The sequence below is a fragment of the Setaria viridis genome, chromosome 3, assembly GCF_005286985.2.
Source record: "Setaria viridis chromosome 3, Setaria_viridis_v4.0, whole genome shotgun sequence".
NCBI lineage: Eukaryota > Viridiplantae > Streptophyta > Magnoliopsida > Poales > Poaceae > Setaria > Setaria viridis.
The window spans coordinates 8,103,455-8,351,487 of record NC_048265.2 but is presented as its reverse complement, the minus strand read 5'-3'; the positions used below and the strand labels follow the sequence as shown (position 1 = coordinate 8,351,487).

The 248,033-nt window shown below is 45.5% G+C and overlaps 29 protein-coding genes, 1 non-coding gene and 1 pseudogene across 52 annotated transcripts in view; 11 read left to right on the top strand and 20 right to left on the bottom strand.

Moving 5' to 3' along the window:
• Window positions 1-8,737: 8,737 nt before the first annotated feature.
• LOC117847366 (uncharacterized) lies at window positions 8,738-10,485 on the top strand. Its single transcript, XM_034728562.2, has 3 exons — window positions 8,738-9,014; window positions 9,472-9,552; window positions 9,829-10,485. Exons 1-3 carry the CDS (start codon window positions 8,853-8,855, stop codon window positions 10,213-10,215), a joined length of 630 nt encoding a protein of 209 aa, XP_034584453.1. The 5' UTR covers window positions 8,738-8,852; the 3' UTR covers window positions 10,216-10,485.
• A 29,189-nt stretch (window positions 10,486-39,674) lies between these two features.
• LOC117847406 (cytokinin riboside 5'-monophosphate phosphoribohydrolase LOG) lies at window positions 39,675-43,782 on the top strand. Its single transcript, XM_034728612.2, has 7 exons — window positions 39,675-40,217; window positions 40,921-41,018; window positions 41,597-41,627; window positions 42,112-42,211; window positions 42,307-42,377; window positions 43,093-43,236; window positions 43,338-43,782. Exons 1-7 carry the CDS (start codon window positions 39,924-39,926, stop codon window positions 43,431-43,433), a joined length of 834 nt encoding a protein of 277 aa, XP_034584503.1. The 5' UTR covers window positions 39,675-39,923; the 3' UTR covers window positions 43,434-43,782.
• Window positions 43,783-45,610: 1,828 nt separating this feature from the next.
• LOC117847048 (serine/threonine-protein kinase PBL34) lies at window positions 45,611-50,394 on the top strand. The gene is made up of 6 exons (XM_034728195.2): window positions 45,611-45,982; window positions 47,231-47,568; window positions 47,663-47,798; window positions 48,502-48,638; window positions 48,724-48,847; window positions 49,518-50,394. Exons 1-6 carry the CDS (start codon window positions 45,814-45,816, stop codon window positions 50,051-50,053), a joined length of 1,440 nt encoding a protein of 479 aa, XP_034584086.1. The 5' UTR covers window positions 45,611-45,813; the 3' UTR covers window positions 50,054-50,394.
• A 353-nt stretch (window positions 50,395-50,747) lies between these two features.
• Window positions 50,748-55,418, bottom strand: LOC117849773 (hypersensitive-induced response protein-like protein 1). Of its 6 annotated transcripts, XM_034731442.2 has the most exons (6): window positions 55,276-55,312; window positions 54,522-54,599; window positions 52,378-52,605; window positions 51,833-51,953; window positions 51,483-51,671; window positions 50,748-51,356 (listed from the first exon to the last, which is right to left on the bottom strand). In XM_034731442.2, exons 3-6 carry the CDS (start codon window positions 52,564-52,566, stop codon window positions 50,992-50,994), a joined length of 864 nt encoding a protein of 287 aa, XP_034587333.1. In that variant the 5' UTR covers window positions 52,567-52,605; window positions 54,522-54,599; window positions 55,276-55,312; the 3' UTR covers window positions 50,748-50,991. The 6 variants fall into 6 exon arrangements, with proteins under 6 accessions (XP_034587333.1, XP_034587330.1, XP_034587335.1 ...); XM_034731439.2 differs by lacking the exon at window positions 54,522-54,599 and having other exon boundaries at window positions 52,378-52,598; window positions 55,276-55,418; XM_034731444.2 differs by lacking the exon at window positions 54,522-54,599 and having other exon boundaries at window positions 55,276-55,396.
• Window positions 55,419-58,359: 2,941 nt separating this feature from the next.
• LOC117850133 (uncharacterized) lies at window positions 58,360-60,347 on the top strand. The gene is made up of 2 exons (XM_034731938.2): window positions 58,360-59,170; window positions 59,309-60,347. The coding sequence occupies exons 1-2, from the start codon at window positions 59,056-59,058 to the stop codon at window positions 60,199-60,201; spliced, it is 1,008 nt and encodes a 335-aa protein (XP_034587829.1). The 5' UTR covers window positions 58,360-59,055; the 3' UTR covers window positions 60,202-60,347.
• A 208-nt stretch (window positions 60,348-60,555) lies between these two features.
• Window positions 60,556-64,478, bottom strand: LOC117850132 (ATP-dependent Clp protease proteolytic subunit-related protein 1, chloroplastic). Its single transcript, XM_034731936.2, has 9 exons — window positions 64,202-64,478; window positions 63,077-63,192; window positions 62,756-62,974; window positions 62,552-62,656; window positions 62,382-62,444; window positions 61,451-61,562; window positions 61,296-61,357; window positions 61,007-61,189; window positions 60,556-60,926 (listed from the first exon to the last, which is right to left on the bottom strand). The coding sequence occupies exons 1-9, from the start codon at window positions 64,404-64,406 to the stop codon at window positions 60,825-60,827; spliced, it is 1,167 nt and encodes a 388-aa protein (XP_034587827.1). The 5' UTR covers window positions 64,407-64,478; the 3' UTR covers window positions 60,556-60,824.
• A 443-nt stretch (window positions 64,479-64,921) lies between these two features.
• LOC117848970 (uncharacterized) lies at window positions 64,922-71,573 on the bottom strand. Of its 2 annotated transcripts, XM_034730579.2 has the most exons (7): window positions 71,377-71,572; window positions 68,528-70,453; window positions 68,392-68,449; window positions 67,877-68,025; window positions 67,427-67,513; window positions 65,764-65,892; window positions 64,922-65,222 (listed from the first exon to the last, which is right to left on the bottom strand). In XM_034730579.2, the coding sequence occupies exons 1-7, from the start codon at window positions 71,452-71,454 to the stop codon at window positions 65,139-65,141; spliced, it is 2,511 nt and encodes an 836-aa protein (XP_034586470.1). In that variant the 5' UTR covers window positions 71,455-71,572; the 3' UTR covers window positions 64,922-65,138. The 2 variants fall into 2 exon arrangements, with proteins under 2 accessions (XP_034586470.1, XP_034586471.1); XM_034730580.2 differs by lacking the exons at window positions 64,922-65,222; window positions 65,764-65,892 and adding an exon at window positions 66,405-66,832 and having other exon boundaries at window positions 71,377-71,573.
• Window positions 71,574-71,581: 8 nt separating this feature from the next.
• Window positions 71,582-72,684, bottom strand: LOC117848995 (putative cis-zeatin O-glucosyltransferase). Its single transcript, XM_034730608.1, has 2 exons — window positions 72,098-72,684; window positions 71,582-71,618 (listed from the first exon to the last, which is right to left on the bottom strand). The coding sequence occupies exons 1-2, from the start codon at window positions 72,682-72,684 to the stop codon at window positions 71,582-71,584; spliced, it is 624 nt and encodes a 207-aa protein (XP_034586499.1).
• Window positions 72,685-79,792: 7,108 nt separating this feature from the next.
• Window positions 79,793-83,606, top strand: LOC117850613 (plant cysteine oxidase 2). 2 transcript variants are annotated; one of them, XM_072292647.1, is made up of 6 exons: window positions 79,793-80,398; window positions 81,817-81,935; window positions 82,059-82,221; window positions 82,366-82,572; window positions 82,707-82,763; window positions 83,326-83,606. In XM_072292647.1, exons 1-6 carry the CDS (start codon window positions 80,155-80,157, stop codon window positions 83,436-83,438), a joined length of 903 nt encoding a protein of 300 aa, XP_072148748.1. In that variant the 5' UTR covers window positions 79,793-80,154; the 3' UTR covers window positions 83,439-83,606. The 2 variants fall into 2 exon arrangements, with proteins under 2 accessions (XP_072148748.1, XP_034588365.1); XM_034732474.2 differs by lacking the exon at window positions 83,326-83,606 and having other exon boundaries at window positions 79,799-80,398; window positions 82,707-83,258.
• Window positions 83,607-85,268: 1,662 nt separating this feature from the next.
• On the top strand, window positions 85,269-94,381 carry LOC117848956 (DNA damage-binding protein 1). The gene is made up of 19 exons (XM_034730552.2): window positions 85,269-85,472; window positions 86,031-86,079; window positions 86,169-86,228; window positions 86,305-86,396; window positions 86,576-86,627; window positions 86,809-86,871; window positions 86,992-87,041; window positions 87,583-87,658; window positions 87,789-88,001; window positions 88,111-88,217; window positions 88,298-88,406; window positions 88,522-88,722; window positions 88,804-89,019; window positions 89,255-89,365; window positions 91,294-91,569; window positions 91,655-91,929; window positions 92,635-92,986; window positions 93,138-93,422; window positions 93,521-94,381. Exons 1-19 carry the CDS (start codon window positions 85,369-85,371, stop codon window positions 94,100-94,102), a joined length of 3,273 nt encoding a protein of 1,090 aa, XP_034586443.1. The 5' UTR covers window positions 85,269-85,368; the 3' UTR covers window positions 94,103-94,381.
• Window positions 94,382-95,291: 910 nt separating this feature from the next.
• On the top strand, window positions 95,292-102,300 carry LOC117848957 (uncharacterized). 2 transcript variants are annotated; one of them, XM_034730554.2, is made up of 19 exons: window positions 95,292-95,656; window positions 96,212-96,315; window positions 97,051-97,137; window positions 97,232-97,307; window positions 97,405-97,479; window positions 97,584-97,637; window positions 98,109-98,168; window positions 98,251-98,367; window positions 98,578-98,672; window positions 98,789-98,991; window positions 99,205-99,302; window positions 99,618-99,721; window positions 99,805-99,970; window positions 100,066-100,188; window positions 100,283-100,365; window positions 100,482-100,623; window positions 100,917-100,946; window positions 101,079-101,149; window positions 101,225-102,300. In XM_034730554.2, the coding sequence occupies exons 1-19, from the start codon at window positions 95,618-95,620 to the stop codon at window positions 101,784-101,786; spliced, it is 2,289 nt and encodes a 762-aa protein (XP_034586445.1). In that variant the 5' UTR covers window positions 95,292-95,617; the 3' UTR covers window positions 101,787-102,300. The 2 variants fall into 2 exon arrangements, with proteins under 2 accessions (XP_034586445.1, XP_034586444.1); XM_034730553.2 differs by having other exon boundaries at window positions 95,293-95,656; window positions 101,222-102,300.
• A 964-nt stretch (window positions 102,301-103,264) lies between these two features.
• Window positions 103,265-103,463, bottom strand: LOC117851136 (U2 spliceosomal RNA). Its single transcript, XR_004639494.1, has one exon. It is a non-coding gene; the product is annotated as a U2 spliceosomal RNA (small nuclear RNA).
• A 3,784-nt stretch (window positions 103,464-107,247) lies between these two features.
• LOC117847519 (uncharacterized) lies at window positions 107,248-113,396 on the bottom strand. The gene is made up of 11 exons (XM_034728731.2): window positions 110,755-113,396; window positions 110,553-110,660; window positions 110,362-110,462; window positions 110,166-110,256; window positions 109,928-110,038; window positions 109,777-109,842; window positions 109,014-109,073; window positions 108,390-108,947; window positions 107,924-108,043; window positions 107,719-107,838; window positions 107,248-107,631 (listed from the first exon to the last, which is right to left on the bottom strand). The coding sequence occupies exons 1-11, from the start codon at window positions 113,203-113,205 to the stop codon at window positions 107,566-107,568; spliced, it is 3,852 nt and encodes a 1,283-aa protein (XP_034584622.1). The 5' UTR covers window positions 113,206-113,396; the 3' UTR covers window positions 107,248-107,565.
• Window positions 113,397-116,475: 3,079 nt separating this feature from the next.
• LOC117850737 (protein phosphatase 2C 53) lies at window positions 116,476-120,003 on the bottom strand. The gene is made up of 4 exons (XM_034732597.2): window positions 118,894-120,003; window positions 118,454-118,780; window positions 118,235-118,340; window positions 116,476-117,343 (listed from the first exon to the last, which is right to left on the bottom strand). The coding sequence occupies exons 1-4, from the start codon at window positions 119,473-119,475 to the stop codon at window positions 117,003-117,005; spliced, it is 1,356 nt and encodes a 451-aa protein (XP_034588488.2). The 5' UTR covers window positions 119,476-120,003; the 3' UTR covers window positions 116,476-117,002.
• Window positions 120,004-121,134: 1,131 nt separating this feature from the next.
• LOC117847764 (protein ALP1-like) lies at window positions 121,135-124,216 on the bottom strand. The gene has a single exon (XM_034729050.2). The coding sequence runs from the start codon at window positions 123,160-123,162 to the stop codon at window positions 121,816-121,818; it is 1,347 nt and encodes a 448-aa protein (XP_034584941.1). The 5' UTR covers window positions 123,163-124,216; the 3' UTR covers window positions 121,135-121,815.
• Window positions 124,217-124,439: 223 nt separating this feature from the next.
• Window positions 124,440-127,593, bottom strand: LOC117847763 (uncharacterized). Of its 2 annotated transcripts, none has more exons than XM_072292645.1 (9): window positions 127,240-127,593; window positions 127,092-127,146; window positions 126,837-126,910; window positions 126,633-126,763; window positions 126,446-126,512; window positions 125,658-125,956; window positions 124,895-125,500; window positions 124,716-124,803; window positions 124,440-124,629 (listed from the first exon to the last, which is right to left on the bottom strand). In XM_072292645.1, the coding sequence occupies exons 1-9, from the start codon at window positions 127,337-127,339 to the stop codon at window positions 124,574-124,576; spliced, it is 1,476 nt and encodes a 491-aa protein (XP_072148746.1). In that variant the 5' UTR covers window positions 127,340-127,593; the 3' UTR covers window positions 124,440-124,573. The 2 variants fall into 2 exon arrangements, with proteins under 2 accessions (XP_072148746.1, XP_072148747.1); XM_072292646.1 differs by having other exon boundaries at window positions 126,883-126,910; window positions 127,240-127,257.
• Window positions 127,594-128,147: 554 nt separating this feature from the next.
• Window positions 128,148-129,743, bottom strand: LOC117847765 (uncharacterized). The gene is made up of 2 exons (XM_034729051.2): window positions 129,517-129,743; window positions 128,148-128,601 (listed from the first exon to the last, which is right to left on the bottom strand). Exons 1-2 carry the CDS (start codon window positions 129,644-129,646, stop codon window positions 128,318-128,320), a joined length of 414 nt encoding a protein of 137 aa, XP_034584942.1. The 5' UTR covers window positions 129,647-129,743; the 3' UTR covers window positions 128,148-128,317.
• Window positions 129,744-131,885: 2,142 nt separating this feature from the next.
• Window positions 131,886-143,612, bottom strand: LOC117847761 (chromatin modification-related protein EAF1 B). Of its 9 annotated transcripts, none has more exons than XM_034729047.2 (22): window positions 143,335-143,612; window positions 142,622-142,880; window positions 142,450-142,547; window positions 141,028-142,360; window positions 140,839-140,958; window positions 140,447-140,701; window positions 140,010-140,195; window positions 139,773-139,853; window positions 139,376-139,442; window positions 138,436-139,010; window positions 138,295-138,354; window positions 138,136-138,193; window positions 137,869-138,008; window positions 137,028-137,063; window positions 136,869-136,949; window positions 136,444-136,581; window positions 135,855-135,971; window positions 135,188-135,288; window positions 134,803-135,027; window positions 134,324-134,714; window positions 132,428-133,837; window positions 131,886-132,228 (listed from the first exon to the last, which is right to left on the bottom strand). In XM_034729047.2, the coding sequence occupies exons 2-21, from the start codon at window positions 142,787-142,789 to the stop codon at window positions 132,497-132,499; spliced, it is 5,571 nt and encodes a 1,856-aa protein (XP_034584938.1). In that variant the 5' UTR covers window positions 142,790-142,880; window positions 143,335-143,612; the 3' UTR covers window positions 131,886-132,228; window positions 132,428-132,496. The 9 variants fall into 9 exon arrangements, with proteins under 9 accessions (XP_034584938.1, XP_072148741.1, XP_072148744.1 ...); XM_072292640.1 differs by having other exon boundaries at window positions 132,428-133,828; XM_072292643.1 differs by having other exon boundaries at window positions 134,351-134,714.
• Window positions 143,613-145,253: 1,641 nt separating this feature from the next.
• LOC117850661 (TATA-binding protein-associated factor BTAF1) lies at window positions 145,254-158,587 on the bottom strand. 2 transcript variants are annotated; one of them, XM_034732521.2, is made up of 29 exons: window positions 158,388-158,559; window positions 157,924-158,073; window positions 157,511-157,605; window positions 156,437-156,654; window positions 156,279-156,336; window positions 155,673-155,754; window positions 154,613-154,959; window positions 154,152-154,260; window positions 153,493-154,075; window positions 153,271-153,403; window positions 153,102-153,170; window positions 152,704-152,915; window positions 152,199-152,439; window positions 151,818-151,991; window positions 151,291-151,716; window positions 150,777-151,214; window positions 150,531-150,650; window positions 149,965-150,450; window positions 149,246-149,784; window positions 148,528-149,017; window positions 148,303-148,371; window positions 147,772-147,876; window positions 147,466-147,684; window positions 147,123-147,377; window positions 146,957-147,006; window positions 146,574-146,683; window positions 146,415-146,497; window positions 145,816-146,028; window positions 145,254-145,729 (listed from the first exon to the last, which is right to left on the bottom strand). In XM_034732521.2, the coding sequence occupies exons 2-29, from the start codon at window positions 157,970-157,972 to the stop codon at window positions 145,559-145,561; spliced, it is 6,144 nt and encodes a 2,047-aa protein (XP_034588412.1). In that variant the 5' UTR covers window positions 157,973-158,073; window positions 158,388-158,559; the 3' UTR covers window positions 145,254-145,558. The 2 variants fall into 2 exon arrangements, with proteins under 2 accessions (XP_034588412.1, XP_034588414.1); XM_034732523.2 differs by lacking the exons at window positions 145,254-145,729; window positions 145,816-146,028; window positions 146,415-146,497; ... (3 more) ...; window positions 147,466-147,684; window positions 147,772-147,876 and adding an exon at window positions 147,890-148,125 and having other exon boundaries at window positions 158,388-158,587.
• Window positions 158,588-163,620: 5,033 nt separating this feature from the next.
• LOC117849748 (ATP-dependent zinc metalloprotease FTSH 5, mitochondrial) lies at window positions 163,621-168,150 on the bottom strand. Its single transcript, XM_034731413.2, has 7 exons — window positions 167,972-168,150; window positions 167,357-167,444; window positions 166,872-167,132; window positions 166,317-166,553; window positions 166,106-166,230; window positions 165,123-165,599; window positions 163,621-165,023 (listed from the first exon to the last, which is right to left on the bottom strand). Exons 1-7 carry the CDS (start codon window positions 167,996-167,998, stop codon window positions 164,067-164,069), a joined length of 2,172 nt encoding a protein of 723 aa, XP_034587304.1. The 5' UTR covers window positions 167,999-168,150; the 3' UTR covers window positions 163,621-164,066.
• Window positions 168,151-181,430: 13,280 nt separating this feature from the next.
• On the top strand, window positions 181,431-183,913 carry LOC117850410 (IQ domain-containing protein IQM1). The gene is made up of 5 exons (XM_034732237.2): window positions 181,431-182,370; window positions 182,457-182,545; window positions 182,642-182,729; window positions 182,840-183,172; window positions 183,259-183,913. The coding sequence occupies exons 1-5, from the start codon at window positions 181,711-181,713 to the stop codon at window positions 183,748-183,750; spliced, it is 1,662 nt and encodes a 553-aa protein (XP_034588128.1). The 5' UTR covers window positions 181,431-181,710; the 3' UTR covers window positions 183,751-183,913.
• Window positions 183,914-185,743: 1,830 nt separating this feature from the next.
• LOC117849927 (casein kinase 1-like protein 2) lies at window positions 185,744-190,209 on the bottom strand. 2 transcript variants are annotated; one of them, XM_034731667.2, is made up of 14 exons: window positions 189,845-190,202; window positions 189,687-189,727; window positions 189,065-189,134; window positions 188,825-188,973; window positions 188,572-188,667; window positions 188,415-188,485; window positions 188,061-188,122; window positions 187,849-187,912; window positions 187,686-187,770; window positions 187,483-187,609; window positions 187,293-187,375; window positions 187,131-187,191; window positions 186,516-186,658; window positions 185,744-186,394 (listed from the first exon to the last, which is right to left on the bottom strand). In XM_034731667.2, exons 1-14 carry the CDS (start codon window positions 189,918-189,920, stop codon window positions 186,098-186,100), a joined length of 1,425 nt encoding a protein of 474 aa, XP_034587558.1. In that variant the 5' UTR covers window positions 189,921-190,202; the 3' UTR covers window positions 185,744-186,097. The 2 variants fall into 2 exon arrangements, with proteins under 2 accessions (XP_034587558.1, XP_034587560.1); XM_034731669.2 differs by having other exon boundaries at window positions 186,129-186,386; window positions 189,845-190,209.
• A 6,345-nt stretch (window positions 190,210-196,554) lies between these two features.
• Window positions 196,555-201,097, top strand: LOC117848663 (ELF3-like protein 2). The gene is made up of 4 exons (XM_034730154.2): window positions 196,555-197,269; window positions 198,353-199,275; window positions 199,712-199,763; window positions 199,881-201,097. Exons 1-4 carry the CDS (start codon window positions 197,000-197,002, stop codon window positions 200,880-200,882), a joined length of 2,247 nt encoding a protein of 748 aa, XP_034586045.1. The 5' UTR covers window positions 196,555-196,999; the 3' UTR covers window positions 200,883-201,097.
• Window positions 201,098-201,333: 236 nt separating this feature from the next.
• Window positions 201,334-203,127, top strand: LOC140222345 (uncharacterized; annotated as a pseudogene).
• A 1,009-nt stretch (window positions 203,128-204,136) lies between these two features.
• LOC117847121 (vacuolar-processing enzyme) lies at window positions 204,137-206,429 on the bottom strand. The gene is made up of 2 exons (XM_034728283.2): window positions 206,087-206,429; window positions 204,137-205,578 (listed from the first exon to the last, which is right to left on the bottom strand). Exons 1-2 carry the CDS (start codon window positions 206,282-206,284, stop codon window positions 204,355-204,357), a joined length of 1,422 nt encoding a protein of 473 aa, XP_034584174.1. The 5' UTR covers window positions 206,285-206,429; the 3' UTR covers window positions 204,137-204,354.
• Window positions 206,430-207,426: 997 nt separating this feature from the next.
• LOC117848960 (uncharacterized) lies at window positions 207,427-211,113 on the bottom strand. Its single transcript, XM_034730558.2, has 3 exons — window positions 210,631-211,113; window positions 209,607-210,511; window positions 207,427-208,898 (listed from the first exon to the last, which is right to left on the bottom strand). Exons 1-3 carry the CDS (start codon window positions 210,864-210,866, stop codon window positions 207,847-207,849), a joined length of 2,193 nt encoding a protein of 730 aa, XP_034586449.1. The 5' UTR covers window positions 210,867-211,113; the 3' UTR covers window positions 207,427-207,846.
• A 251-nt stretch (window positions 211,114-211,364) lies between these two features.
• LOC117848961 (DEAD-box ATP-dependent RNA helicase 15) lies at window positions 211,365-216,135 on the top strand. Of its 2 annotated transcripts, XM_034730560.2 has the most exons (13): window positions 211,365-211,465; window positions 211,554-211,609; window positions 211,743-211,859; window positions 211,985-212,085; window positions 213,181-213,353; window positions 213,442-213,673; window positions 213,764-213,882; window positions 214,524-214,580; window positions 214,673-214,857; window positions 215,207-215,351; window positions 215,430-215,513; window positions 215,592-215,655; window positions 215,755-216,135. In XM_034730560.2, coding segments are annotated over exons 2-13 (1,290 nt in total). In that variant the 5' UTR covers window positions 211,365-211,465; window positions 211,554-211,607; the 3' UTR covers window positions 215,766-216,135. The 2 variants fall into 2 exon arrangements, with proteins under 2 accessions (XP_034586451.1, XP_072148736.1); XM_072292635.1 differs by lacking the exons at window positions 211,365-211,465; window positions 211,554-211,609 and having other exon boundaries at window positions 211,840-211,859; window positions 213,058-213,353.
• A 256-nt stretch (window positions 216,136-216,391) lies between these two features.
• LOC117848962 (DCD domain-containing protein NRP-B) lies at window positions 216,392-219,114 on the bottom strand. The gene is made up of 5 exons (XM_034730562.2): window positions 218,327-219,114; window positions 218,062-218,162; window positions 217,898-217,981; window positions 217,090-217,200; window positions 216,392-216,950 (listed from the first exon to the last, which is right to left on the bottom strand). Exons 1-5 carry the CDS (start codon window positions 219,003-219,005, stop codon window positions 216,906-216,908), a joined length of 1,020 nt encoding a protein of 339 aa, XP_034586453.1. The 5' UTR covers window positions 219,006-219,114; the 3' UTR covers window positions 216,392-216,905.
• A 15,029-nt stretch (window positions 219,115-234,143) lies between these two features.
• LOC117850577 (vacuolar cation/proton exchanger 1b) lies at window positions 234,144-238,480 on the bottom strand. Of its 2 annotated transcripts, XM_034732435.1 has the most exons (12): window positions 238,076-238,480; window positions 236,711-236,778; window positions 236,590-236,618; window positions 236,309-236,505; window positions 235,988-236,209; window positions 235,747-235,878; window positions 235,522-235,638; window positions 235,385-235,438; window positions 235,185-235,301; window positions 234,786-234,876; window positions 234,619-234,692; window positions 234,144-234,559 (listed from the first exon to the last, which is right to left on the bottom strand). In XM_034732435.1, exons 1-11 carry the CDS (start codon window positions 238,463-238,465, stop codon window positions 234,637-234,639), a joined length of 1,473 nt encoding a protein of 490 aa, XP_034588326.1. In that variant the 5' UTR covers window positions 238,466-238,480; the 3' UTR covers window positions 234,144-234,559; window positions 234,619-234,636. The 2 variants fall into 2 exon arrangements, with proteins under 2 accessions (XP_034588326.1, XP_034588325.1); XM_034732434.1 differs by having other exon boundaries at window positions 234,144-234,692.
• A 2,044-nt stretch (window positions 238,481-240,524) lies between these two features.
• LOC117849424 (uncharacterized) lies at window positions 240,525-246,257 on the bottom strand. Of its 2 annotated transcripts, XM_034730965.2 has the most exons (12): window positions 245,456-246,257; window positions 245,133-245,301; window positions 244,643-244,779; window positions 244,318-244,519; window positions 243,956-244,194; window positions 243,737-243,848; window positions 243,450-243,591; window positions 243,216-243,358; window positions 242,943-243,112; window positions 242,430-242,849; window positions 242,293-242,348; window positions 240,525-242,186 (listed from the first exon to the last, which is right to left on the bottom strand). In XM_034730965.2, the coding sequence occupies exons 1-12, from the start codon at window positions 245,687-245,689 to the stop codon at window positions 240,734-240,736; spliced, it is 3,477 nt and encodes a 1,158-aa protein (XP_034586856.1). In that variant the 5' UTR covers window positions 245,690-246,257; the 3' UTR covers window positions 240,525-240,733. The 2 variants fall into 2 exon arrangements, with proteins under 2 accessions (XP_034586856.1, XP_034586857.1); XM_034730966.2 differs by lacking the exon at window positions 245,456-246,257 and having other exon boundaries at window positions 245,128-245,274.
• A 1,368-nt stretch (window positions 246,258-247,625) lies between these two features.
• LOC117849425 (G-type lectin S-receptor-like serine/threonine-protein kinase LECRK3) overlaps window positions 247,626-248,033 on the bottom strand; it is a 2,799-nt gene continuing 2,391 nt past the window's right edge. The window contains exon 1 of the mRNA XM_034730967.2: window positions 247,626-248,033. This exon is cut by the window's right edge and continues 2,391 nt beyond it. Within this exon, the coding sequence (XP_034586858.1) occupies window positions 248,019-248,033 (15 nt within the window). The 3' untranslated portion in view covers window positions 247,626-248,018.

The following is a 248,033-nucleotide window of genomic DNA, read 5'->3' as shown; positions in this document are numbered from 1 at the left end:
CTAATGTCGTCAGCACGGCAATTGTGGTTGAAAGACCAGAACCAGACCATGTATACAAGGTACAGAGGCCCGCCTACTTCGTCAGTGAGGTGTTGTCAGATTTTAAAGCCAGGTACCCGCCAGTTCAAAACCTACTATACACAATACTACTCACCTCGCGGAAGTTACGACACTACTTTCAGGAACACAACATCTCCACCGTCACAGATTTCCCCTTGGGAGAAATTCTCCACAATCGAGATGCAACAGGAAGAATCTCCAAATGGGTGGTAGAACTTGAAGCATTGTCCTGAGAATTCAAGTCAAGGACTGCTATCAAATCTCAAGCACTAGTCAATTTCATGGCAGAGTGGTGGGAAAATCAAGTACCAACGTCGGCAGAGCGCCTAGAGCATTGGGTCATGTATTTTGATGGATCACTCAAGCTCGAGGATGCTAGTGCAGGAGTACTCTTAATCTCTCCCAAAGGTGAACAACTCAAATATGTCTTGCAAATCTTCTGGGAGGTATACAACAATGAAGCTGAATACGAAGCGCTTCTGCACGGACTCCACCTAGCTGTTTCGCTGGGAATCAAGTGATTGTTGGTCTACGGAGACTCACTGGTGGTAATCAATAAAGTCAACGATGAGTGGGATCGCCACAAGGATAACATGGATGCATACTGTCTAGAAGTACGCAAATTAGAGAATAAGTTCTCCGATCTGGAGTTCCACCACGTGGCTCGTGACAACAACGTAGCCACGGACGTCCTATCCAAGCTTGGATCTACTCGTGCTCAAGTCCCAGCTGGGGTGTTCGTCCATGAACTACATAAGCCATCCATAGTGGAGCTGGCGCCATCAAAAACCACCGATCGAGGTCACGATGCACCAGACTAGAGAACCCCTTCATCGACTACATCAAGGAGCACAATTTACCTCCAGATAAAACAGAAGCAGAATAAGTCTCACGACACGGCAAGAATTATATTCTAGTCGGAGACAAGCTCTACAGATGAGACGCATCATCTGTAGTACTCATGGAGTGCGTCTCGCGGCAAGATGGCAAGGACATACTAGAGGAAATCCACAAAGGCATCTGCGGCAACCATGCATCCTCATGAACGATCGTGATCAAGGTTTTCAGAGTATTGTTCTATTGGTCTACAGTTCTCGTTGACGTTGAGAAACTAGTCTGCCGATGCTAAGGGTGTCAATTTTTTGCCAAGCAACAACACGTCCCTACCTACAAGTTGATCACCATACCACCTTCTTGGCTCTTTGCATGCTGGGGGCTAGACATGATTGGCCTACTACCTACGGCACCTAGAGGATTCAGCCGAGTACTAGTGGTGATCGACAATTGTACCAAGTGGATCGAGGTGAAGCAAGTAACCTGCCCCAAGGCCGACAAAGTACACGACTTCCTCGATGAAATTATCCACCGCTACAGCTTCCTCAATCGTATTATCACAGATCTGGGTTCCAATTTCAACAACCACGGGTTCTGGAAATATTGCGAGAATAGCAGGATTGACGTCCGGTATGTCTCTGTTGCTCACCCACGGGCCAATGGCCAGGTTGAGCGAGCCAACGGGATGTTGCTGGAGGTTCTCAAGAAGAGATTACACAACATTGGAAACAATAAAGGGGGCAAGTAGCTCAAGGAACTACCCAATATCCTCTGGGGGTTTCGCACCCAGCTATGCAAGCCTACAGGGCACTCACCCTACTTTCTGATCTACGGATCAGAAGCCATCCTCCCCGCCAACATCATGTGGAAATCTCCAGTAGTCGAGCAATATGAGGAGGGCGTGGCTGAAGAAACAAGGCGCCTAGACTTAAACAACCTCGATGAAGCTCGTTGTGCAGCACTCGTCCAGTCAACAAGGTACCTTGAAAGAATCCGCCGCTACCATGATCGCAACGACCAAGAATGTTCATTCAACGTAGGCGACACGGTCCTCAATCGTATCTAAGACACCAAGGGACTGCACAAACTAAATTCGCCAGGGAGGGTACTTTCATCGTCTCCAAGGTCACTGGACCTGGATCGTATAGGCTTTAACACCTCTCTGGAGAAGACATCGACAACTCGTGGAACATCGAACAGCTTTGTCGATTCTACCCTTACTTTGCATATTCATGTAAATGGGCCATCGGCCTCAGTTGTATAATTACAATTTAATAAAGTAGATTTATTTTTTATCGTAAAATGACTACCTATTTCTGCCTGATTGCGGCTCGCAAAAGCAAGTTCGCAGAGCTATTCAACTCCCTAGGTACTATCGTCCAACTTGTAGCTTGTAATCACAAGTCTGTACAAGGCTATTTAGCCTCTGGGACAAAATTGCCCATGTACGGCTTGTAAAAGCAAGTCGGTAAAAGTATTTTTGAGTTATCCAACTCATTGGACAAGTCTATCCTCTCGACATCTTTCAGAAAAGAAGATGTCGGCAAGTTCGGAGTTATTTAGACTATTCGAGCTTTTCTTATCTAGACAAGTTTGTCTGACGTCAGCAAGTTCAGAGTTATTTAGACTACCCGAGCTTTTCTTATCTAGACAAGTCTGTATAGTTGCAGCTTGTAATAATAAGTCTGTAGTTCCAGGCTTTCAAGAGCACATCATCTAAACAATCCAGAGAGGTTGCAAAGATAAGCTTCAGTCAAAAAGAAATCCTGAAGAGTCTACTTTTCTAAAAGAAGTATGACTACCCGGATGATCCGAGTACTCGCACTCCACAGTAAGGAGTTGCATCCTAAAGTATTCTACACTGTGTATCTGAGGAGGCTCATAAGAGTAGCCTTGTGTGTAGACACTCACGACTACCGTACGAGCAGTCATCAGGGTAGTTCGCGAGATGCACTAAAAAAACACAAGTTGACTTCAATGAAAATTGCAGCAACACTTCAAATAATTTACATTTCATTCATATCATGTCTATATTACAATGAACTGATGTTCACTTTTTACATAAGACTACTCAAGGTTTAACTGACTAGCTACCTCCTTTGCGATAGGAGCCAACTCCTGCAGGTACTGCTCGAACTGCTCATCAGAACAGTCTTCTGCGATGCCTTCCGCAATGGGAGTTAGGTCCGCCCGTGGGTAAAAGGATTTCACAAAAGCTAGCAACTGCTTGGAGAACAACTCGGCTATCTTCTGGATGTAGCCGATAATCTAGGCAGGCACCTCCTTGAGTACCTCTGATAGAGGTCGGGGCTCTACGCCTTCGGCATGGGGCTCCACCATGTCTACAATGGGCTAAGCCTCTTTAGTCAGCTCCTTCAGAGTAAGCTTTGTGGCCTCCAGCTCAGCCTCACGCTCCCGGAGGGTCTTCATGGCATTCACCAAGTTGACTTCTCCATTTGCGCGCATCTTCCTCTCCTTCTCCAAGCGGTGCTCCAAGTTCTCGTATAGAGCAGACAATTTGTCGTGATGTTTCGTCACCCTGTAGTAGGAGTTCTGCCAATCAGTGTCTTAGCCTTGGAGATCTTCCTTTGTCTTCTCGAGCGCTACAAGAACAACACATGGGGAATTCAACACTATCCAGCGGAATTAGTACTCGACGCCTAATGAGGGAAGACCAATTACCTTTTAGTTGATGCTTCAAAGCTTTGTTGCACTTCCGGAGGTGGTCTTTCTCCTCCTCGAACTGTTGTACGGCGTTGCGGTACTCAGCGGCTTGGCCGTCATATATCATTAGCAGCCGGGAGGAGTACTCTCGCACCTTGGCAAGTTCTTGCTCGAGTGCCTGAGCTCACATAATTGTGTCTCTATAGCCCTGGAGCATCTCAGACTTCCGGCGGGAGCGTTTGATTATATCCTGCAAAACAGAGCAGGTACTCTTGTCAAGATACGAGTACTAATTTCAAGTTGTGGACGAAGCAGGAAGAAGCTTACCGTTGCATATTCACCTACACGGCGGTACATCTCCATCATCGTGATCTCCCTCTCTATTGTGAGCAGCGGGTTGGCGATGAGTTGGAGATCTTCAAGGTTCACCCCCTCAGCCACCCATGGTTCTTCACGCTCTTCAGCGATCGCGGACACCATCACCATTCTGAGTGGGCTCAAGAAGAAGTACGAGGGGCACCATGGTGTGAGTATCCATGGTCCTCATTTATATAGTGCAGGTTATGTATCAAGTTTGACTAAAATCTCGTAAGTCTTTAGTTTTAGCAGTATATCTCTGTCACATATGAACGTACCTGAAGCAGTGGGGGACAATAGAGGAAGATCATATTGGAAGGCTGTAAAAGGAACAACTCCGAAGCCATGCATTTTCTATTGAATCAGTTTACTACTATATGTCTATATGCATAATTTTAGTTAGTACTCTTTCATTTTTTTTCTTTGTCATATAACTCATGACTTCTTGTTGTCATGTTTCAGGTACCGAAGGAATTTTACCTAAGTCGTGACTGGTTTGAGGGCCGCAATGTTCACATCCATTGCAAAGTAATATATGGTCGAGAAAACAGAGGGTTGAAGATAGGAATCACTGCATTCCAACCATTCTAGCGGCGGGTTATTGTTACTGTTAATAACAGAGGTCAAGTTAAGTGTATACAATAACTGCAGGAATATATCTGAATATATTGTTGTCACATTTCTCTTGTAATTTATTTCTAACTTTGTTTGTGCTTCAATAATTTAATTATTCAGATTTGTAGTGATACTTTATATACCTTGTATTTACACTGTGCATTCTTTGGCATGCAGGGTGACCAAATCATCGCATACTGCCAAATCTATCTTATAACCTTTGTAGCAAATATTGCAGGTTAAAATGGTTTTGGAATCCACTAGCTTCTTTTGATTTTTGGTGCGATTTAATTGATTCCTAATCTCTTTTAATTTCCTGCAGCGCGCAGATCAGCGACTTGGAGAGAAGTCTATTTTTCAGTGGGTGATTGGCATATTTGTACTGTTCCTATTTGACTGGCAACATGATGCTGGACAAGTGCTAATTCTGTGTCTAAATTATCTATCCTACACCTATTCACAACAAGGGCTATTTGAGTGGCAACATTATCATACCACCAGGAAAGAACTGCTGCCTGCAGGTTTGTTTGATCTACTAACACACCAGCATATCATCGTACATTTGTCAAAAACTTCAAATGCTTAGTGGATACACATTGCAGAGAATTCTATTCAAAGTTGTACTTATGTGGGCATAAGGAACAGTTTTCTTGGAACCAAGTTAGGATAGTATAAGAATCAGGTAAACATATTATTACAGAGTAGGCTTTCCTCTGATAATGCAGAAACCTAACTTGAAATTTTATATATGTAACCATAACTGCATTGAGAACATTTTTCCTGCATGTGCTTTAATTTCTCCCACATGCATTTCATTTTCCCCAGTTAAGAAACTAATATGCCTTTATTTACTCCGATGGTTACCTAATTTTATTCTCATAATTTGCATACTCATTGTTTGCAGGCTTACTATGTATGGGTTACTAAAGATATCTGGCCAACGTCTCCTTCCTTATGCACATCACTAATCACCATGTATGGTTTCTTATGCTGTTATGCTGGACTGGTATATTTTAGGCATTAGAATTATGTGCCCATCACCACCAGTATTTTGTCACATTAGCTTACATCTTAGTATTTTAGCTCTGAGAATCTTTGTATAACATGTTCCTCGCAAAATGTTGTTTGTTTCTATGTAGTCTGTATTTAACTCCTTGCTGGTTGTAATTACCTCCCATCATTTTGGGATTTGTGTTGGCCCAATGTTTTGGCTTATGTATCACTGTGCTCTCTAACCCCATCTCCTTTTTTTTCCTATTTTGGGTTACCGGCTTACTCTTTAGTGTGCTTTGTTTTAGACTTTGTTAGTGATTGCATCAGAACTGATGTTGTATTTGTTTATTTATTTGACCAGCATCGGTTGAGCTCCACATCATTTCACTCAAACTAATACATATATAAGTTTAACAAAGGATGATAAGGAAACCTCTTATCACTTTCACAACGCAGTGTATATTTTGCTTGCTTGCTCACTTTTTAATGTGATTTGTTTTAGACTTCGTTAGTGATTGCATCTGAACTGATGCTATTTTTTTTCCCATCATCGGTTGAGCTTTACATTTCACTCAAACTGATACATATATAAGTTTAACATAGAACGATAAGGAAACCTTTCGTATATATTTTGCTATCACTTTCACAAAGTGTAGTATTTTCTGGGATTTTTTTTCTGTAAACAGCTGAATGTAGCTAACATTTTGTACCTATCAGGTAATGGGACCAAGGATTCGTTCAGATGGAAGTGGACGCTAATGGGCAAAACACTACAAATTTAGCTTATCTTGCGATTTTGTACCTATCAGGTCGTGGGACCAAGGTAGTTTTCTGAAAAAAACTGGTTTTCCTAAACAGTTTTTTGCTATAGACTTACAATATATGTCAGGAGTTAGGACTTACTCCCTCCATCCTAAATTATAAGTCATTCTAAGAATCTTGGAGAGTCAAAACATCTCATGTTTGACCAAATTTATATGATAATATAATAACATTTATGATGTTAACTAAGTATCATTAGATTCTTCATCAATTATATTTTCATAGTATACCTATTTGATGTCATAAATTTTTATAATTTTCTATATAATTTTGGTCAAATTTGAGATGCTTTGACTCTTCAAGATTCTTGGAATAACTTATAATTTGGAATGGAGGGAGTAGGAGTTAGGACTAACGTTGATGGCTGTCATCCTTGGTCTAATGTTTCGGCAGTGCTTCACTTCACACATTCAGAAGCGCAGTATGGAGAATCTGAAGTAGTTCTTTCGAGGTTTAGATGCATCATGCTTGTGTCCAATTATATCTATCTATTCTTTCAACTAAAGAGCCACCATGGTATGTACAGCCCAATTGGGTGATGTAAGTAGCCCCACTCCAGATCTCTGAAAAAAGAATTTTCCCATAACAACAGGGCATTTGTTTGGGAGTTTTTTTTAAAGTACTACATTTCTTTTTAAAAGAAACCATTATTATCAGTAATATAAAAGGCAAGTATCATTTATTGAATGGAGTAATACTTTCATGATGGAAAAGCATGTAGATCAGTCTATACAATCAAATGTCATTTGTTGAATGGAGCGAGCTTTATCATGACATATATCTGTAGATCTATAACTATCATTAGTAACAATTGAGCATTAGGGGGTGTTTGGATACGACGTGTTAAACTTTAACAGTATCACATTGAATGTTCGGATGCTAATTAGGAGAACTAAATATGAGCTAATTATAAAACTAATTGCAGAACCCTGTGCTAATTCGCGAGACGAATCTATTAAGCCTAATTAATCCATAATTAGCAAATGGTTACTGTAGCACCACATTGTCAAATCATGGACTAATTAGGCTTGATAGATTCGTCTCGCGAATTACACTCCATCTGTGCAATTAGTTTTGTAATTAACTTATGTTTAATACTCCTAATTAGCATTCAAATATCCGATATGACGGGTGTTAAACTTTAACACTGGTGAGCCAAACAGGCCCTTAGTAGTACCGCTCTTGACTGCAGGTCAGTATTTGAGTTTATTTGTGTACTGGTACATCATAATTGCACATTAGTATGTTCACTGAAGGAGGTGATGATGTTTCAGGCTTGCAGGCATCTTGAAATCTGAAGTGCACCTGGGCTGTTCTTGCACTGAAAGACGCCTAAACAGGTAAATATATTACTCCCCACAGGTCGCATGACCATGCATTCCAATAAAATTTCATTGCAGTACTGCAAGGCTATTCTTGCATGCCACCAAGGAAACTCCTGTCTCCTCACTTTCTATCACATGGCGGCTGGATGTGCCGATTTTCGAGACTTCCTTAGGTGTATCGATGCTACTTGTAGTTACACAAGGGGTGAGAACAGATGAGACCATGTTGAAACGGTCCAGTAGACATCTACAATAAAGAAATTGGTGCAACTAGCAGGTTCATGTTCTGTCTTTTGTTCAGAGCTGTGTGCACCTTCAACACTGAATTTGGAAAAGAAATGATCATGGCTTCTTAGTTGTATCAAATTGATTGATTCCATGTACTGTGAACCTGCGTATATGAAATTTGCCTCACAAAATGCTTGTTTGTTTAATTAGTCAAGCACAAATAGCCCTCTAAATGGTGGTTCATGTGCATATGTGTGTGTGTGCTTGTATGGACTCCCTCTTTACATCTGCTAAGAGTTTCTGCTATTCCGAATGCACATTGACTTAATCCTTTTTTTTCTTTAAAGAACATTGATTTCATATTAGATATGTAGTTAGATACGCAGTCACTATATGTAAAAATTCGTGCTCACTTAAACACTATTATATAAAAAATTGATGCTTCTAAATCTCAACTAACCTCAAAACAAGATTTATATATTATAGTGAAAATCTTTTGCTGCCCGTAGCAAGCACGGGCACATACCTATCTTTAAAAAAAATCAACTTTCACATTCATCAGTATGAGATCGTGTCGTGTTAATCAAATGTTCAAACTAAAATCTCGATTCTACTTATTCATAGACTGAATCACTGATTTCTCCCACATTCGTACTCTTGCGAATTTGTTATACCTACCGTGGGAGCAGCTGCTCGTGCTCCGTATCCCACCACCAATCAACGCATTGTAATTTGCACTGCAATATAGTGCTGGGCCGTAGCATGATGTAGAATACGGGTCCAAACAGATCGGCACGGTTCTTCTATACACAATACGAGCCTGTCAACTCTTTACCGGCGCCCGGGCGGCACCGAGCAGTGAACGGGGCCCACGCCAGAACCAGGCCAGCCGCCAGCCGCGCCAGCCTCCCACCCTAATCTAGGTTCCTGCTTGGCGGCGGCGGCGAGCCGACGATGGCGCGGAAGCGCAAGACGGAGGTGGCGCCGCGCCTGGACGAGGCCGACCGCACGCTCCACTCCACCTTCTGCAGCGCAGCCAACTCCCTCTCCCAGCTCTACTCCCAGGCCATCGCCCAGCAGAAGCAGTCCTTCCACGCCGGCGAGCTCCACGCACTGGTACGTAGTACGCACTAATCCAATCTCCTTCACATCTTCCTCGAATCCATGCGCGCTGTCGATAGACCTATCACCTATGGTATGGGTCTTCGACCCTTCGCCCAATTCCACAACGGGATGACTGTGCGAACTGGAATTGGGATGTCCTGGTCCGATTTGACCTTGTAAGTTCGCAGATTAAGCGAAACATCCGACGAAAGTACAGGCCCAATCACTCGCCGCGCAATTTCAATATTGCAAATTGCGAGATAACACTACAAGTATGTACTTCATAGAGATTAGAGAGGCACATTGAAAATTGAAATGGGTGTCTGCTCTGCCTCAGTTGTGAGACATCTTAACTTTGAATCTCAGAGTTCTTGTTGAGTAGAATTTGTTCTGTCATCCGGAGAACCGGATGCAATCTTTGATTCCAAATGTGCTGTCTTCTTACTGGATTCTCACCTTGTTGATGCAGGACAAGCTCTACCACTGGATCCTAAGAAAGTACGAGGAAGAGTCAAGACTGACCATTGCTGATATAATGGCTCATATCCAGGTACAGACCAATGCATTATGAATTTCAATGTACCTGAAAGTCTTAAAGCCTCGTATGTAATTAGTTGGTTTACTTTACATGCCCATGTGAAAATATCTCTGCAATAAGGATATGACTCAGAATTAGGTGCAGGGTTGTTCCTTTTTAGTATCATTCTGAAGGTCTGAAGCATTGTAAATGGGCTCGCCCATATGCAAATGCTACATTCGAGTCATGTTGGTAGGACGGTGACAGCATCTTACATGTTATTCATCAAACTTTAATTTCTTTGTGCAGCATGAGATGGACTACAGATGCAGTGATGCACTTGTTGCCCAAGGAGTACAACAGCAGTATCCTCCGAGTGCAAGGCAGCATCTTGGCAACTCAAGCAGCCAACTCTCAGCTACCTCTCATGGTTCGGCATCTGGTCTTGCTCCTCGGGCCATCAACACTGAACAGTCAAAGAACAGCATATTCTCAAATGCTCTTTCTAGTCCTGTCCGGCGGAGTCTTCAGAGCTACCACCCAACTCAAGCTCAAGTACAAGGAGGAGGCAATGGAGGCCATAACAGCAGGGGATCAGCAAGCCCTGGAGCGCACAACAGGGAGACCAACTCAGCAGGCTCCAACGACACCGCAATGGACATGGTTTCAGATAGTGCAGCAAATGAGTACTACTGAGATGATGGATGCACCAGCAGCACTGTATCAGGATCTTTAAATTGTATCGTTCCATGCATCAAGTGTCCCCCCTACACCACACCATCTTTGCATCATAAAGGGAGCACGGTTGGTTACTTGATTCGCCTGCAATGTGATTCATTTTGCTGAAACTCGTTAGGAAAACAAATCTGCTCCTGACTGCTGCCTAGAAATGTGTTTGAGAATTGTTTGTGTTGAGTAGTACTGTAGTACGTCTTGATGTGTATGAGAAAAAGATCAAATTGTGCAGTGGCGTTATCTATGTTTTAGGTGAAATTGTTCTTGTCATTGTGCTGAATGGCCTTATAGATTTTTTTTTAGAGGGAAAGGGAATGGCCTTTTCTTTTTTTGATAGCAAAGGGAATGGCCTTATAGGAGTAGTTTGTAAGCGGGGAATGGGCCGATCTAAGCCCACAAACCCTCGGTCGTTGTTGTGGTCTGATATCGTGTTGGGCTGGGACTTTATAAGTGGGCCGCTTATGGTTAATTCTCGGCCCATTGAGAGTGGTCCATAACACCCCGTACTCGGCGTGGGCCTCGACAAACGAGGCCGTTGGCTTGTCCACATTGAATGATTTTATTTGATATTGAATGTTTGGTTAGTTTGATCGAAGTTAGAGTAATAGTTTGGTGTGGAATAGAATTAAAACCACCAATATTTTGCAACGAACATAGCTTATTATAACTTAGATGTGGTTGAACAGTAAGATGAACCGGTTACCTGCTCAGCCTGAGGTTTTCCGAAACGGGGCATTAGTAATCAGCTCACCCAACCAATTTCTCAAGGGAAGGCCTTACATTGCAGTGCCCCTGGCAGGTATACAGCCAGGCCATTTGGACCGTGTGTATCTTCGTAGGTGGAAAACTCACCTTTAGTTGGTAAGCCACGTAGATCTCAGGACTAACTATTCAGGATAAAAAGGAGCTCTTCTCAGGTCATTCACCCAGGACTAAAGACCCCCTTTAGTCCCGGTTGGTATTTCCAACCGGGACAAAAAGACTTTTTTTCTTTTTAAATTCTTTTCTATATTAATGCTAATTGTTGCTTCACATGTATATACTATACATCCTTAGCGTACACAACTTATACGTACACGCTCATATTGAATGCAAGTCTATATTTTATGATAGTATATGCATAATATTAAATATAACTACCATATATACAATTCTTAGTATATTATACACATCAAACTAGTATTTATACCATTGCTATATATACAATAATTTGCCCTCTTCATTCTTAGGATCCTCCCATTGTGGTGTCGCTCCATTCGGCTACTGAATGTCCATCATAATAAAATTCTCCTTCGGGATTTATCACCTTGTTCACCAGAAATCCTATGAGAGCTTCTTGGATTGCCAAAAGCCTCTCCTTCTCAAAGGGTTTTTCTCTAATCCGCAACATCTGTAATTTGGAAATATGTGAATGTTACACGAACAATTAAATATAAGGAGCTATAAAATAATTAATTATTAATAGGTTTATTTTATGTACAGCTATATTGTCCGATATCATCTTGTTCCCGCACAAAATGGTACATGTGCTTACAGACGTAGTATCCACATAAATTATTGTCTTGTTCCTATCTCAAGAACTTTAATGGGAAAAAAGTTATGAAATATTCGTGTTATAGAATATACAAAATGTGCAAACTTCATACGTACCGGAAACGTTGTACCGAATGTAAGTTTTTTTTTGAATTCACCACGGTGAGTCTTACGGAATTGTTTCCATGCGCTGCGAATTAAAATAATGAATGATACAGTGTTAGGTGAAAATTTAGGAAACAAAATAAAAAATTATTACAAGTTTAGCATGTCTTGAATGTCTTTATACTCCACCGGTGGTTTCCTTAATGAATCAAACACAATATCATTGCTTTTATCAATCATAATTATAAGGAGAATCCAATGAAAACTGCATACAAAAATATTCATATTAGAACTAACTAACATTAATTAGGTAAGGAAAAGGAAAACGAAAATAGACGGTACCCACACTTACTTAAAGTTGTATGGCAGTAGTATGTATTTGCTTGTAATTTTTTTCTCCAAGAATTTGTATATTACGTCCAATGTAGGTTTTAGTTGACCCCGTATCTGAGTTTAGTTAACTATTGATGGATCCATCAAGTCAATGTTGAAGTACGATTCTCTATGGCACCTCTGAATTAGCAACCTACATAAATTAAAAGATAAAGTTAGTCTGAATTAGCATCCTACATAAATTAAAAGACAAAGTTAGTAGGGCGATGCACACACAAAATAATGATCTGCGCCAAAATTTACATCTTGATAACCACACACTTACAGAACCCAGACGCTGATAAGAGAGACATCAAGGGCATCCTGATGGTACACTTCATATATATCCTTGAATTGCAACCACATGAGTTTCTCACCTTCACCGAAAAAATCAATCGGTTTAACATGAAGAGCGAACATGGCCCTTTCCTTTGCCGACTGCTCCACATCTTCGTAGAGAGCTTCCGTACCAATTTAGGCCCGATTAGAGGCTTGCCTACCTCAAAAGGTCATTTAGGTACAATCTCTTCTGGAGCTGGTGGTTCAGCTTGAACTTCAGCAACCGACAGACCTGTATCTTCCATAATGTAATGACTTGAATTTGGTGTTGTAAGGGCAAAGCTACTATAGCTTGAACGTCTTTTTCTGCTTACTGCCCGAGCTGGAAGACAGTATGACTGGAAAATGACTTTGCTTTTTTTCTTCTGATAAGACTTAACTAACGAACGATCGTAGTTTGATAGTAAAGTCTTCTTTACTTATTTTTGGTGCCAATAAAAATTTTTAATTTTGCTGGATCTACTAGCTTTGGCTCCGTCATCTTCGCTTTTCTTTGTTCAGCTACCTAAAACTATTTCAAGGGTAGCGAACAGATCTCTACCTGAACATGCTATTGGGCCACCGTACTTCTATTATAAGAATGTGGCTCCAAAAATCGTTTAGAAAACTATTTCAAGATTCTTTTATGATATTCAGCTCAAGTTTTTTGGCTCGAAGTTCTTCTGTTCTATCATTATTTTTGGATTCTTAACTTGTGAAGTCTACTATGGAGCGTTTGTAGTCTTTATTAGTGTATCTTTATTATTCTGTTCCACAATTGTAGCATTAAGTTGACCGGTGTAATTTTCATGTTACTCTAATTTAACATGCAAACTATCCAAAAAATTGTAGCAATGAACGAATTCTATTTCTTACCCCTACAATTTATTTACAAACTAATCATACAAACTAGCAAAAAAAAAAGCTATACGCATGCATGAAATTTTTTTTTTGCTAGCACGATGCTATTTCTATTTCTTACACCTAAATTTATTTACCTTAACTTTTTGCAATAACTAAATATTAAAAACACATTTACTCTATTTTTTTCCATACCTAATATTGATAAAGTTTTTTACTTAATACAAATCATATATAACAAGCAAGCTATCCATCAAATTCTAACTCAAAAACATGTATAAATAAAAATTCTCTCCATTCTCCCACGTTCTTAAAAAAACTCAATTTTCTCTATCTCTAAATTATAAAACAAAGTATAATAACAATAAATGAAGGGAAGATTTCTTGCTCGCTATAGAAAAGGAGCCCGAAGTTCTTAGTTTGAGTGGCTCGGGCTCGGGGAGGAAGAAGCTGAATTCATAGACGAGGAGTTTTTGTTCTGGTTGGAAACACCAACCGGGAATAAAACCCCCCTTTTGTTCCCGTTGGTGTTTCTAACTAGGATAAAATGTCCCGCTAAATTTTTATGCCCCACTAGCCGTTACCCTTTAATTTTGATTGTTATTACCAATCGGAACTAAAGAGTCTCTGCCGGTGGTGGTGGTCGGTGGTGGCATTTTGATCGGTACTCAGAGCTTTTAGTCTCAAAAGTCAGGCTTTTAGTCTCAAGTCCAAAAACAATCGGAAAGGTGGTGGCATTTTAACTGAGACTAAAAGCTTTAGGCCTCGTTTGGATACCAGGGGCTAAACTTTAGTCCTATCACATCGGATGTTCGGATGCTAATTAGAAGGACTAAACATAAGCTAATTACAAAACTAATAGCGGAACCCCTAGGTTAAATCGCGAGACGAATCTATTAAGCATAATTAATCCATCATTAGCGAATGATTATTGTAGCACCACACTATCAAATCATGGACTAGTTAGACTTAATAGATTCATCTCGTGATTTAGCCTAGGGGTTGTGCAATTGGTTTTATAAGTAATCTATGTTTAATACTTCTAATTACCCCTTGTTTACTTCACCCCCAACTTCCAACTTTGACACTATGCAAAAAGAAGATTCCCCATCACATCAAACTTGCGGTACATGCATGGAGTACTAAATGTAGACGAAATTAAAAACTAATTGCACAGTTTTGTTGTACTTTGCGAGACGAATCTTTTAAGCCTAATTAGTCAATATTTGGATAATAATTCACAAATACAAACGAAACGCTACAGTGTGCTACAGTGCTGTAACAGTAATTTGGCACCTCCCAAATTTGCCAAGTAAATAAGGCTTTAGTGTTCAAATATCCGATGTGACATGGCTAAAGTTTTTCGAACACCTGTCTCTGACACCCAAGGAAATAAACGTAGGAGGGATGGTCAACTTTCGACGGCTTCCTCAGGCCCCGTTTGGATACTCCTCGCTAAGTTTAGCACCTGTCACATCAGATATTTGATGCTAATTAGGAGTATTAAATATAGGCTAATTATAAAACTAATTGCACAGATGGAGTCTAATTTGCGAGGCGAATCTATTAAGCCTAATTAGTCCATAATTTGACAATGTGGTGCTACAGTAACCATTGACTAATGATGAATTAATTAGGCTTAATAGATTCGTCTCGCGAATTAGCAAAGGGTTCCGCAATTAATTTTATAATTAGCTCATATTTAATCCTCTAATACCCGAACCTCCGATACGACAGTCCTGAAATTTAGTGTAGAGTACCAAACACCCTCCGTTCTCCGGGCCGATGAACGCTGGTAGCACGCAGTAGCAGGACTGCAGTAGGAGCCAGGCAGCCCTAGTAGACCCCTAGTGCTGTGGTCTAGCAAGGATACGGTACGTAGGGCCGTAGGTGACGCGGGTAGGCAGACTGGGGTGCAGTGTAGGCAGACTAGGGTGCAGTGCAGATTGAGGGCCAGTAGGGTGACATGAGTGTGACTCTTGGACTAGTCGCGTCCGGACGGAAATCATACCAGCTCCCAGTTCCACGCAGCGCGCAGGGCGCTGCGGACTTCTCACAGGCTCGCACATCCTTCCATGTAGTCCCATCCCATCCTTCTACATGCTCCCTCGTCTGCCGTCTCCACCGGCCAGAGCAAAGAGCATGGTGGTGGGGTGGTGGCACTACGAGTACGCTAGGAACCCTGCGAGCGGATTGGTAGGCGGCACGGCAGGCGTAGCCACCAGCAACGCGAAGCAAAGAAGAGGAGATGAGCTAGGCGGGCTGATTTGAGTCTGAGTATGTAGACGACGGCCGGGACGGGGCGGCAACGCTTGCATCGGCCGCGATGGCTGGGAATGGAAAGCATGCGTGCACGAGGCATGCAGATCGTCCAGGGATGATAGCTTAGGGGGTGTTTGGCAACTCATAAACTTTAGTACCTATCACATCGGATGTTTGGATACTAATTAGGAGTATTAAATATAGTCTAATTACAAAACTAATTACACAGATAGAGTCTAATTCGTGAGACGAATCTATTAAGCCTAATTAGTCCATGATTTGACAATGTGATGCTACAGTAACCATTTGCTAATGATGGATTAATTAGGCTTAATAGATTCGTCTCGCGAATTAGTATAGGGGTTCTGCAATTAGTTTTATAATTAACTCATGTTTAGTCCTCCTAATTAGCGTCCGAACCTCCGATGTGACCTCTCCTAAAGTTTAGTACCTCGCATCCAAACACCCCCTTGTACGCTGCGACAAGCCATATAGGAGTGCCATCTTCTTCTGCATCTCATGTTCGATATCTGGAGTGCAGCTCCACATCATTGCGGTGCAGCTGGTTGTGCTGCTGCCTGCGTGCCTGCATGACGCGGTCGTGTTAGGTCAACAGAAGTCTACTCTAGCTAGGTGGCCGGTGTGAATTCCTCCAGCAGCAGCTAGGTGCCGAGGAGAACGGACGGACGGACAGAGAGCTGGAGTAGGAGTCGCTTGGCTTCCCGAACCGACCAGATCTGCTAATGATTACAGCTTTTGAATCTTGCGCGCTGCTGCTGCCCAGCACGGGAACGGAAGCACCAGCGTGCCTGCCTTCGCTTGCCTTGCCTTGGCCTCTCTCCTCTTCTTGGAAAATGGAGTGGACAACAGTAGTGAACAGGCGGCGAACAGCCGGTTCATGCAGACGCAGGCAGCGCACGGCGGCAGAGCCTCAGCTACGTCTGTCTGTCCTGGCCTTGCCTGCTGCGTCCCGCACCAGTTCAATGCCGACATGATAATGATATGACGCGTACTTGCATTGCATAGTCGCATTGCTCCCGCTCCTGTAGCAGCCCACAGCACGCAAGCCTACTACACTCCATACCTTCCCCCGGCCGGACAGCACGAACCCGACCACCCGAGCGCCTTGCGGCACCGCCCGCGCGCACGTGTCGCGAGCCGCGGGCGCGCACGCCTTGCCGCGCTTTGCGTCGCCTCGTCCGGCGGCGCGCGGTCCCATCGGCATCGGTATCGATCAATCGTCGGGAGGAATGCAGAATGCCTGTGCCGCCCGGCCCGGGCTGGGCTCCCATGCCTGTGTCCCTGTGCCGGTGGGCGATGGACACATCCGCCTGCCGCCCTGCCCCCACATCCCTCGCTCACGTCGGCGTGTTCTCGGCGCCTACCGGCAGGCGCGCCTCCGACCGCGACACGGACAGCCGTCTGTCACCCTCACTCCCTCACGCTCACGTAGCATACGTACCCGCCGGGCGCCGCCCATCCCGGCCGCCCAGCGCCAGGGCCTGCGCCGCCCGCCGTGTGAAAAGGCCCGGCGCCCCCGGTGGGCGGAGCCGGGCGGCGTGCCCCACGGCGGCGCTGGCTGTCCGGCGCGCTGACTTGTGACGTCATAATCCTTCCCGCGGAAGCCAAGCGGGCGCCCCGACGGCCGGCCCGCGTGGTCAATCACTCGATTCTCAACTCTACTCACCGTGAGCTCTATAGTTTCGGCTTTAGTTTGGTTGACCATGCATTTTTTTAGAAAATGATCAAGGCATGTATGTATGAGTGTATAGCCCCGTGTACACACTAGTGCACTACCGCGTTACGTTATCTCCTGCGATAAATTAAACATGTGTAATCGAAATGCCATGTGTATTTGTAACACGATAGCTACCCTTGGACCAACAAAATTCGTCATGTATGATGTAGGTGAGCCGCTTATATTATACTCACCTGTATATGTAGCGTCCATCTAGATGCAGCTAGCTAGCCTTGTTCAATCGAATTAACAAATAATGCATCCACGATGCTTGGACTTTCTTGAGTGTACTCGTGGATCGGCGCAATCCGAATATTTGTCCTCTCTCTCACGCAGTCACGCGTAACAAGAGACATGGGTTGTTGAAATTAATGCATCACGGGGTTTAATTCTCTTGGGTTGGTCATTCCTCGACTGGTAAACTAAACTGTTTGCCATGCCAGCACAGGTCAACCCTCCAATTAAGCAGCCTCATTGACTCCTTGCTTAGTAGGGGTCCGTGTTGCTTAGTAAGTTAGGATACCACCAATTGTGAATTTATAAGCACCGGTAATTCTGATCCTATCAACCTTTACGTTCTGATTATATCTTCCTTTTATTAACTTGAGCTAATAAGTTGCTAGCTCGTGCTCATTATATATTTATATAGTAGCTTTGCCAGCGCAAGATAAGAGTGCTGCTAGCTGCTTGTGATAGCAACCGTAACCTTTTCGTGATCCGCCGGGTTGGTTTGGCTTGTCCGGATCCCGTGGTCAAATACCTGCCAATGCAACGTCACATGCAGTACGTCGATGTGAACACGGAGTTGTCAAACTTCTGTTTCGGTTTGGACAGATGGCGTTTTGCACACTTCATTTCCGTCGATGATCGTAGCGTACTAGCGTGCGACATCGCTCGGCACACCGTTCACGCATCTCTCTTCAAGTGCAAAGAAATTCGAGTTCATGCGACTAATCTCAATGGACTAGTAATAGCGAATAGCGGAAAATCTAAAGCCTCTCGATTTATCCCTCTCTTCCACCTTGAGCATAGCAATAAAGTAGTTCGCTCTCTATCTCCAATCACAAAGAAGTAATCTTTTTTTTTTACTCCTACCTCTAACTTGAAGAAGTTTGCCAATGATGACGACCAACGGCGCTCCAGCTCCGGTCACAACTCGCAAATAAGTAATCCTATTTTTACTCCTACCTCTTGCTTGAAGAAGATTGTCGATGATGATGACCGACGGCGGTAGCGCTCCAGCACCTTTAGAGTTTGATTCAGAGTTTAGGATCTAGAGTTGGGAAGGTATCTCGTGGCTCCTGATAGAGGGATGCTCGAAAAGTAGTTGGCCCGATGGTGGTGGTAGGCAGAGGGGTGCCGTAGACCAAGGTGAACACTCATCGTTTACGGCCGAAGCTCTGACTCTCAACAGAAAGTCTTGCCATAATCTATATCAGAGCAAATCAAATTCCCTCTTTTTTTATTCAAAGGCTATTAAGAAACTGATCCACGATTTGAATTGAAACCGAAACTGAGGGGGCGTTTTCTCCCACTGACTTATTTTTAGCACGTGTCACATCAAATGTTTAGATACTAATTAGGAGTATTAAACGTAGACTATTTAGAAAACCCATTACATAAGTGGAGGCTAAACGGCGAGACGAATCTATTAAGCCTAATTAAACCTAATTAATCCATCATTAGCAAATGTTTACTGTAGCAACACATTGTCAAATCATGGACTAATTAGGCTTAATAGATTCGTCTCGCCGTTTAGATTCGTCTTATGTAATGGGTTTTGTAAATAGTCTACGTTTAATACTCCTAATTAGTATCTAAACATTCGATGTGACGGGTGCTAAAAATAAGTCAGCGGAAGAAAACGGGACCTGATTACAAAAGTGGACGGCTGTGGTGTTACCCGTTTAGACTACGGAGGACAACCGGTGGGTAGGCCGAGCGGGGCCGCTATGGTAAGTCAGACTAGCGTGATGATGGACGATGAAAGTCATTGGAGGGGACTTTAACTTGATCACAGAAACTCAAGATAAGAGCTCGGGGCATAGAGATCCGAAACTGTTAAGGGGTGTTGAGATACTAGATGCTAAACTTTAGCAGTGTCGCATCAGATGTTCGGATGTTAATTATGAGGACTAAACATGAACTAATTATAAAACTAATTACAGAATCTTGGACTAATTCGTGAGATGAATCTATTAAGGCTAATTAATCCATCATTAGCAAATGGTTACTGTAGCACCACATTGTCAAATCATGGACTAATTAGGCTTAATAGATTCGTCTCGTGAATTAGACTCCATCTGTGTAATTAGTTTTGTAATTAGTATCAAATATCCGATGTGATAGGTGCTAAAGTTTAGTAGGGGGTGTCTCCTCACTGACTTCATCGATCACTTAGCATCACACTGTCAAATCATGGACTAATTAGGCTTAATAGATTCATCTCGTGAATTAGACTCCATTTGTGTAATTAGTTTTGTAATTAGTATCAAATATCCGATGTGACAGGTGCTAAAGTTTAGTAGGGGTGTCTGGCGGATCCACCTCGGGTTACCTTGATTAAAGCATAGTTAAGTCGCCTGACACGCGACGCTCATGCCTTAGTCAAGTTAACTCGATGTGCCGTCAGATTTCATCCGATTAAACCACTCAACAGGACCGAGTCTAGCAAACTCACACGAAGGTGAGTGGTTCCAGAGAATACAACAGATCCACTGAGTTAACCAAATTTGACCATTTAGTTCGACATCACAACGAAAATCAGAGTTTTACAAGATTCAAAAGCAACGGAAAGGTAAAGTAGTGAAGCTAGCGCCGGGGTCGGATGTCCCTAATGAGGCCGATCAGGACATCAGTGATCCCTCTCCTCGCCATCCGAGGAAGAGTCCCACTCAACCGTCCAACCCGGAGGGAGCTGGGGCGGCCAAGTGCCAACAGGAGCAAACTCAGGAGCTGCGACTTCACCTGAAAAGAAAGCCACAAACAAGGCTGAGCTGCTAAGCTCAACAAGACTTAACCGACCGGTGGTAAAACTACTCCACCACGTCTAGACATGCAAGGCTCTTTGGCTGAGGGGTTTATTTGCCAAAAGCGACGACGTTAGATCCTTGCTTTCAAGTTTTAGCTCAAATTCTATGTTCATTAACCAGTCTACGTTGGCATCTTATTCTAAGCAAACATAGGACCAACTTTATGTATATAAGCTCATCATCAAGACCATGTCATCATCAGACTCCTTCATTTCTCAGTGTAGCATAGCGACCAAGCAGTCTCAAACTGTGAGAGGCAGACGAATCGATTCGAGTTTCTTAACCATGCATGGCGAACCTAATCTCACGACATCCGCGCACCACAAGGGTCGCTTCCTGTATCGGCCGTCCCCATCAATTCCCAGGCACGTGTCAGGTCCAAACTTCCCTTGGCATGCAATGTCCACAGTCCCAGCGTCTACCATACTGTGACCGCACTTGCATCCACATGATGCACCATGGGAACCTCGTTCCAGGGACAGCAGGGGTATAAGCCACGCCCTAGTTCAATCAGGTACTAGGCTTCCCCATCCCATAATAGGTATGAGATTAGTACTTTCAAACACTTGATCACGAACACCAACACTGTCGGGCCTTAACAAGTGCCATAGACAGACGGGGCGATCAACCGTCCTCCAAAAGAGTTAACCAAAATCCTGCCCCGTCCATCGTCCTTATAGTTGTAACAGAAGGAGCACAACCAACTCCTATAACTCGCGAGTGATCGGAAATCACTCGACTTTTACCGTTTCCTATTTAAGCATAGCAACTACTCGGCCCAACAACTAGTGTTCAAAATCAAAGGAACTATGCCATGCATCTAAGGTTGCAAACAACTCCTATACGTAAATGCACAAACATGAGAAAGAAGGCATGCGCAAGTTTGGGAAACTTTGGGGTTCATGCTCCGGGGCTTGCCTTCAAGCGGAGGGGAGGAAAGCGGGTCTTCAGCTGGTGCGACTTCAGCTTTTGGAACTGGTAGCTCAGCTACAGCTTCGTCTTCTGGCACCGGGTGTAGCTCGTAGACACCGTCAGCAAGACGAAACTCTACACGAATGCAATGCAGGAGTTAGTGTTTAGATGGTTATTTCAACATCAACACTCGCAAGTCTTAGCCCAGAAACTTGTAGTAAAGCTACAGAAAGAGTGTGGGGTCTCAAGCTTCAGTGGAGAGAGAACAAGATCAAGGGTCAGATTGGGAGAAACTTATGATCTGACCCTTAAACCTTAAGGGATAACTATGTTTGGGGTCCTCAGATCTATTACAGAGAAGTCTCCAAAATCTTACACAGATACCCTCGGGTAAAGCAAAAAGATACATCCGAGTCCTCGGGCGAGGCAGATAGGGGTCGGCTAACAGACAGGGTCGGGCGAGACGGAAAGAGGGGTCGGGCGAACAGCTAGGGTCGGGCGAACCGGCAAGGGGTCGGCAGCTTACCTTCGGTTTATAGGTGAAGCCTTTTGGGGTCGGGAAGGAGTAGACGTGGGCGGAAGGTCTTAAGCACTAAGGCTTTGGTGGCAGCGATGTTCGGCGGTGCTCCGGTGGCGGCGGGGCTTCTTGTGAGCAACAAGGAAGCTCTAGCACAGCGCGAAGGAGCAGGCGGCTGGGTGGATTGGGGAGGTGCGGGTGTTGAGCGGAAATGAGAGTTTCCCAAGAACTTAGGTGGCAGCGCTCAAGCACAAAACAAGGGAACAAGGCGTCAAGGCAACAATGGCGAAGGGAACTCCAGTAGGACTCTGGCATTCCCTTTTATAGCTACGCGGAGAGAGAGGGAGTTGGAGTAGCACGAAAACCGGAAGAAAAAGATGGAGTGCGCTGTCATGGCGGTGATTGAGCGGCGATGGGCGGCGGAACAGGACTTCGAAGATAGCGTCCTCAGCTATTGGGCACTGGAGACAAGGCGGCGCAGGCGCGGTTTTGCCGGTGGTTGAGATTTGGCGGAGGCGGGCGTCGTCGTGCGGCGGATCTGATGGGTGTGACAGGGGGAACGGCGCTACAAGCGAGGTTGCAACTGGTGAAAAGACAGGCGGCTGCGGTTGCACGGGCGAGCGCGACTGTGTAGAGGCGGCGGAAAAGCCGGAAGGCATCGGGCCTTGCAGCCGGGGATCCGGTGAGATGATGATGGCGCGAGCTGCGAGGCAGTTTGGGCGCAGCAGGCGGCAAAGCTCTACCACAGCAGCGGCGGAGCACCAAGGCGCGGCCGGCGAGGGCGCGAGCGAGATGAGACGCTGCAGAAAGGGGTGTAGAGAGGCTTCCGCTGCGATTGGGGAGGAGGGCGCGAGAATCCATTCTGTCGCGGCCGACGACTGGGTGGAGCGGCAGGCGTCGGAGAAGTTGAGCCACACGGCGGTGGAGCTCTGAAGCGGTGCAGGCCGCTCGAGTGCGTCTGCCTCGGGAGATCCGGGGAAAGATTGCGGGTCCACCGATCAGTTTTGGTTTCTCCTCTGTTCAAGATTGAAAGGGACACTGTTGGGGAAACTTAGGTGAAACTAGCGGGGTGAGCTGGGGTCTTCAGGGGTCGGGACCGGAAATTGGGGTGGAGCACTCCTGCTCGGGAAAAACTGAGACAGATGGATTTTGAGACTCGGATTAAGATTAACTCGAAAGATTTGACCAGGATCATTACAAGGTGTCTCCTCACTGACTTCATCGACCACCTAAGCCTGAGGGAGCTTCGAAGGGTGGGAGCAAGATATACCTGAACTAAAACAGCAAACACCGGTCATGAGCAACGTTGACAGGGTCTTCATGACAACTGAGGGGCTGTTTGGTTCCGTTTGCTTATGTTTAGCACGTGTCACATCGAATATTTAGATACTAATTAGGAGTATTAAACGTAGACTATTTATAAAACCCATTACTTAAGTGGAGGCTAAACGGCGAGACGAATCTATTAAGCCTAATTAATCCATCATTAGCAAATATTTACTGTAGCAACACATTGTCAAATTATGGACTAATTAGACTTAATAGATTCGTCTCGCCGTTTAGCCTCCGCTTATGTAGTGGGTTTTGTAAATAGTCTATGTTTAATACTTCTAATTAGTATCTAAACATCGATGTGACGGGTGCTAAAAATAAGCAGCGTAAACCAAACCAGGTCTGAATGGGAGCAAAGACAGCCCTTAACAACACTGACAGGTATGACACCGGGGTGGGATCGGAGCATTTGTCCGCTGCTACTTGATACAGGGACACAACATGGGGTGACACGCAAGCAATTCTTCTTTTAAAAGTAGATGGATGGAAGTGGAAGGATTCAGAGCTTTGGTAGATGAGAAGTGGAAGGCAGGGGAGAAAAGTGTCCGGCGACGGCGTACTCAATGGATAGTTGGTACAGCCAGCTTAAGCTTGAGTGAAGGTGGATTTAATCCCCTAAGTGGATTTTAGTGTTGATGATATGTGATGAGTTCATAGACCCGAGGTTCGCAATAGGACCTCCTTCCCGCAGCACTTAGCTCAATAAAAGGTGCGGCGACGACACGTACCTGAGCCGGCACAGCAGTGCAACGCAGGCCGAAGACCAAGATCCGGCCACCGACCGATTCCTCCGATCAGGAGGCCTGGTCGGCGCCCCGACCAGAAGGGTCCAGTCGGGGGTGGGACCACAGTCCGACCCTGACTAAGTTCCCCTGACCAGGGATGCGCTGTACCGACCACACCCCCCCCCCCCCCGACCGGCACGGCCAGAGCCAAGTAGGACAATTGACCGGGGACGCCCGCTCGTTGTGGGCCTAGGGAGCAGGTGGAACGGATAAGAGGAAACGCCCAGGTCAACTACCTTACGAGGAACTGTACCGCACCACGCCCTGCGCACGCCCTGCGCAGTGCCGTCGCAACCTACCCGCTACAACGGAGTGGCCTGATGAGATGAACAGGGACTGAGGACGGCAGCCATACCGTACCTGATGACGTGGGTGTCGACAAGACTAGGCAGCGCCCTCTCTCTCTGACTTGTAAGGCTATCTCCTTGTACTATAAAAGAGATCAGACCCTTCCCGTCTGAACACAGGTTCCATAAGCAGTCACTTCTACTCATTCCATACGCGCGCACACTATCGAACACATAGCGCACGTCTGAGCTCCCGGTCACTCTCTCTCACTCGGACCAGAGCACGACCAGGTCTCGGACACCCCTTCTCATCCCTCTCTCATTTGTACCCCCACTGCAAACTTTGAGCACCTGGACTTATGAATATAGTTGACCGACCGACCCCGAATGGACATAGGGCTCGTTGCCCGAACCAATATACAACATGTGTCATCGTGTGCTAGGCCATATCCGATGTAACGCATGGCAAAACTACAATATTTACTAATCGACTAGATTTCACACCGACAACATGCATAACTAAGGAACTAATGAATTTATAGAGAAATTGACAGGTTTAAATGTTAAGAATGAAAAGTGCAAGAAAGGACCCCAATTTGTTTCATGGACGATGTTGAAGCATAAAGGAAGATCTTTTTATTTATTCTATTTTTAAATTTGAGTATAAGAACACCATACTATAAAGGGGGGACGCGGATGGATAGCTTGAAGATATCAAAGTACTTATTTGAGATGCTAACCACCTATGAGAGACACCACTCATACACTTGCACATTTAGTTTCTCATAGTTTCTATGAGTGTCGGAAGTTCCGACATGGGGTCGGAAGTTCCAACACCCATCGGAAATTTTCAAAAACTTCTGACAGGGGGTGCTCAGCGGGTTTGAATTGAATAGCATCGAAAGTTTTGATCTTGTTTCAAAAGTTTTGATAATAGGTGCCGAAAGTTACTCAGCTATTTTATTTGAATTGTGTCGGAAGTTCTGACCCAGTGTCGGAAGTTCCGACAATCACTTAACAGAACTGCAATAGCTAGTTTTTGGAGCTCAGGTATTTATACCCGCTCAACCCCCCATTCATTTGCTGCTGACCTAATTTGAGAAAAACACCTCTTAGAGCATTCAATACTCGTCCCCACTCCCTCCTTGAGCTAAATCTTTGACAGTTTTGAGCTAGGGGTTGGGTGAGAGAAGGATTTGAGGTGTGTGACTCTAGTTTTGAGTGTGAGGTCAACTAAGTTCATCTCAAGAGCACTTGAAGCATCTTCGGTCTTCGATTCACGTTTGTTACTCTTGAAGCTTGCTTCTAGATGGTTTGGCATCGCCCGTTTGAGCGCCCTCACATTGTAGGGTGCCTGGGAAGTTTGTAGTGCCCATCCTCTTGGAGTATTCATAGTAAGTGACTCAATCCTGTTTTGTGGTTGATTGAGAGAGGTAAAGGGTTAGTAAGGACCCGACTCTTTGAGAGCTCGTTAACGGAGATGTAGCTTCTTTTGTGGGAGTGAACTTCGGTAAACAAATCCTTTGTCTCGTGTGATTATTGTGTTCTTCAAGTTCTTATTGACCTAGAACTTGATTTGTGCCGATCTACATTCTTGTGAAGTTTCTATCATAAAGGTCACTTGCAGTAGTCTCTATACTTCATTGCAGAACTTTTGATTCAAATAGTTTCTGCTGAAACATATTTTATTTTGAATTTCGCAGAGTACTTTTTACTCTATCGGAAGTTCTGCCCGTGTACCGGAAGTTCCGACACATTTAACACCGCTGCGATGTTTAAATCAAAAGATTGAACATGCTTGTGGCATAAGGTTATGAAGGTAGTGTCAAGCCCGAGCCTAAGATCAAGTATAAAACTGGGAGGCATCCTAGCCATATGGATGGGCTTGGACACTATAAGGGAAGCAAGGTAAATGACCAGAAGATGGTGAATGGTAAGAAGGTCCTTATGTTCAACAAGGGTGCAAAACTTGGTGACTTGATGGACATGGTACATGGTGTGACAAAAACCAATACAACTCAAGTCAAGCTAATGGTCAAAGCAACTACCAGGTAAACGTTGTGGAAAATCCATGACAAAGTCAAAGGACAAGGTGGTTGCGCATGAGCCCTCACCAAACTACAGCACCGACTACATAGTTACAATGGACCACAATGATAAAATTATGGTCAAGTATGTTGTTGCCTACACGAAGAAGGCTATCTTTAGAAGTGTGTGGGTTCCAAAGATATATCCCTCTAACAAACAAGGACCCAATGTTTTTGGGTACCTAAATTTTGAGCTTAACTTGTTTTGTAGGCCTACTCCTCCAGTGGCACCGCATAGTTGCTTGATAGTGGATGCTCAAATCATATGATCGGGGAGAAGGATATGTTTTCATCCCTAGAGCATTATGACACACCTAAAAAAGTATTGTCTATGGAGACAATAGCAAAGGGGATGTAATTGGAATGGGTAACATTGCTATTTAAAATGACAATTCTCTGTCTAATGATGTTTATTTGGTTGTATCTTTAGGATGTAATTTGTTATCCATCTCACAACTTTGTGAGAAGGGCTATAATTGTCTCTTTACTAATGAGGGTGTGACCGTCTTTAAAAGGGAGGATTCCTCTATTGCTTTTACGGGTTGCTTGAAGGGCAAGCTCTATCTAGTTGATTTCACAATGGATAAAGTTGAGCCCGAGACTTGTTTAGTGGCAAAAACTAACTTGGGTTAGCTTTGGCATCGCCGACTAGCCCATGTTGGGATGATAAACTTGGCCAAACTTCAAAAGGGCGATCACATTCTAGGACTAACAAATGTTTTCTTTGACAAAGATAGGATATGTAGCGCATGTCAAGCTGGGAAGTAAGTTGGTGCTCCACACCCCGCCAAGAACATCATCACTACGTCAAGACCATTGAAGCTTCTACACATGGATTTATTTGGACCCATTGCTTACGTTAGCATTGTCGGTAATAAATATGGTCTTGTTATTGTTGATGATTTTTCCCGTTTCACCTGGGTATTCTTTTTGTATGATAAAAGTGAAGATCAAGGGATAGTCAATAAATTCATTAGAAGAGGTCATAATGAATATGAGTTGAAGATCAAGAGGATAAGGAGTGATAATGACTCGGAGTTCCAAAACACCAATGTTGAAAAATTTCTTGATGAAGAAGGGATCAAGTATGAGTTGTCCACTCCATACACTCCTCAACAAAATGGCATTGTGAAGAGAAAGAACCGAACCTTGATTGAAGCTGCAAGAACCATGCTTGATGAGTACAAAATCCAGGATATTTTTTGGGTGGAAGTAATTAACACGGCTTGCCATACCATCAACTGTCTCTACCTCCACAAATATTTGGGCAAGACATCCAAGGAGCACTTCTTTAGAGTTTTGGGGAGTAAATATTTTATTCTAAATAAGAAACCCAAAAGCTCCAAGTTTGCATCAAAGGTTGATGAAGGCTTTCTACTTGGTTATGGTACTAAAAAACACGCCTATTGTGTTTTCAACAAAACCACCGGTTGTGTTGAGATCACGGTAGATGTGACTTTTGATAAATCTAATGGCTCTCAAGTAAAGCAAGTTGATAAAAATCTTGTAGATGATGAGGAGCCACCAAGTCAATCAATCATGAGAATGGGCTTGGGTGAAGTGACACCGCTGAATTTGAGGCTCAAACACCGGTTGAAAAGGACAACAATGATCCATCATCATCAACTAGAGTTGAACCACCAAGTTCTAAACAAAGCCAAGATCAAAGTCAAGTTCACGGTGATGACCAAGCTCAATGCATTGATCAAGGGGGAGAACAAAGTGGTGAAGCTCAAAAAGAAGATACTCCACAAGTTGAAGATGATGATGATGGACCAATTCAACGTCAATCATAAATGCCTCATCCAAGAGTTCATCAAAGCATTCAACGAGATTATTCCATTGACAGCATCATTGGAATTATCCAAAGAGGGGTAACTACTCGTTCACATTTAGTAACCTTTTGTGGGTGTTACTCTTTTATTTCTTCTTTGGAACCTTTCAAGGTAGATGAAGCGATTGACGATCTGCATTGGGTGATTGCTATGCAAGAAGAATTAAACAACTTCATAAGAAATGAGGTATGGGAGTTGGTTGAAAGACCCAAGCAAAATGTGATTGGCACTAAGTGGGTTTTCCAGAACAAACAAGATGAACATGGTGTAGTCACAAAGAACAAAGTAAGGTTAGCTACACAAGGTTTCACTCAAATTGAAGGTTTGAATTTTGGTAGGACCTATGCACCCGTAGTTAGGCTTGAGTCAATTCGTATTTTATTAGCCTATGCTACTCACCATGATTTCAATCTTTATCAAATGAATGTGAAAAGTGCATTCTTGAATGGCCCCTATTCAAGTTGGTGTATGTGGAACAACCGCTGGGCTTTGAAGATCCTAAATTTTCCAACCATGTGTACAAGCTCCATAAGGCGCTCTATGGGCTCAAGCAAGCTCCTAGAGCATGATATGAATGCCTTAAGGATTTTCTTCTCAAGAACGACTTTGTAATGGGTAAAGCTGATTCTACTCTTTTTACTCATAAAGTTGATAAGGATATCTTTGTTTGCCAAATATATGTTGATGACATTATATTTGGTTCTACTAATCAAAAGTTTTGTGAGGAATTTAGTAGGATCATGACCAAAAGCTTTAAAATGTCCATGATGGGTGAATTGAAGTTCTTTCTTGATTTTCAAGTCAAGAAAATGAAGGAAGGGACTTTCATATGTCAAACCAAGTACGTAAAAGATATGCTCTAAATTTTTACATGGCCAATGCTAAGCCCATCAAGACACCCGTGGCATTGAATGGACATCTCGATCTCAATGAAGAACAAAAGTTAGTTGATCAAAAGGGATATCGCTCCATTATTGGCTCTCTACTTTATCTTTATGCATCTAGGCTAGATATTATGCTTAGTGTGTGCATGTGTGCAAGATTTCAAGCCAATCCTAAGGAATATCATTTGATGGATGTTAAGAGAATTTTGAGATATTTAGTATACACTCCTAACCTTAGCTTATGGTATCCCAAGGGCTCTACTTTTGATCTACTTGGCTATTATGATTCGGATTATACTGGTTGCAAAGTAGATCGAAAGAGTACAACAGGGACTTGCTAATTCCTTGGTAGATCCTTGGTGCCTTGGAGCTCTAAGAAGCAAAATTTGATTGCTTTATCCACCGCCGAAGCCGAATATGTAGCAGCCGGTGCTTGATGTGCCCAACTCTTATGGATGAACCAAACATTGAGTGACTTCGGTTGTGAGTTTAGAAAGATTCCACGCTTGTGTGACAAGGAGAGTGCCATCAAGCTAGCTAACTATCCGGTGCAATACTCCCGAACAAATCACATAGATATTAGACATCACTTCTTAAGGGATCATGAGGCTAAGGGAGATATTGCTTTACATCATATGAGCATCGAAAGGCAACTTGCCAATATCTTCACTAAGCCTCTAGATGAGAAAAGATTTTGTGCTTTGAGGAATAAGCTAAATATCTTGGATTCTCGTAACTTGGCTTGACTTATTGAACATACTTATTTGTTGACTAGATTGGAAAAATGAATTTCCTTTGTGTTGCGTTTCTTTCAAAACTTGGATTTTGATCTTTGGATCAAAACTTGACTCAAGTGATCATTGTTATGTAATGTTCCTTGTTGGTTGATCACAAAGTGTCAAGTTGTCTAATATGTCCATAAGCCATATATCCCAAAATTTCAATCTTTATCTATCTAGACATCAATTTTTTTTGGAGCTATAAAGTCCCTATCGAAACTTCCGGCGCACCACCGGAACTTCTGACAGCCACCGGAAGTATCAGCAAAGTCCCGATAGAGGGTTCTCAGAAGAATGAAAATTCATCTACGAAACTTCTGACACAAGGTCGGAACTTCCGATGACCATCGGAAATTTTGGATTTTCTCCAACAGAGGGTTCTCAGAAGTTGGATTTATTTACCGTCTGAACTTCCGATAGTCTGCTTGGGAGTATATATACCTGTTGGATAGCCCTTGAAACCCTAAGCCCTCCTCACTTCGAACCGACGCCTCCTCCTTTCCTCTCTCAATCTCTCGAGGGGATCTCGAGTTCCAACCATAGGAAATCTTTGCTAGTGCTATCTTTGGATTCCCCACTCCTCGGAGGTTCCAATCCCCATTAGAAGTTCTTCGAATCGCGTGGGAAATCTTTGAGATAACTCATTCAAAAATCATGTCACCCGATCTCTCAATGTAGTAGGAGTTAATTGATTTCCTTTGGGGGATAGACTCTAGATATGTCTTATAACTCATGCCTATGATGTTTTCAAATTTGGTGGGCAAAATATCTAGTTCCACGAATTCTTGGACAAACTCGGGCTCTGTCGGATGTTCCGCCCCAGGGTCGGAAGTTCTGACAGGTGCCTGATGTTTCTATTTTGATTCATGTGTATCATTTCTTGACTCCATCCTATCCTTTTGTAAACCATGTCAGATGGGTCATGACAAGAGAGGCACACAGCGTGAGGTGACACCGGAGACTGAATCAAAATCATCTACCGAATCGGAAGATCAAATGACTATTGCCCAACGGAAGGGGAAGAGGAAGGCAGTCCCCAAGGTTCCCATGCGTGCTAAAGGCAGGGGGACGCATATTCCAGGTGGAGGTCCTAGTCAAGGTGGTCGACCTCGCATGAAGAATGCATCCGCTCTGGGTGCTCATATGGATGAAAATGAGATGATCACTTTGGACTTTCTTGAACAAGTGATCGTTCACATGTCCAAACCCACTCGAGAAGAGAGACCAGGATATAATGGAGTTCAGATGGTGAATTATCAAAAGGGTAAGCATGATATAAGAGCTCTCCGGTATGATAGGCCCTTCTAATATCAAAAGGAGTTCTATGGGGATGTTCGTTTTTTAGCTGCGCTTTGACGTCGATTGGTATGAGTCAGTGATCTTTTGCAAGACTCATCCTACCACTGAGATGAAATCCATTCATTAGCCATATTTCAATGCTATTGAGGTGCCGATCATTGAGCAAGTTTGGAAAGCATGTAGAGATAAAAATCTTGCTCAACTCATGAAGTTTGATTGTGATTGGAATGAGGAAGTCATTGCTGAATTTTATGCCAATCTTTACATTGACCGGGTTAATAAGGCGATGCATTGGACTCTTCAAGGGAAGCCCCTCTCAGTGACATATGCAGACTTTGCAAGTATATTTGGTTATGATGAAGAGGATCTCACTAAATATAAGATTCATGAGATGGAAAATATCATTGAAGATGGTGAGATGTCCTTCATGTATGATAGTGCATATGGGCCAATTGAGCATGGTACTACCAAGTGTATGATTCCTTTCTACAAGTTGCTCAACTAGCTCTTCCGCTATACTCTTTATCCTAAAGGTGGTGATATGGACAATATCTCCAACATGTCAAAGAACCTGCTTGCAAGAATGCACCCCGGCAAGGGTGAATTTAGTGTCTTTGACTTCATTTGGGAAGAGATTATTATTTGTTCTTACTCACCCAAGAAGAGTTGTCACTATGCTCCTTATATTTTTGCTATGATCAAGGTAGTGACACAATTGGAGATCTTGACGGACAAGAATCGTCCGGTATACAAGCCCAAGAAGGGTCATATTGAGCGACTATGCAAAATTAGCTCCCATGATATTCCTCCTCCACCTCCACAAGGAACTTCTCAGGGGGCTTCATCTTCTCAAGGACCATCTCTTGGAGCTTCACCTTCTCATAAACCATCTAGCTCTAGAGGTCCTCCACCCTCCCATGCTCCTAAGAAGAAAGGGATCTTCAACTTCTTATCACAATATCTCTTTGCATTCTTCAATGTGGGTCGCCACAATGTGAGAGAAATGTATGCCCACAAGAAGTATGTGGATGAGTAGCTTTTGAAGATTGAAAATAGGCAAAAGGAGCTCATGGCTAAAAATGATATACCACTTTCTTCCAACCGTGCTCCTATGGATTATCCTCCTCCACTTGTGTTCTACAACCCTTGAGAGGAAATTGGACAACCCTACATGTTCTTTGGGGCTCCCCAAGAAGAAGATGATGAAGACTTGGGTGGGTGAGAGGAGTTCGAGGAGGAGGAAGAGGATATCCCCACTGTTCACACTCCTACCGATGAGGGTGATGAGAGTGAAGATGATGATGAGGACGATGACGACGATGATGTGTGATGGCTATGGAAGGGTCTCCCTTTTTGGAGCTTGATGCCAAAGGGGGAGTGAGCTCACCATGGACCATGTGGTGGCTGCTTTTTATCCTTTATCTTTGAGTTTTACCCATGTTGTCAAAAACTTTCGATAGGGGGTGCTCAACAAGTTTTAATTGAACAGCATCGGAAGTTTCGACCCTATGTTGAAAGTTCCGATAATAGGTGCTGAAAGTTTCCAGTAATTCCAGCAGGGGTTGCTCAGCTATTTTATTTGAACTGTGTCGGAAGTTCCGACCCAGTGTCGTAAGTTCCGACAATCACTTAACAGAACTGCAACGGCTAGTTTTTGGAGCTCGAGTATTTATACCCCCTCAGCCCCCTTTCATTTGCTATTGACCTAACCCTAGACAAACACCTCCTAGAGCATTCAATACTCCTTCCCACTCACTTTTTGAGCTAAATCTTTGAGAGTTTTGAGATAGGGGTTGGGTGAGAGAAGGATTTGAGGTGTGTGACTCTAGTTTTGAGTGTGAGGTCAACTAAGTTCATCTCAAGATCACTTGAAGCATCTTCGATCTTCGATTCACATTTGTTACTCTTGAAGCTTGCTTATAAACGGTTTGACGTCGCCCGTTTGAGCGCCCTCACGTTGTGGTACGCCCAGAAAGTTTGTATTGCCCATCCTCTTAGAGGATTCATAGTAAGTGACTCAATCCTCCTTTATGGTTGATTGAGAGAGGTAAAGGGTTAGTGAGAACCCGGATCTTTGTGAGCTCCTTAACGAAGACGTAGCTTCCTTTGTGGGAGTGAACTTCGGTAAACAAATCCTTTGTCTCGTGTGCTTATTATGTTTTTCAAGTTCTTATTGACCTAGAACTTGATTTGTGCCGATCTACATTCTTGTGAAGTTTCTATCATAAAGATCACCTGCAGTAGTCTCTATACTTCATTCCAAAACTTTTGATTCAAATAGTTTCTGCTGAAACCTATTTTTTTTAATTTCGCAAAGTACTTTTTACTCTATCGGAAGTTCCAACACATTTAACACCGCTGCGAAGAATTTTTAGGTTTTAAAGATCAAGCCTATTCACCCCCCTCCCCTCTAGGCATCACACGATCCTTTTATGGAGGCAATTCCTCAAGGGGTGGGGTGCTAACTTAAGGGGAGAGTACAGTAAAAAAGAATGAGCTCCTACTGCAAAGAATCAAAATTATAGATGAGGCAGAGACACAGGGGACAATTGATAGTGGGAGTATGGAAGAACGAGTTTGAATAGAAGCCCAGCTGGAAGAGCTAACGTCAGCAGAAGAACTCTATTGGCAAGAAGAGGAGGGAGGAGATGGATCCTCAAGGGGGATAACAATACTTCCTTCTTTCATCTATCTGCCAATGGTAGGAAAAGGGAAAAAACCATTCTGTCACTCGAACATGAGGGTGTGGAAACAACTGACTCGGGAGCTATCCAACAGATTATATACAACTACTACAAGGGCCTCTTTGGGAGACAGGAAGGACCAACAGTAATGCTACATGAGAATGCTTGGGCGACATATGGAAGGATGGACATTACAGATAATGAATACTTAACTAGACCCTTCACTGAAGAGGAGGTGAAAACAGTGGTGTTTGGGATGAAAGAAGACTCAGCCCCAGGACAAAATGGTTTCACAGTCACCTTCTACAAAAAATTCTAGGAATAGACAAAAGGGGAGCTTATGAAAATGATCAATGACTTCAATAGGGGGGATCTGGATATAGCAACACTAAACTATTGGGTCATCACTTTAATCCCCAAGGTTGAGAATAATAAAAATGTTAAACAGTATCGCCCTATATGCCTGCTGAATGTTAGCTTTAAAAAATTTATTAGATTTATTATGCTGAGATTGACAGGGGTCGCAAATAAACTAGTGGGGAGATGTCAGTCTGCCTTCATCAAGGGGAGGTACATACTGGACAGTGCGGTCCAACTACATCAGATGGTTCATGAATTAAGAAGGAGGGGGCAGAAAGGGGTGATAATGAAGATTGACTTTGAGAAAGCATATGGCAACATTAGCTAGTAGTTTGTGGAACAAGTCCTGCACCGGAAGGGTTTCGATAGCAAGATGATACAATGGATTATGAGTACAGTGAGAGGAGGAAAGGTGTGAATTAACATCAATGGGGAAAATGAGCCTTACTTCAAGACACACAGGGGGCTAAGACAAGGGGATCCTCTCTCCCCTCTTTTATTTAACCTTGTAGCTAATGCCCTGGATCACATCTTAAACAAGGCCAAGCAAAGAGGGCATGTAAGGGGGGTGGTGCCTCATTTAATCCTAGGAGGTCTCACTAATATACAATACGCGGATTACACGGTGATAATGATGGATTGCAATGACACTACTACCACAAATGTAAAATTCCTGCTCTACTGCTTCGAGCTGATGTCGAGTCTCAAAATCAACTACCACAAAAGTGAAGTCTTAGTATTTGGAGTGTCTGAGAATGAGCAAAACAGGATAGCAGATATGTTGAACTGTAGAGTTGGGAGCATGCCGATGAATTACCTAGGTATACTGATTAGTGACAGAACCCTGGGGGTCAATGCATTCGGAGGGATGACCAGAAAGATCCAAAATAGGCTAATGCCTTGGAAGGGGAGAAACTTAACATCAGGTGGGAGGCTTGTCCTGACCAACACTTCACTAAGCAGCATACCAATATACCTTATGGGGATGTTTCTGCTATACGAAGGAACACAGCGACAGATGGACAACATAAGGTCTAGATTCTTTTGGCGTGGAGTTGACGACAACTCCAAATACCACATGGCCAAATGGGAGAATATATGTATACCCAAAGATTTTGGGGTCTTGGGATAATAAATACCAGAACCATAAATGAAACTCTCCTTGTTAAATGGGTGTGGAGGCTGTACACCTTGAAAGAAGATGACATAAGCTGTGAATTCCTGAGAGCAAAATATTTACGCAATACTACCTTTGCGCTCAGCAAAGGGCCTGGAGGTTCACAATTTTGGAAAGGAATTCACAAGGTCAAAAACAAATTCTATTTTGGAGCTTCCTTTCAAGTTTGGGCGGGAGGTGCGGTTCTGGGAGGACACCTAGCTGGATAATATACCCTTGAAGCTAGAATTTCCCAAACTTTATGCTTGCTGTAGGAACAAGGAGTTGCTGGTTAGAGACTGCTGCGTGGATGATGAATGGGTGGTGGAATTTAGAAGGCTTTTCGGGCAGGGGAGGTGATCGAATGGGAACAACTTTTAAATAAAATAGACGATATCCAAATAAATGAACAGAGAGACACACTGAGGTGGGCTCTAGAGCAGAAGGGAGAATACTCTACCAAATCCATGTATAGGTTTCTAACATTAAGAGGGGTGGTAGATGTGAGGGCGTGCAGGCTTTGGAAAAGTAAACTCCCAATGATCGGGGGTGTTTGGATCCCGGGCTAAACTTTAGTCACTGTCACATCGAATGTTTAGATACTAATTAGGAGTATTAAATATAGACTATTTACAAAATCCATTGCACAGATGGAGGCTAAACGGCGAGACGAATCTATTAAACCTAATTAGTCCATGATTTGACAATGTGCTGCTACAGTAACCATTTGCTAATGATGTATTAATTAAGCTTAATAGATTCGTCTTGCCGTTTAGCCTCCATATGTGTAATTAGTTTTATAATTAACTCGTATAGTCCTTCTAATTAGCCTCCGAATATTTGATGTGACATGGATTAAAATTTAGCTCCAGGATCCAAACACCCCCGAAGATAAGAGTCTTTTTGTGGTCTGCTTTTCACAATAAACTCCCCACTAGGGTGGTGCTGAAAAAGAAAAACTGGAGGGGAGATGCCAGATGTCCACTGTGTGGTGTAGCAGAGACAGTGGACCACATTCTCTTCCAGTGTATTTTAGCCAAGTTTGTTTGGTCCTGCTTCAAATAAGCTTTAAGCTGGGATAAAACACCAAACTCCCTGAGAGGGGTGCTCGGGGAATGGTTACAAATAGGGGGGGTGTGATTATAACTTAAAACTTTTTTCGTTTGCGACTATTTGGTGGGTGCTTTGGAACCAATGAAACAAGCTTAGGACTGAAAACAAATTTCCAAAATCACCATCTGATGTTCTGTTTACAATATCTTCGAACCTGCAGAAATGGGAGATGAGGAGCTGGCTGGGAGACTCTGACAGAGGGCGCCTGGACATGACACGCGAGCAGATGAGGAGCTGGCTGGGAGACTACCTGAAGAAAGACAGAAGACAGGAGACGGCTGAAGACCTTTTTTAATGTCTTCTTTTTTTCTCTTTACCTCCCATGTACTAAGTATCTGAAGCTGGTAACCTCAGCAGCGTCTATACTCAAATCCTTGTTGGCTTTCTATACAAGCAGGATGAATTCTCGATCAAAAAATGACGGACGATGAAAACGAATTGGATTGCAGAAGCTGCTGGAGTGAAGCGCGGGAGGACAGGGCGAGGGTACTCACCGGGAATGACAGCAAGGGTGGAGCGGTAGGACTTCTGGGTTGGGCGGGCAGTCATTGGAAGAAAGAAAATGAGAGAGGCGGAGAGTGGGAGGTTAAACCTTGATGTGTTGGGGGCTCTTGTGCTAGCCAATCGTACTCCACATATCTGGCTCCAAGAAATAATGGTTTTATTTTGCAGAAGTGGGTCATTGATCACTCCTCATGAATGATTAGTGTGTGACAACTCTACGTGCATTAGTCCACATTGACAGCAGTAAGTATTAAAAAATTAAATTGTCTTGAAAATTTAGGGGTCAAATTGTTTACCTTGCTCTTACTCTTATTTATTAAATATTGTAACACAATACTCACAGGCATGGACTTATCTTTATCATGTTGTGATAGAGTTTAATTAGTTAATAATTATTCTATACATTTTTTTCATCGATATCTACTTTTTTCCCCACTTGCGTTGCAGCCTATATGTTAATTGAATCGGCTCCGTTTTCTTCCACTGACTTATTTTTAGCACCCGTCACATCAAATGTTTAGATACTAATTAGGAGTATTAAACGTAGACTATTTACAAAACTCATTACATAAGACGAATCTAAACGGCGAGACGAATCTATTAAGCCTAATTAGTCCATGATTTGACAATGTGTTGCTACAGTAAACATTTGCTAATGATGGATTAATTAGGCTTAATTAGGCTTAATAGATTCATCTCGCCGTTTAGATTCGTCTTATGTAATGGGTTTTGTAAATAGTCTACGTTTAATACTCCTAATTAGTATCTAAACATTCGATGTGACACGTGCTAAAAATAAGTCAGTGGAAGAAAACGCCCCCTTAGTTTGAGTTATGTTTAGTATGAAAATTGGTGTCCTCGTTGCCTCCTCCGGTACATGTACGTGTTCTTAATTTAGTATTTTTATATAATAACGGTAGAGATGGTTATTTTTAAAATACTAGATCTGGATAATCTGCATACGAATTTAGAGGTTTATTTGATCTATTTTAATGGTATATAGGCCGGTGTGAGTCAGAAAAAGAAAAAGCTTACCTAAGCAATATTGTGGGACGTTGGGGGTGCTTATCGATCATATTATCGTCGCAGACTCGCAGCAACTGGCAGCAGTTGCATCGGAGAGGGACGGGACGGGACCTCGACGACCAAGACCAACAGCCCTGGTAGCTGCCCGCCTAGCAAAGTAATCGTATAGTGTCGTGTTGTGTTGTTTGGCTGGAGAAGCAAGCGATTAAACAAGTGGGGTGCCGGAGTTATGCCAGCCGGATCGGAGAAGGAAGATACTACTGGACTGGTCGATGACCGAGACCGACCCGCCTGGACTAACTACCCGATCGATGGACTGAAAAGTTGTATACCAATCTAATCCCCGTGTGCGATTTGTATAATGGGCGCATGCTCTGGGGCAGCGCCCTCGTGCCTTGCTACTTGCTTCTTCGGTCTTCCTCCCCATCTATTGGACTCCTGCTTGTACGGCTTTCTTGCTCCTGGATTCTTAACAATTCCTTGGCAAATGGCTGATGACGTCGTTGCTTCCGACCGCGTTGCATCTGAATCATTATTGGTTAGTTTTTCCGCACACCGATACGATTCTAGAAGCAGGCACGCATGTCGTGTTGCATTGCAGCACCACGACACGACCGGAGTGCACGAGTAGAACCATCACACGGACAGATGATTGCAATCAAGTTTGCAAAATCAGTTCAATTGAACAACTCCGTGTCCACCGTGCTAGCATTTTTGAGCTACTATGATGCTGTGCAGGATTACAGACAAAACAGTTTAAAATGCATGCGCTCGTGTTGATTCAAACGAGTGAGCGTACAAGGACTAGAATATGCTTCACTAATATTACTGCACCCTCCGGTCGAAACATCATTTTTATCCGACCTGAGGAAGTAGTTTGTATGGCTACTTTTTCTTCAGTCCACCCGCCCATTAAGGCCGCTATCATCAACATATATAAAGCTTAAATAAATAAAAACCTATAAATTTAGAAATATCTCTTATATTCAACTCAAAAGCTATACACACAAGGGTGTTTGGATACTCTAAATTTTAGCACCTATCACATCGGATATTTGATACTAATTAGGAGTATTAAACATAGTCTAATTACAAAACTAATTGCACAGATGGAGTCTAATTCGCGAGATGAATCTATTAAGCCTAATTAGTCAATGATTTGATAATGTGGTGCTACAGTAACTATTTGCTAATGATGGATTAATTAGCCTTAATAGATTCGTCTCGCGAATTAGACTCCATCTGTGCAATTAGTTTTGTAATTACCTCATGTTTAATCTTCCTAATTAGCATCCGAACATCCAATGTGACCCTGCTAAAGTTTAACACTTTATATCAAACACCCCTTAATTTATTTCTTACACCTAAGATAACACACATCACCTAAAAAGAAAAAAAAAAGGAAAAGAAACATGTGTCACACTCCTCTTGGAGGCCTGCTCCTACAGGGTGTGTTCGCACATCCTGAAACAATATCGAGCCGAGCCCTGAAACGTGCTGGAACAAAAACAAAAGAAGCCAAGCGTGTGGGTCCCCCCAACCTAGGGAAGGAAGGAACCCTAGACCCCTAGCCAAGGCAAAGGCAAAAAGGCGGGACGCGGGCCCACGCCACGCCTATAAATCCGATGCCTCAACGGCGGAGAGAGGAGACCTCACGAAGCCAGGCCACTCCCTCCTCTCTTCTCTCGACTCTCCCCCACCCGCGGCCGCAGCCATCGCACCCACCAGCGCCCCGCATATCTCCTCTTCCCTACTCCTCCTTGGCTCCTTCCCCAATCCATCTCTCTCCCTCTCTCTCTCTCCAACCACCCGCCGCTACCCCCACCCGTACGTGCACCTACCAGAGGCAGCAGGCGCGATCGCCACTGCAGCTGCGCGTCGCGTCGCCATGACCCCGACAGCGGCGGTTGCCGTTGCATTGGAGGCGCCAGCGCCGGTCCCAGCAGCGGTCGTCGTGGCCCCGGCACCATCGTCGACGGCCGGGGCCGCGGTGGCCCAGGAGGCAGCCGCGGGGGCGGCGGCGGACGCGGCGGCGCAGTCGAGCAGCGGCGGAGGGGGAGCGGTTGGCGGTGGCGGCTCGGAGCGGCGGTCCCGGTTCCGGCGGATCTGCGTCTACTGCGGCAGCGCCAAGGGGAAGAAGCCCAGCTACCAGGACGCCGCCATCGACCTCGGTAACCAGCTGGTAAGCAACCACGCCCATCCTTCCTTCCCGCTGCTGGCACCGTCTCCGACGCTTCGTGCTAGAGTACTACTTTGGGGTTTCACTTCCTCTTCCATGGGAGGGTTTTGCATTGGATACATTAATTTTACCAGGAACAAAAAAGGGGGCAAGTCCAACCAAATCCTTATGGCCTCGCTGATTGGCGTGTTCCGCTTCCCTTGGCTGATTTCATCGCGACGTGGAGGCGCATGATTTGTTAATTTGGTCGCCATGGGGAGAGAGGGTTTGCCGAGCTGTGTGCATCATCGTCTCATCGAGGTCATGGCCTAATGTCATGGGGGTGTAGTGGTCTACTACTACTGGCCTTATCATGAGCTGGCTAGTTTATCAGTGGGGAGAGGAGAGGAGATGTGATGGGATCGTGCAGCAGGGATGCATCTCTCAATCCGCCAGCCACCCACTGCCACGAGACAAAATTTGCTGCTCCACCATGATGAGACCGAAAGGCAATTTGCATTTTCCCTTTCTCCTTGGCATCATAGCCCTGCTGCTGCTGTGACCTCATTTGCTTGCCCGAATGCGCAAACATTTCCCTGCTCCCCCCTTGCTTGCATGCATCAAAGGTTCAATTCGATGTGGGCTCCTCTGACCCGATGACGTGATTGGACTAGACAATGCGACTAGTGTTTTCTGATTTTGTTTCTTCCTTATCAATCGCCTGCAGGTGGAGAGGGGCATAGACCTGGTCTACGGAGGGGGCTCCATCGGCCTCATGGGATTGGTCTCCCATGCAGTTCATGCCGGAGGACGCCATGTCATTGGGTTAGTATCCATCTCTATCGCTATCTCTCCATCTCTACGACTTACCTGCCTGGCTGTCTCCCATGCCGTTCTTCTTTGCTTGGTGTTCTTTTGTGGCGGTCTTGCTCTCTGGGCGCTTTGTTTCCAGCAACTCCCTGCTCCAGTATGGCAGCCTTAGCTGCAGAAATGGCAGCTTTGGGCAGGCAGGCAGCTGTTGGGTCTGGGCTCCATTGCCCGTTGGGGGCAAAGGGGGGCGAGCCCCAAGCCATGCCGATTGCATTTGGTTTCACCAAAATGGAAGCACCTTTTCGGTCTTCTTTTCGAAAGGCTAGTTGGTTCCATGCTCAAAATGGGCGGTTAGGGGGTGCTCACCTGCAAGCCAGCGAGCAAGTCTTTGCCCTCTGGTTGAGGTGTCAAATTATTGGGCTCTGGTTATCTAGTCCAGTTCTTGAAAGGCCTACTTGCCTCTAGCTGTCTCTAGGCTTGCCAGTTTCTTTACATGGGATAAGGTCTGCTTGCCGCTCTGGTACTTGTTTGACTGCTTTTGCCTGAAATTAACGTGCCTTTGTGTGTGTGTGTTTTTCTCTTCTTTTTGGCAGGATCATTCCAAAATCGCTGATGCCCAGAGAGGTGAGTCAAAGGCTGCGATATGTATTTTGTGCTATTCCATGATACTTTAGTTCACATGCTTAGGCTTCCTCTGAACAACAGAATTAACATATAATAGTATAAATGGTTAATCTTTCGTGACAATGATGCATGTGTTGTCATACCAACATTTAATGTACCTTTTTGTTTGAACCGGTGAATCACTAAATGTAATGTATTTTCTGTGTAATGACGCATTACTTTACATAATTGAACTCTTTATTGTTAAATAAAACTAGATTTTGCTATGCTCATATGACCCACAAAAATCATACTACCTCATACATTGTTGAGTAGATATTTCTTCATGGAATGTACCATTGTTACTAGTACGGATGCCAGATCACTACTCTATTGATTATGTAACTAATAGTATATTTCTTCTTTTCCCTGTATGCGTATGTATGGAAATCGCACCTGGGTTGTAATGCTGGATTCTTAGCACCCTTAGTTCATGCTTTTGTAGGTGACTGGAGATCCTGTCGGTGAAGTTAGAGCCGTTTCTGGCATGCATGAGAGAAAGGCCGAAATGGCTCGGTTTGCTGATGCCTTTATTGCATTACCAGGTCTGCTGGCCTGCTCAATTGTGTTCTTGAGTTAAGATTTGGGAAATTATGTATGTGTGCGCTTAATTTTTCTCCTATATCTATTAAACTGGCAGGTGGCTATGGAACCCTGGAGGAGTTGCTTGAGGTGATTACTTGGGCACAACTAGGAATCCATAAGAAGCCGGTAAAATCCATCTTTCATTTGTTCTCAGATAAGATCATTCTTTGGAATTTAAAGGCCATGCTTATGCAATTGTCTCAATGTGCTGTCAACGCATTTTGCTTTAGATGTTTTAAGCATTGCTTATTTTATTAAAATGTCGTTAGAGCCGTTGTGATCTGATGCTCCCATCTTACTTCGTTCACATGTCGCTAAAAGTTTCATCCTCACAGCCACAGCAACCGGATTATTGGAAGCATTTTTAGTCAACATGTTATTGACATCACCACACCAGAATAATGCTGAGACCGTGGGTCATGCGATCTGCGTTCTTGATCTTTTATATCCAGCTCTAATAAGATACAGTCCATACTTTATGAATATTCCCACACAGCTACTGGAACGACGGTTGGAGGATCTTATACTGTATGACGTGCTGTATGCACAAGGCAACGTGTTGGTCTCTGTGTCTTAAACAATTGGTTAGTGGGATATAAAATGGCGAAGTTGTGAATGATTAGAACAGTCAAGTCCATGCTTCTCTTCTTTGTTTCGCTTATCTGTCACTATTATGAGCTTTTAGTGGCTCCACCAAATTGCTATTTATTTTGAGATGATATCAGATACGATTCTGTTGGTGTGAATGGATCATTGAACAATAATGTTGATGTCTCTTAGATTATCATTATGTACTGCTTCTTGGTAGCTTTCATGTAATTTCTTGTAAATTCATCACTAGGTTGGCCTTTTGAACGTTGACGGATTCTACGATCCTCTTCTGTCGTTCATCGACTTGGCTGTGAATGAAGGCTTCATAACTGAAGAGGCAAGGCGCATCATCATCTCAGCTCCAACAGCCAAGGAGCTAGTTATGAAGCTGGAGGTTCGTCTCTAGTGGTTCCACAGTTCATGAAGTTGGAGCTTAATCTTCCTCATGGGCTCATGGTATAGCTTATTCCCTGATTGTTCAACTGTCTGTGGCAGGAGTATGTCCCGGAGTATGACATCGGCTTGGTCTGGGAGGACCAGAAGCAGAATAGCTTGGTCCCTGAGCTGGAGTCCGGGATCACTTCATCCTAGGAGATGATCAATCTCATCTTCCAGCCTACTGCATATCCTAGTGTTATATATACATTATATATATAACTAACCGAAGCATGCCGCAAATATTTTGTTTGACTCCTAACCAAAGGAAGGGTAATTCTTGGAAGGAATCAGGGGGGCACCAGTGTGGTGGTCTCTTATGTGCTGGCATTATTGATAGAGGGTCGTTTAATTTAGTTCTGGTGGGCATATATAGCGTAGCATGGTTAGCAGACCTGTGCCGTAGATCTTGCATTTAGCATGTTATTAGCAAGCAGTCCAGTGCTGCGGAGATCTTATTTTGATCCTGGAAGGAATATAATACTAGTACATATGTTAACTGTCATCATCCAAGAAAAACGAGCTGGGTGGTGCGTCTCCATGCTTCCGGCTAGCTCCCGCTGAATTTTGTATCGCCCATGTTATGCTGCGTGCGTGCCATCTCGATCCTGATTGTGCGCAACGGTTTCTAACGAGCTCCAGCTGTAATTCGCACATATATTTGCACACGCATGATGATTGATCATGTGTTGATCATGTGCCTGATTGGGCTTTGCCAGATAGCAGGATGTATGTTTATTTGATGTCGATGGATACGTTCTGCCCGGGATGCATCTAGCCTGAACATATGCAACTCTGAAGCATCGAACTGCTTAGCACTGAGGGGGTGAGGGGGTGTTTGGATCCTTAATGTCCATGTCACATCGAATCTTTGGAGGTTAATTAGGAGAACTAAATATGAGTTAATTATAAAATTAATTACACAGATGGAGGTTCTAATTCGCGAGATGAATTTATTAAACTTAATTAATTCATGATTAAGCACATATTTACCGTAGCATCATATTGTCAAATCACGGATTAATTAGGTTTAATAGATTCGTCTCGCAAATTAACCTCCATTTGTGCAATTGGTTTTGTAATTAGTCTATGTTTAATGCTTCTAATTAGTGTCTAAATATTCGATGTGACAGAAACTTTTAATTCGGATTAAAGAACCAAACACCGTTTAAGTTGAAGAATCACTAAATACCCTGCGGTTATCAAAGCACTTCTCACCTCAAACAGATCGGACGTGAAACCATTGATTTTAACAAAGGCACAATAGTTCCGTAAATGATGATGTTCCAAAACAGTTTGGGTCATTGTCAAACGTATAGAAGTAAAAAATGGTTAGCACACTTTCTCGGACCAAGTAAAAAAACAAAACTGAAGAGAAAAGTGCCCCATTCATTCTGGAGAAGGATATGGCCTACCAATTTTTCTGGGAAAGGACGTGCCCGCTCCAATAAATATTGTACGGGGCAAGAAAATGTCCAACCCATTTTTCTGACTGAAACCAGGACAATGGCCTTACCATAATCTTTTGGGCCGTCAGCCATCCTCTCATCGCTTCTGGTAGCCCATAAAGTCGACGGGCCTGCTGTGATGCAAACAAGGTCCAACAAATCCTTGTGCAAAATCTAAACGTTGCAAGGCATTTATTCCACTAAAATTGAGCAGCACTCCGACTACAATACTAGTACTACCAATTAATCCCTGCCATACCAATAAACTGAGCAGACCAAATTGAATGCAGTAAGCCGATTGCCCTTGTCTGCTAGTTCCGGTTTGCAAATGCTGAAATGCTTCGGCAGCGAGGATCATCCACGTCAAGATTCAAACCACGCCGCCTCACACTCACACAAACAAAGCTTCCATAGCGATAAAATCTTTCGCTGACACCTGGGGGCCCACTGACAGCCCTCAGGATCGGTTCTACCAACCAAAAGCGAAAGGGTGTAGTGTAGGCTACACAACACAAAAGTACGGCCGTGGGCCACGTACTGGGAGCCCCATGATTTTTCTTGTCTCGCTGTTGCATGCATTCCAATCCTTTTGGTGAAGTTCACTTCGTGCGTGTTTAGTCGAGGCAATTAAACGGAGAACGGGGGAAGTAGAAATCATCTATCTGAGTCACCACTTGAGAGATCATCAGCGTGCCGCTGCTTTGGGCCCACAGTGGCCGCGCCGGCCGCATAACCCGTCACCTCTGTAACAGCGCACCGCTGCCGCTGGGCCCTGCCTGCCTGTCTGCGTGCGCTGGCCCACACCGGATCGGGCCCACCCGCCTCGCTTGAGCTGCTCCCCCCCCCCCCCCCCCCCCCCCCCCCCCCCCCCCCCCCTTCCTTCCTGCTCTGCTTGCTTGAGTTCCCTCCTCCCACTCCCAGCGCTCCTCTCTCTCTCCACTGCCACTGCCGCTCTCCTCGCAATTCCCACCCCGTCCTCGCCTCCTCTCGCCGCCGCCGCCGGTTCCGATCCCTAGCCGCGAGCCGCGGCTGCCTCGCGATTTCCGGTACCGTGTCGCGGTGAAGCCTACCGGTTCGCGGGAGAGGCGATGGGCGCCGGGAGCTCGGCGCAGCGTCGGAATGTGAGTCCGCTGGGCGAGAAGGGGACCGGAGGACGCAAGGGCTCCGCCGGGACGGGCTGCTGGATCCGCCTCTGCGTCTCACCCTCATCCTCCCGCGCCAAGGTCGACACCGCCCTCTGCGGCGCCCGTGCCTCCGGTAACGCCTTGTTTCTCGCTCTCCTCGCTGATTGCTCGTGTGTGCCGGCTTTTTTTGAGGGAATGTATGCTTGTGTCCGTTTGTGGATTCTGTGCCTGCGCTCGGTGTCGGGGAATTGCGGGAGCTTTAACTGCTCTGTATATGATCCATGTCACTATCTGTGTGTCTCTGCGACGGAGGAATTAGCAATATAATAATGTGTATGACCCATACACATGTTATTATCTGTGTGTCTCTGTAGCGGAGGAAATGAGAATAATGTGTATGATCCATAAGTGTCATCTGTGGTGCTGGAGCCTGGGGTGCTTTGTGTGCCTATGCAATTTAATTTGTGCCAAGCTAGTCCGCTACCACAGATTGTTGCTTGGATGGTACAGGTTGAGGGGGTGGCCTATTTCAGACACCGTTTTTGCAATGCCGTAATTTTTTCAACTGTTTATTTCGCAGGATGATTGTAGATTTGTAGTCTGTTGTTGTATGATCCCTATGTTCTGTCTGGGTGTTTGCGACGGAGGAAGGCCTTGCAGACTATGCTATCAGGGAATACTGTTGTGCTATGCCATTCCTACCACGCTAGTCTCCTCATGTAAACTAATGCTCTGATGGCTCAACTTGATGGACCGGTCTATTTCAGTTTTGCAATGCTGTAGTTTGGAACAGTTTCATGGGCTGAACAATTATAGTTTAGTTTGCTTAGATGCATATACATGGTTTGGAGTGTTGTTTTGAGGTGTATGAGCTAATGATTGATCGAGGGACCATGGCCCCTAGTCGTATGGACAGAACAGGCAAGTAGGAAACTGTTCTTTGATTGGTTAGTTTTTGCAACTTAGTGTTGCACTTCTAAAGTGACAATGCATGGCACACTGGTAGTATACGGCAAGGGGGCTTTATCACTTTATGCTAAAGGTGATGTGCATGTAGGACTGTACAAAAATAAACGGACGATTGGGCTTTTATCCACAAGTTCATGCTGGGGTCCTGCATTTTTCCTGAATTATTTGGAATGTGCTTCTACAAGGTTCCGGGTGCCATAATTTTGCTTCAAGTTAACATGAGATTAATGATGGCATATTTCGTTCACTTAAGCTTCACAAAGCATATGTTTTAGCTTGTTGCCTCATGCTTGGAGAATAACATGCTTTATTTGTAGCATGTTTCATTGAGTCAATCCAAGTTATGTCTTTTTATTGGTTTTGTCGAAGGTCTGTCAATTACCTGATTTGATATTTATGTTTATTCATGCAGAAACTAGAGGAAAGAACGATTCTATCCAGAACCAACCTGTTCGACAGATAGTGCCAGCTTCGGCATTGCCTAGCAAAGCTGAAAATGTTTCAGCCCCATCTATAGTTGCAGATGGGCTGACAGTAGCATTCCAATTACGGAAGTTTACTTTCAATGAATTGAGGTTTGCAACCAGAAACTTCCGTCCAGAGAGTCTTCTTGGTGAGGGAGGGTTTGGCCGTGTCTACAAAGGTTGGATCGGAGAGAACGGAACTGCCCCTGTGAGACCAGGCACAGGTTTAATTGTTGCTGTTAAGACCCTCAATCGTGAGGGACAGCAGGGTCACAAAGAGTGGGTGGTACGTTTTTGACCTGTCTTTAATACATAGCGGTATGAACCACCATTCTTTGTATTGAAATCTTCTATCTTCTATGGACCTTTTATTTTCTCAGGCAGAGGTCAACTTTCTAGGAAATCTACAACATCCAAACCTGGTGAAACTTATCGGTTATTGTATTGAGGATAACCAGAGGCAGTTAGTGTATGAATTTATGCCCCGTGGAAGTTTAGAGCACCATCTCTTCAGGAGTAAGCATCTGACATCTATTCCATCTTTAATTCTAAAGCATATGTTACTGCTTTGCTTAGGAGTGGCATCACTGGCCATTTTTAGGCATATATGCCCTTACTTGTTACTGGTATTCACAGAAGATGTGCACAGCCTACGTTTATGACATCACCATTGTTTATGAAATCATTATGCTCTAGCATAGTAACATATAAAGTTAACCAGATTGATCATTTCAGAAATACAGTAGTTCATTTGTTGTAAAAAACTTATATTGAAAGCGGTGGCGTTGATACATAGTAACCTGTATCATGGTATATTTGACCCAGAGGCCGGAGCTTATAATTTTCTTTTTCTTTATATGGGTTTTTTCTGTTTTTCTTTTCCCACCTGCCATAGCTCATACATACTCATAGCCTGCAAACTTGTGAAGATATTATATCCCTGTTGTGTTCTTGTTAAAATCTTTTTGTGCTGCGGCCAGCTATACAAGAGCATGTGTTAGGCCTTGAACATCCAGGTTACGCACCTTCCCATTTTGAAATTTTGAAATAATGCGAAGTTTGCTGGTTGTGACTTGCTAGTTGCCAGTCATCCTTTGTTCCTTTTTTGTTATTTCTTCATGGTACTGTGTTATGTTGATCCACCAAATCCATTTTGGTTTTGCAGTTTTGGTGGATTTTTACTAACTTATTCTTTTGTGGAATAATTCTGATTAAATAGAGGCAGTGCCACTTCCATGGTCCACCCGAATGAAAATTGCACTCGGCGCTGCAAGGGGCCTTGCCTTTCTCCACGAAGAAGCTGAAAGGCCTGTTATCTATAGGGATTTCAAAACTTCAAATGTTTTGCTTGATGCAGTATGTATCTTTTTAACACATTTACTTGTTAGGTTATTAGAGGACTCTTGTGCCTGTCCTTTGTTTGACACATTCCTCCATCCAGGACTACAATGCGAAACTTTCTGATTTTGGTCTTGCTCGAGATGGCCCCATAGGTGATAAGACCCATGTGTCCACGCGAGTCATGGGAACGTATGGGTATGCTGCGCCTGAATATGTTATGACAGGTGAGGTGATCATTGTTCTTTTTTGAGCAAAATCATCGAATTGTGTTCATTGAGTAATTTTGGACTCCCAAACTATTGAGTAATCCTATCGAGCATATATCAAAACTTGCATTTTGGAAAGTTTTACCGATTTGCAACAGCACTTTTTTACATATAGAGTTATTTGTGTGCATCGGTATGAGTACTGTTACTGTAGCTATCCATCCAAGTGATATATTCTGTTTCCTTCCTCATCTAGGTTAATAATTTATTCTGGAAACATAGAGGTGGTCCTTGAATAAAAATTGAGTGATTTGACAAGAAAGATGCAGTCTGTATGCAAAGGTGTCATCTGTCTGCCACATTTATCTCATGTACCATACCACACCATCTTTGTATTATGTGATTACAGATATTTATGGTGCCCATGTGCAGTCTAGGTTGTGCACTAGCTGTCAAGTTTGTTGCTATATTAAATGGTCAGAGAAACGATTATGCTAGCTGTGAGGCGGCACTGGGTTGAATTGAATTCTCTGCTTTGAATTTCAAATCTTTGTTTGGACACCATTCAAATTACCATCACAAGCAGGGTATAGAATAAACACCACTCAAAGTACCACCCTGATGTGACTGTAAATTTGCTAGGTTTCAGTCCTATTTTATGCATTGCTAAACAAGTTTCCATTTGCAGGTCACTTGACGTCGAAGAGCGACGTTTATAGCTTCGGGGTGGTGCTGCTGGAGCTCATGACGGGCAGGCGATCGATGGACAAGAACCGGCCAGCAGGGGAGCACAACCTTGTGGAATGGGCCCGGCCCCATCTGAAACAAAGACAAGGGTTCCAAGCCCTGATGGATCCCAAACTTGGGGGAAACATCTCCATGAAAGGCGCGTACAAGGTGACCCAGCTGGCCCGTGCCTGCCTCACCCGGGATCCCAAGGCCAGGCCTCTGATGAGCCAGGTCGTGGAGATCCTCAAGCCTCTCCCGGACCTGAAAGACATGGCCTCTTCATCCGGCTTGTACTACTCCTTGCAAGCAGAGCAAGCTGCAAGGCTAGGGTACCCTAGTGGCAGCCGGAGCATGAGCCCGCAGAGCAGCTTTGCGTGGAACGGGCAGCAGCCGATGAGGAGCCTCTCCCATGCCCCCCGTGGCCATGCTTCCCCGTACCGGCCCCAAGGCCATGCCTCGCCGTACCTGCAGATGCCCAGGAGCAATGCCAAGTAGCTCCGGTGAGAGTGCGTTCTCCTAAGTCAGTGACTTGTCATCATTACATACCATTGAAGATTAGAAATTGGCGAGGTAGGTAATTTAGGCATGTAACGTTGTAATCTGCTTCTGTGTTGTGACGACATAGTCGACCGGGCAAGAGACTTTTCCTGCATCTGCAGAGAGGTTAGATTCAGTTATAGTAGACAATTGAGTTTCTTGTGGGAGAGGTGTAGCTCTGTTACTACTTGACATAGTGGAAGTTGTACATGGTCTGGTTAAGTAAACTGGAGGGAGATGCAGAAGTTGAACTGGCCAAGATTTTGGCTCCCCTGTATAAAAGGTTTTTCTTTGAGAGAGATTCTAGACTCGCCCCGCAGCGTCAGTGGCTGTGCCTATCATTGGATTTGAAACCAGACAAAATTAAGAGGAAGTGGTAAAGCAGCAACAGTCCAGGCCTCAATCATCATCATCATAGTTTGTCAAAGCAATGCTACGCTGTGCTATGATGCGTCCATAAATTTCTCATTCATGGCAGCCCCTTCGTTCTGGCAACATTCATGCATCTGCAGTCCACAGCACGCAACAACATTTTCCAGTTGTTGATTGAAGGGGGGGGGGGGGGGGGGGGGGGGGGGGGGGGGCCTGATTGCAAGCAAGCAGCTCACTGAAACTGAATTCAGAGCTTCACGCATGACAAACAGAGTAGACATACTGCAAACTCATGCTGCATTATATTTATCTTGCCACTTCTCTAAAAGGTTAGATAAGTTTGTCGATCCCCAAGCATTCTAGCAGTAGCAGGTAACACTCGAGAGCCATTATATACGGTTCCACGCTGAGATCACTCCAGATAACACACATGAGCAATATAGACAGGCACCACACTGACCCTGACTGACAGTGGCAAGCATAAATGGTATCCACGCCCACCACGCTGCTCCAGCACCAGCGAACTAGTGGTGGGAGACGGCGGAGCCCTGCAGGAGGCCGTCGCGGATCTGCGTGGCGATGTCGCGCACCGCGCCGGGGCCGTGCGGGATGAACACCGATGAGGCCTTGGACGACGCGCCGATCTCCTTCATGGTGTCGAAGTACTGGGTGATGAGCACCATGTCCATCACGTCCTTGGCGGTGGTGCCCGGCACGTTGACGGAGAAGCCCAGCACGCTGTCACGCAGCCCGTCCACGATCGCCTGCCGCTGCCGGGCGATGCCCAGCCCGGACAGGTACTTGGCCTCCGCCTCCCCCTCCGCGCGCTTGATCTGCACGATCTTCTCAGCCTCAGCCTTCTCGTTCGCGGCCACCCTCAGCCTCGCCGCTGCCGAATTCAGGGCCAAACAACAGCAAGCCACAAGCAGTGTCAATCGGTCAGTGTCACTGTATGAGTATGACAGATAGCAAAGCTGATAATATGTCAACAGCTTCTAGCTATCTAGCAACAGACCTGCGTTGATCTCGTTCATTGCGCGCTTCACGTGCTCGTCTGGCTCGATGTCCACGATCAGAGTCTGCACGATCTCAAAGCCGTAAGCTGACATGGCTTTCTCGAGCTCCTCCTCCACAGCCTTTGCGATCTCATCCTTCTGCTCGAAAGCGTCGTCTAGGATGAGCTTGGGGACACTTGCTCTGATAACTGTTGACAGCAACAACAGACAGACATTACATGAGTAATGAGATATTCATAGCAACTAATATACTCTCAGGAAACAACCAACAGAAAAATAAAACAGCACATCCGTAGAGACAAGATGGTCTCTGATATGATAAATCTTCAGTTGTTCTGAGAATTCATACCGTCAAAGACGTAAGCTTGGATCTGGGACCTTGTGTTGCTCAGTTTGTAGAACGCATCGCTTGCTTTGCCAGCCAGAGCGCGGTACTGAATAGATGCCACGACGTTCACAAAGACATTGTCCTGCACAACTTCAGGTGTTAGAGCCTTAGAGGTATCAACATAATGGCAGAGGTATTAACACAAACACAATATCAACTTTCAGTCACTAAACTAGATTCCCAAATAAATTTACATAGAAAAGCTTCTGCATATGCAGTAATCATTTTAGAGGTGTATTCTCCAAGCTGGTTAATGCGCATATGATCTAGAAACTGAAGGAACTTATCATATCAACATAATACGAGCTTTCAGTACCTGCCAGAGTGTTTGTCTTATGCTACTTTGATATTTTTCCCAAGCTTTATAACCCAGAAAAAACAAGACAATCACCACTGATGCTTTGGAACTTGTGTTGGAAAAAAATGATAGCCATCCCACTATATTCAAGAGAAGTGAAAATAAAGCAGCTATGCATCCATTTATCTTGACAGTGTTTAGGGCGCACCTTAGTCTTGGTCTCACAGCGCACATCCAGTTGCTGCAGCCTGAGCGTGAGATGACCAGCTACACGCTTCCCGATGAACCAGGGCATGCAGTGGCACCCTGGCTCAAGCACGCTGTCAAACTTGCCAAACTGCTCCCTGATGGCCACGGTCGACTGATCAACTTGAACACAGCAGCACAAGTTGCCCATAGCTGCAGTCCACGGATCACTTCTGCTGGTAACTGAATGCTTCATGCATCATAAAGCCAAATCAGTAGTTAGGAACTGAGAATGGTGTGAATAAGCACAGCAATGAGATCAACTATTGCCAATGGCAACTAAGCAGGGAAAAACACTTCAATTAAGATTTCCTCCTTAAGCCATCATTCAGTGAACAAGCATCCCTTTCCTTGAGGTAAAGCAGAAAGCACCATCTAAACTTGTGCTTACAAAGGTCTTTTATGAATTTCCCTAAAAAGACAAAATTGGTATCATGGCCATGGTTACTAGGAAACGTAAAATACTTTTACCTCAACTAACACCAAAGATTTATAAAATCCATTTTGACTCTAGAATTCAAGCACATTGATGTTGAACCTTGTTTTTTTCAGCACTAAGTGATGGGCAACTTAGTGTTTAACAATTCATCTCCAGGAAGCTGTAATTTTATTTTCAGGAACCAAAACCTTGTTGCAAAGCAAGAGACTTTAAATCACTTGTAAACATTACAGAACTTCAGAGGTTTTATCCTTAATTCACAAACAAGGATTAACAGGTACCGGTGCTTCTATATGTAAAAACTAAGAAATAGGATAGTTAGACATAGCTAAGAGAACTCACAAGACTAGCTACAGCATATAGAACAAAGAGAAGCAAATCCTAAACTAATTCTTAAGTTAAAGCAGAATAAAGAATTTAAGAGTGCAACAACAGAACTTGCATTACAGAACCTCAGAGGCTATACGCTTAATGGAAAAAACAAGAATAAACAGATCGGTTTTTTTTTTTCAAAGAAAAACTCTGTGGTCAGCCCAAGGGAACTAAGACCACTTATAAGGTTCACTACAACATATAGAACAAAGAGAATTGCCACCTGAATGTTTCATACATCATAAGGCAAATTGGTGCTGAGAATATTACTCGTCACCTAAGCAAGAAAAAATGCTTCAATACAAGTTTTCTCCTTAGGCATATCATTCAGGGAACAAGCATCCCTTTTCTCAAAGTAAAGTAGAAAGCAACATCTAAAATTGAGCTTCCAAAGTCGTATCATGACTTTTCCTCAAAAATGAAGTTGCATCATTACCACGATTACTGAAAAACATAAAATAACTACACCTTAACAAACACCTAATCATTTCCATAAACTCAAAGTTTACTCTAGAATACATGCTCGCCGACGTTGTATTCTGGTTCTGTCAGCACTAAGTGATGTGTGCAAAGCACCTAACGGTTCCATCTCATTAGGTGGTATTTTTGTTTTCAGGAACCAAGATCTTGTTGCAAAAGCAAGAGAATTTAAATGGCTTGTAAACATTACAGAGCATCAGAGGCTATACACTAAATTCACAAACAAGAGATGAACAGACAAGGAGGTTTCTAAAAGCAAAAACTATGTGGCCAGCCCAAGGTAACTAAAGCCACTTAAAAGATTCACTAAATCACAGCATATAGAAACAAATAGATAGTGAATTAGTTCTTCAAAACAAGGTTGAAGCAACAATGGAAGAATGCAAGAACAGAACTTGCCCTAGTTGAAACGGCAGAGCAAGAGAGAAGATCCAGCTGGCATCAGGACAAGGCTAAATGACAGGGTGGTATTGTCTGTAAGGCAGGCAAAGTATCTGTCCTCTGCATTTGTGCACCTTAAATAGTAGCATGTTGGCAGTAGAGCCTGTTTAATCATCACCATATTACCTGTCTCCACGATGGATTACAGCATAAAAAAAGAAACCAGTTTGGGCGGGTCTACATCATCTAGGAGGTTGACTAATCTCCAATTACACAATTTGAGCAACCTTGCCAGTATAACATGTCGCTTTAATAATTATAAATTGACATGGAATAGCGTACGAAATGATCAGCTTAGACGTTGACAAATATCCGAAGACTCATGGCAAGCGATTGTACCACACAAAAACCTTGGAAGTTTCAGTATGTACTACCAAGGAAAATCCGGTGCTACGCTCCAGCTTGGTGAAAGATATGTGGGGCGAAATTGCAGGCGCCTACACATCTGTCAGCTACCAAAAGAAAAAAACAACGCATGATTGGTTGGTGTCGTAATCATAAAGGCAGAAACAACGAGCTTGTTGTCGATTGCGTCTACTAGTACTCCATAATTCTTTATCTAAAAAAAAGTAGTACTCCATAATTAGGAGGAAATTGCAGCAGATAAGGATTGAGGTGCGCAGTAGACTTTGGAGTCGTCGCAGCAAACAACAAAAAAGAACAGTCTGTGGAGAAGGTTGGTGTGAAGCAGCAGAGTAGCTAGGGCATTCTAGGCCAAAATTAACAAGAAAAGAAAAGGGTAAAGACAATAATAATACTAGCACAAGAAGATAGGATCAATCAACATCAATGGAGAAGACAAAAAAAAAAGATCTTTTTAGGGCTTTTAGGGCGGAGAAGTGAGGGAGAGGGGAAGAAGACAACGCCGAGCAGAGGAAGGCTGGCATGAGAGGCGAGAGGCACACAGCTGATACATACAAATCATACATACCCTAACGAGGTGAAGTCGCTAACAAGTACCAGGAGAACCGATTAATCAGAGCAACGAAAACAAGAACCAGAAAAGAATTGCAGTGTGGGTTCAGCTGAATTGAACTGCAGTGCGAGCTTAGTAGCAACTAGTAAACCCCAACCCCAAGATCCAGAGGAAGAGAAGGAAAGGCGTTGGTACAGCAGAGAGGCCTTTACCCTGGGCTTCGAACGGTCGGAGAAGAGGCGAGGAAGACGACGGAGGAGCAGAGGCTTGTGAGCAGACTGCCTCGCCTTGAACTGGTTTGATATATAGTCCGTCCAGTCCAGTGTCCACTGTCCAGTGGGGACACTTCAACATGATTCTTGACCTGTTTGGCTTCTAGGTACTACTAAGTAACTGTCACATCGGAATAGTCGAATTACAAACTAATTCTAATTCATGAGACCAATCTATTAAACCTAGTCCATGATTTAATAGTGTGGTACTACAGTAATCATTTGCTAATGATAGATTAATTAGTCTTAATAGATTCGTCTCGCGAATTAACCCAGAGGTTCTACAATTATGAAATAGTTTTATAATTAGGTCCTCCTAATTAGCATCCAAACATCCGATCCAAACATCCGATGTGACACGTCTAAAGTCTAGCACCTGATACCCAAACACCGTCTAAATCCCAGCAGTAGATACTGTTGGCGTGTGTTTTGTTTTGGGATCACGTGGAATGGGTTGGGTTTATTCCACTTTTATGGGTTGGGTTCAACCCATCTCGTGTTTTGATAAGAGGGATGGATCCATTCCAGTTTTTTGTTGGATTGGAGGGGTTGAGAAGGTCGGGATGGATGCAATTTTAACACCGTTAGCTACATCTGTTGGTGGACCCACCTGTCATCCATTAGATCCCACATGTCATCCACCTAACATTTTAATTTTTTTTCTTTTACCCCACCTTATATTCTCCCCCACACCGAGACTCCTACCCACACCGGAGCAACTCTCAGGGTCAGCGGCGGAGCTCCCCAAGCCAACGGCGGAGCTCCCTGGCCTAGCGCAGCGAAGCTTCCCTGGGCAGATGGCGGAGCACCCCGGGCCGACGCTCTCGACCGCCATCCTTCCCGCCGCTCCCACCCGCAGTCTCCCTCTCTATTTGCACCGCCCGCCCCTCCCTTCTCCCTGACGCCAGTCGCCGCCCTCCTCCCCGCCGGCCTACACCAGCCGCCTCATGCCGTGTCGGAGGCCCGCGCCCCTCGCGCCTCCTCCTCCTCTCGGACGAAATAGTGGGAGACGCTGTGCGTGTGGGTTAAATACGTCCACTCGTTTTGGCCGGATGCATCCAAACCCGCATCTAAAGAGAATATTCCTTTAACTGGGTTCCCCTCCAACCAAACACCTCCTTAACTTGATTTAACCCGTTCCAACCCCTTCAACCCTCGAACCAACCACCCTAAGGTTTTTCCGCCAGGTAATTCGGCTGGGAGGGTTTTTGCCTCATTGCAGGTTGGAGCACAGGCGCACTGCAGCTTCCCCTCTTCTTCTTTGGGCTGGGGTCGGGATAAGAACAGCTGCTGCCGAGGTGGGCCCCTTCGTGGTCGCTGAGGAGCTGCAGGACTTTCTCCTTTGTTGACTGGTTGACGACTGGAGTGGGACCCACGCCCGGCGCTGAGATATTGCTTTTGGGCCCACCACCACCTCCACCAGGCCTTCTTCCCCTTCTCTTCCCTTTCCTTTACCCGCAGAACAGAGCAGAGCAGTGCCGTTGGGACTTGGGGTTTTGGGGGAGATTCTTTTTTTGAAAGTAGTTTTGGAGATTCAGAAAAGATATTTCCAACCAACCAGATACGATCGATACCGGGAGAGAAGCGGCACACCGTATTGGAAGCTTGGATTGCAGGTCTTGGTTTCCCACGGCTTGGTTTCTCTCTCTCCGGCCAAGCCAGCCAAAAGACGGTTTCTTCCTTGCTTTTGCCAGGAAGCCACTGTGGCCTAGCGAGTAGCGACACCCGTTCATAGCATTGCATTGAACCGCACGTTCCGTTGTCCCATCCTACTACCGGTTAGCTCAGCTGACTCCAAGTGGCGTGTGTTGCATCGTGTCGTCGTCTCCACACCCGGTTCGTCACTGGCTCACCGCTTCAGCTTGACCGACTGCGCATGCGCTACGATCCACACGTCGTTGCTTCGTTTCCTTGGGCAGCAGCAGCACAAACAAGAGATGGGATTCGCCCTACTATAGCATAGCATGTGCCACCAACTGATGCTTTTATTTGCCTACCCTCGTTTTGCTTTCTTTCTTTCTTTTATATTTTCGACGAAGAGAGATAGAGAGAGAGAGAGGATAAAGATATTCTTAGTTGTAGCCCACCCGAAAGGCCCAAGGTAATAATAATAAAGGTGCGGCCCAAGAACAGCGAGTCGGCCCACGTGCAGTTCGCCGGCGATGACGGGCCAATACACGCGGCTTGGAAATCCACAGGCCCCGAGCCGGCCCAAAAGTGATGCAGCCGCTTACCCATTTGCCGTGTGTGTGAAACTTTTTATATTTTTATATTTTTTATTTTAGCATTTTGCAAAAAATATATAGTCGGATGAAAAAATTGTAAAACTAGGCTATTGTCTCCGCTGGATCGGCGGAAGGGCCTTACCGCCGGCCCGGCGGTGGGGTCGGCGGAAGGGTGTTACCGCCGGCCCAGCCGGCGAAAGGGGTACAACCCTCCGCACTACACTTTCAAAAAATTATAACTAACTCATATTAACTTGGATGGAGATAAACTTTATATAAAACTTGTAGATCTCGACGAGATCTACAACTTTGTAGTTACAACTTTTTTCATTTGATGTCATATTGTTGCTCAAATAATCGATACAAGTTTCAGATCTAAAATTCAATTTTTAGATCTAAAATTGGGCAGCACACTTTCAAAAAATGATAACTAACTCATACGAGCTCAGATAGAAATAAGCTTTATATGAAAATTATAGCCCTCGACGAGATTTACAGTTCAAACTGTTTTCATTTGAAGCCATTTAATTGCTGAAATAATCAACATAAGTTTTCATTTGAATTTTAGATCTGAAACTTGTGTCGATTATTTGAGCACCAATATGACATTAAATGAAAAAAGTTGTAACTACAAAGTTGTAGATCTCGTCGAGATCTACAGGTTTCATATAAAGTTTATCTCCATCCGAGTTAATATGAATTAGTTATGATTTTTTGAAAGTGTGGTGCGAAGGGTACCGCCGGCCCAAGCGGCGACAATAGGTTAGTTTTGCAATTTTGATCCGACTATATATTTTTACAAAATACTAAAATAAAAAATATAAAAATATAAAAAGTTCGTGTGTGTGAAACCGGTGGCCTGGGCGCCTGGCCGGTGGAGTTAACTTGCTTGAGATGAGGAGGCAGCAAGGAGAGGAAGAAGCATCCCCTTCTCCTCAGCAGCAGCCTCAGGTGGTGGCTGGCTTCTCATGGATCCCTTCCATTCCATGGCATCGTATCAAATCGCACGCGCCGCGCCGCGCCGGCAACACACCATCCATCTCCTTTCTCCTCCCTCCCGGTTAAGCAACTTATTGCTGCTTTGCCACGCTCTTGCTGATGTTGTTCAGTAGTCAACAGGCTGGGACATTGGTGAGAGATTCCTAACCTTTCCTGGCTCCTCCAAAGGATTTAGGATTCCTCCTCCCCTGGTTAGCCTCTCTCGACGGAGAATTCCATCGGAAATAATTCATAAATTTTTCTTCATTCTTCTTCTTCTTCAGTCAGTCAGGTAGGCCCTCAAGCAAAGTTTGGAATAACAATCCTGGCATCTATTGCGTTATATGTGTATATATATATACGTGCTACTGATGATCGATCGCAAACATCGAGGCACTTAGCCAGCAAAGCACTAGCCTGCTCCAACCCTTGCTGATCTTGAGCTACGACCACGTCACTGGCCCGATCAGATCCTTCTTTAGCTCACTGCAGCTGATCGTCGAATCGAGCTGAATCCATGGCGACCGGCAGGCAAGGAACCAAGACACAGCAGCCAGCTGAGCAGGAATTCGACCCCAAGTACGAGTGGCAGGAGAGCGCCACCAGCTTCATCCTCCGCCTTCACCTCTCAGGTAGGCACGCGCACTAATCTACCCAGCACGTCACGTGCATCCTCTTCAATCCCGTCGTTAACCATCCGCTTCCATTCCCATGAGCATGCGCATGATGCATGACCGCCTGCATTTCTGTTTGCTTTGGTTTGTAAAAAGGCTTCAGGAAAGAAGATTTCAGGGTGCAAGTCGACGGCACCGGCCGCCTCACCGTCCGCGGCCAGCGCGCCGTCGGCGGCGGCAAGCAATCCAGCTTCAAAAAGATCTTCCAGCTGCCCGAAGCCTCCAACCTCGACGGCATCACCGGCCGCTTCGACACTGGCGTCCTGACGCTCACCGTGCCCAAGAAGGTCGTCGAGGACGCCAAGCCCAAGGAGGACGCCACCAAGGCGCCGCCGCCGCCGCAGGAGCAAGGCGAGCCCAAGGAACACGAGGCCAAGAAGCCGCAGGCGGCGGAGCACAAGGAAGCGGCGGAGGTGACCGCCGCCAAGAAGCCAAAGGACGATGCCAAGCCCAAGGAGGACGCCACCATTACCAAGAAACCTCCTGCTCCTGAGCAGCCGGTGGACGCCAAGAGAGGCAAGCCAGAGCCAGAGCTGCGCAGGCCGCCGGCGCCGGCGCCACCGGCAACCGTGAGCAAGGAGGAAGCCAAGCCCAAGCCCACGGCCGAGGTCGCCGCACCAGCGGCCGACAAGAAGCAGGCCACGGCCGAGGCCGCCGCACCAGCGGCGGACAAGAAGCAGGCGACGCCTACGCCACCGCAGGCTGACGCCGAGAGGAAGAAGGCGGTTGATCCGGAGAGCCTGGCGGCGGTGACGGCGAAGCGGCGCGCCGAGGAAGAGAAGGCTGCGGCCGCGGCAGAGGAAGCGGAGCGCCAGAGGACGCGCCGTGGCCTCAGGGAGCGCGTCCAGGAGGAGCTGGAGGGGCTCGCCGGCTCGGAGTGGGCGGAGGGCTTGTTGGAGACGGTCAAGAAGAACAAGGAGGTGATCGCCGCGGCCGTCGCCGCCTTCTCCCTCGGCCTCTTCGCCAGCAGGCTCTTCTCCAGGAACTAACTCATCACGGAGACTCATGTACCTAGCATCTCACGCATGTATATTTCCCGTGGATACATACGCATACAAAACTGATATTAACTTCTGCAGTCGATTGACAGAAGCAGAAGCAAAATTGAATGTACAGCATTCATTCATGTATTACATCAAGCTCCAAGTTCCAAAATATTCTGTAAATTCCTTAGATATTCTTCGAGAGAAGGATTTGATGCATCGGTACATCAGTGAAACAAGCTAAAATGGCCATGGTCCATCAATGAAGGATTTGGTCGCTCGTAATCGCCAAAAGAAAAGCGCACATGAAAAGAGAACCACTGATCAGCAATAGTCCAGGCCATCTGCTGAACTGGATGCTTGGTTGTAATTCACATAGGCTATCATTTCCACTGGTGGAATGAAATCTATCGGGATACAATAGCTGTGGGCTGAGTGTAACCAAAATTACACGTACATGACACACATCACAACTTATGCTACAGTTTAGATAATTTCACTATCCAGCATCTAATTCCGAGCCCCATGGAAATGATTATTTGCATGTATACAAGAGGCTGGCTTCTTTGTATAGCAGAACCACACTATCATCAAGACGAGCATACCGTCCTGATGAAACTTAACCTAATCTACCGGGGTGCAGTTGGAGTTGACCATCTCCCAGCTCCAGCTGCTGCACGCTTACCTGATTGCCGCATCGCCTGTGCTTTGGCCAGCTGCGCAGTCAGATCCTAATCCACAAGAAGAAAAAATCAGCAGAGAGCTACCTATAGAAATTGGAAACCAAAGGTGAAAGGGGATAGAAAGATACCTTTGGCTTGAAAGAACCATCCAATGAGTGCAAGATTGTATCAGCAAGTCCATAATCGATGGCCTCTTGTGCACGGAAGTACCTTGGGCCCTTAAGGAATTCGGCGAGCTCTTCCTTTGGTTTACCGACTCCCTTTGACAATAGATCAAGGTAGTAATCTGTGTTTGTATCCAACTCTTTTGCCTGAATGCAAAATTAAATATTCAGTGTGGTAGTTGATGATGGTACAGGCATAGGCATAACTGAGAATCGGATGTTGAGATTTTGGAGATATAAAGTTGAGTCTGACCTTAATCCACATATCAATGGCGGCTCCACCAGATTTGTGGACCTTAGGCAGGTGCAATTTAGCTGCATTTTCACGGTGAACATTTAGGACCAATATATATGCATGCACATATGAGATTGAAAAAGGAGCAAGGAAGCTTAGAAAATGTAACATACTGATTGAATTTGGCAGCACTCCTCTTTTGCCCTTGAAACCAAGGGAAAGAAGCATTGCAGCCTGACCATAGGCCATGCTAAGATTGATTGTGTAAACCTTGGATTTGCTTCGCTGCAAAACCAACAAAATAATATACAGAGTCAGAGTAAGCAGTTTTAGTTTTCTTTTAAAAGAATATATATTTATGTTTTACTTGGCTTCGAAGCAAATAAAATATATGTGCCAAGGTTATTCAGCATAGTCCCCCAAAACAGGAGATATGTGTTACTAAAATATGGTATTCATCATTTGTTCCCTTGCAGACATTCTCCCGATAGCATGTACACATAATGTTGTCTGTTAATAAATCCACTAAGAATGTGTAACTACCAGCTTTCTTCAATTGTCACTCCACATCACATAAATTGTATACTAAAGAATTATGCCCAAATTGATCGTGATTCAAATTAAGGTCACCTTCCACATACTTATTGATTTTGGCACTTTAACTTCATCCCACATGGTTATTAATGAAAGAGCATTGTTCATAAGCAGCTATTCAGTGTACCAGGTCAAACAACCATATCCTTATCCTTTTGTTGCTTCAGTTTTAATGGTCAACTCAGGTGCCCACAGAATGAAAATGTGTAACAGAACCTAAAAATTCTGAATAACAACCATCATCTCCAGTGGCAACAGTTTATCTTGCTTCCCGGATTTTGGGCAAAAAAAAAAAGAAAGATGATTAGATTTGCGTAGATGTGTGACATATCTAATTGCTCTGGATTCTGGAGTCACAATCCCAATGGCTGCATGCACTCAAGTATGCAAAGAAACTCTTTGAGACTACATTCAAAAATAGATTGAACCCAAGGCAATGATAATAGCATCATTAACGATGGCATAAAAGTGTGCTGGATTTTCAGCTAGTGATAAAAGATACAGCCTTACATTGATAAAGTCAGCAATTGCATAAGCATCAGTTTCAGATGCAACAAGCTCATTATTTTCGTCCTGTTACAGAACAGAAGGTGTGGTCATATAATAATGCCAATAAGATACATTGGAAAGAGATGAAAGGTCACATGATTCCTATTTTCAATATTCAAACAACTACTTACCATAGTTCCAGTGGAGTTTATATATAGATAAATGGGTTTTGTGCGGTCATCATAATCTAGCCACAGAAATTGAGCAGCAATAAGCTCAGTTACTGCTGGAACAATCTGCCAATATAACAACAAAATAGAATGTTACCATTTGTTGATCCAAACCTTCTAAATAGTATACCAATAGTGAGATAAGGTAGAAAGTTGATCTCTCACAGGCATTCCAAGAAATATAATTCGAGAGTCCAGTAGCAATGAAGGCAGATCTGGAGCAGAGCTTCTCATTCTTCTATATCCTCTCCCACCTCTGCCCATGCCCATGCTCATGCTGCCCCCCATGCCCATGCCCATGCTGTAACTTGCAGGGCCCTCATGCATGCCTGACAACGTGTACATACCAAATTCCTCGTAACTCCGAGCAGCAGAAACGCTTTCCTACAGTTCACAGGGAAAAAAACCATTCCAACTCTGCTCCATTAACGTTATAGAATGAACTTAACAACAGAAATAAGAATAGCTCTATATAACATCACTAACCTCGGTGACTTTCTGGGATTGCCGATTATAAGGATTATCATCGTTCATAAACATTTCCATCTGAGCAGGACTTAATCCATAAAGGAATTGAGGAACATTCTTGTAATTATCCATCACTGCCAGAAACATAATACTTTTAAAGGTGCAAAAACAAATAGCTGGTACAAAAGAGTTAATCGATAAGATAAGGAAGCAGGCCAAGAACTTAGAATACCGCTCACCACCTCACCCCAAAAGGTTGCAGCTACAATAACCATGCATGTGTAAAGCATGTATAATTTGGTAAACTTTACTCCAAGCATTCGACGGTGTTTCAGAGGACAAAATAGGGCCTCTAGTGCATGGTTGTTTTTTTATGAAAAAAGGTGCAAATATCTTCTTTTTTCTGAACCAGCTAGTAAATTTGGCCCCTTTGCCCAAGAACTAAACTACCATCTGGTATATTCAACTTGTGCTATACATTTGCCAAAAGCTAAAATGAGGGTAGCATATTGCCCTTGCACATCAGGGAACCTTTACGGAGATTCACTATGGACCATCGCGAGCTCATTAAATTGGCCTCATCTCCAAATTCAAGTCAATGTAATCTCTGAAATCTAACACTTTGCAGTAGACAAATGAACATATAGATACCACTATTTTGTTGAACTAGAAGTCGGAAGTTTAAAGCCACTAATAAAAACATATCATCTTTGAAACACTAGCATGCAGGCTCATTTGGGTATCCTTGCTATCTTACTTGGCTGGTTCTTTTAAAATGAGAAAAGCGTATTGCACTTTCTATCATTCCATGCATTTGTTCTTTAAAAATCATGGATCGAACCAGCATGCCATGGTAAACCATAGGTTGAGATGGTGCATTAGTATTCTTCGATGCCATTTTTATTTATCTTTTATTTAACAACAGCAGTGGCTAGCATAATTGGGTTGTGCTCAGTACAATGATCTAGCGCATGTTGTAGGTGCCTCAACCTAATGTCGTATTCCCCTAAAAACAGCGCAAATCCTCGTATTGGTTATCAGTTATCACTGACTGCATACATGGCATGGCATGACCTAGCAGGATCCTATGAATAGACATCACGGACGGTGGGGAGAGGTGGTTGCAAGCGAAAGAGCACTCACGTCCATCCTTGAGGTTCTCCTCGCGGAACTGCTTGGGGATGTGGTCGTAGTTCTTGCGGAACCCGCCGCCGTCGCCGTAGTAGTAGTTGCACCTGAAGGTGGCGGGCGGCCTCCTCGGGACCCTCGCCGGCGGGACCGGAGAGGAGGAGGGCAGGAAGGGGCTCCTGGAGGAGGTGGCGGCGGGGCAGCGCAGCGCGAGCGCCATGGGAAGCGGAGCGGGTGGAGGCGCGGAAGGGGGGAGGGAGGGACGGCTTCACTCCGTCTGCGGCGGTGTCGGATGGATAACTGGAGGGGTAAATTGGGAAAATATTTTTTTTCTCTCCTCTCACTTCTTTTTGCGCGAATCACCGCCAGCCCAGGATCGTATGCTCGAAGTGGGCCTATTGATCTAGCCCACAAGACTGGAGGTAGGCCCACCCAGCTGAGGAAATGCCCACCACCCACCCACACATCTCAAGGCTTTGTTTTGGGTTGCGTGGCACGCACATTGCTTCCCATCTGGCCAACACGCAAACCCACCGTCAAGAACCGAATCAGAGGTATTTTGATGCAATAATCCAACGGTTTCTTGCACAAGCGCACGTGCAACCTCTTGTTCTACACAAGAATCTTCCCCTCTTTTGATTCTTTTCACGGTTGCAGTGGTTGGCTATTGGCACCAACCACAATCTTGGGTGCCAGTTTCCGAATGAAATTATGCCTGGGAGTGTAAGCACAAACTGCGAGAAACGGTGCAGGACACGAAGGATTTGTGCTCGCTCGTCCAAAAGCACAGAACGACAGAAAACACATGAAACTACAACCATTTACAGACAACTGACGCAGGTTGGACACAAGTGAGACTAACTTACATGGTCGCATGGATAACATCCTAAATGAACAACATTTACTGCTACTATCCTAGTTAATGCACTCGCAGCGTGCAAACGAAACGAAATTAGCGTTCTGGCTTCAGTTCACGATCGATGTACTGTCTCACAGCATCCTGGTTTACATGGAAAATAAACCTCATATCCTTTACCTGCAACAAAAATCGGAAGCTAAGTAAGTATGGCATGGGATACTTAATGAAATACATTTTTCCCCCAAAATCAAGGACAGCAACCTAGCACAGCAGTTAATAGGAAAAGTAATTGTTACACATCTGCTTATAAAATGCCACATTGAGTCATGTTATTTTTAAATGCTACATAAAGTCCATAATAACAGAATGGCAAGAAGTAAAGTTATAGTTACGTCTTATCAGTAAAATTATAAATTATACAGTGATCAATAGAAACAGCTTTTGAATAAGGATTACTATGCAGGTGTGCAGTTGAATAAAGATTACTATGACAGGGTCGGAATACTTACCAAAAAAAGGTCAATTGATAAATCACCAAGTCACAAATGTATTAAAATGTGAAGGTTTCAATTTTTTTTAGAACCATGGCAGGAAGCGTATTAGTAGGAAGCATATACACTAGCACAGACCGAGACTAGACATCAAGGACACAAAGAATGTAAAAAAAGAACATATGAAGGTTTTAATTAAAAATCATAGAAAGAGAAAGTATCGGTACCTCAATTAATGAGTCAGAGCTTAAGTTGATGCGTTTGCAGCTTGGTATTTCCTTGCTATTAACAAAGATTGGACATTTCCCAATGTTCTTGATATGAAAAGACCCAGCTTCATCCATTTTGATAACAGCCTGATTGTCAGAACAATACATACATATATTAAATATAATGGTGCGAAAAGTGTACTGAAGAAACTAAATTAGTAAAACAAGGAATTATCATCTTTTAGGGCAGTGTGCATACTAAAGGGGAATAGTATGTAATGCAATCAGCAGGATGAAACTAACGGGGCACCACAAAATTAATTGCTTTTGAAAATGGTTCGGAATGACATGATCAAAAGATGTGATGCAGAAGTTATTGCAGATGGTATTATGACCATCCAGTGCCATGCTTTCAGTAATTCCAATTTCCATAGTTCTTAAGGCGGTGAGGCGAGGCAAGGCGTTGGACCACATTCTAACCGCCTAGGCGCTAAAAAGGCGAGCAAGGCAACGCCTTATAAATCAGAGAAACAGCAAGACAGCAGGAGGAAGGGGGAAGAAAAAGAAAGGAAAAAAGAAAAAAAGGAGAAGGAAGGGGGAAGGGGATGCAAGAGGCCGGCCCAGCCCACCAGACAGCCCATAAAATCCTCCCCTGGCTTGTGGATAAGACTCCCGACCCTTCTTCCCTTCCCTGTTCGGTCGGCGACGCGCCGCCGCCGCTCGCTTCTCCCTCTCCCTCTTTCTCCTTGCGCTGCCGCTCACTTCCCCCTCCCCCTCTGTTTCTCCTTACACTCCTGCTGCCCACAGCTCCTCCAACCGTCCTCAGTATCGCTTCTCTGCACCCCCACGAAGTTGTGCGCCTGCGCCCTCTCAGATCGACCGTGCGGCAGCTGACCGGAGTGGGTTCTGCATCAGACGCCGGCGCCGGAGCTAGCGGGGATGGAGCTGCGGCAGCTGCTGGGCCTTTTTGTTTGATTTCCCTTCGATTCTTCCTCCTCCCTTCCTGTCTCTTGCTGTTTTTTACTACATGACGGGACGCCCAGAATCCTTTGAGCGCCTGGACACCTTGGCATCACCTAGGCGACACCTTTAAAACCATGCCAATTTCCAAAACAAACTTGTGGTCAATTTACACAGCTGGAAAAAAATACACTAGTACGCATTCAAAACATCAAACAACAGTGTTAAGGCTTCAAATTCCCCAACCGAAACACAAATTCATTATATTAACAAAATGGAACCTAGCTGAAACACAACTCATTGACTGGAAGCATTTCCAGCAAGCATTGGCTTGCTAATTCAAAGCAAACGTAACAGCCTGCATGCTAAAATGCGCTTGGAAAGCATCAGAGCAACAACAAGACACATGTAGTAGTACCACATCTATCAAAGCCATGAAGGTGGCATAGACCAACTGTGGCTGCAGATCAGATAAAGACCCACCTGAGGTACTAAAATAATCTTTTGCCTTCAACACAGCACAGTTAGGACAATGCAAACGATGTGTGCAAGTGAAAAACAAGAGATAATAAATTTAACCTCTCATACTACAGGGCATATATGTTTGTCATCTTTTAAAAAACATTAATGCAGTTAAGTTCACTATAATTGAGCATTAGCCATTTCATAAGGAAATATAAGTGACATTTCTTAACGCACAATGAAACATTCAAGGAATTACCTGTCGGCGAGATATTTTATTTGCCCTCCCTTCTTTTCCCAAATCAATGTCAACTTTAACATCTTCTGTCTCTCTTCCAAGAGTAACCTGCATGAGCAAAGAAAAAAAATTAGAAGATGATAGCAAGATATTACACAAATATTCACTGCATACTCCAGAAATGCACAAAAGCAAGACAGTTGAATCTCACGGCTCCTAATCAGGATCACTCTTGGATCAGAATACAAAATTCCAAAATGGAAATAAAATGGTGACCCTTGTGTTATTCAGAAATTGACAGATATATCTCAAGTTCTAGAAACCAAAATCATATGCATATGTATCTCTGAATGACTGGATGTTAATGTGATACCACTGAAACTGTCCACCACAAGATATAGATATGAAAATTGTACACTTAGTTATCCCCCCTCACATCCTATAACCGATTTAGCTAAAAAAGATGCTGACCTCAGGATCCTTTATGTAGTATTTCAAGTGCAATCCATAGATAACTGCAAAGGCACCATGTGACATGATAGCTCTGTTCATATAAGAGCGAGCACCCTGTTCTAATCTTATCAATGCCTTCCTGCTTTCCGGGTGATGAAATCTGGTAACTGAAAAAATCAACAGAAAAGAAGAAAATAAGAACATATTCTGTTCCATTGTACATAGTTTTTACGACATACCGGCTACATATCCTAAGAAGACAATTAGCGGTACAGTTCGCAGTGATTTCACCTAGATTATTGATTCTTCATATGTTCAGAGCCTATGAATTAGATCATTTCTTAAACCCTCAGTCAACCAATTGCATGTAAATGGATAATCTTGCCTTTAATGACTCTAGACTCAACAGCACAATACTTCTTAAGCCAAGTCTGTCATCACAGAACACCGATGCTAACTAAAAACAAAAAAAGTGAGCATCTCTATACAGTATCTTGAACAGCAAGCAAATTGTGTAACACATACACATTTACCTTCAGGATGCATCAAATCAGAGTCCTGATCCCACGGGATGAGATCCTGGTCAAGAATCTGCAATGAACACGGTACATGACTAGTCAGCAATGTCATGGTAAAGGGATCCTAGTCGCTGGGCTAAAAGATAGTTACCAAAGCTTCTATATCATAGTAATTTGGAACATCGTTTTCATTGTCAGGGCATTCTTCTGCTTGAGCTGGTGTTGGCACTGTTGAAATAGGGTCTTGAATACCCAAATCCGATAGTGCATTTGATGGCATACAGTTCTGTAGAGCAGCCTCATCACCTAATTCTGGTTGACCATCAAATGAGTTGTGTTGCATCTGATCAGGAGCTTGAACTGAATTTTGTACAGTCAAACCATGAGAGTTATTAAAACTCTCGTGTTGTCCTAAACTACAAGGAGATCCTTCACCAAATCCAGCAGCGCTGAACGAGGGCAGAGCTAGCATGCATGTGTTTGCATCATTTGTGACAATATTAGCAGTAGTCAAAAGGCCTCCAGTTGTTGAAGGACCTTCTAACGGCTTAGCTCCTAGGACACCACCTTTATCATGTGCCACTGAATCTTCTTTTTGTTCTGAAGTGGATGGGCCAATCTTCACTGTTTGTAAAGGTTGGGCATTTGCCATATCCTCCACCTTTATTAGGGCCAAGTCATTTGCTTTGGAATGTTCAGCATTCGATGCAGGGCTGGTTGCAGGGGAGACTGGATAGATAGTGTTCTCCGATTTCTGGCCCAAGGTACAGCATTCAAGAGGATACTCAGGAGGTGTAGCAACATCATCATTGCAAGGGATTTCAGGATCTTCTGTGTTCAATTTGCACTCAACATACACGCCAGGACATGGCACCACTAATGAAGTAGGAGCCAACATTATACCAGAAACGTCTACATTACTTTCCACATGGCCAGGATCTATTTGATCACATGACGTATTGGCTTCATTGGAATGCGCCAGACTTTGCATGGTTGATCTAACCCCAGGAACAACTTTGAAGGCAGAATCATCTAAATCCTCCTGGTTTCCCTCGCTCGGAGAATTCAAAAAGTTTTCACCATTCAGGATATCAAATTCTTCACTATTACTGAAAAATGGGAAGTCCATGAAATCTGCCTCGTGTTCTAAACCAGACGTGCAAATCCCACCATCTAAATTTGCTTCAAATGGGTGAGGGTCCCTGTTTTCTAACTTTACATTCTTATCATCAGCAAGAGTGAGCGTGCCTCTTCGCTGAACCCCGCTCCAAATTGCACCACCAGGTGCCTCAGGACCCTCAGGTTGACCAATCACTTGGAGTGGGATAGGTTCCTGCACATTTCCACTGAAATGGTTAGGGATCACCAATGCCTTGGAGTCTACCACTCCATTACCACATTGATTGCTGTCCAATTGCTGGAACTGCATAGAATCCTGAAAATCCGTGATACTCTTTAGAGAAACATTATTCCTGTCACCACTCCCATGATTATTGGCAGTGTAGGCATGATGTTCGTACATTTGACCTACATCTGAGTAGCCATACGCAATGTTATTGGTGTCATCCCCATCTCTTACCATGCTCTCAGCATGCTTTGTGTGAAAAGAATGCCCATTCATTCCAGGATATGTATGTCCACCATTGTAGCTTGCACCGACTTGCCCATTGCGGCTCACTGAACTCAGCCCTGGCTCAATATTATTAGGTAGGCCTCCACAGACACACTCACTACCATTTGCTATGCACGAACAGGGGGCAACAAGAAATCCAAGGTCTGCAGTGTAGCATGGATCGTTGCATACTCTCTTTCTCATTGCATAATATAGGTTCTTCACACTGTCAATTTTCCGTTTCTGAAATGAAAAATCCTTCGCTTTTGAATTGAAAAGTTTATGTGCCTTGGCTGGGTCAGATGTGGAGAGTTCATTTTCATACTCAGCCATCCGGGAAGAAGCTTGTGTTGAGACCTCTGGGTCATATAGCAATGAATTCCAACGATCCTGTATTTCTTCAAGTGTGAATTTACGGGAAAAACATACAGCTCCTTTTGCTAAGGACTCCAATGAGGCACCAGTCTGCAAGTATCACAAAGACCAGTTAGGACTTGCACAAAATAGAGCATTAGCAGTAAAGTCATGTAGATCCAACTGTTGGAGAAGCTTTCTACACTGAGGTTTGGTATACAGAATCGGCTTCACAGAATCACAAGCCCAGTTTTAAGGATTACAAAGTCAGTATGCTACTAAAGGTAAAACAACAAGAATTGCTCAGAATATATTTTGAGGGAAAATTTGCTTAGAATAAAATATAGCTGCAAGGCAAATAAGTGAAAGTTTGACTGTTTGAGACAACATGATGTATGAATTAGGAAAGCAACCATTTTGATTAGGTTAAGCTGTTGATTCACTCCTACGCAACGCCAAACATTGACCTAAGGCTTAAGAAAACTCTGAGCGTTGGCTGCTAACATCAGTGTCCAATTATTTTTCAAGTGGCAAACAGTATCGAAAACACAAATTCTGACAAAGATTCAATCAACCATAGTTAGATGCCCAAGTAAGTTTAGGGAATCATACAGAAAGACCACCCAGGGGGATTTCTAAGAAAACAAAACTTTGTCATTTTCAAGATTTTGATTACCAGGGTACGAGTAGAATAGAATTACCAGAATCAAAATTCCTCTTAACTGAGAAATGCACAACAAAGTTCAGGACCGGAGGACCCCGGGGGGAAATAAATTGCAAAAACCGCCAGGGGACCTCATTCCAATCAGATTATAGATAAGTAATTTAACGAAGTGGGGAGAATTTAAGTTCTTTTTTCTGTGTATGAAGAGGAACATTCTAACTACCCGGTAAACACGAATCCCTCGGAATCCGATGCGTTCCAGCAGCGATAACCCAAGAACAACATCGGACGCTCCATTGACGCATCGAGACGAACATTATGGAGTCCGAAAATTGAGATTGGGGGTACAAGGTGTGGGGGCGGGGGGTACCTCGACAGCGTTCTTGAGGAGGATGTCGTCCTCGACTAGCCAGTTCACCGACGAAGTCGACGCCGATAGGGCGCCCATGTCGGCGCCGCCACCGCCGCTTCGGGGGAGGGTGACCTAGAGGGGGGAAGGGGGCCGGAGTTGGGAACGTGTGCGGTTTAGGGTTTAGTTGAGAAAGGCGGCAGAGGAAGGGGGGCAAGGGACGAACCTACGAGACTATGGCTCTGTTTGGCACAGCTCCACTTCTAAACTCCAGCAACTCCATCAAAAAATTCAGCCAAACACCCCAACTCCAAAACTCCATGGAGTTGCCAACTCCATGGAGCTGTAGTGCAAATGGAGGTGGAGTTTTGGAGCACCTCTTTTGCTGCTCCAGAAACCACTCTTTTGAACCTCCTCGTGGAGTTGGTGGATAATTACTCACCAATGCCACTAGTTACATAGAAAAAACGGTTCGTTCTATTTTCCTCCGATACTCCACGCACTCGTCTCCACCGCGCCTTGGCCGCCCGTCGCTCCCGCCGCCGGCCGCCCCCAGCGCCGCCCGTCGCTCCCGCCGCCGGCCGCCGTGGCCCCTCCGTCCCGCGCCTTGGAGCCCCGCCGCCGGCCGCCCCCACCACCGCCCACCCTAGCCTCGCCATCGGCCGCACCCCCCGCCGCCCGCCCGAGCCCCGCCGCCGGCCGCACCCACCGCCGTCGGCCCGAGCCCCGCCGCCGGCCGCACCCCCTGTCGTCGAGCCCGCGCGCGCGCAGGAGCCGCTGCCCGGCGTCCGTCCACGCGGCGTCGTAGGACGCTGACACGCATTGCAGGCAGTACGCCTCGGCATTGGGGAATATCCGCGCCGCCTCAGGCACTGCGAAGGAGCTGAGGCGGTCGTACAGGACGACGACGCGGCGGGAGCGCATGGAGAGGCTCGCGAGGAGGCTGGTGACCGGGCCGCGCGCGCCCGCGATGAAGGCGTCGCACATGGGGATGAGGTGTGACGGGAACGGCGAGGGCGCGGCCGGGTCCGGCGGTGGGGAGGCGTACGCGGGGACGGGGACCTCGAGCTCGTGGAAGCGGATGCGGCGGAGGGCGTCGTCGCCCCAGCCGTGCACGCGCGCGTGCGCCTGGCGGACGTGCGCCCCCGGCGCCGCGTAGTGCACGGGGAGCCCCCGCGACGCGAGCTGCAGCGACAGGTGCAGCATCCCGTTGAGGTGGCCCTGCGCCGGGAACGGCACCGCTACGTCGGCAACGGATTCCATGGAGGTCTCAGGCTTGGGCGGCAGAGCTTGATGTTGTAGCGTACAGTAGTTGGCCTCCGGCTCCATGTACTAGTGGGGATAGAGAGGATGACAAGTGGGGCCTGAATTGGGGGCAACAATGGCAATCCACACTGAAATCGATCTTTTTTGGAGTTGAGAGTACCCATCTAGCCAAACACCCCATTTTTGTTCTGGAGTTCTAGAGTGGAGCAGCTCTACTCGGAGTTGGAGCCATGCCAAACAGGGCCTATAGATGGCAACGGGCACATTACCGACGGGTAGAGGGTTTACAAACCCGCACCCGCGAGGCAAACCCTGTGCCCGCACCCGCGCCCGCGACCCGTCACGGGTAAGAAATTGAACCCGCACCCGTCACACGCGACGGGGGGCGGCGGAGGGCGGAGGAGGAGGAGGCGGCGCCGCGGCGGGCGGCGGAGGGGGCGGCGCCCGGCGGAGAGGCGGAGCGGCCTCGCTGGCGGGAGGCGGAGCGGCCTCGTTGGCGGCGGCCGCCGGAGCGGGCGGCGGGCGGCGGACCAGATGGCGGCGGGGAGGTGGGCGGGCGGAGCGGTGGCCGGCGGGGAGGTGGGCGGGCGGAGCGGTGGCCGGCGGGGAGGTGGGCGGGCGGAGCGAGGCGTCGAGCCGAAGCCGAGCCTGCCTGCGCGCCGCTGCGTTGTGCGGCCTGGAGTCGGGAGTGCGGCTGTGCGGCGGGGGTCCGGGGGAGCCGGGGGAGGACAAGCGAACTCTAGAAAATCATTTATATAATTTGTGCAGCGGCCTGTCATGTGGGTTTGTAGGCACGGGTAAAGTATTTTTATATACTCGAAAATTTAAACTCACACCTGTGTCCGTGAGTACAAAATGGCACTATATTCTCACCCTAACGGGTTTTTACCCATTACCAACCATACACGAGAGTTCGCGGTATGGGTGGCGGAGCTCCGACAAAGGCCGGCAGGGACCCGATATGGGCCACCGGATCAGGCACATAGAACAACCAAATTAGCCCCGAAGATACAAGTACACCTACAAAAATTCGCACGATTTTATCATAGCAAAATTGGCTGGTGGGTACTCTTGAAAATTTAAATATGATTTTACCATAAGCCACTGCAAAAGGAGAACAAAGAGGAAAATCACTTTTTCAAACAGGGAAACACTATACCCACTATTTTCATTCATATCAAAAGCAATTTAAATTGGTTGTATTCCCTTTGCCTACCTCTTATTACGGGATGGCGTTCATGGCTGGCAATAAGGTACTCTATAGGCTATGAGCCAGGCACCCATAGACCCACCGTCATCTTGTTGAGCGTCCTTCTTCGACCTTGAGGAACAACGATGATATGAAGCATCCCAATAGAAGTATCTTGAAGTTCAAGGTGCTCTACTTCGCAGAGCGCGAAGAGATGGTGGAGAATTGACCTAGTACTGGAGGCCTGGAACCGAATCGGAGGTAAGCCATGAGTGGTGGATGAGGCCATCCCATCGCCCTGAGCGCGTGCTAGGAGGAGCCCCATTGAACATTGCAGCATGCACGAGCGTAGCCATGTGCTAGGGGGAGGCCCCATGGAATGGGCCGTTGCAGGGAGGGGTTGAATGTCAGGTTGGATCTCCATCAGAAAGGGTCGCCGCCGCCGCTGAGGAGATGTCGTGAGGGGATGTGATTGGGAGGGGAGGGGATGAACACGGTGCCCTAATAAGGAAGTGCAGGCTAAGTGGCAAAGTTGTTCTTTTCTTTTGCCTTTCCATTTAAACTTATTAAAATAGTGGGTGCCATCATTGTAGCAAATTAGCATATCTGAAGAGTGTCTTTTAAATAAAACCCTTGTTTCTTAGTGGCTTTTGGCAAAAAAATTGTTGAAAGAGTGACCCCTGCTATTAGTTTTCTTTTTATCATTATATGGCTAGAATTTGGTTGGTTAAATGGCTTAACTAGCTTTATTGTATAGAATTTCTTATTGCCCGAGCGTGCACGCGCTTGCCATAGCCAGTCGCAACTAGAGGTGAGCAAATTTGGCCTGACCCGACCCGACCTGACGGCCCGACCCGAGCTTGTCGGGCTAAGCTCGGCCTGTGACCTTTATAGTGCGCTCATTTTTCTGGCCCGAAAAAAATCTGGGCGGGCTAAGCTCGGCCTAGTAATTTTTTAAATTATCTTTCAACTTAAAAAAAAGTGGGCGGCCCGGCCCGAAATGATCGCCCCGAAAGATGTTAGTCAGTGGGGCTTGGTCACGTTTTTAGGCCCAAAACATTCCAAGCTTTTGCCGGCCCGGCCCGAGCCCAACTTAGCCCGCATTTTGCTCAGGTCTAGTCGCGACTACTAATTCAAATCAAAACTCACAAATCAAGTGTGAAGCCAAGCAGATCGGAACAGATATTGAGAAGCAATCAAACCTCGCAGTAAGGAGTGAGGAAAGTTAATCTTGAGGAGAATTGTGCGTGCGCTTACCTCGCCGGCGTTGTCGGCTTCGTCGTCGCGGATGGAGCAAGCGCAAGATGGAGGGAAGCATCAAGGGAAGTGGTAGCCCGTAGCCGGATCCAGATATGACAATGCCAAGCAACGTTGTGGCGAGACTGCGCCAGCGTGAGAATGTTCATACGCAGGGAGAGTTGCGACCTGATCGGGTGAGGACTGGGGTCGTGGAGTTGGGTCTGGAGCCTAGGTTGCTTGGGCTGCTCCGCTATTCTCTTCTCTACTAGCTAATTTGAGAATTCTTTCTTTGCTCGTTAAAAGCCCTATGAAATTTTGGGAGGTGGAGGCTGGCAAAAAAAACTACTGTAATGGGAGAAGTTCGACAAACCCTAATATTGGCATGTGTGTTTTGTAATACTATGTGACAATATTATAAGAGCGTATATGTACATATCACATATACATATATAGTATGAATGATTGATTTATACTAAAGGGAGATATATAAGAAAGGCTTGCGCTATGAGTTTTAGCGATGTGCATCTTACTCATTGCATCCATCCCTTCATATTCTGTTGGTGTTGGATGGGTCAAACGCCTTATATACCTTGCTACGTTTAAATTACATACTCACGATATATAGTATTCCCTCCATTGCAAAATGTAAGGTGTTTTCATTCAGTGTTAAGTGAAACTTCTCTAATTTTGACAAAGTTAAAGAAAAAAAATTCAAGAAGCCACCATCGATCATCTACAAAGCATCAAATTAGTTGCATACAATCCATTGTCAAAATATTTTGATAGTGAATTTATTGATATTCTAAATATAATTATTTTTATAAACTCGAACTTAGAATAAAATTTGATCCAACATCCTACATTTTAGAACGAGCATATATTTACGTCGCGTGAAAACCTACTGCTACAAACTATTCGAACATTATTATCGATGGGTGCGGATACATACATGGATGGTCAGTTGGTCATGAAAAGAAGGAATATATATATCTCGCGCTTGGCCATGCGAGCATCCTAGGAGTAGGATAAAATAATATAACCTGCAGGCCGGGCGAGACAAGAACGAAGCACATCCTCGTTCGGCTACATGCCTACCCACCCACCCCATGCTGAACCATACGTGCAAGCATCGCATGCATCTCTCAAGCGAGGGTCACCCAAAATTAAAACTTCTTCCGATCCGATCCATGGGCAGAGAGAGAACCCGGCCCCCTGGTGTGGCTGGTGCCATACCGTGCACGACGACCTGCAAACGACCACCACGTACACGCGTGGTGTGCGTATAGAAAAAGCTCAGGTCGGCGGATCGACGGGCCGTCGTCCGATACTTTTGACGACGCAAAGGTAGGTAGAGGCCCTGCGGCGCCGCGTGTGCATGCACTAGCTACCTGCGATTTTACAAATGGCACGTATAGGCTAAGCTACGAGAACGAGAGATGACGTAGATCCTTTCGTGATTCGTCCTATTGGGCCGGCCGGGCGGGCGGGCGTATACGCCTTGCGTGCAATGCACTACACCCATCGCCCACAGGAAAGGGCGCGGTAGAGTTCTGCTCTCGGTTCCGCCCCCAAAAGTCTACCAACTTTTCTACCCGTGGCTGCTGGTATTCTACCGTACCAGCAGTAGTTTTCAAGTGGATTTGTGTACTCGATCCAGTTGGGAGCCGTGCCGTCGTCGACAACGTACTGATGATCAGCTCTACGAGACTACGACTACGAGTCTCCGGTTCCCTGAACAATTGGTGCGCCCGCCGCAAGCTGACCCAATGACCAAATGTGATGCCTCTCCAAGCTCGATTCCACATCATCGGATGGCGATGGGTTTTTCCGATTTCATGCCGCAAACTCCGTCCACGCTGACAGGCTACACAGCTTGTGTTTTCCAAAGACAGCAGACATGGACGACGCTCCGCACGTACGTCCACGTGAGGGTATCCCGTCGTCATGAACGTCCACACGACTAGTTTCAAAGAGAACCTAGTAACGAGACCGAAGAGATTCTTACACATACTTCTACTTCACACAGTTGTGACCCTAAATTAGCGGCATGTGATTTAAAACGCGCTCTACATTATTTATAATATAAAAATGAAACTATTTTTCATGGATTTCCATTCAAAAAAACATAGGCTGAATATCGGTGGACGGTGATGGCACTTGTGGCCGTTATCCTCACTAGAAGCTTTATTGTGAGGAAACACTCACACCCTTGCTCATGTGGACGGCATGCATGGTAACGTTCTTTTGCCGCTGCAGGCCTGCAGTAGTGGTTTTGATGGTAAGTTGTTCTGCTATGCTCGTTTTATTGCTGTTGCTTCCTGGTCTGGGTTCGCTTGGGTTTCAATTGAAAATACATGGATGGAATCTCTATAGACAGTGGCGGCATCTTAACCGCTTCGCCGTGAGGAAACATCCACCCCTTTGCTTGCTGCTATGGGTGGCATGCGTCATGATGTTCGTTTGCTGATGTGCAGTCGTGGTTTACCGTTTGTAAGTTGTTGCGGCGGTTTGTTTTATTGCTCTTAAGCTTCGTCGTGAGGAACAGGGCCAAGCTGGCAAAAATCGAGGCCGTGTACTAAACTCTAAAATGAGACCTGCCTCCCAAAAAAATAGAACTATAAATAAAATATATGATATATATCACAATAAGATATATTAAAAACCGTACTTATTCGACTTTTGCTTTCATAATCTTTAATTGAATTGCTTCATTCTTGTGACTCTTTTCTAACAAATTTATCCATAGCCCTCTTTTGAGATTGAGTTAAATCCACTATTCTTTGTTTTTTCTTACGTTTTTGTTTTTTCTTACGTTTTTTAAACAGATTCATACTTTCTAGACCGGTTTGCAGAAGACATGACTACAATCTTGGATTGGAACACTAGATAATCCAGAACTAGAACAAAGATAACTGAACACCTAAATGGATCAATATTATATTAGTCATCACCCATCAATATTGATTAAAATATTGAAAATTAACTGAACCAAATTAGTATACCTGGAGCGATCGATCACAATTGACAGATCGATCGGTGAAAAGGAAGTCTTCTACAGTTGTACTGGTGCCGATCCTGATTCCCGACGACCTGACGCCGCGAACGCGCTGCGCACCGCCAGCACGACGGGACCCTAACCGGCGAATTGGCGATCGGTGAAAAGCGGAAAAGGATTAAAGGAAGCAGGGCCACACACAGCGCACCGCACCGGAGCCGACACGGCGAAACGTGCTGCGCCAGTGCGCCACCAGCGACGTGCCGACGTGACTGCACACTGCACGGCTAACGCGACCGACGGGCAACGCGTCACGCGCGACGGATGGACTCCCGCGCGAGTCTACGACCTGGCAGTCTGACACCCGCGCGGCGTTGCGCCTACCGCCTAGAAGGCTAGAACCAGGCCACCAGGGTCCAGGGCATATACAGGCATACGGCTATACCCTATAGAAGTCAGCAGGTTGGTGGGCCCCTCCAATTTCGGGGGCCCTGTTCCATTGAACCTCTTGCACATGCATGGGCTCGGCCCTGGTGAGGAACCTCACCCTTGCTTGTTGCCGTGGATGGCATGCACTTGCAGGCCTGTAGTGGTGGTTTTGTCGTTTGTAAGTTGCTGCGGCGATTGCTTTATTGCTATTGCCGCCTGGTTTGGGTCCACCTAAGTTTCGATCGAAAAACCACGGGTGGGTTTTCAGGAGGCGATGGTGGTATACGTGGCCGTTACCCTTATTAGAAGTTTTGCCGTGAGGAATCACATCCTTACTTGTTGCCGTGGGCGGCATGCACTGCATATCTACAAAGTGGTGGTTTTGTTGTTTGTAAGTAGCTACGGTGGTTGTTTTATACTACCGGTTTGGATCCGCATGGAATTCGATTGAAAAACCATGGGCGGAGTTCCAGACGGGTTGATGGTACGTGCAATTGTTATCCTCGCTAGAAGCTTCGCCGCGGGTGGAACCACCCCTTGCTTCCTGCTATGGGCGGCATGCATGATGATGTTCGTTTGCTGCTGCAGGCCTGTAGTGGTGGTTTTGTCGTTTGAAAGTTGTTGTGCAATTGTTTTATTGCTATTGCCTTCTGGTTTAGGTCCGCCTGGATTTCCATTGCAAAACCATGGGTTCATTCTCCGGTTAGTGGTGGCAGCATCCGGGCTGTTGTTACCCTCTCTGGAAGCTTCGTCATGCCTACCGTTGTAGTATGCAGGCCGTAGTGATAGTTTTATTATTTTTATTGTTGGTGTTTTATTTTGGTGGTTACCTAAATTTTGTATCATGACCCGAGATAGGAAGACAGTAATTTATCTACAGACTACTTGATTGGTTTACCTCTAGATCATTGAGACGTTCAACTTACTAACATGCATGCAGCACAGTTTTCCTATTCTAAAAGTAGTAGTTTTGGTCTTTCTTTCTTGCGCTCTTGCCACTTAACTACATATGTTGTGCAAGTGTTTAAATATTTACCGTGTTTATAAAATGTATAAAAAATGGACAAAACCTAGGACGAGGGACGTGGTGGACAAGAACAAGAACCCCTCCACGGTGGCACGCAGGTCCACGTTGTTTAATTTGGCCTAGCACAGTATAGATAGGGTGACCTGGCAAACAAGCCACCAAACCTTCGAAGCAGAGTACACACCTAGAGAGAGAAAGCGGGAGCGGATTTGGAGAGAGAGAGCGGATTTGGATTGGAGGGAGGGATAAACTATTTAAGAGAGGAGCAGAGAGAGAGGGGTAAACCGGAACCGGAGGCAGTATGGGATTCAGCCCACAGGAAGGGCGGTCTGGTCTCCTCCTTCCTCCCGTCGTCGCCCCCGGTTTTGGCTTCGTCCCTCGCCCGCTTCCCCGCACCGCGGTTTGGCTGCCTTTGCCTCCCTCCCTCTACTTCTACTGCAGACCCCCGCCCCCCATGGATCGAAATATCAGCAATCCACTCCCTCCTCCCGATTTAGGATATATATACCCACCCCCGTCGATCCCTTCGCCCAGTTCGCCACCGCGCCGCCGGACCCTGTCTCGCCTGTTCCGGCCCGTCCTGCCGCCGCGCCTTGAGGCAAGATCCCGCTGCGGCGTCGCCAGGGGCTCCTGACCGCGCGGTCTCGCCCTGCCATGCCGGTTCAGGTCGGAGGGAGCAAGGTGGCGGAGCCCAGGGCCAGGGTGGAGCTCTCGCCCACCGCCGTCGCCGACAAGGGCCGCGCCTCGTCCAAGAAGTTCCGCCGCCGCCAGAAGAAGGCCACGTCTTCCCTGTCGCCGATGCAGAGGCTGTTCGACACCAGCAAGGAGGTCTTCGCGGGCTCCTCGCCGGGCTTTGTGCCGCCGCCGGACGCCGTGGCGCGCCTCTCGGGCCTCCTCAGTACGTATCGCGCCTCGCCTCCCTTCTTCATCAGTAGAGTAAAAGCTGCTGTCTCTGTGCCGTGCGATTTGATGCTTGTTCATGAAGAGAAACTCTACTGCCTCGGTTACATGTGCGCGTCCTTTAGTCCTGTACAGGACTCGTACATGTCCCTCGTGCTCAGGATGTAGAGACAGCGACGATAACTGTATCGATGGGTGGATCACAGGGATGAACATTTTTACTGTTTGAGGCATCGTTCTCGTTCCTTTCATTTCATCTCGTGAAGCATCCATTTTTGGCATGATAAGGTAAAGGTCCTGGGCCTGGGACTGGGTGCCATACCTTGGTTCGGTCCACGTTGTGACCCGTGCTTTTGCTATGCATGTAACGGCATGTTTGCCATCCCGTGCCATTGCAACAGTGCCCCTGGGAGAGCGATATTTAACTATTAGGCCTCCTCCAATGGTACGAGCTATTACCTAGCTCTAAGCACTTTAGGAGATAACTTTTCCAATAATCTGGCTTTTAGCGCGCAGCTCATAATATGAATGATCCCACATGTCATCCCCACGTAATTTTGAAGTGCGTGTACGAGACTATCTCTCGATCAAGAGACAGCTCTTCTCTCTCTTAAAATATGAGAAAATATTCTATGACCTAGCTCATACGCAACTATCGGAGGAGGCTTATACTCAGCCTGACAAAGGGTTGCTAAGTTTGCTGGGAACCTAAAGCTTGCAATTTGCAGTACACCTGTTTAATTAGACAGATAGTTGTCGTTGTGGGGGCTAGCTCGACCATGGACCACTCCCACCCATATCCTCAGTATCAGTGATGGTAGAGAGTAGGCAAGTGCTAACATGAAGCAACTACTACAATGCTACTCCTTACGTGGCTTAAATTGTAAATCTCCCAGCATTTGACCTTTTTGTCGGTGTACGGACTACAGTGCTTGTGCCTTGAAATGTTTTTGATAGAGCATCATGTTACACCTGATGGCTTGTGAAATGGAAGCATCACTCACTGCTAATGCTATGCTGCTGGCTATTGCTTTTGCTGCTGTTCTTCTAGACCTAATGCAGATTTCTTTTGCCACGCGCTTTTGAGTTTTTTCTTGGTAGTCTTTTGTTTGCACCTGGATGTACAGCATGTCCTTTTTTCATCGTTCGGACTACAGTGTTTGTATCCATAATGTTGAACATAAAACGCTATCATTTTTCACTGGATTGCTTGTGAAATTGAAGCATCACCTCTAATGCTGTGTTGCTGACTATTAACATCCACTGCTGTTCTTTAAAATCTAATGGAAATTCTTGTGGCTTTTAGCTTTTTCTTGGTAATCTTGCACATGCATCTGTATGCACGGCACTATCCTTTGTTACTTGATATCTTAATAACGAGATACATTTGTCTAATCGTTACACCTTTGGTTGCAGATGATTTAAAACCACAGGATGTTGGGGTAGACTCTAACATGACGTACTTCAAGCATGCTGATTCTAGAGGCCCCCCTCGAGTTAGTTATCTGCATTTCTATGATTGCCCCAAGTTTTCGGTAATTTAACTTCTCCACTTTTGTGTATTACTTTTTGGTACTTAAAAGAAAAATGCGTGCGAAACTTTCTTAAATAACTTGCTAGCAAATGCCTCTTGCTGAAGCTTCGAATGGTTTGTGCAGTTTGGTATCTTCTGCTTACCGAAATCAGCAGTTATTCCCCTTCACAACCATCCTGGGATGACAGTATTTAGCAAGATACTATTTGGTTCCATGCACCTGAAGTCATATGACTGGGCTAAAAGTTCGCCAGATAGCAATGATAATGCACTTGAGAACTCAGATGGTTAGTTGTTCTTTTTCTTTATTTCTTTGAATGATGAACTTTCAGCTTTTCAGGGAAATGCTTATGCCTTTTTTTCATTAGCCACTTTCAGGAAATTAATGATGTCAATAACACTTTGTGATTTGTTTCTTGTCCTAACCACAGGAGCTCGTTTGGCCAAGGTAAATACTGATGCTGTTTTCGACGCTTCAGCTGAGACCGTAGTTCTGTACCCTGAGAATGGAGGGAATTTGCACTGTTTTACTGCGTTGACCCCTTGTGCCGTGCTGGATGTGCTGGGCCCCCCTTATGACCGTGATGATGGAAGGGATTGCTCATACTATGATGAATCACCGTTCTTGAGTTCATGTGGTGAGTTTCTTCCTTTCTTTTTGCAACTAATCTGCTGTAGGTGTAGGATCTAGGATCTAGGATGCCATTCAAACCAAAGAGTATTATTATTGGTCTTTAATCTAGTAGCTGAGAAAAATGTCCTGTGATTTCAGGTGGAGATGAACAGTATTCTTGGCTTAAAGAGGTTCCTACCAATTTCGAGATGAAAGGTACACAGATGCCGCGTAAGTTTAGCATCTAGGCATTACTGGCATGGCATTGTGGCGACACTGGAAGAGGATGAAGCAAATACCGCTAGCTTGGTGTAGATATCTGTAGCCGTGAAGACAGACAACAGTGGGTACTGGAAAGACTGGGCCGGGCCGGTTGCGCAGGCTAGGAAACTTGACATTTATTTGACTTTATTTCGTCTGGGTTGAAACAAAACAATCTCTTGTGGGTTGGGATGACTCTGCTTCTCTTATGCTACCAGAGTGGTCTAATAGCGCAATTCGAATTTGGGGTTTTTGGGCCATGATCATTTTTTTGTTTCCCTGTAGGCAGAAATGTACGCAGGTGTTCCTTTTTGAAATGATCATGGACCGAATTAGTGGGTCGTTTGCTTGGTTTGTTGAGCAGGGGAGGGTAGCTTCACCTGCTTTTCATGTTTCAGGGGCGCATCTTCTGTTTCCTTGTTGAACAAAGAAAATGTCTCATGTTATATCCTTGCATGACTGCCCTTTGCTCTGCGTCTACTAGTATGCAAACTGCGAGCCTTTTTGCACGTTGCAGTTGAGCCGTGCGCTGTCTTGGTGCACAAAAGGATGTGGATATGGCCCAGACTCCAGACCTGTAAACTGGGAGCTGCGACAGTGGCTGGGAGGTCCAAGCGGACGGAGGACTAGCTGGCAACAGTATTTGTTATTGTACTGTACTTGTCCTGTGTCGAATGCTGGCAACATTTGGCATGCACGGGTGGCATGGCAAGCTGAGGCCATTTTTGGTTCTTCGCACCAGCATCCATTTGGAATTGACCGGTCTGTTTGGCAGCTCTATGCCCGATTCTGATTTTTTATGGGAGCTGATTTTCGGAGAAAAGTGATTCTATGGTTGGAAGTGATTCTCTTTGATTTGCTACCATAAATTTTTAAAATCAGGATGGAGAATCATTTCACAGAAGTAAAAAAAGATACTTTTTTCAACTGCCAACCTTTTAGTTCATTTTAGAGAATCACTTCACAGAATCAACAGGAATCACTTCTCTCTGGAAACTGTCACTTGTCACTTCTGTTTGAAAATTGTTTGGCAGAGCTCCTGCTGGATTCAATAGAGATGTCACTTCTGTTTGAAAATTGTTTGGCAGAGCTCCTGCTGGATTCAATAGAGAATCAGATCACCCTTAACATATGCATCAGAAAAAGAAAAGGAGGTGGAAACATACTACAAATCTCCAATCCTAACCCTGAACCCGAACCTTTGTCGGAGGAGTTTGAGGCCCCTTCTGATTCTCGAAGAATGAGAGGGCAATGGGATTGATACCGAGACTTACGAAGAAAGATTTCTTCTTATTGTCATAGAAGCTCACCGGAGAAAATTATGTCTGTGCTTGCTTGCTCTTTTTCATTCCTTTTGGGTCAGTTTGGTTTAGAGGCAAAGCTTTGCCTCGCCTTGCCAGCAAGGGCAAGCCTCTCCTCGCCAGGCAGACCGAGCCGAACTGGCTCTCTAGAGCTAGCAAGGATTTTGTCTTGACAGCACGAGCCCTAAGACTGCTTGCCCGTCAACCAAACTTTGAGATCTCCCGTAGATTCTTGCTGGGCTGGGCAAGGCAAGCCTTGCTCAAGGATCCAAATGTTTTCTGCATAGAATGAGACAGGGAAAGCGAAGGCATGTGGAGATTGACCCTTTTCTCTTCGCAAAATCTTCACCCGTTGCTATGCGGTGGAGATTGATCAATGCATAGCAATTCGGAGATCCGAGTGGGGAGCCGTCTGAGATGAAAATGTTATGCGCGGTGTTTCAATAAAGCGGCCTCCGCTTTGCCATCACCAATGTTACCTGAGCTTATCAGGCCATTCCCACATGCCGCTCTCTAGAGCGATGAATGCCATTCTCTATGTCTGTGACGAAGGTAACATGTTCATCGGTTCGCTTTAACGCTGCAAGTAGTTACTCTCTGCCAGAGAATGGAGCTAGCAAACCATGCCACATAAATGGTGGAACGTCAAAATTGCTATACATATCCATTGAGATAAATTTCTTCCAACTTTAGTTTTGCAAATAATTTGGTTACTAGAGAGCATACACGCGTTACACGGTTACAGACTTAAGAGTGGCTCTGTGAAATTGATTGCCCAGCCAAAGCCATATATTTTTCTTGATACTCCGGTCCAAAATGTATGTCGTTTTGGCTTTTCTAGGTACATAAATTTTATTATGTATCTAGACATAAATATAGGTATGCACCTAGAAAACCCAAAACGACTTACATCTTGGAATGGAGGGGTACTTAGATTTCCAAAGCCATTTTTTTGAGACGATATTTCCAAACGAAACAGGATTAATATTAAGGCACCGGCCCAACGATGAAATGGCTGGGCCTAACATTGCAGGCCAAGTACTAAACAGGGATGATCGTACGGATAAGGAAAGCAGCCCAGCCCAACTATGAGATACCCGGGCCTGTGGGCCGACGACGTCCGGCACAGCTCCGCCGCGCTAGAAAAGAAGCTGCGCGAGCGCGACCTTCCCGAGCGACACCTCGTCCCTCTCTGACCACCACCGCCTCCTTCCCCGACCTTCCAGAGCCCACTGCCCCCGGCGGCGGCGGCGGCGGAGATGAGCGTGTGGAACTACGTGGTCACGGCGCACAAGCCGACCAGCGTCAGCCACTCCTGCGTCGGCAACTTCACCAGCCCCAACCAGCTCAACCTCATCATCGCGTAAGCGCGCTAATTAATCCCCACCCCCCTTCCCCCGTCTTCTCCCTCTCAGCCATGGTTCTAATCCTCCGGAATGGCCAAGCCATTCGGATTAGGCCCAGGGCGGCGTCTCTTAGGGTTTTGGGTTGGAGGTGGGAGGCGGCCTAGGGTTTGCCCTGAGCTGGAACACTCTGCAATGCGTGATTTCCTCGAATTCGTCTGGACTGTTCCAGATTTATTTCTGCGCGGGACGAGACAGGGAAAGCGAACGCGTCTGATTCCCTCCATATTTTTCTTTTTTGGGAGGACTAATTGGGTTTGCCCCCTAGTTATGTGGGATCTGACATTAGCACAGTTAAACCCTACTAGGATGTTGAACAGGTTTAGTAATACAAAACGGCATGATGAAATCAAACTACAATTGACGAAATGTCAGATGTTCTATGGCCGTTTGTGGTGAATTTGCTGCCTAGTGATACATTCTATGATGTCACCACGAAACTCTTTCAACTGCTGCAAGAGTGCAAGTTAAATGCCTGTTAAATCCTTTGCTAAAGCTTACGTGTACCAACCTTTCAGGAAATGTACCCGCATCGAGATCCATTTGCTTACTCCTCAGGGCCTTCAGGTCAGTGGTTTATAGCATTGACATTTGATGAAGTATTTTGCATCATAGTCTGCAACCATGAGACCATAACGATTTTGTTTTCCTAGCAGCCTATGCTTGATGTACCTATATACGGAAGGATCGCAACAATTGAGCTCTTCCGGCCTCATGTAAGCTAGCTATAACAGTTGATATTTTGTCATTGTGAAGTCTTTAAATTAATCTTCTATTGTTTCTGCTCCTCAGAATGAGACTCAGGATTTTCTTTTCATTGCTACGGAGAGGTACAAATTCTGTGTTCTGCAATGGGACACAGAAAAATCAGAGCTCCTCACCAGGTTTGGGCATTGACTTTCCTTTTTTTTTAACTTTATAAAGCAATGATTGAGGTCGCAAGTCCCACTTAATTTGTCCATAGGGCAAAAGCATATTGCCACTCAATAACATATGTTGAAAGTTGAAACACTGCAGCTGCCTATTTTTGTATGGATGAATAATGTTTTTTCTGTTTATGTAGAGCAATGGGTGATGTTTCTGATCGCATTGGCCGTCCTACTGACAATGGACAGGTGCAGTCATCTTTTTCAGATTCAACCCCTTGTATTGGCTTGTTGGAACAGCATGGAAATTTTCCTTTGACTTGAACTTTCAGTTATCCATCATTTTACAGACTTTTGCATGTATAGAGGGAGAGCAATATTTTACCTGGACACAGTAATACTAACAACTGGCCTTTTGTTTATTGTGTAGATTGGAATTATCGACCCTGACTGTAGACTTATTGGTCTTCACCTCTATGACGGCTTATTTAAGGTAAGCATACTGTCTGCTTCATTAGGTTTGTGAATTTCTGATTCGTCATTTATTACCAAATTGTACTTATACATATCCAATATGGATCTCTTATTTCCTTTGACTATCCTTCCTTGTCAGGTTATACCATTTGACAACAAAGGACAGCTGAAGGAAGCTTTCAATATCAGGTATGAGTGTGGAAATTTCTAACTGTTTTTATTTGCTGAGAATTGAGAAGAATATTTATGTGATCTGGAAATTGTTGTGGTTGTGGTCTATAATTAGAAATATTGAAGCACGTGTGCATACTCACTATTTGTCCATGTGTTGTTGCAACCTTTACAGAATTTTGTTAGAGAACCATAATGTGCACATGGTCGAACCTTGTTTTGATTTTTCAATTCTTCTATTCATTAGCATAAAATTGTTGTGTTTATTTTGTTATTATGTCTTCGCTTGTTTGTCGATCAAATTGAAGCACATAATTTCTCATGGCATCTCGAGAGCATACTAATGCTTTACCGTTTGTCTCTTGCTATCAACCATGAGCTATGTTACTATGTTAGCAACATTCATTTGTTTGGGAAGCTCATCACAAATCTTAATTTTTCATTATTGGTGATTAACTTTATCCAAATGTATATGGACTCTGATATTTTGAGTATATTGCCTAATAGTTAGTGTTAATGTTATTCAGACTCCCTTATAGTTAGCATTTTGTTATGATAGACTCGAAGAACTTCAAGTACTGGACATCAAGTTTCTGCATGGTTGTGTTAAACCTACTATTGTTGTCCTCTACCAGGTTTGTTTGAACTTCTTTATGACTTCTGACTTCTCCTTTGGAAACAATATAGTTTTGAACATTTGAACTGCGTTTGTTATGATTTATGGTTGTAGCTTTTATAATTTGCGTGCTCTGTGCTATACTTCAGGATAATAAAGACGCGAGGCATGTGAAGACATATGAAGTTGCACTGAAGGACAAAGATTTTGTTGAGGGTCCTTGGTCCCAGAATAACTTAGACAATGGTGCCGGTTTGTTAATACCTGTACCAGCTCCACTTGGTGGCGTCATAATTATTGGCGAGGAGACAATAGTTTACTGCAATGCCAATGCTACATTTAAAGCTATACCAATAAAACAAGTAACCTCTTCACTACATCTTTTCAATTTTTTTTGGTGCCAACTTCATTGTTGGTAGGTATCACGTCTACACTGTCTAATTCTTTGTTCCTGGTTTAATTTCTTGCTAGTCCATCATAAGAGCTTATGGACGGGTTGACCCAGATGGTTCTCGATATTTGCTCGGCGATAATACAGGAACTCTGCATTTACTTGTCCTTACCCATGAACGAGAAAGGTAACAGCTTGCATATTGTTTGGAAACTAAAAGGCTCTTACCTAACAAGTATTCTGTTTCACCTTTTGTCTTTATTTTAGGGTTACTGGTTTGAAAGTAGAGTACTTGGGAGAGACTTCAATTGCATCATCAATTTCATATCTTGATAATGGTGTTGTTTATGTTGGTTCACGATTTGGCGATTCACAGGTAGGTCAAATGCTTTCTAGCCCTTTCCATTCCTCCATGTTAGATGAAAAAAGCACACATGATATCCTTTATATTGGTCTTGGAATATGTCATAATCATTCTATTTTTCCTACAGCTGGTAAAGCTGAACCTCCAAGCTGATGCAAGTGGTTCATTTGTTGAAGTTCTGGAACGTTATGTGAATCTTGGACCTATTGTGGACTTCTGCGTGGTTGACCTTGATAGGCAGGGTCAGGGTCAGGTGGTTACTTGTTCTGGGGCATTTAAAGATGGTTCCCTTCGTGTGGTTCGCAATGGTATAGGGATTAATGAGCAGGTATTCAGTTAAGACTAGTTTGTTATGGCAAACTTTTTAATATAGAGAAGTTGAGTTGTTTATTGTCTCTTGCTTCATTAGGCTTCAGTAGAGCTCCAAGGTATCAAGGGATTATGGTCATTGAAATCTTCTTTCAATGATCCTTACGACATGTACCTAGTTGTGAGCTTTATAAGTGAGACACGGTTCTTGGCGATGAACATGGAAGATGAACTAGAAGAAACTGAGATAGAGGGGTTTGATGCACAAACCCAGACCCTGTTTTGTCAAAATGTGATCAATGATCTTCTTATACAGGTGCCTCTTTTAATGATAATCTTATCAGCTTTTCCTTGCATTTGGCATAGTAGCAGACTAGCAAAACATTATAGTGTTATGGTAAAAGATGAGTAGTCGGTGTTTTAAAGAAAAAAGCAAGTTCTTTTTTTTGGTATGTCTGCCAATTAGTTTCTTGAATATCATTATTCATCATGTTAGCAGTTATGTGGTACAAGATCAACTATTAACACTTTACCTTTGCTTTGAATGGCAGGTTACTGCTAATTCTGTTCGGTTAGTCAGTTGTACCTCTCAGGAGCTAGTGGATCAATGGAATGCACCAGCAGGATTTTCAGTCAATGTTGCCTCAGCTAATGCCAGTCAGGTGCTTTGCTTTTGGATTGCTGTGTTTTCTTTGGAAATTTGAATGGGGGTCAATCACATAAAACAGTGATACAACCAGTCACACTTACCTGTGTCACTTAATTGATATTCCCCTTGTTCTTTCTATTCTTGGGAAGTTGTCTTTCCTTTTTTCCCCTAGCAAGTAATGATATGTTGCCAAATATATTCTGATCGTTAGATGTGTAGTAATACAGACTTTGGGGGTGTTTTTCTGCTTTAGTGCCCTATTGCCTTTTTGTCAATGCACATTCTGACATGCATCAACTCTAAAATTACCCTAAATAATCCAGAAGAGAACAGGTTTAAGCGTGAGAACCATTGACTACAGACAAAGCTGAGCTTATAAAAAATTGTTTGTTGTGCACTTGCAATCACAATAATACTGTCCTTTTTTAGTATTAATTGTGATCCATATATGACTTTAATTTTTGCCTTCGTTTGGAACCTGTAAACTGGTATTCCTAGTTTTCTTTTGTTTTTTTTCCTTGAGTCTGAGGGTCAGTGCGCGATTGCTAATTGTTATGGTTCAACTGAAGAGAATCTTTATTGAACTGAGTAAAGTTTTGTTGTTATGGATCCAAAAATGATGCTCAAGGTAATTGCTAGCCCAAATCCGGAAAGGAAATCGGAATTGAAAAACTGTTAGGGTGCGTTTGGATGTCGATATTGGAGGGCTTGGTATTGAATTGGGTTCAATACCAAACCAGCCATGATATTGAAAGACACAATTCGAATTCTGTTGTTTGGATGACAATTGCAATGTCTTTTGGAATCCTGAGCAGTTCAATTCAATTTCTGTTTGGATGTGCAAATGAATTGAAACTTGGCCGTGTATCCCATCTCCCCCGTCCAAGCCTCCACCCGGTCAAGTTCGTCGCGTCGCCCCGTCCTTTGCTGACGAGTCACCCCGTCCTTGGCCGGCAAGTCAAGTCACGGAGCTCCTGCCGCTGCCCACGGTGAGGAGAGTGGCGGCGCCCCTGCAGATCAGCATGCAGAGAGGGAGGCAGAGTTCAGATCAGAAAAGGGGGAGATGCGATTAGACCTTGGCCTATGTCCTCCATGCCGGCAGTTTGGAGGGCAGATGCAATTCGAGCTCGATTTGCCAAGCTTGAGTTTGATTTGCGTTGACATGGGAGAGGCACGAGCTCGATTTGGGTGGCGTGTGGCTTGGAGAGGTGGGAGATGGAGGGGGCTAGGCATCCGAGCCTCAGCACGGAGTTCCTTCCTGCCACTGTCATGGCCTGCTCCCCGTCCTCCTCTGCGCCGCTGCCGCCGCGCTTCGATTCCCTCCCCGTCGGAGCCTTTGCAGACGTACCCAGTTCACCTTCGCCCCGAGCTTTTCTCGTTACCTGCTGAAGATACAGCACCGGATCCGTCCGCCTGAGCTGCGCCCTGCCCTCCGCCAGAGCTCCGCGTTGGGGGAGAGATGCGAGAGACGGAGAAGAGGAGAGATGCGAGAGGGAGAGAGATACGGGAGAGAGCTGGGAGGGCGATTCCAGCCAATGCGGAGGGGAAGGGCTCGGTATCGTGTGATGGACTGCAGCAGTAGGCCGAATACCCCTTGGTATTGAAGTAAGTTTCCAATTCCAATTCTCAGATCATCCAAACAGCGATATTGATGGCACCAAATACTAATTCCAAATTCTGGACTACAGTATCTACATCCAAACGGGGTGTTAGCCAAATGGTGCCTGAAATTAACAACTTTATGTAGTTGATCCCGGATATTGCAGTATCAGTTCACTTCACCTATTGCTTTGATTTGTGCAGACATTATCATCAGCAGCCATAATGTTTAGAAATATTACTTATTACTTGAATGTCCTAAGTACAAATGTATTTGAATTATTGGATGCCAACTCTATTTATTTTCACATAATATTTTTTGATTGCACAAATGTGTTGCAGGTTCTGTTGGCAACAGGTGGTGGCCATCTTGTTTACCTAGAAATTAGGGATTCTAAGCTTGTTGAAGTGAAACATGCACAGCTAGAACATGAGATTTCTTGTCTTGATTTGAACCCAATTGGGGAGAATCCACAGTATAGTTCCCTAGCTGCCGTTGGGATGTGGACAGATATAAGTGTTAGAATATTTTCACTTCCAGATCTTGAATTAATAAGGAAGGAGAATTTGGGTGGAGAAATTGTTCCTCGGTCTGTTCTGCTGTGCACCTTGGAGGGGGTATGCTCTTGACCTCACTTTCCTAAGGTCCATTGAAAGCAAAAATGGCAACTTCCAAGTAACATATACATGCTTCTGTTTTCAGGTTTCGTATTTACTTTGTGCTCTTGGAGATGGTAACCTGTTCAGTTTTCTGCTGAATGCAAGTACTGGTGAACTGACTGATAGAAAGAAGGTTTCCCTCGGGACCCAACCAATCAGCCTTCGTACATTCTCATCAAAGGGTACCACCCACGTGTTTGCTTCATCAGATAGGCCAACAGTCATCTATAGCAGCAATAAGAAGCTTCTCTATAGCAATGTCAATTTGAAAGAAGTTAATCATATGTGCCCTTTCAATACAGCCGCTTTTCCAGACAGGTTCTTTCTCACTCTAGATTTTGTGGCATGAAATTACTTAATCTTTGAGTTCACTAGCTCCTCTATGTACTTGTGAATATGTCTATTCGGTCGAGACGTTTTCCTACAAGCCATTTTGCATAGCCATCAGATCTTTGTGCAGTTTTTTGAATGTGTGGAACATGTTCTTGACAAAGTTGGTTTTTAAATTTATACTAGCAGTAGCATTTTTTTAAAAAAATAAGCTTTGCTTACAATCTGATGATACTTTTGACTTTATGAAGCTACCTCCTTTTAATGGTTACGTACTTAAATCTTATCATCAACAGTCACATTAGACAAGAGAAATCCTTTATAACCTACTCCCTCCCTCCCAAAAAACAAGTCAATCTAGGATTCAAATTTGTCCCAAAAAACAAGTCGTTTTACCCTATTTGGTATGTGCATCTGCATGCGGCTGTCAATTAGCGCCAAATATGACTAATAAATAGGGGCAAACAAGGTCATTTTACCGTCTTGTTTTTTTTAGGACGGAGGGAGTATGGTAGTTATATCTTTTAATGTGTTTGCTTGATTATTGATTGTTGCTAGTTCCGTTCTACCTGATGCTGTGAGCTCACACTTCATTCACGTCACTATTCTTGTAGTTTCTCTTAGTAATTATTCGGAAACAGTATCACTGTCTTAAGTTTGCTTCAGCTCACCCCTTCTTTTTTCAATTCACAGCCTTGCAATTGCTAAAGAAGGTGAACTCTCCATTGGAACGATTGATGATATCCAAAAGCTTCATATCCGCACAATCCCCCTTAATGAACAAGCACGTCGCATTTGCCACCAGGAGCAATCAAGGACACTAGCATTTTGCAGTTTCAAGTACAACCAGACTAGTATGGAGGAAAGTGAGACTCATTATATTCGTCTGTTAGATCATCAGACTTTTGAGTTCCTGTCTACATATCCTCTAGATCAATACGAATGTGGCTGCTCAATCATTAGCTGCTCATTTGCGGATGATAATAATGTTTATTACTGTGTGGGAACTGCATATGTTTTACCCGAGGAAAATGAACCAACAAAGGTATGTCTGAGAGCCTGATGTTTCATTGATGCTCTGTTCTCCCTTTCAATGATTATTCAGTTTACTACTGCTTGCTGCTTATTTCTTTGAATTTTGTTATTCAGTTCTCTTGCACAAAATGCTTATATATTATTGATGCATCTTGTCGTAGGGGCGAATCCTTGTATTTGCTGTTGAAGATGGAAGGTTGCAATTAATCGTAGAGAAAGAAACTAAAGGTGCAGTTTATTCGCTGAATGCATTCAATGGGAAATTGTTGGCTGCTATCAACCAGAAGATTCAATTATATAAGTGGATGCTTCGTGAGGATGGTTCACATGAGCTGCAATCTGAGTGTGGGCACCATGGGCACATACTGGCCTTGTATACTCAAACCCGTGGGGACTTCATTGTGGTTGGAGATCTGATGAAATCGATATCCCTGCTGGTCTACAAGGTAGCCATTAACTGTTTGCTTGACACATTGCATTATTTGTGACTTTTGTTTGAGTTGCTTTGTTGGGCTAATTACTAATTTGTTTTTCTTTTGAGCAGCACGAGGAAAGTGCGATCGAAGAGCGTGCTAGGGATTATAACGCCAACTGGATGACTGCAGTTGAGATGCTTGATGATGAAGCCTATATCGGGGCAGAAAATAGTTATAACCTATTCACTGTGCGCAAGAACAGTGATGCCGCCACAGATGATGAACGGGCCAGGCTGGAGGTTGTCGGGGAGTACCATCTTGGAGAGTTTGTGAATAGGTTCCGCCATGGTTCACTCGTGATGCGCCTTCCGGACTCAGAGATAGGGCAGATTCCCACGGTCATCTTTGGCACAATAAATGGGGTAATTGGCATCATCGCCTCCCTCCCACATGACCAATACGTGTTTCTGGAGAAACTCCAGTCCACTCTTGTGAAATTCATAAAGGGTGTCGGAAACCTGAGTCATGAGCAATGGCGTTCGTTCCATAATGATAAGAAGACGGCGGAAGCTCGGAACTTCCTTGATGGTGACCTGATCGAGTCATTCCTTGACCTTAGCAGGGGCAAGATGGAGGAGGTGTCTAAGGCTATGGGTGTTCCTGTGGAGGAGCTGTCCAAGAGGGTGGAAGAGTTGACGAGGCTTCACTAGATGAATGGATAGAAGTTTGCTGCAACTTAATTGCATGTAAATCCCTTGTAACTTGTATTTTTGTACTGTTGCCGTAGCATGTCGTTTTCATTGCAGGGAGTTCCCTCCTGCAATGCTGTTGCCGCCGGTCACACAAGCAAGTGTTTACCCGGGGTTGTAGCTTCCTTTGCTTTGTTGGGTGGTGGCCCAAATACTCTTCAGCTGGCAGTTTGGTGAGATTGTATTTTAATGCTGAAACAAAAGACTAGTAGTGAAAAAAAAATTGTGTTGATTCTGCCACGCTCTGGACAAGCCTTCTAAGGATATGCGCTTTGTACTTGCTGCTCTAATTAGACACGGGTAGCAAATACATGGCAGATTGGCAGTAACAGTTAACTTTTGTAGGCTTATTGCATTAAATCTGGTATGTTTTACTGGGAAAATTTTCACGTCATGTTGCCAATGTTACTAGGTTAGAGGCTTTGCATTAGCAAATCGGCGATGCTGGTAATAAACTTGCAACTCTAGCGGGGCAGGGACTCTGAACTTTTGGATGCCTCGTCTACTTCATGGAGCAGCGACAGCGGGCCAAGGCATAGTGAGTTACCGTTTCCTTATCCTCTGCGTGCTCCAGTGACATCACCGGTTTCTGACGCAGAAAGCTGTCAGTCTTTTTCTCACAATCCCACTAGCTTCCTGAAGCTGAGGCCGAGGCCGAGGCCGAGGCATGCCGTGATACTGCAATACACAAGTGTTGTGTTGGACTTGGAGCAACATGAGGACTCGTGTAACGGCCTTGAATTGAATCTGGCGACAGTTTTTTTTTTGAAACATTATCTGGCAACAGTGCAAAGAGATTGTTCCAGCATAGTGGCATAGTGGCGCCTGTACACCATATACTAATCGTTTCCAGATGGGTCGGCGTGAGTCAGGAGTAGATACAACTACCACTAGTGGACGGTAAAAGAGGCAGATGATGGCAGTGTTCAATCATAGGAAGCGGATGAGGTAGAGGCGTAGAGCGAAAGAGGGACGCCAGTTGGGACTGAGCTTGCGCATTACTAGTTGATAATGGTGGTGGTCCAGGCCCAGTCCATCCAGTCAGACAGAGTAGTTGCAATTGCGAGGGAGAGGGCCTTCCGACCCGTCCAGCTCCAAGGCCCTTTTGATTTGAAACTGCGGCACAGATGCCTCCCCTCCCGTTTGGGGCAGCGCTGCGCTGCGCTGCGAGAGCCTGCGACCAGATCGAGCCGCCGACCCAAAACCACACCACACAAGCTCTCCTTCACGCACCACCACCCTCCCCTCCTCTCTCTCCCTCGCTTGGCCTTGCTTGGCTCCCCCCTCTCTCTCCTCCCTCCCACACGGGCGCCCACGCCTCGCCACCCCGCTCCCCTGACCGCCGCAACCCCTTCGATCCGCCCGCGCCCCTCCCCGCCGATCGCGGGGGCCTCGACACCGCCGCCGGCTCGCCCTCCGCGAGCGCCCAAACCCTAGATCTGGTGCGGATCCCGCGCCTCCCGCCACCTCGCCGCCATGTTCTGGCGCATGACCGGCCTCTCCGCGGCCTCGCCCGTGAGTACACTCCTCCCTTGCGCCTCTCGTCTCATCCCTCCCCTGCGCCTGCGCTGCGTTGATGCTTCGCTTGAATCTGCCGCCCCTGCTGGGAGCGTGTCGCTAGCCGGATCGCCGGTGGGGGTCTAGTCTTGCCTGCTGCCCTTCCGGTTGCTTATCCGCGTCGCTTAGGGCTCGTTGCTGCTGCCTCGGGATTTTATCCCCCTCTGTGCTCGTGCGCGCGCCATGCTTCCGCGCGCTGTATCTTTTGTGGTGTCAAGATAGGCACCCATTTATACTCGGTTATTGCATTACCCAACTTGCGTTCCTGAAACAACAAATTCGAACAAATCTAGAGCAGCGAAAGGGCAGCATGTTTAGTAGTGACTTTGTGCTCTGGATGTGTTCTTTTATTCATCCGTACTCATTTAGTAGTGACTGTGTCTCTGGATTGAGCATGTTTGCTGGTATGCATTAATCATTTGGCATGCTTCTTTACCATCACAAGGCCTTTGTGAACAGCACACACTGGGACATCTCCACTTCACTTGCCTAACCTGTTTCTCTACTGATCAGGTGGATACAATTCTAGACAAGGAGAACTTTACATTGGAGGAGCTTCTTGACGAGGATGAGATTATTCAAGAGTGCAAAGCACTGAATACTCGACTCATAAATTTGTAAGACCCTGACCTGTCATCAAGCTATTACAGTTTTCAGCATCCAAATTACTGTTGAACATTTATCGCTTTATGATTCTAGCACATATTGCTGATAGGTGTTTCTCAATGTAGTTTACAGGCAAAGGAACCTTTTTTTATTGAATAAATAAGGTAGCAAAAGCCATCTCATCACATGCATCCATCCTTTTCAGCCATTGTTTTATACATCAGAAGTGCCTATGGGGTTCTATCATACAAAGCTGAGAAGAAGCTGTAATTTCAATTCATATGCACATACAAACTATTGCGTGTCCTTTCAAGATCCCTATGCATTTTACTTCTGGCATTTGGTATGTAATTAGCTTAGCAGAATGCATCTGGACTAGTTCCTTTATCTTCTAAAAAACATCTAAACTCGTTCTCCTTTTCTTAATTTTGTAAGCGTTTGCAGAGTAGGTTCAGCTTAACAATCATTTATTTGAGTTTGCTTCTGTTTCTTTTTATATGTGTTGGTTGTTTTAACTGCTGATAAATGTGGACTATGTGTGTCTGGTGAAATTAATTGTTTATATAAGCTGAAGTTTGCCTTTTCTTTAGTTATATTTGTTTGTTTCCATTCCCAAAAAAGAGAGTAGCTTATATGTTATAGATTAGAAATAGTGTGAAGTGCCACCATACTGTGTAGCTTTCAATTGGGCTTCACCTGGTTGCAGTTTTGTTCTCCTGTCTAAAATGTATGAATGCTGTATCTAGCTTGCGAGATAAAGCCCAAGTGGAGCAGTTACTTCGTTACATCATGGAAGAAGTTCCGGAGGATTCAGAGAAGAAACGATCTTTCAAGTATGATATGAATATTTGTTGTTTAATACCATGCCATATGTTAAACTAGTTCACTGATGAGCCTTGTCGAACTTCCCTTGTCTACCTCTTGTAGGTTTCCATTTATTGCTTGTGAGATTTTTACTTGTGAAATTGACATTATCTTGAGAACCTTGGTAGAGGATGTTGAGGTAAATAATTTACTTGTTAAAACATTTCTCTGGAATATTTTACTGCACAGGTTTATGAACTCTTAATGATCTCCATTCCTTCTGCTACATGACACAGTTAATGGATTTACTTTTCTCATTTGTAAAACCTGACCATCCACATAGCACTTTGCTAGCTGGTTACTTCAGTAAGGTACCCTCCTCTTCTACCTGACCTCTTTAATCATGGATAAACTTGTCTTCAAGACCTCTGCAATGTTTTAAATGAAGCTCAGTTTGGCTACTTGTTTGTTTTAGGTGGTGATATGTTTGATGCTACGGAAGACTGCTCCTCTTATGAATTATGTTCAGGTATTACTGGTTTATTTTGTAGAAATGTAGTTGTTTCTACCATGTCTTCATTATTAGCCTACTAGGTAACCTCTAGCTTAACCTGCCTGCATTGAGTGCATGTTCATATTCTGTTTTACCAACCCAAGAAACCTACTGTACAGTTTTTACTGTAAGTCAAGTTATGCTTATGTTCTTATCCATGTGCATTTCTTGCCTTGCTGACTGACTGAAAATCCATGATATTTACTGTTCTGGACTGTGTATGGGTGCATGATTGAAAGTGATGATTCAAGATCAATTGATATTGGATTCCTATTTTCTCTATGATCGAAATCTCAGTTCTGCTCATTACCTACATTGTGTTTTTGATACATTCAATTGTCTCCTTTCTTTGACAGTCGTGTAAAGTCCTATACATGCTGTAAACATGCAGTCATTTGTGCACATTCCAATTTATGTTACTTTTTTTCTTCTTTTTATCCTCTTTAGGAGCATCCAGACATTGTTGTCCAGCTTGTTGACCTCATTGGTATCACTTCAATAATGGAGGTAGGCCGTTACTGGATTCGTTCTCCATCTAGTTTGGTGAGTGCAATGGTTGATGTTGTTCATCAAATTGACTGTAAAACAGGTGTTGATGAGATTGATTGGTGCTGATGAAACCATATACTCGAATTTTGCGGATACATTGCAATGGTTAGAGAATACAGATGTCCTGGAAATGATTGTGGATAAATTTAGCTCATCTGTAAGTACTGACTCTTGATCACTCAGTAACATAGTGCTATACAACATACATATTCGATATTTAACTGTGGCATTATCAATTTGGACTTGCAGTGGTTAGGGTTGCTATTGGTTTGTTATCTCAGTAGTCAGTAGAATTCATCTGCTTGATATTTTTTCTATCTATTTGCTAGTAAAGAACTCATATATCTATGCTACTTCTACCAAACAGGACTCCCCTGAAGTACACGCGAATGCTGCAGAAATCCTTTCTGCAGTAACTCGATGTGCCCCTCCTGCTCTTGCTGCAAAAATATGCAGCCCAAGGTTTGTCTTCTCGTTTAACTTGTTATGTTATCAGAAATTGTAACTTTTGAGCATCATATCCCTTCCTGTCCCAACTATCATCATGTTCATTTTTCTTGACTTGTTCCTGGTATCAGTTTTGTTGGTAGGTTGTTTCGTCACGCTCTTGAAGAATCAAGACCAAAATCTGTTCTGGTTCATTCACTGTCAGTGTGTATATCTTTGTTGGACCCAAAAAGACTAGCATCAGCCTCATACCAAGCATTTAGAAGTAACTTAAGTCACGGGACGCTGGTCACCGCTAGTCCAGAGACAGTTGATGGTATGCTGGAGAGTTTAGGTGAGTGGTCTTTAATTGATTCTATCAATTTAACGTCACTCAGATTACTTATCTGTTTCACTTGTTATCTGATGCTTTCTATCACATGCATTCTCCTTAATCCTTATCATAATTCATGTTGCATGGTGGCACACCTGGCAACTGGCATGTTTAATGAAACGCTATATTACCTTTTTGAGGGAACTTACCAGTATACCTGTATTCTCATATTAGGTGATTTGCTGAAGCTATTGGACATTACTTCTTCTGAAAATGTTTTGCCTACTACGTATGGATGTTTGCGTCCGCCTCTTGGGAAACACCGTTTGAAGGTGTGCTCTGATGCTGTGAATCTCTTACTTTTAGTTTGAGCATATGTGATTAATTCTCCACATCTTAAGCCGATCTTTTCTTCTCCCAGAATAAATTATTCTTAGTCTCCTAGTTATTTGATGGAATCATTAATGCTGCTTAGTGCTGAGTGAGATACGCACTAAACCCGAGTCTTGAATGGCCTCTAACTTCTGTTTACTTTGCATAACTCTGCAGTTAGGCCAGGCTTGGAAGGTCCAATTAATTGTTCCTTCTTCTAATGCGTCTTCCTGTTCTATTTTGAGTTTAATAAATGTTATTTCTGTTTCTTTCAGATTGTGGAGTTCATCTCTGTTTTGCTAACAATTGGTAGTGAAATTGCTGAGAAGGAGCTAATAAGCCAATCAGCAATAAAGCATTGCATTGATTTGTTCTTTCAGTAAGTGAGCTACTGCATATTTTTTTTGCTTACCAGTTTTCATTTGTTAAAGGAAAATAATCATATATTTCCTGGTGCTGCAGGTACCCTTATAATAACTTTTTGCATCATCATGTCGAGAACATTATTGTTTCTTGCCTCGAGGTTAAAAGAAATCAACTAATTGACCATGTCCTTAATGACTGTGACCTTGTCGGTAAAGTCCTTGCCGCAGAAAAAAAATCATCTCTGTCAGTGGACTCTAATGGGGTAATCTATTCCTGGATTCTTTTCATCTAAGTTTCTCCTTTGCTGGGCTACATTGTCATAGGATCCCGAGTCTTGATTATATCTTCTATTTGCAGCCAACATTACCGTCAGAAGGGAAAGAACCCCCGAGAATTGGGAATATTGGCCACATAACTCGTATAGCAAATAAGCTCATTCAGTTGGGAAATAGTAGCAGTGTGATCCAGAATCACTTGCAGGTAATTCAAGTTTCTATTTCATCATTGGCACAACAATTTGACACTGTTGTTTGTGTTGTATACACATTTACATTTATGAAATTTATCTCTATAGGAGAACAGCGAGTGGGCTGAATGGCAGACAGGTGTCCTGGTCAAACACAATGAGGTGGAGAACGTTTACCATTGGGCATGTGGGTATGTTCTTTTCCCACCCTGAGCTTTCTGGTTGCTGTGTACATTGCGGAAACACTTATTGTCGAGAATTGCATGTTTCTTTCTTGATTGTTGGCTATGTATGTTTTATGCTGCAGCCGTCCAACTTCTCTACACGATCGTGGGAGGGATAGTGATGACGACGACTTCCGAGACAGAGACTATGATGTGGCAGCACTTGCAAATAATCTTAGTCAGGCATTTCGATATGGGATATATAGCAACGATGACATTGAAGAGGTGATTTTCTGAGTTTTTAGCATTGTGTTCTTTGGTAGCATGGTATAATTTGTTAACTGTTATTTAGGATAATTAAGTTGAGTTACTGAATCTGCTATGATATCTTTATTGGTATTGTTTTACAATTTAAAATTTCGATCATGGATTTGATGGAAAACTAAAACCTAGAGATTCTCCCAGATAATTGTGATATACTTATATTATATTCATTAATATGATTCTGCTCCTGTCTGTCTAATGTATTTCTTTTTTGAACGTTTCTGTCTAATGTATTTCATGTTTGATGATTGCAGGCACAAGGATCCCATGAACGAGATGATGAGGTATGCTAATGATACTATTTCCGTAAATATGTTCATTATTTTACTTAAATACAGTTCATGTAAGGCGGTACATGGTCAATAGTTTGATTGAGATGGATTTTCTGCAAGCTGAATTCTGTGTATCTGTTTCAGGATGTCTACTTTGATGATGAATCAGCTGAAGTGGTAATATCTTCGTTGCGGTTGGGGGATGATCAGGACAGGTAATTATTGCTGTTTTGACTTAAACTGTTCTCTGTACAAGTGAGGTGGCTTATAGAGTATGTATTCTGCAGCAGCTCCCTCTTCACGAATTCAAACTGGTTTACGTTTGATGGTGATAGAGGAATCAATGACCGCTTAGCTGCCTCTGTTCCTTCACCATCCCCGAATTCTGAAGAGACTACCCTTAGTATGGAGGAAACTGATGAAGTGCTAATTGGTGAAGCCCCTGGCACTGAGTCACAGCTGGAAAGCGTGTCTCTTGAAAATGGCCCTGTTGAGGAGACCAAGGAACTAGCAGAAGATGCTGAGCGCAATGATGAGAAACTGTTGTGCACAGAAGAGGAAAATGTATCCCAGGAAGCTGAAGCCTCTGAGCGGCCTATGGATGTTCAAGATGGCCAGACTGACACACAAGTTGGAGGTGCAGCTGAAGCCTCAAGTACAGAGGGAGCAGTGGATGAACCTTGCAGCTCTTCTGAGCCTGGCAATGCCTTGCCTGGAGCCTTGCCTCAATCTGCTGATACTGAAAATCAGTCTGCTGACCCATCAGGGTGTAGTGAGATTGCCCATGAATCAGGCTCACCCGCAGAGGTTGATGATGGAAAAACGGTTGAGGTTGCCACAACAAATGAATGAAGAATATGGGCTGGAATCATATCACAAACCTGAGCAGTATTGCCAGCCAGATTCTTTTGCAGGTGAGCAATGTCACCTTGTTTTGCATCACATGCTCAGGAACCACGGAGGACCCTTCAGAATGCAAGGATGCTGTACAATTAAAGGCGCTGCTACGCAATGTGCAGTTGGTTGGCACTGAATGAATGAGCATATTCGCGCAGGTGGGCACGCCCTGTTATGATCGGACTGCCCCACCCCATCCCCAGAAGCTTTTTCCTCAGTTCACATGGACTTCTTATCCTGTAATGGTGGGAGAACTAATTCTTGCCAATGTCAGTTTGGTGGTTAGATGGGGATTAATTCATTTGGTGGTTCTGATTTTGGTACGGTGGTTATTTCCTTTGTTAGGGTACTCGAACTGTAATATTTGCAGCGAGTTTTTCCCGCGTTATCCCTTTTTTTTGTTCATTTGGGAATAGCTATTTCTGTAATTGTTACCTGTTCAAGTGAAACATCTACCTTTCTTTTTGCATCCTAAGCTGGTTCTCTGCAAAAATTGGGGCCAAATCGTTCAGGATATACCATTATAATCCATACTGCTTTGTAGCCCAAAAGTGTCAATGAGCCTCTCTGGCCTCTGGGTGCTTTCGTTGAGCTAATTGTTTTAGCCCAATCGAGAATGAAAGTTACGGCCTAAAGTGACTAGAACGGTCCGTCTAACTTGGATCTATTCGTATTTCTTAAAAGAAAAGATCTTTTTAAAAAAATATACATGCAGGCCGATCTTGAAATGACAGCTGTTTTGTTGCTGTTCTCCAAAGCGACCAGCAGATGGCTGCAAAACCCACCATATTGTACCGTTCACCATGGGGTATAAATCTGTTAGCTCAAGTCCAGTATTTATCTGGAGAACTTGGCCAACAAGAAGCACCAAACTCCATACACATTTTGCCAGAGAACATTCAAAGAAAAGGTGAATAATTGTTTCATTTCCTCTTAAGTTTCTTTGGTGAGATTTGCAATTTCATGAACAAGCCGCATGAAGATTTTTATTTTCAACAGTATCTTAGCTTTCCGGATCAATTTTCATGGGATATCCCACATCACTAGTGCAAAGTTGTTAATACATTGATTTGACAGAGAACCTTCCAATTTTTTCCCATCCCCATTTTCGTCCATCTCTATCATCAGATGTAGCAGTAAATCATTTAATATTCTTGTAATTGCAATAGAATCACAGCGTTGTCTTATGGTTAGTACATCAGTATGTAATTTTTAAGGATTTTCCTTGCGACCTGTTAATTTTCCAAGGCAATCCCAGAAGTTTGTATGCATAGACTAAGATCTCACTCATATTTCTCAGCATTTCTGCCAGTAATCATCATCTCGGCACGTTAGGCATCGAGGCGGGCCCTGGTGCCCCTCGAGTCAATTATCATGGGCCAACAAAAATCGGAGAGCCTTCTGGCCCAATTAAACTTTCACTTTTGACTTGGTTGGGGCGCGCCAGGCTCGGGCTGTATAGTGCAACGCCCGAACGACGCTCGAGGGGCCCAGTGGCAAGCCACTGTGGTGGACCCTCCCCCACAAAAAATAAATTTAATATCGAAGTGGGTACATGACCCACATATCAGATATTAAACTGATAAGAACAGATACTACACTTGATCTTAGCCAAAAGGCCGAGAAAGGTATGAGTTGTGAGGGAGCCCTGCGCCTCCTTTTATTGCTATCCTCCGGCTCCCCTCGCTCATAGCTTGGCGACGTGGGACTAAATATGAGGCGCCGCGCTCCGCGCAGCCACAGCACACGCGCTTTGGTCGCTTGGGCCGTATGGGCTCTCCAAAGTGACCAGCAGATGGCTGCCAAACTGTTAGCTCAAGTCCAGTATTTATCTGGAGAACTTGGCCTACAAGAAGCACCAAACTCCATACATATTTTGCCAGAGAACATTCAAAGAATAGGTGGATAATTGTTTCATTTCCTCCTAATTAAGTTTCTTTGGTGAGAATTGCAATTTCATGAACAAGCCGCATGAAGATTTTTATTTTGAATAGTATCTTATTTTATGACATGAAGAGTTCTGGTCCTTCACCAAATGTCTACTCTTACTCAGTTTTGATAAGTATGTATAAACATGGAGAGAGGTTATGCTTAGAGGAAGCTTTTGAGCTTCTTCGTGAAATGGAATCGAATGGTGTCAGACCAAACGCTGCAACATACGGAATTTACCTCTATGGGCTTTGCCGTTCCAGACAGGTAACATCTGAACTTTCTTCGAACTCTTTCTCAGAGTGGGGAGGCCGGAAACGGCCAAGAGGCACACCTAGGACAAAAATGCGGGGATGGGCTGAGCACGTGAAAATGATCACTCAACACGAATTCGGTCATGTAACCGTGTGCGCTCATGGGAGGCCGAGAATGGCCGGAAGGGCACCCTGGATAGAAAAGGGGGTGGGACCGAACATGTGAAAATGACCACCGAACACACATTTGGCCATGTTATTGTGTTCTGTAGCTCACTGGAGGTTGGAAACGGTCCGGAGGAGCACCCGGGACATAAACGAGGGGGATGGCCGAACACGTGAAAATGGCCGTTGCACACGCATTTGGTCATGTAATCGGGTGCTATGCTCACGGGCGGCTGGAAACAGCCTGGAGGAGCACCTGGCATGGAAACAACAGGGTTGGGCTAAACACGTGAAAATAGCCACCGGACATGTGTTTAGTCAAGTAACCATGTGCTTTAGCTCATAGGAGGCTGGAATGACTCCAAAGGGCACCCACGACAGAAATGAGAGGGTTGGGCTGAACACGTGAAAATGGCCACCGAAAACGCATCCGTCCATGTAATCGTGTGCTATAGCTTATGGAAGACTGGAAAGGGCACCAGGAATGGAAGCGGGTGGGATAAGCCGAACACATGAAAATAGCCACCGAACACGCGTTCGGTCATGTAACCGTGTGTTATCACTCACGGGAGATCAAAAATGACCCGAAGGGGCATCCAGAATGGAAGCAAGGGGGATAAGCCGAACATGTGAAAATGGCCATTGAACACATTTTCGGCCATATGACCGTGCGTTATAGCTCACATGAGGCCATAAACGGCCCGTGGGAGCACCTGGGATGGAAAAAGGGGATAAGTCGAACATGTGAAAACGGCCACGAACAATTTTCGGCCATATAACCACGTGTTATAGCTCATGTGAGGTCGAAACGGCCCGTGGGGTACCCGGGATGGACACGAGGGGGCTGGGCTGAAGACATAAAAATGGCTACCGAACACGGATTTGGCCATGTAACCGTGTACTATAGTTCATGGAAGGCTGGAAATAGCCCGGAGGGGCACTCGGGACAAAAACAAGGGGGCTGGATCGGACATGTGAAAATGGCCACCGAACACGTTTTCGATCAAGAACCATGTGCTATAGCTCATGGGAGGCTGGAAATGATTCAGGACGGAAACGCAACCGAACACGCGTTCGGCAATGTAATATCCATCTTACGGAAGGCCGAACACCTCATTTGGTCCATCTTATATCTAAGAAATTATCCTCTCGGGCATGGCTCATAGGGAGTCTGGATCCTTCTCTAGGCTGAGTTGTGTGCCGCGTCATTGTTGCATAAGATACTGCACTCTAACTGAAGCCACCACCTGGCTGAAGAGGCAAGACACTCCAGGCCACCACTCTTTTACAAATCCCTTGAATAAATATAATTGTTTGGTAGAAAGCACAATAGCTTGCTATGATGCCCATAAATCAGTTGTATGAAAAGGCAATGATATCTGCATGTGTATAAAGTTGGTCTGAAGTCAAGGGATCAAAATGTTCTTTCCGTTAAATTTTTGCTTACTCAGATATTTCCAAAAAAGATTTTAATATTTTCCATAACCCTGCAGCTTGGGCTTTTGAGAAGCATGGTTGTTACTCTATTCGATCAGCCTATTGACTCTGGCTGCAGAGAAAGACCAAAAACAGCCTAGGATTGAGTTATCCTCTTTCTTGACTGACCATCAACCAATGCGGGACGGACGGAAGCTCCCCATAGATCTATACCACCAATGACGTGTCTTTACTAGAGACAGCTGCATGATTTCCAGCCAATTAGGCCCGGTTTACGGAAGTGGCATATGCAGATCCTGGGCCCTGTGAAATAGGGGGATCCAATCCATTTACCGTGCTCTGATTAGGCGCACTTACGCCCACTTGTTTTTGAAGGAGCTGTACACAATCCGGTACAAAATTTTGCATCTACACCCAAGAACTAGCTTGAAAGATATCTTGGATGATAATTATTGTTTGGTGGAGATGATAGCTTTGTTTCAGTGCAGAATATGAGCAATCTGGACTGCCGGAAATAATAAAGATGCATGGCCGTGTGGAAGCCAGAGCTTGCTGGCAAATGTCTGTCTCAGGAAGCGCAACTGCAGACTCACTGAGCAATGGCATCTAAGCTGAGCAAAAATAAGAATAAAGAAGCAAAAGTGCAGCGAGAACCACCACATGGATCATTTTTTTCCTGCCAAGCTCATCCACAGGGGCAGCGAGTGTCATCATTTATGACTGCAGTAGAGGCCTCTCGCAGGCTTAACTCATGCTGACTTGATAATTCCTGACGTGCCAAAGGTGGAGGCGCTCGCTTGCAGAAATGGTTTGAAAATTGCACGGGATCTCAAGCTGCAGAGGAGTTAGCTGAAGCTGAACAGTGGTGAGGGTGTGAGGCGCTGGAAAGAACAAGTTGACCAGGCATCAGCATCATTCTGGAAGAAATTAAGGAGATAAGCTAGTGTTTTGATGATTACATTGTTTGGAGGCCTGCAAACTCCACGGCGCATGCTAATGCTCCACAGCAGTCTGCAAGCTCTTCTTCCTCCAATAACCACCTTTGTATTTCCCTGTGCCAATGTTATAAAATAAAAGCTGAGCTGAGCCTGTTTCTAAAGAAAATGAAAATTGAAGGCAAGCTTTTGATTGCTGTCGAGTCTACAGTATTGACTGTGATACACACTGAAATTGGGAGCTGATAGTTCAGCCTGTCTCTTCGCCGTGTGTCAAAACCCATTTTGCTGTTTTAGCTACGAACAATGCATTTTGGTGAGAAAGTTTCGAGACTGAATATAAATATTTTTTTGAGGGAAAGACTGAATATAATATTACAGATTTCTCCGAGCAAAAGCAAAAATTGAAATCAAAGCAGGTATATATGCAGTAGGATGGAACATTGGACTGTAGGGATTTAAGGAAAGAAATGTCCCCGTAACCAGATTTCCCATTCAACTGAAATCAAATCTGGATGGAACATTCAATATGTTGTTAAGGCCGAAATGTCGGCCCATAATACGTCGCATCTGGCCCGTGTTATGTCCTTGAATTTGTTGCCCATGACAATAACCGCTTCACAGCCTATTTATCGTTACAACAAAGACGAACACAAGAAATAAGAAAAAAAAAAGCAAATCAAGGCTTCTCCAACAAAAGAAAAAACGACCTTCCAGGCATGTATTACGCAATCCACCAGTGAGGTACAGTTCAAGCGATGAAAAACACAAACAAGTAAACGGCTCAAAATCTGATGTTATTGCAGAATGTAGCTGTAAAATGAGGCGCATTCCAAGCAAACTACAAAATTCAAACCGTATCAAAATTTGGAAACCCTCCCTGGTGAACTCTAGTGTCTTTGGCAACTCCCATTACACGACAGATATTCAGACTACCCAGTGGAGAATGGGGCGCATTCCACGCTTCAGGGGGCTCAGTTGCCGACTAAACAGTAAACAGGAACCCTTGTGAGCTCATTGTATCTTCAATATTGTTTTCAACTTTACAACAAGTTTCCAGTCTTCGAAAGACAGATCCTCCTGCATTAATAATTAAAAATTAAAATCAATAACTAGTACTAATTTACACTGTGCGCATGAAAAACAAGGGAGAAAGATTGGACTTGCCCTGTAATTTTGTTTCAAAATATCAATAGATCGCCTTGAGATCCGGCTGACAAGCTCATCTTCCATATCGAAGTGCCTGCCGAAACTCCTCTGCTGCTCATCAGAATTGTTCGCAATAATCTGTTCACAAACCCAGTCAACATTATAGTAAACAGAACCCAGGATAACAAGCTTAATGGATAGCACTGCAGATGACTGTACAAACCTTTATAGCCACCTTTTGCCCTTTTGTGGCCATATCAACTTGCTTGTGATTAATTTCAATTGAGGCAATCTTCCCAATATCAATAAATTCTTTAGTGGGTATGCAGAGAGGAGTTCCCACCTAGATGACAAAAGAAAACAAGAAATCAGACATTTGTATCGAAAATATGGTCAGAAGTCATAACTTGGTACGGAAAACCCTAACGGGGACTAAGCACTAGGCAGATTTGGCGGGTCCATTCATGAGGTCTAGGTGGCTGATCTTTTCCCCAACCAGTTAACAAAACATTCAATCCTCTGGATATTTATATGATAGTTCCTAGATGTGAGCCTATTGGATTTGTCCGTGGTCTTGCTAGTTCAATGCGAACCTATAAAATCTGTTTGTGTCTTGCTAGTTAGGTCCAACTACTGACTGAAGCAACATGGAAAAGAGAGCGAGTAACATGCTGGCGATACCAAAATACCTTAGCTATTCCTTCAAGGACATCGACACCCAAAACGATTGGATCCTTCTTGTTGAAGACACAGTTTGGCATAATCTTAAGAACACAAGGGAACACAGCTTCTTCAGCACTTTCCTTCTTCTTTTCTTCCTTGAGATTCTTAATGTATGCTGTAAATTGGTCAAAGAGGTGGTATATTATATCTGCCACAAAGATCTTCACACCAGACTCTTCTGCAAGATCGCGGGCATCAGGCATCACTTTGACATCAAAGGCCAAGATAGTTGCATATTCTTTCTTTCTCTCAAGCATAACACTAGCCTTCATAACATCCTTCTTGTGGACTGGCCCTATACTGAAATCACAGAAGGGAATATTGACGGCAGGGCTCTTCAAGAACTCAGTGAGAGCTTCCAAAGACCCAAGGGTAGATGCCTGTACATAGACACCCTCGCCACTCTTATCAATCCGGTTCCTAACCCGTGTCATCTCTTCCATAACAGCGTCCTTCAGTTTGTCTAGATCATCATCAGGTCCTAACACGTAGAGAGCTGTCCCTGCAATTGCATGTTCGAGACCCTGAAGAAAGCAATAGTTAATACACTGCCATCCAACTATGGAATGACAAATTGAAACTGCACCCACCTGAGCAGAGATTTTAACTCCTTGTGCAGCTCTGATCTCCTTATGATGTATGTAGGTGCCCTGTAAATAGGAGGTTTTGGGTGTATTACTTCAACTTGAAGTCCAGAAAAAACTTGATGCTGGTGAAAGAGATGAATAGCATTCAAGTGGCATAAACCATAACCATCTAAGAAGAATTGAATGGCAGGTGGCAATTGTCCAAGCTTCTTGGTACGACTAAGCATAGCAATGTGAAATGAGACTAATACACTAATGTTGTAGGTATTCTTAATATACTAAGGTAATTTCGTGCTGATGAAACTCCACCACCGCCCCACAGAAAGGTAGTCTTAAGTTCTCTTGGTAGAGGAACTCCATTTATAGCAACCATCTTGCTTATTTAGAACAACAACTAGATGAGATGACTTCAGTAGATCATTTTAGTAGGCCATAGTGACCATACATCAAACCTATCCTATTTTACAGAGTGATGATAATTGGCTGTTCACAGATTAGCTATACCTGCAGTTTTGTTTTTCTTGGGTTCGATATCAGCAAGGACTACAACTGTATTACGGTAACGATGGTAGTTTTACATAGAAAAGAGCAGTGACATCTGAATGGTCAAACCTACATCTATCAACCAAATTGTAAGAAATTGTAATCGTATATAAGAAATTGCAATATTCACCATGAGTGAATAATCCATCCTCAAAAATCCAAAAATATATTGCTGGGTGTGAATATCCAAATATACAAAGCTGCAACATTGTCAGACACTCACCTTAACTCGAAGCTCCCTCATAGGGTGTGGTGTTAACAAAGCTCTGACAGTTGTCACAATGGGTCCCTATATAAAGGCACAGCAAGAACATGAGGCATCTTACAAATTCAGCTCCTAGTTTAGCATTGAAATGTGAAGAAATGACTTCTACCTGCATGCCACAAACAACTATTTGATCTCCTTCGTGCAGTATACCATTGACCAAAACAACATCAACTGTAGTACCATGACCTTCCACGACCTTGACTTCCAGTACAGTACACTGAAAAGCAAGAAGGTAATTGATAAGAATGCATTTTCTGTAATGGCATAGAGATCAAAGCACATTACCTAGATAATTGGTAAGAATGTTTTTTTTATGTAACGGCATAGAGATTAAAGTACATTACCTGGACTTCATCAACAAACGTAAGCTTTTCTTCCATCGTCTTTTGTGCCCATTGAACCAACAGTAGGAGCAAATCAGGAATGCCTTCACCACTGATAAGATCAGTGCGTAACATGTCAAGCTAAAGATGCCAGTGATATGACAGCCGCTGTAACAAATCTTAAAAAAATCAATGAAGCAGCAGTTAATTATCAAACCTTACAGCACTTGTAGGCACTATGTTAAAGGTATCTTCCATCTCCTTGTTCTTGTAGTACAAAGCAGTATTAACTCCTTGCATCTTGAATTGCGTCACAATCTGATGGGCAAGGCAAGCACATGTTTTAATTATGGCAATGCATAAAAAAATTCTTTAAAAAAAGGAAACAAGAATGTGATGTTCACTCACATCTGTAACTCGCATATTGAATTCCCTCTTAACATCTTCATTTTGTTGCTTTAAAGCCTTTACAATAGGAGCATTTTGACATCTCTTCCAACCATAAAGACGATCAACCTATACAGTGAAAATAAACAAATTAAAGTAATGAATTAATAAGAGAACAATAAGCAAAGCCAAAAGTTTCTGGACAGAACTCCAGAACATATACCTTATTCAAAGCAACAATAAACACTGCATCTCGACTCTTCAAAAGATTCAGGGATTCAATTGTCTGAGGTTCAAGCCCATGCATGATGTCGACAACCAAAATGGCAATATCACACAGACTTGAACCTCTAGAACGCAGATTACTGAAGGACTCATGCCCAGGGGTATCAATAACAAGAAGGCCTGGAACCTTAAGTGTAGCATCAGCTTTTAGCTCCCTGGTCCTCTCCCTAATGTTTTCAGTAGGGAAGTATGTCGCCCCGATCTGTTGGGTAATACCCCCAGCTTCGCCTTCTTGCACATTGGTGCGTCTAATACAATCTAGCAGCTTTGTCTTACCAGTATCGACATGACCAAGGATGCAGCAAATTGGTGATCTGAGGTCATTACCATTCTTAGAGCTATCCTCTTTGACAGGTCCTTTCTTTTTGTTCCGCTTAATATTTCCATTACTGGCACCCCCATCATCAGCTTCACTCTTTTTAGAGTTTGCAACAGGAGGAATAACCTTTTTGACAGAAGTTGTCACAGGTTGTGCTTTAGAATTTTCCTGCTTCTGAACAGGCTTCGCCTCTTCCTCCTCAAAAGCACTTGTCTTAGGCAAGTTCACATCAATATCATCCCAGCTCTTTGCATCCCACTCCTCATCTTCCTCTTCTCCTTCTTCTTGTTCTGGTTTTGGCTCTTCAGCCTCCTGATCAGGTTCGGTTCTCTCCTCAGATTCCTCTACCTGAGATTGGGATTCCTGATCCACGAGCACATATTCTTCTTCATCATTGTTAGCTTCATTAACCTCTTCCTGTTGTTCTTCAACTATCTTTGCAGTCTCCGCGGTCTTTGGTTGAGCTTTCTTTTTCTTAGAATCGTATATTGGCCTCTTCTTTGTCTCAGGAGCAGTGCCCTCAGCTTTTTGGAGTTCACTCTGCTCAAGGAACTGTCTCCTCATGGCTTCTAACCTCTTCGCTTCCTCCTTCTGCTTGCCAGTCAAGAGCTTACCCTCCTGCTTCTTCTTGAGCAACTTCTCCTTTTCCCTCTCCTTCTTCCTCCTCTTTGCTTCCTCTGCTTTCCTCTCCTCCTCCTCGCGCCGCAGCCGCTCTTCCTCCTCCTTCCTCAGACGCTCTTCCTCCTCTCTCTTCTGTCTCTCCTCAGCTTCCTTCCTCCTAGCCAGGGCCTCCTGCATCTCCCGAACATGCTTAGGGAGCTTCTTCATGTCAACCTTCCCTTTAGGCGCCTCTTGCTCTTTCTCCTCCTCTTTCTTAGCCTCCGCTCCCTTTGCTGCTGCCTTTTTCTCCTTCTCCTTTTCCTTCTTCTTCTTCTTCTTCTTGGCAGCAGCAGATTCCACCTCTCCTTCCCCAGCCTTGTCATCCACATTACCATCCCCAGCAGCTCCTACATCCTCCTTGGCCACTGAGGTAGAATCCGGTGCCTGCACTGGCTTGTCCTCCGCAGACGGGGCCACACCAAGCTCAGCGAAAAGCTTGTCCAAGTCTTCTTCTTCCTGTGCTGTCCTTCCGCTCTTCTTCTTTTTCTTCTTTGATTTCTTCCCTTCAGCATCATCGACAGGGGTAGCAGCAGCGACAGGGGCCTCATCCTTCATGTCCTTGGGCTCAGGCTCCTCAACAGGAGGTGGGTGGTCCTCCATCTTCCCAAGGATCTGGTCTGCATCCTCACCATCCACCATAAACCCTCCCTTCTTTTTCTTCTTCTTTGATTTCTTTCCAGTGGCATCATCCGCGTCAGGGGCAGGCACAGAATCCTGAGTTTTCACCTCCTCCGGCTCAGGCTCATCCGCAGGCTGAGAATCCTCAACATCAGCCAGGGCCTTGACGACGTCCTCATCGTCCGTGACAAACGTGCCCTTCTTTTTCTTCTTTTTCTGCGACTTCTTTGCAGCTGCCGCACCAGCGACCAAGGGATCCTCATCTTCCTCCTCAGCCACGGGTGGGGGCGGCGGAGCAGCCTCGTCGTCTTCGTCTTTGCCAGGCGCAGAGCGACCTACCTTGTCCTTCTTTTTCTTCTTCTTGGCCTTGCTGAAGTCGAAATCGAGGTCGTCGTCATCGTCGGCATCAGCGGTGGCCTCCGGCCCGGCCGCGGCAGCCGGGGCGGGCTCCTCCTCGTCCTGGTCCTCGTCCGCCTCCTCGAGGGCGTTGAAGGCGCTGAAGGAGGCGGCGGGGGCGGTGCCGCCCTTCTTCTTCTTCTTCTTGCCGGTGAAGACGAGGTTGATGGGCTCGTCGTCGTCCTCCTCGTCCGCGGCGGGCGGGGGCGGCGGAGGGGGCTCGTAGTCGTCGTCGTCGGGCGCGGCGGCCTTGCCCCCCTTCTTGCCCTTCTTGCCACCCTTCTTGGGCTTCTCCTTCTCCGCGGCGGGCGGCGGCGGCGCGGGGTCGGCGGCGGCGTCGTCCTGCGGGAAGGAGTACTCGTCGTCGTCGATGGCGACGTTCTTCTTGCGCCCCATGGGCCTAGGGTTTGGGTTGGCGGTGGAGGAGGGGGCGGGAGAGAATGCGGCGGACCGACGGAGATCGGCTCGACGGAGGGGAGGTGGAAGGGAAGGGAACGGAAGGGAAGGGAAGGAAAACCCTACTTACTTGGGCGAGGCGATGCGATGCGAGTTGGAATTGGGTGGGGGATTGAGAATTGCGATGGATCGATTTGGTTTTGCGTTGCCCAAAAAGGAACAAAAAACCCAACGTAAAAGGGTTGGAGTCGTGCACTCTAGTACTCTTTATTTGTCATTTTATTTTATTAGCCTTTTCTCTCCCTCCCCTGTATGATGTGCTCATCCTCCTCTTAAAAAAAATACAAGTACGTATATGTCGTAGTTGCATATTCCTCCTCTAGTTATGAATTCCTGAATTTATAAGGAAAAAAAAGAAAAAGAAGATACTCTAGGTGCATACTTAGCTATGCACAAATGTGCGTTCATGGTTCGGTAGAATCCAGTTCCTTCGTTTTTATATACAAATTAAAAGTGAATGGCCCAACCCAAGTATATTTATGTGGCCAGGTTGCTAAATCGCGTGGTGTTGTCCAGTAATGATAAAGTTTAAGATTTCACTTTGCAACTCTTGAAGCACTTGTCAGAAATATAGTCGGTCTAGAGTCCGGCTCATGTAAATCTTGTTCAAAAGAGAATTCGGTTTGTTATAGATAGGATAGATTTGTTAGCTCTATCTCTAAGATTGTAAATCTACACAACAAACCGGATATTCTACGATCTCATTTGTAATTGTGTTGGAGTCTTTAGTACTCCCATATATAAACATGTAACCTGTAGTATGTTGAGATAGGCAACTACAGTTCCACCAATTCTTTCAGCACTTACTTGACGAATCTCGGTTCTATGGTATTTGGAAAAAAATAACATTTGTATTGTGGGGAAAAAATAAAAAGGGTGTAAACCTCCATGTTTAAAACTTTGATTAAAATAAGAGAAGCTATTCCAGTACATGAGCCTTCTTTAGATTAGATCACCTGTTGAATCATAATGGCAAAAGGTGTTCTCCTTTGTTCACCTGCTACCTCCTCACTCTTGTGCTCCATCTCCATGGGGGTTTGCCGGCTGGGACCTCTGTCCCGCAACCAAATAAAAAGCGGGGGCCCCGTTGCCACTTCGTATTCCTCCTTAGGAAAGTTTCCCAGTCCAAATTGGAGCGAGCATGCCACGAGCACATCGTTTCCTACTCGGAACCAAATCTACCAGCAAGTAGTGCAACCTCTACCTCTATTGCTCTTGTGGTCGATAAAAAAAATATCAACCTTGAGGTGTTAACCATTTTATTAGTACCGGTAGAAATGCCTGTACGTTGCTACGGGTCCTTGCTCTCCTTATAAAAATAAGGATCTTTTAAAAAATTTCTAAACAAACTTAAAACTAATCATCTTCTCTTCCTAATATTTAAACTTATTTAAATATACTCGCAACTATGCATAAACATCACATGATTGTGTATTTGAGTGCTCTAGAAATTAAGATCCAAAGCTCTTAAAGATCCCTCAAATTTGAACCTAGTTCAAACTTAAACTCAAACCCAACCAAAAGCCATTCAAACAAAAGATAAACATCACACAGTTCCTTAGCAGGCTGCAACCCTCCTTTTTCCCTCTCGGCTTGCTCAGCCCGACCCACTTCCCTCCTCCGCAAGGCCTGCTTGGCCCAACACACAACAGCCCACCAGCGCGGCCCAGCCCATACGCACATTGTTGTCTTCCTCTCCCCCTCCCTTCTCTCTCGTGCTCGGTCGTTCATCCCACCTCGCCGTTGACGCCACCGGATCCGCCTCCCCCGACCACGTCCTTGCCCTGCACCCTGACCGCCGCACTGCCGCGCTTCACCTCACCCTAATCCCCCTCGTCAGTGCACCCCCTTCCTCCCCCTCTCACAGCTCTACTCGGGACGCCTTCAAGACCACCGCATCCATCGACCCGAAGCTCACCGCTACTCAAGGACTGCGGGTGTTAATTGGAGACATTACCTGTATCCGCATCCCGGGTTTTAAGCCCGCGATTTCGGATGTAAATTGGCGAGGTGGGATTATACCTGGGTGGGCGGCTTCCATCCCTCAGAAGCAGCAGCGTGTCCGCAACCACGCCTTCGACGGCATCATGGAGGTCCAGAAGCGCGTCCGCCGCTTCCACGCCCTCTACTCCCTCATCCTCTACGCCGCCGCCCCAACCGCACCCTCCCACGACGGCGGTAGCGGCGCCATGTCCATCCCCTTCACCCGCCTCGGCGCCCTCACGCGCCACCAGCTCCGCCTCGCGCCCCTTGACACCGGCCGCTTCCTCCTGCGCTACACGTACACCTTCCACCTCTTCCTCCACCCCGTCCACTGCATGCTCCACGCCCGCCTCACCCCGCACGTCGCCGCGGCACTCCACGCTGAGGCCGAGGCTGTCACGGTTGCCCTTCCTTCCACCTCTGTCATCCGCCTCCGCAAGCTCAATGCATATAAATGTAATAAAAATCAACCGTATTTCTCAAGGACCAAAATGCAAAACCGGCCTTATCTTCTTCAATCTCATGACTGAAGGGGACCTTGTGCTAGCCGGGCTTGGCGCGGCGGGTGACGGCGCGTCGGCACGGTAGCAACGCTGGGCGGTGGCGGCCTGGCGCGTGACCAGGGCACGGGGCATCGGCGGCTTGCGGGTACAAGGCGCATGAGAGGTGCAGGTGGCAGCATGGAGCAGGGAGCGCGAGGCGTTGGGCGGCGCGCAGCACCGGCGAGCAAGTGGCAGGAGGTGGCGGCGCGCGGCGGAACAGGCAGCCATTTTCCCCCTTTAACCTCCTCCCTTCCCTCCTTTTTCCACCCGAGCCCCCCTCTCTTTAGAATTTGGACTGCAGGTTGATTCCATAAAAGTTGAGGGACTTTTTTTTTGCAAAATGACCATGAAGGTTGGAAGAAACAACCGCTCTTTTATATTAAGTATAGATTAATTAATTAATTAAGAAGAAGAAATATGCATCCAAATTCAACCTAAAAGGACTCAAACCTGGGTGGCTAGAGTGCACGACTAAACCTCGCACCCTCCCGCACTAACCAGTTGAGCTAGGCTCACTTAACCTCGCACCCTCCCGCACTAACCAGTTGAGCTAGGCTCACTCCCTGCTCTTGTGTTAGATCGTCGACATGGCATAACTTATCCTTCAAACTGTGACCAACTGCGTCAACTTCACTGATTACTTGATTAGCATGGCAGAAAACGCATCAGCATGACAGAATGGATGGAATCCTCATCGCCAAAACAACTCTGTTGAGAACCAGACTTTAATAACGACGGGCGCCAACCATGGAGATAAGTCATGGACAAACGACGTCGTATATAGTTGCTGCACAAACTGCTACAGACCTACAGTATGGTATTCTTGCACTGCTGATCTGCTATTATATATCAAAGCACAAGTACAGTGTGCGATTAGGTAGTTTAGTGCTAGCAATTTCTATTGTACCTTTACCTGTCAGCAAAAAACAATGCTCCAGACCCAATCTGTAATACCTACTTCTACATATGTATGTCATGTTTCAGATTTGGACCCTATAGGATCAATCACCTTTCTTGATCAGCCCAATCCCCAACCAGATTAGACTTGTGTATGAACCTGTACCCTTTAACGTGGCAGCCTATATGGTTGTCGAAATGGACAAATGCTAACCAATGAGCCTGTGCAGCAGACTAAACATGATCTTTTCCTCCACATTTCTAGCGTCCTAGTAACTAGTATTGTTATTGTCCATGTCTTCCTGAATCCATGGTTTATGTTTTGCTCTTGAACTTCCTATGTGACTTGAGGTCAACTACGACGACGGTTATGTTGTCCTTGCTCCCCTTCTGGAGAGCCAGCTTCGACAAGTATTCGGCAGCTGCTTGAGCTGCTTGATCTGGAGAATCACCGCTTCTCTGGGCTGATGATGAGGCATCTGCATTCTTCTTGTGCCATAGCAGTATCCGCTTGCGAGCAGCGTCGCATACCTCTTCATTGGACATTACATCCCAGAGGCCATCACTTGCAAGAATAAGGCACTCGTCCTCTTTTGCACGGGCGACAATTGTGACCTCAGGGACTGGGATTATATATGGCTTCAGGTATCGGTCCCCTACAAATAGACCAACAACACATCATTTCTATTTTTTTTTCTTTTTCCAATCAATCAACAATACATCATAAATGCACCAGCACATATCTAGCGTTGACAGCAATAAACAGTAGAAAGCAGGCTGGTTGATGACCAATTTTTTCTAGGTCATGCCATATGTATCTGGTCCTAGCTAAGTTTTAAGTGAGCCAGACTGGAATACAGAAACAAAGGCACAAAAACATTTTATGAGGCTCTGAAAGTTCAAAAAACAAAGATGGTTGGGCGGCCTAACCCTCTCCTGTGACTGTAAGGAGTCAATGACTAGAACATAGGGCCAATCGTGCATAGGTCCAAGTAATGAACAAGGCTGACTAAATTTGTGCACTCGGCACTCTCATGGGTGAAAGAAAATGCGCAGAGCTCAACAGATAAGCATTACTTAACTTCCTCATAAGGCTGGAAGCGCTACAATTGTTCCGCAATTGTTCCATAGTAACCACTAACCACATATGGACACAGGGGCTCACAGTCTGCTGCATAGTCAGCGAAAATTCCAAAAACCCCAACTGTTTGTTATCTCATAGAAGTCTTTACAATTTCATCCGGTGGCGCAATTACTTTAGAACTCATTAGGTTTCCATAACGGACAAGACAAATTTGGAACCTAGCAAAATGAAAGCATATATACCTGAAGCAAAATTACAACAAACAAATCACCATTAATTTGTCCATGAACAGAATGGACAGTCAACATATTACCAAGTGGTGATAGCTACGTATTGTACCCTTGTTGGAAAACAATTAGATAAACTAGTTCAGAGTTTCTCATAAATTGAAGGAATGTGCACATGTGTATGTCATCGTAAACCAATGTTGCACTCATGACATCAAGAGGGGAGGGATATGTACCAATTGATCGGGACATGGCAAGAACACCGAGAACCCGATAGCCGTTCCACTGGATGACCTTGCCACCCTGCGCCTCAATCCTCGCATACTCATCTTCCCTGTTTGGCTGAAACAAGAATGGTAGATTAGCAATGCATAGAATTAAACCAATAATTCAGAATGCTGTCTGATTTGGTGAATCAAGTACAATAGTTGACCCAACAAGAGCTGATGGCTTACTTTATGGTCCACCGACAGCGCCAAGGGCTGCTTGCCCCGGCAGAGCACTGCCCGTGAGTCACCGCAATTTGCAACAATTATGTGTGATGAGCAGACAACTGCGACCACCGCTGTTGACCCCACCGTGTCTGGAGCCACAGGCTTGCCAGCGGTTGTTGCATTTCCTCCCACCTCTGAATCAACCCGGCTGAAGCAGTCCACAAAGGCCTTCTCCCACTGCTTCTTGGACTCCAGGCCACTTAAGTCAGCGCCAGACACTGATTCCTCTGCCTTACTGAGCTCCTCTATCAGTACGGAGTGGATTCTCTCGCGGCAGTAATTGGCAACCTGCGATGGGGCAGCAAAGACAAGACACAGGGAGTTGGAATCGAGTGGTACGCGTTTGCGCGGTGCTGAATTCGTTTGTTGCGGTGAGGCACGCGCCGAGGCATCACAATTACCTGGACGCCACCGTGGCCGTCGTAGACGCCGAAGAAGTGAGCGGGAAGGCGGAAGGAGGCCCGGTCGAGGCCGTCCACCGGCGCGTCGCCCGCGACCATCCAGAGCGGGACGTCGACGAACCGCGGCAGCACGATGGCGGCGTCCTCCATCTCGGGGCGGCGGCCGCATATGGACTCGAGGCCCCAGCGCGGCACGTAGTCGACCGCGAAGACGCTCCTGGCGCCGGCCCCCGCGATCCTGGTGCCGGAGGCGGCCTCCGGCACGGCGGCGGCGGCCGCGGCGACGAGGTCGTCGAGCACGAGCGCGGAGCCGACCTCGGCGAAGCCCTCGAAGTCGGCGGTGGCGACGCTGCTGCATTCGCTGGCGACGGAGCACGGGCTCCCGCAGGCGGAGGCGTCGCCCCCCGCGTCCTCCTCCCCGCGCCCCGCCTGCACCGGGGGCGGCGGCGGCAGCGCGGCGCCGATCCCGAACGCGGCTGCGGAGGCGGAGGCGGCCTCCTCCATGATGTCGGCGACGGCGGTGGCGAAGAGCGTGAGCCCCGCGGCGGCGGCGGCGGAGCTAACGGCGGCCAGGTCCTCCATGGGCGGCGGCGCGCGGGGCGAGGCGTTCAACGCGGCGGGGCGGGGCCATGGGCGGCAGCGGAGGCGACGACGGTGGTGGTGGTGGTGGTGGTGGTGGTGGTGCTCCTGCTCCCCCCGCGTGGGCGTCGGGCCCTAGTGGTCATGTCATGGGTCGGGGGTGAGATCTGGAAAGGGAGGGGGCGGGGCGCTGGATGGGATCGAATCCAGGAGTAGGTGAGGCAAGATCACGGGTCACGGGCGGTGCCCTCGCCCTGGGGGCAGCCGAGCAGGGGGTGCTGGATCTCGAGCAAGCCTGCCGGCTGCCGGCGCGAGTGAGCTCAAGTGATGTGAGGCCGCCCGCGCGCACTGGGAGAGGAGGAGGAGCAGGAAGGGAGGGAGGAATGGCGCGGCGGGCTGAGGCAGGCACACATCACAGGCATCTGTTTGGGGATCGGGTTGGCCGGTTGGGGTGCGGGGACGGCACGGCGAGGGCCCACCTGGCGGCGACGGGGGCCGGGGGGATTCGGGCGCGTGGGGAGCTGTGCTGCGGCCTGTGCTATGGGAAACGAAAAGAAAGGGAAAGAAGGAGAGCGAAGAGGTTGTTGTGGCGGCTGTTGATTGATGTATGCCATCACGTGGTGACGTCTGGGCCGTTGAGCCGGCATCTGGCCCCCCCGACGAGTCCCGTGCGTGGGCGTGATCGATGGATGGATGGCCCAATGATAGGGGGAGGGAGCCCGTCAGCCCGTGGACGGACAGCACGACGTGGCTCGCCTGCCGGCCGGTCCTGCCGTCAGTCGCCACACCCCTGACGACTCCACACCTGCGGCCCTGCCACGTGGGATGGGAGAGGTTTGCCAGATTCGCACAAGCAGTTTCTACCGTCAGTAGTTTCAGACTGCATGAGCAACAGTTTGTGCTCGGAATTTGGAAATCCCAATCCTTCCTGCATCTCAATCCAATCCAAGGTGAATAGGTGAGCTAGACGTGCCGAGACGCTCGCCGATGGAGGAAAAGGAAGGAAAGCGTGCGTGCGTGCGTGCGTGCGTGCAACACGTTTCTTGCTCTCCATCCCTTCGCCCCTCTCATCTCTGCATCACATGTTCCGTGTCCCTCAGACGGATGGCGATCACCGCCCAAAATCGCCATGGATTCGGTTCCATTCTCTCTCGCGCCGCGTGCGTTTCGCATTCATCCAATCATCACGGTCCATCCATCCATCCGGCCGGCTAGAATTTTGCCTCCCCTACCCTGCCCGGGGCCCGGAGATACGATGTTAACTGGGCTGGGAAAGGTCACCCATCTGCAGTTTTTCTGCTGCTCTGCTCTGTCTCCCACTGCGCATCTCCGATAACACGGTAATTCACTCCTCCACTTCCGGAACATCGAAGTCGGTGGCTGCCTAGATGCGCGGATCGCTTCTTCTTCTTCTTGTGATCTCGTCCCGTGATTTCCATGCATCTTTGCCCCAGCCGGAAAATGACATGCGGCCCTAAAAGCAAAAAAAGAGGGACTTGATGTACCTTGCGCTGAAGGCGCTATCACGATTGCATCATTCTTTTTTTTTTTTGAAAAAAATGCTTTCATGTACAACGTCCCTGCAGAATTTGCAGCTGAATTTATCCGTCGAAATTTCTCACAAAACCTGAACACCCGATAAAACAGACCGAAGCCAGCAGATGTTTCAACATCATCATCAACTCGGAAGCCAGTACAGGGCAGATCAGATTCAGGGAATGTCAAACAATTCACACAATCACACCCCGTCCACCAAAGAAAACGGAATGGAATGCTCCAAGTCATGCCATGAACCCCTTTTACATCGCACGCACCTAAGAAATTCAAGCTCGGCCTCTCCTAGTCAAACAACTGAACGAACCACGCCCATTGTCCAGCCAAACCCATCTTGCTATATCCTATTTCTGACACAAAGAATAACCATGCCCAAGTTTGCGACTGGCGTAGAAATGTTTTCTTGAAAGAACTGGATCTTGCACATGACATGAGGAAGTGATATTTTCAATTTCCTTTTCCTCTCTGGAACTGGGTCTTTTTCACATGATGTCATAATAAATAACCAAAGGAAAACGCATGTGTTTCTTTTCTTGCTCTTGGATATGTACTATATACTAATCTAAATCCTGTCAAAAAACGAACCCACGGTTTAATCCCTGTGTATCTGTGTGTTCTATGAGGATGACCTCCCTAAATTATAAAGAATCAATTCCATCGATGATTCCAATGAAAACAAGTAATAGTAGATAAGCCGAAGAGAGAATCGATCGAACCGTCGGCGACCGGCGACGATGCAGGAACGAATGCTTGCAGTGACGCCGTACCAATCCATCGATCAACTCGGATTCAGAAGAATTTGGTGCCGGCGAGGCCGCTGTGGAGAAGGTTGTGCGCGATGTCGTCCCTGGCCTTGCTGGCGCTGTCCGAGCGCACGGCGTTCTCCGGCGCCGTCTCGTCGTCGGCGAGGTCGCAGATGAGGCCCGGGTCCATTTCCTCCCCGCGGGACTCGCAGATGTTGTGCAGCACGCAGCAGGCGCCCAGCACGACGGGGAGGTCCTGCAGCTTCACCTCGGTGCGCTTCTGCAGGCACGCCCACCGCCCCTTCAGCCGCGCGAAGGCGTCGACGGCCACGCGGCGGAGCTCGGCGACCTTCTCGTTGAAGGCGTGCTGCGCCCACGTGAGGTTGGGCTGCGCGTAGGGGGCGAGCACCCAGTCCGTGAGCGGGAAGCTGGCGCCGCCGACGACCCAGGACCCGGCCATCATGCCGGCGGCGGCGCGCTGCTGCAGCGCGGAGCGGTCGAGGACCTGGTCGTCGGGCATGGAGCCCGGCCAGCCGATGCAGACGTCGGTGAAGGCGCCGTCGGGGCCGACGACCCCCTGCAGGGTGATGGAGTAGGAGGTCTTGTGGTTGCGCTCCGTGTGGCGGCGGTTGAAGTAGGCGGCGACGGAGACCTTGGGCGCGATGATGGGGATGTGGGTGGTGTAGATGGCGCCGACGACGCCCGGGATCCCCGAGTCGGCCTGGAAACGGGCCTTGAAGGCGTCGGCGGCGGCGGCGTCGGGCCAGCGGAGGAAGCGCGGCATGAGGAGGTTGCGGATGGCGGCGCAGACCTCGAGGACGAGCTTGTGGCAGGTGGAGATGCCGAGGCCGAATCGCTTGGAGACGAGGCGGAGCGGCTCCCCCGTGGCGAGGCGCCAGACGCAGACGGCGACCCGCTGGCGGACGGGGATGGCGGCGCGGAGCGCGGTGTCCTCCTTGGCGACGGCGGCGCCCAGCGCGTCGCAGAGCATGGCGAAGGTGGCGCGGCCCATGCGGAAGGCGGCGCGGAAGTCGGCCTCCGGGTAGTCGGCGCTGCTGCACTGCTCCCACCAGGCGCGCGACCGGTCCTTGACCCACAGCCGGCGCTGCTGGTGCGGGCTCTGGCCGCTGGCCGCCGCCGCAGCCGCGGCGGGCGCGGACGACGAGCCTCCTCCGCCTCCGGTGACCTCCTCTTCCTCCTCCTCCTCCTCCTCCTCCTTGTGCCGGTCGGAGCGGCGCCCGTTGAGCTGGAAGAGGGGGAGCTCGAGTCGCGGGGCGTCGTTGACGTCCAGCGAAGTGAGGACGCTGGTGGCGGACCTCTTGTTGGCGCTGCCCTCGCCCGCGTCCTCGTCGTCGGCGCCGCGCTTCCGCCGGCGATTCGTCGCCTTGGGCATCGCGTGCAGCCCTGGATTGGATTGGGTTGGATTGGGGGATCGCGGAAGCGGTCGTCGGGGCTCGGCAGGTAACAGGTAGTCAGGTGTGGTGTGGTCAGTAGCAGGAGAGGAGTTGGAGAGAAGAGGACCCTGCCTGGCCTGCCTCTCTGCCTGGGGTCGGAGCCGGTTGGGTTAGGTGGGTGTGAGCGCGCGCGAGGAGCAGGAGGAAGAGGAGGAGCAGGAGCACGGGGACATCGCTGTCGGCCGGAACGAGACTAGTGTGGAAGGGAGCCGGGACCTCGCTGCCGTCCTCCTCCTGGAGCAGGATGGAGGATGGTTTCTGGTTTTGGCTCGTGCGGCGGCGACGACGGCGGCGATCGAGAGGGCGGGGTGGGTGTAAACGCTCGCCCGCCGCGGCGGCGCCGAGAAGACGGCTGGCAATGGCATATGGAGTTACTACTGATTGCTTGCTCTTCGGAATCGGGCAATCAAAGCACCCATCAAATGCTCGCCGAATTCTGATGGCGGCTAAGCTGGGACTGCAGAAGTGCAGAGTAAAAAGTCAACTTGGGCCCTCGCCACGCCATCGCCAGCTCCTGGTATACCTTCACGATTTATGACCAAATTTAATTCAGCGCGCACGTTTCGCACGGCCTGCCTGCATGGCTTTCATAACACATCGCCTTTAAAATGACGCTTCGGGGGTGTTTTGTTTTTTAATCACTCCTAAAATTCCTATCACATCGAATATTTAAATACTAATTAGAAGTATTAAACATAAACTAATTACAAAACCAATTGCACAGATGGAGACTAATTTGCGAGACGAATCTATTAAGCCTAATTAGTCCATGATTTGACAATGTGATGCTACAGTAAACATGTGCTAATGATGAATTAATTAGGCTTAATAGATTCGTCTCGTGAATTAGCCTCCATCTGTGTAATTAGTTTCATAATTAGCTCATATTTAGTCCTTCTAATTAATATCCGAATATTCGAGGTGACATGAATTTTAGGAGATCCTAAAGAACCAACCATTTCGCGCGCCGGTGCGGTGAAAAAACAATCTAATTTCGTCCGGTCAGTCTGCAACCTAACTCAGCAGTTATGAAGACATAATTTGATTTCTTTTTAAATCCACACTGTTGAGTATGTTTTGAATTTTTTTTGCAGTTTTTTTTGAAATTTTAAGCTAATAACATGTGTCTTGCACTCAAATGTTAGCACTTCGCAAATTACTTGTTCTCTAACCAAAATCTACTCATCCAGGAAGCTGAGCCCTGAAGGCTTGAACGTCTCAAGCCGGCTGAAAAGCTGAAACGGCTGATTTGTTGTGAGAGAAAAATATTGTTCGGTGGCTGATAAGCTAAAGCGAACAGAGCAACAGAAAGGATAGGACCATGATAGCATTAAAGCTTGACGCAATATTTCATCTGTTGTTGAGGAACATAGCCCCACAAGCTATTACCACAATGGCAGCACTCACTCCCTGCGCACATCAGGTTAACATAAATGAGTTCAGAAAATCGTCAAACTAACATCAAAATCTGAAACAGACTACCCAGCAAGACTTGCCTGGTTTATCAGCCACCAATTCAGCATAGGGAAACCGCCACTTCGAGATTGAGCAGAGGCAATCGATTCATCATCACCTGTGCTCTGCTTAACAAATTTGAAACAAAAGTAGCAGCAAAGCTCCAAACAGTAAAGCACAGGTATGCATGCTCAAGACCATTACTTCCATTCATACCTCTTGGATTTTATCTGTGTGTTTCATGCGCCCACGTGACTTCCAGTGTTCAAGTTCAAGGAGGTCTTTCAGCTGTTTGCTCGCAGTAGTCACGCAAACATGTGGGTGTATCCAGGTGTTTGATGTCCCAACCAAATAGTTCAGCGGGCGCTCAACATAATCTCTTGAATGCATCCTCTCCAGTGAATAGGAGGGGCCAATGGAGCGCCGATGCTTTGCCTGGGATCCCCTCTTAGTTCGGTTCAGCTCATTTTCTCTCAGCTTCTGTTTGCTTGCTCTGTCACTGCTACTGGACCTACCGCTTCTGCTTTCAGTTGCGCTTGGTATCCCAATTTGTTCAGGTGCACTGGATTTTTTATGCTGGAACAAAACCGTCTTTCCTGACCTGTAATTTGAACCTTTATCATCTCCAAAAGGGATGATTGCTTTGCCTGTCTGCGTACTACTATTGCATGAATCGGTCAGTGATGCATCAATCAACAAAACCGTCGTTCCTGGCCTGTAATTTGAACCTTTATTATCTCCAAAAGGGACGATTGCTTTGCCTGTCTGCGTACTACTATTGCCTGAATCGGTCAGTGATGCATCAATCTCTGAAGCCACACCCTGCAGGCACAGGGAAGACAGAGTTACCGTGCATGTATTTCACATTACCCGATATTATTTGGCCGACACTAATCCAGACAACAGAAGGCATGCTCCTGATAAATGAAAGTGATTTCTTTTGCAGTATTTAGATTAGGAGGGAGGGGGGGGGGGGGACCTGTGGAGAGGTGCCTTCGAAGGCACTTATCATCTTCTTCACTGAACTACTTGATTTGCTCTCTACTTTACCGTTTCCTTTCTGGGAGCCACTGGGATCTTCAAACCAAGTATTTCTAACACCCCTTTGCAGCAACAAGTCTCTTGAGGCCTTCATCCGCGGATCCACACTTATTCCAGAGAACACTTTCCTCTCTTGCAAATCATCCAGTGACACACTTTTCCGAAGCTTAGGTCGTTCATCTCCTTTACTTCGAATGTTGGGGATCTTCTCTATGAGCTGTTTAGACAAGGGGCTGTCTGACGAAATTTCAAAGTCATCTATGAGAATTAGGAAACATAACTCCCAAATACTCTTCACATAAACTACAGACTTCATTAGTAATTATGTTTTACATTCCAGTTATGTGAAGGCTAGGGCATGTGCCAAGTTCCCGTGTGTTCAAGAAAAAGAAAGACATGTGCTAAGATATTGATGGATCATATGCAAACAACTAAATGCCTAAACCGGTAAATTTCTAATTGAATCCACACTGACAACACAGATATGCAGACGATGACTACTGCTTGAAGCTCTGCATGACATCAAAGAGAATTTAAAGGAATACTAACAGTTCCGTATATCTCGTATTATTAGCCTATTTGGAGACAAAGGAACATCATGACACCACAAGTAGTATGATTAGCCTATAATACCAAAGCATATTATTTGTGGAACAGATCTCCAACTAGTTGTTTGCAACTAACATGGGACAAAACTTGAACTAGTATAGTATGTAACTAGTGTACCTGGAAAATTGAGTTCATAACCATCCCCAAGTAGTTCCTGCTGTTTCCTTTTCATTGCAGAGTTTCTCTAAATAGAAATAAATAGTACGAACACAGATTATACGCATACTCTACTATTATTAATGAAATTATCGAGAAATTTGCCCCTGGAGTTTTAATAAAGGCATCCTAAAATGAGACATCTTACCATTTCTTGGATCCGCTTGCGGTCATCATCGTTGAGTAAGAACTGCACCTGAAGAATTATTTCTCCTCCACTATCAAGAGTAAATACTGCGTTCATAGTTCCTGACTCCACGATCGTTTTTGTCTTCAGCTCTGTAGTGATTTCCAACACATATCACTTAATGGATGCTGATAAGTACAAGCAAAGACAGTGAACCAGTTAAACCTGATTTTGATATCAATTCTCTGTCTGCATTGTACAGCATTATTACCATACTCTCCCGAAGCGATGTAACAGGGCTGCAAACATATATTTGGTGTGAGATAACTTAGAATTTTTCCTTCGCATGCAATAGGTCAATTTTAACACATGTATGCAGAATTGAAAAGAGGAACAATATGGAACCTTGGTCCTGCATATGATGAAAAATGAAAGATACACTAGCCAAATTTCAATCAAGGCAATATGGAATGAGCTTACATAGATAAACCATCTTGTTCTATGTTTCCACTATATTCTCTTTTGCCCACAGCAACTGCATCCAAAATGAGGTTTACATATAATACAGAAAAATTAGCAAATATTAAAACAAAAAAGAGGAAAGTAAGTAGTATTAAGAGATCCAAACCTTGCAAGAACAGCGGGGTGATGGCCGGTGGTTGAGTGGCTGCATAGTGAAAAGGAAAAAGGAAAAGAAAACGACCACAATCAGTTCTTGCTTCCAACATAATAATACAGCCATTTTTCAGATATTAGAGTAAACATAATTATGAATCATAAATAAAGACAGAAAAATTTCCTGATATTTGGATACTGCCAGGCATTCTTCTTGAATTCCTGCTTGGTGCTGCGTAGAAGCCCTCCAATTCTAATCTTCTAGAGCATAGAGATGAAGGCGATACACCAGCTGCAGCCAGTGGATGATGTTCGGGTGAGCTGGGACTTGTGGCTGGCTATCCGTTGGCACTGGGTCTCCTGGGACCACAGGAAGGGTTTAAGTTTGGCTTATTCTGTTGCTATCAAAGACCTATGCCCTGAAGAAATCACCACAGGGCCTGCATATTGAGAGTGGTTAAGAATATCCTGAATACGGCTGGAGCCCACTTGCAGTCTCAACAATATGGTTACGTGGCAACGATGGGCTCACCCATCAAAGCCACAGAACATAAATTATCAACAGAACAAATATCAGACGGAGGGTGTTTGGTTCGTGTAGTTGCTGTCACATTGAATATTTAAATACTAATTAGAAGTATTAAATATAAATTAATTACAAAACAAATTACACAGATGGAAGCTAATTCGCAAGATGAATCTATTAAGCCTAATTAATTCATGATTAGCACATATTTACTGTAGTATCACATTGTCAAATCATGAACTAATTAGGCTTAACAGATTCATCTCACGAATTAACCTCTCTGTCTGTGCAATTGGTTGCAATTGATTTTACAATTAGCTCATATTTAGTCTAAATATTCGATGTAACACGAACTAAATTTTAATCTGTAGAATAGAACCAAACACCAGATTCAATGCAGCCAATGCAAGTTTCCATGCACACAACCTTCGGACTTGAGGAGGTCAAATCATCGAGATATCAGCTTACAAGATAGTACAATACTGTGGTACACAGTCCAATCAGGCTCAACCACATTCCTGGTGACACACCAGATACAAGAGATCCGGAATGACAGCTGGTGAGCTTATAAGCTTGGCAGGGATCCTGCTCGGATAAACTCCTTGAGAAGGGCCTTCTCCTCGTCGAGTTTCTTCTTCTCTGCAGCATTGCGTGGCTTGATCTTCCGCTTCTCTTCCAGCATCCATTTGTAGAGGTGGCGCTGCTCGTCTTGGGGGATTGGTGGGAGCTCCTTTCTGGGCACATTTACTGGTTCGGCAGGCTTCCCAGCAGATGAGGTTGATACGGTGGCAGGATCTGTCGCAGGGTCCTTTCCAGAGTCCTTTCGGTAGGTCCGCACAAGTACATAAACTGCATGTTATAGGAAGAAATTAATTAAACTAACCTTTTAAAGATATTTTGAGCAAGCAGAAAAGGTATGTAGAGGTGCTAAGGAGTTACAACAAGTAACAGCCTTCAGGGAACACCAGTGGCTCAGCACTTAAATCCTGTGCACATTTATCTCTTTAGCGCAAGAAACATGCTGAGACAATCATGAACAAATGCTATTCTTCTTAATATTAATGATACGCAGTTCTCCTGCGTGTTCGAGAAAAAAAAATCATGAACAAATGCATCTGTGAATCTACATTGCTACACTAAAAATGGTACTTGAAATTTTGGTTATGCCCCATTTTTGCAGCTTCCTTATTGTTCTCTGAACTATAGGCAGCAAGAATACACAGCCTAAACCATATGCCAAAACTCAGACCATAAGTACCTGATTCTGAAGTCAACTAACTAGAAAAATGAATTCTGTATCTGAGTAAATATGTAGAGTAGCCACTGCATGCAACAATCGAAGTCGCCAACAGGAGCTTTCTGGCTCAAAATGTAGAATCGGACACTACTACTGGCAAGTAGTAAAATAGCGGCTCATCGTACAGGAGCTTGAATCAGCACAAGGATCATTTCATTTCCATGGCTTGCCGCTCTTGCCACTAAAATTGGAACCAAATAAGATCTCCCAAAAGGATCTTTTAGTTCCCAGATTGCGAAGTCTCCTCCGAGTACAACTAGGCAGAGGCAGCGGCATAGAACCAAACTGGTGGGATGACAGATCAGTGCCAAATGGCCCCATTGTTCCCAACACGGCATCTGATTGCTACCTAGCTGAGCTAATCAGAAGCAGGACGCAAGCTCTCGCACGAATCTGCTGACCGCAAATCCAAAGCGAACTGAGAGCGGGAGGGAGTAGGGAGGAGGGGGAAGTCGAGGCGGCCTGACCTCCGACGAAGAGATTGGCGGCCAGGAGGAAGGGGAACATGCGGCGCATGAAGCCCTTCTTCGCCCCGGGCGGTGGCGGAGGCGGGGGCGGCGGCGGGCCGTCAGGCTTGGGCTTGCCGTGGGCGGCCATCGAGATTCTCGAGGTGGGATTTGTTTTCTTTTCGGGGGTGGATATGTTGGGTGGCGTGCGAGTGCGACCGATGACGATGAATGAAAGTGATGAAGGGCGCTCGCTATCTCCCTCTCCCTCTCTCCCTCCTTGTCAGCCGTCATCAAGCATCCATAAATATTTTCGAATTTTCCATAAAAGAAAGTAGCAGATGTGCATTTTTCTTATTTTTTCTTTATTATACGATGTAGATATTTCCAAAACTCGTCTTTTGAAAAAGGAACTATTTCCAAAACTTATCTCTCTTGAAAAAGGAACTATTTCGGCTGCTAACATAGTTTTTTTTTAAATGGAGCTGCTGACAGAGTTGCCAAAGATGAAAGCTCTTGTTAGCTTAAAGTAACTCCAAGAGTACCTAAAAAGTTCTTCCTCAAAATTATATATTGGGTTCTTCCAAAAAAATTTCTCCACAACATATCAACTCACAGCAGATCGCTAATAACTTACTCTCAATATTTCTGAACAGACCACATCATCATAATTGGACTCAGGACTGGTCACCTGCCCATCGCGCACGCCAACACCGCGTGCTCGCCAGGGAGGTCGAGGCGTTCGACATCCCGTTCCAGTTCAGTGCCGTGGAGGCGAGGCTCGATGATGCTCCGGCAACTCCTCCGCGTCAGGTCCGGCGAGGCGCTCGCCATCAGCGTGGTGGCGCAGCTGCATCGGCTCCTGGCCGCCGCCGACGCCGCGAGCAGGAGGCACGTCCCGGGCAGCAGCTACTTGACCCCTCATGGCGCGGTCCAGCCCAAGCAGCTTCGGCGAGCTGCTGGAGCGGGAGCTGAACATGCGGCTGCAGCTGAGCCCCGACGCGTCGTCCGTGGTCTCATCGCTCTCGCCACATTCCCCGGTGATACATTGACCTTCTAATGCTCTGTCTAACCAAAACCCAAATAGCCTACAGCTCAATACAATGCACTTGGGCTTTCAGTAATCACTTGCTGGCAGGGTGCACGTGAATTTTTAATTCAACATTAGAACACACAGGGCTGTTCGCTTCAGCTTATAAGCCGGCTGAAAAGCTGAAACGGCTGATTTGTTGTGAGAGAAAAACACTGTTTGGTGGCTGATAAGTCGGTTGAATAAGCTGAAGCGAACAGGCCAAAAATTCGTGAACCAGCCTGCAAAAAATTCACAAATGGGAGCCATGAATGGGAAGGTGGGGGAGGGTGGTCGCTGAGGCTCACATCTGTTCCCCCCTTCTCCTGCTTGTGAACGACCAGCGGCAGATGGTCAATGCCCCTGTGAAATAAAATCAATCAAAGCAAGCCATCGGAGATCTGCAAAAAATCGAAGGGGATGTTTGATCATTGAGTTAAAGTTTAATCCATATTACATCGAATCTTTGAAGGCTAATTAGGAGGACTAAACATGAGTTAATTATAAAACTAATTACACAAACGGAATCAGGGTTGGGTGGCACCCCTCGCCCCGCCGCCGGAAGACTGTCGTGCGCGCGGGAAGACTCTCTCTCCGCGCGGTTTTTTTTTTCTTTTTTTTTCCTCCCTAAACAAGGTATTAGGAGTAAGATTGATTCCTTTGGAGTTGCTCTTAACCCAGGATCAAACTTGTTTGATTTAACCCCCTATATTCCTGTTAGGTTATGTGGCGCACGTGAATCTTATGCGCCCTTGACGTGTTAAAAAACTAGGGAAAAACCACCACATATAACAATAACAAAGCTTAAAGCCATTTCGCGACAAATGTCCAATCCATTCGGTACAAAAACCACCGAATGCGCGCATATTTAAATGAATTTGCCCGTTTGTGTTGTAAAGTTACGGAAGGCCAAGCTCATTAAATCAAGCTCGTGTAGGTGCTAGCTGTTTCGTGGCTCCTAAACGAACATTGACCCTTTTTTTATTTAAATCCATGTAGCTATATGAAACTAAATCAAAAGACAGAAAGGAGAGAAAAACATGCTTAGAGAGTTCAAACCAAATTAACTTGATAAAATCATCATCCCACAAATACATAATCATTAACTAGGCAATCCATCATCGTCCACTACAAAAATCCAGCACAAAAGGCTCCCCTTCCGGTAAGTTAATTAGTTAGTTCATTTTTTGAACTAAATTAGCTTCTCCTAAATAAACGTCTTAAGGTCAGTACAAGTGCATAACCGATGCAGGTGATCCAGTTCCAACAATTGGTTTCGCTTCGTTGTCCCAAACCCAGACATAACAGCATCAGACAACACTTCTAGCAAAAAGAGCTCTTTTGCATTCACAAACCTAAAGTTAAACATACATAACTACACATACATACACAAGATAAATAATTAATCCCGACTTCCTTCTCCTTCCTGACTCTAGAAGCACGGACCTCATATCAAAATATACAGCTGGGCCCAGGTTTCTGGGTTACAATCTAACCACCACCTCCACCTATCTTCTACATTCCAGACCGCAAAATAACCCAACTTCGAAAGATGGGGTCTAAAATGGCACAAACAATTATCTACCTGACATCAAGGTGAGTACAATTAGCTAGCTCCAAGTAAAATTAAGCACTATCGTCCACAGCTTCCAAAGAACGGACACCTGGCACCAGATAAAAGATCACAGGGTCAGCAAACAAAATCCCAAGAGCTAATGACATTTGCTCCTAGTGGTTTCAAAATTTTATCTTGCAGCTCCAAACCCCTAATATGCCCATCTATGTAATGAAGAACACTAGTGTTTAATGCGCAAGTAGATGGATGGAAAAATCAAAGCGACAGCAACATCGGAGAGCAAATACCTGTACAGTAACTTTACAATGGAAAGAAGGCTTGCTATCTGAAAATGACCAGCCCAAATAAATTAATGATCAGCCAGGCCCGGAATTTGAAGGAGTATATACACTGCCTTGAACAACTGGTCTCTGCTGATGCTGAGACTGCAACAGCTGCCTAGCTTGTTGGTTCCACTGGCCAACAACACCATGACCATGAATAGGAAAACCACCAGAAACTTGTCTTTGCAGCAGCTCTTGGCTAGATAGTGTTTCATTCCCCAAAGAAGGATCTTTAGGAGAGGTAAGCAGCTTCGATGATGGGGTAACTGAAGCTGGATTGTGTGATACCTCCTGCTTCTGTGGGTTCACCAATGGCACTACAGGGCTGCCTGAATCTGCACTCTGTGGCAAAGATGTTGGGACCATCTGATTGTGTTGGACTTGATCTATGTGCAAGTCTGTCCTACAGTCAGAGTTCATTTGGCGGTTTTGTTGCACCATTGCTCTCTCGATGCTATTTTGTGATGGATTAATCTGCCGTTGCTGCAGCTGTGTGGTCAATGTCGATTTAGAAGGAAGTGGAGCTTGTTGTGTAGCTAACAGAGTCTGACTCAAAGAACCCTGCATCAAGCCTTGGTTACCAATATCTTGCACCTTCTTTGGTGACTGAGGCAACGAAGTGACTAGCTTAGGTTGATTCCCAGGTTGAGGCGTTGAAGGAGTTGGTACTGTATTAGCAGGGAAAACTCCTTGGCCATGTTGCACTAGTTTTTCAGGGACGTGCTTTTTTGGTGGAGTGGAAGCAGCATTGGCTGGAGTGCTATCAATTGGAGTCTGGGGCATTAGCATGTTTCCTCGTCCTAAGCTCTTCATAAGCTTAGCTTGTTGACTACCTTGATTCCTTTGTTGCTGATTTTGTCTAGACTGCTGTTGTCCCTGTTGTTTCTTATGCTTCTGTTGTGTAGTACTGGCAGGTTGGTTGGGAGATGAAGAGCTATCCGGCACTTTTTGAGCAGTTTGCCGTCGTTGATGCTGTGGTTGTGAACAAGGGACTGAATCGGCAGCAGATGCTTGGTTCTGCTGTAATATTTGAGTATTATTCTGTACATTGGGTACTGCAGTTGCTCCAAAAACATCACTATGCTGTTGAGGTGCCATACGTTGTTGCATTTGTCTTTCTTTAGCCAAAGCATAGGCCTGATGTTGTGGGCTTGAAGTAGTACCCTGAATCTGAGAAGGGTGTGAATTCCCAAACATGTGTAATGATTGTGACATCTGATGTGGCTGTTGGGGTAGCTGAACAGGTGAAGAAGCTGCAACGCTCGAGAATGATGGATTCATGCTGCTGAACTGGACGGTAGCTTGGCTACTTCCTTGTGCAACCTGCATGTCAAACTCCGGCATCTGCCTATGCTCTTCCATACCCTGAACAGGCTACAAGAGAATTTATCATCAGCAACGCCACCATTTTTTTTTATTAAGGGCAGCTTCTCTTTAAGCACAGTTATTTAAAATTTGCTACAAGAATTACTTGAACCACCATTTAATTTAACTTGCACAACAGACAAAAGTAATCCAAATGTAGCTAAGATGCATTTCAGTGTGCGTGAACATTTTTCAAACTTCAACAGGTAATACACACAGAAGTATATAGAATACTGATCAAACGAAGTAAAATGAATAAACGAAATCTCAAACAGAAAAACTGAACAGCAATGTTATAACAAAAGGTCTATGTGACTTTTTTTGGTTTACATACATGCAGCTAGTTAAATTTGTGCAGTAATAAATAGCAAGCCACGCTCAGTAAACCTGAACATAAAACAGTGGGGTGTGTGGCTTGGAGATGGTAAACAAAGATGCTAGTTCCGTCCATTTTAGGCAATCTATAAGCATACGAAACGTAAAATAGGAACTCACACGAAGTGTCTGCATAGGATCGCGTACCCTCAGGATTGAGTTTCCAGGACCAGATATGGCTCCAGTATGGACACTTACTGCATTGGGCACACCTTGCCCCCTGTTGGGCAACATATTTCCAGATGAAACTGTATTTAGCATTGCTGGTGAATTAATCCTTGGAAAGCCTGGCTTGGCAGCAGGCATGCCTCGATTTAGTCCTGCCACCGTTCCCATACCATGGGCAGCAGGCATCATATGAGCACCACGATCAACCCCAGCAGGAAATGCTCCAGGAACAGGACCTCCAGGTTGCTGAATATTTCTGCCATTGACCATCTGATTAAATTGAATCTTCAGTTGCTCATCACCCTGTAAAGTAGGTCTAGGAACACCATATTTCTGAGCATCCCTGTACCAGTGGCACAAAGAACAATATTATGCACCAACTTTACACACACTCCATTTAACACCTCTGGGAAGAATACTTGATCGTTTACCTAGGAGTATTCAATGTTGAAGGTGACGGCGAATTGCTGCCCAGAACTAAACCAGGAGAGCCTGGTAACCTGGAATTCAGATTTGAAGTAGGAATAGAAGGACCAACAGAACCCTGATGGTGATGGTTTGGCAGTGTTATTCCATTTGTATGAGAACCTGGGTAAACACTGCCAGGTGTAATTGAATCAAGGTTTGGACTTGTTACATCACAAAGATCCAGGGGCCTGTTTAAGTTTAGACAAAAAACATAAAGAAGAGGTTGAGATGTTGTTTCATGGGTACGGAGTGATAATAGAAACTATATAGCATATATAGAGGTTGGCATATTTCAGATGTCCCCAAAAATGAAAATTAAAGCAGTAGTTCAAATTGGCAATGACATACATCAAAGTGCCCCCAGATACTCTGTTTGGGCATGCTTGTGACAGTGCGATAACCTGGGAACTATGTGGCTGCATGATTTGCTTGAGCTCCTGGCGATTACCCTTCATGACAACAAAATCCAAGAAAGGCAAAACTGTAAGATATAGTAGTAATGTAGTTAACTTGTCTGCAGCGGAATGCAAAAAATACATCAGAGTTCACTACCACACCACATTATCAAATATAGTATCAGAAAGAAGGACGACTGAAGCTGTGACAGAAAGTATGACAAGGTGAATACATGGCTTTCTGGAAACTTCTCTCCCATTTTGCCTATCCAGACTCTTTCTTGAAGTTTGTGTGTATTTTGTTTGTATGCCATGTGGGCACATGTTGAATTGTCGAGCTGGAAGTTTTATGATAGTCATCAGAAGTCGTAGTCTATTGTTACAGTGTCATGAAAAGTTTTAGTTTTGCGAAATTATACATTAAGAACTGTCCATGCACTGAAATACCATGTTACATAGACATGCATAGCTCTAACAGTTAATATAGTCAAATAGTGTCCATAACAAGCAATAAATTTCAGATAAAAAAAACACTCCAAGCTTTTTGCAAGTAGGCCATAATAAAAAAAAGTGCAGCATATCACCAATCCTCCATTATGAAGATAAAGGAAACTAATAACCTGTCTACGCCTGGCATGCACTTGTTGCATGAGTAGTATAATTTTTTCAAAATGTGCCTTAAGATTCTCTTCGTCATTTGGTCCTTGAAGCCGCTCGAATAATTGCCTTGCGCTACCCTGATGAACATACAAATACCAATGTTAAGAAACTCAAAGGTCTGTACTCCAAATTAGTCTCCGATATCGTGGTGGTGTTGATGAAAGCAGACTCGGCCAAATGAAAGAGGCGCTTCGGATAGGTAGAAGGACTAATTAAGTCTATTGGGTTCGGACACACCAATAAGAGCTTGTATAGTTTGTATAGCGAACAAACACTAATAAAGAGCTTAACCACCTGTGAGTGGATCAGCCTACTCCTTACAAGTAAGATACCTGCGCGATGCTAGGACAAGAGAAATCAAACCATTTGCAAAAGAACAGCTGAACTTTTTGATTCTCTTTCGCACCACTCCTTGACATAGTACAATTTTTTAGGAAAGTATTGCAGGAGCAAACTGAAAAGCTCAATGGCACATCTGTGTGAATTGCACCCCACATACATGCCTGGTAGTAAACGGTACCCACAAAACAAGGTAGTGGGGGAACATGCCTTTGGAATGCCCGGCAAGGCGTTATGGTAGTACTGAGATGAACCGGAGTCTTCTGCACTGTCAGCACCATCACCAGAACTTCTATCCACAAGAACCTTGTGGCGCTCCTTGCATTCTTCAGGTTTCCTATGTACAGACTGCAGAGAAGAAAAATATGAAGCCCAAGATTCAGTTTGGTAAAGAAGATAAATCGTGACCCAAATTATTATGATAAAAATTAATGCTATAGGAAACAACAGAAATGCATGGATAAAAGTAGCAACTTAGTTACTACAAATAGAAACAAAGCAAGTGCTATCTTCCAGACTACAACCAGATTATCAGAAAATATATAGAACCCAGGTATTATAAATAAAAAAGATTCACACTGCATGTTTTAAGTGAGATGACAAAAGCATGTCGCATACATTGACAAAGAAAGTACCTTGAACTGCACGATGCTATTAATTGCGTCGCTAACTAGCTCCCAGTTTTGACCCATATCATGGACAAGGACTACAAGAGCCTGAAATATTCAAGACATTTAAGTCACTACCACAGATCACAATGAAGAACAAATATATCACTTAAAGCACAAAAGAACCTGATCCTCGAAGCTTGACCATCCACCAGAAGTCATCTGCCAAAAGCACCATACATTTTGATAAGCATACTAGCAAATTATGGGAAACACTACCCTTTCCTATAACGCAGCATGCAACGGTAAACAAAGAAAAAAAATTATGGGAAAGAAAATCCTACTTGTAGAGCATGTGTATCCATGAAATATGATGCTTGAATGTATGCAATACTCTCATGCGGTAATGCAACCACACGCCCACAACCCAAAACAAACAAAAAAAGAAGAAGAAGGGTCGCAACAATGTGCCAAAAATTCCTCTACCAATGCTTCGAGGATAGATTAGACTACACTCTATGAACTATATGAAATGCGTTGAACATAAATAAATGGAAAAGCATAGGGCATAGAAAAGAAAACTCCCTCACTCTAGACCACAGTTGAGAAGGTTATGAACCTGCTTTGCTTGACAAATTGCAACAATTCCACCAATAAGGAGCAATAAAAGGTAAGACGAGGTAGCAGTAAAATTTCTGAATACAATATTTTTCTTACCATAGTCTATCCACTGGCTGTTTCTAGATTGGTCCTAGTTTTCCCATTATACAGTAACCGCATTGGCCAAATACAAATTAAGCCTGACTAGACCAGTCATTGACAAGAGTAGCTTACTGGTCTATATACTAGTAGTAAGAGGACCGCAGAACATAGCAAATGGACTATCTAAATACTACAATTATGTTGGCATGGGATCAAATAAACAGGCAACACAGCTGACAAAAGGGTCAATTCAGTATATGTGACAAAGGTAATGGCCAAGAAAGTGAAAAGCATATGATTCCAACATAGAGAATAATAATAATACCTTTAGTGATTTGCATTTTCTCCCACGATCCCTATTAGCAATGAAGTTTATAAATCTAGCAGGAGAAGCTTCTTGTGAAATATCTATCCCTTGCCTCACCATTTTAAGCTTCTTAGGAGCATGTTGACCACCATATGCAACTATGGATAAGATCAATACACGAAATGTGAGCCATTTGGCATGCCCCAAATGATATCAAGAGCATGTAGCTGATTTATGTATGACAGCTATATGAGCACTATATATAAATAAAGAGGATGGAGGTACCACTGTTCCCATTTGAATCATATCGGTGGACATCTGATCTCTTCTTCAGATACTCCTTCTGAAAAGAAATTTTGAAAGAAAAAAAGTTAGGGCTAACACTCCAATGCGCCATCACTACCATAGATGGAGTGGATGGGGGTGGGGGTGGGGGTGTTGAACCTGCTCATATTTGTTAGTCAAGTCAACCTGCAGTCTTGGATCATACATACGGCCCTGAAACTTCAGGAGAATAAATTTGTTTCAAGAAAATATTGCAAATAAGAGTAACAAGAGAGCACCGACGAAACTTGAGGAATTAACCTTTACAGAAGTTGGCACAGAGGAATTGATTGTATTTTGAGCAATCTTGTATCCTGGCTTCTTAAACTTTTTCTTCTTGTTCGCTTTAGTGCACACTTCGCTAGCATCATAAGGCAGTTGTCTATCTGAATCAACTGTAGATTCAAAATCCGTGTTCCTCCATGGGCCATGCAACGAACTTTGATCATCTTGGTAGGAGTTTGTGTCTCCACTTGAAGCATCTGTCTTACTTGTGACTTGGGTTGGCCCAGTAGCACCAGCATGAAATGGGCTTACAACTCGTTGCCTAACAGCTGTACGGATGCGCTTTGGAGGAATTGCAAGGAAAGAAGTAGGTCTTTTGCCATTCGATAACAATGGCTGGTTCCCTGACTTGCTTTCCAAGCATGGTTCATAAGGCATATCGGTACCAATTTCATATGGCCTTAAAATGCTAATCCTTTGCTGCATTTGGTGTTTCTTCTTGTGGCCCATATTTGATAAGCAACCACCATCATATGCTTTAGGAGAAAGATATGTACACGTCTCACCTTCATCCTCCTCATATGCATTCTCCCAAAGCAAATCTGAACAAACTGTAAAGAAGTTAGAACGGATATGAAGTGCATAACAACATCATAAGTTCATAACAACATACTCCCTCCGTTTCACAATAGTTGTAGTTTTAGCTTTCAGCACACGAATTAAGGAGTATTAAATAGAGAAGCTATTCCCTCATTAAGTACATCACAGTCATTGATGGCTTGCATCCCCATTAGCTGGTGGATTTGGCTAGGGGGATGTGATTGGGTGTTTTGGCTACACTGATAAAGAGTATGGAGTTAATGATGCTTTGGAATGTGAGAGCTCCAACCATTTTGATAGAATTTTTTAATCCTAGAACTACGACTATTGTGAAACGGAGGGAGTGCCACATATTTACGCTGCTGATACATTTTACCTGCAGCAGAATCACACACAGATGCCTCATAGTCATCGTTGAGTTCAGCGTTGCCAACCTCCTGAAACTAATACTTGGTAAATATGTTTCACAAAAGAAAATGCCAAAGCGGTGAATATGGTGAATATGAAAAGTAAAGCAGTGTTCTTAAGCAGTGTTCCTCTAAGCATTGATGCCATACAGTGCACAAAAAAGCGCTCAGTATTATTATGTTTATAAATCAGGAGGAAAAATTGAAGACCAAAGTACCAAACTAAGATAAACTTCCTTAACTCGGCAGTGCAACTTGAGGTTCAACAACTTAACAAAAGCCGCATAATGGGCAAAAAGGCTAAAAGGAGGAACCAAACTTCATGATCACTAAATCTTGGGAAGTGTGCATAAAGCTTATCTTCACCTTGTGATACACAGAAAGAGATTCCAGAGACTCCCTGTATGCCAGCATTAACCCAGGTGCTACTGTATAGAAGAGACTTTCCTGAAAAATACTTAAATAATCAGAACAGAATGCTGTTGCTAATATCCATGCATAGCTGGCAAACCAGAGTAATTGTTTCTATAACTGTTCATCAGGGCAAAAGATGAAGTTACGAAATAAATTAATCATAAAAAACACAATGTTTCGATAATTTACTTCTGAGAGATGATCAGACACTTTCAAGATTCCAAAGTCATTCAGCCTCTCAGGAGTAGGTGGGGCTTCAGGCAACACATGAGAATCAGCTACTCTACTGTTATATTCAAGAAACCGAACTGCATAACCCAGAATCTGTGACTGCCGAGGCTGCCTGGATTCTTTGGCTTCCAGTGACTTGTAAACCTACACAGATAGAATACATGGAGTTTACAACAACAAATCAAATGGCAAAGAAGAAGAAGAAGAATCCGAAGTTCATATAGTGAACTGAAAATTCAAGGTTCTAAAACCCCTTCAATACATTGGCATTAAAAAAATTGAATATATGCGATGAAATGAACAAAAATGCAGCATATCCCATGAGAAAAGGTTATGCCAGACTAGTTTCACCATGAGAAAAGGTTATGCTAGACTAGTTTCACACTTCTACTTACATGTTCTTTTTCAGCTTTAGTTCCAGAAGGCTGCGTCTCCTCCAGCATAGTTGAATTGTGTGCTTGCATCATTTTAGCTGTGTCAGCGGTTTGTAAAGCCTCAGCTGAACGCCAGAAACTCGTGATTCCCTTTGCAATGATTTTCATAACAGCTTTCTGCTTTCTCTGAATGCTTGCTTCTTCAAATTTGCCCCGACCATCAGAAGCAATCCAATGGCACACTTTAGCTGCAGCCACACTTTTCCAAAGTCGCTCCTATTAAACAGAATCAATGAAACAAAGCAATCAAGTCAGTGTAAATAGGAAGACTCTGCATATTAGCCAAGGACAGTAATCAGATTCATGTACGTACAAGCGCAAAGGAGAAATATGGAGATAACTTGCGAAAGTACCTGCATGAAATCATTTGCCATCCAAGCCATCTCTTCAAGTACAAAATCCCAGTGACTCTTACTCCTCTTCTCTAAAGCAATATTACAATGAGATCGTTCACCAGCTCTCTTAATACTCGCCTGAGGAAAATTATTCTTTCAGAAACAAGATTATGCCAGAGAAGAACAAAATATATAAAATAACTATACCTCTATAACATGAGCCTCTTTAAGAACAGAATCTTCATATGCCTTGGATTTTTTAAGCTCATTCTCTAAGTTAGATTCACCATATTTTGGTGAAGGCAAAGCTTTAGGCAAATCAGTGCCATCAGAAATAGGATGGGCCGATTTCAAATCCCCAACACAACTATTTTTCCTATCCGAAGCTGGACTTTCCTCAATGTTCATGGTTTGGCCAGAAGACAGGCACCCTGTGTCCTTCTGTGCAACTGTTGCACTGTCACAAATTTCCATTTCATCTTTCATGTGAAGAATATTATTGGCTTCAGGCTGTACAAGATCGGAACTTTCCTTAGCACTATAACATCTACTGCTGTCTAGGTCTTCATGAGACTTTACATCAATCTTCGCTGCAACAAGATTGGTGTCCCCATCTGAATGATTATCAACAATATTCATGGGGCCTTCACAAGGTGGGCCCACTGCATTTTTAAGTGAAGTAGAAGCTTCTACAGCACAGACAAGAACTTTCCTCCTGCTATCAGGTTGCCCTGCATGGATATGGGCCATATGTTCATCCAAGTGACCATAGTCAGCCTTCTCATCAACAGCACATGACTCTCTTTCATCATGTGTAGATGCACTAGGATAACAAGGCCTAGGAACCTTTAAACTGGTGTCAGGGGTTTCTGCAGATGCAACTTCAGCGGTGATCTCACCACACCCAACAGGTAGCCGATTGTGATTTGCATCAGTTGAAGATACTTCTTTAGCTTTACTATTGTTGTCAGCTTGCTTTGCTTCCTCGTTCACCACACATTCACTTTCATGAATTGCTTGAATCCCATCCAACTCCATTTCTGCCTGACCATCAGAAGCTGCATTCTTTGGTGCATTGTCACAGTTTGATCCAGACTGTTTTATACTAGAAACAGATAATACACCATGATCACCTCCATTGCTTTTCCGTAGTACACCGTTTTCATCCTTAGTTTCATAAACTTTGGCAGGAGGTATAGAAGATCTAACAGAAGCAACATTCGCACTCTCCCTACTTGGCTTTGACCTGTTGCGCCGAACATATGCCTGGCTTTTGTCTCCAAGACGTGATAAACCTGAAACAACAGGTTTTTTCGCATTTTTGTGACCATCGTTGGGCAAGGACTGCTTGGGTTGGGCTGCATTTAATCTTTTGGTTCCTCTTTTTACAAATTTTTCTTCTGCAATGCCATTGTTACTTCCATCCAAAAGCATAAGATTGTCTGCAGTGTTGGTTTCGCGGCACAGTGAACTTCCTGGTTTGCCAGTACTCTCAACTGAGTCTCCATAAGGCGATGCAGGAAAACTACCTTTAGCGTCACTGCAATTGAAGGCAAACAAAAGGCTCCTAAGTGAAATTATGATTCATAAACACTTCCATGAAATGATACAGCAGGAAGCAACCATTACCTTATCACATTTTGTGCTTCTGTTTGATTTGTAAGAGAAGCGGAGTGTACACTGACTGTTTCTACATGTACAAATTTGAAATCCAATGGGTTGCCTCCCTGCAATAAACAACAGTAAGTAGGTACAATGATGGCAGAACTCTAATCCGAGAGATAACAAGATGCAGGCATACTTTCTCTAGAAATTCCAACTCTCTCCTCCGTTCTTCACGAACATCAAACTCCTGCCTGAGTTCCTCCTGAGCTTTCTCGATGGACAGACTGCGGGGTGACAATTTGGTGCCAACTCCAACACCATAATCAATAATTCCACCCATTGAGCACGGCTCAGCATTCACCATTGAAGAAAAGCAGAGGCAGGCATTGCCTGCGCGTCACTGAGAGTATTGCAGATGGCACCAACAAACAGAGGTATCCTTCCAACACAAATCACTGAAAGCAAAATCCCAAACAAACAACAAAGAAAAGATGGCATCAATAAACCAAGAGAAGAAAAAAATGATATAACAGCAATGGCACGGTGCATCACAAGTGTGCATTTCGGCATTTTATATATTATTGGACGAATTTAAACTAGTGCAGTATGCCAGTATATTGTAATGTATCTAAGGTTACACTACATTTGGGCATGTTGGCGAGATTACATAGGCACACTTATCAGCAGGTCAAAAATTGAGCACCCCAATGGCATGAAATGGACCAGAAATGAAGCTAAGGGTCATCGTCTCCATCCTGCGCCAGAGCTTCCTCTGACAGAAGTCACAAGTGGCACACTCCAGCATTCATAACCATTGCCCACACATCCCAACGGCTCAGGTAACCCTGGGGCACCTACGCGAGTTCGAATGGGGACCTAAACAGACGTGCAAACGAGGATGTCACGTACCTTGGGGCTTGGGCCCCTGCGCCCTGAGCTAGGGTTAGGGTTTGGGGCAGAGGAGGCCGGGCAGCTGCGGAGGAGGGCCAGAGGGGTTAGAGGGGCACTGGGGAAGGCCGCCGGAGGATTGTACCGCTGAGGCGGGACGCGAGGCGGCAGCCGGAGGAAGGTGTGGCGCCGGCGGGGCGGAGCGCAGAGGCGGGAAGGAGCGCGAGGAGAGGGAAGCAGTTCGGGCCTGTGCGTTGTTGTCCGGGCGGGGGTGCGGGCGTCCCGTGTCCGCTCGGCTCGCCTCGTCTCCTGTCGTGGTGCGGTCTGACCCGATCGCTGTTGTGTGGGGTTCGGCTCGGCTCGAGTCGACGCGACTCGACGCCACGGGGTTTATATGTTGCTAACTTGCTATATACTGTACATGATACATCTAACATGTTTGCTTTTAATCTTCTAGCTGAGTTTTTATTGTTCTATTTAGGCTCCTTTATATTAACAAAAAAAACCGCAATTGAATACTAATTTCTTTTCAAATACTGGTTTGATCCTAAAACTTTAAGTTAGAAGATGTTGTGCAGCGTTAGAATAGACCCTCAAGTTTTAAGTTATGCATTTTTCAATGATTTAGCAAGATTTGAATTTTTTTTCAAGATAGAGGATGTGATGTTGTGCCACATTTGAACAGGCTCTCTCGAGTCTTTGAGCTACGCATTCTTTGTTAACTTAGCAATATATTAAATTGTACAACTCATATTAAGAAAACGACACTTTTCAAATTACAAGACATGAAATTAGGAACTTAGCAATATAGCCGACTTTCTATGCCATCTTTGTGACAAAACAAATGGCATCAAACAATAATGCTACGAACATAATCAGACTACAATAGCTTTAAGCTGGAACAATGCCACTTAGTTTGCACTACCTTTATTTAAAAATGGCGTCTGCCAAACAGTAGCAAGCTCAAAAGACCAAACATTTAACGGTCACTCTCTCCATTCCAAACTACAAGTCGTTGACTTTTCTAGATAGATAAATTTTGCTACGTAGAGTATCTCCAGCAATCCCTCAATAAATATCTTCCGATAACTAAGTTAACGGGGATTGTTATTGGAATAATTGTTTTCAGTCTCCCAATAATCTTGTCCCAATCCAACTACCAGGCACAACACTTTATTTTTAGAGAGTTAGGGTTAATTAATTATTAGGAAAGTGACAAGTAAAGAGAGTATGATGGAGCACTATTTTTTTTAATAACTCTCTTAATATGGTAGTTGGATTGGGGAACGGGGTTCTACTTCATCCAATATGGTAGTTGGATTGGAACAGAGTTACGCTGGAGTATAGAAGAACCTAAAATAATGCTCCAGCAGACCCCATTACCTTTCTCTTTTCCCAATAATTATTAGGATAACCCGATAATTCACCCCAAACTCTCCCTAAATAAAAGAGATGTGTCCTTCCAATACGGTAGTTGAATTATGATGAGATTATTAGAAGACTGCAAAACCAACTCTCCTAACAATGAAAGGGATATTGGATAATTCTCATTACCCAGTTATTGAAAATATTTATTAAGTGATTGCTTGAGATACTTTAACTAGACATAATGTATATATAGATATATAACAAAAATTATGTATTCAGAAAAAAATAAAATAGTCTACTATTTGAAATGGAAGGAGTCCTATCGAGTCTTCCCAGATACTCCCTCCGTCCTGAATAATAGAATTATAGGTTGTTTTGACTTTCCTAGTAGATATAGAGTATATTTAAGTACATAATAAAATCTATGAATTAAAAAAACTAAAACAACATATAATTTTCTATAAATTAGAAAAGTTAAAAAGTTTCGCAAGTACCAGAGTAAACTTATCCATCAATAATCGGGCCTTCGTCACACGAGGAGCATTGCAGAGAACAAGAGTAACCCAAGGGAATTCTGAAAGGAGCTGCTTTGATTAATTAATAGGTAAGCCTAGAGAGTATGTACAACTCCTCAAAAACTTTACAGCCTCTGACGACCAGACCTAAGCCTCCTAACAAAAGATGAAAACAAAAATTGAGGTCGTGACCTCAACCACCTATATGTTAGCCATGTCGCATTTGATCTTGCGATCTTCTCTTTTCCTTCCCCTATCAAACAACAAAAAAATTCTTGAGGTTGGCAACAAAATCTGCGAACCACCTAGATCGCACGTCCCAATTTACTTTACACTGTACACGGGCCGGTGATCCTCTATGTTCAGCCATTGAGCTTTGCAAGGAACTGGTTGAGATCATACTCGTCAGCATACTGCGACTGATCCCAAAGCTCATCCAACCCATTAAGAATGGATTTCAAGCCTTTGCCACCAGATTTCTTCTTCAAATCTTTACTCTGGCCATCACTCGAGCCCCGTGGAAGGACAGATGCCTGGTATGGGGGAGAGAGAGGATCAGAATCAAATTATTTGCACTTGTTTCTCTACGTGGTAAAATAAAATGCTCCAAGGGTTTTACTTTTCTCGAAGCAGGGGTAGATGTGAACAGATCAAGCAGTTGGTCAGTGTTCATGGTCTTCAAGCTAGAGTTCTCAGCATTGATGACAGCATTGGCAACTGACACCTTGAATCTCTGGAGACTCATCACCTTCTCCTCAAGAGTACCACGCATAATGAGACGGTGAACATTCACCACTTTCCTTTGACCCAAACGGTGCGCTCTGTCCATCGCCTATGAGAGCAGAATAATATTATTCCACATCAGAACAAAGCCCGGGGGGAGTTCTCCCCCGTGGTCAAGTTTTTATATACTATTCCATTTCATACTTTTGCTATAAGACCCCCCAAAAAATAACATGCACACAGACCAAAGGATCCACTGTCTTAAAACTTAGCCTTCTTTTAGTTTCAAAAGCATCAAACTAGGATACAGAATGAAAATATTGTGATAGCTATACCTTTATTTCAATTAGGCCATGACTCGTGAACAATTCCCAAGAAAAATCACTTACATTGTGAAACAGAGTAACAAACTCGAGGCATCAACACTAATAGCGTAGCAAAACCTAATATGAACAGATAGCATCTCATCCTGATGAAAAATCAGGCAAAACTTACCTGAAGATCCTTCATTGGATTCCAATCATGTTCCATGAAGACCAAGGTGTCCGCAGATGTCAAATTCAAGCCAAGCCCACCAACTGCAACAAGAAAGAATCAGCCGAAGCTTTCCCAACATATAAATGAGACCCCGGTAGCCCAGTTCTCTAAACCTACCATGTGTTGTTAACAGAAGTACATCAATGGTTGGATCTGAATTGAATGCTTTAACAATTTCAAATCTCTTCTCTGGTTCAACAGAGCCATCCAACCGTAAATATGTGACACTGCAAGACATCAACATTCCTAAATTAGATGATATGCCCAAAAAGCAGAAGAAAAATCATAATCAAAAGCTGCCAAATCAGCAAAGGGATATCACTGGCGACCATATCAGCCCCACAGATTAAACAGTTTTGTAGTGGCACTGGAATATAATGAAGTTTGAAGGCACATAACATAGTAGGGGCAAAGGAAGAAGGCATTAAGGCATGAAGCACGCACCACACAGTGAAATCAATACACATCCAACACAAGAAATAAAATATCATAGAGCTCACCTTCTCATATGAGATTGAAACAGGTCCTTCTCAATAATGTCAAGAAAAGCCTGAAGGAAAGACAGTTGAATCATGAGACAATAAATTTTTGGAAAGGATGACAAGATGAAAGGCCTGGAAGAACAAAACAGACGTGAGCTGTCCACAATTTTGATAAGTGCCATACCTTATGCTGAGCAAAAATCAAAACTCTGTGTTGCCCAACAGCTGTTGAAGCATCAGGACTTGATATTTCTGAACCTATACCGCACTCCTGAAGTATCTCTTGAAGAGCAACAAGCTTAGGTGAATGGTGGAGTTCATGAAGCTCACCACCGGACCCCACACCTATTTCTTTAAGAAGATCCACAAGATGATCAGGAGGGTTCTCTCCAGTTATAAGTAAAGGATGGCTGCAGAGTTTTAATAGGTACTGCAATGCCTGCATTACAAAAGCAATTTAGTTAGAAACCAATCCCCATCAAACAAATAGCTGTAACTGAATAAAGGAAATGATATTTCTGCAGCACCTGAAACACATGACGAGTTGCCTTTGGCTGAGGTGCAGATTCCTCCGATTCATTTGCTTTTACTATAGTTGAAACCTCTTCTTTTGCATTGGAGCTGGAGAATTTGTCATAAAGTTTGAGCTGCAACAGACTGAGATCGCAATATCTATCCTGGATAATCTTCTCTGGAAGATCAGATAAAACTTCATCCTTTGTTCTTCGCAGTAGAAATGGCATGACCTGGTATAGCAGGGTCAAATGTATTTATTTATTTATAAAGGTCAGAGCATTGATCATTTCAAAAATCTATTATAAAATATTAATAACCTGCTTGTGCAACGCTTCCATTGCAAGAATACCAGCTTCAGCATCCTTTGCTGAACATTTAGAATCTTTGGCTGCTAGCAATGGTTTTCCATATGTAGCTTGGAACTGTAAAGAATAACGGCCTTCAGTGTAATATTTCAGATAAGAACAGACCAACTTTAGCGGAGATAATTATTATCTCTTCGGGAAAGCGCAGATCAGTTTGTTTGTTTATTTACACTTCATTTAAATCATCGTATATTCGTATGTAAACCTCGATCAATATAACAAACTACTCAGTGGTGCCCTGAACTTTAGTTTGTATCTGTTCCAGGTTCCTCCATCGAACCTGGATTAATTAATTCATCATGCAGCCTGGTACAAGCAGAATTAAAACGAGGGCATTCAATCCAAAAATATTGTGGTAATTTAGTAAGATGATGCCAAAAACTAAGATTTTGTAAGTTGCTAGCACAAGGTACAAATTCGTTTTGAGTTTCATAAAGAAGAAAATTATTTCGTAGAGCAACTTGTATCCAAAACTTAGCTTACTTGTTTTTCTGTCCCAAGAAACCCAGGCATAAGGAAGTCAAACAAAGACCATAACTCCAACACATTATTCTGCATTCCAATGTAATGTGTCAAAGTCAAGACAAGGTAATAGAAATTGATTGGTCATATATATAAATAACACAGATAGTCAAGTCAACAATGCAAAGAGGAATGAAATGGTAGGAGTACATATCAAGAAGAGTTTCAGTTGCACCAAAAGTTTACCTGGATAGGAGTGCCGCTCAAGATAAGGCGGTGTTGCGCTTTAAGCTGTTTCACAGCAGACGTTATTTTGGATCTTGAATTTTTTATTATGTGCCCTTCATCCAGAACACAATAGTTCCAAGGGATATTCCCAAGAAAATCAATATCCTTACGTATAATATCATATGATGTTATGATAACGTTAAACTTCTCAAACTGACTACGGAGTGTGGCTCTGTCCTGTGAAGAACCAACGTACTGAAGAGGTTTCATAATAGAGCTGTCTATGTACTTCTCTATTTCATACTCCCAGTGGGCCACTAATGTAGAAGGGCATATAATCAAAGATGTCGGATCTTTCTCATCATTCTGTGCACGCGATTCAGCAATGTCACTTGCTACAATAGCAGATGCTTGGAGTGTCTTACCGAGCCCCATATCATCACACAAAATTCCATGTAACTTAAACCGCCTAAGGAATGCGAGCCAGTTGATCCCTTCTTGCTGATACCTGCAGCCAGTGAAACAATATTAAATAAGCATCCATAGGAAGATTGTCGGATTGCACATATGCATCAAGTATATTTCAGCATATGAGAAAACAAAATATTCAATCCTTATAAAATCTGTCTCTTTACACAAATTATGATATTAACATACTACTGTCTATTTAAGATTAAAAAAAAGGTATCATAAATCCAATGTTACGATGAGAAGAACTTCTATGCTAGATATGTACCTTCTTAATTCAACACTAAGATCAATGTTGAGCTTGAAATCATCAATTTGGGAGTTGTCAAGGAGCTGTTCCAGAAACTGCACATCTTCAGCACTGCTAGATAAGCGTTCACTTAGTCCACCGGGTAGCGAAGCACCCTTTGATAATGGCAGCAAAGGAACAAGAGCAGCAAAACTGTGAGTCACAGTCTGCCTAACAGAACCATCTGGGTCGCTCATACACTTCAGAAGTGGAACAACAAGGAAAGGAGAATAAGGAACCAATTCCACAGCCAAACCCTGAACAAGAAGGCTCAAAAGCATCCCAGCCCCTTGTCTTGCACAGACAGATGATAAATCAGACAACATTGGAATGACGTTCTCTATCACCAAAACCATCACATCATCAGCCAATGACTTTGCCATAGATGTGATGCACCTTGCAGCAGCTAGTCTAACAGCCACATGAGGATGACGAACACATCCAAGAATACAGGGAAGGAGACTTAGCAGTTGAGACCTTAAGGACTCAGCCAAGTGAGGCGTAATTGAACGAACAACCTGAAAAAACCAGGAAAGACATCGAAACGTGAGCAGAACTAAGCTTGCTAACAGTAAAGGATTCAAAAAGATGTAGCATACTGGTCTGATACCAAAAGGTGATATAAGCCTAGGCAATATAGTAATTTTATACAAAGCACCCAAAACAGCTGATTCAAATTAACTCTAAATGGAACAAACCTGGATATTATTTATGAGCGACTGTGGGTCCTTATCCTCATACGATCTGCCCAGCTGTGCAATACTTGTATCGTCTTTCAGACCATCTTTGCTTTTTACAGGTTTAAGAAACTCGGTAAGGCAATCCCATAATTTGGGAAGTTTTTCAAACAATGACGGTCCAAATTTCTCACAGAGATGCTTAAAAGCTAACTCTGATCCACGTCGGCTAATAAAGCCCTCCATTTTTGACCTTTCTTCACTACCAGAAGCCGTATGACCCCTGGATCTATGACTGCCAAAACGTTTTCCAATTGACAGTAAATTCTGGTCCTCAACAACCTGCATTGAGTTAATTATTGCAGCTTGAGGTGTCTCACTAGCATCAGTGCACGTCAATGTGCAGAGATTCTTGGTTAGCTTGTCATTGGGGCCAGGCTTGCGGCCAACGCAGCTAAAAATGAGCTCGGCAAGTGCATCAGCAGCTTTATCTTGAAGTACTTCCTCCTGGATGATACAGAACTATCTGAGCATAAAGTTTAATGAAGAAAATATAAAATGATAACAAGAAAAGCTAAGTCATTGACCTGTTCTCTTTTTATGGCAGCCATTAAAGGTAAAATGACTGGGTTCAACTTGCTAGGCAAACCTGACATCCAGACTACAGCAGAAGCAACTAAAGAACAAACCGTCACATGCAAATTATTCTGCACAATAACATCAAGCAACAAAGCTTATGTAAATATTGCTAACAAACAATTAGGAAATTATAAATATCAAGCATTTTTCAAGTAAGATGAATGTGAAGACACGGTAATCTGAATACTGCATACCTGAACACATTTCAAGTAGCCTGATGTAGATAATAGACCTTGTTTTGCTGATTCTATGTTATTTAGGACAGTTTTTTCACTTTCTGAATGAAGATCCGATTCAGATGGTAACAAAAGCTTTGATGCAAAGTTGATAGCATCATCTACACTCAGCATATCAACATTAAGGTTTACGCCGCTAATACAATCTTTGAAAGCAGCACAGGAATCAATTGAGTGGATCAAATTATTAGCTTCATTGCGCATCTTTGTGTATGTCCTTGAAAGTTCAGAATATGGAAGCACAGAGTCTTTTGTAGGTAATGCTGGATCAGAACAGGTCAATAAGTCCAGCAGCCACTCTTTCACGGAAGATAAGAAAGCTAGCAATGCACCCACTGATACAGGATCTCTGCCCCTCAGATCTTTAAACCAAGAAACAATAACCATTGAAGCCACCTGGAACAACAAAAACGTGAATTTAAAAAGTAATTGAACACATGAACATACTTTACATGATTGAGCCATCTCATACCTGTCTTTGAACTCCTGAGAGAGACATGAGATCATTTGCTAGCGGACTTAGAACAACTTGCCATGAGTCTACAGGCAACTTAGAGGCAAAAAGCCCAAGGGCCATTGATGTAAGAACTCGTGTATGAGTAACAGATTTGTCAGAATCAGCACCAACAATTATCTTAGAAACACTTGTGGGAACATCAAAATGTCTTTCATGGGAAGTACTTTCCCCTGTAGAACCAAACGAGATCATTCTTGTGTACTCATGCTCTAGCCCAGCAGATCTGATCTTTGCAGCAGCTCTTGAACGACTTCCTCGGGGAAGGGCAACTGGTAAAAACATTTTGGTAGAATCCAATGTTGAGCCAAATGGAGTGGTAGCAAGTTGTACCCAGTTACTAAAATATAGCTTCGCAGCAGATTCAAGGTCCTTCTCAGGGCACTACAATTATTGAGACAATTGTGTTTGTTAATGTCACTTTATGCTAGACCAGATTGTTAAGCTGATGTGCATTTAGTAAATAAGCAATATCCAAAAATAACCTGAAGTACAAGTTTCCAAGCCCGTTCAGAAGACTGAAGAATCTCATCATTTGACTCCAAAAGTAGGTTCTGGAAGACAACCTGCAGTGCATCACCTAATATTGATGTCGGCCAGAATTTAGATGGGGTAGTTCCAGATAAACTCCCAGTGTTGCCAACTTCAAGAAGCTTCTCCTGCAAGGAAAATGAAACTTCAGAGTTAACTAGGAAAGCCCAATAAGAGATACAGAAAACCCTGTAATGAGCACATGAATACTCATGACAATAACAAAACTGCAAGTTTTTATTGCTTGGTGCTGATTTGGTTAATTACAAGTTTGATAAATGCATGATACAGCAGCAGCACAATTACACCAACATGAATCCTAAAAAAAAACATACCAGTGTGCGTATGGCAGAACGCCGAACTGAAGTAATACTATGTCTCATAAAGGGCCACAGCCGGGGCATCAGTGTGGCTAGACCATAAGGGTTCTCACTAGAAGTCAATTTGTCTTCTTGCTCAGCAGTCTGAGTTGCTCTGTTTAGATCAAATTCTCCCCTTTCCCCTGAAGCTGCGGTGCCAAGCATCTTTGGGACCATCTCTGGCTGGGAATATATTTCTGCTAACAAGTTCATTACACTGAAAATGAAAAGAAAACTAGGACATCAGATAACAAAAGCATTTCCAGTGACATCGATAGAGTCCACTTAAAAGGAAGAAAATGGCAATAAAGAAGTACAAAAGACAAAATCCACAGGTGCAACAAGACTAAGGTAATAGGTGGCCAGTTTCAGAAGACATAAGAAAAAATCAGTTAAAAATAAATGGGCCAAGTGATCAGACCTGCGCACATTATTCAATCGTATACATTAGCCAGATGAGGGAAACAAAATTTAAGCATACCTGCTTGTAGACGGGCTTAGATCATCAAGGTCTAGCAATATATCCCATAGCAACATCACAATTGAATGCAGCATTTGATCATTTAGCCTAACTAAAGAGTCAGCAGCTGGGATTAGGGCTTCTGCAGCCACTGCTCGGACATCATCATCAGGATCCTCCAGACCAGCTTTACAAGCATGAATGACGTAGTCAAGCAAATCTTTAAGCATTTCCTGGTCAGGCAAGAAATAATACTGTTACATCGGCAAACTGGAAAAATTGTCTCCCGAAATATTTAGTTGGCAAAACGGCAACAAGGCAGCCACTCTGATATTATGTATCATTATCCATTAACAGTATTACAAGAACAGAATTACAGTGTTACATTATCAGTTCACTGAATCTTCATTAGCAATTACCTGGCGAACAGCAACTAAGTATTTAATGCCAAGGAGGCTCCCATGACGAACTTCCCACTCTTGCCTGCGCTGAAAGAACAAAGAACAGAGAGACAGAGAGAGATGGTGACGGTGAATATGCATTGTTTTGAAATTTGAGAGGATGAGACAAATGACTACTACAACACACCTGCATTTGCAGCAAGATATTCAGTGTATGACATACTAAAGAAGGGTGCATGTACTTCAGCACAGCACCAAGTGCTTGAGCACAAGTTTCACGAACTGGGGCAACCACTTGATCTGATACATAATCACCAAAGCTGAAAACAGAACAAGATAGGAAGAAATAAGGCTAAAGACAACAAAGCATATATGTTGATCATATATCTGGAAGTCCAGAGAAGCATACCGATCCAGTGAAAGTACACAAAGGAAGCGAATTGCACAATCCTGAAGAAATTCCCAGTTCTTCATATATGAGTATTTGGCTAATTTCATCAGTTTCATGAATTTTGAATTTTCTGGAGCATGCATATGAGAACTTGGATTTGAAATGGAGTTGAGTTTTTCATGTACTGGTTTACATGATGAATCCCCTTTACAGGGGTCAGTTGAGTCATCAACACAGAACTCAGGCTCTACTTTTACATGAGCAGAACTTAGTTCACCAGTTGATACTATAGGCACATTGCTCAGATCTGCCTCTGTTTTTGAATAACCACCATTAACGATCTCCTTATCATAGTCCATATACATAAATTCAGAAGGATTTGCCTCTTTCTTATGCCTCTTCGATGCTGGTTCGAGGTGTTCCACATGAACATCTTCATTTAGATCAATACCATGCGCCCTTTTGAGAGAATCAAAGTTGGTTTTACCATCCAAAATAGAAGAAGGCAGGCTCAGATCAGGAAAATATACTCCAGCACAAGCACCTTGATGTGTCAAAATTTCCCTTAAAGCCATAATGGTGCCATGGCGAACTTCCCAAACTAAAATGCAACGCGAAGTTAAAATATTGTAAGCAAAAGACAAAGTGAGACATATTCAGAGATCAGATGAGCTTACTAGGGTCAAACATATCATGAATAAGCTGATCCACAAATTGTTGAAAAGGCCATCTCCCATTTTCACTGTACTCCAGATTGTCTTCATCCATAGTTATATCAGATGCATCCTGAAACATGGTAATGGAAATGACTAAATAACCCATCAAAGAATGCTCTGGCCGAACTAATATGAATTCCAGAACAAAACAACAGCCACAACATTCTAGTGCGAGTGGTAGCACACCCACCCATGCACCAGCACAGTGCCACATGAGTAGACATAGCCGTGCTAGCAATGGCATAAAGAGAAATTAAGAACTATAAGAGTTGAGCAGAAAATAGCTCCACTGAGCCCTCAGATTAGTCAGGAATCTATTTTACATTAAATATGATGTATCACAAACATAACTCATATTCAAACAAACACTTCAGGAAATCCGAAGATCTTATAGACAAAATGGCATGACTGATAATTCATACATTTTGGGCACCAATTTGGTCAGAAGTAGCTCCATTGGATGGTGCAGAACTTTTTAGTGTAACCTCATCCTCCTCAGATACAGTCTTTGTATGATCTTTTGCACTACTTTTTGCTTTGCGCTTCAGCATATTGAGCTCCCTGGCACTTAATCGCCTAGAGCGAAAGTTAGGCTGCTTGTGATACCTAGGAACCATGGTGGAAACCAATTGCTGAATATTACGACCTGTATTGGATGAATGAAATCCATTATTCTGTACATGTGAACCCCAATAATTTTTTTGGGCAAGAAGATCCTCGTCTTTGATAACATCATTGACATCCATAAACTGCTCACATACATCCAGTCCTGCACTAGAACAAAAACAAAAACAAAAATAGCTGCGTAAGCATTGCAAACACTAATGTATATGCAAAGTATATGTCCTCATACACATCATCAAGACAAGATGGAAGCAGCACAGTGCCACGTAGTATTTCATATTGACTATAGTAGTACTACTCCAAGATTTGAAGTGGCATGAAGTGGCATAGGGAAACTAGCTTATCCACTGCCTCTTTTTAAGCAGTATTTCAATGTTTTTAAACCCCAGCCATGTCTCCATATCTCAGATGAAATCCAACAGATGTAAGCAGTGTTGAAGAAACTCACTTGAAACTTCAGCTGCTAGATTTCTAGCAATCCCTAATGTGTATATTCAAACGTGATTGCAGTGCACTCCCTGCATTTTATAGTATAGAACCTCCTTGATTCGCTTTTTTTTAAAAAAATAGACCCAACAAAATCTAGCTAGAGCTAAATATGTCTTGCCCCTTCTAAAGGTATTGTAGCTAAGCCAACCTTCTATTAAATTGGGTAGGCATGTGTTAATAGAGGAATCAATACATACATTTAAATGTGAAATTCAGATCACTATCAACTGCAAAAAAGCTACTCGGTCTTTTAAGCAACAGATCAACAAATGTAATTTAAACTCTGGGGATTCAGAAAAACCATAATGTGGAACATGGTCAAAATCATGAGGTTGACTATTGACCTTGCTAAAGTAAGGAAAAACTAACCTAAACGGCGCCGAAGATTTTTCTTTTGGCGAGCTAGGCGCTCTGCTGGATTCTTGCCATTGTCATTTGCAATGTCGTATTCCTAGCAGTCAAATACAAGCAAATCCGTTAGCAAAATTCACAGATTACAGTAACAAAAAAAGACAAGATTTGAAATGGAACAGTCAGTTTTATCCTTACAAGCAATTGTAATAAAATGCATGTTGATACAGACCAAGTGAGGAAATTTGAGCTTCTCTTGTGTGATATTTTCTTATTATGATGAGCTGCATGTTGTCACATTTATCCATCGCCCACTCATTTTTTTTCATTAAAAATACCAGTAAATAACTGTACAACCCAATGAGAATGCTGGGAAAGAGATAAAATCTATTTCAGCATTTAATGCCTGCTATCCATTTACAACATTATGGGAAATGAATAATCAAAAGTGTTGATACATTAGTTAAGAATGTATTGAGGGTGTATATGGTGTATAGCCCGCCATAAGGAAATGTGAATTAGATCTTAAAAAAGCTGGGTCCTTAAAGAAACTCGAAGCTACTTTAAATCTTTAATCTACTCATTAAATCTTGAGAGTAAAAAATATTGGTACAAAGAATACACCTGTCCACCCGATGCCAATAACGGAGATCCAAATTCCAATACCCTGTTTATGTCGAAGCTGCAAGTATGAATAGAAATGAAACAGCATTAGTGAGGACACAAAGGAAAAATAAAAGCGGGGAAGTCTACTGAACATTAAAGGTTAAATCCAGCAAAACCTTCCAAAAGCAAGATCAGACGTTGCTGCAGTATCAGTGCGTGGCAATGAACCAGCATCATCACTTCCATCAGACAACCCAGAAGCATGTTTTTCTGCTTCCACAGAAGCACATAGGTCCTTTAATGATGTGTGTTTCACATTCTCTGCTATCGCACCAATAGCATGGGCTGCTGCAACCCTTGTGTCCCAATTTTTACTACGAGTGTATTGAGAAACCTAAAGTAAACACACAACAACATGAAGTTCAGCCAAATGATGTGTGGAACACATACAAAGAAAATCACTGATTCACGGCAGAATATCAACAGCAGATATCACTTTGCAGAGTGTTTATATCATAGATATAGTACAGCAAGCAGTATTGACTTCCTAGACAGACTACCTCAAATACATGAGATGACATCACGTATCAACAGTGTTTAAAGTGCATTTATGCGTACTGTATTGTTATACAGTGCAGGGTGTTTCGTGCAAAAGTACATCATGAACATTAAGTTTTTAGATATAGTCAATTTGGAAGCTTCATTGCTTTTCAAGGCAAATAGCATCAGAGCATGATAGCTCTTGGTCACAATGCTAGCCACCACTGAGAGGCTGCATGGGGGCCTCCGCTGACCCAAGCACCTTCTCCTTCTTTCTCACAGCACTGTTTATGAGTTTGAAGAGGGGGGGGGGGGAGATTTGTGTAAATGCCCCTCACGTATGTTCAGCCATTTGGGATCATTTTGTAATAAACATGAATGAAAGAAAAAGAAAGATACGGGTGACATTACTGGAGCTATTGACTCTTTAAACAACAGAAAATTCAAACAGAAAATACACAAATCATACAGTTCTCATTGCTATTTAATCAGTCAACTTATACAGAATTGCAAACATAGCAGAAGTGCATAACAAGAGAACAGCTTGGCGCATTTTTTTACTATCATACAGCTGAGTTTAAGCAGCTGAGGTGGTTGGGTATTCTAGCAAATCTATACATCGGATCTTACACAGCACAACACATTTTTTAACACTAAGGTTCCATGTTTGGAGAGCTGAAAAATTGGCAACATCCAGGCCACCTCTGTACCTTTTTGAGCAACGCATTTAACTCCTGGGGATGGGACTTGGCAATTTCTCCAATTTGGCGTGCAGCCGCAAACCTTGTCGCTTGTGTCGAACCAGCTGGGTCATGTTAAAGAAATTTCACATGGACAGAGATAAGCCGACAGAGAAACCTGAATGACTCCCCTAGACGGTTATTTTAGCGACTTACAATAGAGATATCGAGTTGGTATATTTTAGCATGGTTAGTTGCATATTTCACCAAGCAAAGGTGCAGGTTATTTAAATTTTTCGAGAAGCAGTACAAGCTAGCAGTTATAATAACATCTACTCATTTGCGAACTGTAAGCTTATTTTAAATATACTTGCAAAAAGCTATAGCAAAATCACATACGAAATATTCTCTGAAGAGCAGATGGTAAACAGATGAAAGGATACTGTCTAGTAATGTGAGGAGGCGGTGAAGACGGGACGAATTCTGGGCCATAAATGATGCAGACCGGCAGACGTGTCATCCGAGGAAGTATACTCAGGGAAGGTATACTTCAGCACCTTTAGTCAGCAGTTAGTAGGTAAATTACACCAGCTCTGCGAAAGGAGGAGGCACAGATAGGAAAAGAAAAAACAACATTAAGCTCGCTGCAATAACAGAATACGTAACATGGTGAAAACGAAATGAATAATTCCCTCCCTCCCAAGGGAAAAAAACCCCCCAAAAATAAGATAGAAGGCGGAAGCGACATGCATGGGGCAGGACCAGGCGGAGCTGCAAAGGCTCGAAACTAATCCGCCCGTGAGGCGCTCGTCCGAACAACGAGGCCGGTTGCAAGTTGGATTTCAAATCTAGTAATCAAATCAGCGCCGCATGGAACCGCACGAGGGCAGGGGGGTGAGAGACGGACCTGAGAGGAGCGAAGGAGAGAGGCGCCCAGTGGAGGCGCGGGTGCGGCGGCGCCGGGCGACGAGCGGCGGGAGAAGGGGATCGCGGGGAGGGGTGGAGGAGGGCGGAGGGGGGAGCCCTCGCGGGGGAGGGGCGCGTGGGGTCGGGGGTGGCTAGCGGAGCCCAATCCGCGCACGCGCGCGCCCAGCCGGGGGAGCCCCGGGTCGGGGTCTCGGTGGCCTGGCTTCTCGGCCAGGTGGTCGAGTCGAGTCGGGGGCTGGGGGGGCTCGGGCTGCCTATGGCTCTGGCTCTTGGGAGGTCGTGGCCAGGCCGCCTGGGTGTTATTATATAGGCTTTTGCGTTGGATTTTTCCTTCCTTGACGATCGGGTGGGTGAAAATGGGCTAACCCGTATGCACATTTGGGCTTCCAATGGGCCTGAAAAAAGGCGCAGGTTGGTGCTTTGTTTCCCCCGATCAGGAACGAACGAACGAAGAGCGAGCTACGCTCGGGTGGCTGCTGGCGGGCGAGGGTGTTGGCCCAGCCCGGCTGGGTTGGATCCTGACCAGGGTACACACGTACCTCCCAATCTCTTTCATAAGCATGTGTATGAACATGGTATAAGTGTAGAGTGCGTAGATCGTGTGCGTCCTTATTATACCCTCTCAAAAAAATGGAACGGACAAATGGTTATGGTAGCGAATGCGGGGGGACCATGCCGTGAGATCCACCAGTTGCTCAGCTCTGAAAAGTTTGCAAAGTTGTTTCGGAAAGAGAAAGAAAAGAAAAGTTTGCAAAATTTAGAGGAAAAATCGCAAATTCATGAATGAACTATGAAAAGATTGGTAAAAGTGGAGGGAATGTAACGACGTAATTGTAATTAACTTGCCGAGCATTGCATCATCAACGTCATTGTTCGCTTGTATAAATTTTTTGTGCTTGTTGGAAAGCTTTTGCATTTTAATTTGAATTATTTGAATAGAGTGAAAATACATGACTTGTGAAGAAACTTTCCTTTTCCAATAGGATATATGTTCAGACATAGCTTGGTAAAATACTTCTTCCTCAAATATGAATTTAGGTGATTTTTCCCGAATTTTAGGAATCCATCTTAAAGTCAAACGGCTCAGCCAAAAACCAAAAAATAGCATTCCGGCAAGAATTTTCATTTCAAATCTACCATAGCTTTTCTTCCCAAATCAAGCAAAATGGGTTGCTCTTGATTTCTTGTATCAACATAATTTTTGCTAGAATTTTTGGAGCCTTGGAAGATCAAGTTTGAAGTATGAAGCTAAGAGAGAAATTTCTGTATAGAACATCGATGTTACATGATTTTGTGCGGACTATCCGCCCCTCCCTCGCGGACCGTCCGCAAGAAGCACACTTGTGCGTATCATGCGCACGGAGCAGCTGCACCATGCGCCCCCGCTGGTCCCCACCGACCTCCACCTCACCCCTGCACAACCCCCCCCTCTACTGGTCCCTCTCATACACAGAAGCCCCTCTTCCTCCATGCTTCTTCCCCTACCAAATCCACCACCACCCTCGCCGGAGTTTGCCGGAGGACCACCGGAGGATGTCGCCGACGAGCTTTTCCACCACCTTGTCCACCTCTTCCTCGCTAGAGACCAAGGAGAAGGCCATCCTCAAGCATCTTCTTCCATCTCCTTCATCTCCTCCAAGCTCAAGGTGAAGGACGAGCTCAAGCTTCTCCAACGCCGCCCTACGCCAACCTGCAGCCCCTCACCGGAGTCGTGCTCGTTGCAGGTGAGCCATCTCCATCCTCAATCCACCTCCATTGTTCTAGGATTTGAGCTCTTGGTTTTCCTGAGCAAAGCACCATTGATGGCCTAGATCTTCTAAACCTTGATGCATGTCAAATCCATCACTTGGAACAAACTCTAGACACTCCTAGGAACCCATAGAAACAAACCGCACCCCAAACTGACACCGGAGTCGCCACCGGCGAAGTCGCCGCCGAGCCACGACGGCAACGCGGACGATCCACTCAACACCCACGGACAGTCCTCCCCTTGTACACCAAATCCACACAGAATCTGTCCGTTTTTGCTACTTGACCCGTCTTTGTCTTGCGGACAATTTGCCATTTGACACCGGAGGGTCCGCAATTCATTTCCAAAGTTTACACAGACCTGGTGCGTTTCTGGAGACCATCCTGCACTTGACAAGCGGACGGTCCACCCCCTATTAGCGGTGCGTTTTTGGAGACCATCCCGCACTTGATTGGTGGACGGTCCGCACCCTATTAGCGGATGGTCTGCAGGTACACAGTACCTAACCCAGTCAATCCTGTTTGTTTGAATGCATAAACATGTACCATCTTGTATAATTTATATAATGAATATAGCTCGGAAGAATGCAAAAAATATTTTGTTAGTTTTGTAATGATGTCAAGTATTTTTAAAAATATGTTTGCTCATAAAATAATTAATAATTATCTAATTTAATTATATGAGTGTTTATCTTGTTAATTGCATGGTTAATTCTCTATTAGTCCAAAAATTACGAAACTGATTTTGCTAGTTGTTAGTATTATTTGTGTGTAGATTGGTACAGTTTTAGATATGTTTGAACCTAGTTAATTAGTAAAATGCATAATAATCTCTTATGTGCTTCTAAAATTATGAATCCAACTTTGTTAGCTTCTTTTAACCTTCAACTACTATTTAGATCATACACTTACATAGTTTATGATGTGTTGAATTATAAGTTTTCTTAGCTTGCTAAATACATGATCAATTATATAGAGATGTTTTTAATATCATTAATCCAATCTTGTTAGTCACCTAAGGCCATGATATGTTATTTCTATTGTTACTTTAAATGTATGCTTGTTATAAAACTAGTTTGGTTGCAAAATACCTAGGTAAACAATTGTGCTCATGTGACCTATAAGCTTCTTTTTTTGTTGAAAATAAATGTGCTATGCTTCTTATGTTTAGAAACCTCATTGATATAACTTAAAATAATGCTTCTTATGTTTAGAAAACTCATTGATATAACTTAAAATAATGATGCTTGTCTTAATTAAGTACAAAGCTAGATTCTCATTTAGAAAGTGATACTCTACTCTTAGTTAAGATGTGATATGCTAGTTATGCATCAATTCATGAACTGTCTAAGGTTGTTATTAACTAGTGTTACTAGCTAGCTAGCTTGCTTGAGCATGCTCATCTATTTATGTCGTAACAATTTAATTATGTTATAGTTCATATGATAACTAAAAGTAGCACACCTATAGTGTTAATAACCTTCTCATAGTACAACTTGTCTTAGAATGTATGTGCGCGTATGAGTTATTGTTTTGGTGCATTCTCTCTATGTTATGCTTGTGTGCTCTATTTCTAATCCTTGATTGCTTGCTTAATAACCTCAAACCATGTTAGCCTTTACCTCTCATGCGTCATTGCATCTCATATGCATATATATTCATGTCATCCTTTCTAATTCATGCATTCATCTAATCTCGTAGATGACGTTTCGGAGTGTTGCGTTCTTGGAGCACCAATCTTAGGCAGGCACCTATGTATCTCAACTCTATTTTTAAATATGAAATGCTATTATTTATTAATGGTTGTGCATGGGCTTAGCTCTATATAGACATATGCAATGAGTAGAACCACATGTCAACTCTTGGAATTAGCTCAATTTATTTAGTGAAAGTATGGATGCTAGAAATCTCGATATAATTGCTTAGCCATGCTTAGTTCTCAGTAGAAGTCGAGGGGTGGTAAGATCACCACCACTCGCGAGAATTTGGATGTTTGCTTAATTATACTTGAGTAGTTGAGTAAGTATAAAAGATGAGCAACATGAATGATGATTCAAGACTTGAGCAAGTGTGCTAGGGCCATGTTGGGAGTGGAATCCAAGTGGCATAGGCTTGCTTGAGTTGATTAAGGCCCGACGCTTCATCGCTTTGGGACTTGAGCACTATTTCGTACAAACCATATGCTTAATATGGGAATGGCAAGCCAAGTAACATAAATCGCACCTTGCCTTGACCGGATTCGGTGCAGGATGGGATGAGGTGTGATCGGCCGTGTCCGGTGCATCTATACATTTCCGACCATTCGTTCATTGCCGAGTGTGGGTACGTGAACAGCCGAGGCATGAATCAACACTTATCCTAGGCCAAGGGTATGGTCGTTGATCTTGCGTCTCGTGTGGGAAAAGTTGTACACCCCTACAGGGTATTAATCTATTGCAATAGCCGCGCTCCCGGTCAAAGAGCACGCTCTTGTAACTTCGACTTTGGATGTAGACTTAACGTGAAGAGCTTATGGAAGATTGAGCTCACGACTAGGTGATCACCTTTACTTATTCCAATTACTTGATGCTTGACTTAGAGATCATAGAATGTCATGTCTTTTGCTTATTCACTTGATAAATTATGCTTGCATTTTTATGGTTTAATGATAAAACTTGACAAGCCTCGTGCATCCACCAAATGTATAGTATTATGGATAAGTCCTGCAAGTACGCAATGTACTTACGGTGCTACCATTAAATTGTTTTGCAGATTTCCTTCTTGGGAGTGATTGCCACATTCATTGAATGGTGGATGTTGCTCTAAGCTTGTGCAAGTGGTGTCTTATGAGCAAAGACATCATTGTTGCACCTTATTACTTAATATCTTCCCGCTGCATTTTAACTCTTAATCTAAGAAAAACATGATAGGATAGCCACTGGACCTAAGCTACATCTAAGTTGAATAAGAACCTCCTTTTAATCGATGAAAACTCTCATGTTCTAGTTGTTTATATGTTGTAGTTATAATTTCTGAATTTTTTAAAGATGATCAAGACTTGTAAACAAGGTTTAAAATTTGCTCTCATATGTATCCTTGTGATGGTTGCCATGATGTAAAAACGGTACGCGCATTGTTCCTTGCGATGCTCGTGCATGATGTAAAAACGGTACGCGCGTTGTTCCTTGCGATGCTCGTGACCATGCCAGAGACTACCGGGATTATTTCAACTAAGTCAGGTCCATCAATAAATGATAATCCGGTTTAGTTGAGATAATTTGTGCGGTTGCTTACAGGAAAATCACAAGCTCGTAATAACGTTGCAAAAATAAGGGGGAAATCACATGATTGGGTGGAAGAATGCACCCTGTGGATTGGAATCGAGCGAGAATCACGAAGAGGGCTTTCCAATCTCACTGCGGTCGGATTACGTTAGAAAACCACCAAGCAAACAGCACCCAATGCAGTCCCACCACGACATTCCATGATCAAACACCATTACCATTCCAATTCCATTACTGCTACATAACCTGATCAGGGCGGGATTTATCGATGTCACAGCAGCAGCAGCAGCTACCAGTATCAAAGAACAATGCAAAGATGAGCTTGCATTGCACAGAATGCATTGCGCGACAGAATGATACTACAAAAGAATCGCTCGACAAGATGGTCCCGCATGCCAACGCGCATGTTATCTACAACCAGGTCCCTGCCTGCTACAAATGATATCGGCAACTTGTCTTCAGGTTGCCCTGCCGAGCACCACCACCACCAGCATATACTGTTTGGGACTAGAATGCAGCTCTCTTATTTCAGCAGATGCTAAAATCCTTGCTGCCTTCCTCACGCTAATCACCCATCACATTATGCCAGACAACCTGCTGATTTGGTCAGTCTACAAAATGCCAGCCGTGCTCTCCTCTCAGTACCACTATGACCCAATACCCGCAACTCCCTCCGCGTTCACCGCAGCTTCTTGTGCTGCAGCCGCTGTACCCGCAACTCCCTTGGCTTTGGCAGCTGCTTCTTGTGCCGCCGCCGCTGCTGCTGCAGCAGCAGCTGCGGCCGGTGACTGGGGGGAAGGTGGGGCCACAGGCGTCTTCTTCGGCACCTTAGCAACCTTCTTCTGCTTATTGTCACTATTCTTTACCTGTGCTAATAGTTTCTTTATCTGGGCTCCAGAGAGCGTTTCATGCTCAAGAAGGGCGTTTGCTAGCGCATGAAGCTCCTTATCATGTTCTGTCAAAATCGTCTTTGCATTGTTGTATGCCCTCTCCAGAATATCCTTCACCTCCTTATCAATCATGCCTCTTGTTTGGGCACTCATACTACCATTGTCATCACTGTAGGAAACAAGACCCACCCGCTCACTCATACCATACTTCGTGACCATGGCTCTTGCCAGCCGAGTCGCTTGCCTTAGGTCAGATGAGGCACCAGAGGTTACCTCGCTTTCCCCAAATATAAGCTCCTCGGCCACCCTTCCTCCCATGCACACATCCAATCTTGCCAGCATCTGCTTTCTCGAAACACTATGCTGATCCTTCTCCGGCAGCTGTGTAACCATGCCAAGAGCCATTCCCCTTGGAACTATTGTAGCCTTGTGAACAGGGTTAGCACCATCTGTGTGAATAGCAACAAGGGCATGCCCACCCTCATGATACGCAGTCATTTTCCTGCACTCTTGAGATATCACTGCTGATTTGCGCTCGCTGCCCATCATGATCCTGTCCTTGGCAAATTCAAGGTCCTGCATTGTGACAGCTTTTGCCCCATCCATAGCAGCCTTCAGAGCAGCTACATTGACCAAGTTCGCAAGGTCTGCACCTGAGAATCCAGGTGTTCCCCTTGCAATGATCATCAGATCCACATCATCTGCTTTTAAGACCTGAAATTCAGGGAGGAATTCTCAGGTGAGCTTTTCCAAACAAGAGAACCCATCAATCGTTAACCAGAAAAGGTTTGAAATATACGATTATGGATTTACCTTTGACATATGAGTTTCCAGGATCTGCCGCCGGCCCTCAACATCTGGATTAGGAACCACAATATGACGGTCAAAGCGCCCAGGCCTGACAAGTGCTTTATCTAGTGACTGAGGGAAGTTAGTTGCTGCAATTACAATTATCCCGTCATTCTGCTTAAAGCCATCCAGCTCAACAAGCAGCTGATTCAATGTCATCTTCATATACTGTTGATCCTTGGGATTTCTGCTCCCACCAATCGCGTCGATTTCATCAATGAAAATTATACATGGAGATCGCTTCTTAGCTGCATTGAACAGGTCCCTCACTCTTCGAGCCCCAACACCCACAAACATCTCCTCGAATTCACTACCACTGCATGAGAAGAAAGGAACACCAGCTTCCCCAGCTATAGCCCTCGCCAACATGGTTTTTCCCGTTCCAGGTGGCCCTACCAGCAAAACACCTTTAGGAAGCTTTCCACCAAGGCGTGTAAAACGCTGGAAGACCATGAGAGGTGCTTGTAAGTATCAAATATTGGAACATAGATATACAGCACAAAATGGAGCAATTTGACACATCTTTTATAAGCGCAAATTCTAGATTACAAACTCATCCTTAAGAAAGGTAAGGAGCAAAGCAGTAGTCCATTTAACAATGCATGAGATTAAAACAACTACGGATGTAGAGCGTCAGAAAGGTTTATGATGAGTTCCAGAAGCCTGAAAGTGAAGTCAAACAATGAGCTCACAAAGGGTTGCTACAACTGGATGGAGGGTGTGATTTCTTCTAAGGTTGACAAAGGAAATCCAAAAAAATTGAGGCATAAAGAATAATTAGAATACTAATAGACCAGGTTATTTGGCCTTCACGGTGCTGGAAGTTCAGTACAATACAATGCTTTAGTCCTAATAACCATATTGGGCTAGATATAATGGTTATTTAGTTGTTTTATGATTTTATCTAATAATAGATAAATGGAAATACCAGAACAATACTACTTCACCTTGGGATCTCGTAGGTAGTGAACAATTTCCTCAAGTTCAGCTTTAGCCTCGTCAACTCCCTTGACATCACTGAACTTAGTGGTCGAATTCGTGCTCGGCTGAACCTCTTCGTTCAAACCAAGGCCTGTATATAACCCAAGTTTCAATAAGAATTACTGTTGAAATTGATTCAAGACCAACAGATAGTCATCTGACTCCAAGATAACAAACCTTTACTAATTCCTTTGTCTTCAATGAGAGCTCCAATGCCAGAGATTACAATGAAAGTAAGTGCAATACTTCGGAAGGTTTTCCAAAGTTGCTCCTTAAATTGACCAGTTTCTGCGGTAACCATGTGAATAGGTGCATTCGCGGTACCAAGAGCTCCATCTTTAGTCTGTCTACCAACACTCGCAAATGCAGCAAGACCAGTACGTCTTTCTCCCTCTGTTGCTGAACTAGCTAATCCTGCATAGAAAACTTCATATGATGATCCATGCACAAAAAATCATGCAATAATATGGCATATATGTAGGGGAAATCTATGGAAGTAACAGAACAAAATGCATAGTAAGGGCATCATGACTATAGTTCAAATTGAACAATAAAAACGAAGTAATTATATACGAAATGTCCTAGATCAAGATTGAGATATATCAGGGGGGGAGAAAGTATTTAACTAAAATTTCCACAAAACCAGGGTCCAGAAAATGATGCAATGAAACAAGGGGGTTTTCAAATAACGATTGAATGTTCATATGACGGCCAAAACAGTAGAGAAGATACCTCTCTGCATTGTTTTAAGCAGGGGGCTATCCTCCAGCCTGTCAAGACTGACAAGAGCTTTTATATACTCAGAAAGAGCTGAAGAGTTGGAATGCAATGAAGGGTGCCTTTCAAAGATTTGTACAACTCTTTCTGGATCGCTTCTATAAATCTCTTTAAGCAGAGAAGCTTCACTCCGTGAGTCAAAGTCTCGTATCCAGCGTGGAAAGCTACTGGCATAGCTTGAGTGGTACCTCTCGTGCAAATTTCTAAGCGTGCTGCCTGCATTAAGCCCCAACACGAGTCAGAAAAAAACAACATGGGGAAAGAGCAACGAAACCACATGGGAGTACATGATAAGTGGACAATTACTAAAATAGCACATGTCTAGTCCAGGGATATGAAATGTCGGAACACGACAAAAGCAGGCACCAGGTGGCACTGAAGACACTGATTTACACTGTGAATCCAAGGCATAGGTAACACGGAGAATTCAGCAAGCATACCTGCGCCGGTATCGCTTCTGGGTGCCCTGAAAGGAAAGGAAGCCTGTAGCTGACTGCAGATGGCATTTGCTGACCGATGCCTTGCAACCTGCCACGAAGACATAGGGCACCGAAAAGATGGCGTAAGTTAGGTTGAGCACGTGTGCCAATCGGGAGGCAAGCCGAAATGAATGGCCAAAAGGATAAATCCCCCATTGCAAGCATCACGCCACGATATTGCTAATGTTTAACTGTTGCAATTTCAGCTTCCTCGGACATTAAGGGTGTTACCACAAACTCATAGCAAAGATTCGTCGTTACAGTAGATCGGATCGAAGCCTTGTTTTCGTTTTGGTTGAAAAAAGCGTATTAGAGAGCAGGGCAGGGCTGCGAAACACGATGGAGAATCCCCCTCCTAAACCCTAGTTTGTGATGAAAGACGCGCAATCTCCCTAGGTGGGTGTCCCGAGACTAACGCGCAGCGCGTCCCCGTCCCACGACGCATCCATCCAATCCAATCGAGGAGGGCCCCGAACCTCGGTGACGGAAGAATCGGAGGACCGGGGGATGAGAAAATCAAAACCTTGGTTGCTGCGCGAGCCGGGGGAGGAGGAAAGACCAGAGAGAGAAAGAAACCTTGGAGATGGAGAGCCGCCATGCCATCGGGGACGGAGGAAGTGGTGAGCGGCGAGGAGATCCCGGGGAGGCGCCGCGATGGAGGACGACGAGCGGAGGCGGGCGGGGGGCGAGTGATCGGAGTGAGTCCAAGGACCAAGGGGGCGGTTTTCTTCTTTCCCTCTCCAGCCAGTCAGGTTCCAGGAGGAGACAACAGACCAGGCAGGCGCCGTGGGTTTGCTGAATAGGCTGGGCCTTAGGATTTGCATGTGGGCTGGCCCACTTTACGTTTCGGGCCTCTGTCTGTCTACTCAGAAGGAAAGTTAAGGAGACGGCCCAACCGCTTCCCCTACGGGTGTGGCGTCGCCGCGTCGGATGCCGTCTCCCCGTAGTCCGTCGTCTCCGTCGACGCCGTCGTTGGTCGCTTGGGGATTTCGTTGCAGTTGCAGTTGCATTCCATCGCCCGTTTGACGCGGCAGTTATGTTGTACAAAGTGCAAACCCATCTCTCTCTTTCTTCACTCGCTTTTGAGTCGCTCGTCAGTGGATGCATCGATACATCACCGTGTAACGAGTCGGGTCAGTCAGTGAGTCAGAGATTAACTTGGCTGCAAGTTTCAGTCGCTTCAATTTTTATGGCTCGGTCGGCCGACCAAAAAGACCGACCGAGAATGCACGCATGGAACGCGGCTGTTCTGTTGGGGAACTTGCATGCGCTACCTTCTCTGCGTGTACTGTACACAAACACAGCTATCAACCAACCAGAACCCCGCCAAATGATCAAACAGCTACAAACTTATACCTAAAAGACAGAGAATAAAGCAATGCATAATTTAAGCCTCCGAGGCCAGTGAACTAAGATATTCTAGTACGTAAAATCTGTCGGTATAAATCCTTAAGATATTAGTTATATATGTGATTAATATAAGATAAATTTGCACTGATTTTCTGAAAAAGAAAACATTGAACAAACGAGAAGTTTTACATGAACTGTGACATGTTAGCACCATATTACTTTACGAAATATGAAATATAACTATGTCGATATCCTGTAGAACAATAAAAACACGAGCAATTTCGTTTCATGAATGAATAATATACGTAGCCATTGATTGCACCCAAATATTGATCCTGCATAACATGCACATGCGCTCGCGCACACACATTTTATAGGTAGGTTTCCTAGCCAGGCATCAACTTGCCATTTCGTGGGCCCAAGTGTTCTACACTATATAAAAAAAAAGGATTTGTAAGCTAGGCCGTTTTTTTGAGGTGGGTAAAATTGCCACCCGCACCTACAATACGGGGTCGTTACTATAGCATACGGCCCGCCTCTGGAAATAGGGGCAATTTCCAGGGGTGGGCGGTGGGGTGACCCGCCCCTGCAAATAGACCCCATTTCCAGGTGCGACCCGCTCCTAAAAATTATTTTCATGGGCAGGTGATGACGTGGCCCGATCCTAGAAATGGGTACAATCCTTGATGCATGAATACGCCATGGACATCCTCAACAAAACACTTGGCATAGTGCTTTACTGCCTTCTTGAATGTGACTATGGCAGGAAACAAGCTCACAAAAATATAAACCGTAGCGCACAAAAATAAGTGTCATATATAAATCAACAAATAAGTCATGTCACAACTCAACATCACCACAACCAAAAGATAGATCCCACACAACATATAAGACATGCCACATTATATATGAAGATTATAGATCACAACTCAACATAACCAAATGATAAAATCCACACAACAGAAATAGAACCAAGATTCATTGACAAATAGCACTACTACACTATCCATTTCTTCACTTAGCATTAGCTACTCCTGAGGCAAAGATCCCAAGCATGACACCTACAATCAAGTTCACAACAGCAGTAATGGCAGCCATGTTGCATCCACCCCAGCAGCCTTATTTTTCTTGGCCACATCAGCCATATTTTTCTTCCCCAGAAGATGCTTTAACTCTCACACTTCCAACTTATTTCATTAACATGCCCTGATTCCGCGCTTATGACAGTCAATGAGGGGGAGTGGCACGAACTGGTTGCGGCTTGGTACCGACGATGGGCAGCTGCTCCACATGACCTTCACTTGCTTGTTCTTGATGGATGTCGAGGAGCTACAGGATGACGAGAAGGTCAACACCTTGCCTTGCCTCCCTTGTGTTCCTCTGCGGCGGCGGAAGCTGTGGTGGCGTGGCGGCTGTGGAAGCTTGGCGTCATGCCAGTGCGGAAGGAGGTGCCACGACGGCAACCTGAGCGTGGAAGGAGGTGCCGCGAATGGAAGGCGCCACGGGAGGAGGGGAGGAGGTGCGGCGCTGCGACATGGCGGTGGAGGCGCTGCGGCGGCGTAGTCCACGAGGGAGTAGAGCGGCGCTAGAGCAGGGGCGGAAGAAGGGGTCGGGGAAATTTTCACAGTCTGACAGCGTCCCGCGGGCTCCTCCAAAAATTTGGCTAAGTAACCATGGGCGCCACCATATATAGGGTGGCATTAGCAGGATTTCCAGGGGCGGGTGACGCCATCACCCACACCTGAAAATCATTTCTCCATTTTTATTTTTGTTCTAAAATGTATTCTAGAGCTATTAAATGATAAAAGTTGTCAACTGCAAAGTTTAATGTCTCGTTGAGCTCTATAATTTAGATATAAAGCTTGTATTCATTCAAGATGAAATAAAAAGGTTTGTATTCAAAAAATATCCACTAAACACATTCGAATGTACTCACACATATACTTATACATTAACATTTAGTCACCCATACGATGAATGAATAAGTAAATGTGAATGTATGAGTATATATTAATGCATATGACTAAATGTTAATGTATAAGTATATATAAATGTATGAGTACATCTGAATGTGCTTAGGGGATGCATTTTTTTAATACAAACATTTTCATTTCATCTCGGATGAATACTAACTTTACATCAAAATTGTAGTGCTCAACGAGAACTTTGTAGTTGACAACTTTTTACATTTAAGATCATTTAATAGCTCCAAAATACATTTTAGAAAAAAAAACAAAAATGGAGAAAGGATTTCCAGGTGCGGGTGATGGTGTCACCCGCTCCTAGAAACTGTTTTCAGGGGCAGGTTATGGCATCACCCGCACTTGCTAAATGGCAGCCTATCTATGGTGACGCCCGCGGGGACTTAGCCAAATTTTTGGAGAAGCTCGCGGGACGCCGTTAGGCTACCAAAATTTCCGCGACCCTCCCTCCCCCTCTCTGGCGCCCCTCCCCTCCCCCGCCTAATCCGCCGCCGTAGTGCCTCCACTGCCGAGCCGCAGCGTCGTGCCTCCACCCCTTGTCTCGCGGTGCCTCCTTTCACGGGCTGCCGCCACGGTGCCCTCCCCGCGGCCTCTCCTGCCCGCACTGGCCACCTCTTGTCGCGGCACGTCCCCTTCCGGTGGCCGCCATCACGGCGCCCTCCCCGTGGCGCCTCTACCACCGGGGTCGGGCCCTCCTCTCCGCGCCCGCCGTCTCCATCCAGTACACCATCACTTTTCTTTAATTTTCTTTTCTTTTCATTTTCTTCATTTTGTACTTAGTGGACCTACGAATTGTGAAATTATGAAATTGTTAAATTTTAAAATTACACTTAGTGAATTGTGAAATTGTACTTAGTGAATTGTGAAAATGTGAATTTGTGAAATTGTACCAAGTGCATTGTGAAATTGTACTTAGTAAAATTGATAAATTGTTAAATAGTGAATTTTTCCTTTAAATTTAATTTTTTTTCATTGTGAATTGTGAAATTGTGAATGTCAATTCAATTTTAAATTTTGAAATATGAATTCTCAATAGGGATGCATGCATGTGAATTGTGAGACAAATTGTGAAATGGTAAATTGTATATTGCATGAGAAATAGTAAATACAAACTCCATATGTAATTCTTTATATATTTATCGCTTTTTAATTTATATGTAGAACTCATAAATGGATTCCTCACCATTTATGCACCAAAGGAATGCATCGAACGAAGGTGATGTATTCCAAAATGAAATGGACCAAATTGCATCTCAGATGCCATCATGGGAGGATGAAGCAAATATTCATGTAGAATCTGGGGATGAAGATAATGACGGACCGGAGATAGGAGCAGGAGCGTGGGAAGAGGGAGTGTGGCAAGATCCTCTAGATCCACACCCTTTGCCTCTGAGAGAACGCCATTCGACGATGGATTTTGATCCGGATTACAATCCGAATTCAAGTGAGGTAATGCCGAATATAATTGTCACCCAATATTTAGTGCACATTTTCATGTACTAAGTGCAATGGCTTTGATTTGCTTAACCTTATGATTCATGTAGATGGCTACCACCGGAAGGAGTAAACGCCACCGCCGACCCCCTACCCCTAGAAGAACTTGAAGGCAGTGGCAGCTCGACTCCCGAAGCTGAAACTATAACCTCTAGGAGCCAAAGTAAAAAAAAGACGAGGTGAGCGAGGAAGAAACCAATACCCTGAAGGCAAATGGAGAGTCGATGTTGTCAGCCCAGCAGGAGAGCCCACAAAGCCTCCGATGGTGCGTTCAAAGGTTCAGAACGCAATAGGAGCAATAATTAGAACATAGGAGATTTTGGATCCCTCAATTTCTGATTGGCTATTGGTTCCTGGGGGGAGGAAAGAAGCGATGTGGGAGCTTTTGAAACAAACATTTATTTTACCTACATTAGAAGAACTCAGGAAGCAGGTAAAGCATTATACTAGGAAGCAGCTCGGTGAAGTTTTCCGCCGGTGGAGTGGTGAGCTGAATGACAAGTATGTCAAAAAGGGTCCAACCCCCTTTAATGAATACGGGAGCATCACACCAGCCCAATGGGATGAGTTCATAAGGCAAAAGACCTCTCCGGAAGCTTTAGCCCTAAACCAGAGGATTAGAGAACTTGTGCTGAGCAACATACACAAAGTTCACCTTAGGCCGGGTGGGTACCGAGGGAAGATCGACAAGTGGTGGCACGATAAGGAGGCAACAATAGCCGCAGGGCAACCTAACCCTTTTGAAGGCTTGGATGAGCGTGGCTGGCAGTGGCTTGCAGCAAGGAAGCATACAATAGTATATGGTAAACCTACGTTTTCAACACCCGAAACCAATCAGGTGGCAAAAAATATATATGATCTTTTTGAGCGTCAGAGGAAAGGAGAGTTCGTATCAAATAGGGATAAAGATGTGCTTAGTTCGGTCCTTGGGATGAAAGAACATGGAGGCTGCATCAGAGAGGTTTCCTCGAGTTGAGCATGAAGGATGGGTTCGAGAGGGATAGGGCTAGCTACAATAGTCACTCCCATTACAAGGAGTATCTAAGAGAGGCAGTAGAGAAAGCACTACAAACTAGGTTTAAGGACTTTTTGCTGGCAACACTTGTGGAGCAGCAACAAAGCGGTGAGGCCAATATACAAATGCCGATGGTCATGATGTCACATCCGCTACAGGGCCAAGCGGATACACCAGTTTATGCTCCGAGCAGCGTCGGCTCTATGATAGCACAACCAAATCCGATAGATTCTATATGCATCAGTACTCCTTGGTCATTGCACATTCCGGTTGGCAGAGCTGGCAAGACAAAGGAGGTTGCCAAGGGCCTTGCAATTCCAGTTGGTGGTTTGTTTGAGGGAAAACCTATCCCGCGCTATTATGCATGTGTAACAGTGCTTGAAATTAATTCAAACTATGGTGATCACAAGACATACATTCCCACTGCGAAAGGTGTCCATTGCCTTGGACAAAGTGTCGGCAATACCATACTGTGGTATAAACGAGATATCATACTGTCTTCGGTTCCTTCTGAGCATGCACTAGTGGACTCGACACCGCCGGGTCCATCATCATCGACTGTAGCATCAGAAGAACAATGGGTGGGCACACCAATGGCTGCAGCATCAGAAGAATAACAGGTGGCCACACCAATGGCTGCATCATCAGAAGAACATGGAGCATCAGAAGAACAATGGGTGGACACACCACCGGCTGCATCATTAGAGCCGGTGGACTGGCCGGAAGACCATCCACCCCCTGCTCAAGCATCACCACAACAACAATAGGTGGAGCTGCTAGAGGAGCCACAACAACAACATGTGGACCTGCCAGAGGAGCCACAACAAAAATAGGTGGACCCGCCAGAGGAGCCACAGCAACAACAGGTTGACCCGCAATTAGTGCCTCGAGTCATACGGGCTTACGAGAAGGAAGGATCGGACATTGCAGCAAGATGGCACGTGAGTAACAAAGCAGCCAAGATGGCAGACAAGACTCAAGGCATCCGACGACCGGGATATTTGAAGGCCCGCACTGACATAGAGTACAACTTGGTCGTTGGAGTCGATGACGTACCAGATTTACCGGATTGTCCTTGAAAATTTGAGTATGAAAAACCGTTACTACCTGACTGGGCAATCGTCGGGATTCTAGGTGAAATGCAAAGGATGCACAATTGGTACACGAGGGAAGGAAGACTTGGGCTCAGAACCATATGGGCACGGTACTCACCGGATGTGTTCGGACCTCCATTCCATTAGGATTCCAACAAAATCTTATTCGATTTTCGAGACATCCATGATGTATTCCACCTCTGAGAACTAGAGTTACAGCTTATCATATTATGGTGCATGTAAGTGCTTCATCAATGTTAATATCTTGTATATATGCAATGGCCTACACATGTATTATGCATAACTAATTAATTGTAATACATTGTACAGGATGCAAGAAAATGGCGTGCATGTTGTAAAGGAGAAGGCCAGATATCTTGATCCTTATGCTATTTGCAAAATTAGGCACAACTTCCTGAGCTAATGGGGATACAACCATGACAAGCTAGCTAAGTACAAGACAAAGAAGGACAAAAGGACGAAACGAGTACGACAACATAAAAAAGCTATGAGGAGGGTTTCAGCCTACATAGCGTATATGATGCTTAAGTGGCAAGATAGGCATTACATATGGACGCCCTACAACCTCCGGTGAGTCTAAACTTCAACCGTTTGTTATAGTATATACACTTGCTCCTTTGTGCTTGAAAAAACCTTATTTAATATTTTTCAGGGGTCACTGGATTGCTCTTATGATATAGCCAAAGAACGAAGTTGTGACCATATTTTACTCATTAGATTATGACTAAAGTACCTACAAATAATTCATATTCATCCTACAAAAGTTAGTAAATTTCTTATTGTGTACACTTACATTGTGCAAATTGTTCCCCCCAAAGATTACATATAAACTAACTTCTTATTTTTTTTCCAAAACAGGGCTTACCAGCACTACATTACCAATGGAGGGATTCATAACCCCGAGAAACCGAAAGAAATGGTTGTACGCACAAACTTTCCATGCCACAAGCAACCATCTGGTTCTGTACATTGTGGGTATGACGTGTGCGAGCACATCAGGATGCTTGGGAGATACACAACTGATCCTGAACATGTAAGGGGCTACCTTTCATATATAAGGATGTATATATATGTACATTGCATTCTTTTCCGCCTATCTAACACTTGCTTAATTTTTTCGTAGATTTTAATTGCAAATTAGGCCTCGATTGCACAGTTCACGTCTCCATGAGCAACAACTTCTAAATATAGGCGCTGATTTATGCCGTTTCATTTTGCGTGAAGTTGTAAACCCGATGGGTACCTATTATCGCCCAGAACACAAATTAGCACAAGAAGATAAATACGTTAGCCTCCGTGAGTGGGAGAATCAAGAGTACCGCTAAGGCTAGCCTTCGTGAATGGCAAGAAAACATGTTGTCAATGTGCACTCTAATAATGTATATGTATGGTTCTATTTCCTTATTATTATTTTGTATGCTTAAATTGAATTTATGTAACATATATTCTATGTTGATCATCATAGCTTCTTCAATTCGGTAGCACACTAGACTGTTAGAGTGAACTTAGCGGGAACCAAAGTTTTAAAAACTAGCGAGCAATTTCAGCAAATTCAAATTTAAATCGCTAAATTTTTTGGCGGAAACGATATTTCCAGGGGCGTCACCTGCCCTGAAGACACTTTAACAGGAGCGCGCCTTTTACTCGCTCCTGCAAACAGTTATTTATAGCTGCAAAAGCTAAGAGCGGGTGGCGCGCCCACCCCTTTAAATGCCATTTCAACCGCTTCTGAAAACTTTTTTAAGTAGTGCTAGACACGTTGTCGTTAAAAAAAAGTGCTCTAGACACATTTTAGAGTTCATGCGTTTTAGATTTACACTTGAATTTTCTCACCGTCCAATAGATAAAGCGCGGCCTTCTATGTTCCGTGCATGTGGTACATTGTACACGGCTATCAACCAGAGCCCCGCCAAATCTCTCTTCAGTGAAAAGAAAATGATCAAAATTCAAACAGCAACAAACTTATACTGAAAAATTAAAGAATAAAGCAATACATAATTTAAGCTTACGATGCCAAGTGAACTGAGATATTGATATTCTAGTATGTAAACTCTGTTGATATAAATCCTTAAGGTATTAGTTATATACGTGTTTAATATAAGATAATTTGTACTGATTTTCTGAAAAAGAAAACATTAAACAAACGAGAAGTTTACAATAAAAACACGAGCAATTTCATTTCATGAATAATATACGTAGCCATTGATTGCACCCATTAAATATTGATCCTACATAACGCACGCGCGTGCACACATACACACTTTATAGGTAGGTTTCCTGGCCAGGCATCAACTTGCCACTTCGCAGACCCAAGTGTTCTAGACACATTGTCGTTTCAAAAAAAAAAGTGCTCTAGACACATTTTAGAGTTCATGTGTTTTAGATTTAGGTCCCCTTTGGCAGGACTTTGGTTGCGGCTTCTCCACTAGCAGAAGCCGAAGCCCTGCCAAAGGGCCATCTGCAAAATGGCTTCGGGGAAGAAGCCCCCAAAAATCCGCTCTCTGGAGCCATTTGAGGGAGGGGGAGCTAAAAAAACTAGCTCCCACAGCTCCCTCCCCAACCCGTATCCCTAGCAGACCAAAATACCCCTGAAGTTGGACACAATTACAGGAAAATTGCCACTACCTCACCTAGAAGGCTGGACGCCACGGCCATCGGTGTGGCCCCGCCCAGCCTCGCCGCCGGCGTGAGGTTCCGCGTGCTTGCTGTAGCATGGGCGGTCGGCGGCGGGTGCGGCGGCACGGGGCGATGGCGGGTGCTGCGGCGCGGGGTGGAGGCGACCGGCGTTGCAACGTGAGGAGGCGGCGGCCAGCGTTGGGAGCGAGGTGGAAGCGGCGCAAGCGAGGAGGTGCGGCCGGAAGACGCCGGCAGCACGGGGGAAGGAGGCGAGGTGGGGGATTGAGCAGAGGGCGATGGCGAGGCGGGGGATCGAGCGAGAGCCGAGCAATTGGGAAAAGGAGGGCAGGAGGCGGAGGAGGAGTGGATAAGGGAGAGAAGGGAAATTAAAGAGAGGAGAAAAAATAAGGGAAGAAAAGAGAAAAATAAAAAATAAAAAGGATAAGGGAGCATTATAGGCATTTCATCGTTTTAATCGTTGTTACACAGTTAGGAGAAGCCATTTTACCAAACGTTTTTCCATCCAGACAAGCCGAAGCAAAAAAACTGCTTCACCAAAAAAGCCACAGCCACTGTTGTTTCAGCCACAGCTGCAGCCCTGCCAAATGAACCCTTACACTCGAATTTTCTCACCATCCAATTAATATCAATGTGTACTTCTATGCAGCTCTAGCGGTTGATCAAATCCTAGCTAGCTACTTAGAAGATCTAAGACCACGGTGTGCAGGTCCGTCATAATCTTACACTACGTTTGCATGTAGATATTCAACCTTAGAATTTGGAATTGACATTGATAACACCAAATACCAGCTGTTTGGATGCTCCAGAATTCGGAATTGGAAACCATCCCCAATGCCGATGGGTATTCATGAGACACTCACCTGCTCTCCCTCGATGCCGAGCCCACCCCCTCAGTTTTTGCTGGAATCGTCCTCCGCCCGTTCCCTCCATCTCTCGCCCCCCTCCCCCTCTTCCTCTTCCGCGTAAGCAGCAACATCCCTCTCCTTCCTCCCTCCCCCGGCATACCGCGCGCCGCACCCCTGCCTTGTCTGCCGATGAGCCGTGCTGCCCCTCCCCAACTTCCCTCCGCCGGCGAGTCGCACTGCCACTGCCGCAGCCCCTCCCCTGCTCCCTCCACCAGCGAGCCGCAGGCCCCCTCCCCTGCTCCCTCCACCGGCGAGCCGCGGGGTCGCGCCGCCCCTCCCCTACTTCCTCCGCCGACGAGAACAGTGGAAGGGTCGTCCGGTCGTGGGGTTGAATACTCTTTTATCCGAGCGGGCCATAGTTCCTAGAAACTTCTGAAGTAGCTAGGCTTGGAAAAGTACTTTGGCCCTGTTCGCTTCAGCTTATAAGCTGGCTGAAAAGCTGAAACGGCTGATTTGTTGTGAGAGGAAAATACTGTTTGGTGGCTGATAAGCTAGCTGAATAAGCCGAAGCGAACAGGGCTCAATCACATGCTGTTTGTGATTAGCATGTAGTACGTGTGTGCTCATGCATGTACAAATAAGCTCCTGTGTTGAGTCCTTAAAAAGCAACGAAGAGATCCAAATCCACATCGCGCTGAACGATTCCATTCCTTGTACTACTAGCTAGGTTGATGGATGAGTCATGAGTCGGAACTTTGGAAGGCACGACGGGAACAAAAATCTTTGACTCCAATAAATTCTTCTAGGAGTATTTCGTTTCTTTTAAAAAGAGGAAAAGACTTGTTGGCGATTGGAATGCCGTCTATCACTATTCCAAAAAATACAATCACTTATATTGGGTCTACGGCTCAAATCCGGAGCAGAAATATATAAAAAAGGTTATTGTGTTCTCACCCCGTACTTTCAACTTCAACTGTGATTTTACATCTATGCCTTGTGATTTTGGCGCCCCCCCCCTAAAAAAAGCATATTTGCTCCTGCTTGTGTAGGGACTTTTGTGGTTTTTCCGATGATTTGTCATCGGCCCTGTTTGTTTCCGCTTATAAGCGGCTTATCGGTGGAAATAAGTGAGAATCCTGCCAAACGCTTTGCTTATTTCCACCGATTCTCGCTTATGTGGTAAGCCGCTTCAGAAATTTGAACTACGAGAAGCGAAAAGTGAGAAGCGAGAAAATCTTCGCTTAGATTATAATCCAAGCGTGGCTAGGAGAAGCGTATACAAACAGGGCCATCGGCCCTATTTATTTCCGCTTATAAGCGGCTTATCGGTGGAAATAAGTGAGAATCCCGCCAAACGCTTTGCTTATTTCCACCGATTCTCGCTTATGTGGTAAGCCGCTTCAGAAATTTTGAACTACGAGAAGCGAAAAGCGAGAAGCGAGAAAATCTTCGCTTAGATTATAATCCAAGCGCGGCTAGGAGAAGCGTATACAAACAGGGCCATCAAGTATTTTGACATTTTCTCAAAAGCATTTTGACAGCACAACTCGATAAAATTTGCATACATTTCAAAGCAGACCAATTTGTTATGGCACTTTGATATGAATTCATGAAGATGTCGGAAATCATTGAAAAGGCATAATTAACTATAAACTTAATCAATTAATCATTCATCAAACTCAAGTGGGCAGATTTCACGACTAATTGAACTACGGTTAGTTCGTCACTGGCTACCTTAAACCATGATTTTTGTTTGAACTACCGCTCCCATCCATTATTAAGATTATGTGCTTATAATTGATTGATTAATTAAAGCTTGCGTCGTCTCATATTTTCTGCAGTCTATGGTCAAATGCCGGGGGTTTCTTTTTCCTTAAAAAGTCAATCGATGTGCTGCGTTATTTTTTATTTTTATAAAATAAACAAAGAAAATATACTGAAGCTGCGACGTCCTACCTACTTTAATTTAGTAATTTTGTCGCGACAACAGCTGCATTGTTAATTTATTATTTCCATGCTCCCTCATACTACCGGAGAGATTGCAAGTACTTCTAACTACTACTTTTACTACCTCTTCGATCATATAAGTTGGGGGGGGAAGGAGGGGATGTTTCTAGTGGAGTTTGTAAGTCCAAGACAAACTCTCCATAAATTAAAGTAAACTTTTCGTAAATTTAAACAATCTTTTCATAAATTCAGAAAACCTTTTTTAGGCATTCTCGAATAGGCCCGGGGATCGAATTGATTGTAGAAACATGAGTTTAATTAATCAATCTATTAGCGAACAAGGAAAAATATTATTCAAACATCAATGACATGCGGGTTTGATCCTACGTATCGTCGAGATAAATGGTACAGGTGAAAATAAGTACAACTCAAAAGATAGTATAGATGAAAATATTCCTAAATTAATGTATTTCTACAATTCTACTACCAGTAGGCAGTATACATGCCATGTTGGGCTACCATGCAAATTGCATTCAGGGATTCGATCCTGACCTGCAGCGCGCAGCCAGACACCTGCGGACGTGCGGTCATAGATTGCAAGCGTTGAACTTTGAACAGAAAACAAAAATCGCAGGAGGTCAAGATGTCGCCATTCGTCGGGACGAAAAATAAGGTCGAAGATTCAAATAACGACAATCGTACACATATTGGGGTCAACCCGCTATTGTATTGCTACTCTAATATACGGTATCTGAATATCTGATGATGATGATGGTATAGCTGGAAAAGCAACCTAAAATCCAGAACGCTAGCAGCCGCCCTGATGCGGACTCCTATCCTATGCTCCACCAAACACACCGTTGCCTGCATCTCAACCCCCAATGCCCGCTAGTGTACTACCACGGCGAGCCCTGCTACTTCCACCTCGCTTCCTCGTTTCTGGCTAGGATCCAAGTTGCTCCATACACTTGTGCCCTTCCCATCCTCCTCCAATTCCTCTTAGCAATTCTCGCCACTACTGTAACCACGCCACTGCCACAGGCTTCTCTCTAGGCCCTGAGCCTGCAGCCCTGGACCATAAAAACCCGTTAACGAGGGAGGAGAAAATTAGGTGCGGAGGAGGACGGGAAAGTGTGGACTTCCGTAATCTCACTTTTGCCTTCTTCACCGTGCAGACTTACGAGTGGCACTGCCAAAAGACGGTAGAGAGTGGGCACAGCACCTGCCGTGCCGGTACCGATGAGCCGGAACGCCCAGTACAGTCGGTGGGTCGTTCAGTCACTCAAGCTGTTCTCTTACGAATCGAAAGGCATTCAAGTCGCTGTTGGACCGCGACAAGAGTCGGATCCCGACCCTGGGGGTGGGGGTGCGCGTGCGCGTGCTGCGATCGTCGATTAGACCGGAGGGAATGCGTGCGTTTGACAAACCGATCAACGCGCTCCCATGCCGCGGAGCCCCGTGGCAAAGCCATGCTACGCCATGCGGCTGATGGCGCCCATGCGCCGTGGAAACGAGACGAGGCGGCACTCGGCACTCGGCAGGGACGGGGGCAGGTGCGTGTGCACGCAGACGCTGACGCGGTTTTACCAGCCGGCAGGCAGGCAGTCTGAGCTCGCTCGCTGGCGGTCGGGGTCGGGGGATACGACCGGGTCCGCCGCTCGCGACCACCCGCCCGCGCACGTCACCTAGCTCCCCGCTGCGCTGCTGCGTCTGCGTGCGTGCGGTGCTCCGTGGACTCGTCCCCCATGGCCCCCGTCGCCTTCATCGCAGAGCTCCCAAATGTTTGTCGCAGAGCTTTGCTTATATATTCACACACCATCCCGTTCGATCCTTCGTCTCCATCTCTGCTCCATTTGCCCCAAAGATCACGAAGCGTCCCCAGAATCCAGCTCCATTCCAAGGCGCGCGCGACGATCGGGAGCGACGACCTATGACTCTGCGGTCGCCACCGGGGGCAACCGATCGGAATGCCGTCGCCGTGTCGCCCAAGCTCCTGACGAGCCCCGGCAGCGGCAGGGACCTCGGCGACGCGCCCGCCGCGAGGTCGCCCAAGCTGCTCAGGAGCAACTCCTCCAAGAAGGTGTCGGCGGCGAGCAGCCTCGAGCGGGCCATCCTCAGCTTCAGGACCTGGGAGCCCGACGCCGCCGCTTGCCCGGCCGCCTCCCGCGCTCCAGCCGATCATGTCGCGCCGCCGCAATCGCCCGTCCGCCGCATCCACGGCGCCAGGCCGGGGCGGCTGGCCCTTGGCCCCCAGAGCCCCCTCGCCGCCGCCCGGAGTCAGCAGGCGCCGCCCGACGACATGCGCTCGCCGCTGCACGACGCGGCCGCCACCACGGTGCAGAAGATGTTCAAGGGCCACCGCACGCGCCGCAGCCTCGCCGACTGCGCCATCGTGGTGGAGGAGCTCTGGTGGAAGCTCTACGACCAGGCGTCGCTGGACCGCAAGTCCGTCTCCTTCTTCGCGGGTGGCAAGCAGGAGACGGCGGCGTCCCGCTGGGTCAGGGCCGGCAAGCGCATCGCCAAGGTCGGCAAGGGCCTCTGCAAGGATGACAAGGCGCAGCAGCTGGCGCTCCGCCACTGGCTCGAAGCGGTAACCACGCAAGCCGGCCGGATTCCCATTGCCTTTCATTCTTTATCGATTCATGCTCACCATCTGTATCTGTGCATCCATGGCAGATCGACCCGCGGCATCGCTATGGCCACAACCTGCATCTCTACTACGACATCTGGTTCCAGAGCTCCAGCACCGAGCCATTCTTCTACTGGTGCGTGTGCGCATAACTCATCTCATGCCATGTGTTTCTTCTCCTCCTCCTGCTTACTGATTGGAAATTCCTGCCTCTATCTGATCGGCCGATCAGGCTGGACATTGGAGCCGGGAGGGAGATCCATCACCCGAGCTGCCCGAGGAGCAAGCTCAACTCGCAGCTCGTCATGTACCTCGGAATGGTGCGTCACCGTTGCCTCATTCAATCCATCCACAAAAGTCGTTGCATCCATCAGTTTGTTTTCGTCACTGACTGACTGAAGACTGTGAACGCGATCGAATGAAAATTCAGAACGAGCGTGCCGCCTACGAAGTGGTCGTGGAGGGCGGGAGGCTGGCGTACCTGCAGAGCGGCCTCCCCGTGAACACCACCGACGAGTCCAAGTGGATCTTCGTGCTCAGCACCAGCAGGTCGCTCTACGTGGGCCAGAAGAAGAAGGGCCAGTTCCAGCACTCCAGCTTCCTGGCCGGCGGCGCGACGTCGGCCGCCGGGAGGCTCGTCGCCAAGGACGGCGTCCTCAAGGCCATCTGGCCCTACAGCGGCCATTACCTCCCCACCGAGGAGAACTTCAACGAGTTCATCAGCTTCCTGCAGGAGCACCACGTCGACCTAACGGACGTCAAGGTATGCTCTCTCTTTCTCTCTCTATTGTTCATTCTCAATGGTCAATGCAACCACTTGCATTGGTCTGACGACGAATGGTCATTCAGAGATGCTCGGTGGACGACGACGAGTACCCGTCGCTGAAGCGGAAGCAGACCTCGGACGTGGAGGCGGCGTCGCAGCAGGAAGAAGAGCCCAAAGAGACGGCGGGCCCAGCCGCGACGGCGATGGCAGAGGAAGAGGCTGCCGAGGCTCCGCCGGAGGCAGCAGCGGACGAGACCAGCGGCCGCGCGCTGGTGAAGTGGACGAGCGGCGCCGGCGCGCGCATCGGCTGCGTCCGGGACTACCCGGCGGAGCTGCAGAGCCGGGCGCTGGAGCAGGTGAACCTGTCGCCAAGCAGGTCGTCGGCGGCGCCGCCGCTGCAGCCGTGGCCGATCCCGTCGCCGCGCCCTAGCCCGCGGATCAGGCTGTCGCCACGGGTGCAGTACATGGGCGTGGCCGCGAGCCCCGGCGTGCGGCCGCTGAAGCAGCAGTGCCTGGGCATCCGGCCGCCGACGGTGCGCCTCACGCTGCCCAGCAGCAAGACCAGCAAGAGTTGATTAACCGTCGATCCATCACTGAATTGATTGATTAACCGTTGCTTTGTTTTTTTCCTTTCTACGAAGTTCTGTAGTAGGTACTGTAGGTAGCACTGTAGCAGGAGTTGTACATTAAGGCCTGGTTTAGTTGGCCAATTCGGGAGATGCAAAATTACTGTGCCAACACTGTAGCACACTGTTGCGTTTCGTTTGTATTTGTGAATTATTGTCCAAATATTGACTAATTAGGCTCAAAAGATTCGTCTCGCAAAGTATAACAAAACTGTGCAATTAGTTTTTAATTTCGTCTACATTTAGACCTTGTTTAGTTGGCAAAATTGGGAGTGCCAAAATTAATGTGCTGGCACTGTAGCACACTGTAGCATTTCGTTTGTATTTGTGAATTATTGTCCAAACATTGACTAATTAGGCTCAAAAGATTCGTCTCGCAAAGTACAACAAAACTGTGCAATTAGTTTTTAATTTCATCTACATTTAGTACTCCATACATGTACCGCAAGTTTGATGTGATGGGGAATCTTCTTCTTGCATAATGCTAAAGTTGGGAGTTGGGGGTGAACTAAACAAGGGCTTAGTACTCCATGCATGTACCGCAAGTTTGATGTGATGGGAAATCTTCTTTTTGCATAGTGTCAAAGTTGGGAGTTGGGCGTAACTAAACATAGCCTAATTTATTTCTTTGTAACCTTCGTTGCTTTTGTTCTTGATCTGACCTGAAAGTAAGAAGGTGGCTGCATACACAGTAGAGCCGCCCGGCGTGTACAGACGTAGCTAATTAAGAATGAGCTGATTTATTGATAAAATGCTCGCAAAACATTTGCATCTTTGCTAATTATCAAAACTAATTGCATAAGTCACAGCTAATGGATGACTAGAACCCATCAATTTCAATTAGTCTATGATTAACTCATGTTAATTAGTATTGAAACATTAGACTAATTTTTAGTCGGGAGGTTCCAAACGGGGCCTGAATTGCTCCTCGTTGATCTGAATGAAGAGTCATCTCTCAAACTATCACTGTCTGCTCTAGTCAATCAAGACTCAAGACTAGCAAGGACAGTACGGAACGCCTCGTTGAACCATCAAATCAGTAAGCCCGGCGGCGTTCGAGACCTCAACTCGGACGAACCAGTTCATCATCGTTCTCTCGGATATGGCAAGTGTTGGCGTAAGGAAACATGAGTTTATCTGCCGAACCACATATTGGTCATTTTAGATTGGTTCTCGCCAAACCTAACTAAAAATGAACTATGCTGCGAATTTCCGAAGACAAACTCATCCCGGTTGCATGGCACCCCTCATCTCTCCTTGTTTGTGAACAAGAACGACAAACACGGCAGGCGACTTGACAAAAAAAAAAACGGAAAAAAACTCAGCTTTTCTTTTGACCAGCAATGCAGCATCAGAGAATGTGAAAGAAAAATCTCAAGGCACGTGCCGCCGCGGTCAAACGCTTTCGGATTTTGGTTCCGTGCGAAACCTTTGAATCGCTTCGCTTTCTGTGACGCCAACGCCGGGCACAGGCATTAGCGATGCCAGGCACATCGGCACGTCCCTGGCAACTACTACCAGTGCTTGGTCTCTCTTACCCACCGACCCAGGCCTTTTCACCGCTTGGCGTGGCATTGGCTGGCCTTGGTCATTGCCAACGCAGCAGCCTGCATCAACAAAATTACTAACCAAACCTCCAGGAAAGTTCCTGGTTACTGCAACGGACCGACCGACCAATGGCCACATCGTAATCAACCATGTCAATCAACCTTCGACCATGGATGATGTTCGATCCCGTCAAAAAACATGTACATTTTCCTCCGAGCATTCATTCGCCATGTAAGATTATTTGCAGCAACCGCGCGGCTTACAAAAAGACAAGTGTTAACCTATGACTACATTCCTATAGGCTAAGAGCACCACAATTTCAGATCTGTCACAAGCAGCATTAAAATCTCAGAGCCCAGGCAAAGGCATGGCAGCTGCCGAATCGAATCCACAGTTGAACCAGAGCAAGCGCCATAAAAACCTTCCCAAATGTTCAAGGCTTTCCCAAGTGGCCATTGAATTCCAAAGCAGCGCATTACATCAAATGCGAACCTGCACAAATCTCTCGAGAATACACCACCGTTCCGTGAAATTAAACAAATGCCAACCTGTACAACGGAGGCTAACCATAGCCATTGACAAAGTTTCTAAGAGCCAATCACCCACCACGCTTAGGCTCAGCTCACCCAAACCTCTTATTAACCAGCCGCCCCTCAGTGCTTCCATCTCAGCTGCCGGTAGTACATGGGAGCATCATATGGGGGGCAGCGCACCGATGATGCGTACTGTCATGTCCCAAGGGATGAGGCTAGTAGTGAACCCTGTCATCACCATCGAAATTTAGGCCCTGCATGCCCCTGATAGTGGACTCGTAGTTCTTCGGGTTAGATGAGTGGCGCCTGCCGGAAGACGAGCGCCTGCTGTCCGAGGAGTCAAGCATCTGGGGGCTCCAACGTGGAGCTCCTGACCTCTGGAATGCCCCTGGGCTTGCGTCAGTAGTTCGACTACGCGTTTGCTCTGCTTCAGTGCTTGGTTCTCGGCTACTGGAGACAGCAGGCCGCCTTGACGATCCGCTTGAACGTCCCAAAAAAGTCGAACTGGAGAACTACATGTCATTTAAGGGTCAGATAATACATAGCAACTTTATATACACAAATGCTCCGGAGTCCTCCACTTTTCTCATCACACAGCAACATCAAACAACATGAAAATATCTAACAACTCACCACAGCATCTTTCGATGTCGATTGCTCATGCCGAACAGGGGACTTCTGCTTGGCTAGGCTGCCAGCATTTATAGCTGGTGGTGGAACCTGCCGTCGCGTCGGGTCCATGTCTGACCACCCACTTCTCCTTCCCTCTTCATTGCCTACATAAATTTAGCAGACAATCAAAATTACATAGAATTCCATAGGTTCATAATAGAACATAATAAGCACTAACCAGCAAAAAGAAATCATTTCATTACCACATAAATGCTTTAAGGTTATAAGGGTCTTGGAGCAATGCAACACATAGTTAAAGACAATAGGTCCAGACAATGTAATTAGTTTCTACCTTCACGCCATTACTGTAATTTTCTAACTGAAAACCTTTTTACAAATATACCTAAGTTTCCCAATGAGCCTGATATATTTGATCTGCCTACAGACTGATTCACTGGACATTATTAACCAAAAAGACTGGTAAATTAATGAAAGGATGCTTAAAATCTATCTTTTTCACAAAAGAAACAGAAAGCAAGATAGCATCTGAGTTCTAACATGAGATGGACATACAGCACTACGCAACTATGTATGAATGGTATTGCCTGCTTAAATAAGAATTCATGAGCTTCGGACCTGAATGTCTATTATTGTTTGCCACAGGAGCCATCCCAGAGCTTTGTCCTACCGCTGGAACCTAAATAAGTGGTTATGAGCAAATAGTCAGACAAAAATCCCCATGTGTACAGCACTGCAACGTTGAAGGCAGGCAACAGGGTGAGAATTTGATGTACTGACAATTGCACGTGGGGGAGCACTGGTCATCTGTGACTGTTGGTACTTCAGAATTGTCCAGTCAAAAACATAATCAAACTGAAAGCCTGCGACGGGGAACATAATTTAGCATTTTGCACCACTGAGACTCATAAACATTGTTCAGTCCTCTATAAATATGAGTGTATTAACAAAAATAAAACAGTAAACCAACCTTCTCGAATAAAAAGGTCTCTGAACAATCTCTTCAGATATTGATAGTCTGGCGCATCTTCGAAACGTAGTGAGCGGCAGTAATGGAAGTACGAAGCAAATTCGGTAGGATATCCACGACAAAGTGCCTGCAATTGATGGAACACAATAAAAACCAATACCGGTGGTTTAAACACTGTTTAATTCTAGATAATAATTTTTTACCTCAGTTGAAGTAGCAATTTTCCTTTCGCTGATCTTTTCGTACTTCTGTTTCTTGTTCCCAGCTTTGAGACCCTGCCATGGAAGGCTGACAGTAACAAAACTACGTATTAATACATATCACAAAGTCAGAGATGACACAATGAATCAGGTTATCTTAAACAACCTTCCTCTCAAGAAGTACATCAGTACATATCCAAGAGATTCCATGTCATCCCTCCGGCTTTGTTCTATGTGAAGCAAAACATCAATAATGATATCAAAATGAGAGGATGCAGAAAGGCAAGAGAAATTTGCCAGGAATCTGGAAACTGCATGCCTCGAAACTATGAACCACCAGATAAAGGAGTCAACATTGACCATTAAAATAAAACCTACCAATTCCAAGGTGGGTATTCACACTTGCATATCTTGCTGTTCCAGTCAAGTTCTTGTTCTCTCTACAATTAAATAGAAAAGGTTTGAATATTCGTATATTTTAAATGGAGGTGATGTCGAAATCATACTAAGAGAATATGTTCATTATTTGAATTTCTAGATGTACATGGTGCAAATCTCAACCATTAGCATAAAATAATTACGGACCCAGTGTGGCAGAATCAGAACTATAGCAGCACAATATATCGTCGGGGATATTATGGAGTGGGTACAATTCTTTTACTTCAAAAATGGAATGGGTGGAAAGAAATATGAAGTTATACAACTATTTTGAATAAATAAGTACATGTTTACCTGTAAGGAATGTGCTGGTGTGTTGATGTATCTCTGTACTTCTTTGCAAGTCCAAAATCTATAGCGTAAACCTGTACAGAGATCAAAAGCAATTATTAAGTGCACCTGCTATTAAAACACGTGAGTCAAAGCAGATTGCAGGAATATAACTAATCACCTGGTTTGCCCTTTTCCCGAGACCCATGAGAAAATTGTCTGGCTTGATGTCTCTATGCAAGAAAGACTTGGAATGGACAAACTCAACTCGGTTGATCTAAAAAAAATACAGGAAATTAATACTACACACAATTAAATAAAAGCAGATGAGATTATGTTGGACAGAAATAATGCTTCATGGAAACTTGAACATAAAATATAGAAAGCAAGTAAACGGAATAGTGAATTAGTCATGTCTTAATGATGCAGCATACCATTTGATCAGCAAGCATCAAAACAGTTTTGAGGGACAGCTTCCTGTTACAAAAACTGAAAAGATCTTCAAGGCTTGGTCCCAGTAAATCCATAACCAAAACATTATAATCACCCTCAACACCAAACCACTTAACATTTGGAATTCCAGCTGCACATGGAACAAAATGTGAGTATTACCCATCTCCAAAGAAAGACAGCAAATAAGGTGAAATGAAAATAAAACAAAGTTTGTGTATTACTTCCTCCTTGAAGTATTCTGTATAATTTTGACTCATAAAGCAATTGAGGATGTTTTGTCTTGACATTTTCCTGGATAAAACATTATAAACAACAAGGTTTGTTATCCATCCATGCATGAAGTCGACAGATGGAAACAATACAAAGATACCAAAAAAAGCCTAACACAAATTTCATAGCATAGCACCATATATAATCCATTACTGCCGCAATTAAAATCTACAGTTAGAAGTCAAGCGATGAATTTTTTCTTGAGCATCATGCATATGTTCCATGTCTCTATATCTGATAGTAAGCCAATGAGAATTTAACTCCAACAGCTAAACAAAAGTTTGCTGGCCAGCATACCTACATTCTCAAGCTGGTTCTTCGTTATATGTATATGTATATGTATTTATTACCAATCATGTGTGTTAGAAAAATAAATTAACAAGTGAGTTAGGCAAGCAATAGCTGCAGCAAAAACCAAATGAAGCAATTGTTTTCACAAGCATGAAACAAACAGTTCCTACATGAAACACATAACCCGACCAGCGCAGCCTAGATCAGAATTCTTATTTGCCCAGGTAAAATTGCAAATCACCCTAGATCGCAAAATCAGGAAAAGGATACTGAGAAACTCACCAGCTTTATTGCGACCTCCTCGTTGGTCTGCACGTTGGTACCTGCACACCCACACACAGAGACCCAGGCCGACGGGAGGGGAAAAAGTTCATCAGACGCTGGTAAAGACGGGGATTTTGGAACCAAAACAAGATCTTTGAGCATAATTGTGCACGAACCGAGGTAGATCTCCCCGAAGGAGCCGCTCCCCAGCTTGCGGCCGACGCGGAACCTGTTGCCGATGCGCGGCTCCATGGCTGCTGCAAGCGCGTCGGTGGAGACGATCCCGGGAATCAGCAGATGCAGACGGAGCCTGCCATGCGGCAATCGAATGGATTCAGTCTGATGCTCCGGGGGATCCGGCTAGGGCTCGAGTGGATCGAAGTGGGGGGATTGGGGATTTCCGCTCTCCTTTTTCCTCTTTCGTGCTGCTGGTGTCCTTATTTTCTCGAGCACGGGGCCGGTTGCTCGGCTAAAAGGAGAAATTACTGAGAAATCGAGGTGTCCGACAGTAAAGATGGCTAACGAAATGGGCGTCGCGGTTTGGTGCCCCTAGTTTCCCTTTCTCCTCTGCCCTATTGGATCTGACCTTCACAGTTCTCTCCCCTCTTGGTCTCTTTGGATGTGACCTCCACTCTTGTGTTTGCAATGCTAAATTGGGAAACCACTCTTGGTGATAGACGAATCAAGCAATATAGTAAAGATCCAGATGCATTGTAGCGGTATATTTGTACTTACACTATCCATCGATTAAATTTCCTGAAGAAAAATGCTATTACACTCCATAGCTTGTCTAAATCGTCAAATAGTTTCTCCTTAATATAGTTCATTGACGGCTGAAACCTGAAATCATATAGTCGAAAAGAAGTGAGAGGATAATTCATCGAAGTTGTGGAGGGTAAAGAGGTACGAACAATCAGCATACTTTGGAAGGTAGGACAACAATAGTGGTGAAGTGTGAAAATAGAGAAGAAAATTAGTAGCTACGATGGTTGTCGATGGTGCCTTTGACACGCCGAACGGAGTCGCGTATGAGACTGAAAGTATCCGTGTCGCAGAAGAGAAGCACGAGTTGCTGTAGGTGGGCTCGCGCCGGTACTATTATTCCTCCTCTTCTTTGCGCCTAGGCTGGAGTTTGGTATTTAGGGTTGTTGGGACTGAGTTCGTCTCTTAGGCTTAAAAGGAGATCTTAGGGCGGCGAAGGACCAGCGGTGGCAGTGGATTGTGGGCGGGATGGCGATAATAGAAGGTGATGGAGGATAACAGGTGGGCCGGTGACTGCGGCGGGGTACGGGCAGCTGCCGGATTAGTGTGGGGATGGAGGTGGTGGTGGATCTGGCGGTGGGAACCACCGGATAGGAGGAAGATAGCGAGGGGGCTCCTCGTGGGCCGTTGTGGGCCTTTTGTAACAGCTCGCCACGCACTCACGCGTGCTGCTCCTAACAGCGCCCCTTTGACAGGTATTGTAGCTAATAGAATATGCAGAGTGTTGCTAATAATATACAAGAAAATTTGGCGTGGCTGTTTAAATATTATATATAACGGGCCAGGAATCACGTGACATGTAATACTCACGAGGCTCCAAGTGCCATTAGTTGAGAAATGCAGTATACATTTGCCATCCGCTTATTTAATCTATACCACACTTGTAACTACATCCTGTCATGGTATCCATAACTTTAAATGATTTTTGGATATGCCTCACGTGATTTGTTATAAACTAGTGACAACCTAATGACTAGGCGGCGGTGAGAGATGAGACAAGAGTTGCCGAAATTCGCTAATGTAGTTTTATGTGCTCGTTTTGTTACCTAGATAACACTTTAAACATATGAGGTGCAAGTTGGCACACTAGTACAAGTGGAGCACCAATTCGAACTCACAAGCATCCATGTAGTAGCACGCCCATGATATATACAGGTTGAGACAGTGAAATCGTTCCATGGTCCAAACGCAATCAGGGTCAAACTGAACCAAATGAGGAACAAAACATGCTAAGGATAGTGAGAGGTGCAGGTGGATGAACGTGCTGCTATTAGATAGACAACGTGGGCTTATCATCAAACCAGGCTCATCTCTTTCTCTCTTAGACTACCCCAATGTCGTTGAAGTAAAAAAAGAATGGCCAGCCCACTTCATGCCGATGCTAAGTACAACAGCTCAGACAGCTGCTATCTATTTGATTCGCTATATCATACATAGAAAGAAATACATACAGTTTATACGATGTGCCATCTATTTAGTTGTTTTTTAATTCATCCATGGACACATAAATTATGGTGATCAAGTATAAATTTGATCTTTGTAACTATCTTGATGCTTGCACGAGAGAAAGCATGATATATTGCAAATCTGTTGACAGTTACAAAAAACTATACCAATGATGCCCGCACACTACTTCGATTAGATAACAACGCATACTATGATACTAGTTTCTGAAGACACCAAAGACGTGAATAATTGAGAGGAGAAGCTGCAGACCGCCGATTTGCTAGTTTGCTGCTGCTTGGTTCAGCAAAGGAGATGGTGATGCTGATGCTTGGATTGCCTGCTTGCTTGCCTCCGGAGGAGCAGGGATTGAAGCTGTGGAGGAACAAAGGGAAATCGACGGGGCTTCTTCTACTCGGTGTCGTGGAGAAGAAAGAGCGGAGAGGAGAGATAGCTGCGAGCAGCGGCAACTGGGGAGCAGCAGGAAAGCCACGCCCGCGAGCCTACAGCCGTGCGGCCCACGGTCCTCCATGCCGACCTCGACGACGACGAGGTCTTCCGGGCTGGGCAACGGTGGTCCACAGGCGGCGGCAGTACAGGAGAGCGGAGGGCGTGCGGCTCAGAATTGAAGGAGCAGCGGCAATAGCGCCGCAGTGCTTTGCCGCAAAGGAAAAATGGCGCGAGCGCATCGGATCCGCGGCATCGTCGACGAGCTGCAGCTGCTCATACAACGCGCGCTGGGATTCGGCGGCTTGCTTCGGAGCACGCGCCTACGCCGTCGACGAACGAGGCGACGACAACAATCTCTTTCTTCATTTAACGAGGGCCACGTCAACCGAGTTTGCTGAGCTGGAGGCTAATAGACGGCTGCCGTCTCGCCGTTGTATTTGCCCTCATGCAATGTTTAACATCAATGTCAAAATACCTGTCGGCCCAAATGTCAAACCAACCACTCCCCCGTCTGCTTCATTGTGCTGTTTGAGAAATACTCCGATGCATTTAGATGATTCACGGGCCTCGTTTATGATTTCAGGAGCGTTTCTAGTGGCGTGTACGGGTACTTGAACCTTCTCTCTCAGTTAGTGGGTTGTCTTATGGCTAGTTAGCTTTTGTTAAGGGCAATTCCAACCCATAATGTCTACAAGTAGTGTCTATGTTGCCACATAACTAAGACACTACTTTAGACTACACTTTACAACCTAGTGGGTCTCTAATAAATGCATCATCCCTCCTCTCCACATATCGTATTTGTTCTTTTATTTATCACGAAGACACTATCATCTCCCAATGCAAAATTTAATAGTATCTATGCGTAGGTTCTCGTTGATCTTGCATGAGACCTAATTTCTTCCTCTTCCCAATCTCTCTCTCATTTAATATGGTGCCATATAAGCTAAAAGTCTCATGTGGCAGTGCAATTAAAGCTATAGAAACAATCCTAGATGGAGGGTTGTGACTAGCTTCGTGATAAGAGCTTTCTTCCTTGGTCGTCTCTATTTATCCCTTTCTCCTAATTCTCTTAACACAACACGCTTTGATAGCTGTAAAGAACTATACACATGCCATTTATCAATATGAAGTTAGCTAGTAATGAAAAAAAACCATTAATCTGCGTAATTGGATTCACCTAGATGGTGGAATCTAACTTTTGTAACATTTGGCTCATTCAAACCCCCTTACTTTTATATTCTAACTTTTAGTGGAAATTATCCCAAAATACCACTGATCTACTCTATATCCCACTCTTGATCTACCCTATATCCCACTCTCGATCCACAACAAGGATGCTAGTGACAATTAACTTTGAAAACATCAATCTAGCACTATAGTTATGAACCTAAATAGCTCCAGCTTTCACAATCCGATTTTCATAATTGAAGTTGAACCTAGACAGAGTCTATATTTGGAATAAAAATACTTCATTCGTTTCAAAATGTAGGTCGTTTTAGCTCTACACATAACTTATATCTAAGTGTATGTTAAAAATTATACTAGAAAAACTAAAATAGTCTACAATTTGAAACGAAGGGAATATGTATCAACTGAGAATGAGGAGAATATCTTCTTGTGATAATACTAATGAGCATGTTGTAGCATACGACGTGGCTCATTCAGTGGCCATACACATTACTAATAAAACTTTTTTTAGGGAAGCTAAGCTGCACCTGCACCCACAGGCCGACGTCCATGGTCCTTCGCTCCTCGCGGATTTGCTTTGCTCGGTCTACCAAGTCAATTCTTCTTTTTTTTTGATCCGTTTGGCCTGACTCTTCTTCCTTCCTCGTTATCTGCTAATCTTTCTTTCGAGCTCCGTTCGTGTTTTTTTATGTTATGCGTCACTGCCTAGTTACACTGGTCAGGTACGCAATGTCGTTGGGATTCCCTTTCTCCTGCTGCCAAATCAAAGCATAGAGTACGACTCAAAAAAAAAAAGGGAAAAGTTTGATGGATGTCTCTCCCAAACAAGCAGTGGCCAGCATAAAAACGGACAGAGCTTGTCATTTCGGACGCAAAGCAAACCGGTGCAGGCCCTAAAATACAGGTAAGTATTATCTTGCATTATTTGCAAACCAAGTTGACATCCCTTGCAAAAAGCCGTCGCGTAACTAGCTCAACTCTACTCGATCTGTTTACATGGACAAGGAGAAAAAAAATTCAGCGTTGCTTGGAGCGTACTGTAGCATAGGCGGATAGCAAGCAAATCTGACAGCTGGAGGCTCCAATGCTGTCTGTGCTCCACCACCACGGAGTGGACCCCACTCCCCCAACCATGGCCGATGGAGATGCTTCCGTCCGACGTGGTGGCCCTCGGATATCCGTACCCTCCTATTTTATTTTACCCACAAACCTAGCAGAAAGGGAAAAAAGTTCAAAAAAGATCATGTGGGTCCCAATCTAGAAACTATCGAACCTTTTTCTTGCATCCCTAAATGCAACACGTCCCCCCACCGTAGCCAGCGACAACATAACTTTTTTTAAGCGCTTATGCGTAGCACCGGTGCTTGCAGCTCAAGGTTGCAAGTATCCTAGCTACTGGGTATTTCGTGCCTTTACTTATTTTTAGCACATGTCACATTAAATATTTAGATACTAATTAAGAGTATTAAACGTAGACTATTTACAAAACCCATTACACAGATGGAGGCTAAACGACGAGATGAATCTATTAAGCCTAATTAGTCCATGATTTGACAATGTGCTACTACATTAACCATTTGCTAATGATGGATTAATCAGGCTTAATAGATCCGTCTCGCCATTTAGCCTCCATCCGTGTAATGGGTTTTATATATAGTCTACGTTTAATACTCCTAATTAGTATCTAAACATTCGATGTGACATGTGCTAAAAATAAGCAAAGGCAACCAAACGTCCCTTACATGTGGTGTGATTGGTTCTAGACCTGAGCAAAATAGGCCCAGTCTGAGCCCGACACTCATTTAGGGCCGGACGTGGCGCTGATTTTTGTGGCTCGAAAAAAAATGGGCAGGCTCGAGTCCAGCTCGAATAATAAAATGAATTAAATTTATACTAGAAAATGATGGATGGCTCGATCTGAGTTTGAACTCGGACCGAATTAGACCCGATTTTGTTGGCCCGATGAAGTTAATGGGTTGGCTTGGACGGAGATTTTGAGCTCGAAAGAAATCGAGCTTTTTGCCAGCCCGGCTTGAGGTTTGCTCAGGTCTAATTGGCTTCAGCACCAGCGGAGCCTCATTCCACGGATGCGGGCTTCGGCTGGCCAGGCTCTACAGGCGAGTCACGGATGCGGGCTTCGACTGGCCAGGCTCTACAGGTGCAGCAGGCGTTTGTTTGGTTGATGTTTTCATGCAGCCAGGTTAGGTTCGACCGGCCTTTTTCTCATTTTGTGTACGCTTCCCGACCGGCCTTTTTCTCATTTTGTGTACGCTTCCCGAGAACTCATGGTCCGAGCCTGGCTACGAGGAAACGAGTTTTCCTTCGTATCTGGAGAATCGAACCAGGCTCGAGGTACCCTCTTGCACCTGACGGGCCACCCTACTCTTGCATCACGGGAGCCTGTATAGGCAACCAATCAACCCTAAAGGTATCGATATTTTGCCTACCCTAAGGTACTGATGTTTTGCCCTATCCTAAGGGTCGTGTGATCAGCGATTTTGTTGGCCCCGTGTAGTGTTCTACTAAAAACACTTTTATGCATTTTAAAAAAACCACTTTTGTTTTTACATATTCTCTCTTTTTTTTTAAAATGTGATGTTTAATAAGATAAGCTAATTTAAATCACCTCTCCTTCGGCAAACAACAACATCGAGTTTAGGACAGAACGAACGATGCGCTTATAAGGTGTAATAACGTGGACGATTATCTTATTCGTTCCTTCTTATGAACTGAAAGAGGATTTGGAGGAGAGAGATGAGAATAAGACGGAGCAACAAAAAAAGAATTAACCGTGTGAAAAGGGGTAGAACGAGCCAACAAGAGGTAGGAGTACAGAACATGGGGTACACGGGTCGCGGAGCGGTGAGGGTTTAGGGTCGCGGTCGGTCCCGCGTCTCCCTGCTTTCATTTTTTTCATTTTTCTTACATGGACACGGAGGAGTGTGGATGAGGATCCTATGTGGCAACCCGACCCTCACCCCTCCTCTCCCGCAAAGAGCAGCAGCAAAAATGATTTATTACCCCGAAACAAAACAAAAAAAAAATTCCTGCACACCAGACACCACACCGTCGTCGTCTCCCCCTCCTCCGTCTCCCTTTCGTCCGCCTCCTTTCCCCTCCCCATCCCCACACCGCCGCGGCCTTCGGCAGCTGCTGCGGCCAGATATTTCTCCACCTCGCCCCCGAATTCCCTTCGCGCCGGTCCCCGATTCCAGTCGCCCCACCTCCTGTCTCGCCCACCGCTCCCTGGCACCCCCGCTTCTCGCGCGGAGATCGGATTCTTCCCGCAAGCCTCGCCGATTTCTGCCTCGATCGGGATTGGTGGTGGATCTTCTCGCCCGCGAGGGGCGCGCGCGCGCGCGGAGGATCGTCAGCCCCGTCGAATCCTCCCTCGTCCTCGTCCTTGTCTTCTAAACCTGGCCATGGGCGCGCCCGGTGCCGCGCTGCTGCTGCTTGGCTGCTACTACTAAGAGGCCACCGGCGGAGCCATGAGGCGGGGGGCCGGCAAGGATGAGGCGCCGGACAAGGTCATGGGCCCTCTCTTCCCGCGCCTTCACGTCAACGACACCGTCAAGGGCGGGCCCCGCGCGCCGCCCAGGAACAAGATGGCGCTCTACGAGCAGTTCAGCGTCCCCTCCCACCGCTTCAGCGCCGCCGCAGCTGCCCCCGCGGCGCCCGCGCCCGCGCCGCCGTGGCACGCGCACCGGCCCGCTCCCGGCGCGGCGACCTCCGCCGTCCCATCAACGTCGGCCAGCCAGGTGAGCCCCGTTCGTTGAATGGTTCCTCTTCTGTCTGCGTGTGTTGCTTGCATGCCTGTACCACTCTAGATTGCTTGTTAGGTCGATTATTAGATGGTACGAACTACCATGATGAATTAGGGAAGTACAGTATGCTTGGTATGGTTGGGAGAGGATCTGGCCAGCAGAGAATGGAGAGTTATCTGCTACACATGTACCATAAGTCGCACAATATCCATCATGGCTATCCCAGTTTGTAGGAAATTGCTGAAACTACCATGATGAATACCATTCTATTGGGGTCGATGATGTTCCACACTTGATTGACTTGGGAACAGTTTCACAAATGAAATATGTGACCAAATGATACGCCTGATCGTGGAATATTGTCCCCGTCTCTCGGTTTTCGGGAATTGCTCCTGTTGCCTATTTATGCTAACCCATCCAGTGAGGTGTGAGAGAGATAAGCTGAGTAAGTGAAAAAGGATACTAATTATTCAATCATTTAGATAGTATATTTCCTTTACACTCAAAATCAAGGCTTATTACTACTGAAGAAAATGTATTATGCTCTGCCTAGTCACCACATGTTTTTCTTTGATTAGTAGCGTAGTAAGATAACATGTGGCACAGGCTATAGTTGGATAACGCTTTAAGCGTTACAGAGTATTGAGTGTAAAACATAAATTCATTAGACCACTGGACAAATAAGTATAAAGTAATTATTTAGATACTTTCTTGGTTATACATTCATTGAGTTTAAACAATACCAACTTCCCTATAACAGTAGAAAGGGAAGCATGGAACGAGTTAAGAATACTCCAGCTACTATCCTGAACTTTTCCTTTAAAGGTGGTGTTTTCTTCTTCTTCATTGCTGTGTGCTCATCTGCACTTGGTATACAGGACTAGATGGTAGTAGAAATAGGATGCGCCTTACATAAACAGTATTATGCCTCTTTTTACCCTTTTCGTTCTCAAGTTCTTTGGATAATTAATGGTGTTTGCATGGAGAGGGAGTTCTTGTGGCATATGGCTTGCTTATTTATATTTCATTCACACCGTTATACCTAATGGCTTGCTAACCTAAACCTTTTGCTTCTAGGCTGGCGGGAGCGATAGACCTCTCTTCCCATCATTTTGTGTGCCTTCAACTGAACCTGTTCGTTCATCAGATCATATGAATGCCAACTCCAATGGTCGGGCTGGCAATGCTACAAGAGCAGAATCTGGGAGGCTGTCCACACATCTTAAAAGCAAGGATACCAATGCTGCAGGACCAACTGCGGAGTGTAGTTCAAAACATAGAGAGAACACCACTAAGAATTCTTCGGGGAAGAAATTGACTAACGATGATGATTTTACAGTTCCTTCCGTCTTATATTCTGGAATACCTCCACATTCCACTCAAGAAAAGTTCACCCCCTTCCCTACCAAAAGTCCATATAAGAGCATGCCTGCAATGTCTAAATCTTCTGCAAAATGTTCTAACACTGACAAGACACACTTGGAAGGAATGAAAGTTTCTGATGCAATATCAATGGGGTCTCCAGGTATTAAGGAGAAAGAGCCAACAAAAGTGAGGATAGACTTGGAAATCGAAGAGAGAACTTCATCATTTCAAACATCAAAAGAGAAGTCGGGGAGACTAGACCCAAAGGTATCTTCATACAGGGATAAGCTGAACAAATATAATGTTGCTGATAAGCAAAGTTCTGAAATTGCGAGCTATCAGACTAGGAACAGGAAGGAGAATGCTGGTGAAACCCAGAATCCTCCAGAAGCTGAAATGGCACCATCAGCTAAGCCATATGCTGGTATGGAACAGAATGGTAATTCTGATCTATTGGAGCTTGGCTTAAGAGAGACAGGTGAGAAGAGGAAAAGGTCACATCATGGTGTGGAGCACAACGATGATTTGTCTGATTCCTCAGTGGAATCTCTACCCGAAATGGAGATTTCTCCAGATGATGTTGTCAGTGCTATTGGCCCAAAGCATTTTTGGAAAGCCAGAAGAGCTATTGTCAAGTAAGTATCTGAAACTTGAGGCCATGTTCTTACTGTTCTAGTACTTTTGAATGGTCTGTGAGCGCGTACTATCTTGGTGACCCCTGCATTAGTTAGTGTTTGGTTGACTGGGCCAAACAGTTTATGCCCATAATACCTTCTCTGAAGTCTGGACTCTTCAACTGCCGCCATCGAACAACTTATCACTGTTTTCGAGCTTTGTTCCTGCTAACCACAAATGTAGTTGTATGGATTAGACCTTCCTTCTTCCAAACCCTGTTTCATTTCAAATTCATTCTCAAGACATGCATTCATGGACTAGGGACATCCGGTCGACTAGAAATGAATGCCTTTCTTCCTCCTTGTGAGGCGCATGCTTGAAATATTAGTTGTTTAATCGTTTTATAAATTCCTTTTTCTTGTTGTTTACACTCGCTTTTCTTTAAACTGTATACAGTCAGCAGAGGGTTTTTGCTGTCCAAGTATTCGAGCTACATAGGTTGATCAAAGTGAGTCTGCGGCAAATAATCAACGTCTTCTGGCTCATGCTTATGGGCAGGTGAACTTACGGGTAATTTTGAGTTTGAAATGTGATTTAACCATTGTTTGTGTTGACTTGCAAGCAGGTGCAGAAGCTGATCGCGGCATCTCCACATCTACTTATTGAGGGGGATCCATGCCTAGACAAAGCCTTGGCGGCGAGCAAGAAAAAGCTGGCTGGAGGAGATGCCGAAAAGCAGCATCAATCTGCTAAATACAAGGATGATGTTCAACAGACGCTGCAGCAGCTAGAGCACTCAAAAGATAACACTGAAGCGGCCCAGCCTTCACCAACTCAAGATGATGTAGTTGCAGCCCAACATAACAATCAAGCCGCAGCAACTGCTGCTGTTAACAGTAATCCTCCCACAATGCCTACTCCTTCTGACAACAAGCAGAACAGCTGGTGCATTCCTCCACCTCCGAATCAATGGCTAGTTCCTGTCATGTCTCCATCTGAAGGACTTGTCTACAAACCTTATGCCGGGCACTGCCCTCCAGCAGGAAGCTTTTTGGCCCCATTTTATCCCAGCTGTGCTCCTGTAAGCCTCCCTTCCACTGCTGGAGATTTCATGAGTTCACCTTATGGTATTCCTATGCCTCATCAGCCACAACACATGGGTGTTCCTGGTCCTCCTCCACCCATGCCACCGATGTACTTCCCGCCCTTTAGCATGCCAGTGATGAACACAGCAGTGTCAGCCTCTGCAGTTGAGCAAGTGAGCCATGTTGCAGCATCACGGCCTAATGGACACATAGAGCAGCATTCACGGAGCTCGTGTAACATGTCTAACTTGAGGAGCGAAGCACTGTCAGCCGACATTTGGAGATTCCATGCCTCAAAGGACAGTGAGCTGCAAGGAAGCAGCGCAAGCAGTACTTTTGATAGGCAGCAAGGTGAAGGAAGGGGTCCTGCGCAACCCTTCCCTTCATCTTCAGTTGGAAATGGGCAACCTCAACCTTCATCCGGGAGCAGGGAGAATCCGGGCCGAGTCATTAGGGTTGTTCCACACACTTCACGTACTGCTTCTGAATCAGCAGCGCGAATTTTCGAGTCAATAAAGATGGAGAGGCAGCAAAATGATTGATGATGACTCTGCAATTGTATGCTGTATGTTTCTTGATTGGTAGAGTTATATACATGTTTAGCTAAGAGCCTAGACAATTAGTGCTAGCTGCTGTATTATTTTTGACCGGTAATATTATATTAGATACATATAATTGCGATAAATTGGCTGACCTGATGTCTTGTTCACTGTAAATATGCACTCGGGTGTCTCTCAGAAGGAAGGCCTTTGTTGTATCTGTAGCCTGCATTTGTCATTAGTACAACATAATTCTGTATACAGAAACTGAAATTTTGTATCATTGATAAAATGATCTCTTTTCCAATCTTTTTGCTGCGTTTAACAGGGATAAGTATATTGACTTGCAACAAGTGCTGTTATATGCTGTCTGTATACGAAATTGGAATAACCTGAATTGGTGTGGGGGCGTAGAAGCAAGACAGCAGAAGCAGCGGAAGAAAACTCGACTGAAATTTGCCATCGCGAGTGATTCAGATCATGCACCTGCACTTATTTCGGCATATGTAACCATCCCTAATGTTTTGGAATGTGTTGCAAGTTGATGAGGTCGTCGTCTTCAGTTGAGATGTCGCATAGCAGCTTCTGTTCCTCGTCCAGTTCGCAGACATCCCTGGGAAATAAAAAGGAGAGACAGGTTGAAGGAGGAAAACCAAATAACAACGTCTGTCTCATGCGTATAGCGGGTCATGGAATTGCATTGATCGATCAACAGCTAACAGGACGGCACCTGAGCAGTTGCTTCAAGGCGACACCTTGATGGCGCAGTCCCGGCCAGAGGCCGGCAAGAATGCTCCTCATGAGGGCACGTGCCTCCTCCTTGGTTATCGTCCTGACCTTTTCGGGGAATATCCTCGGCATGACGCCGTAGGCAAGCTCGACCAGGACGGGCGAGCGCAAGCGGCTGTCGGACCGTGGCACGGCGACCTGATCAGGAAGCTGCCCGACGACATCCTGGGGTGCATCCTGTCCCTCGTCGGCTACAAGTACGCCGTGCGGGCCTCCGCGACCTGCCGGCGGTGGAAGGACATGCACCTGCAGGCCCCGCACGTGTGGCTCTACACCGTGTCCCGCGGCGCCGGCGCCACGCACAGCATGGAGCGCATGCTGCGCCGGCGCCGCCGCGTCCAGAGGCTCCGTGTCGTCTACGGGGCCGACGTGCCAGCGCAGCGCGAGTGCATGGCCAGGCTCATCGAGCTCGCCGACGCGCCCGCCCTGGAGGTCTGCGCCGAGTGCACCGACAAAGGGTTGCCCGAGGGCGGCGCCGGCGGCGCCTGGTCCCTGGAAGTGCCCCCGAGCACGGCCGAGCTGACGCTGTGGACGTCGGATTTCGCGATCCGGCTCCCGACCATCCACGGCGCCGGCGTCAGCTCGCTCAAGACGTTCGCGCTGGAGGCGCGGCTGACGCTCCGGTGGGACACCCTCGCCGGGCTCGGCTTTCCGTCCTTGGAGGACCTGAGCATTGCCGACTGCACGCTCGCCGCCGGCTCCGGCATGGCCGTCTCGTCCGCCGCCATGCCGCGGCTCAAGCACCTCCGCGTCACCAACGTCACCGTGGACGACGCGGGGCGCCCGGGCTCGATCACCGTCGACGCCGACGAGCTCACCACGCTCCACATGTCGTGCCGCGCTTACAGCACCCCGTTGCGCCGGGGCTAGCCCCAGTGGACGATGTACCGGAGGACCCCGTACCCTCGCGCCGGCCACATCGTCTACTCGTCCGTCCACCTGCGGACGCCCAAGCTGCGGGTGCTGTCGTGTCGCGTGTGCTGGGCCTGCGAGGTGCGCGTCCACAGTGTCGGCCGCCTCTCCAGCGTCGCCGTCGAGCTCGCCTACGGCGAGATGCCGAGAATAATACCCGAAAAGATCAGGACGATAACCAAGGAGGAGGCACATGGCCTAATGAGGAGCATTCTTGCCGGCCTCTGGCCGGGACTGCGCCATCAAGGTGTCGCCTTGAAGCAACTCCTCGGGTACGTGTACTACTACTAGGGCCCCTTTGGAACGGCTCATCGAGCAGCTTCTCGAGCGGCTTTTGATGAAGCCGTGCCAAACGGATAAAACCAAAATGGCTCACAAGAGGAAGCCGGCAAAAGCCCCTAAAATCCCGCTCTCTACACTTCTCCACGGGGAGAAGCTAAAAATAGCGGCTCATACTGGCTTCTCCTCATCCCAACATCTCATTTTCCATCTTTGTCCCGGGAGGAGGAGCAGTGGACGGCGCCATTGCGGGGCCGCAGCTGTCGCAGACGGCGCGACGCGGCGGCGGCCATGGGGCCAGGCACGATCGGGGCAGCTGGCGGCGCGCAGGCGCGGTCAGGGCAGCTGGCGGCACGCAGGCGCGGTCGAGGCAGCTGGACTCCATGCTCCGCCCCGCCGGCAGCCTCCTGTGCCGCCCCGCCGGCTCCGTGGCTAGCCTCCTGCTCCGCCCGAGAGAGAGAGAGAGAGAGAGGGGGGAGGGAGGGAGGGAGGGAGAGGGGGGAGCGGGTGAGTGGATAGGAGAGGAGCGGCCGATCGGATAAGGAGAGGGGAGGGAAAAAGAAAAGAAGGGGATAAGGAAAGAAAAAAAAAGAAAGAAAAAGAAAAGAAAAATGAAGAGAAAAAAGAAAAAGAGAAGAGAAAAAAAATATAAGGGTATTTTGGACATTTGATATCTTCTTTACACTAGGAGAAGCTGTTTTGCCAAATATTTTTGTACAGAGCCAGAGCCAGAAGAGCTGCTTTTCCATACGAGCCAGAGCCAGAGCTGTTTTTTCACGAGCCAAGAGCTGTGCCAAACGGGACCTTACTATTGTACTGATGCTACCAGCTGCTAGTATTGGACATGCATGCGACTCTGATTTGTAAATTGCTTCTTCTTTTTTCCAGGGATGTTTGCGAGCTAGTCAAGGGACAGAAGCTGCTATGTGAGGTCTCAAGCGAAGATGGAGACGACGACCTGATGAACTAGACTAGAAAAGATGCATGTGGCGTTTCAGATCGATCTGTGCATTTCCATGGCCAGAATCTAATGAAAACTTTCGATTGCGATCCCAGCCTGTTATTATGTTTGTAAAATTTGCAAGTGAGCTGTATATTGCTCGTGCCACCTATCCTTTTGTTGATGCGAGTGTGATGGCACAGGGCAAACCACCCAGACCGCTGCAGGTATCAGAGCCAAAAGGGGGGAAATTGGTGGAGACAGTATAGGAAAAAAAAACAGCTTAAATAAACGAAAATGGAAACTAGCAGCTGAGAATTACTGAACACCTGGCTGCTTCAAGAAAGAAAGAAAGAATTAGCGAACACCTTTCTTTCAAGTTCATTATGTTTCCAAACGTCCAGTTCAGTGTGAATTATTTACAGTTTTACAGTGACTGCACACAAAGTGCCAGCGACATCCGTGTATCCACATCTTAGCGCAGTACTATATATATACGCACGCACACCGTGAATAGGTGAATTCGAAGGAGGCAGAACGAGACAAGACATGTGGTCAACGGGCGGCGGCGCAGGCCTGGGACGCTACCTTGGCCATGGCGTCCTCGCCGACGCCGGCGTTGCAGATGTTGGCGAAGGAGCGCATGTGCTTCATCCCGTACTGCTTGAGCGGGCCGCACTGCGCCTCGTACGCGTGCACCATGGCCTTGAGGCAGTCCCAGTCGTCGGCCAGCGGCTGCCCCGCCGGCCGGACGGCGCCGAGGACCTTGGGGCCTTCGTCGGAGCCGAAGAGGAGGCTGCCGATCAGCTCCATGCTGCTGTCCACGCGGGACCGCCGGGACATCACCTGCAGCAGCCGCTTCCGGGCCTCCGCCTTCTCCGGCGTCCCCTCCGCCGACTTCTTGTACTTCTGCCAGAAGTAGACGAGGTCGGCGTCGCGCTGGTTGACGGTGCCGGAGGACCGGCGGCGCAGCGAGTTGTCCCGGCCGAACGTGGCGTTGTCGTTGGCCGGGTCGGTGCCGATGAACTGGTAAAGGCTCTGGCCGTTGAGGCTCTGGTCGCCGTACTGCATGACATGGGAGCCCAGGCTGTAGGTGCCGTGCGCCGACGTCCTGTCCTTCACCACCTCGTACTGCTGCTTCAGCGACTCGGTGCGCAGGTTGTGCACGTCGCTGTCCTCCATCCAGGCGACGCTGTAGAGGTCACCGAGGCAGGTGTCGAACTCGGGGGGCGGGCCCTGGTCGTCGCCGGGGCAGTAGGTGCCCCAGCTGCTCTCCTCGGCGTTGGCCGCCGTGGTGGCGTACACGTTGATGCCCTCCGGCAGGAGGCCCTCGAAGATGCTCCCGGACTCGCACGCCTCCAGGTAGAACACCAGGCTCCTGTACCCGCCGGCGTCGTGCTTCCGCTCGAGGGCCCCCACCAGGTCCTTGGCGTACAGGTAGTCGCCGGAGGGCATGCCGAGGACGCCCGGCCCGCCGTGGTCGCTGTAGTAGACGAAGACGTGGTCGCCGGGTCCGCTGGCGACGACCTTGCCGCTGCCGCCGGAGACGGCGGACCTGTTCCCGAGAAGGACCGCGAGGAAGTTGTTGACGGTGACGTCCTCGCCCGTGTAGTCCTTGGGCACCCCGGCGTACACGTCGCCACCGGACGGGTGGTTGATGATGACGCCCGGCCGGGGGTTGTCGGGGCTGCTGGCGATGTCGTCGTACATGAAGACGATGATGTTCTCGTCCTTGAGCCCGCCCTTCTTCATGATCTGGTACGCGTGGCACACGTCCGCCTGTTCATCGGCCGGTTGGGAGCACCGAGGGAGATGCAGGTCAATTCTTCGCAGCGCGTACACGCAACCGCTTGCGGTTAAACCACCACACAAGAATTGCATGTGCAACGGATCGAGCAATGAAGATTGAATTGAATAGATTACTGCACGCTGGTGGGCTTGCTTCATTTGGCTTGCAAATGGAAGTTGAATTGAATAGAATTCTACTCATGGCACGCCACCGCTTGCCATGAATAGAATTGAATTGAATCAAACAGATCGCCAATGACATCCCATACAACTTGAAATTATTGAATCAATTGCGTGCAGAATAAATGATATTGAACTGTACTTGTACTTTGAGTGTTCATATATAATTTAAAAAATAGAATTCTTCAGTTCCCCCGCGAACTAGTTCTTGTTTATATTCCAAATTAAGCGATACTTATTCTACAGTTGCTGCAGATGGGGATCGAAGCTGAGACACATCTACTACGAGTGGCAGGAATAATTGGCAGGTAAAACTTGCCTGATGGCGGTAGTTGTAGTATCCGTTGGAGCCGGCGATGAGGACCGCCCACCTGGTCCCGGCGGCGGCATCGCCGCCCTCCGACGGCAGCCGGAGGAAGTCCTGCCACCGGGCGCCGGCTGCCGCGGAGAGCAGCAGGAGGAGCTGCACGAGGAAGAGGAGGAGGAGGCAGCGGAGGCGAGTCGTCGCCGTCGCCATGGATGGCTTCCTAGTTCCTGCCTGCCTGCGTGCCTGCCGGCTAGAATCAGAAAGAAAGCCGGGCAGGGAAGGCAAGTCGTGGGGGGGCGGTTGAGTACTTGAGTTCGATGTGCGCAAGCCAAGTCAGGGAGTGGTACAACGCCCCGGCCTGCTTTTATACGTACCGTCGTATCGGACGCACCTCCTCCTTGTGTTGTGCGTAACTACGTAATCGGTTTCCTTCCTGTTGCCGTGCCGTAATACAATCACCTTGGTTAAGCCCTGTCTGTTCTTTGAAGTGGACTTTTGCGGCCAAACTTTTGAAAACTCTAACTATCAAATATAACTTCTTCTTTTTCCCAAAAAATTAGCATATAAGACACTCATAGATTCATCATGAAAAATACTCTTAATATATTTCATATTATCATTAAAAAATTTACACATTATAAGTTCGTATAAATTATTGGTTAAAGCTTCACTTTATAGAAGATGTCCTAAACAGCATATATTTCGATTCGAAGGTGAGTACGAAGCAACCAACCGTAGATAAAGTAAGCGTATATATTAAAATGAAAGCTGATTAATGGGCTGATGAGGGTGGGGATGGGAGGCCAGGTTAGATAGATGATCTTTCGTTTTTGCAGGCATGCAGTCTGGTTGCTATTGCGTGCAGCGTGGAGACAGTTCATTTGCCTTGCCCCCCTGACGTGCAGTGTAATCCCTGAGTGACAGGGAGTGCCATGGCCGCCCACATCCACAGATCCATTGTGCATGCTTAGACGCAAGCAGATGATGGATGCTTGTCCACACCGTACCAATAATCACGCACGCTGCGATCGATCAGAGCGAGCGATACATTCGGCTTCGGGCGGAGGGTCGACATCAGTGAAATGTAACGAGTCGTTTTGCACTGGAATTTACTTTTGCTTTACTATCGCCGCCTCCCTCGCTCCTCACGCAAGGAAGGAATCCCGGAATGGGGTTTTCAGACTGACTAATTAATTCATTTCATCAGAGCGTCCTTGTGCCGACTGATAATGTTTTGGGCTCTTGGGCACAACCCACGATCATACAGCCCAGTGCAGCCCAACGTAAGAAAACTGGGGGGGGGGGGGGGGGGGGGGGGGGGGGGGGAGGGAATTCAAATGACAGCAGTAACAAAACAAGTAAAAGGTCACTAATTCGATTTCCAAAGACTGCAGCTGGGCTGCACCAGCACAGGAAGGCTCAGAGCGCCTGCTGCATGCAAGTACAGCACAGCGATGCATCACCAACACTAGAAGCAGATTTCCAAACAAGATAGAGAAGCTACACTAGTTATTTGCTTCCGCCGTCAGATCATGTGCCCATCACCAAATGTTGTTTTAAGCTGCCCGGGGGTGCCTCAGCACAGCCCTTCTACTACCTCTAATGTGATGTGGCTCAAAACAAAACCACATGATACATCCATCACCATGCTACTAGGCCACACCAAGCGTTCTCCCAACGCTATGGCCACAACAGGCATGCGTACAACAACACCTACTACCGGAGGCCCCGTCAGCATCTCCCAGGCAGCCGACTCAGCAGCCTGGGTATCCTCATTTAACTGGGAAGCTTAGGGCTTCATTGATCCTACTGAAAACAACTCGGAGCGGGATGCACGCGATGGTTGCTCCAGAAACTTTCCCGACAGCTGACTTCCTGTCCTCACCATCTCTCTGACCCGAAGCAAACGAGGAAAGCCTCCGCATCTTTCTTGACGAGGACGCTGGCTTTTTCGTGTGCGGCTGCCACAACTTGTCCACATCTTTCTCCGAGGGCTTTCTGCTGCGGCTCTTGGGTTTCGCCCGGCATGCCTGTGGTGATGGTGGCACAAGGCATTGCAGGCCCTTTGTTTCGTCCCTCTTCAGCATTATTCCATCCATGCTGCTTGTAACTGCCTGCTGCTCACCTCCACTTGATAAAGGACAGCCAAACACATCATCACAGACCTCGACGGAGACTGGATACCCCACAACGGGCTTACCATTCCACTTACTCATTAGAGAAACAAGGGGCACACGGCGCCCATTGTTGCTGCTCCCCAGGACACTCAACTCCACGTTACAAAGGGTGGAATTCAAATGCAGTGTCTTGATTGGCTTCACTGCACGGCATCTTTCAGGATCCAGTGCTTTCTTTTGGGGCGGCAATACTTGTAGAGGCAGCTCAAACACCAGAGATGATATTGAACCACTATCACAATTTGAACGGTTGCTTATGGTTTCTGATGACTCTTCAGGATCACGCTTTCTTTTAGAACATTGCTGCTCAACTGCACCAACGCAATCCGAATCAGTAGGAATCATGGCGATATGCATTTTAGTATCATCTCCAGAGGGCTTGTTCAAAGAACGCTTGTCCAGCCTTTTCTCCAAAAGGACAACCTCATCTCTTGGTGCTTTGTGCTTTACTGTCCTTGCTTTGTGATGCTCGTGCTTATCAGAGTCTTTTGTCCTGTTGTAGCCCTCCTGATCAACAGAGCTTATGCTTCTCATCTTAATATTTTTGCGGTCACATTTCACAACTTTGCTGCAGCCATTAGCTTGCTTATTATGTTTCCAGGTAGGGTGCTTTGCCAAACCACAAGGTTGATATTTCTGCAAATGATCTGGTGAAAAATCAGTTGATAAGTATTGCATTCTTTAGAAGTTCAGAAACAGGAAGAAAACATTGCATATGCCAGGAACTCAGAAGATAAGATGTCAAGAGACCACAGTGCATCTAAGAACAAGTAAGGCATCAAATACTGTATACTGAGCAATCTATGTATTTCACAGAAAATGTTAAATCAGTTTTATACATTACTGTATGTCAATGTACTATGATCAGCAGATAGTAGTATGATTCAGGTCAGCAATATGCTGTATACCGAGCAATAAAAAATCTATCTATCAGAAAATGTTAAATCAGTTTTATACATTACTTTATGTCAATATACTATGATCAGCAGAGAGTTACGATTCAGGTCAGCAATATTTAAAAGGGCAACTGCAGGCAGGCCTGATGATCTCCACGCTCCCTATACTTAGCTCAGTGAGATTTTGGGCGCAAGAAAACTGCCATATGGTAAAGATGACCCCATAACAAAACACATAGGCTGGAGGTAAGAGCACCAGGGATATCAAATTAGCAGTATAACTATCCAATCATACAAGTGCTGTGTGCATGTTCCAAAAACTATTGAAGTTAAACAAGTAGTCACCTATGCTCATGCATCTAGTTAGATGACCTAAACGACAATTGCCACTGTTAGATGACATGGTATTACTATCCAAGAATTTGCTACCCGAAAATATAAATAGCATAGCATGTTTACCTGGTTCCAAGATGCTTCTTCCAGCAAGTGGAGTTTCGACAAAATCATCCCTATGATGAAAATCATCAGTGAATAGCCTGCTCATGCAGGATATCTCGGTGCCCTTTGCTTGATCTGTTTTGAATGCGGCGCGGCGATGGCAGCTGGTCGTCTCCAATGAAGAATCCAAGGTTGAAGTGCCTGATGAGCTGCTTGAACAAGTAGCTGCACCCAAGAAATGTTCATCAGCCTTGTGGCCATTTGGTCTGGAACCATTCCACATGTCTCCGTTGCAGAGCTCTGATAGTGGACGGGACCTATCCTTCTTCCTTGGGACTCCATAGGGTTGGTCCTGGTGCGCAGCTGCATGCTTCCTCTTTGTGGAGGCATGAGACTGCACACTTGTTTTCACCTGGCCAACATTAGGCAGATCATCATACTTGGGAACAGAGATTGTACCAGCATGGGGGGAGTCCATTGGGGGAACAGTCTTGGATCCGATATCCCTGAGGTCTCTCATACGGCGGGACCCTTTGGGCGCATCATCCTCAGAGTCATAGGGCGTCTTGCGCTTCCTCTTGGGCGGAGGTGGCAGCAGCGGCAGCGGTAGTGGCAGTGAATGGATGGTGGTAGAAGGACCCTTTGCTGCAGCATCTTTTACTTGTCCGTTGGGCATTTCAATTTTGGGGTTGAGCGAGCAGGTGCCCCCATGAAGGTAGGTCTTGCTTGCCGGCTCCAGTGCACGCTCCCTCTCAATGTTAAGGGCCTGGAGAATGGCGTCCTCCTTGCGGGCGTACCTGCCCTTGTTGTAGTTGCAGCTGCCTGTTGCGGCGACGGCCTGGGCGTTGGTGATGCGCTGTTCGAAGTCGAGCTCCCCGCAGCGGAAGGGCTTGACGCGCGAGCACCGGTCAAGGTTACACCAGTCACTGTGGCAACGAATTATCCCTTGTTAATTTCACTGGAAGCAGCAGGGTGAGGACTGAGGACTGACACAGAGATACTCCTACTAGGTGGGGAAGCAGGGAGAGGATAGGAGAGAACCTACATGAAGGTTGGGCCGTCGCGGCGGCGTCCGAGGAGCATGATGGGGGTGGCGCCGCAGCGTGGCGGAGCGGTGCAGGCGCTGGGAACGTCTTCCGGCGAGATGACGATGCTGGGCCACCAGGAGCCGTTGGGGCGGCGCAGCCAGACTAGGGTCCCCTCCGCTGAGACATCGACCTCCGGAGCCCCCTCCGGCTCGGACGCATCTTCCTCCTCCTCCTCCTTGGGCAAGCCCCCCATCTGCGCTCGTTCTCCAATCCCCTTTCCCCTTGGGCAATCTGATCTCCCCGTGCCGGGGCCGGGAGCAGGGCAGGGGAGGGCGTGCCGAGCCGCGGCGGAAGTGCGGCCGCGGCCGCGGCGGGGCGGAGGGCAGAAGCCACCGGCCCCGGTGGTGGCAAGAGGCGTGGTGGAGCAGTGGGGTGGAGTGGTAGTCGGGTAGGGGAAGAGAAGAGGGAAGGTGAGGGGGAGAGAGAGAGAGAGAGAGAGAGAGAGAGAGAGGCCAGAGAGGAAGAGGGGGCGCAGCCGGCAAGGGCAGGGAGCGGCGGCGAAATGGACCGGACCGGACGGAACCCATCCATGGGCTTTCTATATATATGGGCCCTCATAGCCCACCAGTAAAAAGCATCATCGGGCCGGGGATGTGATCAATCCTTCCTTTTTTTCGGCTCGGCCAGCCGGGTCGAACAAGGCCCGTTACAACCTCTCCTCCATATCCGCGCCGGATATAAATTGCGCTGCCGCGGGTGAGAGTATCATTGCGTCGTCGTCGAAACCCTTTGGCCCTCCCAAATCGAGGAAACCCTAGCCCCCAAATCTCTCCCATACCGCAGCTGCAGCTGGTACTCAACCCTATCCTCTCGCCGAGGCGTCGCCTCCCTCCCCCACCCCAAAACCCAGAACCCCTCTAATCCAATTCTTTCTTTGCAGCCGCCGCTGCTCCAATCCCCCCCCGTTCCACAGCTCCGCTCGCTAGATCCATACATGTGAGTATCAGATTCCCTTGTCTCGTTTGAATTTGACCTTCTGGGTGCCTGCGAATCGCGAGATCTGTAGTGCGCTCCTCTGTTTCTAGGGTTTGCGACGCTGATTCGTGGATGTTTTTTCGCTTCTTGTCAGGATGGGAGAGGCCAAGGAGAACGACGTCTACGAGGAGGAGCTCCTGGACTACGAGGAGGACGACGACAAGACGGTCGATGGCTCCGCCGCCAAGCCCACCGGAGAGGTCGCTAAGAAGTACGGCGTCTCTCTCATCCCCGCTTTTGACTCTGTTTTCTGTTGTATTTCATTCGATTCTGCTGCTCTATGATTGGGCTCGATCTCAACTCTTCTGACATATGTTTTTGCGTTCGAACAACCAGGGGCTACGTCGGCATCCACAGTTCCGGGTTCAGAGACTTCCTTCTCAAGCCAGAGCTGCTTCGTGCTATCCAGGACTGTGGTTTTGAGCATCCATCCGAAGGCAAGCCTCTCCTTACTCTTTCGTTGACTGTTTTAACCGTTGACTTTGCACCTAGCATATCTTGTTGTCTTGCTAGAGAACCACAAAATGGTCATGGCCCATAGATTTTCCTGCAAATAGACGATACTGTTGGTTAGGCAGTGACTTCTTATTTTTGGGAAGATTAATATTGAAAATATTTAGCCTTGTAACCTCATGCTGTGGTGACAACTATGAGATGGAGTATTAAAATAGCAAGCACATTAGCTCTTCCACCCTAAGCCTTGGTGTCTGTAGACTTCAGCTCTTCCAACCTATGCCTTGGTGTCTGTAGACTTCCTGTAGAAAGGGTTAAGGATGTGTCCAATAAAGTCTTTATTTTCCTTCTAGACTAGGGCCAAGGGGTTGTAGAACTATTAACAAAGCATATGTTTGGTTTCATGCTGCATTAACTATCACCCATTTGGCTACGTGGGCTGTTGTGGTGCTTCACTTCAGTGTTTGTCTAGTTAATTAGAGTGTTATCCCCATTTTCAATGGGGTCTTTCTGGTCTGTACAAAAAAGGTGCTTTCAACAAACAAATGCTTACAAGGTTACTAAGACATTTGAACTCCGAAAGGAACATTGGTACTTCTATTACTTGCCAAGTTGACTACTTTGCAACTAACGATAATCTACAAATTTGCTAAGTCCCTTTTGGTCATCACCCTTCATGTTTCTGAATAAAAATATTTAAGATTTTACATTCACGATGCAACTTCATGTATATTTGTTACATAAAAATGTTGCATTAGGTGGTGGTGATCAGATCTGCATTCTAGTCATCATCTTAAGTCTCCATAATGGTATTTGTGCAATATTACCACCATCAAGGCATTTTGTCCATAATATGTCCCAGTGCTCTGTTACGCAATTAAAAGAAATAATTGTCTATTTGGTTTCAGTCCTTTGCGTTACCGAGTGGTTTGTAACATTCTCTTGTGGGCGTGCAGGTACATTTTCTTCTGATACTCCATGTTGGAGCAGAATATGGTAACACTTTCCATTAACGGACCCAGAAGGTTACACTTTTACTCACTGGGGTGCTGCTCCAATTTCTTTTGGTTCCACATCAGTGCAACACGAGTGCATCCCTCAAGCAATTCTTGGAATGGATGTCATATGTCAAGCAAAATCTGGGATGGGCAAGACTGCAGTTTTTGTCCTTTCATCCCTCCAACAAATTGACCCTGTTGCGGGTCAGGTAGCAGCACTTGTACTGTGCCACACAAGGGAACTGGCTTACCAGGTTTGTAGCTACAGATTTAGCATGTCAGGTTTTTGTTTTGATATATCTGCATTTGATTTTTAATTATTGCTGCTCTTATCTTTTGTAGATATGCCACGAGTTTGAGAGGTTCAGCAAATATCTGTCTGAAGTTAAAGTTGCTGTCTTCTACGGAGGAGTTCACATCAGGAAGCATAAAGATTTGCTGAAGAATGAATGCCCTCATATTGTGGTCGGCACTCCAGGAAGGATACTTGCTCTTGCCAGAGAGAAGGATCTCTCCCTCAAGAATGTGCGGCATTTCATCCTTGATGAATGTGACAAGATGCTCGAGTCACTTGGTAATTTTGCATGCTCTGTTGTTATCCCACTTAATTATGATTGGTTCCTTTTTCCCCATGATGTCCCTTACAAGTGTGTATACTATGTAGATATGCGGAGAGATGTCCAGGAGATCTTCAAAATGACTCCTCATGACAAGCAAGTCATGATGTTTTCAGCAACACTCAGCAAGGAGATCCGTCCTGTATGCAAGAAATTTATGCAAGATGTAATGTCCTGCAGCCTTCCCAGCTCTCCTTTCCACAGTCGGTCATATTTAATTCCCATTGCTCCGGTGGTCGTCTTGTTGCTGTTAATTTACCAGCATGAGAGTTGTATTGTCCGCTTTAGGTGAAGGCATTCATGGCTTTCCATCTCCCCATGTGTAGTATGCAGTCAGTCGTGCTCTTCTTTCCTTTTTTAATTAATTATCACCAGTAGAAGGTAGAGAGTCCAAGTGTCCAAACTGCGAACTTTCGGCAATGTGTTGGCAACTGGGGGCAGATGGAGGTTGCCTCCTGTTCTGAAGATGCAATCACGTTCTCCTGGACAGCATTTCTCCAGTTTGCTGTTCACTTCATGTTCACTTGGACTTGACTGGTTCTGTTTCTGGTTCTCCATCTCTCGTTCTCCATCTCTCTTGGGCTGGTCGATAAAGAAGCTTTCTTTTGCTGGAATTGTATTGAGAAGCACTGTTGAAAAACTTAAAGCATTTTTGGAGAGGTTCTAGTAAGCAACAGTGCATAACTGAACTTCTCTATGGAGGCTGCATACTCTGACAGAGGGATAAATATACCATTCTTTTGGTATATACTGCAAGATTGACGCTGGAATGCTAATTTCTTTCATCTATCATTTGTTCCCTTACAGCCGATGGAAATTTATGTTGATGATGAGGCAAAATTGACCCTCCATGGTCTTGTACAGGTAATATTGGAACCTTTGCTCCTTAAGACATGCACACCTTTTTTTCTTCTTTATTTGTTAACTCTTAATAATCAAATTCATATTTTCTACAGCACTACATAAAACTTACCGAGGCAGAGAAGAATAGGAAACTGAACGATCTCTTGGATGCTCTTGATTTCAACCAAGTTGTGATATTCGTGAAGAGTGTTAGCAGGGCTGCAGAGCTGAATAAGTTGCTTTGCGAGTGCAACTTCCCTTCAATCTGCATCCATTCTGGGATGACCCAGGAAGAAAGGTACTTGCTCACTTTCCCTTCCATTCAGTTGCATATTGAGAACAGTTCGTTCGTTGCTTATAGGTGTGTGCTTTACCTGAGAAATTGGTTTTGAAGGTGATCCTTGTTCCATTTTACTGAGTTTTTGTGTTTCATTGTATTGCTTTGTTTTCCTTTTGTATTCCTAGTGTATTCCAATTCTTCCTGGATGCTCAATAAACTTGTCCGTTTCCTTATATGGTGAACCTTCTATTTTATGTAATGGAGCTTTTGCTTGCAATCTCTGGATCTTGATGCCTACATAAGCTTTTTTTTTGTGGTTAGTATTTGTAAGTTTTTGGCCTTTGTAATGAATGTTTTTGTTTGGCAGGTTAACCCGGTACAAGAACTTCAAGGAAGGCCACAAGAGAATTCTTGTGGCTACAGATTTAGTTGGCAGGGGCATTGATATTGAGCGGGTCAACATTGTCATAAACTATGACATGCCAGACTCAGCAGATACATATTTGCACAGGGTAACTTTAGGTTGCTATATATTTGCAAAGGATTCTCTAATTTCCTTTGCTGATGATGGTTCGAAATACCCATTGCAGGTTGGTAGGGCTGGACGCTTTGGCACAAAGGGACTTGCAATTACCTTTGTTTCCTCTGCCTCAGATTCTGATGTTCTTAACCAAGTATGTCTCTCTGCCCTTGGTTTGTTTGCCGTCCATGTCACTGGATTTTGCCTGACAATGGTTTCCTATGTTTGAAAGGTGCAAGAAAGGTTCGAGGTGGACATAAAGGAACTGCCTGAGCAAATTGACACTTCCACATACAGTAAGTGTTGCCATCTTGATCTTGCGTCAGATACTGACAGCCTGCTGTTGACTTTGTGTAATGCATATCCTGATATGGTTTTTGTGTTGTGATTGTCAGTGCCATCATAAGCAGCAAGTTGTCGCTGCTGCCACAACGCTTCAATGTGGGAAGAATAGAGCAAGAGGGGAGTGCGCAGCCTCCGTTATGTCGCTGCTTCGACACTTTTGAACTAATATGTTGTGGAGGAATTTGTTTTGCCTCCTGTGTACTTTAAAAGGCTGTCGGGATGCTGATCTGTATCTTAATACTCTACTATCAGTTTTTGTGCTTGTAGGACGGTCTCATCTTGTGCTGTTCTGTTATGTTAGCATTTTGCGTTGTCTAGAATTTAATTCCCATGATGTATCAGTGAGCTGTTTTCACTTTTGCTTCTCGTGCTGATTTATGTCTGGCTCAATAGAATCCATGTACTTAAATGGCATGGGATACCTTCGTAAAGTTTACTGGTTGCTTCGACTAGCTGGCCTCTGCTGGATGTTATGGGATTGAGCGGTAGTCACGCCTGTGGTGGGCCTTATTCAGGTCTTATATGTTTTAAGTTAAATCTTAACGGATGAATGACACTCGGTGTTTCTAAGCATCTTGAATCGAGTATCATAACATGCGTTGTCACGTTAGGTTGAAATATATAAACAGTTTAATAATACCGTTCAGTCAGTTGAAATCGAAATACACTTGTTGGATGATGCCATACTTTCCGAATAACAGCAGATCCACAGCAGATCCGGTTTTTTAAGGTATGTATAATAGTAATACAGCGAGGGGCGGCATGTCATCACCGCGCTTAACTTTTCCTGTGATACAAGCACACATTGCTCCTCAAAAGGCAAGCCCATCAGGCAATGCTCCAGTATAACTTATACTAGACACAATCAGATGCTGCTAACCAGCATATGGTGCTAACATTATACACATTATTATAGTTATTATGTTGGTCTTGCGCTAGCCTTATTCCTTCCCTCTACAGTCCATGGTAAGCAGATGCATTCGTACGTACTCCCTCCGTCCTAAATTACTATTCGTTTTGACTTTTCTAGATACACAACTTTTGCTATGTATTAGACATAGTATATATCTAGGTGCATATCAAAAGACATGTATCTATAAAAGCCAAAATGAATAGTAATTTGGGACGGACGGAGTAGTATATATGTATACTCTACTCGCCTCGCCAATCGCCATACATGGTCAGCTCATCATACTCAAACTCAGGCAAAAACTTTCTCCGCGAAGATATCGAGCAGCGACAGCGCCTGCAGCCACATCAAAAACTTGAATTAGCCCTTGCTGTTGTTTTCTCACATTGTTCATGCAAAGATTGAATTATTTCTTTTTATCATGAGGTATTCGGATGATTCAAAACGGAGTATCAAGTGAGCAAGCAGGGCCAACCTCTGGGACACTGAGCTCCAGCCTGAACTTGGGGCCGTCGTAGTGGTGGAGGATGGGGCGGAACGCGTCCTCCTCCAGCGGGTCGCAGATCTTCCTCGTTGCAACCCTCACCTGTTGAGGTCGGCACACGGATTAGATTAAGGTTACAGTATTAGACTGATTCAACACGGCGAACAGATCGAGATGGAGACGGACAAACGGATGACGGACAGCTCAAGGCACTGTTTTCTTTTTTGTGTTTGGCTTTTGTGCCTGTGTGTGTGCACGACGTGACTAGGCCAGTAAAGCAAAAGCTTGACAGGGTCACATTCAGCCAACCAAATCAACTTGATTGATCGATAAGGTCGGCCGACCACCAAACTATTACTTTCCTGTGCGTCTAAGCTAACTTGTGCACATTTTTCTTTGCTTTTGACAATTAGGCCTGCTTGACAGGATCACACGAACAAACCGATCAAATCCCTTTTCTTTTCCTTTTGTTAAGCTATAATCTGTTTTTATTTCAGGAGCAATTGAGTTTGTTCCTGATGGATTTGTCTTCCAGCCAGAAGTCCCTTTGCGTCGTTCTCGCTGGAAGCTATAGTCGGATATGTAATCTCCTTTCTCTAAATGCTTTCTGTAAACGTGCGATACATAACTATGTAATTTCATTGCTCGCTGGTAATGAAATTCGGGCGAGGCCCGTAGTGGAAAAAAAAAAGCAATAATTGCTCTCTTTTTTTCAAGTACAGCCTATAGCTATTAGCTAACAAAAGGATGAACAGCGTATGTTGATGTTCGATTGTTTTGAGGATGGTTTGATTGATACCTGAGCAGGGAAACGGGACTCTCCAGGGCACTTCTTGTCCTCCCAAGCTGTTGGATCGATGTTGGATCCGCCGAAGCTTGCGGCCTGCGTGCGATGAAATTTCAATAACCATCGAACAAATGAACATATGCTCTGATGCCTAAGATTCTAAGGAAGTATTGGACCTCAAAGATGCCGTGGAGCTGGTGGGTGGAGTAGTTGTAGAGGAAGAGGGGAAGGCCTGGCCGGATGGCCCTCACCGAGTCCCTGTACCTGGACGGCAGCCCTGCAAGCAAAGCAATCCATCAATTCAGTGAGTATTCCGGTCGAATCGAACAATAAAATCCCGAGCTTGAATCGGTTCTTGGATTCGATTCAGCGTTGGATGCTGGAATCAATCCAATCCGATCCAATCGATTTCAGTGCAAGCAAGCAAAGGCGACGACGTACCGAAGAGCTGCCTCTTGAGGTTCTCCTCCATGGTGTCGTTGTTGCAGACGAAGATGTACCCGCCGATGGCCTCGCCCCTGGGCAGCGCCTCCGACGCCGGCAGGCTCTTGAACCTCTTGTCGACGCCGGCGCCGTTGCCGTTGCCGGCGCTCTTCTTCTTGTCGTGGGCGGCGGCGCTCTTCTTGCCGACGTTGAAGGAGTTGTTATTGTTGTTGTTGGCCGGCCTGCCGACGGACTTGTTGAAGTAGCTCTTGATGACGTCGCCGCCGGCGTTGGTGTTGGCGTTCATGGCGCCGGCGTTCTTGCTGAAGTAGTAGTCGTTGCCGAGGGCGGCGGCCGGGCTGTTAAGGTTCTTGCTGAAGGCGAGGCCGCCGGAGTTGTTGTTGGCGTTGCTCTTGGCGTCGGGAGCGGCGTTGGCGGGGAAGTAGTTGTAGCGGTCGGCGTTGGTGGTGGTGGCGTTGCCGAAGGCGAGCTTGCTGCCGGCGCCGATGAGGCCGGGGCCGTTGTTGGTGGCGGCCTTCCACGAGCCGGCGGCGGCTGCGGCGCCCTGGTCGGGCAGGGGGTTGTTGGGGGCGGTAGAGGAGGACCAGATGGAGTCGGCGATGGAGAGGTTGGAGAAGTTGTTCTGCAGCCGCAGCTGGTCGCTGAACTGCCAGAACTCGCGGTCGTAGCCCTCCATGGCAGCGGATCCTTTCCTCCTCGGATTGCAGCGAGGCCTGGCTGGATCTGAGGAGTGATGAGGATGTGATTGGGATGCGATGAATTGGAAATGGAAGAAATAGGGGCGAGGGGGTTGGAGCTTTTTATTATGAACGTGGTGATGGTGGGTGGGGACGGGACACGCGTTTGGACGTGGTTGGGCGGCTGCTGGTGGGCCACGCCCACTACTCGGTGCTTTGTGACCAAGTAACTGGCCCGGGCGGGGCGGGCACGAGGAAATTTCCTGGGAGATGGAAAGGTTTTGGGGGGGACTGCGGGGTCGGGCCGGGCCGGGCTCGGACCGCGTCGTCGGCCCGCTTCCAGAAGGATCAACCAGCCAACCAACCGTTCCGTCAGACCCAGCAGCAGACTGCGACCACTGCACTGCACCCACGCCGAATTTCCCCTTCTCGATCTCTTTGCTCTTGCGTTACTTCTTTGGTTTGACTGCAACTGCAGGCGCTATTCGGGCTACGAGACACAGGAGGATTCACTTGGCATTGGACAAGCGACTCGGTCAATCTTCATAGTGCACAATTCTTTCCCTTTCCTTTCGATCCCTTTTGTTTTCCTCTTTTCTCACCTACCTCGCTGTTAACACACCGCCCACCACCTCTATACATCCAGATCTATCGTATAGTCACCACTATGTATCTATCTATGACGTAATTTGAACACCGCTTACCGCTCACCGCCCACCGTCCATCCTTTGAATATATTTAGTGACCTTGTCTTTTGCTACACTATCTAGCTACAAGGTATTCTAGGCGTCCTCACGCATAATCACCTAACCAATCTTTGAAGTAGTGTCATGTTGGCGGCACTACACACCGCTTCCTCCTTATGTATCTGACGACGCTTCCGTGCACATTGATTTATCTTTGATGTGTTTTGCCTTTGCAGACGCAGCTCACCGCCTGCCCTTTCCATATGTCTAGATGTCATGCTCTCATGTTGCATTGATATGGCTTTGGCATATTCTAGCTGGTTCTACACGCCACGCTAATCGGCTTTTGATGTGGAGATAATTCCCTATTTGACACCAAGAAAATGACCCATTCCTTCCTTATTTGGCACTCACTTCAACTTTCATCCCTAATATAACACCGCCATCCATTCCGTTAGCCACCGCCGTGAGACGCCCCTTGAGACCCTATCAATTATTTCGTCGGTGGACAAAATTGCCCCCCGCTCACGATTCATCCCCTCCGTCACGCACTTCTCTGGCTCACACTCGGTCTCACGACTCTTACCTGTCCCTCGAACCCTAGACGATGAATCAACGGCGGTGCATATGGAAGGCGATGAGGGTGGTTCGGTGGATGGGGGCCCCGACGGCCCGACGGATGCGGCGGGCGTGAGCCCCGTCGGGGGGGGGGGGGGGGGCTGGATCAGGCCGCGAGCCCCGTCGGGCGAGCCGCGACGGCGGCCACGAGCCCCGCCGGGCAGGCTGCGAAGGTGGCCGAGAGTGTTGAGCAGGCTGCAACGGCGTCAGGGAGCCCCACCGGGCGGGCCGCAGTGTCGGCAGGGAGCACGCTCGGGTGGGCTTCGGGGGGCCATGGAGGCCAGTCTGATGCTACTGGCACAGAGCCAGACTGGCTCCTTGAAGGGTGAGTGCATCATGTCTTCGATCCATCTAAGTAGAGCAAAAGGAGTAGTTCAAGTAGCAGTGTTCATTCCTTAGGTTGTTCGTTTCGTTTGCAGGATGGATCTAAATTCGACATATTTGCTAGAAATTAGATTGCTCGGCAACGAAAAGAGAGTTAGAAAGGATTTTAAATGTTTCTGTTTTGATATGACTATTGATTTAGACTTGACAAACTATAAGGATTTAGTTGAAGGATTGTAGAAAAGTACCCGCCAGGTTATCTGGAAGTTGCTCATGTTCAATACTATGACCATGATATGAAAGAATTCCCTAAAGTTTATTCTGACCAAGATTTGGTGTCTATGTTTGAGAAAAATTCAAAGACAAAGGTTGTCGACATGTTCATTTCTTACTGTGATCCCTCTGAACCATTTGAGCCCATCAAAGAGTGGCATAGTGATGTGCAAATGCAGGCTGCCTAGAATATTGCAGAAGATGAGGATAGGTACCTTCACAACCCAGTACCAGAGAACGAGCATGTAGGTGTTGGTGAGGAGGTCATGTACTTAGAGAAGACACCTTGTGAAGCTACAAATATGGCTATGATTGTGCATAAGGATCAGGATAAAGAAAAGGATGACAGCGAGGATGAGAGTGAGGATGAGGATGAATTGGAGATTAAGTCAAGGACTGAATTAGAGGATGACCAAGAGCTGGTAGGACATAAGGTAGAACATATTCTAAACATGGAATATGATAAAGAAGACCCTCCAATGGTAGTTGGCTCAACATATCCTAGCATGGCTGAGTTTAAGATTGCATTATCTCAGCATGCAATCAAGCACGAATTTGAGTATAACACGGAGAAGAGTGCACCATATAGGTTCAGGGTCTATTATTCAAGGTGGGAGGAAGATAATTGCCTATGGAAACTACATGCTTCTGCAACAGATGATATGTGCACTGTAGTGGTAATTATTCAACATAATTAATTTCTATTTTTTCCTAAATATTTATTCTGTTATGTTGGTGTAGCTAACTACTGATGTTAATATTTTGTAAGAGGAAGGAGGAGGTCAAGAATGCCACCAAGGATTGGGTATGTTCTAAATTTAAGGACTGGCTCATTGAGGATGGATCTCTTACTGCAATGGTGTTGAAAAAGAAGCTGAAAGAACACTACAAGGTGAGTGTCCACTACAAAAGGGTGTGGATGGGTAAAGAGCTAGCATTGAGGAAGATTTATGGTGATTAGGATAACAACTTCGACAATTTGTATAGGTTTAAGGCACAAGTTGAGAGCACTTGCCCTGGTGGTCTAGTAGTGATAGATCATCACACAATAAATGGGAAGATCAGATTTAAAAGTTTTTTCTTTGTCTTGAAACCATGCATTGATGGGTTCATTAGTGGTTGTAGTCTATACTTAGCAGTAGATAGCACTTTCCTGACAGGCAAGTTTAAGGAGCAGTTAGCTAGTGCTTCAGCTGTTGATGATCACAATTGGTTATTTCCTATTTGCTTCGGAGTTTTTGATTCTGAAATAAATGATAATTGGAAATGGTTCATGGAGAGAGTTAGAGAGGCCATAGGATCACCAAGGGGTTTAACTATATGCACTGATGCTGGCCAAGCAGTGATGGTAGGGGTAGGTGATGTGTTCCCAGAGGCAGAACATAGGGAATGTATGTTTCACTTGTGTCCAATTATAAGAAAAAGTTTCATGGCAAGGTTTTTGATGACCACCTTTGGGCAGCAGCATACTCATGGAACCTATATTTGTTTGAGAAACATTGAGCTACAATGGAGACAGCAAAGCCAAGTGCTATTAATTACCTTAGGAAGTGGCACACTAGGATGTGGACGCGGAGTCCGTTCTCAACCATTTCCAAGGTTGATTATGTAACCAACAACTTGGCTAAGTGCTTTAACAATTGGATTAAGCACCACAAGTCCTTGAACTTGGATGACTTAATGGCCATATTAAGGCAAATGCTTATGATCAAGTGGAACCAAAGGAGAAAAATAGCAATGAAGTTAGATGGCTTGATTCTGCCCCCACATAATTAAGAAGCTGAATGAGTGGAGAATTAAACTTGGAGGTGCTTGAATGCTCAGAAGAAGTTGCTGAAGTTACAACATTGAGGGGTACTGGCTTTAGGTTTGTAGTCAACTTGCAAGATAAGACATGTTCATGTAGATAGTGGCAAGTTTCTAGCATTCCTTGCAAACATGCAGTAGCATTTATCACCTCACTTCACAATGCTCCTCTAGAGAAGTATATAGACATGTATTACTCTATTGATAAATTTAGAACAACATATAGGCACTTAATCCCTGCTATGACTGACAAACCAGTGGCCTAAATCTACACATGGATTTTTTGTGCATCCACCTCTATTGAAAGCAACTACTGGTAGGCCAATAAATGAGAGGTATAAAGGTTGTAGTGAGAATAAGAGGGAAAAAGGCCAGCACCAGTGCCCTATTTGTACATGCTATGGGCATCACTGGCACAACTGCAAGAGAGGTAATCCAGAGGATATTGCTACTACGATGGTTGTGGGGTACTATACATGCTAACTACTTTATTGCTCATTGCATTTTCCTTTTGGCATGAAAATTTTTTATTTTATTATATAAAGGATGAGATCAATTCGGATATGAAAGAATGAAAAGGTGCTTTCGTTCTTGTGGAATAAGAAGTATAGATTCTAACTACTTTATTCTTTATCATGTAGAGAACCACCTAAGAAGAAGGCAAAGAAAACCAAAACAGCGGAGTCATCTATTGTGCCTTTGGAGGATGAAGAACCAGTTTCTATGTCTTTTCTACCAAGGTTAGCTCATGAGTTTGACACTTTTTTTCACAAGAACCAGCAGGTTTTGAAGCGCTTTACTTTTGCCATGTTAGCCAAAATTTGAAGACTACCATGAAGAGTAAGGATAACCAAACCAATTCTAGTAATGGAGCATAAAAAGCGAGGAGATTACATCTAAGAAAAAGGGAAAAAAGAGCAACTCTAGTCCTGGAGCATTAAAAAGGTAATACACAGATCTGAAATTTTCATTCTATTTTGTTGTCTCTTGTTCCAATCTTTATTTGTTCTATATCTACTACTTCCTGCCATACACAGGTCAATATCAGATTCAAATGAATCTGCACCTACCGCTACTCCAGTCAAGAGAAAGACCAAAAGGAGAAAGGAGCCTACTAAAAAGAAAACACCCATTCCTACAGTGCCACTTGACATCCCTACAATGGACACAAGAAGCAAAAGGATGGATCCTGCTAGCCCTGCAATCAGCACAAGGAGCAAAAGAAGGCTCAGCCTGTGATCCTCATGTATCTGTTACAATTTGGAACTTGAATGTATCTGTGAACATCTGTGAGCTTGCATGTTTGAACATCCGTGATCCTCATGTTTGAACCTTTTAATCTATGTATCTGTGAACCTCTGTGAACTTGCATATTTGAACCTTTTGCTCATGATGTATGTGCCATAAATCTGTTGTCCTAATCATGTTGTTACAATTAACTTTGTGTATGTGTTATCATCATGCTATTGCATTTTGGCAAAATGTTGAAAAAATGTGTTATCATCATGCTATATTATGTGTTATCATCATGTTGTATAAATGTTGAAAAAAATATTGTATAAATGTGTTATCATCATGCTGTATAAATGTTATAAATAAATGTTGAAAAAAATGATGCAGAGGCACCACGCATGCATGCCATCCGGACAGGCCAATGCAGTGTGCATACGCTGCTGACCGACAAGCCAGTGCAACATGCCATCCGGACCCTCTGATGAGTGATGAGGGGTAAGAGAGTCTTTTCAACTAGCACTTAACGTTGTTAACTAACAGAATGGACTGCAGTGTCATATTAGGGATGAAAGTTGAAGTGAGTGTCAAATAAGGAAGGAAGAAATTTTCAGAGCCAATAAAGGAACGGGTCATTTTCCTGATGTCAAATAGGAAATTATCTCTTTGATGTATCATTCCATTACCAGCATTGCACGCCGCTTAAACCTTATATATCTCTAATATATTTTGGCTCTGTGAACTCTGCTCGCCACCATTCTTTCCATATATATCTATTCAATTTGGCTCTGACATATCGTAGGTGCTGCGAGCTGCCACGCTAATCAGCCTTTGATGTATCGTTGCATTGCTGACAGCACACACCGCTCGTTTCTGTTTTGAAAATTTGATCTTTCTGTAAACCTTTATTTGCTCAATATATTAATCAGTAGGGGGGCTCCCTCCTGTTTAAAAAAAATGATGGAGGCAAGGGGTAGGCAGGGCCAAGGCCCCTTTTAATAAGAAAAAAATAGAGAAAATTTGAGTTTCTAGCTCCACTCTTAACTATTGTAACTTCTACCCAAACTTTAATTGCTTTGCGAGAGAGCTATGCATCAATCCAAAAGGGAATTGACTGTTTTCCCCAGTCACGGCTCAACGTTGTATTTGTTAGCTTGGTTCCATTAGCCTCCCCTTACGAAAAAATCGAATTCCTGGCTTCACCCCCTGACCTTATATGGATTCTTTTTGGATTGATGCATCAATCCGGCCAAAAGGAATTGGATTATCTTTTTTCCTCCCTGCTAGAGTCACGACCAAAAGAAAAAATATTGTTTTGTTTATTTAGATAATGGATAGAGTTCCGGCTTCAGCCTTCTTAAAGAGAAGCATCAGTCCAACATTATTACAAGTAGTAGCATACTGCTACACCCACACATAGAGTTTTATGCAACTGACTCAAAACCAAATTCTCAAACTAACGGGCCATCCATTTGACCGAAGAAACATAGCGCTGCCATCTCCAATGACCGGCATGCTGAAATGAATAGTTCCTATCACTATCACTTCGCTGCAACTTGGCCCAAAGTCATAGCCAGTATGTTCCCCATGATAGTACCTACAAAAAAGTTTTTGGTCTACATTTGTCAAAAACCACCTCATTCTTGGTTAACCATACCGCCCAACAAAAAGCTGTGGTCCCGTCAGTAAATATAGATTTAGCTTATGCCCCCCTGTTTAGCCCATTGAGAGACCATATCACTCATACTTGTTGGTGGAGAAATACCAAATACTATATGTACAACACGCCATAGAAACTTGGCATAATGACAACTAAAGAAGAGATGGTCAATATATTCACAGGAACTACAAAAACTACAGTATTTGTCTCCATTCCAATTTCTTCTAGCAAGGTTATCTTTAGTGGTAATCTCATTTGTCAGATTTCCTGTGTGACTCTAACTCCAGTACTGATGAGATGTTTATACATAGAATGCACCGAAAACGACACATTTTTATGAAGGACCAAATGAAAACATCTCTCCCTTCAGTTAGGTTGACATCCACAATTCCACCCACTAGGCTATGCCATTCTAATAGCTTATCTCCCGCTAATGATCTCTTGAAAGATATATTGAGTGGTGTTGCATTGAAGACCTCAGCCACAATAGCGTGTTTTTTTCGTACTATATTGTACAAGTTTGGATACTGGGATTTAACGTCCTATTTCCAAACCATGTATCTTCCTAAAATTTAGTTTGAACTTCTGATTGCACTTTGAATCTCCCCAATTTAAGAAAGTCCTCTTTCACTCCCATCAAACCCATCCAAAATTGTGAATCCCCAAGTGTCTTATAAACCTAGCTTAATGGTTTATTCCTAAGGTATTTATTCCTTAGTAATTCTTGCCACATTCCATCCTCATGGCAGAGTTTAAAAAGCCACTTACTCAGTAGGCATTTGTTTTGTATATCTAGGTTCATGATTCCCAAACCTCCCTGGTTATTCGGTTGGCACAATATCTCCCATTTTGCTATGCGACCCGAAATGTTCAATTTTTTCAAGGATTCCCCCTAGAATCTCAAAAAATGAAAGCATGAACATCGGTAAGCTGGATAGAACAGAGTTAACCAGCACTAGTCTCCCCTTAACTGATAGCATTTTTTCTTTCCATCCACTTAATCTTTTTTTCAATTCTATCTTCAATTTCCCTCCAATTCTATCTTCAATTTCCCTCCAGCCCTTATTACACAATTTCTATAATGAATTGGTATACCCAGAAATCTAAAAGGGTAGGAGCCTAATTTACAACCAAACAAAAGAGAGTATGCAGACTCATGCTCTCTTGCTTGTCCAAAGCAGAAGATTTCGCTCTTGTGAAAGTTTATTTTAAGACCGGATAACTATTCAAACATGCATAATAACATCTTCATATTCTTTTCTTATTCAATATTGTGGTCCATAAAAATTACAGTGTCATATGCATATTGCAAAATTGAGAGATCATCTTCTACTAAATGTGGTACCACCCTTTTACTTGTCCTTCAGTTTTGGCCCTCGCAATGATGATTGTTAACATGTCTACCACTATATTAAATAGTATGGGAGATAGCGGGTCACTTTGTCTAAGGCTCTTTTTTTTGTCTGAATTAACGAACCCATCTGGTCATTAACTTTGATCCCAACATTTCCACCTTTAGTAAATGCTTTAATCCAGTTACACCAAGTCGATGAAAACCGTTTCATTCTTAGAGTTTTTTTGTAGAAATTCCCATTTCACCTTATCATAGGCTTTCTCAAAATCAATTTTAAATACAATTCCATTTTGTTTCTTTGTATGCAACTCATGTAACGTTTCATGTAAAATAACAGCCCCCTCCATGATATTTCTCCCCGGCAAGAAGGCTGTCTGTGAAGATCTAATGATTCTTTGGGCTACTATTGATGGCAGTTAGGGCACCACTTTGTGAACCGCAAGTGCACAGATCAGTTGTAGCTTTTCCCTTAGAGTATTGCCCCAAGGTTTATCAATCCGTCGAACAAGTGAAATGTTAGCTCTCACTTTATACTAATTTTACTAACGAGATCAAGCAATATGGGTTGTGTAGAGAGACAAACCAATCTAAACTAAACAAAGGAACAAGAAGTAAAGGGTGATACAAAATAGATAACAGAGAAGGATATGCGTTTCCGTCCCTAGGATCTAGGTTCAAATGAATATGCATCTACTACACAAATAGATGCTGCCTTCACTAGCTATCATAGAGATTATGTGCTCGCTCGGCTCTTTCCTCCTGCATATTGTCACTACATAGGGATACTCAGCAACTCCGCTCACACATCTCTAACAAAGCATCCGCAGAGTTAAGCTAATCACCACGATTACCACAAACTCTACTAAGAATATGGGCTGATCAGAACACATATGAATGAAGCATTGCAATGGCATAGACCATGAAGAATTGATAGGCATAAAGTACGTGTAACAGTTACATATCAAGGATCCAAACAATTCTAGGGTAGAACAGAGGCTTTACCCCATCATCTTACAGAGATTGACGCAAAAAGGGGTGAAGGAGACTCTGGAGGACGTAGTCACCGAAGATGGTGGCGAGGGGGTGTAGGAACACCCTAGGTTGATCGGCCTAGGGCTCCTCAGGCTGGTCGGCCTGAGGGATTCCTTGTGCCTCCTGACTCCCATCGGTGTTGGTCGTCGTAGTGATCTGATCTAATATGTGTTTTTCATCTTGTGGCGGCGACGACTAGGTCTAAACTCGTCGGGATTCTCCTCCTTGTTGGATGTCTTGGTATTTATAGTTGGCGGCATCGGTTGTGGTGCCTTCAAAGCCAAATATCTGGAAAATAACCCTAGGGATGTCACAGGCTTCCTCCTGGTGAAAGGGCATGACGATTGGGGCCAGAAACAAGTCAGGCCGATCGGCCTGGACCCCTTTGGGCCGATTGGTCTGCCCTGTTTTCGCCTCCAATGCCCAAACGCTTCATATGAAAGTTGTAGATCTCGTCAAGCTATGCAATTTTCCCTATAAATTCACCCCAATTGAAGTTCGGATGAAGAAGATATGACTCGTGCAAGTTTCAGCTCTTCCTGCTGGCCTGCAGTTCAATGTTCATGTTTGGGCTTTCCAGTATCCAAAGTCTAGGCCCAAATTCAACTCGTAGAAAAATCCTTCATTTATGTCGTATTTCATGTGATTTTGCAATATGATCCAAAACACAACACATGCGAATATGGGGTTATTTCAGGTACCAAGTGGCAAGTTAGTATAAGAATATGCTTAGAAACACTAGTTAAATGGTATTAAAAGTGTGTCAATAACAAGCATCAACAGCTATTTTAGTAAATCGGTTTGTGGCTACCTTACTGAAAATTTTAAAGCTAACATTCAATAGACAAATTGGTCTGTACTGCTAAATTTGTGTAGCTTCACTGCTCTTTGGTAGTAGAATAATTGTCCCGAAATTTAAGCTATGTAGAGGTAACGAGCCCTTATGAAATTCCTCAAATAGAGCCATCAAGTAATCCTTTATTATATTCCAGAAGACTTGATAAAACTCATAGGAAACCCATCAGGTCCTGGCACTTTATTTTGTTCCATCTGAAACACTGCCTCTTTTACTTCAGCCTCTATAAATCTTTCAATTAGTAATGCATTTTCCGCCTCAATAACTTGGGGAATATCACTTACAAGTGAACATGTGGTTTGTTTATGGAGGGCCAAAAAGTTTCTTATAAAATTTTGTGATATACTTTTTAAGCTTTTCGTCCACACATATCCTTTCCCCATCATGTTCGAGTTGGTAAATACGCATTTTTTTGTGTTTCCCGTTCGCCACTAATTGGAAGTATCTTGTGTTTGCATCACCTTCCAATAAATTCTTAACTTTAGCCCTTTAATATTAAAGTTCCTCCTCTCAGCAATTCGGCTAGCCTCTCATTAAGAACATGTTTCAAGTTTACCTCATTTTGGTCTAGTTGACTATGCTCCGCTTTTCTATCTAACTCATCCAACTTGTTCAACAATTGTTTCTTTTCCTTTTTGTATGCACCACTAGTATTTTTAGCCCATCCCCTTAAATATTGTCTCAGCTTTCTAATCTTTGCCTGCCATTTTTGGAGTGGGGTATGTCCCTCATGAACGCTTTGCCAAACATCACTAACCATATCAAAGAATCCATCACGTATCAACCAGACAAGCTCAAATTTGAAACTAGGTGGACTATTTTGCGTAGATGGATCTCCTGTGTTTAAGAACAAAGGAGTATGGTCTGATATTTCGCGCATTAATGCTTGCACTGTGGTAAGCGGAAAGGTAGACTCCCAATCAGTGCATACTAGGATTCTATCTAATTTCTCATAAGTAGGATTTTGTAGATTATTTGCCCATGTAAATTGGCGACCTGATAAGGTGAGTTCTCTGTAATTGAATGCATCTATGATAGCGTTAAATAGGAACGGCCATCTATCATTATAGTTGTTATTATTTTTTTCATGTGGTCCTCTAATTATATTGAAGTCACCACCTAATAAAATAGGTAAGGTTTCCTTTGTGCACATCTGGAGTAGTTCAGTGAGAAAAGCTTCTTTAAATTCTTGCTGTGTAGCCCCATAAACTGGGACTAAATTCCATTTAAAACCACTCTCTTTATTTCTAACTTTAAATCTGACAAAAAATTCCCCTTCTTCTACCTCACCAATGTCAAAGGTCAAAAGATTAACCCCTACTAGCATGCCACCAGATCTGCCAATGGGAGGTTTAACATGCCATAAGAATTCTTTCCCAGCGCAAATGTTCTTAAGAAAATAATCTGAAAAGTTACTCCTCCCCGTCTCTGATAGGGCAATAAAATCTAGACCTTTTTCTTTGCTAAGATCATTCAGGAACTTATGTTTCTTGTGATCCCCTAGGCCATTAAAATTCCAAAAGACACCTTTCATGATAACAGAAGAGACACAAGACCTAAACTGATTTCCTGCCTCAACTAGGCTTGGTTTTTTATTTTTTTTCTTTTTTGTAGAGCTTAGATGTTTAAACCTTGGTGAGGCCGCTAGATTAAGATCACAGTCCTCATCACTAGTGCCCTCGATTAAATCACCACATAGATTATTTAATGCGAGGAGATCAAGCTCTTCTTCATTCTCAGATAGTAAGCCAAAGGAATTACATATTCCTAAGTTAAGCACTATGGGATCTTGTAACCTGTCTGATTCTAAAGACTTCAAAAAAATTAACAGAACTACTCGCATCCTCCCTATCTGAACCCAAGCAGACCCCTACACTCGAGATATTTTTTATGATAAAATCATTATGAAATGAATTAAAAGAAATATTTGCAAGGTCAGTACCTTTTGTCTGGGGCTCTTCTAGATTTTTCCTTGCTTTAAGCTTTTCTGCCCTTTCCAGTGAATCTTGATCATTGGCTGATACGTTCCTCTTGCTGGTACAAGAGGGTGTAATGTTCACATTGGCATTGACATGCAACGGCTCCAACTGAGCTGCATTACCCGCTTCCTTGTCAACCAAGGTCGGCATAGGTGTGGCTGTCCATGCATTACTGCCATCAGTACTAGGACTAAGCACGACCACTGGTTTCTGTTTGCCTTGGTTTTGATCAGAGTTGTCAGTGCTAGGTGAAAGCATTTCGTCATTGTTGTCCTTTCCAGACCCCAAAGCTGCCATGCTACCTTTCTGATCCTTGTTGTTTTCATCATTTTGGTTGCCCTTTTCAGTTTCACCATCATTGTTACCTCCATTTTCAGGATCTATGTCCATATCAATAGGTACTGGGTTGTTAGCCATACCATCTGTTTCAACTCTAAACTGTAGCTCATATACATATTCCCCTGTTACCACCTCCACCAAGTCTGGGATAAGGTCAGGGTTGAGTAGTGCTACGCGTAATCTCGCGACCCCATGTTGTTTTGTAAATCTCATGTCCACCATCTTAGTCACTCCCAAAATGGAGCCAATTGCCCAGATGATAGGAACCTCATCTCTCAATTCCTGGGATAAACCTCGGAATTGCACCCAGCACTTTGGAATCTCATACTTGTATATATCTGATTCTTTTTTGTCATGTACTTCCATCTTTGCTTTCACACTACCCCACAACACCATTCGTGTAAGCTCAGCACGCGATGGAAATGTGGTTGTGAATGCATCTGCACCTTTCTCCTCTAAAACCCAGTTGCTGCTACCTGGAAGAAGTCTTTCAAGTTCCACTGCAATGTTATTTGCAGTCATCGAGCCCTCAATGACCTTCACCACGGCAGCTTTCGATTCGGGTTGTGCTTTCAGTTTGCCATTGTACGGAATGTGATAAAAACCCAGACCATCTACAGCATATCCACACAAACTAGCCGTTTGCTTTGCCACCTTTGCTTGCGGACAGGCCTTTGTGACATGTGTATCCGTAACACATAAGGCGCAGCTAATTTGAGTGGTGCATTGAGTATTAATATGCCCCTTGGTTAGGCATCGGTAACAGTAGGGTTTATTTTTACCTCCAGTTCTAGCAGCCCCTTGGGCCGATGATTCACTTTCTCGTTGCACGTCCTTGCCTTTGCTACCACCATCGATCCTTGCCATCAGCCGCTTCTGTTGATGCCATATCAGCTCCAGCGCCTGTTGTCGGGTGTGCAACAGGAGCATCAGTTTCCATCTTATCGACGAAACCGTCCCCCCATTGTGCTCACCACGGCCTCTTCCTCCATGGCCGCCTCTACTCTGCTCACGATCAGGATTATAGCCTCCCCGGCCAGAACCCCTCCCGTGGTGCAAGGAGTCGTAGGTGCCATGGTAGCCATCACCATTGCCATAGAATCTCTGGTAACCGGCGCCGCCATTCTGATGGTGGCCGTAGCCATCATTGCCGTAGTTGTAGCCACCGCGACCACGGCTCCCTCCATGACGGCCACGACCACCATGATGCCAGGCCCGATAAGGACTTGATCTTGGCCCACAGTAGCCCGGGACGGTCCAGACCGATATGAATTCGTAATTGCTGGTAATTGCGATCCCGATTTTAATTTGCCGCCTGAAACTTCTCGTCGCTGCTGGTTTCGACGCATTTTGAACCGGCCAACCGCCCACCCTTGCCGGAGCTCGCCGGCGATAGGCAAAACGAAACTGGACCCTGTACATCACCTCGCCGCTCGGCCTCTTCCTTGCCGGACGGGGTACAATGAAGCGAATTGCCACTGCCCAGTTTCATCGAACGACAGGTTGCTGAGTCGATGCTAAGGCACCCCCCACAATTTTTGGACGAGTTTGCTTCTTGCGTTGGATGAGAGCAGTAATTATCCTGTTCGCCAATGGTTCTGAAGGTTGTTTCTTGTCGCAAGTAGAACCGGAACATACCTTGGTATGGTAGAAGATAATTCATGTTCTGCTTGTTGAAGATAATCCTTTTTTCCCAGTTAAGCGCCAAGCTCTATGTCTCTGATTGGTTCCATAAAAATTGTTTTATTACATCAAGCTTGGAAACTTTCGACTAATACACTACCGAATAATACACACGCGAAACGGAAAAGACAATGGAAAAGAGAAGACATTGCATGCATGTGAAGGAGTGGCTCGGGTCCAATTCATACATGGTGGGTTGCACTGTGTGCTCTTTTTGTTAATGCTAATCAAAGGTAGGTCGCTTCAATACACAGTTTGTGCAGCACCGGACGAGAATGATTGTTCCTGAATCGTGAGTCCGTGATGGCTACGGCCAATCCAAAACAGCACCGGATCGACGAACTACCTGTCTAGCTAGGTGACGACACGTGGACACAGGAGAGTAGAGACCGAGCATGGCAAATGAGACAAGCTAGGTTGCTTTATGCTTTGGTTTGCTTAGTGGGGAAGATACAAAGATTAGAGAGCACGGGCAGTGTGGTGTGCGCTGCCATGGATGCCGACCCTTCACCAGCCAGTCACCACCCACACAGCATCTCCTTATTATGGCTTTCCACCCCTCCTAGATCCCAAGCTAGATATAGTGTATGTTTATAGAAAATCCAAACGATCTACAATTTGAAACGAAGAGAGCGGTAGCTCTTTTATTTTAACTTGCACCATCCATATCAAAAGCGGCCACTTATTATGTGCCACTCGAGTTGGCAGCTCACTCTGACCGAGCAAGCTAGTACGTGCAGCCTACGCCTTTTACACGCGCACGTTTGACAATTTCACGCCGAGGCACCAGGTCAGATACTCAGATGTACTCCACTGCACACATCATTCTTCCAACAATACTTCCCACCATACTTTGACAATATCATATGTCCAGCAACAACTAGTATCCGGTAGGCTTTCTAGAAGCCAAGGCCGTCGCTATTGACCGGTGCCATGCCCTACAAGGAGTCAGGGACGAACACAAACGTGTGCTGTGAGACTTGGAATCCCAAAACAGGTTTCAAAAATTCAGTCGTCCATAGAACAAGGTTAGGTGGGCCGGGCAGCAACCGTTGAAAGCCCAGGTAGGTGCAAAGGGCCCAGCAGCAGTCAGTCAGCAGAGTCCGAACAATGCAAGACTTCATATTTTCAGCAGTCAGCCACTGACTCTTCTTATCCTTCTCGTGTTCATCATACGAGTCAATGCGACGTCATGCTGTACGTCGCCCACCTAAAAAACGCAGCAGCATCCATTTCACCCGCGTTACAACTGGTTGATGGCTACCCTTACGAGTTACGGTAAAGTGCACACTCAATGTCACCTCAGAAGTTCAGAACACAGTTCTGCACATCCAAATTAAACTGCATGTTCCTCTTCAGATAGCATTACATACATGCCACTTCTTTTTCACGGACAACTTACTTGGTACACCCAGTTTTGTTTGCTTGCCTCTCAGCTCAAGTCCTAATAACAAGTTAATTAATTCAAAGAACGACACCTTGCCTTGGTTGGAACAACAGCAATAATTTACACTTGACTCTACAACATATCTCGACTTCAGCTATAATATATGTACCGAATGATTTGCTTAACTGCTTTTGCGATGTCCTGCTTCTTTTTTCTGCATAGCCCAGCTGCATGAAAAGCAGCATCTTTCTTTCATACCCATGTAGTAAGTAGCCTACTTCAGTCAGACTTAACACCCAGGCCCTCCTCCAGTGCTCCATGCAAAACTGCATATGAAGGCCACACCATTAACTCCGAAACAACTCAATGGGAAATGCAGTCCAACCTGTCAGCTCAGGCACCCCTAAATCCTCCATGTTTTGCTTCCTATGCCCAGATCCACACCGTCGTTGCCGCCACCTATCATCGCAATATGTTATCAGATTATTTGATGAACATCAAGCAGTTATGCATTATGGTTGAAATTGCTGAGACTAGAAGTGCACTGCATACTTCCACGCTGCCTCAAAACAAAAAAGCATATGCCGATGACGATGTAGCAAAACAGAAGCAGCAGCCCCTTCAGATAATGCGATGATCCATCCTGCAAAACACATAAAGATATTGCTTTTCAGTGCTGCTACTACAATATCGACAGTAGTACTATAGCCACTCAACAAAGAATGGCTTGATTCTTGGAGGAAAAAAAATCATTGTGTCCCTAAAAAGAGGACTACAGCATAACCATACCAACTACTGATCATGGCTCATGAATGTTCTGCTTAAAGGAATTTCGCCGTGCACCTTTTTTATTTTTTTTCAGGATAACTAGATAAGAAGTACATATAACTAACCACTCATGATCCATGCTATCACGGTCTGGATATGTGCAAATAAGGAAAGAAACATTACCTGGAGGGTAAAGGTGGTCACTAATATAGCAAGAAACAAACAACCAGTCTCAAGCAAGTTGAAATCAAGATCCATTGGGACTCCCATGATCCAAGCCACAAGGACACTCAATGGTACCTAGCACATTTCGATTCCACGATTCAAGATTAGTGCAAAAAGCACATGGAACTATGTCAAGATATTTAGTTAATAATACCCACCACAAACATGGAAATCTGTGTGGCAGAACCCAAAGATACTCCGAGGGTGATGTCCTGTTACAATCAATAATTTTCTATTAGTTGGGTTACTATCTAAACATTCCAACAAGTGTGCAAGAGTTCCTGAAGTTCTGTACCAGCTTGTTCTTAAAAGCAAATATGACTGCACCAGCATGCTCTGCCGCATTACCAACTATTGGGATCAAGATGATGCTAATGAAACTCACAGATAGTTCCCATGATTTTGATGCCGCCTGTTGATACCACTCTCAGTCAGCAAATCGCTAGCTGTACTATAACTTAAAGCAGTATATCTATGCTGGTTGAAGATGGCAATACAGACATGGGATTGTACTGCATACCTCAATTGTGCTCACAACAAATTCTGACAATACCGCTGTCATCAGAGTCATGACTCCGAGCCAAATTATTGCACTAGAAAATCCCAGGACCGCCTCATCTTGGGAGACCGAATCATCACCATCATCTTCGACCTATTCATTTGGTCCGACCACGTATTCTTATTAGAGTTCATTTGGTCCAAGTGGTGTAATGTTAGCAACCCCTGCTGGTTACTAATTAGCAACAGTTTACAGTACACACCTCTTGGGGCTCAAAGAGTTGGCGATGGGTCTTCAGTTGGAAGAAAAGGTAGGCTACATAGGCCAGGAGCATGACAACACTGCATGCTCGGGACAGCTCCAATCCTGCATCCCAAGAGACCATCATATGCTCCCCGGAACTCACAGAATACCTCAGCATCAGTGGCAGAGAGTGGCATAGTGCACCAAGAATCAGAAGTCCTGTGCTGACATCTGCTTGCATCTGTACAGAACAAAATCAGATGCTCCTTTAGTGAGACACCAGAGTTTTTTCATTTTTTCAAGGACAGCCTAATAGGTGGAATATAGCTGAGTTGGTTACTCTGTCATAAGGCTGCTCTTTTCCAAGGTTAGCCAGGCCACCGAAGAAAAGGGAAGTTCCGAGGACAAGCAACAAGTTGGACAAGATGGAGCCGAGCAGGGAGCATTTCACCACCAGTACCTTGCCTTCATACAGGGCAAAGATTGCGATGATGACCTCTGTTACATTTCCAAATGTTGCATTCAATAGTCCACCCACTGCAAAAGAATCAGATAGATTAAACTAACTGTAACGGTTGTGGGCTGGACAACAGGATCAAGTTTGCTAACAATTGTTTTTACCAGTAGGTCCCGTGTAAAATGCAACCTGCCTGCAACACATTAACAGATAACAGAAAGATGTTTATCAAAACACAGGTTACACAGACAGAAAGCGATATGATAGTGAACAAAAGACACTTACTCCGTCAGAAAGCTTAGTCGCTCAGCAAGAGGAATTAGACCAATTAAGCTAAGGACAAATATCCACTCCTGTTAAATTTCAAGAAAAAACATATGTTTAGAGAAGGGGAAAGTCATAATCATATATTGGCTGCAAAAGAATTACTTCCTTCAGCTTCAGTTTCGATGGAATCCACTCTGAGGTGTAACCCTAGAGTTTCCTTTTCATATTAAAATTAAAAACATAATGGCGGACTGGCAATGGAACAAAAGAAGCAAAGCCCCGTGTGCAACAAGCATTTGCTGATAAGCAAGATCTTGTTTGTATGTCATGTGTTTGGAAGAGGACAAACAAGAACATTGCCAGCATGCAAGCTAGTTCACATGTCGAACAGGACCATGGTACAAGATAAGAAAGAACCTCCACCCCCTCCCAAAATTCTACTTTAGCTGGAGGAGATATATATCGCCGTTGAGCCTAGTGACAGTCTAAATCTGCTGCGCTGGAGCTGAAAGGTGAAGCCCACCTATTATGCTGTCAACATCTTACATGGTCAATGGGGAAGTAACTAGTGGCCACTTATTAGTGAACTCAAATTAAAAGAGGGCCAAAGGAGAACATTGCACAATAGAGGAAGAGTAAGCAGGTCGTTAGATGTGTGCGGGACGTGGGTAAAGCATGCATGTGATTGGCTGATTAGTTTAACTGGTGCTATTTGATTCCATGATTCCATCTGTGTGAGATTGAATATAATTTGACAGAAACAGGCTAGCCCACATGGTCACATGTAAATACTTAGTGCAAACCTAATCATCACCAGAACGTCCTGCTCTCTTCACGCGTCGTGTTGTTGTGTTTTCTTTGACCCGGATGGCTAGTTTATGACTTTATGCAACAAAACGCTGGGCTTTCAGTTTTTATTTTTTGTTACTGTTGAGGACAAGGTCTTATGTTTCTGAGAAGCGGCAGGCAGAGATTTGTCGTAAAGGGAGAATTGAGATGCAGAGCTAGCGGCCAATGAAGGCGGCACATGAAGTGATGCAATCTTATCTGTTGAGCCTGGCTGGCTCGCGTGATCAAAATGCATTTTTATTCGTATCGCGCTGTGTCTCTGTCTACGCTCTTTGATTGAGGGCGAGGTCATGGATGGAAGAACATGGGGGTAAATTGAGCAATTAGTCCTCTCAGTTTGTCGAAATTGAAAGGAGGAGCGAGAGATGGAAGAAACAAATGCAATGCCTGGAGAGGAATGGAAGACAGCAGAGTACAGCTTGCCAGGCCGAATTGGACCTCTCATTTGGTTGAAATTGAAGGAAGGAGCGCGAAATCGAAGCAAAAAAAGGAAAATGCAGTTACAGGAGGAGGATGGAGAGAGCAAAAACTTGCCTGGCCGAAGTGGAAGAAGCGCGCGGCGAGCGCGAGGATGACGGCGGGAAAGAGGAGGACGAGCTTGGTGGCGAGCAGGACCTGCTGGAGGTTGTCGAGCAGCCGGCGGAGCGACGCGCAGGGGACCTTGCGGAGGAGGGCGAGATCGGACTTCTTGCGGAGCGAGGAGGAGGACATGTTGTGGGCGGTGCGGCCGAGGCTGCGCGCGGCCAGCTCCTTGGCGCCGGGCTCGAGGAGCCCCGCGGCGGCGGCGGCGGAGTCCATTCCGACGCGCCACCTGTGCTCCTCCCGGCCGACGGCCCAGTAAGGCAGCGGCGGGCCGAGCGCGTTGGTGGAGGCGCTGTAGGTGGTGGTGATGGTGGTGGTGGTGTGTGCGGCTGCCGCAGGCATCGGGGTTCGCGGGGAGGGTATCCCTTGGCTTTGCTAGCTCGCTTGCCTCACTGACGGTGGGCCTCCCTCGTCAGTCAGTCAGCCAGTGAGGTCTTCGCCGCTCGATGTGATGTGAATACGTGATCTCCTCCTTCCTCCACCGACCAGTTGACCACCGCAGCCGCAACTTCTTGCACAGATCCCATCGGCGGCGGCGTTCCGTTAAGATCCGATCCAGTTGATCGAGCGAGCGAGAAGAATGAACTCACGTTCGGGAAGTTTGGATACCACTGGCTAAACTTTGCACCTGTCACATCGGATGTTTGATATTAATTAGGACTATTAAACATAGTCTAATTATAAAAATAATTGCACACAAGCCTAATTAATCCATAATTTGACAATGTGGTGCTACAGTAACCGTTTGCTAATGATAAATAATTAATTTTGTAATTAGCTTATATTATAATCTAAAGTTTATCCATAATTTGACAATGTGGTGCTACCGTAACTTTTTACTAATGATGAATAATTAATTTTGTAATTAGTTTATATTATAATCTAGTTTAGCGTCTTGAATCGCCGCCGCCTGCTCTATTCGTGCCGCCAAGGCCCAGTAGCCTTCGTCCCTTTGCGTTCTCGTTGCCACGGCCCCGCGTCAAACTGTGTGTTGAACAAATGAAGCCCGCCAGCAGCCAATGGAGTCTTTGTGCTGTTAGGATCGGGATCAGGTCCTGTTTGCATGCACCGGCTGTCTAAATTTATCTGGTACGGATCTAAATAGGACCAAACTAAATTTAGCTAGTTAAAGATTTCTTTTTAGGTCGTGAGGCAAATTCAACATGTTGGTTCAGTATCCCCTTAAGGCTATGCAGTGGTTCAGCATCCCCTCAAGGCTATGCAGTGATTGTTGCCAGCATTTTTCTTTCTTTATTTTCCTCAAAATAGTTAAAAAAAGAAAAAAAAAAAGGTGGCGGTGGTGGTGGTGGTGTGGATTTGGGTGACGGCATTCTGTCGTAGCTACTAGCTGGTGATACTACGGAGGTGTTACGTCGTTTCGCGGTGGTCTTGAGAAGAGTAGCGGCAGAGTGATAGCATTGTGCAACACATGTTGATGTTCCAATCCAACGTATCTTAAGTTGAGTCGAGTGGCATGATGTGCGGTGCGGCACGTGTTAATGTCCCTATCCAACCAGTTGTTATTGTTGTTAAGTTGAGCATAGTTTAAGTGGTGCGATAGCGTTGTGTGGCTGTGTTGATGTCCAATCCAACCAGCCAGTGGTGATGTTTGTTGTTTTGCCCAATCTGAGCCCTTCTTCTTTTTAATATAATCGGCAGCCTACCTGGTTTGCTAAAAAAAGATTCCTTTAGCTCGTTGAACCCATCTGAACGCAGCTAAAGTGATAAAAAGATCAAACTGCCCTTCCACCTTCCTTGGAAAAAGTATTTAAAACGGAAGTGAGGGATAGGATAGACAAATATCTTTTCACCTATCATTTAGCTAGTGGGTCGGAACACCTCTAATTATTTAGTTGGATGGATCCAAACAGATCTTAGAATCATTTTCCCCCTAATAATATAAAAAAATTGTCAAGAAGATCAAACAATCCCCACTTAATTAAGAGGATGCAAGTCTCGAAACCAAATTGGCTAATAACAAAGAACGCACTCCAGTCGCCACTTGCCTAACAGCATCAGGGTCACATTTGTTTATACAAAAAATATATTTGTATACAAGATTTGTATTACATATCGAAGCCTAGAATATTTAATCTAATTAACTTTTTACAAATTTGAACGGACTTATTAACATTATTTCCAATGCACTTCATCAACTTAAATAAATTTTTATGTTCATAGTATCGGGATAGCGTCATCAAGGACAGAAACGAGCATGAAGGACAAAAGGCATGCCCCTGTGTGTGTGAGCATTCGGAGAATCGGAGACGTTGGCCAACGAGTTTGTAGCGTCCTTGCCGGCCGGCAACAACTAATGGCACAGTGCATAGTGCATACTGAGAAGTGAGGACTGAGGTAAAGCACTTCCTCACAACTCACAAGCTTCACTTCAAATATCTAATGAGCGAGCCAATCTAAGCTAATTCATTGTTTCGTCGCAGAGCAAAAATTTAATCACCATCTACACCATCTTTTCCTCCTAAAAGATCGACTAACCAGTCGAATTCACAAGACGCTATAACACAGAGAACAGAACATTCATGTTGAATCAGAGGCTTTTCATTCATTTCCCGCGCTCGCCTGCCCTGCAACAATGGAGGGCATATAGGCTCACCTGTTGGAGAAGATGGCTTCCAGGTCGTTGTAGAGGCCCCTCGACTTGGCCTTCCACTCCCCACTCCTCGACTTGGTGCCACTGGTGGACGCCTCCTCCTCCCCACCGGTGGTGGCGGCGGCGCCGCCCTCCTTGCTGAAGCTCGCCTTGGCCATCTCCCGCAGCTGCCGAAGCCACCACCGCTCGTTCGAGGATCCCCTGGAACCCTCGCTCTCGCCCCTGGCCCCCTCTCCGGGGGTCGACGTCGACACGCTCTCCCCGGCTCCGCCACCGTCCGGCGGCGGCGTGTCCTGCGGGTGGTTCACCGCCACCCGGTCGCCGAGCACCGACGACGGCAGCACCAGCAGCAGCAGCCCCAGGCTCGCCGTCTTGGCGCCGTCCAGGAGCGAGCTCCGGTCCGCGCTCAGGAGCCGCACCTGCCGGAGCAGCGCGGCCCACTCGTTGCACGCCTGCGCCGCAAACCCCAGCGCGAAGGCGCCCAGCATCGCCAGCCCCACGCCGCGCGCCTCGCCGTCGGGCAGCCACCCGCCGTCTGCGCCGCTCCTGCTCTGGTCGATGAGCCCCAGGCACGCCGCGAAGACGAGCACCTCGCCGGCCACCGACAGGATCTCCACCAGCTGCACCCGCTTCCTGATGAAGGGCTTCTTGAGCACCATGAAGAAGAGCTGGAACGCCGCGATCGCGACGACCGCCACGGCGTGCGCGCGCGACGGCCGCCCCGACGACGCGTGCGCGCCGGCCACGATGCCCACCGCCACGCGCTTCACCGACTCCAGCAGCGTGAAGTAGATGCGGAGCACGCCGAACACCTTCTGGATCACGGGCGCCTCCGCGTCCTCGTCCTCGTCCTCCGACGCCATGATCCGCCCCCCTCCTCCTCCGCCTCCCGCGCCACCACCGGCGCGCTTCCCGCCGCCGCCGCCGCCGCCGCCGATCTGCGTCAGCATGGACTTAGGCGGGCCCCGCAGGTCTTCGAAGAGCGGGCCGAGCTTGACCAGCCAGGCGGCGCGGCGCGGGTCCTTCCACGTCCACTGGCCGCGCTTGCCGGGGCCCAGCGTGCGGCGGACGAGCTCCTGGTACCAGTGGTACTCCTGCCCCTCCCGGTGCACCTCCTTGTACTGCAGCAGCCTGCCCATGGTGATGCCCAGCGACAGGAACAGCAGCAGGCCCACAAGAAGCGCCGTCAGCAAGCCGGTCAGCGCGATCCCCGCCGCCAGGCGCCCCGCGGTGCCGCCCCTGATCACCGCCGCCGCCGCCTGGGCGATGCACGGCGCGGCGAGGACGGCCACCATGATCTCCAGCCTAGGGAGCACCAGCGCCCCGTGGCCGTGCCGCCCCTCCCTGCCCCGGTACCTCAGCTTGAAGTAGAGGAGGGTGAGGAGGTGCAGCAGGATGAGGCCACCCCCGATCACGCCCAGCCAGAACATGTTCCTGCCAAAGTACTTCCACCTGCATACGCATATGTTTACAAACACAGAATTGCAAGGAATGCTTAGTTTCTTGATATGTCCTTGATCCATCGTTGCACAAAGAAAAGCCTCAATGCAATTCTTACCCGTCCAAATCTTGCAGCTTCATGATAATCTGTGCTTCAGGCTTCATGTCCGGGTTCTGCAACGTTTTCCTTTATTCAGCCTCCATCAGAACTTACAAGTGATCGAAGTGGTAGAACCACCAGAATAACCAACCAACCTCAAAGAAGGACCGGTACTCCATTGCAGTCAGCGGCGTCCCATCCAACGGGATTTGCATTGGCATCACCGGCGTTGCGTCTCCCGGAGTTTGCATCGGCATTATCGGGCTCCCATCTCCCGGGAGTTCCGTTGGTAATACCGGATCCGATGGGATTTGCGTTGGCATCACCGTCTGACCTTGTGCTCGGGGATAGGAGATGTTAGCAGCCCCTACGGCGCTCCTGTCGAGCAGCTCCGAGAATGCAATGGCAGGCATTGTGGAGTAGCCCAGGAATGGATCTGCACCTGGGCCCTCCCATGGAAGGCGCATGTATGGGATGCTCCATTCTATCCCCTTTGCAAACTCGTAGTACTCAATTGGCAGATTAACTGACAGCCATCTCGACAGAGCAAAGATTTGGATGTGGCATGCCATTCTCTGAAATTCAAAACATCAGATGGTCCATCAGCATACTGCTAGCTGTGGTCTGCTTTGTGAACCATGAAAAGCCCGTATTGACGGCAAACGTACCAACAGATTTCTTGATGGCTCCGAGATCATATAGGAGCAGGGTCTTGGGATAGCTCCTGAAGCGAGGAGCGACGATGTCGAGACGGTGAGGAGCGTGGCAACAACAGCAGTTGCCACGAAGATGATAGTGGTGATGGCCGCAATCGATGACGATGACGCGGGCACAGAATCTGAAGATACATGGTACCAATTGTGCCGGCCAATGAGTCTGTAAGTCAAGATTAACTGTTGCACATCTCATAATTAACTACGAAGCGGGGAAAATGTTCATACAGTGCCTCACTTCAAGACGGTCTGATGCTAGGCTGGGGTTTCCAGCCACGTCCTGGGCTGCATTTTCAGCGACCTGGACGGACACCAGCTTGTCGACCGCCTGCACCCGAAGCGCGTACATGCTCTTACTGGCTTCATGAAAGCTGAAAGCAAAACGAACCATGAGACATTGATCTTCAAGGCGAAAAAGGGAAGTCATTTATTTAAGATTGTATTGGGTTTATCTTATCTTGCCTCAGTACATTGCCCCCAGAAACCTGCACTGATGAGGAGCTGAAGTTGAACATAGGCTCTGCAAACTTTACCAAAACCTGGATGTCGCGAGAACTAGTCCTCCAAGTTGATGTGCAGAGTTTAACCGAAGGTCTGTGTGTATCTAACGACGACACCAAGCAGGGAAAAAAAGGTGGTAAATGTAACCATGGGTCCAAAATCTTATCCCACATTTTGCAGCTAGGCAGCATCTGAAAATACATACAAGTAGCTGTGCAGTATACTGAACCGAACGGATAGTGGCTAACCATAAAGAAATGTGAATGGCTCCGCTGAACTAACCGGAGTCCCTTGCCTGCTGATTATAGAACTCGCATCGAGGGCAAGAGTCACAATCGCGGTGTCCGATATCTTGTTCACCTAGATACATAACGAATAGGGTAATTTCCTTTAACCAGGCATCAGTCGAAAAATATATACGGACGAAATGAAGCAGCAGCTGTAACTGATGAAGAATCTGAACTTACAACATAGCCAAACCGGCGATTCCCCAGGGTGCTTCTTTTGGTCGGCGTCAGTATGGCACCAGTTGCCGTGAGTGCAGTCAGAATTTCTTGAGACGAATTGAGCACCGGCTGAGCGAAGGAGAGGTACACCCTCAGGTCCTTCTCATCGTTGGTGGCTTGGACCAGCCTCGTGACGCCCTGTATCTGCAGCATCTTTTCGGGGACGGTGGCGGTGATGTTCATGGAGTCATCCCTTCGATCTGAAACGTTCCGACGAGTGGCCGGAGAAGGAGAGGATGCCATCAGAGCAGAGCCCTTACAACTCTCGGCAGGCCTAGCGTAGCGTTAGCAAGCATGGCAGCAATGGATCCTCGTCGGCGTACCGAAATGCAGAGTGAAGGTGGAGTTGGCCGTCCTGGTGAAGGGGTGGCCGGCGGCGTCCGTGCAGAAGCCCCTGCCCATGAGGAGGATGATCCGGCCGTACTGGGCCTCCGGCGAGATGGCGACGGCGACGGAGTAGAGCAGGCCGGGGCGGAGCTCCTGGAGGGTGGACGGCTCCACGCGGCCGGGGCCGTACACGACGAGCTGCAGGCGCGAGCAGGGAACAATGCACGTGCGGTTAGTTTCAGGAGGAATCTAAGCAGATGATCTGATCACCATTGACCAATCAATGCGAGTGTTTTTGGCAGGATCGGAGGGGCAGGGTACATTGCAGTAGGTGTCGTTGCAGACGAATCCGCCATTGCCGGGGCAGGGCTCGGTGAAGGAGACGAGCGCCGACACGTTGGGCGCGCTCGTGAACGCCGCCGACCCCGCCGAGACGGACGCCGTCGGGGGGACAGTGTCTGCACGGGGCAGGTACACATCGGGTCATGCATGTGCACAGCCATTCCCTTGAAGCATCTTTTTTTTTAAAAAAAAATCTTTCATAGAAGTACTTATTACTAGCATGACGTACAGGTAAAAACTCTGTCTAGTACGGGGTGATCAAGGACATGTCTGAACAAGAACTGAAAGTACTGGTGGTGGTAGTTTGCATATGCTTCAGAGTTCAAATGCAAGCATGTACAGTAAGCAGTAAATGAGTAAATGACGTAAAGTTTTGAGTAAAGCAAGGAAGAGATAGCAGGCAGCAGCGGGAATGTAATTGAGGCCTAGTATTTCAGTTGACAGTGGGGAGGGGAGGCTGTTACTTAACCAACATCCCATGCGTAGGTGGCGCAGGTCGGGCTCTGCCCTCCTCCTCGGGTCGCGCACACCGCCAAGGTGTGGTTCCCGTCGTCGAGCCCTGCATAGCTCACCGTCTCCGTCCCGTTGCCGCCGCCGTTCCCAGACCCGCCGCAGGCCGACGCCGTCCCGCCGTCCAGCTGCGTACATGCCATGCCAACCACAAGCATCCTTATTAGCACTCGATCTTCCCGGCCCACCGGAGATTAAGATGCATTATCGGCTAATTAATTGCTCTTTTCGACTCCTCCCGAGACCATAAACAGTGAGGTCGACAAGACCCCAATGACTAACCAGGCAGGTGACGGTGCAGTCGCCGCACGGCCCGCCGCCGCCGCCGCCGGTGGTGGTCAGCGCGACGCGGAAGGCGAAGGCGGCGGACGGCGACCTGGAGACGCGGGGCGGGGCGGCGGAGAAGCCGACGGCGACATCGGCGGCGCCGGAGCAGAGCGGCGGCGCCACGGCAAGGACGAGCGCGACAATGGCGGGCAGAAGCAGCGCAATGGCGCCCCAGCTCTTCCACACCATCTGTCCTCCCCCTTTTCTCGTTATGTACCGCCACCCAGCTGCTAGCTCAGTTGGAGCAGGGCTATCTAGGACTAGTGCTGGCGCTGCAGCAGGACGAGGAGAGCAGGCAGCGGCACAGTGCGAGGTAGCTCTGGCAGCACTCAGCAGCAGCTAGCTAGTGAATGCGTTGGCAGGGAGGACGCAGACCCCCCGGGGCCGGGCAGGGAAGTGAATGCGATGCCGCCGAGCCGTGCGTGCGCACCATGTGTGCTTGCTTCCCCGAGGAACCGGAGCAGTGAGCGAGCAATGGAGGTCCAGGAGGCAGGTACAGGTAGGTAGGCTCAGGTGAAAGGTTAAACGACGCCGCGGCAGTGAGTGTACGTGAGGAAGAAGAAGATGTGGCAGGCGAAGGGAGAGAACAAGGGCGAAGTGGCGATGGCATGTGATGGGCTCGGGCTCGGCTGGCTGTGGTCTCGCCTTGCGCTGGGCCGGCCGGGGGGAGATGATGATGATCTATGAGGAGTAGAGCGGCCAAACTGTATCCCACTGGGAATTTTGGTGGTTTCTGCTATTCCTGTCTGGTGGTCCGGTGGCGCGCCCTCGTCCTCGTCTCCCCTTCCTTTCGTCATCCGCTCCCCTCTCTTGCAACCATCTATCTCCTCTCCCCATCGCTGCTTTCACCATCACTGGTTGGTTACAGATCGACGGATAGGAGCAAGAGAACAATTCGAATGGATCTGCCTGTTCCCGGACAAATCTGCAGCGATGTGCGTGTATAATCGATCCAATCATGAATGATTGAGCTGTGGCAGCTGCTGTAACACATGCACATCCCAGCCTTGAAAATGTTACTAGCTATTCGAAAATGTTGGGATCTGCTCTCTGCTCAGCCATTGATTCAGGATAGCATTGCATGCCTCATCGATGGGGATTGCCTTCTTCTGCCTCTTCCTTGTGCAGCAAATGCAGAAGCAGATGAAACCGGGCCCGTCTCCTAATACCATCAAGGTCAGGTTTGAAACAAACTGACTGATTCTTTTGTAAAACAGCATCGTGAACCCGTCCTGTGTTCACGCAACTCTCTCTTGCAGTTGCTGTCATGGGCTAGTTTTACCACAGCAAGGCAAAATGGTGCCCAAAACGCACATACCTGATGGTCCCGTAAGAATTGCAAGCTGGGGCCTGTATCTGTCTGCCACTTCCAGCAAATACTTTTTAAAAATTACACTGGGAATCAAATCTGAGATGAGCTGATCTAAATAAGCTGCTGCTGGCCCTGGACAGTGAGTGACATGAATGCACATGCACAAGGGGAAGCCGCCACCACATTGCAGTTGAGCTAATTTCCATTTCTATATTCTTCACTGCTGCCGTGCCAGCAACTATTCAACTATTTTAATTTTATCGATGCAGCAGTGCCAAAATTTATTCTGCTGTAATTACAAAAAAAAAAGGCATTTCTACTGCTACTGCTGCAGCCATAGAGCAGACACATACCGTGGTGTTGGACGGCCATGGCCACAAGGAAACTGCTGGCATCTTGCACGAACCATTACGATCAATTAACAGCAGAAGAATATAATGCCAAAACCTGCCTGGCCTCGAACTTGTTTCATGAAAGCCCAGTAGGGGGTGGGAAAAGCAGGAAAAGAGGGTTCATCTATGTGCACTGAGACGGGTAACCTTGCTCCTTCAGATTTTCAAGGCAATTGGGGGTGGTCACCATCACGTTACACTACTATATACACTTATACAGAGTGTCCTCATCTCTACCACTTCCAGTCCACATCTTTTCAGCAAGTCGTCAATTTCTTCACGGGGTGGGCAGCTACCACCATTTATACTACCACTACCCCAAAAAAAAAGGCATCAACACAGCCCAGCAGAATATATATATATATATAATTATCGCACCAAAACACTCCTCTCTATTTACCTCTGACAAAATAAGCAGGAATATCACAAGTTCACAACTTTGCAAATTAATATGCTGGGATGATAGCGTGGGACCTGTGTCGGCAGATAGCCAAAGTGCCAAACAAGGTAGGAATGCCAAGAGGAGACAATTTAGCAACAGTGCAACACGCCCCCCAAATTAAAATAGCAGGCATCCTTATTATATGCATACGTTTCCTAGGACCAAAGAACAATGTCACAATCTCACAACAACAATTTTCACCTGCTAGGTGTGGAGTTGTGGACACACACCATTTCGTGATGCAACTTACCAAATGATCCATCTCCATAGTACATAATCAGGAGGACCTCTAGTAATCACATCTTCTAGTAATTTCCATTCATCAGATGGAACGCTTTTACCCTCGCAACGACAATCAGAGATATCAGCAGATCAGCTGCTTGCGGA

What these genes read in the sequence shown, in the direction of transcription:
- LOC117847366 (XM_034728562.2), top strand. Translation starts at nt 8,853, where the DNA reads ATGGCGCGGAAGCGCAAGACGGAGGTGGCGCCGCGCCTGGACGAGGCC. An exon ending in CCGGCGAGCTCCACGCACTG is followed by an intron (nt 9,015 to 9,471) that starts GTACGTAGTACG and finishes TTGTTGATGCAG; the next exon opens with GACAAGCTCTACCACTGGAT. An exon ending in ATATAATGGCTCATATCCAG is followed by an intron (nt 9,553 to 9,828) that starts GTACAGACCAAT and finishes TTCTTTGTGCAG; the next exon opens with CATGAGATGGACTACAGATG.
- LOC117847406 (XM_034728612.2), top strand. Translation starts at nt 39,924, where the DNA reads ATGACCCCGACAGCGGCGGTTGCCGTTGCATTGGAGGCGCCAGCGCCG. An exon ending in GGAGGACGCCATGTCATTGG is followed by an intron (nt 41,019 to 41,596) that starts GTTAGTATCCAT and finishes TCTTTTTGGCAG; the next exon opens with GATCATTCCAAAATCGCTGA. An exon ending in AGCTAGTTATGAAGCTGGAG is followed by an intron (nt 43,237 to 43,337) that starts GTTCGTCTCTAG and finishes TGTCTGTGGCAG; the next exon opens with GAGTATGTCCCGGAGTATGA.
- LOC117847048 (XM_034728195.2), top strand. Translation starts at nt 45,814, where the DNA reads ATGGGCGCCGGGAGCTCGGCGCAGCGTCGGAATGTGAGTCCGCTGGGC. An exon ending in AGGGTCACAAAGAGTGGGTG is followed by an intron (nt 47,569 to 47,662) that starts GTACGTTTTTGA and finishes TTATTTTCTCAG; the next exon opens with GCAGAGGTCAACTTTCTAGG. An exon ending in AGAGCACCATCTCTTCAGGA is followed by an intron (nt 47,799 to 48,501) that starts GTAAGCATCTGA and finishes CTGATTAAATAG; the next exon opens with AGGCAGTGCCACTTCCATGG.
- LOC117849773 (XM_034731439.2), bottom strand. Translation starts at nt 55,417, where the DNA reads ATGTTGAAGTGTCCCCACTGGACAGTGGACACTGGACTGGACGGACTA. An exon ending in CCGACCGTTCGAAGCCCAGG is followed by an intron (nt 52,599 to 55,275) that starts GTAAAGGCCTCT and finishes TGAAGCATTCAG; the next exon opens with TTACCAGCAGAAGTGATCCG. An exon ending in CCAAGCTTACGTCTTTGACG is followed by an intron (nt 51,672 to 51,832) that starts GTATGAATTCTC and finishes TGCTGTCAACAG; the next exon opens with TTATCAGAGCAAGTGTCCCC.
- LOC117850133 (XM_034731938.2), top strand. Translation starts at nt 59,056, where the DNA reads ATGGCGACCGGCAGGCAAGGAACCAAGACACAGCAGCCAGCTGAGCAG. An exon ending in CCTCCGCCTTCACCTCTCAG is followed by an intron (nt 59,171 to 59,308) that starts GTAGGCACGCGC and finishes GTTTGTAAAAAG; the next exon opens with GCTTCAGGAAAGAAGATTTC.
- LOC117850132 (XM_034731936.2), bottom strand. Translation starts at nt 64,406, where the DNA reads ATGGCGCTCGCGCTGCGCTGCCCCGCCGCCACCTCCTCCAGGAGCCCC. An exon ending in GGAGAACCTCAAGGATGGAC is followed by an intron (nt 63,193 to 64,201) that starts GTGAGTGCTCTT and finishes TGTTTCTGGCAG; the next exon opens with TGATGGATAATTACAAGAAT. An exon ending in CAATTGCTGACTTTATCAAT is followed by an intron (nt 61,563 to 62,381) that starts GTAAGGCTGTAT and finishes TTGGTTTTGCAG; the next exon opens with CGAAGCAAATCCAAGGTTTA.
- LOC117848970 (XM_034730579.2), bottom strand. Translation starts at nt 71,454, where the DNA reads ATGGGCGCCCTATCGGCGTCGACTTCGTCGGTGAACTGGCTAGTCGAG. An exon ending in TCCTCAAGAACGCTGTCGAG is followed by an intron (nt 70,454 to 71,376) that starts GTACCCCCCGCC and finishes TGATACTTGCAG; the next exon opens with ACTGGTGCCTCATTGGAGTC. An exon ending in ACTATGATATAGAAGCTTTG is followed by an intron (nt 68,450 to 68,527) that starts GTAACTATCTTT and finishes TGTTCATTGCAG; the next exon opens with ATTCTTGACCAGGATCTCAT.
- LOC117848995 (XM_034730608.1), bottom strand. Translation starts at nt 72,684, where the DNA reads ATGGAGCCGGAGGCCAACTACTGTACGCTACAACATCAAGCTCTGCCG. An exon ending in CGCGGGCTCGACGACAGGGG is followed by an intron (nt 71,619 to 72,097) that starts GTGCGGCCGGCG and finishes GCTGGAGTTTAG; the next exon opens with AAGTGGAGCTGTGCCAAACA.
- LOC117850613 (XM_072292647.1), top strand. Translation starts at nt 80,155, where the DNA reads ATGCCGGTTCAGGTCGGAGGGAGCAAGGTGGCGGAGCCCAGGGCCAGG. An exon ending in ATGATTGCCCCAAGTTTTCG is followed by an intron (nt 81,936 to 82,058) that starts GTAATTTAACTT and finishes TGGTTTGTGCAG; the next exon opens with TTTGGTATCTTCTGCTTACC. An exon ending in TACCAATTTCGAGATGAAAG is followed by an intron (nt 82,764 to 83,325) that starts GTACACAGATGC and finishes TGCACGTTGCAG; the next exon opens with TTGAGCCGTGCGCTGTCTTG.
- LOC117848956 (XM_034730552.2), top strand. Translation starts at nt 85,369, where the DNA reads ATGAGCGTGTGGAACTACGTGGTCACGGCGCACAAGCCGACCAGCGTC. An exon ending in CACGATTTGGCGATTCACAG is followed by an intron (nt 88,407 to 88,521) that starts GTAGGTCAAATG and finishes TTTTTCCTACAG; the next exon opens with CTGGTAAAGCTGAACCTCCA. An exon ending in TGCTGTGCACCTTGGAGGGG is followed by an intron (nt 91,570 to 91,654) that starts GTATGCTCTTGA and finishes TTCTGTTTTCAG; the next exon opens with GTTTCGTATTTACTTTGTGC.
- LOC117848957 (XM_034730553.2), top strand. Translation starts at nt 95,618, where the DNA reads ATGTTCTGGCGCATGACCGGCCTCTCCGCGGCCTCGCCC. An exon ending in TGTCAGTGGACTCTAATGGG is followed by an intron (nt 99,971 to 100,065) that starts GTAATCTATTCC and finishes TTCTATTTGCAG; the next exon opens with CCAACATTACCGTCAGAAGG. An exon ending in CCCATGAACGAGATGATGAG is followed by an intron (nt 100,947 to 101,078) that starts GTATGCTAATGA and finishes TATCTGTTTCAG; the next exon opens with GATGTCTACTTTGATGATGA.
- LOC117847519 (XM_034728731.2), bottom strand. Translation starts at nt 113,205, where the DNA reads ATGGGGCGCAAGAAGAACGTCGCCATCGACGACGACGAGTACTCCTTC. An exon ending in CGTTTGTTGATGAAGTCCAG is followed by an intron (nt 110,039 to 110,165) that starts GTAATGTACTTT and finishes CTTGCTTTTCAG; the next exon opens with TGTACTGTACTGGAAGTCAA. An exon ending in TGAGGGAGCTTCGAGTTAAG is followed by an intron (nt 109,074 to 109,776) that starts GTGAGTGTCTGA and finishes TCCTATTTACAG; the next exon opens with GGCACCTACATACATCATAA.
- LOC117850737 (XM_034732597.2), bottom strand. Translation starts at nt 119,475, where the DNA reads ATGGAGGACCTGGCCGCCGTTAGCTCCGCCGCCGCCGCCGCGGGGCTC. An exon ending in ACGGCCACGGTGGCGTCCAG is followed by an intron (nt 118,781 to 118,893) that starts GTAATTGTGATG and finishes GCCCCATCGCAG; the next exon opens with GTTGCCAATTACTGCCGCGA. An exon ending in CGCTGTCGGTGGACCATAAA is followed by an intron (nt 118,341 to 118,453) that starts GTAAGCCATCAG and finishes TTCTTGTTTCAG; the next exon opens with CCAAACAGGGAAGATGAGTA.
- LOC117847764 (XM_034729050.2), bottom strand. Translation starts at nt 123,162, where the DNA reads ATGCCCAAGGCGACGAATCGCCGGCGGAAGCGCGGCGCCGACGACGAG.
- LOC117847763 (XM_072292645.1), bottom strand. Translation starts at nt 127,339, where the DNA reads ATGTTGGAAGCAAGAACTGATTGTGGTCGTTTTCTTTTCCTTTTTCCT. An exon ending in GCAAGCGGATCCAAGAAATG is followed by an intron (nt 126,513 to 126,632) that starts GTAAGATGTCTC and finishes ATTTCTATTTAG; the next exon opens with AGAAACTCTGCAATGAAAAG. An exon ending in GTGGCTGATAAACCAGGCAA is followed by an intron (nt 124,630 to 124,715) that starts GTCTTGCTGGGT and finishes GTGCGCAGGGAG; the next exon opens with TGAGTGCTGCCATTGTGGTA.
- LOC117847765 (XM_034729051.2), bottom strand. Translation starts at nt 129,646, where the DNA reads ATGGCCGCCCACGGCAAGCCCAAGCCTGACGGCCCGCCGCCGCCCCCG. An exon ending in CGCCAATCTCTTCGTCGGAG is followed by an intron (nt 128,602 to 129,516) that starts GTCAGGCCGCCT and finishes TATAACATGCAG; the next exon opens with TTTATGTACTTGTGCGGACC.
- LOC117847761 (XM_034729047.2), bottom strand. Translation starts at nt 142,789, where the DNA reads ATGGTGAATGCTGAGCCGTGCTCAATGGGTGGAATTATTGATTATGGT. An exon ending in CTCTTTCTGTGTATCACAAG is followed by an intron (nt 139,443 to 139,772) that starts GTGAAGATAAGC and finishes ACCAAGTATTAG; the next exon opens with TTTCAGGAGGTTGGCAACGC. An exon ending in CCTTGCCGGGCATTCCAAAG is followed by an intron (nt 135,972 to 136,443) that starts GCATGTTCCCCC and finishes TATGTTCATCAG; the next exon opens with GGTAGCGCAAGGCAATTATT.
- LOC117850661 (XM_034732521.2), bottom strand. Translation starts at nt 157,972, where the DNA reads ATGGCCCAGAATTCGTCCCGTCTTCACCGCCTCCTCACATTACTAGAC. An exon ending in TCTGATCTTGCTTTTGGAAG is followed by an intron (nt 156,337 to 156,436) that starts GTTTTGCTGGAT and finishes TCATACTTGCAG; the next exon opens with CTTCGACATAAACAGGGTAT. An exon ending in ACTTAGTTGCTGTTCGCCAG is followed by an intron (nt 152,916 to 153,101) that starts GTAATTGCTAAT and finishes TTGCCTGACCAG; the next exon opens with GAAATGCTTAAAGATTTGCT.
- LOC117849748 (XM_034731413.2), bottom strand. Translation starts at nt 167,998, where the DNA reads ATGGCATGGCGGCTCTCCATCTCCAAG. An exon ending in CAGAAGCGATACCGGCGCAG is followed by an intron (nt 167,133 to 167,356) that starts GTATGCTTGCTG and finishes GGCTTAATGCAG; the next exon opens with GCAGCACGCTTAGAAATTTG. An exon ending in GCTTAAAACAATGCAGAGAG is followed by an intron (nt 166,554 to 166,871) that starts GTATCTTCTCTA and finishes TTTTCTATGCAG; the next exon opens with GATTAGCTAGTTCAGCAACA.
- LOC117850410 (XM_034732237.2), top strand. Translation starts at nt 181,711, where the DNA reads ATGACTCTGCGGTCGCCACCGGGGGCAACCGATCGGAATGCCGTCGCC. An exon ending in ACCGAGCCATTCTTCTACTG is followed by an intron (nt 182,546 to 182,641) that starts GTGCGTGTGCGC and finishes TCGGCCGATCAG; the next exon opens with GCTGGACATTGGAGCCGGGA. An exon ending in TCGACCTAACGGACGTCAAG is followed by an intron (nt 183,173 to 183,258) that starts GTATGCTCTCTC and finishes ATGGTCATTCAG; the next exon opens with AGATGCTCGGTGGACGACGA.
- LOC117849927 (XM_034731667.2), bottom strand. Translation starts at nt 189,920, where the DNA reads ATGGAGCCGCGCATCGGCAACAGGTTCCGCGTCGGCCGCAAGCTGGGG. An exon ending in CACCAGCACATTCCTTACAG is followed by an intron (nt 188,123 to 188,414) that starts GTAAACATGTAC and finishes ATTTAATTGTAG; the next exon opens with AGAGAACAAGAACTTGACTG. An exon ending in AAATTGCTACTTCAACTGAG is followed by an intron (nt 187,610 to 187,685) that starts GTAAAAAATTAT and finishes CATCAATTGCAG; the next exon opens with GCACTTTGTCGTGGATATCC.
- LOC117848663 (XM_034730154.2), top strand. Translation starts at nt 197,000, where the DNA reads ATGAGGCGGGGGGCCGGCAAGGATGAGGCGCCGGACAAGGTCATGGGC. An exon ending in CATCAACGTCGGCCAGCCAG is followed by an intron (nt 197,270 to 198,352) that starts GTGAGCCCCGTT and finishes TTTTGCTTCTAG; the next exon opens with GCTGGCGGGAGCGATAGACC. An exon ending in GCCAGAAGAGCTATTGTCAA is followed by an intron (nt 199,276 to 199,711) that starts GTAAGTATCTGA and finishes AACTGTATACAG; the next exon opens with TCAGCAGAGGGTTTTTGCTG.
- LOC117847121 (XM_034728283.2), bottom strand. Translation starts at nt 206,284, where the DNA reads ATGGCGACGGCGACGACTCGCCTCCGCTGCCTCCTCCTCCTCTTCCTC. An exon ending in ACTACAACTACCGCCATCAG is followed by an intron (nt 205,579 to 206,086) that starts GCAAGTTTTACC and finishes GCCGATGAACAG; the next exon opens with GCGGACGTGTGCCACGCGTA.
- LOC117848960 (XM_034730558.2), bottom strand. Translation starts at nt 210,866, where the DNA reads ATGGGGGGCTTGCCCAAGGAGGAGGAGGAGGAAGATGCGTCCGAGCCG. An exon ending in CGCGACGGCCCAACCTTCAT is followed by an intron (nt 210,512 to 210,630) that starts GTAGGTTCTCTC and finishes TCGTTGCCACAG; the next exon opens with TGACTGGTGTAACCTTGACC. An exon ending in AAGAAGCATCTTGGAACCAG is followed by an intron (nt 208,899 to 209,606) that starts GTAAACATGCTA and finishes ATTTTTCACCAG; the next exon opens with ATCATTTGCAGAAATATCAA.
- LOC117848961 (XM_034730560.2), top strand. An exon ending in CAAGATGCTCGAGTCACTTG is followed by an intron (nt 213,674 to 213,763) that starts GTAATTTTGCAT and finishes TATACTATGTAG; the next exon opens with ATATGCGGAGAGATGTCCAG. An exon ending in GGGATGACCCAGGAAGAAAG is followed by an intron (nt 214,858 to 215,206) that starts GTACTTGCTCAC and finishes TTTGTTTGGCAG; the next exon opens with GTTAACCCGGTACAAGAACT.
- LOC117848962 (XM_034730562.2), bottom strand. Translation starts at nt 219,005, where the DNA reads ATGGAGGGCTACGACCGCGAGTTCTGGCAGTTCAGCGACCAGCTGCGG. An exon ending in AGTCCCGTTTCCCTGCTCAG is followed by an intron (nt 217,201 to 217,897) that starts GTATCAATCAAA and finishes CGACCTCAACAG; the next exon opens with GTGAGGGTTGCAACGAGGAA. An exon ending in TGGAGCTCAGTGTCCCAGAG is followed by an intron (nt 216,951 to 217,089) that starts GTTGGCCCTGCT and finishes ATGTGGCTGCAG; the next exon opens with GCGCTGTCGCTGCTCGATAT.
- LOC117850577 (XM_034732434.1), bottom strand. Translation starts at nt 238,465, where the DNA reads ATGCCTGCGGCAGCCGCACACACCACCACCACCATCACCACCACCTAC. An exon ending in GCTTCTTCCACTTCGGCCAG is followed by an intron (nt 236,779 to 238,075) that starts GCAAGTTTTTGC and finishes GAAATTTAACAG; the next exon opens with GAGTGGATATTTGTCCTTAG. An exon ending in ATTTTACACGGGACCTACTG is followed by an intron (nt 236,506 to 236,589) that starts GTAAAAACAATT and finishes ATTCTTTTGCAG; the next exon opens with TGGGTGGACTATTGAATGCA.
- LOC117849424 (XM_034730965.2), bottom strand. Translation starts at nt 245,689, where the DNA reads ATGGTGTGGAAGAGCTGGGGCGCCATTGCGCTGCTTCTGCCCGCCATT. An exon ending in CACCTTCACTCTGCATTTCG is followed by an intron (nt 244,195 to 244,317) that starts GTACGCCGACGA and finishes GGAACGTTTCAG; the next exon opens with ATCGAAGGGATGACTCCATG. An exon ending in AAGCTGCAAGATTTGGACGG is followed by an intron (nt 242,187 to 242,292) that starts GTAAGAATTGCA and finishes ATGCGTATGCAG; the next exon opens with GTGGAAGTACTTTGGCAGGA.